The sequence below is a fragment of the Natator depressus genome, chromosome 2 (genome assembly GCF_965152275.1).
Source record: "Natator depressus isolate rNatDep1 chromosome 2, rNatDep2.hap1, whole genome shotgun sequence".
NCBI lineage: Eukaryota > Metazoa > Chordata > Testudines > Cheloniidae > Natator > Natator depressus.
In genome coordinates this window covers 132,460,661-132,704,453 of record NC_134235.1, presented here as the reverse complement: position 1 = coordinate 132,704,453, position 243,793 = coordinate 132,460,661, and the positions used below count along the sequence as shown (strand labels likewise).

Sequence of the window (243,793 nt, the reverse complement as noted above, 5' to 3'; positions counted from 1 at the left end):
ATTGACCATTATCTTTGAAAACTCTCGGCGATCGGGGGAAGTCCCGGACAACTGGAAAAAGGCTAATGTAGTGCCCATCTTTAAAAAAGGGAAGAAAGAGGATCCTGGGAACTACAGGCCAGTCAGCCTCACCTCAGTCCCTGGAAAAATCATGGAGCAGGTCCTCAAGGAATCAATTCTGAAGCACTTAGAGGAGAGGAAAGTGATCAGGAACAGTCAGCATGGATTCATCAAGGGCAAGACATGCCTGACTAATCTAATTGCCTTCTATGATGAGATAACTGGCTCTGTGGATGAGGGGAAAGCAGTGGACATGTTGTTCCTTGACTTTAGCAAAGCTTTTGACACGGTCTCCCACAGTATTCTTGCCAGCAAGTTAAAGAAGTATGGGCTGGATGAATGTATGATAAGGTGGATAGAAAGTTGGCTAGATTGTCGGGCTTAATGGGTAGTGATCAATGGCTCCATGTCTAGTTGGCAGCCGGTATCAAGTGGTGTGCCCCAAGGGTTGGTCCTCAGGCCGGATTTGTTCAATATCTTCATAAATGATCTGGAGGATGGGGTAGACTGCACCCTCAGCAAGTTTGCAGATGACACTAAACTGGGAGGAGAGATAGATACGCTGGAGGGTAGGGATAGGATACAGAGGGCCCTAGGCAAATTAGAGGATTGGGCCAAAAGAAATCTGATGAGGTTTAACAAGGACAAGTGCAGAGTCCTGCACTTAGGATGGAAGAATCCCATGCACCGCTACAGACTAAGGACTGAATGGCTAGGCAGCAGTTCTGCAGACAAGGACGAGAAGCTGGATATGAGTCAACAGTGTGCCCTTGTTGCCAAGAAGGCCAATGGCATTTTGGGATGTATAAGTAGGGGCATTGCCAGCAGATCGAGGGATGTGATCGTTCCCCTCTATTCGACGTTAGGGAGGCCTCACCTGGAGTACTGTGTCCAGTTTTGGGTCCCACACTACAAGAAGGATGTGGAAAATTGGAAAACGTCCAGCAGAGGGCAACAAAAATGATTAGGGGACTAAAACACATGACTTATGAGGAGAGGCTGAGGGAACTGGGATTGTTTAGTCTGCGGAAGAGAAGAATGAGGGGGGATTTGATAACTGCTTTCAACTACCTGAAAGGGGGTTCCAAAGAGGATGGATCTAGACTGTTCTCAGTGGTAGCAGATGACAGAACGAGGAGTAATGGTCTCAAGTTGCAGTGAGGGAGTTTTAGGTTGGATATTAGGAAAAACTTTTTCACTAGGAGGGTGGTGAAACACAGGAATGCATTACCTAGGGAGGTGGTGGAATCTCCTTCCTTAGAAGTTTTTAAGGTCAGGCTTGACAAAGCCCTGGCTGGGATGATTTAGTTGGGGATTGGTCCTGCTTTGAGCAGGGGGTTGGACTAGATGACCTCCTGAGGTCCCTTCCAACCCTGATATTCTATAATTCTGTGATTCTATGGTCACATGCTTTTGAATGTGGTTGTGTTGTTTTCCCAAATTAATGCTGGGTTCCCTTTCCCTTTTTTTATAAAAGTTATCTTTTGTTATACATAGACTCAATGCTTAAGAGTAGGGAATTGTTGCCTTTACCAAGGGGTTCTGTTTAGATTTCCCAGATTACTGGGTGGGGGCTTGAACTGGTTCTCTTTTGTATTGTTAAGAGGTGCCCCTAGATATTGAACTTGGCCCTTGTTGCTTCCAACTTCACCTGGCGGAAGGGTTAAACATGATTTTAGACTCTTGTTCTGTACATCCAAACGTGTCCGGTGACCATATTTAAATTGCCCACCAGCCTCCTGTTCGTATGTGGTGTTCCTGGAAACCATAATTGGGGTTCTGATTGCTAATATAAGCTATGTGTTTGAGCACTGTGATAATACATTTCCCAGTGTTTCCAATACATTAAAGTGGTTAATCTCATGGTTACACATACCAAAAATCCCCTAGAATTTTGTTAGGATTTTGTTATTTTGTACTTTTGCAGTGCTCTTGTTTATCACAATACACATATTACTAATTCTTCTAACTCCAGGTCAAATATTCATGCTATCCTTACGCTAACTGTTAGGCTCCATTAACTTTATTAGGCCTCACACCCGTGGTAAAGCCTATTTTCGTTACTATACCTGTGTTTCTTCCTGCTTTCATTACAGCTTTAATATTAGCATATGTACATAAGAATGGCCATATTGGGTCAGATCAATGGTCCATGTAGCTCAGCATCCTGTCTTCTGACAGTGGCCAGTACCAGATGCTTCAGAGGGAATGAATAGAACAGGGCAATTTCAAGTGATTTATCCCCTGTCATCCAGTTGCATCTTCTGGCAGTTGGAGGTTCAGGGAAACTCGGAGAATGGGGTGCGTCCCTGACTATCTTGGCCATTGATAGACTTATCCTCCATGAACTTATCTAACTCTTTTTTTAACCCAATTGTACATTTGATCTTCACAATATTCCCTGGCAATGAGTTTCCCAGGTTGAAGGAGTTATGTGAAGAAGTATTTTCTTTTGTTTGTTTTAAATTTGCTGCCTATTAATTCCATTGGATGAGCCCTGGCTCTTGTATTATATCAAGGGGTAAACAATACTTCCCTATTCACTTTTTGCATACCATTCCTGATTTTATAGATCTCTTTCATATACCCCCAAATTATCTCTTTTCTAAGCAGAACTGTCACAGTCTTTTTAATCTCCTCATGTGGAAGCTGTTCCATACCCCTAATCATTTTTGTTGCCCTTTTCTGTATCTTTTCCAATTATAATATATCTTTTTTGACATGGAGTGATCAGAACTGCACAGAATATTCAAGGTGTGGGCGTACTATGGATTAATATGATGGTATTATGATATTTCATATTTCACCTCAGTCCCTGGAAAAATCATGGAGCAGGTCCTCAAGGAATCAATTCTGAAGCACTTAGAGGAGAGGAAAGTGATCAGGATCAGTCAGCATGGATTCACCAAGGGCAAGACATGCCTGACTAATCTAATTGCCTTCTATGATGAGATAACTGGCTCTGTGGATGAGGGGAAAGCAGTGGACATGTTGTTCCTTGACTTTAGCAAAGCTTTTGACACGGTCTCCCACAGTATTCTTGCCAGCAAGTTAAAGAAGTATGGGCTGGATGAATGGACTATAAGGTGGATAGAAAGCTGGCTAGATTGTCGGGCTCAATGGGTAGTGATCAATGGCTCCATGTCTAGTTGGCAGCTGGTATCAAGTGGTGTGCCCCAAGGGTTGGTCCTCAGGCCGGATTTGTTCAATATCTTCATTAATGATCTGGAGGATGGGGTGGACTGCACCCTCAGCAAGTTTGCAGATGACACTAAACTGGGAGGAGTGGTAGATACGCTGGAGGGTAGAGATAGGATACAGAGGGCCCTAGACAAATTAGAGGCTTGGGCCAAAAGAAATCTGATGAGGTTCAACAAGGACAAGTGCAGAGTCCTGCACTTAGGATGGAAGAATCCCATGCACCGCTACAGACTAAGGACCGAATGGCTAGGCAGCAGTTCTGCAGACAAGGACGAGAAGCTGGATATGAGTCAACAGTGTGCCCTTGTTGCCAAGAAGGCTAACGGCATTTTAGGCTGTATAAGTAGGGGCATTGCCAGAAGATCGAGGGATGTGATCATTCCCCTCTATTCGACATTGGTCGAATTGGTGAGGCCTCATCTGGAGTACTGTGTCCAGTTTTGGGCCCCACACTACAAGAAGGATGTGGAAAAATTGGAAAGTGTCCAGCAGAGGGCAAGAAAAATGATTCGGGGATTGGATCACATGATTTATGAGGAGAGGCTGAGGGAACTGGGATTGTTTCCTATCTTTAACCATCATTAAGCATGTAAGCATACAGCATAATCCTCCCAAGATCAGGTTAAGGGTCAAAAGTCAACAGACTAAAGAGTGAACCATGGACATTAAATCAATGACTCATCCCAGGAAGTGGCCCACAATTTTACTTGTTGATGCACAACTGTTTGGGTTTTTTTTTTGTTTACTTCATTCACAATTTGTTTGTATTTGACAAACCCTCAATGACGGAATGCTAACAAAGAAATTTCACTACTCCCCAGCTCATTTTCCCTTCTTAATACAGTTAAATCTTAAAGCAACATTTCTTATTACTCATTTTGAAGTTAAGAGTTTGTAGTATTACAAACCTTCCAGGGCTGGGTTAAAGCATATGGGTCATGAACCATCGCACTGAACCACTTCTGTGGCTAAATAAAGGCCTTTGGAGTCTAAGTCTATCCATTTTACATCTCTTCAAAATCACTTTCTTTGGTTTTGACTTTTTGAGTTTTTTTTAAAAAGAAGGTGGTTGATCTGAGGTAAGATTCTCCCTTACTAAAAGGGGTAACGTTATACCAGAGCAAACATGAAAGAAGAGAACACTTACACTAAAAGCTATTTACTCGGGCAGCTGTTTTTCTATTTAAGTGTCTAATGAATCAGAAAGAAAACATCATTCTAATTTTATTGTAAATGTAAAGTGAATCCAGATGTTTCAATATAGTAACCTCACCGGAACCAGGACTTATAAGGAAGATGACTGATGATGCTCAGAAGAAACAGGATAGAAGGTCACATCTCATGCTGAGCGAGACTAGTACTTCCGTTCAAGAAGTGCTGGTAAAACCTTTGGGCTTGGAATCTCCGGTGTGGAAAGGAAAATATTAAGTCTGGAAAATTAAATAAACCGGGCTTTATGTATTTTGGGAGTTTGCAATTATTTCTTTATACTGTGAATTTAATTAAATGTCTTGCATTTGTAGCTATACATAAGTTATACAAATATTGTTTAAAACAATATTTTTTTAAGAAAATTGGCTACTAAAGCTTATTCTTCAGCTTTTTCATGAAAGCAATTTTTCTACAGTCCTATCTCCATTATTTTATTACAGCTAACAGAATAACATGCCCTGACTACTTCACTGGTTTCATTAATTTCACCCCTTGTTTCTACTTGCAGACTATCCACAAGCAGATGGCAGTTTTCTTAAATGTATTTATTGATTATTCAATTAATTATTCTGTGCTTCACCCTCCTTCTATTGCACTCTTTCTTTCTGCCATTCTTCTCTGTAACAGGGTATGCTGGCCTTTTAAGGGAGTTACATGCATTTGTGCTAGGTTTAGCACACCTCCGTGGGTGCAGGGAATGACACCAAGGATTGTATGATGGTAGTCTGTGACTAGAAACCCGGCCTGCTGGAAGATAAAAGGATAACCCATGGCTATTCAAGAGAGAGAGACTTAGGGAGACCATACTTGGGGGGGCGGGGGGAGATGTGCCACCAAAGGGCAGGAAATGGCTGGGGAGGAGGCCAGACTGAGCACATTGGAGACCCTGGCTAGCTAAGACAGGGCTTTTTAGCTTATGGGGCATACTGCCCAATTATTTAGGTCCTGGGGCTGGAAACCTATAGTGGAAGGTGGACATGGGTTCCTTCTAGGGTGTTACCTTGTGGTACAGCCACCCTTGTCAACAAGGGGGAAAAGGGACTGGCTGGAGCCTGCGAGGGTTAGATCCTGAGCCCAGAAGTAGGTGCTACAGATTGTGGAAATCAACAGACCTTGAGAGGAAGGGCTGTGCCTGGCAAGAGTCTGGGGTAGAAGACTTTTTTGTGTTTCTGTTTAGACTTTGAATACCCCTTGAAGGGGTGAACTCTTGTGACTTAACCAGATGACTAAATCATCTCAGCAACCTAACAGCACTGGGAGCTACAGAACCCATCTGAGGGGGGAAACTGAGGTGTGACATGGAAGGAATCTGCGGCAGCTAATGGGCCTGAAGCCATATTGGGTAAGTCCCTGCAACATTCTTTCTGGGCCCAGTTGTTAGTTGCTCTAGACACCCAACATGAATAACACCAGTGTGGTGTATGTCGACAGTCACAGAGGTGACTCTGCACCACTGCTTTTCAGCAGCCCCTGCCATGTGGTGGGGTTTGTGATGGATCAGATATGGCAGGCAGCAGATTAGGAGGAAGCATAGCTGTGGGATGGGAGGAGGTGTGTGTGTGTGTGTGTGTGTGTGTGTGTTCTGGACACTAGTGATTTCCCAACTATAAGTACGAGGGGGTGGGGGAGGAGTTAGGGCAGCCCTTGTGACTATCTTAATCTGCATTGGGGGTTGAGCATGCTCTGTACAGATGGAATGTTCAGAGAATTTAGCAGCAAAAATTCTAATGGTCTCTACTGAGGTTTTATGGACTGAGATTTTTGCCAAGATTGGGCTGTCTTTTCACAGGGATGGCAAAAATTACATCACTGACACATGGACTGACACCCCCTCTCCAAACTTCAAGTCTGTACTACAAAGCATGGAGGTGCTAGAGCATCTCAATAAAAAAGTTGTCAGATTTCTTTATTAACATGGGCAAAACAACATATTTTCAACATAATCTGGTTCTTGGAAATGGCTGAACCGTTATTTTGCTGAAACTTTTCAAAATATTGAACCCAAGAGAGATCCCCAGAATGGGAAACTCTAGCCTGAATGGTTCAAGTTTGGCAAAGTCATAAGTGACTGAAAATAGGGTCTTAAAATGGGAAGTCTTGGGCAACTTTAGAGAGAGCTACCAGTTCTGCTTATAATGCAGGAGAAAACTCTTGACAGGAATTAAAGTTTCTGACTGGGTGTGAAATCTAGAAGACAATGGCAGCATATATATATATATATATATAATATACACATACATACACACACCAAGTTACCTAGACTATAGGAGTAATCCAAGGGAGCAGAAGAAGGAGCTGAGATAATGTGGCGATGAGGCATAAAACCTACATGAGAGAGAGAGAGAGAGAGAGAGAGAGAGAGAAAAGGACTATGACTATGGATAGGCCTACAGCATATAATGTGAATACATTTCTAATTTACAGATACTCCGTCTGTACACATGGCCCATCTGGTTCATCTATTGCTTAGTAGGACTGAGAATACAAGTGGGGAAGCAGGGAAGGCAGTTGTTTTGTCTGATCAGTTTTGTAGCATAAAGGCCAAAATAAGAATATTCTGATGTCTTAAAACTTGTGCTCCTTTGCTCCTGAAGTTTTGACTATGAAAAGTCTTCGGGTAAAAAGAAGAGAAGCTTTATGTCCACCTATTTATTTAACCCAGATCAGGAGTGACAGAAAGTCAGTCCATTGCTTTCCTTGCTGCTGTCTCTTGCCAGGATGAAACATGATTTCAGACATCATATAGGACATAAAACACCGCTAAGAAGATAAAAAGGCTTCTGCTTTGCCACCACATTGCAGAGAACCCTATGCCCTATCTTTTTTCCTCACTTTTGTGTTTTCAGTATTTAATAATTAAAAAGTACTTTCTCCTCAATATGAGTGCATTGTGCTCTCAGACATTATCTGTACCCATTGCGTGAACTAGTCTCTTCCTCCTCCTTTTGGAGAAAGGAAAATACCATATAATCATAATTTATTACTAAAGTTTAAGCTGGCATGGGAAAAATACTGCTCCAGCTGGTGCAGTTGCCTGATTGAACCATAATAACCTCCATGGCTCAACTGTCAAAGGAAACTTTCCACTGACATAAAACAACCTACAGAATGAATTAACTGCTTAAAAAAATAAGTACTTTTAGACAAACATTGGTTCCGCATATGGCCTGTATATACAGCTATGTTACCCTTTGACAAGATATCTAATAGCATGCAACTTAGCCCTAATTGGAGGGTGGACATGTCTATGTTTGCAGACTTGATCTGGGAAAGACCTGCTTCTATTTAAAAAGTTTTGTTTACAAGCTGCAGTGAATAATTATTTACCTATGTGTGCAGTACTTTTCTGATTCAAAGATCTCAAAGCACTGTAGAAACATTAAATAATTAAGCCTAACACATTCCCTGTGAGATGGGTAAACCGAGGCACAGAGATTGAATGACTTGTCCATGGTCACACAACAAATCATTCAAATTCAGCAATACAACCCATAAGTCCTTACTCCCAGTCCTATGCTCTAATCACTAGAAGAAGTCCGTGCAAAGATGGCCTCTATGTGTGGTAAGTCATCATAATCTGAGTGCAGAAACTGTGCGACTGCACTGAGAACTGAGCTGGTTTGTGTTAAATGAAGAACTGGAATTTTTTTCCACTTTTTGCTTGTGGGTGTGTAAAAGAAACTGGGAAAGCACAGTGGTGTTTAAACATACGGGAATTTCTTGCACATAGGGCTCAGAGGTTTAGTCCTGGATATTTTTGTGAGTCTCAGAAAGGAAAATTCCTAATGACTAGAACATCTGACTGAGAATCAAGTGTTCAAATTTCTAGTCCCATTGGCATCGCTGATTTACTGGAAAACCTTGGCCAAATGTCACAAGCTCCCCAAGCGTTAGCTTTCGTGCCTGTAAAATACAGCTAATACATACCTCAAAAGTGTTAACTTATTTAATCAACCGATATCTTCAAATGGTTCTGAGATTCTGAGAGGAAAATATGCATTTGTGTTGTTAGCTCTCTAGTGAAGGGGAAGGGTCAGAGAGAAAATTCTTAACGCCACCCTCCCCTCAGAAAAGACCAAAATCTAGGCCCTAGAGCATTGACATAGCAGATACTATTATAGGTACTGGGGGGATGGACTCTGTTCCCAGCTCAGGCACTGATTTGGTGTAAAGTGTCCGGCAAGTTACTTAACTTAGCTTGTGGGCAGTGGTTTTGTGTGCCCCAATTTTGGGGCATCCAACCTGAAACACCTGGACCTTGATTCTTCAGAGGTCATGGGCTTATGCAGTACCCACTGGCTTCGTTTGACATTTTAGGTGCTTGTTGCTTCTAAAAATTAAGTCCTAACATTGGATACCCACACACATGAGGCATCCAAAGTCTGTGGCCACTTGATAAGATGCTGAGCTTGACTCCATGTGCCCCACAGGTCTAGGAAGTGAAATATATTTTCATTTTTAGCAGTGGAAGTTGGTGGGGATGCTGCAGGCAAAACCAAAATGTCAAAGATTTGTGGCTGAAGAAGAGAGTTCTTCAGTAGCTTTTCTCAGATTATGCTGGATACATACATACTGATTACCCTGAAGCACTTACACAAACTAAGTTTATGCTCTAGTGAGCTCCAAAATGCGGAAAAACAATTTTCTGAGTGCAGAAAAGAAGGGCTTTCTGGCATTGCTCTATCTTTGTCCTTGATGCCCCTTTCTTCATAATGGAGGTATCAATGCATGAATATATCACAAAGAGCAGTGACATGAATAAGATGTGCTTTTTGGTTTTAATAGATTGCATTTATTACAAGGAATCCAGAGGCTAAGCAAATACTATATTTTGGAGACTTTTCTGATACATCTGCATTACAATGACTCTCTTAGTTTTGCTGCCATATTATTCCTTATAAATCATAAGCGGGGAAAACATAAATAAACAAGGTATTCCTTCCAACATTTGTACGGAATGGGCTTTTACAAAAAACTGCAGATTGTAAGGTATTTTTGGCAGACGTGTCTTTTTGTTTAAATTTATAGGGTTAGGCAGCAGATTCTCAGTTAGTGTACATTCTCACAGCTCTACTAACTTCAGCTGGAACTACACTGTTTTATACCAGATGAGGATATGGTCCACATGACTCAACTGGGCCATTGGCACAAAGTCCTGTGTTAGGGGAGGTGTAGAGCTGCACTGCCCCTGAGGCATCACCAGGAGAGACTCAATCTCAATAAGCCCTACAGTGACTCTGTGGAATCAGATTGCTTCCCCTGGTGTGTTGTGCCACAGATCAGGGTTAACGTGGTGGCATGGGTGGGGCCATGTCCCTGGTACCTCAGTTCCCACACCTGGGTGATTGTGTTTCCTTTGGAAAAACCCACTAAACAGTTCCTGCTAACAATCTTCTATTGTACTGTGCCCTTGCCTGGGCCACCTAAGAGGGTGGGATCCCCTGGTGGCCCCCAGTTCCAGGCAGATCACCATGCAAAGTACTCCATTTAGGAAGGAACAATCAGTTGCACAAATACAAAGTGGGAAACGACTGCCTAGGAAGGAGTCCTGCAGAAAGGGATCTGGGGGTCATCGTGGACCACAAGCTAAATATAAGTCAACAGTGTAATGCTGTTGCAAAAAAGCGAACATCATTCTTGGATGTATTAGCAGGAGTATTATAAGCAAGATGAGAAATAATTCTTCCACTCTACTCTGTGCTGATTAGGCCTCAACTGGAGTATTGTGTCCAGTTCTGGGTGCCACATTTCAGGAAAGATGTGGACAAATTGGAGAAAGTCTGGAGAAGAGCAACAAAAGTGATTAAAGGTCTAGAAAACATGATCTATGAGGGAAGACTGAAAAAATTCGGTTTGTTTAGTCTGGAAAAGAAGAGACTGAGAGGGGATATAATAACAGTTTTCAAGTACGTAAAAGGTTGTTACAAGGAGGAGGGAGAAAAATTGTTCTTAACTTCTGAGGATAGGACAAGAAGCAATGGGCTCAATTGCAGCAAGGGAGGTTTCGGTTGAACATTAGAAAAAACTGGTGAAGGGTGGTTAAGCAAATAATAAATAACCTAGGGTGGTTGTGGAATCTCTCTCATTGGAGATTTTTAAGAGCAGGTTAGACAAACACCTGTCAGAGATGGTCTAGAAAATACTTAGTCCTTCCATGAATGCAGGGGACTGGACTAGATGACCTTTCCAGTCCTATGATTCTAGGTAGCCCAAACAGTAACTTTAAAAATATTAATTTTAGTTTGTTAACTTGAGTAGCAGCGAATAGAAATCTGCCAAATCTGTTGAGTTCTGTAGAACATTTTCACACACAAATTGGTAATGTTTACACACACTGAGCAACTGTTTTGGAAAACATGGTGCCTGATGTAAGAACTATGGGACTAAAAACTGGGAATTCTAGGTCACCGATGCTACCACATCACCACTGGAAGTTCAGGCTGGATTTCTGCTTGAGGATCCTATGAAGTTAGGCATTGCAGAAAGTACAGTCCAGCAGGGTCAGGCCAGTATATAAACAAGGAAGCCAAAATGGGGAACTGTCTGAGCGATGATGCAGACTACCTGCCTGCTTTCGCTCCAAATCTTGCCTTGCTGTGAACCCTAGACTCCCGCTTCTGATCCCAGTTCATCCTCGACTCCACTGTTTGCCTCCTGTCTGTACCTGACCCTGACTTTCTGGTATCCTGACCCAGCTCAACCCCAACCCCACTACTCATCTTTTGACCAGAACTTGGTAACTGACCAAGGCACACAGACTGCCCAGGGCCTGGCCTGACAGCTTTGGCCCCCACTGCCCCTCCATCGAACCCCTCTATAGATGATGGATCAGGTAGGCCACCCTGCAACCCAGGACTAAGTCACCCACCTGCAGGCAGAGAACCTCATGCTACAGGCCCAAGTGACGCAGCTAGCCACTGCAGCACAGGCCCTATGTGAGCAACTTGCAGTCTCACAGAGAGAAGCAGCTATGTACGTGCCTGAAGAGATCACCCATCTCCTAAACTGGCTCCCACGGTGCCACTGCCTGAATGGTTTGATGGAGACTGTTGGAAATTCTGGGGGTTCCTGAACCAGTGCAGGCTGATCACCGTGTTCCGTCCCTGAATGGACCCCAGAGACCAGACAAAAGTGGGGCTAGCAGTCAGCCTTCTTATTAGTGAAACACTCGATTGGGTCGTCCGCCCCCCACCCCACCCCCCATTGGAGCAGAACAGCCAGTTCTCTCCAGGTTGGACAGCCTTCTTGACCATCTTTCACAACCCACATGGCATCCACTCCTCAGAGGCTGCCCTGCAGAATCTTCACCATACTGGAATTGTTGGACCTTCTGAGGACTGTCAGGATGTTCACTAAACTAGACCTTTGGGAAGCTCATTGAGTCTCTGACTTTAAGGTCAGAAAGAACCATCATGGTCATTTAGTCTGACCTCCTGTACATTGCAGGTCACAGCACTTCACCCACCCACTCCTATAATAGATCCATAATCTCTGGTTGAGTTACAGATGTCCTCAAATCATGATTTAAAGACTTCAAGTTACAGAGAATCCATCATTTACACTAGTTTAAACCTGCAAGTGACCTGTGCCCAATGTTGCATAGGAAGGCCACCCTCCAGGATCTCTGACAATCTGATCAGGGGGAAAATTCCTTCCCAACCCCAAATATGGTGAACAGTTAGACCCTAATACGTGGGCAAGACCTACCAGCCAGACACATGGGAAAGAATTCTTTGTAGTAAATTCAGAGCCCTCTGCATATAGTGTCCCATCACCAGCCGTTGGAGATATTTGCTGCTAGGAGTCACGGATCGGCCATATGCCATGTAGGCAGTCTCATCAGCGCATCCCCTCCATAAACTTGCCAAGCTCAGTCTTGAAGCCAGTTAGGTTTTTTTGTCTCCCACCCTCCATCTCCCCTTGGCAGGCTGTTCCAAAAGTTCACTCCTGTGATGGTTAGAAACCTTCATCTAATTTCAAGCCTAAACTTGTTGTTGGCTGGTTTATATCCATTTGGTCTTGTGTCAACATTGGGACTTAATTTAAATAACTTATCCCTCTGTTCTATTTATAGAGAGCAATCATATCTCCCCTCAGCCTTCTTTTGGTTAGGCTAAACAAGCCAAACTCTTTGAGTCTCCTCTCATAAGGTAGGCTTTCCATTCCTCAGATCATCCTAGTAGCCCTTGTCTGCACCTGTTCCAGTTTGAATTCATCTTTCTTAAACATGGGAGACCAAAATTACACAGGATGAGGTCTCACTAGAGCCTTGCATAATGGTACTAACACTTCTCTGTCTCTACTGGAAATACCTTGTCTGATGCATCGTAGGATTGCATTAGCCTTTTTTACGGCTGCATGACATTGGCGGTTCATAGTCATCCTGTGATCAACCAATAAACCCAAGTTTTTCTCTTTCACTGTCACATCCAACTGATATATCCCCAGCGTATAGCAAAAATTCTTGCTGTTAGACCCTTTATTGCGTTGGCTGTCGTCCCTCCCCCTCCTGCTCAAAGGGAGGCCACTCCACCTGGGTCACTGTGGGATCAGCCCAGTCATGGTGGGGAGTTAGCGAATTGACTGCAGTCACAGAGGCCCTGATCCTCAAGCAGGGCTGGGCGGCAGATGGTCTATGGAGCTCAGGCCCCAGGCAGGATAGAGCAACAGTTTAGAGCAGGGGTGGGCAAACTTTTTGGAACGAGAGCTACACCTGGGAATATAAATTGTATGGCAGGCAATGAATACTCACAAAATTGGGGTGGGGGTGTTGGAGGGGGTGAGGGCTCTGGTTTGGGGTGCGGGCTCCAGGGTGTGTCCAGAAATGAGGAGTTCAGGGTGTGGAAGGGGGTTCTGGGCTGAGGCAGGGTGGTGGTGTGCTGGGGGGGAGGAAGAGGGCTCTGGCTGGGGGTGCGGACTCTGGGGTGGGGATGAGGAGTTTGGGGTGCAGGAGGGTGCTCCTGGCTGGGACCGAGGGGTTTGGAGGGTGGGAGGGGGATCAAGGCTGGGGCAGGGGGTTGGGGCGCAGGGAGAGACTCAGGGGTGCAGGCTCTGGGCAGCGCTTACCTCAAGCGGCTCCCGGAAGCAACGGCATGTCCCTCCTCTGGCTCCTACGCAGAGATGCAGCCAGGCGGCTCAACACTGCCCCGTCTGCAGGTACTGCCCCTGCAGCTCCCATTGGCCACGGTTCCTGGCCAATGGGAGCTGCAGGGGCAACATTTGGGTCGGGGGCAGCGTGCAGAGCGGAGCCCCCTGGCTGCTGCTACGCATAGGAGTGGGAGGGGGTCCATGCCGCTGCTTCTGGAAGCTGTTTGGAGCGGCTCCTGACCCTGCTCCCCGCCTGGAGCGCCAGAGCAGGGCAAGCCCCAGATCCCGCTCCCCAGCGAGAGCTCAAGGGGCAGATTAAAACAGTTGGTGGGCCGGATTCGGCCCGCAGGCCGTAGTGGAACAACAGGTCAGGTGGAACTACAACCAGTCTAGGGAGCTCAGGCCCTCAGGCAGGGACAAGCAATAGGCAGTCTACAGGTCTCTGGCCTCTGGGCAGGGCAGAGCTATAAACAGTCTGTAGGGCATTGACCCCTCTGGCAGGGCAGAGCTATAAGCAGTCTTTCATCTGTTGTCCTGACGCAGGCAGATGGCAGACAAACACAGGCCTCTTGGCCGAAGGTGGGTAGGCGGCCATCCCAGGGGTGGGGTGGCCTCAGGGGGTAGGGAGAGCTGGGCCCACACTACTCCATCAGGTCCCTGCCCAAGGCCGTGACAGTGGCGGAGCCCTCCGCCACTGGGTCAGGAGGGATCCTGCCGAAAAACTGCCACCGACAGGGCTTTTATATGTAATGTCCCATTAAGATGATTGGGGAAATTTTGATTTTTGTTGATACTGCCATAGTCTGTCTCCTGGCAGATTGGGCAATGTGACAGATTTACATTACAAAGACCCTATTCAAAATGAGAAGCTCTAGAAGAAATTTAAGTATTTAAAAAAAAACCAAAAAAACCCAAAAAAACACAGTTCTCATATTTCTGTAGAAATCTGTGATGAAGTCAGGATTCTATGGGTTTTGTGCATTTTCTGTGTGTGAAATTCAATTGCTATATAAAAATGATCTGATGCTTTCATAACTTCTGCTATCTTGCTTGTTTGTTCCTATGTGCTTGTTAAGAACGAATGTATAGCAAGGATAAAATTATGCTATTTGTGAATCATTTTATGCCACTAAAATTACACCCTTCATCCAACATGGTGTGGATCCAGCAAGAGGCTGCAAAAAAGGCATAGTGTGCTCAGTGGAAATTTGGAAGTAAAGAGTTGTGAAAGGATGGAAGAAATACGGCACAAAAAGGTGATATTTAAAGAAAACTGGTCAGAACTAGGAGGGAAAAAGATAGTGATTGCAAGAGGAGATATGCCAGGCTGAGCAGAGCCAGGGGAAAAGAGCCAGCTCTTGATAAAGGCCCTGATTCAGCAAGGTACTTACATGCTTAGAGCCATCTTGCTGAATCAGGGCTAAAATGAGCTATCACTACGGGACTTCAAAGGTGGTGATGAACTTTATTTTTTAAAAGTCATCTGCAAAGTTTTTTGGTGATTTATCTTATTTTTTTAAAGAGTTGAGCCTTCAGCTAGACGAATATCACAGATGTCAAAGAGCTGAGAAGCACTAGCAATTTTTTTCTTCCTTTTTTCACCGGTCAGCTCCTTTTCTGCTCTGCTGTGAATTTTTCAAAAGCATAAATCCGTGACAGGTACCAAGGAATTATTTGGAATACAAATTACAGATCATTAAAATATCTTTAAAAGTCATGATCTATGCCAGCCAATTATCTCCCCAATAGAAATCTGGCTGGCTCCATCGTCAAACAGGGTTTCCAAGGCAACTGTGACATTATGGAATGACTTATTCTGGGGGTAGCACATTAGGGCCTACTGCCATAATTTTGGGCACAAAAAAATAGCCAAAGTATATCTCAGCTGTGGTGTTCTATACATAACTAAAAGGCTAACTTGTTTAAAAATAACTCCCTGCTTATTATCCTGCATCATCAGCAGTGAGTAAGTCTCTCTCTGCAATTTCCTCCCTGGAAAATGTGTCATATCTATTATTGACCCTACAAGACAAATAGTGTCAGGAAATTATTCCTTGTGAGTTCCATCTCATGACTGTACTATAACAGTTTCCAGAACCCTTCTGGTTAATATAAAAAGAATGAAAAAACTCACTGTAAAGCATTTTGCACAGAAAGTTGACTTCCTGCTTCTGTGAAATCCCATACAGCTCTTGAAATTTGTTAGAGTGCCATCAGCTCCTACTGAATGCAATGGAAGATGGAGACACTTAAGGTATTTCTACACTGCAAAGAAAAACCCACGGTGCAATCTCAGAGCCCAAGTCAATTGACTTGGGCTTATGGGGCTTGACCAGGGCTAAAACTAAAAGTGTAAATGTTTGGGCTTGAGCTGGAATCCAAACTCTGAAGCTCAGAAATGGGGAAAGTCTTACAGCTGGGGTCCACCCCAAGCACAAACATCTATACTGTTATTTTTAGCCCCACAGCCCGAGCCCCGCAAACCTGAGTCAATAGACCAGGGCTCTGAGACTTGGTGTTGGTTTTTCTTTGCATTGTAGACAAACTCTCAACATCTTACAGGATTGAGTCCTATGTTTGTTTTGATTTTAACTATAATGTATAATTTCATAAGAGAATGGATTGCTTATTACACAATTATTGAGTGAATCCGCTCCACAAAAAACGCTTTAAAAATTAAGGGAAGTAGTTAAGGAAATGGACTGGACCAAAGAACTCAAGGATCTGAATGTGGAGGATGCTTGGAATTACTTTAAGTCAAAGTTGCAGAAAGTATCTGAAGCCTGCATCCCAAGCAAGGGGAAAAATTCATAGGGAAAGGTTGCAGATCTAGCTGGATGAGCAAGAATCTAAAACAGGTGATTAAGAGAAAGGAGAAAGCCTAAAAGGAATGGAAGATGGGATGGAAGATGGATCAGCAAGGACAGCTACTTCTTGGAGGTTAGAAAGTGTAGGGAAAATGTGAGAACCACCAAAAGCCAAGCAGAGTTGGACCTTGAAAAGAAGATTAAAACCAATAGTAAAAGTTTCAATAGCCATATAAATAAGAAGAAAACAAGGAAAGAAGAAGTGGGACCGCTAAGCACTGAGGATGAGGTGGAGATTAAAGATAATGTAGTAATGGACCAATACCTAAACGAATACTTTTGCCTCAGTTTTTAATCAGGGTAATGACGAGCTTATGGATAGTGGTAGGGTGGCTAATAGAAATGAAGTTATGGTAGTAGAAATTACCACATCTGAGGTGGAATTCAAACTCACACACCTGGAATGGGACTAAATTGGGGGGCACAGATAGTCTCCATTCAAGAATATTAAAGGAACTAGCACACGAAATTGCAAGTCCAATAGCAAGGACTTTCAATGAATCTGTAAGCTAGAAAGTCCTACCCTCTGACTGGAGAATTGCTAATATAGTTCCTATTTTTAAGAGAGGGGAAGAAAAGTGATCCAGGAAACTAGAGGCCTGTTAGTTTGACCTCAATTGTATGCAAGGTCTTGGAACAAATTTTGAAAGAGAAAGTAATTAAGGACATAGAGGTTAATGGTAATTGGAATAAAATACAACACGGTTTTACAAAAGGTAGATAGTGCCAGACAAACCTGATCTACTTCTTTGAGAAGGAGGTTGATTTTTAAGACAAAATAAATGCAGTAGATCTAGTCTACCTGGATTTTGGTAAGACATTTGATGCAGTTCCAGATGGGAAATTATTAGTTAAATTGGAGAAGATGGGAATTAATATGAGAATTGAAAGGTGGACAAGGAACTGATTAAAATGGAGACTACAACAGAACATACTGAATTGAAAACTGTCAAGCTGGAGGGAGGTTACCAGTGGAGTTCCTCCAGGACTGGTCTTGGGTCCAGTCTTATTTACATTTATTGTAACTGACCTTGGCACAAAACGTAGGAGAGTGCTAATAAAATTTGCAGATGACACAAAGTTGGGAGGTATTGCCAATATGAAGGACGACCAGAATATCATACAAAAAGATCTGGATGACCTTGTAAACTGGAGTAATAGAAATGGGATTAAATGTAATAGTGCAAACTGCAAGGTCAAGCACTTAGGGACTGGAGTGAGGCGGAGTGGCCTCCCTCAGAACCAGAGCGGGAGAGACCATTCTCTGCACCCAGGTGAGCAGATCTGGGCCAGTCCTGCCCCTCAAACTGGAAGGTTAGAGGCAGGACCGGAAATATAAGAGGCGTGGCCTCCTCCAACTCAGTTGAGGGGAAGCCAGGGAAGGAGACAGACACCTCTTGCCTGCTGCAGTCCTCCAGCCCTGCAACCAAAGTGGGTAAAGCCTTGCCCCAGAGGAGTTTCTGAGTCTGGAGAGGAGCCGGTGAGCTTGTCAGCAGCCAAATACCTGGAAGAGAGAGAGTACCTCTGGATGTTGGAAGCCCTCCCTGGATTTGGTAGGAAGTAGCCCAGGGAAACCAGACTTTAATCTGGTTTTGCTGTCGGTGCTCGGGTCAGTGTTTTTCAGCAGGATCCCCGCTGACCCAGTGGCGGAGCCCTCCACCACTGTCAGAGCCCTGGGCAGGGACCTGATGGAGTAGCGTGGCCACAACTCTCCCTACCCCCTGAGGCCACCCCATCCCTGGGGTGGCCACCTACCCACCTTAGGCCAAGAGGCCTGCGTTTGTCTGCCCTCTGCCTGCATCAGGACATCAGCTGAAAGACTGTTTATAGCTCTGCCCTGCCAGAGGGGTCAATGCCCTATAGACTGTTTATAGCTCTGCCCTGCCCAGAGGCCAGAGCCCTGTAGACTGCCTATTGCTTGTCCCTGCCTGAGGGTCTTGTCCCTAGGCCGGTGGTTGTTCCGCCTGGTCTGAGCTTCCTCTAAACTGTTGCTCTTCCCTGCCTGGGACCTGAGCTCCATAGACTGTTGTTCCAACCTGCCTGTGAGCCTCAGCTCCCTAGACCATTTGCCGCCCAGCCCTGCTTGTGGGCTAGGGCCTCCTTGACTGCAGTCGATTTGCTAACTCCCCCCTTGTGACTGGGCTGATCCCACAGTGACCCAGTGAGGTGGAGTGGCCTCCTTCCGAGCTAGAGGGGGTGGGATGACAGCCAACACACTAAAGGGACTAACTCCAAGAATTTTTGCTAGAAGTTGGGGATTTATCAGTTGGAAGTTACAGAGGAGTAGAAAGGGCTGGGTGTATTGGTTGATCACAAGATGACTATGAACCACCCAACATCATGTGGCCATGAAAAAGGCTAATGCAATCCGAGGAGGTATCAGGCAAGGTATTTCCAGTAGACACAGGGAAGTGTTACTACCATTATACAAGGCACTGCTGAGATCTCATCTGGAATACAGTGTGCAATTCTGGTCTCCCATGTTTAAAAAAGATGAATTCAAACTGGAACAGGTGAAGACAAGGGCTACTAGGATGATCCAAGGAAAGGAAAGCCTACCTTACAAGAGGAGACTCAAAGAGCTTGGCTTGTTTAGCCTAACCAAAAGAAGACTGAGGGGAGACATGATTGCTCTCTATAAATACATCAGAGGGATAAATACCAGGAAAGGAAAGGAGTTATTTAAGTTAAGTGCCAATGTTGACACAAGACCAAATAGATATAAAATGGCCATCAACAAGTTTAGGCTTGAAATTAAATGAAGGTTTCTAACTATTACAGGAATGAAGTTCTGGAATGGCCTTTAAGGAGAGTGTGGACAAAAAACCTAATTGGCTTCAAGACTGAGGTTGTTATGGAGGGGATGGTATGATGAGACTGCCTACAATGCCAGATAGCTGATCTGTGACTGCTATCTCCAAGGGCCTGTGATGGGACACTAGTTGGTGAGGGCTCTGAATTACTGTTCCTGGTGTCTGGCTGCTGGGTCTTATTCAAATGCTGAGAATCTAACTGATCACCATATTTGGGGTCAAGAAGGAATTTTCCCTGGGGTCAGATTGGCAGAGACCCTAGGAGGTTATTGCCTTCCTCCACAGTATGGGGCACAGGTCACTTGCAAGTCTAAACTAGGGCTGTCAATTTAATCACAGTTAACTCATGCAATTAACTCAGAAAAATTAATCAAGATTAAAAAAATTAATTGCAATTGTTGGCAGTTTTAATCACACTGTTAAACAATAGAATATGAATTGAAATTTATTAAATATTTTGGATGTTTTTCTACATTTTCATATATATTGTATTCTGTGTTGTAACTGAAATCAGTGTATATTTTTTATTATAAATATTTGCACTGTAAAAATGATAAACAAAAGAAATAGTATTTTTCCATTCACCTTATACAAGTACTGTAGTGCAATCTCTTTGTCGTGAAAGTGCAACTTACAAATATAGATTTTTTTTTGTTACATAATTGCACTCAAAAACAAAACAATGTAAAACTTCAGAGCCTACAAGTTCGCTCAGTCCTACTTCTTGTTCAGCCAATCGCTAAGACAAACAAGTTTGTTTACATTTACAGGAGATAATGCTGCCCTCTTCTTATTTACAATGTCACTAAAAAGTGAGAACAGGCATTTGCATGGCACTTTTGTAGCCAGCATTGCAAGGTATTTACGTGCCAGATATGCCAAACATTTGTATGCCCCTTCATGCTTTGGCCACCATTCCAGATGACATGCTTCCATGCTGATGACGCTTGTTAAAAAAATAATGCCTTAATTAAATTTTGACTGAACTCCTTCAGGGAGAAGTGTATGTCCCCTGCTCTGTTTTACCCACATTCTGCCATATATTTCATGTTACAGCAGTCTCAGATAATGACCCAGCACGTTATTCATTTTAAGAACACTTTCCCTGCAGCTTTGACAAAACGCGAAGAAGGTACCAATGTGAGATTTCTAAAGATAGCTATAACACTCGACCCACAGTTTAAGAATCTGACGTGCCTTCCAAAATCTGAGAGGGACGAGGTGTGGAGCATGCTTTCAGAAGTCTAAAAAGAGCAACTTGCCGATGAGGAAACTACAGAACCCTAACCACCAAAAAAGAAAATCAGCCTTCTGCTGGTGGCATCTGACTCAGATAATGAAAATGAACATGTGTCAGTCCTCATTGCTTTGGATTCTTATCAAGCAGAACCCGTCATCAGCATAGACGCATGTCCCCTGGAATGGTGGTTGAAGCATGAAGGGACATATGAATCTTTAGCTCATCTGGCATATAAATATCTTGCGACGCCGGCTACAACAGTGCCATGAGAATGCCTATCCTCACTTTCAGGTGACATTGTAAACAAGAAGCGGGCAGCATTATCTCCTGCAAATGTAAGCAAACTTGTTTGTCTGAGTGATTGGCTTAACAAGAAGTAGGACTGAACGGACTTGCAGGCTCTAAAATTTTACATGGATTTATTTTTGAATGCAGTTTTTTTGTATATAATTCTACATTTGTAAGTTCTTCTTTTATGATAAAGAGATTGCACTGTAGTACTTGTATTAGGTGAATTGAAAAATACTATTTCTTTTGTTTTTTTACAGTGCAAGTACTTGTAATAAAAATAAATATAAAGTGAGCACTGTACACTTTGTATTCTGTGTTGTAACTGAAATCAATATATTTGAAAATGTAGAAAACATCCAAAAATATTTAAATACATGGTATTCTATTATTGTATAACAGTGTGATTAGGCACATTAGCCATTGCCATTCACTACTCTATTAGATTCCCGATGAGAAATCTCTGGGAAATGACCATCCTGCTGTCTTCCTCTCTGCTAACTGGAGTACATTGGATTAGAAATCCACAAGGTGGGCTACTTTGTTTGTCTGTATTTAACACTTGGAAATCTTGTAGATAAGCCTAAAAATGAGGAGGAGGAAGGGCCTTCCACTTAATCCCATCTGTTAATTTGATCTTCTACTTACTGGGATCAAAATAAAATCATTTCTATAAAAAAATAAAATTGATCAGAATTGTTTTTAACCACAGAGGCAGGTATTATTAGCTAACTTGATTACTAGCTACAGCCATTCTGAAAGAGAACAAAACCAATTATAAGATGACCTGAGCAGAAATATATTATTCATACATGGTTAACAATATGAAGCCCAACTCTGCAACCCTTTCTGAGTAGCACTGAGTAGTCCCATTGTAATCAGCGTGACTATTTGAGTGAGAGCGCCACTCAACCTGAGTAAAAGATGCTGAATCAGGCCAATTTTAAGGTGCACCATATATTGGCAAAGCTGTGATCTGTAACTTGGTGAGCAGATCAGCTGCTAATCAGTCAAAATGGTAACTTGCTTGACTAAAATAAGAGGCACCGCAATACAACTGTCTTTGGCACTCTGTTGCTTCAATAATCAATTCATACTGATTTTTTAAATTTCCATTTGTGTAAAAATGAAAATAAACTCACTTTTGTTCTGTGACAGGCCATTTATTTAATCTGATTTACTTTTCTAGAATCAGGTTCCCATCTGTAAAATGGGGATAATGATACAGATCACCTTTGTAAAGTGCTTTGAAATCTCAAGATGAAAAACACTGTATACTCTAGTTATTTATTAACATGTATAATTTTGGAGGAAATCGGAACTTGTCCAAACACTCCCTGTTTGATTCTGCAAAATAAACCCAAACTTCTGTGCATTAGGTATGCATCATCTTGTGGTTGCTACATTTGTTTGAAATGTTAGTTTATTGAGGAAAAGTGGGGGGCCTCTGGGAGCACAGGCTCTTCTAATTTAAGTGTGAATGAAATACTTTGGTTTATTTATTTGATTCAATTGGTAGCACTCTGATTTGGGGCTAAATTCCACCTTCAAACGCACACCTGCAACTATCTTTGATTGGGAAGTGCACAAATGTATTAGAAGGCCACATTTGATCACTGTTTTTGATCAGTAGTACCTGTGGGTTCAGCTCTCTCCTGCCAGTATGGAAGAATATTGGAAGTGGATGTTAATACTCTCTTTGGAAAGAAATGTCTCAAATTCCTTACAGGAAAGGGCAGCATTTTAGTGTCATGGTTTATCTATGAGATTCAAGAATTCTTTAACTCAGAAAAATTCCTGAATTCATTTTTTCCCACATAAAACTTAGAGATGGGCCTGAATGAAACCCTCCAGACCTTGAACTTCAGGACATTCACCATCTGAATCTGAATTCAAATCTAAATTTGCAAATGGCTCCTATGTGTAAAATGTACCAAACCAAGACCTCAGATCTGAATTTACAAGGCTTTTAGAAATCAAGGTCCAGTAGTCTGAGTGCACATCTTTTAAAATATATACGTGGCCAATTAATTCTGAGGTCGAGATTCTCAGCCTCGTATGACAGAACCTACCTACTGCAGACAGCTTCTTAGTCTATGATTGTGAGACAATGGGGAATGCTCTTTGGTGTAGCTGAGATAAAACTTATGCAAGTTAAGGACAGAGCCTTCTCACTGAAGGATCCCTGCCTATGAAATGAACAATTGGAGGAAATTAGAATGAGTCCAAATCTGTCCATTTTCAGATCAAGAGGAAAGACCTGCCTTCTCTCCGAAGCATACCTGCAATACCCAAACACTGAACAACAGTGATCAATACAATTTGCCAGGGTTGGATTACAATGAGAGGGAGGATATAGGAGGAATAAGGAGCTAAAAGCATTTCTAACTAACAAAGTTCTGTAGGAGATTGCTGTCATTTTGAACAGTAGATAGAAACCAACCCACTCTTTTTGGGTTTCTAATTGGAGGGGCCATTTATACAATCACTGAATAGTTTTTAAACTTGGATTCTCAAGATTTTTTTCACTGTTTGCAATGGTAGAATAACTTTCATTCAGCCATCAGAATGGGGCTGGGGGCTGCCTTGATTGTGTCCTCTCACCTAACAAATAGATGTGGCGGGGGGGGGGTTTACACATACTGCCTTAGAACAGCAATTTCAGCATATCTAGCTTTTAAAACCCATTGACGCATGCTGGCAAGGATCTACATTTGGAATGATTGCCAGCTACTCCAACCTGTGTTTAGAAGTAACTATGAAAGTAATATTTCCTGTGCTAAGCAAGAGAGGAAAAGGCAGTAAGCCCTGGAGCACGGCTCTCACTGAAGGGACAAGGGAAAAAGCACATAGTTGCACTCTATTTTCTCCCTCTTCCCTCTCACCCCATACTCCCTCCCACAACAACTTAATTATACAGAACGTTAATGTTTTAAAATTTGGTCCAAGTCACACTAATTGTGTTTACTGGCCACAATGGAGGATATAAATATCTGAGGGGGTCATAAAAACAGAGGCTTCTTCCTGGTTGTGGTTTGCTGTCGCACGGTATTCTGTCTGTTACTTTGCACAATCTACAGCTGGTTTGTCCAGGACTCAGTTTGTCACCAAAGCTTGATCCCAAATGGCCTTCTGCTGTGATACATTTATTTTCACATATACTTTCCACATTTTGTTTCTGAGCAAATTTTCACTTTGTATTAACTAAAATAATAGAAGGGCTGTTGCTAAGCTAGGTAACTGAAATGAAACCCCAAGAATGAAATCAAAGGGGAAAGGGAGAGAACTTTTGTTTCGCTCCAGAAATTGCTGTTCAGACTGGGAATTGAAGCCACAACATTGAAAGGTGGTGGGCCAAATACATCCTGAGCACAGCTCAGCTGAAGTCATTTGATGGGAGTGTAATTAATTTGAAACGTTCTCTCCTAAGCATCAAATGTGAAATGCCCTTTGGCCACTTTTAGGGTGCACAGGCACAAACAGGAGCCCCTTGCTTGTGATATGATTTCACAAGTAGATTTTCTTCATACAGCACAATTCTTCCTTGAAGCAAGAACTATTTGGGGGATCTTTATAACACATCCAGTAGCACTTAGAGCAGAGGTTTAGTGATTTAAGCATCGTGTCTGAAACACCTAGGCACTCCATGCTGGTAAGGTTGACTCAACTTTTTCCTTTTCCAGTCAGCTATACGGCATATTGTATGACTGTTTCACATGATCCCTTAAAATCTGATGGCATGAATCTTGGAGATATTGAGCACCCGCAGCTCCCACTGATGTCAGTGGGAGCTAAGAGTTCTCAGTAGCTCTGAAAATCAGTCCAGGAGTCTCTGCCTGCTCTGTGTGGTAGGTAAAATCTGCATGTGGAAATGGGAATAGATTCACTGAAATCATAGCCCGTAAGTGGCAATTTATGTAAGAATAGGGGGTCTGCCCTGGTATTTGCAGTCAAAATGTCCCTGTCTTTCAGTGTACACTGGCTGCTGCCAGAAACTCCAGTGGCAGCTATATTTCAACGATGTTGTACGTGCACAGTTGTGTAAAGTACTTTGGGATGAAACATGCTATATAAATATGAGTTATCATAACAACACTGCTGTAGTGAAGCTTTCATTATGTCGTCAGTATTTCAGTCAAAGAATTATGTGTATACTTAAAGAACAACACAAGATGCATCAAAGATGTCAGGGCACAGCATACTTCAGGTGATGACAGCTGTCAAATTTGACGTGAATGTGCTGTGCTGTAACAAGATAAATGCGATGAAGATCAATGTTTACATTTGGCCAGTGGCATTCTGGATTACCCTTGTTCATGTAAGTGAATTTTTGTACAGTGTTAACATTCATCTGGTTTTGGTTATGTTGAATATTAATGCTGAATATTGCTGGGTTTTTTGTCAAGTTTAGGTCACTGTTAACTCAAAATTAAAGAAGAGTGTCTGACAGAACTACAGCCTGTTCCAATTGCACCATGGCTGGAAAAAGCGGAATGATTGTGATTTCAAGAATGTGAGTTCCATAAAAATCTGTGTGCTGGCCTGATCAATTCTGAGTAATAGACTGATGCCGATTTTGCCTAAACTGGCTTCTAGATTTGGTTCCTGGCCAATGTTTTATTACAGGATTAAATAGTTCTGGATGAACCTTGAGCCTGCTGAAAACATTAGGATTCCTATGATGTTCATTTTACAGAAATGTTGTTCTATTCTGTATAGGTTCTTATATCGCACTGATCACAATAGGATCTGAGCACCTTCCAGGAGCTCATTAAGCAGTGTGACATCTGTCATGTGGTTGTTCACTCATTTTCTCATCTCATCTCTATTGCATATACTCATCTCAGAGGGAGAAGTGTATGCAATGGAGTGTCTAGTTTTGGAATGTATTTATAATATACAGATGAACATTGCTATATGTTTGTGAGAGAAGGCAAGGTCAAAGGAATGTGCCTTCTGCTTGGAGCAGAAGGTGGTGAGGTTTATGATGGACCTTAGTTTCTGGTAGAGTTCATTCCACAGTCTTGGACCAGTCCCCAAGAAAGCCCTGTCTCCTACACAGATGGGCATTTCCCTTATTGTAGAAAGTTCTGTTGTGCCAGAGGAGTGAAGTAGTCAGCTATGGTTGTCCAGCCAGAGTTTTAGGTGATATTTTAGATATCCTGGCTCCAGGCCTTGGAGTGCCTTGAGGATAAGGACCAAGACTTTGAACTTGATTTGATATTCTGTGAGAAACCACTGTAGGGAGCAGAGAAAGGTTTGATGTATTTGGGGTAGTTAGTGTTTGCTGAGGAGACACACTGCAGAGTTCTGTACTAGTTGAAGTTTACTAATCATTGAAGACTCCATGCCCAGGCATGCCTCATTGCTGTAGTTCAGCTGAGAAGTGATGAAGGCATGAATAACTGAGGCTAGGACACTTTCTCAGGATGGGATGGAGTCTCATACTCAGTTACAGATGGTAGCATTATTTCCAAGTGCTGCTATGTGAGAACAGAGTGTCAGTGAGGAATCCAAGAGTACTCCTAACCTAAGCTATGGATGGAATTGACCAATGTGGGTGTGTGCCTTCAACCAAAAGAGACTGCACCGTGGCTGTGAACTCATCAAAGTGCTTTCCTCTGCCCACCAGCATCAGCTTGGATTTTCTTGGATTCAGCTTCAGTCAGCTCTTCTCCAACCATGAGCTGATCTCATCCAAGCACAGGACCATCTTGATGGTAATGGTGTGATTGTATGTGGTGAAGGACAAATAGAGCTGTGTGTCATCTGCATATTGCTGGAACTTGATTCCCTGTTGTCTGTCCATTTCACCTAGTGGCTACAGATATATGCTAAGAAGGTCTGGAGAGAGAACTGATCCTTGTGGGACGTCTCAAGTGTAGTGGTCGAAGTGCAGTTTCCCCTCACTGCTCATTGTGCGCTTCCCCCAGGAAGCAGGATTCCATTGTAACCCATTACTCTGGACCCCTGCCACCTCTGTCAGGTGGGAGAGCTGTATCTCATGGTCAACAGTGTTGCATGCTGCAGAAAGGTCCAGGAGGATGAGAATGAATGTCTGTCATCTCCACAGATGGAGATGACAGCAGGAGATCATCCAACCATGCCATTAAAGCAGTTTGTTTTTGTCCTGGCCTGAATCCAGACTGTGCCAGGTCTAGAATGTTAGATTTAATTAGATGAGCTTGTAGTTGGCATTGGATTAGATTATCTCTATGAGTTGGCTCAGGCATGGAACTTTTGACACCGGGTGATAGTTGGTTAGAACTGATGTATCCAATGTGGGTTTCTTCAGTGTTGGTTGGACTACTCAATATCTGAAGGAGGAAAGAGAGATTCCCTCTCTGAATGAGGCATTGGCTATTTTAGTCAGCAGTGGCACTAATTGTCCATGACTCTGATTCACAAGGCAGGAAGGGCATAGATCAGATTCACGAGTCTTGGACTAAGATGCCTTTAGGGTGTCTTGGTGAGTGAATGCACTGAACTCTGGGAATGTAGGAGACTGTTGGTTGGTGGGTGCAAGTGGGGCAGACCCAGGCCATTTGAGATGTCTTCCCTCATGTGCATGACCTTTACAGTGAAGTAGTATAATAGGTGTAAGCAGGGTCTGAATGAACTATCCCCTGACAGCTAGTTTGGGAGGGGGAGAGACTTCAGGAGCAAACTGTATTTACATGAACACACCTACTCTGAGTAGGTATCTAGTAGACCAGAGTTGTGTAGCTCCAACTGATCAGCTTTGGCTGGTGTTGGGTGTTGAGAGAATGTGGAATTGGTGAGTGCTACGCTTGGCTGATGTGGCAACTCAGGGTGTTGGACGCCATCAGGTGGTCAAGGGACATCTACATAGGACACATCACTGGACATCAGCAATACCAGGAGGGATGAGTGGAGTGCCGATGAGAAGTGCAGTCAGAAAAGTAACTGAAATACTTTCCTTATGAATTGTATTTTCTCAATCAACAAACCTACCCTAAACGCTCAATTTCGGAGGGACAATCTACAGTCATTCCTATATTTGCTTTCTACAACCAATTCACTGTACAACTTTTCATGAGTGATGTACCCAAATACTTGGATGCTAATATCTAAACTGCATTGTTAAATTTATTCACCTACATTTGAGTTATTGCTGATTATGCACTATATGTATCTTATGACTTTTAAAACAAACTTTGAATTTGTGGATAATCTAAGCACTATACCCAGATGTACAGACATTCTTTTCTTAACCCGTGTATTTTTTAACATTAGCTTTAATAAAATTTTGAAATTGAATGCAGGGGTAGTGAAATGTTGTTACCTTCATTGTATGACTAATGGAGAGCAGAACTGTGCTGAGCTTGTCCTGATTGAAGGGTCACCCTCAGACGAAAGGATCTCACTAAGCCAGGGGCACAAATGCTAGACACCTGAGAAAATAACAGGGTGGGGACAGGTGTCCCAGCCAGGACGTGTGGACTGTCCCCAAGGGTCCCCGCCCGGTCTGGTTTATCCTGTTCCTCCCCATTGTTCAAAGCAGAGCTAAATAGGCTTCATTAGGAGCCTTTTGTTATGTTAAAGTGCTCAAATGAGAGCTGAAATCACTTGTGGTGGGACTGTTTCTGCCCAGCCTGCAAAGAGCTGAAAATCACTAAGAGACTGATGTGCAGAGGTCACAGCAGAGAGGCAGGTGGCAGCAGAAGGTGACAGACAGTTGGCCGGCGAATGAGCGGCCGGCGATGTGGCCGGCAGAGAGGAACCGCGGCTGGCGGAGAGGAAGTGCTCAGATTGCAGATCAAGCAAGGTGCCTTCTCCCCCAGATGGGAGGTGAACTCACACAGATGCACTTCTGAACCCTGGGTCCTCATGGACCAAGGACAACCACTGTGAGTGGGGTATGGTGAGGGAGCAGAGAGGGGCACAGAAAAGGAACTGTTGGTTGTAGAACTCAAGAATATGAGGCAGAAGGCACTGCCCCACACACTCTGGGGTGGGTGTCCTGCTCATAGTTTTATGAGTATGAATCCTGCTTGTGGCATTTTCCCTAATTAACGTTGGGTGACTTCCCTCCTTTCATTAAAAGTTTCTTTTCTACACTCAGACTCTGTGCTTGTGATTAGGGGGGTATTACCTCTCAGAGGCACCCGGGGTGGTGTGTAATTTTTCCAGGTAACTGGGTGGGGGCTCGAGCTGGGTCTGTGTTGTATGGTTGAAAAGGAACCCCTAGATATTGAACCCGGACCTGGTTGCTGCCAGCTCCATCTGGCAGAAGGGTTACATAGGTAAAAGGCTGCAGGGGCTCTTCTACTTGAAAGACTTTGTATATAGAAGAATTTTGGATACTAGATCATTCGACACTTTTTTTTTTAAGAACTTGGTTTTTTTCCCACTGTCTGTGGTATAGAAAATACCTTGGCTTTTAAGAAATTCCTCCACCTATGGCCTCCTTTATCCCACCATTATTGATGTGTGCAGGGCATTGTGGCTCACTTCTGCAGCTAGTGACAAAGAGGATTCCACATTCACTTTCAATCCGTATGTTCCTTACACAGTTTCTAGAAATATTTTCTCTTACTTTAGTCATTTAACTGCACTGGTTCTATAACCAAGGGACCCTCTGCAGCTGTGGAATCAGAGGCAGGATTTTCCCTTTACGTACACATTTTATCACACTAAATACCACTGCTTCCATTCAGAGGACCTCAAATAATTATGCTATGAGTTAAAATGAAATTGCCCAAAAAACAATTTCCCACTTGGGTTGTAGGATTCTTTTTATTGTTTTAATTGTTGTGTTGTCTTCTACTACAGTAAAACAATTGGAAATTCATGCCAGAAAAGATACTTGAAATGATTTTAAGGTTCTGACTTACAAGAACAAAAATCAGTGACCATTTTTGACCTTATGAGGGGAAAAATACAATAGTTCAATGTAAATCTTGAAGCATAAGCACTAATCTGCATTAATCATAATTATGAAGTTACTGAATAGAATCATAGAATATTAGGGTTGGAAAGGACCTCAGGAGGTCATCTAGTCCAACCCCCTGCTCAAAGCACGATCAACACCAACAAAATCATCCCATCATGCATAGCACAGTTCAGCTTGTTTGGGTACCTTAATTGTACTTTCCCACTCTTCAGCCTGTATGGATGTCTTTGCAGTTCTACCTTAATTCTGCATTTCCTACATTTATAACACTTGTTTTGGAGATAGGGACAAAGTCCCCATTTTTAACCCTAAATTACCAATATGTTCCATCAATCACAACTCTATTTTAACATTGTATTTGTCTAGGAATTACTGTGGATTTTAATTTCTGAGGTTTTTAGTAAATTTAAAATCTGTACATAGGATGGGGGAGCAGCAGGAGAAAAGAGCAGAAGGACATTGGCCAAAACTTACTGATGATCAAATACCAAATGAAACGTATTTAAAGATGACAAAATGTCTCTTCATGCCTTACCCTGTACTGGGTTGTGGGCTCAACACCTCTTGCAGTGCATAATGTTGCTAGGTTATTAGTAGTAATTGTTCAGTGTGCTGAAAGCTGCTTTTTAAGTAATTTAAAACATGACTTAATATTCACCCACTGTATATGTTGAGTTTAGAGACTGGAGGTCATGGGCTAACCTGTTAATTTCTGACTGTGAGGCTGACGGAGATTTGGTTTACTTCATTTTTGACCACTTGCATGTGTGAAATTTACATATTGCAGTATGTAAATACAAATTTGACTTCTGACTCTGTAACTTGTACTAATGGGTAATTTTTAGTCATGTAAGTAGTCTAGTCGACTTCAGTGGAACAACTGTTCATGAGGATCAGGCTTGCATGACTAGACCATGATGGAAACCCACTGACGTAATTGGCTGCATCTGCCCAAACCAGTTTTACTGGGCTTTGGATGGCTCTGTTGGTATTGTCTGAACTTGCTGACTTCTCTACATAGTCACTCATGTCTGTGGTCATTCAATATCAGGTAACAGTTTCAAACAGATAAAATGGGGAAATTAAAACAGAAGGGGATCATTCTGCCCACCTATGACTGTAGTGGTAATTCACATGAGTAACTGAAGGTAGAATTTGGCCCAAACAGTGGGCTGCAATGACTTAGCAGAGACTTTTAGTTAGTTAACTCTGGAACAGTGACAAGGGTAAAGAATAAGTCTGACTCAAATTGTGACTTTTTTATAGACTGGCCTCTGAAATGAAAGAGTGAAATGCACATTAATAAGTGGTGTGCATTTGTTCCAGTGCCCAGAGGGGAGTATGAATTTTCATCCAGGTTCCTTTTTGCAAGTCTGATCTTGGAAGTGACTTTTTTGCTAGTAGGAATTGCTGCTAGGAAATCAGGTTTTCAATCTGCTTGTCAAAGCTAGGCATATATTATTCTGGAATCTTGAGCTTTTGGGACTGGTTTATGCTGTGGCAATCAGCAGTGACTAGAACGGTTGTTCCTGGTGCAGGATCTGCAGTTGCTTCTCTGGGTTGGACAAGATGACAGTCCTCTTTGATGAGGGAAGGCACAACTACAGTTCTGACACATAATGTATTCCTATTGACTTTGCCACGAACTTGAATTAATGTCCTTTTAGTGCAGCCTCCAAGGCTTTGCTGTTCTTATTCCATTAGTAGATTACTGTAAGTTCCCAAAACCTGAAATATCAAAATCGCAGTCCATTATCTAGGAAGTGTGTAAGCAGCATGGTTGTCTCCCTAAAGTTAATTTTGTAGCCCACAAGAGCTGTGGCCTAGAACAATCTGAGACGTCATGTAATGATCAGTGTAGACAGCAACTCCACCAGTAGCTGGTGCTATACCTTTATCTTAGTGCTAAATTGTTGTTTTGCATGTTGTATTAAGTGAATGGGTAGAAGGGAGTTAGTAGGAAGTTTTAGTCCAGTCTCTGTGTATTACAGGAAGTGGATTTTTGAATCAGGCAACACGGTTCTGGCTGAACAAGATCTGAACCAATGCTGGACATTGGTACTTCGAGAAGGTTGATGAATAAAAGAATAGGACTTGAGACTGATGGGGAACAATAAGGTAGCAATAATAAGACCTAATAAAATGCATTAAAATGAGGTATTCAGAAAAATATTAATCTGATCCCTGAACTTTCCAAGGCAAGAAGCATCACCGCTTCTGAAAACAGAGAACCAACAGAATCTTTAAATATTTACTTCACATACCTTTTAATCTGAGCCGTTTTTGGTAAGTAATAAGGTATGCTACCGCTTAGTTGTATGGTCCAGTATCTTCACAGCTAGTGTGCATGAAGATACTCTGTTGGCCCTGTGCTTTACTATGTCTTTAGAAAAGGTGTTGTTAGATAGCATTGCTATGTCTTATCATGTTTTGGTACTTAAATACGGCAAAATTAGTAGAATGTGGATCATTTTCTTCCTTGAAGTGAACAGGCAAATCAAAAAATGTTAATGCAAGTCAGTCATGTATCCAGGGAAGATGGGTCCACCAAATTAGTAAATGTGTTTTACTATTTCTCCGCTGGATTGTATGCCTATTAATGAATGCATCATCAAATCTGAAACATGTAATGCAACCTGAAAACTACTGTGAATGGGTCACAATGGGTTAGCACCATCTAGAGACTTAAATGAAGCTGTCAAACCAAGAGACGTGAAGTATGTTTACTTCTTGCCCTGTTTTCAGTCATTACACTAATAGGATAGCCTACATGTTCACTATGATCAGAGTTTCGCCATATCTAAGGTCAAGCATATTGCAAAGTAGAAAGTTCTGAACAATTCAAATGTACTGCTCTGAGTAAACTGCAGGATTATGTTTATGGAATCTCTGCTTGCAGTAGAGAAGTTCCTCTACAACAGGGTTCTGCAGTATTTGACAGTTTAATGCATGTATGTGCAAGAAGGGGGGCTGTAGCATTCAGTAGGAGCTAAATTTTTACATCCCCTGTATACCGATGAAAAAATAAACATACATGTTCTCTTAAAATCTTGGTGTTTCAAGACAGGATTACTTGGAAAGAGTTCTCAGGAAGAAGACCCTGAGGGGTTTGATCACTGCACAATCTGTAGATTCCAATCAGCAAGTCTGGAAGACTTCAAAATTGGAGAAGATAGTGTGTTCTAATTAAATGTTTTCCCATACCATATCAATAACATGCCTTGCTATGAGATTTGAGCTCTTGTTTTGGCTGGAGAATGGAAGCATTTGAAGAATTGCTGGCCTTCTTGCTGAAAAAGAAATGGGAAGAAAACAATAACAGCCTAGTAATAAGAGAGGCCCCAAATTTGCCCCCCTTGCTCTTGAGCAGCACCATATTCCAAAAACAGTCCAGTTGAAGATTTGACATTGTCGTCTTTTTTTAAAGATGTAATTTCTGAGGTGTGGCTCAAGTTCAATTGTAAGAAACTGATGACAAATAATAGAAATAATATAGTGATATCGACAATTGCAGTTTAAAATATAGATGACAGTAAGATGACGATAGTTGTCCGACTGCCCCTCCTACCGGTGACGTTTATACTGGTACACTGAATTTCCAGTGTCAGTCAGAGGTGGGCACAGCACTTTCTCCCTTCATCGCTTAATTTAGTACAACAGAAATGGCTAAGTGAAAATAATATTTACAATATGTTTTTCATAGTGTGTTTCCAAATGTGAGCACACTCCACAGTATGCAATTTGACACCCATGACCTTGGTCTTTATATAGGATTTGAGAGAGGTGTCCTTGTAGGAAACCCCAGACTAAATCTTTGTATGTTTGTTTTGCGTATAAAAATGTATGTGACAAGAAGAGACTGCATGATGGTAACAGTACACACCTTCTATAACCGCTTGAAATAGATTTTGGACCACATTAAACCAAAGTTAGTAGCCTTTAATATTGCCTCTCTGCCAAGGGTTAGCTGACATCCATGGCCTTGCAAGTCAGCACTTCATGATCAAGGAAAAATGAGTGATGTGGAGTGTAGGTATATTCTCAGTGTAACTTGTTTTCTTAACATATATACTCCAGTCCTGGAAGAGAGGTGGTCCTGGACACCATGCAGGCAATCCTCTGTACCAGGAATCTCAGGCCAACACCAATTCCCAGGGAGAGGGAGAGGGTGGCGGGACAAGTCCTCCCATAGAATTGGGCTATAATCAGAGAGCAAACTTTCTTGTTGCTTATACAGCTCCCTTTACTCACAATTTGTCTTTATCAGAACCCTGCATAACCGGAATGAACATGATCACACAGTATATCTTCCCAAGACTGAACTTTTGCTTCTCTGGTAAGAAACATAACTTTGCTTAATTTGGAGCAGGGATCTGAACCTGGGTGAGTGCACTAATCACCAAGCTATTGCCTATTCTGGGATGGAAGGTGGTGTGTGTGTCTCATGTCTTTTTATGAAAAATTTTCAAAAAGGTCTTTCATTCTGCACTGGAACAAAAACAAATGTTAAGACCTCAACATTTGTCACAAAATGGAATTGTTTTCCTCCAATCCTATCCATTATTTATCCCCAGCCATGTTTTTGTATGAGTATAGGTACTGATCCTGGTCCCAGGCCAAATTTCAGCATGGGAGAAATTGGGGCATGAGCCATCTCCTTCCCTAAAAATTCCCCTTATGTTTCAATTGCACTCTTTCAAAATAGCTATAGAACATTATTGTGCACTGTCCACTCGTTGTATAGAGGTGTCTGACTTTCAGTGATGAATGAAATAGTCTGTGTATGGTTTATATGCTTGATGGTGAATTGTTGATAAAATCAGTAACAGGGCTATGGGCAAAGTGGAAGAGAGAAGCTGTTTCCTGTGAGCCTTAATTAAAAGACACCATGCAGGAGAGACATGGGCCAGAAAATGGGTAACCAACCACACCACCTAGCATAGTGTCACAGCAATTAGATAAGAGAGCTGTGCAAATCTTTTGTTATAAATATTGAATTAGATGAAATGTGCCCCATTTCGTGCTTCATTACAAACCCAGAATTACCTGAACTCCAACAAAACTCTTGACAAATCTTGGGGAGCTTCATGTTAAGCCTGAAATCAAATGAGAAAGCATTGCCCTATCCAAAGACTCCCAATAGAACCTGAGCTTTGTCATTACCTCTTACCATCTTCTATGGAGTGGCCTTTAATGCTCTCGACTCTCCAATGATGGCCACCTGGCCTTTCCTCCCATATAGGATGTATATGGAGCAATGATTGGCCATCTCACTCAGTTGGTACTGGGTGTGTCAATGCAGGCCTGTTTCTTCTTATTTTTATGGCATCTTTTCCCTTTACTATTTTTTTTCTTGGAAAAAATTGCTATCCCAGCATGCCTTTCTGAAGCTGGCTCTTGAAATTTGGCAGCACTAAGCAGCTGCAGTCCTGAAATGGCCATTTCATAACAGGCATTGCTGGCTGCTGCTGGTGCTTTTTCTGCTGGTAAGTATCAGTTACGCTTTTCCTTCCTTAGTGTTGATATGGCACAATGCTCATAAACCATTTCTACCCACGTCTGGCACACTTCCCAGGCACCAAACTTCTTCCAGGTTTCCATCAGCTTGAAAGAGGCCTGACTTCGGGGTGAAAACCACAGGCCGATCATTTTGTACTTGGTGTGGCTAAGGAAACCTTGGGCTAAGTAGGTAACTGATAGCCAAAAAAAGGAAAATGCTTATTCAACTCGGCGGTTCCCTTCAGTGCAAATTACTAAGGAAACTTAAACTGTTGAACTTGTGAAAACTTCCATCTCCTCCTTTATCAAATCTAAGGCTTTGAAACTTGGCATGAAGCCATTAATTCCTAATAAGAATAGAATAGGCAGGTTGCTAATGAGTGCAAGTAAACGAGGCACTGGTGTCATCTTTAATTTGGCTTAATTTATCCAGTAACATGGTATTAAATAAAGGAAATGTGTCCATTTCCTATAAAAAGTGTTACAGAAGCTTAAAACATTATTGGTTGTCTCTTTCCTTAGAATAAGGGCACACAAGAGAAAATAAGAGGCGCGGCAATTAATTTTTGTTGCTAGGCTGAGAACAAGCTATAATGATGGATTCAATCTAGCAGGTACAGTATGTGCCTTGGAGCCATGGAAAGGGCCCTAACCTGCAGCCCTTACTCATGAATTCTTATTTCATGGATAAGAGAACAATTATAAGAGTGTTTAAGTTTGGGACTTTAGGATTCTAACACATGTATTTTTTGATAGCCAGCCAGAATCCAGCTCTGTTTGTGCAGAGGAAAGTCTTTTGTCCATGGTACTGTGCTCACACTTTAAAAAAAGCAGAAAAGTAAATAAAATATTTAACCTGCCTGCTGCAAATAATTATATAATTTTCAATGATAATTTTTTAAAAACTTAGCACTGTAAAGATACATAACACTTTGCAAAGTGCTTGGAAAGACCAAGCCCTTGCTCTGAGCCATTTATAACTTGGTTCAGCTAAATATGGTTCTTGGGACAAGAGCTCAGACTCACACTAGGAGTATTATTTCAATTATGGTAGTGCCTAAAAGCCCAAACTGTGATCAAGGATTAGCTGTGCTAGGTGCACTGTATCTACCTAGTCTCTGCCCTGAAGACCTTACTGTCTAATTATCAAGACAGAGTAGGAGGGGAAACAGAGGCACAGAAAGTGAAATGACTTGTGTGAGCACATTGTGGCTGAGCTGGGAACCCAGGCTTCCTGAGTCGCAGTCCAATGGGAGTACTCGGGAGTACTTCTGAGTCTGCCAGATTCTCTCTTCCATAGAATCATAGAAATGAAAGGCTGGAAGTGATGTAGAGAAGTCAGCAAGTTCAGGCCTATGCACTGAGGCAGGACCAAGTAAACCTAGTGTTTGTTCAACCCGTTTTTAAAAATCTCCCGTGATGGGGATTCCATAACCTCCCTTATGGAAATCAATTTCAGATCTTAACTATCCTTATAGTTAGAAAGTTTTTCCTAATATCTAACGTAAATTTCCCTTGCTGCAGATAAAGTCTATTACTTCTTGCCCAACATCCATGGACATGGAGAACAGTTGATCCACATACTCTTTATACCAGTCCTTAACATATCTGAAGACTGGTATCAGGTCCTCCCTCAGTTTTCTCAAAACTCTGTACAAGTAATGTCACTTGGGAATACTTCTATTTGTCTACTCTGAATAACTACAGTAGAATCTCAGAGTTACAAACTTGAAGGAATGGAGGTTGTTCGTAACTCTGAAATGTTCATACAGTAGAACCTCAGAGTTAAGAACAGCAGAGTTACGAACTGACCAGTCAACCACATACCTCATTTGGATCCGGAAGTATGCACTCAGGCAGCAGCATAGACCAAAAAAAATAAAAAGAAAGAAAGAAAATACAGTAAAGTACTCTGTTAAATGTAAACTACTAAAAAAATTAAGGCAAAGTTTAAATTTTTTTTAAAAGGTAAGGAAACTGACTCTGTGCTTGTTTCATTTAAATTAAGATGGTTAAAAGCAGCATTTTTCTTCTGCATAGTAAAATTTCAAAGTTGTATTAAGTCAATGTTCAGTTGTAAACTTTTGAAAGAACAACCATAATGTTTTGTTCAGAGTTATGAACATTTGAAAGTTATGAACTGACCGAGGTGTTTGTATCTCTTAGATTCTATTGTAACCCTGAAGAAAAATTATAGTTGTTCTTCCAAAAATTAACAACTGAACATTGACTTAATACAACTTCGAAACTTTAATATGCAGAAGAAAAATGCTGCTTTCCCTTTAGTTTTTTTAGTAGTTTATACACAGTACTGTACTGTATTTGCATTTTTTATCTTTGCTGCTGCCTGAGTGCATACTTCCAGTTCCAAATGAGGTGTGTGGTTGACTGGTCAGTTCGTAACTCTGGAGTTCATAACTCTGAGGTTCTACTGTATATGGTTGAACTCTCTCTCTCCTAGTTGGGGTAACTACTGCGGAAAGTTTTTAAAGAAAAGGAAAACAAACTGCTTAGCTATGCTATGTAGCATTCAGCATAAGAAGAAGGGCAGGATACTTCCTGTCTGCTTCCTGAAGATACTGCCAGGTCACTGGTTGGAGTCAGTTAGGGACACAGCCTGCTACCCATGGAGACCTCGGGTCATGCATATTTTAATATGTGAGTTATTCTGATATTGCTACTTATTTAGGCTTGAACCTGTGTCTAAATGTCACTGAGAGAGTTTCAGATTTTGTAACAGCCAGACATATTACTAGGCAATCCTATAATTTAGTCCTCAATTAAAATTGGAGTCTGAATGAACGAATGCAACGCACCACAGATAATAGCCTCTGTCTGGTGGGTGCAGACACGCAGTCTACAGTTATGCTTGTGTAATCTGGGCCTCACCCTCCATTGCACACAGCATGGTTTTCCAAAAATGTTTTATGTAACCTTCCCCTAATAGTCTAGGTTAATTTAGGTACCAGAAAAGAAAAGGTATTATTTTCCTTTGTAATGATCCACACTTGAAAAACACACTTTTAAAAAGAAAGCATGCATACTCTAAGGTTTTTTTCTACTGTGAAAGCTATTGTACTTGAGTCACCAATCCCTAATCGTGGCCTTGGTACAACAACCATGCTGACAATCAACTTTCTTCCATCTACTATCTATGGCCCGTCCTATGTCATCATTCTTCATTTAAAATTCCTTTCTCTCACAGCCTCTGGAACTGTTTTGAGTTAAAATTTCTTTTAGGCTAACTCATTAAGCAACTAACTCATTAAACAAATTTCCATTAGGCTAATGCACTCTCTTTTCCCCCCCATTGGTTGCTGCTTCTCTGCCACAAAGTTATTTATTGGAATTTTGGAGGAGAGAGTTCCCCTTTATCAGATGTTCCCAAGAGCATAAATGATGCCATATATGCCTCTTCGTGTTTTGGCTTCTTACACCCACCTCTATAGGAATATTACCATGTATTCTACAATACCAACAGTACAGTAATACAATGACATGATATAGGACCACATTCTTTCCCAAGCACCCATTGCACTATGCATGGTGCTGTACTGGCATAACTGAGGGTACGGGTTGATCCTATATATTTCTTATTATTTTGACTGAATATTTTTTAAATGGAGTGGCCACAAAACTTAATTATTCAATGAGCTGTTGGCCTTGTCTTCTCTCTAATATTTTCCTACCATTTTCTGACAGGTTTAATTCCAGAAAAGACTAACTTCCACTTTGCTGTTTCCATTGCCAGGGGTTTTGCTTTTTATACAAGAACTAATCAAGTTTCACAAAGTATTTCAGCTCACAAATAACCTGTGTGACAAATCCCACTCATTAGTTATTGTCTTTTTCCAGAATTTTGCTTGGCATGAAGGTTTGGGTATCTGGGGGTGGAGAGAAACCGAAATTAAAAAGTTTGTATATCCAGGGTCAAATTAGCAAACCTTGGCACAGTGGGTGTGCCCACAAAAATGTATGCACATATGTTGCACTTGCAAATTGAGTAATTGCATATTTAGCTTACTGTTTGTTTACACAGTTACATGTGTGGGAGCAAATACAGGGTTTGGTTGACAGAAAGGATATGAACACGTTATTACTGACGTTACTACTGGGAAGATATTGTCCTGATTTGTGAATCAGCTGTTTTGGAAGAACTTAAACTGGTGTATGTCTCTGTGAAACTAGGGTCTTGTCTTTGCTGGGGATTTCAGCCCTCAGTTGCCAAGCAGCAGTGTGGTTGCACCAGTGCAAACTCATAGTGTAGATAGGCTAAGCCATGATTTTCACCAGTACAGTTTATCCATGTTTGAAATGGGAGAAACGGCACTGTGCAAATTATGATTTATAGCAGCTTTGCTGCTTGACACTAGGTGCCCACGTGAATACAACTTCAGTGGTGGCTGGCAACCAGTGCCTAAGACTTGGGCAAATTGCCAGCGATGCCTTTGTTTTTAGCCTACTACATTTACATTTGTAAGAACTCTGCCTATCTGCAGAGACAGCAGCCACTTTGTTCTCAGAGTTTACAGCCTGTTGCATAGGGGAGAGACACACACAGGGCTCTTTCACAGACACTTGACTTTTCCTTTAAGTTAAAATAAAAGCCATTTAGCTTATAAATATATGGTTGCTTTTCTTCCCTGGAAAAAATGACACCATGCCCCAAAATCCAACCCAGGTTTTACACCTGCCCATTGAATGCTGCCTGAAGACTTTGAGTTAGTACGTTGTAGACAGCCAAGCAGTCTATATATGTTCAATAAAGCTCATACTTATTTTGAAACTTAATGGCATAATAGAAGAAGTATACAGTAACCTGGGACATCTTTCTGTGACTGGGTTTGGAAATTTGGCTGTGTTTTCAGACCTCCTAAGTTACCATTTTCGGACCTCAGGAATGGTTACTTAGCAATAGCATTGCCTCAGTGTACATCATAGCTATCACTACTGCTGCTTCCACATTAGGCACCATCACTGCTGCCGATCTCCTCCCTGTTTGAAGCCTGAGACTACAACCATACAGATGTTGTTACTTCCATGATACACCTGGCAATCAGCCTGATGGAGCTGGGGCAAGATGTGCAGGGGGATCCTAAAGTTCCCATGCAAATACTAGCAGGGAGTGAGGTAGGAAAATGCAGGAAGTTGAACTTTCTTTGAAAACAGTTAGTAGCTGTTAAATTAAGCAGAGTAAACTCCACCTGGCTCTCCAGGTTTTATTCATCAGCTCCTGCTTCCCACTGGATAAGGCTCATCTCTCATTTTTGGAGACTTCCTGGTTACAAGTATGAAAAATAGGCTGTCTATTTCAGATATACCAATAAATAAATTTGCTCATTTTACTTCAGAAACAACTTCCTGTAGTTACCATTGTGGTAATTATGCATAATCCAATTATACGGTTAGTGTAAGTGTTTCTACCATATATAACTAGTGAAAAAAAGATTAAAAGCAGGATAAAATGTACCTGTGATGGGTTACCCGCCCCCATGGGGTGCCACCTGATGTACTGGGGTGACACTGAGCCTGCCTGTTCCACCCGCCTGGGCTCCCTTACACTGTCCTGCTGAGCCAGGCCCTCAAGCCTCCTCCAGCCCACACACAAGTAGGGACACACACAGCTGCAGAAAGACACAGACACTGAAATCAGCTCTGCATGGGTAGGCTTCAGCTAGGAAATTGCCCAGCACTCCAGTGCACACTCCCTCTGGAGTGTAAGCCCAAAATTGTGTTGTCTTGTGCTGCACAGAGAAATATGCAGCATAAGCTCATGAAATTCACCCCCTCCCTCAATGTGGAGGAAGATATGCACAGCTTTTTGCCCCCCCCCCCCAGTTATGAATTCCACAAACTGGTTTTAGAGAAAACAAAAACAAGTTTATTAACTACAGAAGATAGATTTTAAGTGATTATAAGGGTTAGCAAACAGATCAAAGCAGATTACCTATCAAATGATTACCATGCAAACTAAGCTTAAGATACTAAAGAAACTGGTTACAAGTAGTAATTTCTCACCCTAAATGTTGTTTTTGGCAGATTGCAGGGGTTTGTGAAGGCAAGCTGCTCTTGCTTGCAGTTTAAAACTCCAGGTATTTCTTTCACAGGCCAGACACCTTTCCAGCCTGGGCTCAGTTCTTCTCTCTCCCCCCGCTCCCCCTTGTCTTTGTTTTTCAGACGTTTCCAGCAGTCATCCTGGGTAGGGATTCAGTGAAGAATGAACGCTAATTATGTCACTCCTCTGCCTTAAAAATGTTTTACATATGGCAGGAACCCTTTGTTTTCCAGTGTGCTTCCCCTAGGTGGAAAAGTACTGGTATGCTATCATGGAGTCCAGTACCAGGTGACAAGATCACATGACCCTGCAGTGTCAAAGCAGTCATGAGTCAAAGGCCATTTGTAGCATCCCAGGAAGTTGGGAGATCAGTATCTTCAAAGACCTATTGTTCTCCTTGTTCTCTCCATTGACTTGTTCCCAGCTAGCCAGCCAGACTGATTGCATCCTGTCTGGTGGGGTTCCCGAGGTGCAAACACTTTTGTAGTACAAATGTATAGTCAATATTCCTAACTTTAGATACAAAAATGATGCATGCATACAAATAGGATAATAATATTCAGTAACCTTTCCAGTGATACCTCACATAACCTATCTTGCATGAAATACATTATGACACAATCATATTATGATCTTACTCTGAAAAATACAGGAAGCAGTGTCACAGTACCTTCCAAATATATTCTTTGTATTATTAAATTTTTGGCCTGTGATATGTGAGCGATACCTAAATCTCTTCGAGGTTGAATTTCTGAGCGTACATCTGTCATTAAGATAAATGACATTCTTACCAACTGGCAAGCATGTTTTTTTACACTCGTGTTTTTCTTCTGCCTTGAGGGGCTTTGAGCATACTTTCAGACCTCGGAAAGTGTGTGTATGTAGGGGAATAGAGTTAAGAGTCTATCTGGAGAAAGAACTTCAATACCTTTGGGCCTTAATGAAGGATCTTGCCAGAAATATAATCATGCTTAATTTATATTTTAATTCTTATTACTTTCAACAGGGGCTTGGAACAGGGAGTCCCAACTGCAGAACCTACTGGTTTGATCCTTTAGTCCTCTCCTGTGTATCTAATCTAATACATTAAACTGAATTGTTGGATGAATACTTTATTTGCCAAAAAAAAATGCAGTTTCAGTCAACCTGAAACTACTCATGAATTTGACATGAATTTACCTAATAGTTTTTACCAGATTTTTTTTCAGGCTAGATTTGAATAGGAGGAGGTGGTGCTGCTGCCTACCTTACAACTTTTATCACAGTGGTTAGGGCACGCACTTGGGACATGGAGACCTGGGTTCAAATCTCTGTTCCAGAGTGGGAATTCGAGCCTGTGTCCCCCACCACCCAAATAAATGCCCTAACCACTGGGGTAAAAGTAATAATGTGGGCACCATCACCACTACCTCCTTTTCTTTTGCGGATTTAACCTTATAAAAATGCCCATAAATAAATGTTTTGAGTCAAACAACATCTTTTATTCAACCCCAAATGGATTTTTTTGATTTGCCAAAATGTTCTGGATTTGTTTCGACCCAAACAAATCTTTTTGTTCAGTTTTTTTGGGCTTGACAGCTAATCAAAAAAACAGTTAATCACCCAACTCTATCAATCCTTTTCTATTGAAGGTAGCACTCATACTTAAATGCTAGTGGTCAGTGCTGAAGATCCCCGAGACTTAAACCTTGGTGCTATGATTAGTCTCGAATGTTCTCTTACCAACCTTAAGAGGTGCATACTTGTTACTTTCAGATTGGAATAAGAACTTTAACACAGTCCAGTTTATAGCAATAGCTCAGGAAGGCACTTCAGTTGTGAATTTGCCAGTAGTCAAGGGCCTTTGGGGAGGATAAAACTCTGGACTTACTTGTTGTCTGAATGTGTAATTAGTTTTGTTTGAGGGAGTGAGAGAGCTTTTTCTACCAAGTAGAGAACTTCCTATTAGTACTTTTATGTTTGTTTTTGAATAACTTTTTCTTTTGGACATCTGGATAGCATCATACCGAATTTGTATTCTGAGCTACTAAGGGAACATCATATCTCGGAATGTAATTTATCAGAGGATGGTAGATGCTGAGAAGCTTGAATCAGAGTTGAGGGAGGCAATCAGATCCCATTATTCATTGTCATCTCTTTTTTCCGTGATTGCTGTCATCACCTCAGTTTGAGACATGTCACTCATTGCTGCTGCATCTTCACTTTTTATGGTTCATTTTCATTCAGCTTCTTTTTTCCAGGCTGAAACAGTCTCACCTAAGCATGTGACCCCTGTACCTAGACCTGTTTGTACATTATGCAGATTTTTAGTCTCAAATTCCTTCACCTACGGGAAGAAATGTGGTTGTATGATTAAGTTCCAGGACTGGGAATCAAGATTCCTGGGATCTATTCCTGGCTCTGCAAGAAATGGATAAGTATTTTAACTTTTGTCTCCAGTTCCACACAGATATGATAGTACCTAACTGATAGAGCTGTTATGAGGCTTAATTAACGTATGTGAAGTGCTTTTCAGATCCTTGGGCACTATAGTAGTGAAATGTGAAAGATCATAAATCAGAAGTACCAGAAATGTAATTAATGGTTGCCACTTGTTGCTATTTCCAGGCCCTGTGAAGGAAGTAAACTGGGTACAAGAGCTCTCTGCATGTTATAGGACTGAGTCCATAGTGTTTTATCCATGAAATAGGGCATTTTAAAAAACAGAATATTTATTTGCCTTTCTAATACTTGAACTGTCCTCAACTAGAGAATTACTAACATGTCCCCTAAATAGTTAATATTTGTCTTTCTTACTATTATGACCATTTTTAGGAATTTTGAGCCAAAAGGCTTCAGCAGGATTTGGACCCATTGTGCTAGGCCTTGTACAAATGTTCAGTAAGACACTCCCCACCCTCGTGAGGTCAGTCTGTTTTCCTTCCTTACTCTACTAGTTACTTGTCTAGTTTAGAAGCAAGAGAACTTTCTGTTTTTTACCTGATCACTTGATGGGGTCTGCAGTTCATTCGCAGTCATCCCTCCCACTGTGGCTTGGAGGAAGGCCAGTCCACCTCACTGCGTTGCTATGCGGTCAGCCCAGTCGCAGGGGGAATTAGCAAATTGGGGGCTATGGTCTGTGGCGCCCTGGCCCTCAGGCAGAGCAGAGCTGTAAACAGTCTAAGGAACTTTGGCCTTTAGGCAAGGCAGAGCGGTAAGCAGACTTTTATCTGGCCTCCTGTCTCAGGCAGATGGCGGACAAATGCAGGTCTCTTGACCTAAAGTGGGTAGGCGGCCACCCCAGAGGTGAGGTGGCTGCAGGGGGTAGAGGACCTGGGCCCACCTTACTGCACCAGGTCCCAGACCAGGGCCCTGACAGTGGCAGAGGGCTCCACCACTGGGTCAGCAGGGATCCCACCAAAACACGCTGACCCGAGCACTGATGACAAAGCCAGACTAAAGTCTAGTTTCCCTGGGCTACTTCCTACCACAATCTGGGGAAGGGCTCCAGCATCAAGGGGTCCTCTGTCTCCTTGGGTTATTGAGCCTCCAGCAAGCTGAGCAGCTCCCCTCTGAACTCAGTCTCCTCTGGGGGCAGGGCGCTACCTGATTCAGTCGCAGGGTGGGAGGCCTGCAGCAGGCAAGAGGCATCTGTCTCCTTCCCTAACTTCCCTCCAACTGAACTGGAGGCCCTTCCACTTATACTTCCTATCTTGCCTCTCAATTTCCGGCTGGAGGGCCAGCCTTGCCTGGCTCTGCCCATCCAGGCACACAGCATGGTCTCTCCCCCTCTGGCTCAGAGGGAAGCCAATCTGCCTCACTACAGGGTTAAATAAAAATTATGAGGTAGCAAAGCTTGAGGTCCTTAATAAGATTTTACTTTGCCTTCAGACTGCCAGATTTCCACTTGCTTAAATTCCATTGTTTGGTTCAGAGCCTACCTAGATAAGGAATGAATAAAAACTGAGGGCTAGATTGTCTTTACTCTGTGCTGGAATACAAGGCAGCGAGGGTCCCCTTCTTGAGGCTCTCCCCCAGCTTGTGCCTTATGCAGGGGCTGGGCACAGCTGCAGTCTTTGTGCTTCCCTGAATACAGTGGCTATTCATGGGTAGCCCAATAGTTCTGCTGGTCACTTCACAAAAAACAGGGTGGACACAGGGCTTATAGGCCTTCCCCTCGATAAGCTTGTCCACACCAGCCATCCCAGCAGGCTGCGCTCAAGGATGCACATGCTGAACCCTTTAAAAGTGTGACACAGGTGATAAGCAAACTGTGTAAAATAAGATGCTGTGCCTCAGTCAGGCTAGATTGCTTTTGTTATATTCACTGCTACTGTAGTCCAGTGGGCTAGCTTGCCTTTATTATATTTACTGCTTTGCATTATATTCAGCAGTAATGCAAGAAACCTACAGGCCTGTATCCTGTAAGACATTAGCTTCAGGAAGTTAGCATAAGGCTTATGGCGTAGGGGCTTTCCTAAGTTCATACCCTTTTAAACTTAACAGGTACACCACAACTTGGAATTTGGAAAGAACCAAAATAGCCAGTTAGGACAGAAATAACAAATGTGATACCCAACCACAAAAGGGCCATGGTAACAAATGAATGCATATGATAATAAGTTGAGATCACTATCGAATCACTAACCTATAGGAAAAAGACACTCCAACATTATTAAGGTGAGGAAATACAAACAAGAAAAAGGGGAAAAATCCCCTACTGAATATGGATTGAACATAACGGCGTCACCGTTACATATTATAAAAGTGGCATCCCAGCCTAGGGGCGGTAGGAGAGAGAGATGTAGCCCTTGGGAGGTGCCAGAATGATGGCCACTCGTGATGATGGGGAAGGTGATAGGGATGAGGAAAATGATGGATAATGTTTCAGGTTGTTCTACAAGGGATGGTGTGAGTATATGGATGTGCAGACATTCTGTAGTAACTCTATCTATCTTACTAAGTTGGGGTGTTTGTGACAGTTCTAAATGTATTAATAAACTATATTTGTAAATTCAAAAGAGTTCCTATAATGTGAGTCTTGCAACTGAGCACATCAGGGCTCCGAACCATATAATAATTTGAATAATACTGGGCCTGATCTTGGGGCAAGAACCTGTCAACCCTCAAAGTGATAACTGGGGATTCTTAAGTAATCTAAAGATCAGACAACAGACAGTGCTCTCTGCAACTTCTGTTGAGAACACAGCGGCTCCACTCCCAACCCACCTGTAATGCAGGGCTGTGCCTAAGGCACCACTGAGCTATGGATGAAAGCTTTGGACCATGTATCTTACTTCTGTTTCTGTAGGTAAACTTACAAATGTCCACATACCAAATGGATTTAGCTGCATCCTTTAATTTCAGGTATGGGCCCCAATCATCCAACAAACTTTGCATGGGTGAAGCCTATTGACTTCAGTGGAACTCTGCCCAGGTACAGATGTCTGGCCAAAAAGAATTTACTGAATGATGGAGGACTTCTTAGGCAATTGACTAGGCCATGGATAAGTCTTTTTAAAAGGAGAAGGGAGATGGGTGGTTATTTTTACAGAACATATGGCTATGTTGTAATGTTATGTGCACAATTCTTGCTGCTCTTGATTGAGGATGAGGAAGAGAGCAAATGAATGTGTGTAGGGAACAATGACTCATGTGGTTCCACTTCAAGGCTTCCCTTTGTCAGTCAGCCCAACCGAGAGAAAAACACAGGAAATTGCCCAGGGATTTATAATTCCCGGAGAGTATGGGAGCATTTGAGAGAGGGGGAAGAAATGGAGTTATTCAAAGGCATGGCAGACTTACTCACAATATCTCATGTTCCAGATTTGTATCCTGAACTTTCAAAAAAGCTGAAGGAAAAACTGATTCTGGCTTTTTATAACATTTTATTTAATGTTGATCAAAATATAATTAGTCCATGTACACAACAGAAAGTTATAACCTAAAAGGACCACCTGTGAGAGGGATTTAGTCAAGGATGGAGTGACAGTAATATCCATTCCAGCCCCTGCACAGCTTCTTTGAAGCAACTATTACAGCTCATGGCCATGATCCTGCAACTTGCTGTGCATGGGCAGACACCTGTGCAGAGCCTGCTTAACTTCAATGGGGACCCATGCAAGTGTAAGGGGCTGCCCATATGTAAGTCAACTGCAGGATTAGGGCCACTACTTAAAGCTCTTGTGCCCCACACAATGATTTTGACAGCTGGACTCATCTGGCCTTTCTGGTGCACCCCAACTCTTCCCCTGGGCTTGGCCTACAGAGTAGAGCCATAGTGCTTCCAAGGCTGTGCAAATTCTTCCTGCATTCTGTCTCCACGGAATCCCTCTACACAGCAGAGCTGTGCCAGTTCCACTGTTTTGGGTTTGTTGTCCACGAGGATCAATGTTTTATCCTGAAAGCAAGGCCTTCAATTATTTGTGTAAGTGAGACACTCTTACACAATTATTGTAATTGTTCCCACTCCTCACAGGAAAGACCTCCCTAAGCAATGTTTATAGAGTGCAGAAAAATCAACTGACTAAAAACAAATGAGAAATGGTTATGAAAATCCCATCAGTTAGCTTTCAAAGAAATACATACAAAACCATCAAAAGTGGGAGGCAGAGTTCAGTTATTAAATCTCTGAAGGAGAATGGTTAGGCACACAAGAAAGCTGAATTAAGGTTGCATGGGAAAGCTTAATTCTGGCATTTCCTAACTTTTAAGTCCTTGAATTTGCAACCTTAATGTTCTTGTGCTGAAGTTTTTGTGTGTAATTTCCTAGCTTAAAAAAAAGACCAAAACAAACAAAAAAACAGAAATTCCATCATGCGGCAACACTGACACCACATGGTTTCATCAGCAGATCTGGAGCCTTTAGATCCACTGCACAGACCTCTGCCACTAATGGGATAACTGATAGAGGTTGACAACCTACTACTGCTATGTGGGGGTTGACGACCACACATTTTGCCGGTGAGTTTCACCAATATTTGTTGACAGCAGAGGAGTGATGAGACTCAGAAATCTTGAGTTCCATTCTGGGCTCTCGAGGGGAATGTTCTGTAATGGGCAGACTCTTCTGCTCCATCCCTCCCAACCTGTCTCTGTCTTTCCCCCTACTCCAATCCTATTCTCCTTGGTTAACTGATCTTCTTTCAGCCAATTCCCCTTCCCCTCCCAGCTCCTCTTCTGATCTGTCTATCCCCGCACCCTGGATCCCAATCTCTCTCTCTGGGCTTCTCATCCCAATCTCAGTCTTCCCTCCCCATCCCCTGGCTCCCTGTCCCAGTGTCTTTGCCTAGCCGGTCCCAGTTCTTACCCCTCCCCAACTCCCAATTTCTCTCCCCCTTTCCAATTCCAGTTTTGACAAACCCCTTGTTCTAATCTACTCCTTTCCCTCTCCCATAGCTTTTGTGCCCTCTGAATTTGAATCAGTTCACTTCCTCCTCCATGCTGCCTGGGCACCAACAGGGGGCCACTGAGAGCACAAGAGAGACAGGTTCCCTACTCTCAGCTCCAGTGCCTAGCCTGGAGGAGGCATTACAGGGAGTTTAGGGAAAGTCCTTCTTAGCTCCCATAGCCCTGAGATTGGAGCAAATTCAGTCACCCTGTGAGATGGTGCGTATGTAGTCTGGTCAGCACTAGGAGTTGTAAGAAGATGGAGCATGCTCAATGAGGGCAGAATTTTCAGAGCTTTTTAGCGGCTAAATAGCTAAATCTCTACTGAGAATGTGTAAACTGTATTTTTTTTCAAAGGCTCTTATAACTTGGCCAAATTGGAGTGGATGATCATGGGGATGCCAAAAGGCTCATCCCTGACACAGTGTCCACCCCCATGTCAAATTTAAAGTTCTGATCCAAAGCATCGGCTCATTAGAGCTGTTCAAAGAAAAGATAAGATCTCCATTTTTTAACATGGACAAAACATACTTTGCTCCCTAGTTTTGTTCTCGGAAATGGCTAAACCATTTTAGCTGAAATTTTCCAAAACATTTAGCCTGAGGCAGGCACACAGCCTGGGAAACTTCAGCCCAAACATTTGTCTGACAAAGTTTTATAAGCAACTGAAAACAGGGCCTTATAGTGTGAAGTATCAGGCAACCTTAAAAGGTGGTGCTAACGGTCCTATTCATTTCTAATTCTAATAACAGCTGCATCTAAGTAAATTTGACCCTTCCTTCTGTTCTGATTGTAAAACCCAAGTAGTCAGTAAATAAGAGTATGTAAAAATTGAATAGAGATATGAGAAATGAAAAGGATTACAGTAAACTTATGAGTATCACAGGATTTATCTGAGGAATGATGGAGTAGCTTATATAGAGAGTTTTCACAACATGATTTAAGAGAAATATTACATTAGCACCATATGTAAAGATGGCAGTCACGTTATAGATTACAGAGACCTGGTGCTGAGCGTCTGACCTCTAATCCATCTCCCCCATTCCTAAACCCTTTAACAGCTTCAAACAGCTGACATTTTTAAAAAATAACCTGCCAGCCAGATAAATGTTTCCTTCCATTCCCTGCAAAATTACACCTGAGTTATAGGACTATTAAGATTCAGGCCTGAATAGTAATTGGGTTTCTATATCTATTTTTCTAATGTTTGGGGGTGTGTAGTCCTTGGCAAAAAGCAGATCACAGGGTGGATAAATGGGGGCCAGAATTTCACTGTGTGTAATTCTTGATGTACACATTCATACTCTTGTGTATAGTGACCATTTCTTAAATTTCAATGGTACAAAAAAATGAAGTTGATAGTGTATCGTATTGTTGAATACTCACTGACTGTGGTCGACTAGAATTTACAGTTTGAGATGGAGCAGTTAGCTCCAAGTTATGTCATTTAACAATATGCATCTTCACATATGTAGTTCAAGCTGTGTGCCACGCATGATCCAATTAAAATATCCCATCAAGATTTGGTTTCAAGGAGTCTAAATGTAATGTTAATGGGGTGGGGGGGAGTAACGAGACTAAAATAAAACCAAAGAATGTGGTGGTGACTTCCAGCAATGTATCCCAAAAGCAGAAAATTTCATTCCAACACTACAGAACAAATTTACCAAATACTAGAATGGAAGAGATTCACACGCAACTTTATTAGTACTAAACAGTCATTCTGAGTTAATTATAGCCACGGTTTGCCATTTACATGTGTAATTTAAATATGCATGCCAAACTCAGTCCATACTCTTTGCATACAGTAACTGAATCTACAGAATATAGAGCATAATGGAAAAGATTGAAAATGAATATGAAAGCGTTGTTGTGAGTAGGGGAAATGTGTACAGCTGGCCTTCAAAGGACATACAGATTTTATATATCTCGTGAGTCTAATCTTTAGAGGTGATCCTTTTCCTAGTAAGATTTGGATATGTGAAATTTATTTCGGGTAATAAGTTTGCATTATCTTAAACGTAAAAAAGGACAGAAAGCTAACTGCTAAATGTTAAACCAAAATATCCTGGCTCTGTTATACATATTTAAGGGAATCTGTTGCCCTCTAGTGTTCACAGCATGAAGTAGCGGTGAAGATATGAGAAACAATAAGTTCTAATGTGAGATTATAGAACGAAATGTTGCCAGGCAACTGACTTGTTTGTAGCAAGAATATGCAGTCTTACAGTTCTAGTTCAAACTATGAAAATAATGCCTTCGTTCCTTTGTATATTGCTATTTATGTGGCTGGCATTGTGTCAACAGAGGTTAAGGATAAACCTGAAGCAATAGGTAGCGTGCAGGTTTGCTGCAGTGTGTGATACCTTCCTTCCGGAAGTGTATATGGACTTGTGTGTTTGGTCATATCTGAATGAATTTGGTCATCTACAACTCAAAATTAAATACAGTTGCATGTAGCCTCTCTAAGTTTTTCTAACTACCATAGTTGAGGGTGCTATCATAACAGAGGTCTATTAGCAAAGCTACAATGGAATGTTTACCAAATATCTGTTTTGAAACAAAACAGCTGAGTGTGTTCACAGTATTGTTTCTTGATGACCCTTCTGCCTAAAAGTCAACTTCAATTAACCTCTTATTTAAAGTGAACGTTGGACTAATCCAGAGTGAATATTCAGAGGCCATGAGGTTTCTTGTGGTACCAGGAGAAATGTTAATGCAATATCAGTGGTTTAATGTATGTACCCAGAACCATATGTGTGTGCTTGTGACAGGGCCCACCCCTCTATTCCTGTCGTCTTGTACAAATGGCTCTAACACCTCCAGTTTATAAATACTGAGGTGTATTTTATTTATCATCTCACCCACCACCCCTTTACAGTCCCGTGCAGCAACTCTATCTACAGTGACATACAAATATCATCCCCTTCTGCCAGAGGGGAGAGATGTCTCCATACAGAGGTCTCCCTTCACCTTGGCACTGCCAGCCTCTCTCTCTCTCTCTCTCTCTCTCTCTCTAATTCCCCCTTTGCACTTCCTTCCTGTGTGCCTTTCGACTCTGTCAGTTAATGGGTTAACTAGCCCATTAGCTCCCCCAGCTCAGACTGATCTAGTAATTAGCCCATTTCCCTAACTGGACTTACTGTGACCAGAGTGCTGGTTCAGCTGCTAATTTTCAGCACACTGTCACAGTGCTGTTTTTCTCAGTATGTCAGGAATGGCCATAAGGAATCAGAGTGGTACAGCAGTGAAAATGAATATTTCCAACAGGCCCTCAGTAAAGACTTTTCCTGCTCCAAACCACGTATGTTGTACTTCAGTTGAGTGTAAGGGTATTTGGTACATACTGATCACTCTAAAAGTCATCTCATCCTGAAAGAGCAAGACAGGTCAGACAAGGTTGTATTATAACTGTTTGGCCTACATTTTCACAAGTGGCAATTGATTTAAATTCAAATGCCTGGCCAAGATGCATTGCTCATCAAAATTTAAGGTTTCACAGGAAAAACAAAATTATTGGCGAGACATGACTGGGGAGTTGACTGTGGTTTGTTACACTTACAATATAATAATATCCCCGGCACACCACACAGCTTCTTGGGCATGCAGCAGAAACCCAGATTGCTCTGCCAGTTGGCATTTTTTTGCTCTGTTGTAAAACTCAAGTCCACATTAAGGGACAGCCAGTGACACTTTATGAAGTCATTCTTGTCTGACACCTTCCTCAGGCACTTACGACTGCACTCAGCTTTCCAATCAACCCTCTCCTTTTCATGCTGTGAGGAAGGCAGCACTGTCTGGGGGACTGAGTGCAGAGTTGGGCAGTGACTTGCCACTCACTTGATCAAGTCACTTCATCATACGTGACTCAGTTTCTTTGTCTATAAAATGTGGAAAAGGGTTGCAGAGATGAGTTAATGTTTAAGTAGTACCATATAACTATGACTATTGGGAAATGTACATGACCCTGGGGATATTCATCAAGGAGGGGCATGCAGGGTGGAAGGTGCTAGCAAGGGAAGAGTAAGGCTCATGGTATAGACAAGTATTGGCCAACCCTCAAAGGGACGCTACTAGCATCTTGTTTCTATCAAACAAAACTTGCTAGTTAGCACTGTGTCACTACCGACAATCAGGCCTGTTACAAACTCCTCAGTATCTACTTCTTGTGTTTATTTTACAGTGTCTAAAACGACGCTGGGTGCTTCCTAGTAGCCATAAAGACACAGTCCCTGCTTGGAAGAGTTTACTGCTCGAGGCCCTACTTCTGCAGTCAGAACTGCAGGGGTGGATCCTTGCACCTGAGTGGAGCCCCATTGTCTTGAGTGGGGCTTTGAATGAGCGCAGGGCTCTGCCCTTCTAGATCAAATTGCAGGATTTGGGGCTGACGCTTTAGACAAAGCACACCATTCTTGTTCACTAAATATTCGGGAAGAGGAGGAGGATTATCAAATTAGTGTTTACTTAGACAGATTCCCTTCCATTTCAGTGAGAGCTTCAGATCCTTGGCACAAGGTTTCTCAAACTGGACATCCAAAAACCAAGGCACTCAAAATTAATAAACACTTAAGATAACCTCACTCAGCCAGTTGTGTTGTGCAATCCTGTTTATGTACACAGTCAGTCAGAGAGCACTTTGAAGCATGAGGACTTTACCAAAAAATTTGTCTCACTACATCTGTTCACTATGAATTCTGCAGGAATTACTTCCCAAAGGAGTTATTCCATTTTATGGATTCTAAACTGGATGCTTTTTAACTTGATCAGATTAATTATTCCATCATTTCACAGCACAGTTTGCCATGTTCACAAAGATCTTACTTAGCAAGACACACCAATTCCTGTATTTCTGTCTCACAGTAGTTAGTGATACTAATAGATTCATGAGTTAACACTGCCAACTAGCCTTGGAGCCTAAGGAATGTCATAATTAAAAGCACAGAAACAAAAATAAAAGGGTATTGTGGCTTGATGGCACATTAAGCTTGAGAGTCAGGGTGACCATTAAGTTAGACCAGGGACTGGAAACCAGAACTCCTGGGCTATATTCCCAGCTCTCAATCTACCTTTCTGTGACACTGAGCAAGTCTTCAGCTAATCCCTGTGCCTCCGGTTACCCCATCTACCTTTCTGTGATACTAAGCAAGTCTTCAGTTAACCCCTGTGCCTCTGTTTACCCCATTTATTGAATGACCATGATAATTATTTGCAACACAGGGCGTGGTGAGGCTTTGAACAGTATTTTGAGTGCCATAGATGGAATGTTTCAGAGTAGCAGCCGTGTTAGTCTGTATTCGCAAAAAGAAAAGGAGTACTTGTGGCACCTTAGAGACTAACCAATTTATCTGAGCATAAGCTTTCGTGAGCTACAGCTCACTTCATCGGATGCATAAAGTGGAAAATACAGTGAGATTTATAAACACACAGACCATGAAAAAAGGGGTGTTTATCATACACATTGTAAGGAGAGTGATCACTTAAGATGAGCTATTAAGATGGAATGGGCTATAGCAAAGCAAGTATTGATGGAAAAGAAGACCTCAGCCAGACAGGCTGGCAACGACCATTTTAGTAATTAACCCAGCCTTCTCACATCTGGACTAGCTAATCCACTAGTCTGCTCTGGCACTTATATATAGCTCTATTGAAACAGAGTTCCCAACAAAGAGGGAGAAATCCTTAGCATAGATTTAGGTTACGGGTTCTCCTTCCCAGTTCCAAATTTATTTACTTTAAAGTATCTGTTTCCAGTGGCTATAGGTATTTTTACAGTGTTTGTACAAAGAATCCAAACAGAGACACAACATAGTGCTTGCATGAGTGCAACATTGATTAAACTACTTGCCCAAAATCATTCCTTTCCCTGCCTCCTGACCTGGCCACTCTACAACCCTTAGTCTCTCCCCTCTGCAAAAGCACAGGAAAGAAGAAATCATGCAGCATGTCCTAAAGGTTAGCCAATCCAGGCAATGACAGATCAATGGGCAGGTAGGATAAAAACCACCCTGCCACCACTTCTCTTCCCTTATAAACCACAGACCTGTTGGCTTAACTGCCACTGTTGATCCCATCTGTGGCGATACCATACATTGAGATGCCTTTCACATAGTCAGGCCCATATGGGGCTTTTGAGGTCAAATTCAACAATTTAAACTACCTGGAAGCCAATGAGCAATGTGGTTCATGAGTATAATAAGCCATAAGAAACATTTAAATTGGCATCTGCCCCCATTCTACACCAAATTAAGCTTCCCAATGGTCTTAAGATGTAGCTCTATGAAGAACATAGTGCAGTTATCTAATCCAAAGAGACAAAGGCATAGATAACTGGGGCAAGGTTCATGTCTGAAAGAAAGGGTAACTCTCTACTTGCCCAGGCATAGATGGAGAAAAGCTTGACTGGATACAGCTGCTCCTTGAATATCTAGGTGCAGAAAAGGATCCAGAAAGACCCTCCATATTCTAAACATACGTGACAAATGGCAGGTGTACTTCCTTAGTCGGGTATGTGAATAATAGCTCTACTATTTCTGCTGCTTTCTAGTCCCTTACCTGCCAACATTAGCTCAGTGCTGGGGTTGAGATTAAACCAGCTGGCCCTTATTCCCTTCAAAGTCATTCCACGCCTCCATGATCAGACCCAATAGACAGAAAGCAGAATGCCATCAGCCTACTGAATGGACAGTAGCCCATGTCTACCCAGTAACCCTTCTAATGGACTCATCTGTATGCTGAACAGGAAGGGTGACAACATCTAATCTTGTAAAAAAAAAATACAACCCTTACAAGAGCCATTGATAAAATAAAAATAACCCTAAACTATCCTCTGGGCTCTCTTGTGCAGAAAGAATCACTCAGGATCAACTCCCTGTACCCTGGCTGGGACCACAGACCATACCCAACAGTAGCCACATAGAATCACAACCTTGTAGTAGACAGTAGTGCAGAGCCAACTCATTCCATGGAGCTCACAGTGTCTCCCGGAGATTTCAGGAGTATAACTGCTGTACTGCTTTTCAAAGAGGGTGCAAACTGAGCTGCTTTCCATGCGCTGCGAGTTTTTCTGGCTAGTGTGGAGTGGGGTCGGGGCTATGGCTCTTCCTGTAAATTGCCCTTTTGCAGAAGCTAGCATCACTAACTGCACTAGCTCTGCAGATTTCTTGTGCTGCTTGAGGAAGGATTGTCTTCTGAATAAGACATCATACAATTCCTGAGTAGATGTGTATGAATTTCAGGTTTTTTGCCCCACAAAATTTCTCTTAAAGTCTCTTGCTATTTCAGTGTGCATGATTTCACTTGCCATACATTTTCATTCTAAAATTTCAGCTATTTTTACATGCAAATCATGTAGAAATGAGGGCATTTTACATGGTTTCTATATTAAAATGTTCTTCTCTCAAAAACTGGCACACAGCTTGCAGGAAAAAGGAGGAGTAGCGGTGGTGTCGCTAAACCGTGGAGATCCCTGGCTAACAAAATGGTGTAATTGCATCTTGGCTGGACCAGAGGATTCAACTCCCTGAGACAGCAAACAAAGTATCTTTAAGATAAGTGTGAACCTTCCACATTGATCTCAATGTGTGTGGGGAGGGTGGTGGTACCAGTAGGATTTAACTGTCAAGGTTAATTGTTTCAGTAGTTCTACGAGCAAAAACATCCAGCTGTTCTGGGATTGTGGATGGTTTTTTGTGATGAGAGGACGCATGATTTCCATATACAGTGGGTAAACATTTTGATTTACTTTGGATACATTTCCATTTATACCCAAACATAAAAACTGAAAACAGTCTGTCTTGAAGTGCAATTAAAGTTAACTTACCTGAAACACTGCATGCAACTTAAATCTAAAAGTTGAAGGCAAAATATATTTTTCTTTTCCTTCCTATTTTTACGGGTGAAGGATTAAGAGTGAAATTCACCCCTGTGCCAAGAGAGAGTGCAAGACCAATCAATGCATCGCTTAGACACTCCAAAAGGGGGTGGATTTTACCCTTGGTGAAATAAAAGGGAAGACCAAAAAGGTGAGGAGAAAATTGAGCCAGACTTTTTCCAAGACATGAAACAATTGGAGTTTCTCCCTGCCTCAGAATCTGCAGTGCAGATTTGTGGCTGGGCTTGATTGCTCCTTAACATTTAATGATCATAAAATCTGGAAAATAAGAATCCAAATGTAAAGAGTGTTTATAGGTTATATAACAGATTCCGGGCCCAATCGTGCAACTCATATTCACATTAGTTGTCCTGTTGAACTCAATGGGACCAATTGCATGGGTAAGAACTATTTGTGTGAGCAAAAATTATGAGATTAGGCCCATAGTCTGTGACATTCTAGGTGAAAGGCAGTTAATAAAGGGTAGTCTCTGGTCCAAGTGAAACCACCATACACTTCAGTTTCCTCTTGGTATTGAGCTCCAGAGGGGAAAGGGGGAGAGCTCAGATCTCACTCATTTTGAACACTGTCTGTTTTTTATTGTACCAAAAATAAAAAGTAGTGCATTGTAGGCCAAATCCTGGCCTTACAGCCAAAATTTTGCGTAGGGCAGGCAGTGACATGTAGCCATCTATATTAGGAAGCGTGTCTGGTACAGAGCAGGGGTGGGCAAACTAGGGCTCGTGGGCTGGATCCGGCCTGCCAGCTGTTTTAATCCAGCCTTTGAGCTCCTGCTGGGGAGTGGGGTCTGGGGCTTGCCGCGCTCCAGACGGGAAGCAGGGTCAGGGGCCGCTCCACACGGCTCCTGGAAGCCGTGGCGTGGCCCCGCTTTGGTTCCTACGTGCTCCAGTGGTGCCCTCCAGCGCTCCAATGGGAGTTGCAGGGGCAGTGCCTGCGGATGGGGCATTGTGCAGAGCTGCCTGGCCACACCTCTGTGTAGGAGCCAGAGAAGGGACATGCTGCTGCTTCTGAGAGCTGCTTGAGGTAAGCGCAGCCCGGGGCCTGCACCCCTGAGCCTCTCCCCATGCCCCAACACCCTGCGCCAGCCCTGATCCCCTTCCTGCTCTCCGAACCCCTCAATCCCAGACTGAAGCACCCTCCTGAACCCCAAACTCTTCATTCCCAGCTCCACCCCAGAGTCCACACCCCTAGCCAGAGCCTGCGCCCCTTCCCGCACCCCTACCCCCTGCCCTGATCCTCCTCCCACCCTCTGAACCCCTCGGTCCCAGCCCAGAGCACCCTTCTACACCCCAAACTCCTCATTCCCAGCCCCACCTCAGAGCCCGCACCCCCCAGCTGGAGCCCTCACACCCCATCCCCAGCCCTCTCCTGGACCCTGAACTCCTCATTTCTGGCCCCATCCTGGAGCCCACACCCCCAACCAGAGCCCTCACCCCTTCCTGCACCTCCATCCCAATTTTGTGAGCATTCATGGTCTGCCACGCAATTTCTATTCCCAGATGTGGCCCTCGGGCCAAAAAGTTTGCCCAGCCCTGTACTAGAGATGTCTCCAGGCACGTTGCCACGTTTTTCGGTCAGGGGCTCTCTACATGGTATGAGGCGCTGTTTGCTGTTCCTTCTTGCAGGAGCAACATGATTGTGCTTTGGATGCCGGTATATTTGGTCAGTGGATTTTTGGCTCCACTTCTCCTGGAAAGCAGCTCTTGGGGGTGCTCTTCAGGTCTGGTCATGTTGACTAGGCATATCTGCTATAGTGCAATCTTCTGCATCATGGTACATATATGTACCACTGCTTTCATAGCCTCTTCTGCCTTGCATGCTTGCTCATGCGTTGGCAGGGTATAGCCCTGTGCATTTAGTATCAGCTGTGTAAACTTGTGTGGATGGCACTGGATGAAGGATTTGATACTTTTTTCCTCAACAAAAAGAGGAAAGTGGGTCCCGTTTAACATAGCCTTGCAAAGTTGTCCTGGCTGGCTTGGAGCCATTCTGGGGACTTAACAGTTTACTGGGGAGCTATAACTAGGCATGCAATCAGTGCATCATTCCTTAGGTGTGTTCTAGCCGGAGGGGTGCGGGGGAGACATTATGCACGCTCAGTGTGTTTTACTATGTGAACACTCATAACTTTTTTCTAATGAAAAACTTTCTGTAAAACAAGAATGTGTACAGCTCTTTAGTGAGGAACATTTCCACGCAAAATTCAGCTGTCAAACCTCAGGCATGACTTCCTGAGGTCCCTTCCAAGCCTGATATTCTATGATTCTATGATTTCAGCTATAGTCCTGGTTTTAAAAAAGTCAAAAGGATTTTTCCCATATGAGGAAATGTGGTTTTTTGTTTTTGTTTTGCCTTTCCACCCTCAAAAATGGCTGGGTCACTGAGCATTTCAGGGGTGCGGGAGGGAAAGGTAGGAGTTTGAAAAGGCAAATATCTTGCAAAGTTGTAACCATTTGAATAATGGACTTAAAATAGAAATTTTGCAATCTAAGTGGTGGTGGTGGTGGTGGTTGCTCCTGCTATAGTTTGCATATATTTTACATGATTCTGTACTGTATGCATGTCAGTTTCTGGTTAAAGACCTTGTAGGCACTAAGAAATCAAATGAGACCACTGCAAAAGCAGACTCATTGGAAAGAATTGCTTTATTTTATTATTTACAGTTTCCTGTCATGGCACTGAAGCAGTTTCCAAAATCTATAGCGTTTCATACAGTGGCTTGATATCTGGAACTTGAACATTGTTTAATGTAGTAAATCTCTAGTGTGAAATAGTTTTTGGTAATGATCAGTATAAAATAGTAGTTCTTTCTAGGATAACTACATACATTTTGAGTTTTTATAGTGAAGCTGGAGTGAAAGCACTTTGCACTGTGTATACTTATGATATGGAATTTCAGGGTCTATTCTCTAGTGCATGCATGTGCTACACCTCATTTAGGCAGTTTCCTTCTAGTAAACTCCAGGAATAATGGGTTGTTTTCTCATAACTCCTAAGGTTCTGCTATTCACTAAGGGTTAGACTGGCACCTTGCAATCTGCCCCGAGTAAATGCCAGTGCATAGCTGATGTGCCCTAGAAGCAGAGCAGGGAACTGACTTGTGACTCAGATGCAGTTTGGTCCCTGCTTCCCCTTTACTGCATGCACAGCTTACTTCCTGCAATATGCTGTCTTTGCTGTGCTGGCCTGCACATTTGGGGGCAGGGTGGGGTGGGGTGAGGAGGTGCTCCTCCATCCCCTGCCCACCAATTCAGGTGGGAGAATAATGTCCCAGCAGTGCCTGCTCTGCCCCCACATTGTGAGCTCTGATATGAGTAGGCTGCTCAGGGGACGAAGGGGTCACTTTAGGCCCCCTTGCTCCTATGCATGGGCACACAGGCCAAGTCATAGTATGAGCCCTAAAGATCTGACCCAGTGCCCATTGAGGTCAATAGAAAGATTCTATTGACTTTACTGGGCTTTTACTTAGGTCTTCTCTAGAGTGCTAGTGGTGGGCTTTCTGTGTTATGCAAATAGGCGGGCAAGAGACGGCAGGGTTTCATACTTGAAGACATTTGTTAATGCGCATGATAGGGGTTTTTTAACTGAGATGTTTTATATTAAGAGCTCAATTCTGATCTTGGGCATATGGTTGCAACTTCAGTGAGGTCAGTACAAATTGCATCCATGTAGCTGAGGTTATAACTGAGCCTAGCGCCAAATTCTGGTCCCACTGAAGTTAATGGACAGAACTTCAGTTGATATCACTGGGCCCAAGACTTAGCTCTAAAAGCACAATACCACCCAGCCAGGAGCTGAGCATTTGTATAATAAAGCTGTAAACACCTGGATACAGCTAGTGACAGGCCAAGGAGTGCAGAGAAACCCACTCTTGTATTAAATTGAGTGCTGTTGCATGGTTGCCAATTTACTCCTGTCCAGCTAAGATGGGAGTGCCTAGCTGAGTACTCCAAAGGCACGATAAACCTCTGACTCTTAAATGCTGCTCCTGTCATATGCCCTGCCACTTTTTTTCACTGTACACTTGTGAGTAGGGTGGGGGTGTACAAGGCTTGATGCTTAATACAACTCCGTAGAGATTACTGTGCCTTGCGTTTATCTTGGACCAACTCTTAGTTTTCACTTACATTTGAACTGTTGTAGCACTGTGTCCCCTGCTGCATGCTGGACAAACGTATGCTCCTCTTGCAGACTTGCTCATTTAGGTCTTGACCCTTACAATTCTAATTTTGTATCCTGGTGATTTAGGGCCTGATTTTTCAAGGCTCCCCACCACCCATTTGCCCCAACCCCTGCACTCCCCTCCTGTGCTCCTAAGCCCTGCACTGTGCCCCTTTCACCACTAACCCCTGCACACCCTCGTACACCCACACGGGGAAACTGACCCGGATGCACAGAGCAGCTGGCATTGCTGCTCACTCTCCCACCCAATGCTGCTTTTTTGCACACCCCTTGGAGGTTGGGTGTGGGGAGGAGCAAAGTCAGGACTTCCTGCATCCAGGTCACTTTCTCCGCCTGGGCTGCATGAGGAGAGGGCAGGAGAGCAGCAGCTCCTGATGCCTCACAGCAGAGCCCAAGTGGGAAACGTGACCTGGATCCTGGGAGCCCTGGAGTTGCTCCTCTCTTCCCTCCACCAAATAGGCCCCTCGGGGGTCATGGAGGAACATTGCAGGGAAGCAGTATCTGTGTTTCACTGTCCGTCCCCCCCCCCCAAGCATTCCTCTGCTGGAAGGAAGCACTGAGAAATCTGGGTGCTGCCCCCACGCGTCGCCTCCAGGAGTTTGTGGTGCTCCCCTGCCAGCCAGGAGCAGTTTCTGACACTACACCGGCAGTGCGCACCTCTGCACTGCTGCGCAGCGCTCTCCTGACCACGGTGCCCTCAGTGGTCGCCTGAGTGGCCCACCCCTAAGGCCACTGATGGTACATGTAGGAAAGGTGAGTTGCTTGGACCTGCCAAAAGCCAATCTTGCTGTGACTAGGCTACAAACACAGTAAAATCTGTACTGCAGATGGTCCCTTAGATTGTAAGTTCTTTGGTGCAAAGACATGATGGTTTTACATGTCTCGAAAGCACTATGTGAACTGAAGGTGCTATATGAATACTAATAAAATATTTCTTCTTCACCCATCCCTTATATTCCCTGTCTCTGCAGCGTTCCCAGCTCCGGGGAATAACGTATTGTCTCTTTACTGCTCAGGAGATTTCTTGAAAGAGGATACAGGAGTCCTCCAGGGGCAGGGAGCATTTATTTGCTTAGCTCTGATGGGGGGAGGCTGTGTTTGACAGATGATGCATACAGATGGCCTTCTGATGTTAAGGTATAACTTCCATTGTTTTGTTCATATAAAGGACTGATTGTGGCAGAGCAAAATAAAGCAAGTTTGCAGTGCAACTGATTTTGGGCTGCTGCATTTGTGCAGCATCCACACAGCTCAATAATTTGACCTTTTTTGCCAGATCTGAAACGCTTTGGGGAGGAAGATAAAAACAACGTCATCAGCTGAGACCTTGGCCTTTGTTTGCTCACTTCTTGATGGAGAATGGAACTTTACTTTTACTTGGTGATAAGAACTGATAGTGTGATTAGAGCTATATGTAACACATGCCTGCTTGGTGTAGCACTGTCTCCCTCTAGTGGCAGTGAGACCAGCTACAGGTTGATGAGCCTCCTATAGCCTTGCCTAAGAGAGACATGCCTTTTAGCTCATGCATTAAACTAAAGATGTCCCAGGTTTGATCCAGCCGCCACCAAATGGGGTCTGATGACATTACATATACAAAATACGGAGGGGCACAAAATTAAATTAATAGAGTTTATACCATTGATTCTCAGGACAGGAGTTGCAGATGCTTAGCACCCTCAGAAAGCCAGGTCTTGTATTGGGTTGTGTGGACTCTGACTCCTCTTGTATATGCCACAGTCCAACTTTGTGAGTTGCATTCTGAGGACCAAATTATGGCTTTAAGATGTAGAGTGGAGCTGAAAGGGGAGGAGTCATTGATGCCTGAGGGATTATGCCACCCTCAAGCACAGTACTAATTCTTTCACTGAGGAAGAGGTCATGATGCCCCACTCAGATATGCCACCTGTGCCAGCACGTGCTGCCAGTAGCATTGGCAGAACCCACTTTTGTGTCCCAGAGCGCTGGAGCCAGGTGGCGCCTTCTGTGAGCAGGCGAAAGAGCTCATCGGGTAGAGCGATTCAAAAAAGAGGGAAAAATGTTTATGAAACTGTGTGTATTATGGGGCAGAAGAAGCAATAAATCATGGGAAAAAGCAGAGCCCACACCTAAAACCCATTAAACTCTTGTCAGCCAAACAAAACTGCCACAAAACTGCATCACAAAGGGAACTAAACTGTCATGTTTTGTAGGAGGAGATTTTTTTTTTTTTTAGTGAACAGCTGTGTCATTGGCACAGCCTGACTTCACAGAAAAAATCAGATTATGCCCACGCTAAGCACAGTTGCACTTCCATTGGTGGTTATGGGCTGGCATAGCAAGAGGATAAATCACTCAAAGGCAGCCTGACGGATGAAATTCAAGGAGGCTACCCCATCTTTGGCCATTTGCTTTGGATGCTGTAGTCATGCGTCTCAGGCCATAAAAAGAGGGAATGGATTGGCTTGTTCTTCACAACTGAATTTGTCTTTTTTAATAACAACCTCTTCAATTCTAGCTGATGACAAAATTATAGCAGCCAACTTTTGAGAAGGACTTGTATGCCATTTAATCTTTTGTTCATATTTTAAATGGATGACTACACATTTTTAACTGCATTGAGCAGCATTTTTGTTGCCATATCAGCATGGCCTCAGAACACTTTTTTTGAGTCAATTAGCACTTATTTGCTACTGAATTACCCACAGCTGCAATTCTGCTATATTCACACTTCCCTTTTCTTTTTTTGTTATTGTTGTGTCTTAAATCATGGTAAATGTATCTGGAAACAATAGAACAACGGAGTGCATTCTGAAAAAACTGCTAGACAGTGAGATGGGAGTGTGTTGCCCAGATTAACACAAGGCAGGCAGTGGAAGCCTGTGACAGTCATTAGGATTAGTGTTATAGGAAGAGAATGGGCAACTTTTGCAATCATTTCAAATTACTTTAGGATGAGTATGCCTTGAGGGAAACTGTCTGTCCTCCATGGGTGGGATTGATTTCCTATGGCCCAGAGAAGCTGTTTGCTGCCTCTCATATGGTATGCAAGTGAGAAGCCCAGTTATTCATTTTGTTTCAGTGGGGGTTATAAAAATGGAGACATGGGACAACACTTAGAAAATACATATGAGAGATTTGAGGACTTCAGTAACTCTGCCGGAGGTTAGGGGTCCATTACAGGAGTGGGTATGTGAGGTTCTGTGGCCTGCAATGCGCAGGAGATCAGACTAGATTACCATGACCCTCTGACCTTAAAATCTATGAGAGAACACATGGCCAAGCATGCTCACTCACCAAGAAAAAGCTCTCTGCTAAAGATTCAGCATAGAATCTTAAATACCCCCCTGCAGTGCATTCATCAGAATATCTTGACTGAGAAACTGTTAGAGCTCTCAAGACTATACCAGATTCTCATGGGTAAATATACCTGGCCCAACTATTGTTGCTCTTAAAGGTTCAGTGGTCACTTGCTGATCTTCCCGTATCCCCGCTCTCCACTGCTACCCCTCACCATCCTGCTACCAGTCAGCTCTGTGTTCTTGGGGAACAAGGGCACAGTATCCAGCCTGACTCATGAAGGACACCCCCCCAACCTCTGCTTGAACCAAAGCCGATCAGAAAAAAGACTTGCAGAGAGCAGTGAAGGGAGGTGGGAGACACACCTAGACCCCTCCTGACAAGGGTGATAGGATTAAGGCAACTCCCCTAGCCTCATCTGCATCAAAGATGGGACAGGGAGGCATCTCCATTAGCATACAGAATGGAGAACAGAGATTCCAAGGCAAGAACCACATGGAACTCTGGGACCAGAAAAGCAGGGAAGCACTGCATCCTGGGGGATCTCTGCTCCAGATGTTAATGAACCTATGCCAGCACACACCCAGCTCAGCAGTTATCAGACCAATTCTAATAATGAATCCTTGATTGATATCCAAAATACTGAAGCTGCCTAACTGCATTGGGAGTTCCCTGGAAGGAATACCACCCCTACCCAAGAGTGATCAGCGCTTATTGTCTAGTCTAAAGAAAACCCTTGAGTCATCAGTTTACCCATAAGCAAATCTAGTGTTCCCTCTTTAACCATTGCTGTTTCCCTACAAAAAAACCTACCCATACTCAAGTAAGTGTTCTGATGCATAGATCCAAACTCTGCATCAGTTCCACTGGGATTTCATCTTCTCCTGACTGATCATGCTGGGGGCTCTGCCTGTCTCCAGCACTCAGGACCCTGAGCTACCACCATCACCTGGGAACCCCAACCAGTTCTAGCTTCATGTAGTGGTAATATCCCAGCTCTCTCTCTCTCTCTCTCTCTGTTTTCTTTTCTACCTCAGGTTTAACTTTCTAACCCTGACTTGTTTGATCAGGTATAGTTGTCTATATATAAACTTTTGTGATCTTTAATAATGTAACTATTATGTTGGTTTAGGCTCTCCTTGTGTGGTTATCACTATTATTCGATAAATAACTTTAGGGTTAAGCTGGTTGCTTCCCTCCCTCTCTCTCTGAACTTTACTCTTTTGTGTTTCTGGTTTCCCCATTTACTCTGCAGCAACGCTTCTCTTACCTAAGCTAAAGATCCCTGTAGCACCCAAAAATACTGTGGGGTTTGCTCATCAAGTGGGTTACTACCAGAACTATTGTGATGTGAAAGTGGGGGTAGGGACATGCTAAACCTGTGACATACGAGGGTGGCAGCTTGGAAATGCTGCTTGACCCAGTCGACTGAGTCCAGGGTCATATAAGGGTGGCAACCTGGAAGTGCTGTTCGACCCAGCCTGCTCAGGCTTACTCTATTCTGGTGCGATACCTGTGACATACGAGGGTGGCAGCTTGGAAGTGCTACTTGGCCCAGCCTATTGAGCCCAGGGGCATATAAGGGTGGCAGCTTGAGAGTGCTGATTGACCCAGTCCACTCAGACTTGCTGTGTGTATGTGTGTGTGTGTGTGTTTGTTTCCATCTGATTCTGGGGCTGGAAGAACCCAGCCCTGGGGAACCTAGGTCCTGCAGGATAGTTCCACTGGGAGGTGATTTGCAGAAGAGAGAAGCAGAGCTTCATATGAACACATAAGTGACACAAGCAGTACACTGATAGAATTACAGAACTCCCCCTCCCCCAGAAGAGTAACCCTAATAAATGAGCATACCCCAAAGGAACGGGCAAATCTGGTAACACTCCCCACTTATTTTTCTCCAACCGTGACCTCTCCATGCCCCAAATTAGATTACACTGGCAGTTAAAATTATTTTTGTGGTGTCATTATAGGGCAGAGTCAAGGTTGTTAGGGATGTTAACTGTGCATTTCCATCCCTTGACATGTTGGAATTTCTTTTCAGACTGACCTTTAACTCTGAGTTTCCTGGGTTTGTAGTGCTTGTTTTGTTGATAACTATAGTACGTTAGTGAAGTTTCTGATGTGTAAATTACTGTCATCACCTCAACTTATGTAGAGTACTTTACACTAGAGCTGGAAGGTGTAATTTCCAGTTTGAGACTACATATCCGCACTAGCTCTGATGGAGGTGGAGTTATTAAGTTGGTGTAGTGGGCAAGTTACATCGGTGGGACCTACATTTTAGTGGAGGCGCTTACGGAGTTAGTCGACATAAGCTGCCTTCTGTCAATCTAACTCTGTTGCATCGACCAGCTCTTAGACAAAGGTTGTGTGCAGTGTAGTTGTAGCTGTGTCAATCCCAGGATATTAGATAGGCAAGGTGGGTGAGGTAATATCTTTTTATTGGACCCTCTTCTATTGGTGAGAGAGACACGATTTCAAGCTTACATAGGGCTCTTCTTCAGTCTGAGAAAGGAACCCCCAGCGTCACAGCAAAATGTACAACTGACTTCCTCCACAAACTCAACAAGATTTATAACCTTCCTCAGAAAAGCATCCTCACCCCCATGGATGTCACTTTTCTAAACACCGCAATGGCTCACAATGACAGCATCGCTGCCTGCCTCAAATATTTACAAGACAATGGACAACTCTCAGATATCCACGCCAAATACATCTCCAAACTCATCCATTTCATCCCTCATCCATAACAATTTTACATTCAACAGAAAACACTTTGTCCAGCCCCAGCTACTAGGATGGCTCCCCAGTATACCCACATCTTCATAGGCCACCTTGGAAAAGGATTTCTGGACAAATGCACCACAAAACCAATGATATACCTGAGATACATCAATGATATTTTCATCTTCTGGACAGACAACTTAAACTCCCTCATTGATTTCCACCACAGCTTCAGCAACCACTACCTGTCCATTAAACTCTCTCTGGAACACTCCCATACTAGCTTCAACTTCCTGGAGATCACAAACAGCTTCAGCAATGGAAACCTACAGACAACTATGTACAAGACACCCATGGATCATCAGACCTACCTTCATGGATCCAGTAACCACCTCAAACACACCATGAAATCTGTTATCTAACGGCAGTGGTCCCCAAACTGTGAAAGGAACATTCAGGGGGGTGGGGGCAGGGACAGGGACGGAGCACCACCCAGCCCTGCTCCACCCCTAGCTCTGCTCCAGCCTTGCCCCCAGCCATAGCCCCGCCCCCAGCCTTGGACCCCGACTGGCGCTCTGCCAGCTCTGCACCCGGCTGTGGCCGTGGCTGCTGGTCCCCACTGTGGCCCGGCCATGGCTCCACTACCCGTCTCAGCCCCGCCTCCAGCATCAGCCCTCAGCTGTGTCTCCACTCCCAGCCCGGCTCCAGCCCTGCCCCTGGCCATGGCTCCGTTCCAGACCCACCCCCAGCTATGGCTCCAGCTTTGGCCTCCTTACCCCTGTCCATGCCCTCTCCCTCCCCCCCGAGAGCTGCTGCGTCAGTCCTGGCCCCACCTCTGGGTGGAGAAGGGAGTGCAGACAGGGACAAGGGGGGAGGAGTGCAACCGTGAAAAGTTTGGGGACCACTGATCTACAGCAAAGCACTCAGATACCACAGAATATGTCCAAAGGAGAAAGTCCAGAGTTATTAAGTTGGTGTAGTGAGCGAATCACTTCGGTGAGAGCTACATTTTTAGCGTAGATGCATACAGAGTTAGGCTGACGTATGCTGTTTTATGTCAACCTAACTCTGTAGTGTAGACCAGGCTTCAGGTTGACTGAATTTGTAGTCTAAGATTTTCCCTAAGCAGATTTCTCACCTATAGTCTGTTTCCAGCTACTTTTGCCTCCTGAGCCAAGAGGATCCACTTTTCATGAGCTCGAAGGGTGCTGCTTCCCCTTTGTCTCCTAGGTGACGGATAACAAAATGGCTTTTTGCCTCTGCTTATATCTTCCCAAAGTTCATTGACCCTGTTTCAAGAGTCAGGAAGGCTTCCTGGGGGTGCAGTCTCCATCCTCCCTTGAGATTGTTAAGTGGTCATCTTCCCCCGCTTGCCTGCGTGATGACTTTTTTTTAACTTTACATGTAAATGTGCTTTTCATTCTCTTTGATCTCACCTTGCTTATTTTACACTGATGCACAATCAAGTTGGCAAAACAACATTCCTTTGACTAGAACCGCTGGACTTATGCACTGCCTGCCAAACACATTTTCGAAATGTTTTTCCAGCAAGCACCTATAATTTTTATTCATCACCTGTACATACATCATGCAATAATATTAATGACTAGCATGTTATCAGTTTGCATGTGCCGCCTTACATAACGCCTTCTAGGTACAGCTTATGACAACAGTAAGTTGGGGTAATGAGGGTGTCAGGCCTGATGGGAGTTATGTTACGGTGTGCCCTTTACCAGTTGGCACTGAGGGGGTCTCTAATTCATAGCACCCAAACTCTGGACTTGTACGACAGCATGTCTTAGTGGCTGGCAGAGGTAGGGATCAGCTGGATAGCAGTCCAGTGCAGGGAGTGCATTAAAATCCTGGAGGGCGCCTTTTGCCAGGTAAAGATAGCAACAGCAAGTCTCCATCTCCCTGCCCTTAATATTTGGAGTTTGACCAGGTCCTCACCCCGCCCCCAAATCCAGAGCTCACCGTCATGCATGACAGGCTGCTGAGCAAGGGTGATATGATTTTTAGCCTGGAGGCAGAGGGGACAGGGACAGCACCAGAGAAGACTTCAGCAGAGGAGCAGGAACAGACCTGGCTGCTGGAGCAGGCCACATGGCTAGAGGAGCAAGGGCCATATTCAGAGACTCTGTTCAGGGATGGGCCTGGCGAGCACCTGGAGAGGAAGGGGCATTGGAGCAGGAGCTGCAGCCTACAGGTGGCAGCACAAGCCCAAGGGTCAGATATTCCATATGTGGTTTAAGAGGAAGAGTCACTTGGTCACAATTGGGATAGGTAGTGTGAAGAGGGGAGCTCTCAAAGAAAGGACCCAAGGGTGCAGGCCCAAATGATGAAAAGGGGAAAATGGGTCGAAGGGGTAACAGGATTGGAGATGGCTTAGGAGTAAACCCGTGGAGCTCACTTTCAGCCACGGTTAAGCTACCAACATCATCTAGGAGGACATGTCAGAAAATCTCCAATGCTGGAATGGACAAAGGGAGAGAGCGTTCTGCCTAGTCACTCTCCATCTCTCATCTCGCTCCCTAATGCAGGGAAAAAAATCAACCCCCTTCTTTACTTTGACTGTACAGGAATTTTAATGGCAAAAAAAATTCAGTCTTCATGGATTTCTTTTTTGGTTTTTGGTAACTGAAAACTAGTGGTTTGGTTTGGTTTTTAACTAAAATATCTTTTCTTTTGGGTTGAAAATTGACATATTTTGGGGCTTTCAGTATTTTAGAAAATACCTGAAACTTTATTGTAATTGAAAATGTTTTTTAAAGATTTTAATTTTTGTTTGCAGGAGTTTGTGGGGCAGGGTGACAGGGTGGGGGGATAATTTGTTCATCAGCTCTACTCCCTAAACTCCTTGGTTGCCATGCTCCCTTCTTTCTTTTTTCCTTACCTTGTTACAACTGCCCATGTAACTTTCTCATTAGGAGCAGAAGCTTTAAATGATGAGGCACCCTAAGTGACTTCTAGAATTTCTTTCTGCGGCCTGTGCCATATCCTTTGAATCACAGTTTCACCATTATCCCTAAAATTCTGCCTTTGTTCCCTTCTTCAACCTACAGTAATCTATCTACAGATCCTACATGAAATAAATTATGTACCTTGAATGCAATTAACAATGAAGCATTTTGTAGCTGTACTTGTGATGCAACTTAGTTTTGGGTAGTAAGTGAATTGTACAATGCCAACTTTGTCTCAAGGAAAAAGTTTATTTTTTAAGCTCTTTAACACATAATTAAGCAGTCTCCGCTGCCCATGCACTGTCTCCTGATGCAATTATGTGAAATCTGTTTAGCTAGAAGGCCAGTGGTTGTCTAGACATACTAGTGAGGTCTCCTGAGCTGGAATTTAATTAAAGGGAATTTCTAAGGTCCTAGAAAGAGAAATGTTTGGCTCTGATTTCTTGTTTTTAAAGATGTGGTTTGGAGAGGAACATTTTGCTTTCTAACACAAGGGAGAGAATATCTGTTTTTGAAATTAGATATTGGGTAAAAGAGAGGGATGAGGAATGTGTCTGGAGAGTTTAACTCTTGTATTACCACTTTCAGGGGTTATCATATTACTGAACCAGGGAGCTGAGACCATATTAAGTTTCTTATGTTTGGTAATAAATGACACATTTAGAAGTATGTATTTTTCCTTCCACCTCTCTGTTAATATTGTTATAATTCCTACATTGTTTTCCCCTTAATGGCATGCCAACTTAGGTTTCATTTTTAACCCTTTCCCTCTTTTACAGGAGTTATTCACATACCAACTGGTGTTAAAAATTCTAACACCTGGGGTCTTACCCTGCAAGGACACCAGATTCTATTCCCATATAAGCCATTGACTCACTAGGTAACCTTGAGCAAGTCACTTCACCGCCTTTCTCTACCTTGTGTCCCCTCCTCCCCGCTTTGTCTTATATATTTATCCTTTTGGACAGGAACTGTCCTTAATGCTGTTTGTACAGTGCCATGCATAATGAGCCCCCCTCCCATCTCAGTTAGGCCCCCAGACTTTACCCGTGAAGAATAATTGCTGAGTGTTCTTGGTTCCTATTAGCTCTAATGGAAGCTGGGGGCACTCAATACCATGCAGAATCAGGCCTTAGATAAGGAACTTCTTGTTGGCATTTTGCCAAAACAGTGAGACTCTAATAGAATGAAATAGAATATTCAGCATGAGGAAACCCTGGGAGAGGATACCCCGACTCGTGTGTGCAAACTGAGTACCAGTGGGATCTGTGGGTGTCAACTGTAATGTTTTGGGTATATAAGCCGTAGTCACAGCAACATTGCAGGTTTAGCTTATTTGGCCCTGAATATATTTCTGAAATCTCAGAAATCTATTTTACCACACAGTAGAGACTTACTAATGAGTCTCTCAGTCACCCTTTTCAAAAAGGTAATTGAAATCACTTGCACCCTGTATCATTATGACTTGATGAAACCGTCATGAATCCAACCCTTGATCTATAGAATAACTCCTTGCCATTAAGACTTCAGCACATGGGAAGTCTTATTGACATCAGTGGGAGCGTGTCTCAATTTTACATTTAGTAGATGAAATAATGTGATAGCTATCCCATTTCCTAAGGTTTCTGGATTTCTGGGTAGAATAACCTACCATTTCCCTTGAGGAAAACAAATCTCTGTTCCTGATGAGGCCTGTGAATCTTCAGGTCAATGAAGCACAGTGCTGGTGCTGGATATGTTTTCACCTCCCAGCATAGACTAAAACACAACACTGATTTCACTGCCAGAAAGTAATGAGCAGTTTATGGTCTTCCAGTGCTGCTGCTCCATCAGGCGCTAACATCAGGTTTGTACGTGTAATGAAAAAGCCTCTCAGAACAAGCACTCAATTGCATTTGTTTCACATGGTGTCTGGGGAAAGAGGGTAACATGGAAGAAGAACAGAGTTAGGCAAACTCAGCCTGATGTTGGCTGAAAAGCTGATAATACTCAAACGACCTATTTTTCTCTCCACATCTACTGCCAATAAACCACAGTCCCTGGAGTACGTTATGGTGCGGATATGTAATGACTAGCTTGATAGCACCTACTCTTAGTTTTTCATTGTGCAGAGTCTTGATAATCACACGAGCTTTGCTAACAGATTTATTAAGCATTTTTCTATGAACAAGGGGAAAGATTTGTGACATCAACTTGAAAGGGCAAGTGTTACGTTTTAAAAGTACATAAGTATAATTTAACCTAAATTTCCTTATCACCTTACATTATTTAAATGAAAAGACATGTTCAGGGTTTAATAGTTTTCTGTGCTATGGAGCTGTCAGAGAGTGACAGGGTCAGATCTGTGCCCAAGCCTGTAACCAGGCTCCTGGGAATGACCTTTTTTCTGTTCTGGACTCCAAGGACAAACACAGTTCCACAGGGGCAGGCCCATGGCCTCCAAGACTGGGCCTTTGGCACCAGCTAACCCTATACAGGATTCCCTGGCCATGTTCCCTGATGTGAATCCAACAAAGCCAGAGCCCTGTGGGAGGCTGGTGCTGTGCCCCTTCAGGGCGCAATACTCTCCGTGAGTAGTCACAATGACACTGGCAGCCTTTTCAAATTGAGCTAACCATTTATTGATTACCTGGTACACACAGTCTGAAAGTCCTTAGGTTAGTGTAGAGAAATCGAAGTTAAAGCAGAGTCCCTTCTGGTTACCCAGAGCCCCAGCCAAACTATAGTGAACCACATGTTCAGGCTCTGACCTTCTCAGTTAGCTCCCAGCTGAGAGAGTTCCCAGCTTCTTCCAGCAACCAATAGTTTATCCATCACCTTCCAATCCTTTGTTCTCTAGCTGGGGTCTTTTCTCAGCTTGCCTGCTGAATGGTGGAGGTAATCCACCTCCCTCTGGGTCATTGGCTACTAGATGTCAAAGTCCTGGTGATTGGGTTTCCCATTGATATGAGGTCAGCCTCTGACAGTCCTTTTTGATGACCCATTCAGGCTCAGATAGGTAGGTGACACACACACACCTATGTCTCTTAACGTGCCCTGAGAGCATATTTAGATCTTTTCTTCCCAGTTGGGTAGCCATGTAAAATATAGGGGAAAGTAAGGCACACATAAGCTTCATAAAAATATTACACAAAATTTCCCACTTTGTCACAGGAGGCAGATATTGTGATTATAGTAGTCTTAATGATCTTAAAGTAATATGTGCCGCATGCAATGCTATCCCAATGGAAAGGATGCACTCATCCTTGAACTTGTCTGGTAGTACTTGTTGGTATGATGGAGGCAGGGACCAATCCCCTCTTCTCATCCCCCAGCTCTCTTGGGCTGCTGGATTTGCCAACAGCACTAGTCCTTTTCTCTGGAGCTTACCAGCAAAGCCTGCCAAATGGCTGCGGTCTCATGGGTGCGTGTATAGGATGGAGAAGCAGCTATTTTTATTTTCTGCTCCCCTGGCACATTTGCCTCAGGAAACCAGAAAAGGCTGAGAGAGAAAGAGAGAGTGTAGGAGAATGATAGCTAGGGAGAGAAGAGGAAAAGAGTAGACTGAATGATGGGGTGGCAGGAGGAATGAGCAGAGAAGAAAGTGAAGCCAGCATGGCAAATATAAGCACAGAAAACCAAGAAGGAGGAGGAGAGAGTGCAGAAATAAAAGAGGAAAAATACAGAACAGTGGGAACTTAAGGGTATAGAGGCTGCAGGTATGTGGCAGAGAATACAGGCGGGCTTAGGGTTTGGGAGGATACAATTAAGGGAATGAGGCACAGAGGTGAAAGCCTTTCCTTTTCTTGTTTTTATTATAAAGGAGATTGTGGTGGGAAGGGGGTGGAGGAGTAAAAGAAGAAGTGGCACTTGGTTATTTTTTCCCCTCTCATGCCAGTTCCTAAAACCCTGTTATCCCATCCCCATTTAAACCATCCCCCTTTCTACTCTGACTAAAGTCCTGGCATTAAATGTTGAACATTTGGTGACCTTAGGTGTGACAGTGGCACTTGCTGGGATCTTGAAACCAGCCGATGGTCAGTGGTCATTAATAAAAGCAAGCGAGGGCATAAACCTGCTCCTGTTGTAGTCAATGGGACCTATGTCCTCATTTTTAATAGGAGTAGGATTGGATCCAGTGTGAGCTCAGGATGCTGTTGCATGGCCAGTAAGGTAAGGCCAGAGGTTACATATAACTGATGTGCCTTGCCTGTTTTGGTGATAGTGGTAAAAACTTTGTTTCAATATAACCATCCCTATGTGTATATAGGTCAAATTAATTATCCTATACTGGCTTACTGAGTGGCAAGTCAAGTTACCTAGGTAATGATGATGGGGTATGTGTGATGCTCTCCCAGGGATACCCAGGATTATTAGTCACCTTGCTATTACTTGTCCTTAGAGTGATGTGGTCTTGTCTGCCCCTGCTGTGGTTCAGCTTCCTGAAACCAACAGCCTCTGGCCCCACAAACACTTACTTCTAGATCTCCAGACCTTGCCCTCTCTGTGCAGGCTAGTGCCAGGTGCACACCAACACCCAAGTCTTCAGAGCACTCCCCGTAGTGTCCAGCCCACCACTGGACATTCAGAAATTACCAGGCTTGGTGTCCACCAAAGAGAACAGTATACGCATCAGCTTGTTTTATTCAACTGAGGAGTCACACTTTGCTTGGTACCACATCAGTGAGATGTAATTATAATAAAAATGAGAATAAGTTCAACAAAGAACAGAGATTCAAATGAGTAGTGAGGGAGAATATTGGAAACTGGCTAAACAAAAGTATAACACACTTATTAGACCCTTAAACAGGCTAAAATCCCTGTTGAAAGCAATTTCTTATATAAAGCAATCTTTCCCAGCATCACCAGCCCACGTGACAGGGATCCACCATTTTCGGATGCAAAAAGTTCTGTTCCTTTTGCTCCCTCAGTAATGGATACCAAAATGGCTTTTTGCTTCTTTTTATATTTCCCAAAGTGCATTGTTTTTTTCACACAGCCAAGTTCGTCCTCATGGCTTGTTCTTTTCTTCCTATTGACATCCAATCCCCCTGTTGACTGATATGTAAATGGAGCGTCTATTGTTTTGGCTTACAAGCCTACATCTACAGATGAGCCTCGGCAGACATGTGAACGTACATCCCTTTGTCTGGCAAACCAGTCTTTCACCTTTGCTGGAGAGTAACACCTGGATACAAACTATAAGGACACATTTTCAGTATATAAACATAACTTTTTAAAGATAATCCATACGTACATTTCACAATGATATTAATGGCCAGCATGATCCTGGCTTTGATTTGATAATTTACAAGGCGCTATTTATGAATAAATAGTATGAAAGCAATATGTTAGTTGTAGTGAATTTGTCAGGCCTGCTCAGAGTTGCTGTTACAGAACAGTGAATCCTCGGCTGGTTGGTATTGAAGTTCTTAAGGTCACAATATGACTTTTATTTTGTTTGATTTTTCTTTTTAAACCAAGAGGCCAAAGAAATTTGGTAGGTCTCTCATGACCCTTCCACACACTCAGAAATATGAAACTGCTACCTCAAACCACATCACCTCGGGTACTGGCCTTGCAGAAGGGAAATTTTACCTGTTTTTCCCAATTGCTAATAACTAGAAGTTTTAACTGCCAGGTTTAATAATGGCAACAGGCAATAGTTTCCTAGCAAGGCAGTAACATTGTTACATTGTGAAAACACAACTCTTGATATCTGTCAATTGCCACATTCTGATCTTTAGTTGTATTGTGCTTTTTCATCTACACCTCTTCATGTCTCTGTTTACAACTGGTATCAAGGACCATAAGGAATAAAGTCCAGTGAACTAGATTAGAACTTGGTTGCCGTGAAAGCAGAACCTAATGTGGGCTTTCGACAAATTAAATGCTTTTTCAGTTATCTTTTCATTTGCAAAAAAAGAACAATACACCAACATAGTCCTTTTGCCAAGAATTCCCATCAATTCCCTCCACGTACACCAAGGAGCCATATGGCTCCTAGCATCCACACCTACTTTCCTATCACAGCTCCACACCGAGGTATTTAAGTTGTTGTACGGACTTAGTGCTTCCTTAAGCTAATAGCCCTAAATTAGATTTTAGGCAGAGAGTGAGACTGCTGTATTAATAGGACAAAACATAATTTTCATGTCAGTTTCTGAAACAAGCATCATAATTCTGAAATAAATGCACATCAGTCAATCTGTCCAGGGCCCTACAAATGTCTTCAGCCTACCATTATAGTTATTGTATATGAAAATGCTCTTGTGTGTTTCCTTTGGTGGGGAAGGGAGCAAGAAATATTGGATTACGGCAGTAGATTGCAAAGGGTCCTCAAGGAAACAAATACTTTAAAATGCAACTTCTGTGTCAAGCCTTTATAATTTAGAAGACCCTTCAGGCAGAGAGAGCTCTTCTTGAACCAGTTCATCTATTTCTTCACTCAGAAGCGAGGCTGGATCAGAAATGAAGTTTGTTGTGAAAGCAATAGACAGAAGCAATGTGTTCACCATGTTACTTGGTTAAACAATTTGCTAAGATGTTCTGGTTGTCACTTTGCATATGAAGATCTTGCTCTCACAGCTGTGGGTGCATCTGGTATTCAAAGAACATGGCCCACTGTTAACATAACAAAAAAAAAAGCCAAAATATCAGCTGGCCTCAACGTGGCCTCTAAAACTGCAGCCACAAGTTTTGAAAATGCATTTGTTTGTGAATGCCCACAAAGTAGTTCTCCTCTCAGTTTGTTCCTCTTAACATGCCTGTGCAATAGTGTGCTATGTCCAGTTGCCAAAATATAGCCTGAACAACTAAAGTCTAGATCATTTAAACTGTAAGAAGGGACTCAAGGAGCTTGGCTCGTTTAGTGTAACCAATAGAAGGCTGAGGGGAGATATGATTACTCTGTCTAAATACATAAGAGGGATAAATACCAGGGAGGGAGAGGAGTTTTTTAAGTTAGGCATCAATGTGGGCCCCAGAACAAATACATCATAAACTGGCCATCAACAAGTTTAGTCTTGAAATTAGGCAAAAGTTTCTAATCGTCAGAGGAGTGAAGTTCTGGAACAGCTTTCAAGGGGAGCAGTGTGGGCAAAAAAACTGAAGTGGCTTCAAGACTGAACTTGATAAGTGTAAAGGGGCTAGGCTGGGGCTCGACCCTCTCCGGGGCGGCGGGGAGCCACACTGGCTCACTACACACAGTTGACTTTGGGGAATTTGTCCAGCCGCTGGAGTCTCCCTCGGCAGCCCTTGTGGTAACTGGAATGAGCACCATAGGCCCAGGCCCTGAGTCAGGGCGGGGCACCAAATAGTCAGTAGCTCAGGCCCTCAGGCAGGGACTGAGCAAATAGCCCAACGTTAGCAGGCCAGGTCCTGGGTCAGGGCAGGGCAACAGTCAATAGCTCAAACCCTCAGGCAGGGGCTGAGCAACACAGCATGTGTGAATTAGCCCAGGCTTCCAAGGACCTGGAAGAGGGGGAGACTGCCACCCAGGAGTTGGGTGGCAGTGGGGATACAGGCCCTCCCACTCCACTGCGTCCCAGCCCGGGGCCCTAGCAGCAGCAAATGACCCACTGCTGGGTCAGTGGGGATCCTGACCACAACACACTGAAATGGGCTCTGGCAGAGTTACAGCCAGACTAGGGTCATCTGCCCCCGGCTTACTTCCTAACTCCCCTCCTTCTGGTACTTGGGTCACGGCGGTGTTCTCCGGGGGGTCCAGCACCATGGGCTCCTCGGGGTAGTGGGCAAGCGGCAGGCCCAGTAACTCCTCTGTGTAGTGGGCGCAGGGCAGGTCCAGCAACTCCCATGGATAGCAGGTGCAGGGCAGGTCAGGCCAGTCTCGGCATGGACCTGGGGCCGCAGGGTTTTCCGAGTCGCAGGCTAGGCTGTCTGCGTCTGGCCTCCCCGGTGGCTGGTCCTCTAGTGAGCTCTGAGGGCCCGCCTTTATACTTCCGGGTCGCTGCCTGTCCCTCTGAGGGGCGGGCTCAGAGCTTCCTGGCTCCGCCCACTCTGGTGTCTGGAGGGGCTCAACCCTCTCTGGGGCGGCGGGGAGCCACACTGCCTCACTACAATAAGTTTATGGAGGAGATGATATGACACGACTGTCTACAATGGCGTGTGGCCCATCGGCGACTCCCTGTAGCAAAAATCCCCAATGGCTGGAGACGGGACACTAGATGTGTGTAGGGGGTGAAGTTCTGAGTTACTACAAGAATTCTTTTCCAGGTATCTGCCTGGCGAGTCTTCCCACATGCTCAGGTCTAACTGGTCATCATATTTGGGTCAGGAAGGAATTTTCCCACAGGTCAGATTGGCAGAGACCATGGGGTTTTTTCCCCTTCTTCTACAGCATTCGGTATGGGGTCATTTGCAGAGTTAAACTAGTGTAAATGGTGAATTGTCTGTAATTTGAAGTCTTTAAGCCAGGATTTGAGGATTTCAGTAACTCAGCCAGAGGTTAAGGGTCTATTCCAGGAGTGAGTGGGTGAGATTCTGTGGCCTGCAGTGTGAAGGAGGTCATTCTAGATTATCACAAAGGTCCCTTCTGCCTTTAGTAAGAGTATCTGAGTAAGAATGTACATTACAATTTTAAACATAACCAGTGTCCCATAAGTGACTTGCCACAAAATGTCAGAACATGTTAGTATTAGAGCTGAGTGGGTCTAATATTTCTTTAATTTTCTTTTTTGATATAGGAATTAGATACAATGCTCCTGTCAGATATTTCTAAGTTAGTATCTGCAAAAACACTAGAATTTTCAGTTGCCTAAGTAGCTCCTGGAATCACGGTTACAATTGCACCGCCTCCCCCGGCCAAGTTTCGCCCCTGTGGATTTTGCCCCTCCCCCCTATGCGCCGCCCTGTTGGCCTGACTGGATCCACCCCCTCCCCGCAAATATAGAAGTCAAACTATGCCTATGCATCTAACATTGCCTGTAATTTTGAGGAACAGGCTGGGACTTAATGAAGTATTTTAGGTTTTCCAGGATGGAGTGGGAAAGAGCTTTTACTACAGCTAATATCCTGTGTACCTAGTCATTACTCGCAATGGATAGGTGAATCATTGCAGTATTTTCATCATGTTGTCTGAGATTATCAGCTCTTTATGAGAAGAGCTGAATAATGGCTCCAAAATACTCTTCCTAAGTATGCATGCTAACTTAAAAATAAATTTCCTTCATCTGCACTCTTATTATAGCAGCTTTACATGAATTTAAAGAATAGTTTTGCTCACATGAATACTCAGGGAAAGTGATCTTTAAGTTTTGGTACTCAGACACTGGTTTATTGTATGCTTGTTTTGTTATGGGAAGGCTCTCTTATTGGGTGATACATAGTTGTAAAGCATCAATGTTGCAAAACTAAGTGTAAAAGAATTTGTGAGCTTTTGGATGTTCTCCATGGGGGCTCCACGAATTGGAACTAGCTCTTCATCCCAATACAGCCCACCTTGCTCCAATGGGCCCTGTAATAGACTTTCTGCTCCCCATCTTTCTACCTGGTGTAGCCTCCTTGTGGGTGAGGACTCGTGGTCTGTTTCTAGTTGAAGTTCTGGTTCCTAGTCTAAAAACTGCTGTGAACTTATAACCAAGGGAGCAAACCCAGTTGTGGGGTTTGAAAGACTGACACATACCAGAGCTCTATGTTGGAACTGGAGGTGACTTCTGGGAAGCTTTTTGCATGCGTGTAGGTTTTTATTATTTTTATGTTTTCATTGGAATTCTTTTTACTTTAAGAATAAATGCGGTTTGCTTTGTGATGGCTGACTGATAACCCTGTGTTATAGTCCCTGGAGAGAAGCTAACCTCAGGTGCTGGACCCTGCTGGAGAAAGTACAGTGAGGTGGAGAGGGACTATAAGCCTAAACTTCTGGTCTGGAGGGGAAGAGTAAGATGGATCTCTGCCTGAGAAAGGTGGCTGCTGGGAGACGGAAACCTTCCTGGGCACTTCTGGAGTGGGCCATGGGATCGGGGGGAGGAAATACAGGTGCAATTACCCTGAAATTGTGAAAAACACCAGAAGGCTTTGGATGAGAGGAAAAATCTCTCTAGGAGCAGGACGTTTAGGGAGCAGTATATCAACTAATTAGGCTTAACTTCAATAGATGATTATCACAGTTAAGGCTCTTTGACGCACCCTGAATGTTGTAGCTGCATTTCTTGGAGGAGACATACTTGAGGGGTACGGAATGAGGCCCAAAGCAGCTTTTCCTTAGACTGGGGGGAAAGGGAAATGTGAGCAAATGCTAAGCAGGGTGTGGGGAAAATTCTCCAAGCAAATAAGAACACATGTGGAATTTGGAGTAGTGCTCTTGAAAGTACATTACTAAATCTTAAGGGTTCAGACGACAGGGCACAGCAGAGAGCTAAAATGAAAGATGGCTTTGTTTAGTCAGATCTACTCCTTTTCTTCCTAAGGTCCTTCTCCGTCAATTAGATGGTACCATAGAGGGACATGATTCCCCCTCTACCCCTCAAAAATTATGTGAAAATATCCTTATGTGTTTACTCCAGTAAGGATTGTCATCCCCTTTTCTCCTGAATGAAAAACAATTAGAAAAGACCCAAATTCCTTATAAAGGAAAAGGTTTCCAACACCAGCCTAGGTTAGCATGATGAGATAAGGACCAATGTTTCAAACCTGGACGCCTAGAGTGAAGCTTCTGACGTGACATTTAGACATCAGGATAGGAGTGGCGTGATTTTCAAAGGTGCTGGGAAATCTCATATTTTTGCACTTAACCAGTAACATCATATACCCATGCTTCATTTTAGTGACCTAGTTTTGCACTTGGGTTTAAGAGTAACTAGTGATTAACCAGGTGCCATGTGTGGGGAGACAGGATGGTTTTAGCAAACTGTGCCACTAATCAGTTAGTGGAATGATAATATCTGGCTGTGTGGTCAAAGTCTAAGACATCCCATATCAGGAAATCTTTGAAAACTTGACCTTTTCTCCCTCCCCCCCAACTTGCATGCTGCATCTCAAAGTAGTCTCAAACTGACCAGTAGTTCTGTTGAACACAGACTCACTTGTTATGCAAACCTCTGCAAATGATTGTGAGTACAGCATTACACACATAAAGAATTGTGCGCAAAGGCCACAGTACAAACATTTGCCCTGTATGACTATTTTCATACATCATTCACTCAGTTTTATATAGATAATGTTAATGCATGAATCATTTCATTCCCACACAGGAACTGTATTACACCTAGCCCATAATTCTTGTGTACCTTTTATTTCATTCAAATGGATGTTGTGCTATAATCCTTCATTATTGCTGGGCTTATCTGAAAAGTTGAATATAAGGAAAGAGAGACTCTTCTGACCGAAAGGTCTGCTCAACACATTTCCAGGAAAGAAGCATGACTAAATTTTGGCTTTCTTTGTCTAGCCTACTTTACCATCCACACACACTGCCATCTGTAAAATATAAGGTGAGCGTTAAGAGCAGCTACTCTCTGTATTCTCTTCTCAATGCACATATGCAATCCCCATTGGCATAGAAGGCAATTAAATGCATTCACTGAGAAGAGAATATTCCCCATGGAGTCCCCTGTGGATAAACTCCAGACTTCTCTCCTAACTGACTTTTTTAAACTAAGGCAAATGGGCTGTTTGAGTGGGTGGGAAATTGCTACATACTTTCTATTACAACTTGCACATTTTAGTCAAAAACATATAAATACTAATATGCCCCATTTTTGGAGATGGACTGCACAATTAATGTGTTCTTTAAAAAGCTTAAGTCCTTACCCAACCATTATTTGAGAGATACGTAATTTTCCCTCCATGCTAATCCCTTTATACAAGTACAGATGGTGGACTATTCTAATTGTATTTTGAGTCCTTGTCTAATGCTATCCATTCCTTTCTACCTTTCTTTTGTAACTACTGTAGTAGTGGAGAGAGTGCTGATACAATTCTTAGAGGAAGATTTCTCAACGGTAGCAGTATATATCATCTCTGTACTTAAACCATCTCTGTCATTGTAGTATCTGACTGCTGTCCAGACAACACATTTAACCTCAGTTTGTGTATGATGGAGAGAAATATCCATGTTTCCCTCCCCCACAGATGAGGAACTAAGGTGCTAAGATTACATGACTTTCCCAAGGTCACACAGGAAACCTGTGGCAGAGCTAGGCATATGAATGGAGGTCTCTTGTATTGCAGTCCAGTGCCTTATTCACAAGACCATCCTTTTCCTTCATCACTTCCTCTATAAAATAGTTAGCACAGTTGTAAATATGCCCATGTAACCCTCCCCTCCCAAAAAAATTGGTAATGGGATGACCTAATGTGGCTTCTCATGGTACAGCAATTACAGAAAAATTCAGTACCATCATATGCAGTAGTTTCAACCCATGTATACTAAATGTATATGAAAGGTGCACATTTTGCATTATTAGCATAGCCCTGCGCTACTGACATTGAAACGCAATAAGAATATAATTGACGTTACGATGAGGATGCAGCCTTCTTTCAGAAACACAGTTTTCAGGAATGAATATGAATGCAAAAAGTAATTAAATGATTGGGGGTTTTTATTTTCATCTGAATTGTTTCCCTAAGGGGGAAAAACATTGTTAAATAAAATCCATCTAATTATAATAGAGCTATACAATATACATATTGTACAGTGGGAATTTTGTCTTGGGGATGAAAGAAAATATGTACTACCTGATGAATGCTGCCAGGGACTGCAAGGTTACTCTCTTTCTGTTGATAACTGCACTCTCTGATGACATACCAGAATTTAATTTCTAATAATGTCGTAACATGGGAAGTTGCCAATAGGTGTGCTGCCTCCAAACTACCACAAGATGGCAATGTCTCAGAACATTGCTTTTATGCCTAAACATGCAGAAGCCGGTCTAGTTTACTGAGCCCGATATTAAGGCAAAGGGTAGTAAGGATGACCTATCCCTGGACACTGGGATAGGAAAGCCAGGCATCATGCATCATGTTCAGCTCCAGACTTATGACTTGGCAGCTAGGTTATGCCATCGATTTTTGCTTGCTGTGACCAAATGTGTGTGGTACTAGGTTCTGTCATGTTGAATTTAGGGTTCAGCTGGTTACATTGCGTCATGCTTTTACACATGGGATCTGGCATAAAACTACATACTTCATGCTATTGGGTCATAAAGAACTATGTGCCCACATAAATGGAGAAACAATTTTGTTTGCCACGCAGTTCAATGGGTACTCCATGAACATGACCAGAATTCAATTTGGATCACAATAATCCCACTTTCCCCACACCTTCAACCAAGATATTTCTACTGGTAGCTGAGTTGGCACCCACTACGGTATTTCAGAACATTCCTCATACAAACTTTGACCATATTGTAGGGCATTCACAATTTGTAAGCTCCATTTTAATCTCTTTTAGACCCAAGCTCTGGGTTCTTGATTGCATTCAGGCAAATTTCATGCTGATGTCACCATACCAATATCTAATGCAAGCTCACTACATTCCAACAGGGAATAAAGGAAATAAAACTTACTGACTATGCAGTTGTTTCTGGACAAGCTCCAAACTGAAGATGTTTTTCAGTGTAAACTACTAGAGGTCTTGGAGTGGGACTGTTTACTCTGGACCCATCATGTGAATCCAATCAGTGCCAAACCCAAAGATTTTAAGGAGGGAAAGTTACTACCAAACGCCCTATAATGCCCCACCAAGTGTGGTCTCATTCCTACGTAAATCCTCAATTAGATCAGTTCTACTGTATGGCTTCTTTGTCTGGGAATCTTTTTAAAGCTACAGTGGCAAAAAAAAAACTTGAAGTCAAGAGAAACATCTGTGTGGAAGGTTGCTTTGGCCAAATGGATTTTGGACTCTCTTTCTATGACAATTTCTTGATCTATTCTTCTCTGAATGGATGAACACTTGTGTAATTTAACTTAATAGGGTTTTTCTTGAGTGGTGTGTAACCTTTGGATGTCCCAAAGCCAAATGAAGTGTGTATGTTAGTATTTGACTTGGAGAACACACAGATTGAATTCAGCCACAGCTCATTCTTCATGTCTAAGGTCACACACAGAACATGCTGTCAGGATTCAGTGACATCTCTGGAAAGAGAAGTGTGAGGAGTAAAACCCATAAGTTCAAATAGTCTCTGGTTTCTCTGATGTTTTTCACTCTTAGTATCTTACATATGTGATCCAAGGCATCTTGGTGCCAACTGGCAGAGGCCACAGAGGTGCAAGGGTTTTACAGGGATCCCTTGGATCAGATATATACAAAGGGTGGCAGGTGACCCCACTAGTCATCATAATCACTGCACAATGTATGTATGGATAATATTGAAGGAGTTAGATATCTATACTGAAAATTGTCTTTAAGGTCTTGGAGTTAAAGCAGGTCACCAGAAGGTAACATGCCTCAGATATATTCCTTTCAGGCAGGAGGTACAAATGGTTATCTCCCTGTCTGGAAATGTATGTATTGCACAGTGTATGCCTCACAATGTAGGCCTTTTTTGCATAGTGAGCCAGAGGCAAAAATAAAAGATTGTTTCATTCTGTGAATTTCTTGTAAATTTTGTAAACAGCAGGGGGTATCTGTTTATGACTAAAGACAAAGGTTTGTAGGTACATCTGGGGGTATAAGGAAACAGACAGGGTCCTTCACCTAGGTCACAAGCTGGCAGCATGTCTGGCTCATGAAAAAGAGGATCACAGCCAAGTCTGACTGAAAAGTACTGCAAGGACTTTGGGTAAGCCAAATTCTACAAGACATGAGTATCTAGTTAATTAAGTTTAGGTTCTAGAATGTGTGTAATGTTTTGTTTTATATGTAACCATTTGTTTCCAATACTTGCTGCTGCTACTTGAAACTCGGTTTTGTTACATAAACTTGGACTTGATTTCAATATAAACATATCTGTGTACTATGTGTTAAGCAGAGAAGTGATCTGAGGTGGAACTGGTAAGCAGAGGTGTATTGTTGCTTTGGAAAAAGTGGAGCTGTAAATACTGCAAGTGTCCAGTGGAACAGGGGCTGGACACTGCAGGAGATGCTTGGGGATTGGAGTGTGCCTATTGCTAACCTGGAGAGAGACAGTGGGGCCTGAATAGGCCTAAAGGGGAGTGCTTGTGTTGCCCATGGTCAGTGGAGTTAAAGAACTGACCTCTGGCAAACACAGCTAAAGCTTCCTCATGCTAATATCAGGTGGTAGCAAGGTGCCTCTCAACCCTCAAATGCTCAGATAAATTGGTTAGTCTCTAAGGTGCCACAAGTACTCCTTTTCTTTTTTCTCAACCCTAGGTATCCTTGAGAAGTGTCACAAAAGATGCTTGCAAAAGAAGCACCTGTGTGCCTGACCCTCAGTACAAACCACTTTTTGTGGCTCTGAAATATCTATGGCCAAGGGTTGAACTAGTCCCCTCCCACTGGTTCCACTCCTCCTATGCTGAACAGTGAACACTCACTCTTTTTCTCCACCTTTTTATGTTAGTCATATAGTCAACTCGAAAAGTGGCTGTCAACCATTCCAGACTACTGTACCCCTTTCAAGAGTCTGATTTGTCTTGTGTACCCCAAGTTTCACCTCACTTAAAAACTACTTGCTTACAAAATCAGACATAAAAATACAGAAGTGTCACAGTATACAATTACTGAATAATGCTTAATCATTTTTACCATATAATACAAAATAAATCAATTTGAATATAAATATTGTACTTACATTTCAGTATATAGAGCAGTATAAACTAGTCATTGTATGAAATTTAGCTTGTATTGATTTCACTAGTGCTTTTTATGTAGCCTGTTGTAAAAGTAGGCAAATATCTAGATGAGTTGATATACCCCCTGAAAGACCTCTGCATACCCCCAGGGTACACACACCCCTGGTTGGTCCCCATCCCAAAGAGATTACATTCCAAAAACTGACAAACCAAAACAGATACATTTAGAGAAGCAAAGAAGTTGTGTTACAACCTGGTCCAGTCCTTCTCTCTGAACTGACAACTGTCTGTGGTAGGACCCAACTGCTGAACCTCATGTACTTCTAAGCCTCTGGGTAGTTGACTGGTCACTGTTCCTGGCTCTGCGTTGTTCGGTGCACACCCCATACCTAACACCCTTCTTGGGCAGTGGGACCAGCAGTCCGCTATCTAGACCCTAAAAAAAAAAGGAGTACTAGTGGCACCTTAGAGACTAACCAATTTATTTGAGCATAAGCTTTCGTGATGCATCCGATGAAGAGAGCTGTAGCTCACGAAAGCTTATGCTCAAATAAATTGGTTAGTCTCTGAGGTGCCACTAGTACTCCTTTCCTTTTTGCGAATATAGACTAACACAGCTGCTACTCTGAAACCTATCTAGACCCTAGAACCCATGCCTCAGCCCTCCTGAACCCCCAGTTCCTTAGACAAGCCCCCACCACCAGAGTTCATTAGGCTCTGAGAGGTCTGGTTTTCTAATTATGCTCTTCAAGTCTTCAGGGACAAGATGAATGTAAGCCAAGCAAAACCAGGTGTAGCACAATAACTTCTTACACACACACACACACACACACACACAATTTGTTGCTTTTAGATTTGTAACTCTGTTTTTAAAGAGTACATTTCTGAATGCATACCCCTTAGTCTAATCTCTTTCCTCTTTGTGAGTCCCTGGGTTTGGTCAACATCCTGAAAGAAGGCAAATCCCCTCCTGCTGGGTCTTCTCTCTCCAGCTGGGTCTTCCCTTTTAGTGATGAAATGGCTTCCTTGCTGACAGATGCACACTTTGACAGACTCTGTCCCTCTTCGGTCAGGTGGAAAACTGCAGGTCTCCCAGCCATGTGACTGGGGGGAAGAAGACTGGAATCCTCCCCCCGTAGGGTGATCAGATGTCCCGATTTTATAGGGACAGTCCCAATATTTGGGGCTTTTTTTATATGGGCTCCTATTACCCCCTGTCCTGATTTTTCACACTTGCTGTCTGGTCACCCTGTCCCCCCGAGAGGTTTCTGTGCAGATGGTCCAACCAAACGCAAAGGCTCTACTGGCAGAAACTCCATTGTTCAAGCAGGAGAGTTGTTCAGTGTTGATGGCTCTTCATTGCTTTTTTGCAGCTTCTCAGACAGCCTGTCCACTAGGGGTCAGGTCTCTGCTACAAAATGGAGGCTCTAAACCATAAAAAAGGTTATCATGAGTGGCATTCACAAAATAAAAATGAAATTCAACAACTGACACAGATACGTCTGCCAAACTGCCACAACTTGTAAATTTGCCCACAGCAAAGCAATCAGCCTCAGTCTGCAGGCAGGGAGGAAAGAAAAAAATTATTTTTTTAAAACCCCAAGAGTCCAAATATCTAAATGGTTGTTCCTTGCTGCATCTCCCATGGGGAGGAGTAGGTGTATGTTCAGTCCTCCGAGGGGGGGCAATCCTCAAGGAGCCTGCATGGTCAGTGCAAAGAATTTTTTTTTTAAATGGAACCACTCGAAGCACAATCTTTCTACTTATGCATCGTACCTATTGCAAAAGCATATTTTTACTAATATGTCAGACTCTCAGCCATGCTATCGGTGCATCTAGGGCTAAATCTTGGTTCCCCTGAAATAATGACTTTCACTTTTATGGGACCAGAATCTGGCCTGACGTACATTCTAAGCTATACTGGGGGCTGTAGAGGTTTTGACTAATTACAGTAAATTCTTGTTTTTAATCCTGCTTTTTACTCTGTATAAGAAATGGAAGAGGAAACAAAGATCCCATGGATGCCAGTGACACCCGTTGGCTACAGATCTCTGTACCATCACAGATCAGGCGATATGTGAGCCTTGCTGTTTATAGGAAACCATCTAAAACCCATCTCTTTGAGCAATACTTCCCTCAGTTTCAATGGCAGAAGGATGACTTCTCAGCTGGGGAGAGAATTTAAACAGAAAAATTTGAGTTACAATTGGGAAGCGTTTAAGAGTATTTTATTAGATGCCCACTAAGCCACAGTTCCACAATTGAGAGAGAAGGTTAGACTGGTTAAAAAACCAACCTAGTTTAGCGGTAAAGTGAATGAGCTATTTAAAAAATTGGAAAAGAGGGGAAGTTGATAACAAGGAATATACATTAGAAGCTAGGAATTGTAGTAAAAGATATGGGAAGCAAAAGCACACAATGAAAAATCTAAGGCAAGTGGAATTAAGGACATGGTAAAGATTAGTTTTTAAAGTATATTAGAAATGAAAGGAATCCTAACAATGGTATAGGTCCATTGCTAGATGGAAATATAAAATTGTCAATAATAATGCATATCAAGCAAAAGTGTCCAATAAAAATGTGTTCTGTGTTTGGGAAAAAGCCAGATGTAGTCATATCATATGATATACTTTCCAGTCCAACAGTAACTCAGGAGGATGTTAAACAGCAGCTACTAAAGTTACACATTTTAAAATCAGCAGGTCCAGATAACTTGCATCCAAGAGTTTTAAAACCGCTGGCAGAGGAGCTCTCTGAACCGTAAATGCGGATTTTCAATAAGTCTTGGTACACTGGAGAAGTTCCAGAGGACTGCAAGAAAGCTAATATTGAGACAACAGTTTAAAAGGGTAAATGGGATGACCCAGATAATTATAGGCCTGTTGCTCTGAAGTCAATCTCGGGGAAAAGTAATGGAGCAGCTGAAACAGGACTTGATTGCTAAAGGAGGGTAATGTAACTAGTACCAATCAGCATGGGTTTATGGAAAACAGATTTTTGTCAAACTAACATGCTATTTTTTGCTGAGGTAACAAGTCTGGTTGATAAAGGTAATTGTGTAGATCTAATAGACTACTGTAAGACATTTGACTTGGTATTGCATGACAGTTTGATTAGGACATGAGACTGATTCATATTCAATATGGCACACATGAAATGGATTATAAACTGCCTTATTGTGTAATTGTAAATTTTTATCAAGTGGGTATATTTTTAGTGGGGTCCTGCAAGGGTCAGTTCTTGGCCCTACCTAATTAACATTGTTATCAGTGACCTGAAAGAAGACATAAAATCATTACTGATAAAGTGTGCAGATGACATAAAGATAAGAGGAATGGTAAATAAGGAAGACGACAGGTCACTGATACAGAGCAATGTGGATTGGTTGGTAAGCTGGGGGCAAGCAAACAATATGCATTTCAATATGGTCAAGTGTAAAGTTATATATCTAGGAACAAAGCACGCAGCCCATACTTACAGGATGGGGAGCTCAATCCTGGGAAGCAGTGATTTTAAAAAGGATCATGGTGGATAATCAATTAAACATGAGCTCCCAATGCAAGGTTGTGACCAGGGGAAGTATAAGCAGCAAGAAGAGTGGTTATATTACTTTGGTATTTGGCCCTGGTTTGACTCCTAGTGGAATACTGTGTCCAGTTCTGATGACCACAGTTGAAGAAAGATATTGAAAATCTGGAAAAGGGTTCAGAAAAGTGCCATGAAAATGATAAAAGAATGGGAAAATATGCTGTCTAGATGATGATTGTCACCCATGAAATTTCTCTTTGATCAGCCAAAAGTATAACAAGACCCAGAGTTTGGAAGTTGAAGCCAGACAAATTCAGACTTAATATAAGGTGCAAATTTTTAATGGTGAGAGTAATTAACAATTAAACAACTTACTAAGGGTTGTGGTGAATTCTCCATTACTGGAAATTTTTAAATCAATATTGGATGTTTTTCTAAAAGATTTAACTAAAGCATTGCAGGAATTAATTCTGGTAAGACCTAAGGCCCGTGTTAAGCAGGAGGTCAGACAAAATTATCAAAACGGATCCTTCTGACCTTATATATCTTGACTTTAGTAAGCCTTTTGATACTTTTTTGTATGACCTTCTCATAAACAAACGAGGGAAATACAACCTAGATAGAGCTACTATAAGGTGGGTGCATAACTGGTTGGAAAACTGTTTGCAGAGAGTACTTATCAGTGGTTCACAGTCAAGCTGGAAGGGCATAACAAGTGGGGTCCCCCCCGGGATCAGCTCTGGGTCCGGTTCTGTTCAATATCTTCATCAATGATTTAGATAATGGCATAAAGAGTACACTTATAAAATTTGCAAACGATACGAAGCTGGAAGGGGTTGCAAGTGCTTTGGAGGATAGGATTAAAATTCAAAATGATCTGGACAAACTGGAGAAATGGTCTAAAGTAAATAAGATGAAATTCAATATGGACAAATGCAAAGTACTCCACTTAGGAAGGAACAATCAGTTGCATGCATACAAAATGGGTAATGACTGCCTAGGAAGGAGTACCTCAAGAAAGGGATCTGAGGGTCATAGTGGACCACAAGCTAAATATGAGTCAACAGTGCAACACTGTTGCAAAAAAAGCAAACACCATTCTGGGATGTATTAGCAGGGGTGTTGTAAGCAAGACATGAGAAGTAATTCTTCCTCTCTACTCCACTCTGATTAGGCCTCAACATGGCTATAATAGGCCATGGGGGGGCTCTGCCTTCCCGACGCAGATGCTGCCGCAGTACCCTGGTTGTGGGTTTGGCGGGGGAAATTTTTGCTTTTTATTATGCCCCATGCAAGTTCCAGGGTGGCTGAGGAGGCAGTATGTGCTATTCAGTTTCCTGGGTTCATTAGTAATCTCCCAGGACTCCACGGAAATTACGGATGAACCTGGGAAGCTGAGTAGCACATACCATCTCCTCAGCCGCCCTGGAACCTGCATGGGGCATAGTAAAAGCTCACATTCTTCTTCTGAGAGAAGATGAGAAGAGCTTTTGAATTTTCACGGGGCGGCTTGGGGGCTGCAGAGGGGAGGTGTGGCTGTGGAGGCTCTGGTCAGCTTGGGGCCCCTCTGAGCATGTTGGGATGGGGGGTTCAGGGCTTCAACTGGCCCGGAACTCCTCTGGCTGTCGGGGGAAGGAGGGGCCGGAAGCCCTTGGGACTTGAGGTGCAGAGGAGGGTCAGGGGGGCTTGGGCCGTTGAGAGGGATGGGAGCTTAGGGTGCAGGGGGACTCGGGGCTCAGGCTGTGGGGGTTGGGGGCCGTGGTGGGCTCAGGGCTCTGGTCGGGGGGGGGGGGGGCGGGTGAAAAGGGTGGAATCAGGGCCTAGCCTCCCCGAAGTGGGGCTCCACCCACCACCCATGGGCCTCAGCTGGAGTATTTTGTCCTGTTCTGGGCACCACATTTCAGGAAAGATGTGGACAAATTGGAGAAAGTCCAGAGAAGAGCAACAAAAATGATTAAAGGTCTAGAAAACATGACCTAAGTGGGAAGATTAAAAAAAATGGGTTTGTTTAGTCTGGAGAAGAAAAGACTGAGGGGGGGACATAACAGTTTTCAAGCCCATGAAAGGTTATTACAAGGAGAAAAATTGTTCTCCTTAACCTCTGAGGATAGGACAAGAAGCAATGGGCTTAACTTGCAGCAAGGGCAGTTTAGGTTGGACATTAGGAAAAAATTCCTAACTGTCAGGGTGATTAAGCACAGGAATAAATTGCCTGGGGAGGTTGTGGAATCCCCATCATTGGAGGTTTTTAAGAGCAGGTTAGACAAACACATGTCAGGGATGGTCTAAATAATACTTAGTCCTGCCATGAGTACAGGGGACTAGACTAGATGACCTCTCAAGGTCCCTTCCAGTCCTACAATTCTGTGATTCTGTAATCGTAGAAATGTAGGGCTGGAAGGAACCTCAAAAAGTGAAGTCGAGTCCAGTCCACTATTCTGAGCAGGACCAAGTGAACCTAGAGCATCCCTGACAAGTGTGTGTCCAACCTCTTCTTAACAGTCTCCAACGATGGAGATTCTACAATTTTCCTTGGAAGCATATTCCAGAGCTTAAGTACCCTTATAGTTAAAATCTTTTCCCTAATATCTAACCGAAATCTCCCTTGCTGCAGATTAAGCCCACTACTTTTTATCCTACCTTCAGTAGACATGGAGAACAATTGATCGCCATCCTGTTCATAACAGCCCTTAACATACTTGAAGACTGTTCCCAGGTTCCCCCCTCAGTCTTCTTTTTTCAAGACTAAACATGCCTAGTAAGTTTGGATTGTTTGTTTGCTTGTTTGTTTTACACCGGGTCAGTCAATTCTAACCTTAGCATTTTTGTTGCTCTTCTCTGGACTCTTACCAATTTGTCTCTATCTTTCCTGAAATGTGGCATCCAGAAATGGACACAGTCCTCTGGCTGAGCTCTCACTAGTTCTGAGTGAAGTAGGGCAATTACCTCGTGTGTTTTACATAAAACACTCCTGTTGATACATCCAGAATATTAGCCTTTTTTGCAAATGCATCACATTGTTGAGTCTCATTCAATTTGTGAGCAACTATAACCCTAGATTCTTTACAGCAGTACTATCATCTAGCCAGTTATTCCCTGTTTTGTGGTCATGCATTTGTTTTCACCTTCCTAAGTGAAGTACGTTGCTCTTGTCTGTATTGAATTTCATCTTGTTGAATTCAGACCAATTCTCCAGTTTATCAATCCAGACAATTTTGAATTCTAACCCAGTCCTCCAGAGTGCTTACAACCCCTCCCAGCTTGATGTCATTTGCATATTTTATAAGTATACTCTTCACTCCATTTTCCACGTCATTAATTAAAATATTGAATAATATTGGACCCAGAACTTCCCCCCACCCACTAATAGGCCCTCCCAGTTTGACAATGAGCCACTGATAACTAGTGAGTATGGTCTTTCAACCAGTTGTGCACCCACCTTACCCCGTAATTTAATCTAGACTGCATTTACCTACTTATCTTAAGAGACTGTAATGGGACTATGTCAAAAGCCTTACTAAAATCAAGACACATTACTTCTACTGCTTCTCCCCTATCCATTGGGCCAGTAACCTTGTCAAAGAAGGAAATTAGGTTGGTTTGGCATGACTTGTTCTTGGCTATTCCTTATAATGCTGTTTTCCTCTAGGTGTTTACAAACTGATTGTTTAATAATTTGTTCCATTATCTTCCCAGGTATCCAAGTTAGGGTGACTGATCTAGAATTCACTGGGTCCTCTTTGTTCCTCTTTTTAAAGATATATTGTGTGTTTTCCCTCTTTTAGTTCTCTGGGATCTCACTAGTCCCTCCATGAGTTCTTGAAGATAATTGCTACAGGTTCAAGGTTACTTTAGCTAGTTCCTTAAGTACCTAATGTCTAATCTATGAATATGAAAAGCTTCTCAAGAAAACAGATAACAAATTTCCATGTGATCAGTTTTAAAAAAGAGTACAAGGTGTGTTCATATTGATTCTATTCTTAATATTACATATAGATCCTAAACACAGTGATGATGGAGAGAGCCTTATTTTAAAAAAATTTAAATTTGCAACCTCAGCAAAACTCTAAAATTCAAAATTTTGATTTAAAAGAGTCAGGAATATTTTTTGCAAAAATTGATGCCATGTTTTCTGCTAGCTATATTGCTGGCGAAGAAATATTACAAAAGTTAAAATTTTGACAATTAGTTAGGGAAAAGGACAAAATCTTGATGATAATAATGTCATTTTTGAAACAAGCTTTAATGATGGCCAAGATTAAGAAATTGCCTAAAAAGAAAAATGGGGGAGAAAAGAGAGAGATGCAGAAACTATACCACATAAAGCCAAATTGTTTCATGAGATGGTAGCAGAGAGCTATTAGGATGGTTGTCAATATGGGTTTTTTGTTCCTATGGTTTTCTTTTTACTTCCTAAAACTCTCAGCCAACCAAAATCCCATTTTTCTTTCTCCTTGTGGTGACTTCACATAGATCCAGTAGCCCATTTTGCACAGTAGTACATGTCCACTTGTAGAAGAAGACAACTTCAGATTGTGACAATGCTGTGTATCCTCAGAGGACAGAGAATTGTATTATTTCTCTCTCTTGTAACTTGATAGGAATAGTTCATTAACATAGGAGGTTTGATCCATTAGAGAAAATATTTAGGATATGCACTGTATGCAGATGGCAGCCATTGCTTTCTGAAAAAAAAATTTCTCGGGGGAGGAGTATGCAATATGAGGGAGTTGAAATGGTGAGTTTGGTGCTCAAGTGTGTTTGGTAACTTTTTTTCCCTAAAATGTAGAAGTGATTTAACCTTGCAACGAACTATAACATGAAAGGAGAACTGATTTAAACCAATATTAACCTTTCTGCATGGTTTTTTTTAGACATAGATAGACTAACACTGTAGAACTAGTTCATTTTTTCAGTGAGCAATCTTCTCCTGAAATTAATCATGCTCACATCATCTAAGATGAAGGGGTTTTTCTTTTTCTTCCGAAGCACAATTTTAGACTCGGCTGAATTGAAGTTGGCTTCATTCCTCACAGTCCCCCTAATATCAAAGCGCACCATATATTTTTACTTTTAGTAACTTCCTCCAATAAAAACAAAAGTTATAATTAATAGTCTCAGCAGTTTTGCTGCCAAGGAGTGCTGGCCACAATTCCTAGTTTCTTATGTTTTATACTGTAGATGCATACCTCCAAATCTTGTTAACAAAACATGGTAGGGTTTTTTGGGGGGCAACCAATTCAAGACTACTGCTGCTGTGCAAAGGATAAGCTTTATATTTAAAGACTACACGGGAAAGCAGCATATTGAAGAGTTACCTTGCTTTTAAGTAAATACTTCTGAGAGGCCGATATTTCTCAAAGGAACACATCAGGATTTTAGACACCATGGCCAGATTGTACTTTTCATTGTGCGCTTGTGTCTCTCTTTCACCTTGGTTTTTCCATAGTGATTTTAGGTTACATTTGTGAAAGGCAAAACAGGGAGCCAGGAGATCTCCCTATTTAGTGCACCTACATAGCGAGAGCCAGCATCCTGCTGTTTGCACTCTGAGCATGTGGGGACATAGTTATTTATATAGTCCACAATTGTCAGGCATGTTTCAGAGTAGCAGCCGTGTTAGTCTGTATCCACAAAAAGAACAGGAGTACTTGTGGCACCTTAGAGACAAACAAATTTATTACAGCATAAGCTTTCGTGGGCTACAGCCCACTTCATCGGATGCATAGAATGGAATATATAGTAAGATATATATATATACACACACATGCAGATAAGTTGGAAGTTACCATACAGACTGTGAGAGGCTAATTAGTTAAGATGAGCTATTATCAGCAGGAGGAAAAAAACTTCTGTAGTGATAATTAAGATGGCCCATTTAGACAGTTGACAAGAAGGTGTGAGGATACTTAACTTAAGGAAATAGATTCAATATGTGTAATGACCCAGCCACTCCCAGTCTCTATTCAAACCCAAGTTAATGGTATCTAGTTTGCATAATAATTCAAGCTCAGCAGTTTCTCGTTGGAGTCTGTTTTTGAAGCTTTTCTGTTGCAAAATTGTCACCCTTAAATCTTTTACTGAGTGGCCAGAGAGGTTGATGTGTTCTCCTACCGTTTTTTGAATGTTATGATTCCTGATGTCAGATTTGTGTCCATTTATTCTTTTGCATAGAGACTGTCCGGTTTGGCCAATGTACATGGCAGGGGGCATTGCAGGCACATGATGGCATATATCACATTGGTAGATGTGCAGGTAAATGAGCCCCTGATGGTGTGGCTAATGTGATTAGGTCCTATAATGGTGTCACTTGAATAAATATGTGGACAGAGTTGGCATCGGGCTTTGTTGCAAGGACACGCACCCTGCAAGGAGCTTGGGGCAGAGGATGGGGGGGCTGATGCTGCATTGCAAGTCCCACTCCTATAAAAACACTAACCCAGGAACCTATCCTTGCAACAGAGCCCAATGCCAACTCTGTCCACATATTTATTCAAGTGACACCATCATAGGACCTAATCACATTAGCCACACCATCAGGGACTCGTTCACCTGCACATCTACCAATGTGATATATGTTATCATGTGCCAGCGATGCCCCTCTGCCATGTACATTGGCCATACTGGACAGTCTCTATGCAAAAGAATAAATGGACACAAATCTGACATCAGGAATCATAACATTCAAAAACTAGTAGGAGAACACATCAACCTCTCTGGCCACTCAGTAAAAGATTTAAGGGTGGCAATTTTGCAACAGAAAAGTTTCAAACACAAACTCCAATGAGAAACTGCAAAGCTTGAATTACTATGCAAACAAGATACCATTAACTTGGGTTTGAATAGAGACTGGGAGTGGCTGGATCATTACACATATTGAATCTATTTCCCTATGTTAAGTATCCTCACACCTTCTTGTCAGCTGTCTAAATGGGCCATCTTGATTATCACTACAAACGTTTTTTTCTCCTGCTGATAACAGCTCATCTTAATTAATTAGCCTCTTACAGTTTGTATGGCAACTTCCACCTTCTCTGTATATTATATCTATCTATCTATCTTCTTACTATATATTCCATTCTATGCATCCGATGAAGTGGGCTGTAGCCCACGAAAGCTTATGCTCTAATAAATTTGTTCGTCTCTAAGGTGCCACAAGTACTCCTGTTCTAATTGTCAGGCATGGAGTTGTGAAGTTGGGCATCCAGATCCACATTTAGTTACTTAAGTACCTTACCTTTTCAAGGTTCTGAGTGTTTCTTACACATTCTTTCTGTGAGAAGGTGCAGTGGGGATCTTGTAGAAGAACCCCCTGCCCAACAAGTGGACTCTCCAAGGTCCCTGTGGAGGTTTCTCTGACCTGCTGGACACCAGAAAGTAGAAAAGTTGGTGCTGATTGGGGCAACATTCACTTATCCATTAAAGAATCACCAGGCTAGAGGGGACTATACTGAGTTTTATGTGACCTGTGCCACCCCTTTCTAAGCAAGTAGATCCTACGCCCTGAAGAGTCTCCATGGAGGAGCTTTCATGGGAGACATGCCACAGAGCTCAGCCAGCCGCTCTGCTTTTGTGCTCCTGGTGCCAGGATGTACTGGATTCCCACCCTCTGCTCATGCAATAGGAGGGCACAATCTGGCCTTATATTATTTGTTCCCATTAAATAAAATTAGTTTATGAATTTGCAGTGGGAATCTCTGTAATGTGTTGTTTTTAGTTCCTACAGAACTTTATTTTACTATTTTTGTTAAAGCTGCTGAGATTGTTTTCAGTGTCTTTCCCCTTCATGCTTTACAACCTACATCTAAAACTTCAGCGCTCTATGGTGACAAGATCATATAACAACTTGTTTGAAGGTTTTTGGTTCACGCCCCAGCAAGAGCTTTCATTCCTGTCATGATGTCTTTTGTGGAGTATTAGTAACTTACGATACTGCCCTGTGGAAGGCTCTGAAAGTAGTTCAGATGCTATTCTTATAAATTCCCTGCATGTACTCTTAGCTTGCCAGTAAGAGTACTAATTAATGCCACTTGTGTCCATACCACAAAACCTCCGCTTGTCTTCTAGGAAGTGGACTGAGGTCATTAATTCGTAATATCCCATCTTGTAGACTTGTAGGTAATGATGACCTGTAGTCACTAGTGACCTGGCTAAGATTTGAAATGGGAACATAGAAATGAAAGGATCCATAATGCATTACTAGTTTGGTGTGACTGTTACTAGAACTTTTCTAGGAACAGGCTTCATAGAGGTACAGTTTATGGTCAGCCATTAAGGTGTCTTCCTTTTAAGTTTTATCTAGTTTGTGTATTGTTCATGGGGTATCTTCTCAGCACTAGAAGTTAGCCAATAGGTAGTGTATAAAATGGTCTATGGAGTAACATAGGCACTGGTTTCATACTGTATGGACTTTTTTTTGGCGGGGGACGGGACCTTATTCACTTATGTGTATTCAATGTCTTCCTCAGTAGCATGCTGCTTTCCCCATCTTTTCTTAATGCTCTTCATATGACTTTTATTTGTTTTTTTCTTCTGTGACCTTTGTCAACACTTCTAGTTCTCCATTTGTTTGGTTCATATGATTCAGAGGTTTGATTTGGTCTTTCCCATACATTTTTCCATATTTCCAGCTATTACTGAGTAATTTTTTTCCATTTATTGAAAAAAAAAGTTGTGTTAAGTCTGAGCTGTTAGTTATTGCCATAAAAGGGTGGGGGTGTGCATGCGCATGTGTTTAAATAACAGTTGAAAGAGAAAAATACTCCTACAAATACACTCTCCAAATTAGAATCTGTTAGATGGGACTAAATCAAACCATGCATTTCTCTTCTCTCAGAAAGCCAGCTTGCACATCACTTACATACATTAAAAACAAACAGATATTATGATTGTTTCTGTCTTTGTTCATTGTTTGGCAGGACAGTTTAAATAGCCATCAACTTATACTCTCATAATCATTGCCGTGCAGTTCACAAATTCAAAAAAAATTATAGCATCTGTCTGCACTTGGCAATCACATGCTACATGAGTTATTTAGAATTTGCTGTATTAGAACAGTTTTTAAGATCTACCCTGTCCAATGTAATGTCTCAAGCAATGGACAATAGCTGATGCTTTAGAAGAAAGTGGAAATGAGCCATAATACATCTGGCTAGCTGCAATACCAAAACACAGAGGAGATTCTTGACCCCAGCAGGTGATCAGAATTGAGAGCATTTGTAACTTTTTTTCCTATCCACTATTTCTGCAGAATTTGTTTATATATATATAATATCAATCATAGTGAATTCCAGAGCAAGTCTGCATCTGTGGAGACTATGTGGTGAATGGAGCCTTGTATGGGCCCTTTTGCTACTGGGGAGTTCATCTTGATAGGGTGGCTGTTTTTTAAATATGATGTGTTAGTATCAGTATTGTTAGTGCTGCAGCTGGTTGCTTGGCATCATAATTAGTGAGTTTTAATGGGGTTTGTAGGAAGAGTGCAGGCAAAATCTAAAAATGTAGGAGAATTACACTACTTCCTGGAAAAACTGACTAAAAATGTATCAGATAACTTTATTAAATCATGGCAAAAATGGAATTTTAATTTGTGTGTATTCCCAGAACTTTGTGGAAGAACTATTTTTCATTCTTTTCAGTTTTGCAACCAAGTGCAGTGGTTTCACCCACAAATTATGCATATGCACATGTTGCAGCTGTAAGCAAATTGAAGAACTGTGCATGCAAGTAGACTCAAATTATCCAATTTGTGTAAACAAGTCCCCTTGTGCATGTGTAAATGGAGGCTTTTTAAGGTACATAAGAATGTGCATATTACTTAAATCAGTTAAAAATGTGCAAACAAGCCATGCAACACTTAAAACACTAATCAAATTTTAACTGCAAACCTAATCTATTAGGAGGCTTCCATTAACATTCTATTTGGACCACACTTTTCTCCCAGCAGAGTCACTACAGCTGATTGAATGTGGGCTAATTGTTCTATTCAAAGCAACTGACATTTTTCTTGTTTTATCAGTGTTATATGGAATGGAATTTGATCAATCAATGAACTACTGGGAATAAATGAATGACTCATTATACAGTCGCTCGGACTGTATAATGGATTTCCTAGGCAACATGCTGAATTGTTGTTGATTTTTATGCTTAATTTAGAGTATGCACCTCCAGTATTCTGAAGTGGAAATTCACCTAGCCCTAACTAGTAGAGAAAATAGAAAATCGGGCTATAGCGCCTAAGAAATTATTTATATCATCATTACAGGAAAAATTTCAGGGCATTTATTGGTGGGATCTTTTCTGGATAGTAATTTAACCTGTGGAATTCATTTGTTCAAAATATAATTGAGGCCAATAGCTTTATAGGATTTTTAAAGCATTAGAAACTTATATGATTAATGAGAGGGGATTAAAAAGTTCCCTTAATAGGAGTATAAACCGTCAGGCTTCAGGGCATACGTGAACTATGAACTAGTGGAGATAGGAATTGCTGTACTGGCTTAAACCATGGTCCATCTAGTCCTGTATACTAATTCCTGTATTCCTAATACTAAGTAGTAACTATGGATTATATAAGGAATATTGTAGCTGGTAAAAGGTAAAAAACTGATTTGTTTAAATCCGAAGCCCTCTTTATGGTGAAGGTCTTGGCTAGTTAAGTCTTTGGGATCAGATGTAAAAATCAGGGTAGGAATCTTGACCTCATCAAAGATTTTTATGGAATGACTTGCAAGAAAAGTGGTGGTTGCCTGTGTCTGGCATAGTACAGCATGGGTATTTGAATTCTGCCTGCCTAAATTTTTCTGACTATTTAGATTTTAATAAGGTAGTCTTCATTTCCTTACGTGAATGCTGGTGCAAAGTAGCTTTCATATTCTAATCCAGAGGTGAAGATGGTGAAATCACTAAATACTGTAGAGTCTTTAAAGTGCTTGGAAATGTTTTGGGAAGAAATGACCTCTATATGTGCAAATTATTAACAGTCAAAACCAAATATATGATATACTTGTAACGGCCTGTTTACCTTTATTTCAGTCTTTCCTCTTTCTTTTTTCACCCTTTAATTGTTCATTGATCCCTTTATGTAGTCATAGGTGCTGGAACTAGGAGTGCGGGGGGTGCTGCAGCACCCCCTGGCTTGAAGTGGATTCCATCATATACAGGGTTTACAGTTTGGTTCAATGGCTCTCAGCCCCCCCACTGTACACATTGTTCCAGTGCTGCTGTAGGGTGACCAGACAGCAAGTGTGAAAAATCGGGACGGGGGTGGGAGGTAATAGAAGCCTATATAAGAAAAAAACCCAAAAATCGGGACTGTCCCTATAAAATCGGGACATCTGGTCACCTTACGCTGCTGTATGTAGTGTAGTTGTAGCCATGCCAGTTCCAGGATGTTAGAGGGACAAGGTGGGGGAGGTAATATCTTTTTTGGACCAACTTCTGTTGGTGAGAGAGACAAGCTTTGAGCCACTCAGAGCTCTTCTCCAGGTCTGGGAAAGGAACTCCCAGCATCACAGCAATAACTGACAACTGGCCACTCTACCTTGAATGGTCCCTTACAATATGTGCTAACTTATTATGCTAAACCATCTGCTCCACCTTGCAACTCTTGCTGCAAGGGAGTCAAGACCCAGTTCATTCGTATAATACTGTCACTGGCTGGTTCATCTGTGGGGACTGACTGCAGAACCTCTAGGCCTAAACATATTAGATTTTGTTGTCTGAGCTAAAGAGCTGGGTGTGTGCACTGTTCCCTTGGGTACCGCAGATCTGATATTACTGTGAATGTTCAGTGGAGAAGGGGCTGGACCCTACTGGGGAATACTTTAAAAATGGGTTTGGGGATTGGGGTGCACCTATTGTTATCCTGCAAAGCAAAATAAGGGCTGGCGTAGCCCAGAGGAGATTGTTTGGGTGGCCAATGGTCTGGTGGAGTCAGGGAACTGACACCCAGTTAAGCACAAGCAAGTCTCTCTCACTGGAGGTAGGGGGTTAACAAGGTGACTCTCAGTCCTAGGTTCTCTGAGATCAGTCAGACACATACTATAACAAGAATCTAATGGACCACAAAACTTATACCATTTAACAGTATGTCAAACACACAGAGAAATCATATCCAGTGCCTGGGAAAGCACTGCTAACTTCAAAATAGCACAGCAAACTGTAGGCCATGCAACAAAGCGCACAGTCAGTGAGAGAGAGAACACCCCAACACTCTGCAAACAGAGTCAGACCCTGCCATCATTTCTGGGTGTTTATCCATCCTCGCACCTCCCTAAAAGAGCTTCCATTACAGTGAAAAAATTTATTTCAAATCTGACTACAGTGGGAGTTTGCCTGGGTAAAGAGTGAGAATTCAGTAAGGAAGTCAGGCTTTTGTCTATAGTGCTAAAGAATGACAATATCATCATCTCTAGGGGGGAAGGTTTTCCTCCTATTTGTAGTCTAGGCCTAATAATTCAATATTCTCTAATAGTCATCTCATTGAGCTAAACTCTGTTCAGTGTGCTATTGTCGAGGACATCAATAGAGAGGTCAGACCACCTACTTTGGTCACTTTGGGGAGATCAGCTTACTGTGCCTCGCAAGAAAGATGTGATAGGGGCTTCCACTAGCGTCTTGACCAGATAGTTACGAGATCAGCTGTACAAAGGTAACACATTCATGCTTGAAATACATGGGTCAAGTGTGCACCCTATTTTAACTTTCACCTTGTTTTTAGACAGTAGAGTTATTGTTCTTTAATACAGGAGAGTTCTTACACAACTCTACTTGAAAACCAAATATCATCTCACACATCTGAACAAAGCTGTATAACTTACAAAGAACCACAGCATTAAATGTTTCACTTTAAACAAATGATCTCATCTTATGGCTGGGAGTGTAATTAACATTTTCTCTTCTAACAGTTTGAAAAACTTTCCCAGTGCCGGTCCCCCATCTGTGCTGGCTCAAATTTAATTAGTGGGATTTTTATCAGTCCAGCTAAAATCCTTCCTAGGTCCACGTTTGTTTAAAGATTTCAACCACACCCTATTAGCCACATGACTAACTGTGGAGACCAGCTTTACACAACTTGAGAGGGACCCTTCTCTTTTGGTATAAAGGCATAGGTTGTAAATGTACGTATTTCAGAACTCACAAGATGATCTTACAACCACGAGGGAAGAAATGGATCTATCTTTCCAGCAAAAGATCTACAACTTTTTCCATCCATTTACTTTAGAAAGATTGTGTATGCTTTGCATCACAGACTTGGTAAGCAACTCATTGAATATTATGCACACAAAATAACTTGAATGAAAGCTCTGCAAGTATATTGCAGGCATACAACTCTGTTGATGCAGTACTTCCTGCACTCTCTATGCTGTACAAACTGACCAGAAAGCTCTACTTGTATTAGTGCATCCAACCAATGCATGAATACGAAGGAGGTACATAATTTTCCACTTCATAACCCTGATGTGGTAACTGTTATTGTCAAGAAATATGTAGTTATTTGTGCCACTGGTCCTCAATACAACTCAAACCTAAGCACTAAATATTAGTTTTTCAAATTCCTTACCTGCATAATCTGTTGTATCCTTTGTGACAGGGTCAGTCCAGATGGCTACAGGAGAGTGTTTTTTTTTTTTGAAGCAGAAAAGAATTTTATTTGTGTAACACTTACAAGGAATCACTAAAAAAGGATAAAGCAAAACTATGCAACAAAACAAAAGCAAACACAAGGTATAACACAGCAGCCTTCAGGAGGGAGAAGTGTTCAGGCTAGCCTGGGCCCAGAGCCGGGGGGCTTCCTCGACACTCGTGGTCTTCCACCCTCCTGAGTTACCTGGTGGCCTAGAGCGGGGGGGCTTCCTCGACACACATGGTCTTCCACCCCCTCGAGCTACCTAGTGCCATGCCCAGTGTCACCGATTATCCCTCTCCTGAGAGTGCCCAACAAGATGGGCACGGCTGCGGGGTGGGCAGTTTGGGGGTGGGGGGGACGTACACCACGTGTGATAGGACCCCTCCTAGGTGACAGTGATGATGGTATCCACAGCGGCAACGGCTGGGGCTGGGGTCTCTCGCTCTTCCCCTCAATCAAAGGGTCAGACAGAGGAAACCGGATGGGGTCACCGAGCAGAGAACCCCGGACAGCGCCCACCGCTCCTCGAAGGTGTCAAGGGAGTCGGTGGATGCCGCCCAGAGGAACTCCGCCCGGATACGTGAATGTACTGAGGATCGGAAAACGTACAGGAGAGTGTTAGAAGGCAGATATATTAGTCCCAGATTAAGCAGGTCCATTTTCCCTGGGTAAGATAACAGGGAAATTCCAGAATAAAAAGGAACTTGCTGGAACAAATTCAGGCAGGCAGGCTAATTAGGACACCTGGAGCCAATTAAGAAGCTGCTAGAATCAATTAGGGCAGGCTGGCTAATCAGGGCACCTAAGTTTAAAAAGGACCTCACTTCAGTTTGTGGCATGCATGCGAGGAGCTGGGAGAAAGAGGCACTAGTTGCTGAGAGTGAGAAGGCATACTGCTGGAGGACTGAGTACAAGCATTATCAGACACCAGGAGGAAGATCCTGTGGTGAGGATAAAGAAGGTGTTGGGAGGAGGCCATTGGGAAGTAGTCCAGGGAGTTGTAGCTGTCGTACAGCTGTTCCAGGAGGCACTCTAGACAGCTGCAGTCCTCAGGGCCCTGGGCTGGAACCCAAACCTCCCAACTCCTGATCAGAGACAGGAAGAGTTGACCTGGACTGTGGGTTCCACCAGAGGGGAAGGTCTCTGGGCTGTTCCCCGACCCACATGATGGATCAGCAGAGACTGCGGGGATTGTTGTTCTTCCTTTTTCCCATGCTGACCAGTGATGAGGTTAGCTGAGTGAACGGCAGGTTTGAGCCACTAGCAAAAGTGGGCAAACTGAGGGCTGCCGTGAATCTCTGAGGCAGGCAAATCCGCCAATAAGCACAGGACCCACCAAAGCAGAGGAGGAACTTGGTCACAGCTTGTTTTGTGTTTCTGTGTGGACTGTGCAATTTACTGCTGTCTTATGTGCTACCTGTGAAAGTACTACACCAAATCTTTACTATTAATAATTACCCCTTTACTTTTATTAAATAGTAAAGATACCTGGCTCTTCTAGGGCTTTTCATTCATAGACATGAAACTGCTTTATAAAGGAGTTAAGTGTCATTATCACCACTTTACAGATGGGAAAACTGGGGCACAGACGTGAAATGACTTGCTGGAGGTCACCCAGCAGACCAGTGGCAGAGCCAGTAGCAGACATTAGATCTCATAACTCCCAGTCCAGTGCTCAATCACATAGGCCACTTTGAGTAGTGACAGTTTCTCAAGCCAGAGGGGTCAAAACAGAAGCTCTACACTTTCACTGAGTGAGGTCAGTTTTCACGTAGGAGTGAATGAATGTTGGAACCACAAGCTGGAGGGAAGATAGGAGCACAGCTGGTTAAAGAGAAGGAAAGAAAAGTGAGATAGGTGGCCAGGGCCGATATGAGGAGTATTGGGGGTTACACAGTAATCCCATCTCCCTGATGCTAGTTGGAAAAAATATTAATGGAGGAACTACTGGAGCATGCCTTGCCATCTACTTTTCCTAAACAAAGAAATTCATTTGGCTTAGTGGCAAGGTACTTGTGCTTCGGACCCCATCTTGACCAGCAGCGGGGAGGGAACACCCTGCCCCAGATTGTCTTTAAAATATAAACTATTGACAGAGAAAAGAGATCTGAGGAAACCAAGAGAAACCAGCAGCCCATGATCATGAAACACAGAGAGCATGTTCTCACCATAAAGTTAACTCAAGTCATAACTCTAGTGTAGCCCCTAACTCAAGTCCCATCCACATACAGAAGCCCTTAACTTGAGTGGTGTAAGGGTGGTGCTTTTTTTGTTAAGATTTCTTATTAATGTTTTGTATTGAGAAGTAAAAATTATGATACAAAAAGAAAAGAAAAAACCCAAAGTTATACACTTAAAATCATCTTCTGTAACACACAGCACAGAGGTAACATGCACTTTCAAAAACCATTGTTGACATCCTTAACATTAAGCTCTTTATCCCAGTTTTAATAATATCTTCAAGACTCCAAGAGTGCTTTTTCATCAACAAGGCATGTATGGATGACAGGAGTCTAGGGCACATCTCTACTACACCCAGTATTTCGGGGGTGTCAGGCAGTGCCAGAGTGCTTGGGTCAAGGGGATGGGTCAATACATGATTCAGAGGTCTATGTTGTCATAGTGGTATGGCCTGAGGGTTAAGCTGACATAGCACCTGGAATGGAGCTATCCCCCTCATTCCCCCCATTTTCAGTCAGTCGAGAGAGGCATTATATGCCTATAATAATATATATATCCATTCTCTCCATATGACTGATGGGTTGCCAATCTGCAAGTCAAAATTATGCCACATAGTGATGTGATGGTGCTTTTAACTTGAGTTGGCTGGCCAGAGGGGAGGGAGAGGTGGAAACTCAAATGAGCACAACTCACTCAACTGCTTACACAACCACTCTGCCGCATGGACACAGGCTAGCTTGAGTGCTGCTAGTCTTCCAATGCCTTCTCATAGTTATGCCCTGCAAATGCCCCAAAAGTTCTACCACAGTTTTCTGGGAAAGAGTTCACAGAGCAGCTCAGCTTACCTCAGTGCTAAGAATCAGGGGATATGCCCCTAGGAGTCTTAGCCCCACACATAAGTGAGCTCAGTGCCAGTGGACATAGCAACTCAAATATTATTCCTCAATGTGGTTGCTCTCACTTGAGAAGAGTAACTCAAGTGTAGGCAACTTGAATTAAATCTGAAGTGAAGATTATCCGGGGAGACTGAATGGTTAGAGATGGGCCCAGACAGTCACCAGATCCAAAGAACTCCAAACTTGGTTGATGATGAAATTTGAACCCAGATACAGATCTGAATTTCTCAACTGAATTTTATCTTTATAATTGGCTGAACAAGCACCTTCTGTTTTTGTCTGGCAGGCTTTTTAAAAATCACATGGCCCATTTCTGAAGTTATTTCTCTTGAGGAATAAACTAAAGCCTAATGAGTGGGATTTGCTAAACTTAACTGTTAAAGAAATCTTTAAGGTGGTGAAGGCTATTTTAAAAGCAGGCTCTCTCTTTTACAGATTGGACCATAATGGAAGCACAGGAAGTGCAGAGTAAAAGGAATATTTCTAGAAGAACAAACTTTAGAAAGGGGTCTCTAGAGAGACAAGGTGGGTGAGGTAATACCTTTTATTATACCAGCTTCTGTAAGCTTTTACCTACTTCTTTCTTCATGCTCTGATCTACAGACCACAGGTTAGACAGATGATGTAACAGCTGAGCTTCCTTTAGCACTGTAGGGAATCTTGGGAACTTTCACTACTACTTCCCTTTCCTCCCCTGCCCCAAAGTTGAACCTGTGCTGGGCACCACCCCACAGTAAAAGGAGCATGTTTCAGAGCTGAGCTTGCCAGGCCTAAGAGGCCAGTCAAATAAAGGCGTAAATCTTACCAAAGGGTTGGACATGCTATGGCTTAGGAGTGGAGGCAGAGGATTCTCAGAAGTAATATGTTACCTGGGAATATCTGTTGTCTGTATCCAGAACTGAGACCTAAAAAATGATGGTCCTGTTTTAGCTTTCTTAAACAACACTGTGACTGTTTGCTTACTGAGTACTTAAAAGTGTTGGAATTTGTTCATAATGCTGTAGTCTCTCCTCCAAGTATGTTTTTTTAAAATGTGTTTTTTCTTTGGGTTCAGAAGAGGAGAGGTGGCAACTAGCCAGTACTCTGGCTGCTTGGGCAAAGAGCTAATCTTTGAGCATGGTCCATGCTGCAACCAAGACCACATCATGTGTCCAGTCTGTCATAATATTTATTCACAACATCTTTGTGTGTGATGTTAGGATATAGATATTCAGGCCTGTCTGCAAAGGCCTGTACTTTAAGAATTTAGGTGTATTCATATCACTTGGCTAGTTTTAGAGGTATAAAAGAAAGAATCAAAATCACTGTCTGCTGGTGTAAGGGCCTTCTCTTACTGTGACAGTTTGAGGCCCTGTGCTTAGGCTAAGGCCTTTGGCTAAGCAGCAGAGGCAGCCATAACCCAGGAAGCGACCGGTCACATCCTCACATTCCAAACTAGTCCCATTGAAAGAAGGTGCTATTGGGCTGTTAGGAATACAATCCTGTCCTGAATACAATCCTGTCCTGATAATTCCTATCACCTCCAGAGAAAGGGAAGTGCCTAGAAAATGTAAAAGGAAACTTAGTTTGATAGCATCCTGTCTGGCAAGAACTCACTTATCAATAGCGGGGATGTGAAATCCTCACTTCTGTATTGTTTTGTCATTATAGTTCCCACTTTGCTATTGTTTGTCTGTATAATCTCTGTCTGGTTCTGTGATTGTTTCTGTCTGCTGTATAATTAATTTTGCTGGGTGTAATCTAATGAAGGTGGTGGGATATAATTGGTTAGCTAATCATGTTACAATATGTTAGGATTGGTTAGTTAAATTTCAGTAGAATGATTGGTTAAGGTATAGCTAAGAATATTACTATATAAATTAGGGGCAAACAGGAAGTAAGTTGGGATTCGAAAATAAGGAAAAAGGAACTTGTATTTAAGCTTGCTGGAAGTTCACCCCAATAAACATCGAATTGTTTGCACCTTCGGACTTCGGGTATTGTTGCTCTCTGTTCATGCGAGAAGGACCAGGGAAGTGGGAGAGTGAAGGAATAAGCTCTCTAACATGTGACAGAGAGAGAGATTGAATCTTCATTCAGATGAGATCCAGATCTCCATTTATTTGAATGGGACGTATACAACATGGCTCCAAAAGGCCTCCAGGAAAGAGCTTTGGGGAGAGATGCTCTCACTTTTCCACTAATACACTCAGAATTCTAATGGCTGAAAGAATTAATAAGTAATTAGGTTAACTTCTCAAAATCTATGGGTTAGAAGTTATTTTTCACCCACACATCTTGCATACGGTATTAAATAGATCTCTTGCCCTTTATTGACATATTATTCGAATGTACATGAATTTGACAGACACCCCATGTTGTCTCTGAATTGTGGTCTTCTTTTCTTCCTCTCTTCCTGTAACTATAAGAATCTTTCTTCTCTGTACTGATTAGTACACAAGATAAGTGTCTGGTGAAGTCTGTCTCAAGGCACGCTACCTGCCTTTTACTGCTAGGCCTTGAGAATATAATTTCCAATATTTATACATATCTCCTTACATGCTATCCACAGATACACTTCACTAAGGTTATGATGACTGGTGTGATGCAGGCTTTCAGTGGAAACCTTACATGAGACTTCTTTGGTGAACTAGAAGGTGAATTCTACACCGGGGAATCCCTTTAACACTTATGAACCCCTGTACTGCCTGCCAGTTGGAGTCAAGAAGTCCTTGGGTCACAATCTCCTATTCTCACCACTATACAGACTCTCCCATTACTGAAACCCCTCATGGCTTTTTAAGAAGCAAAGTGGTCATAGCTCCAGATTGTTTCCACAAATTGCCCATTGGCTGAAAATGATAAAAATGGGTGGGATTAAGCAGCAAAGCTGCTTCAAACAGTAGCAACTTGGGCTTTACATCTGCACCCCCTGTTTGCAGGTGGGGTTGCACAGGTGCAGGTCCTCTAACCTAGTTAGAGCAATCTCATAGGTTTCCATAAAGGCTCTGTTGATAATGTTTGCTGCATATGCCTTGAACAGAAGTCCTTATTAATTCCTTATTGAAAAATTATCCATGATAGGGCAGAACAAAATAGAAATAAAGCCAATAAGGGAGTCTCTAGAAATTACTTTAGAAACCTATAGAAGTCAGTGGAGACAGTTAACCATTTAAAAGCCTTTTTCAAGCATATTACAGCATTCTGGAATAGGGATATAATTTTCCATTAAATGCCATAAAATGGTTCAGAAGACTAGTCCCATTATACATTTCATGCAGGTATTTGGACCATTCCTGGACTTTGAAGATGATTCTGTTTGTTGACAAATCTTTGTGAATTCTTTATAAACTGCTTGAATTTATAACTATTTACAGAATAATTTATGTTCATCTATACATTGTTTGCAAGCAGTTTACTGGGCATTTCATATTTAAAGATTTGATCTGTGTTTTGTTAATTTTGATTGCACACATGATCATATGGCTTAATGGTGAAATCCTAGCGGATCTCAAACATAAAAAAGAAGCTTACAAGAAGTGGAAGGTTGGACATATGACCAGGGAAGAGTATAAAAATATTGCTCGGGCATGTAGGAATGAAATTAGGAGGGCCAAATCGCACCTGGAGCTGCAGCTAGCAAGAGATGTCAAGAGTAACAAGAAGGGTTTCTTCAGGTATGTTGGCAACAAGAAGAAAGCCAAGGAAAGTGTGGGCCCCTTACTGAATGAGGGAGGCAACCTAGTGACAGAGGATGTGGAAAAAGCTAATGTGCCCAATGCTTTTTTTGCCTCTGTCTTCACTAACAAGGACAGCTCCCAGACTGCTGCGCTGGGCATCGCAACATGGGGAGTAGATGGCCAGCCCTCTGTGGAGAAAGAGGTGGTTAGGGACTATTTAGAAAAGCTGGACGTGCACAAGTCCATGGGGCCGGACGAGTTGCATCCGAGAGTGCTAAAGGAATTGGCGGATGTGATTGCAGAGCCATTGGCCATTATCTTTGAAAACTCGTGGCGAACGGGGGAAGTCCCGGATGACTGGAAAAAGGCTAATGTAGTGCCAATCTTTAAAAAAGGGAAGAAGGAGGATCCTGGGAACTACAGGCCGGTCAGCCTCACCTCAGTCCCCGGAAAAATCATGGAGCAGGTCCTCAAGGAATCAATCCTGAAGCACTTAGACGAGAGTAAAGTGATCAGGAACAGTCAGCATGGATTCACCAAGGGAAGGTCATGCCTGACTAATCTAATCGCCTTCTATGATGAGATTACTGATTCTGTGGATGAAGGGAAAGCAGTGGATGTATTGTTTCTTGACTTTAGCAAAGCTTTTGACACTGTCTCCCACAGTATTCTTGTCAGCAAGTTAAAGAAGTATGGGCTGGATGAATGTACTATAAGGTGGGTAGAAAGTTGGCTAGATTGTCGGGCTCAATGGGTAGTGATCAATGGCTCCATGTCTAGTTGGCAGCCGGTGTCAAGTGGAGTGCCCCAGGGGTCGGTCCTGGGGCCGGTTTTGTTCAATATCTTCATAAATGATCTGGAGGATGGTGTGGATTGCACTCTTAGCAAATTTGCGGATGATACTAAACTGGGAGGAGTGGTAGATACGTTGGAGGGCAGAGATAGGATACAGAGGGACCTGGACAAATTGGAGGATTGGGCCAAAAGAAACCTGATGAGGTTCAATAAGGATAAATGCAGGGTCCTGCACTTAGGACGGAAGAACCCAATGCACAGCTACAGACTAGGGACCGAATGGCTAGGCAGCAGTTCTGCGGAAAAGGACCTAGGGGTTACAGTGGATGAGAAGCTGGATATGAGTCAGCAGTGTGCCCTTCTTGCCAAGAAGGCCAATGGCATTTTGGGATGCATAAGTAGGGGCATAGCGAGCAGATCGAGGGACGTGATCGTTCCCCTCTATTCGACATTGGTGAGGCCTCATCTGGAGTACTGTGTCCAGTTTTGGGCCCCACACTACAAGAAGGATGTGGATAAATTGGAGAGAGTCCAGCGAAGGGCAACAAAAATGATTAGGGGTCTGGAACACCTGACTTATGAGGAGAGGCTGAGGGAACTGGGATTGTTTAGTCTGCAGAAGAGAAGAATGAGGGGGGATTTGATAGCTGCTTTCAACTACCTGAGAGGTGGTTCCAAAGAGGATGGTTCTAGACTATTCTCAGTGGTAGAAGATGACAGGACAAGGAGTAATGGTCTCAAGTTGCAGTGGGGGAGGTTTAGGTTGGATATTAGGAAAAACTTTTTCACTAGGAGGGTGGTGAAACACTGGAATGCGTTACCTAGGGAGGTGGTAGAATCTCCTTCCTTAGAAGTTTTTAAGGTCAGGCTTGACAAAGCCCTGGCTGGGATGATTTAATTGGGGATTGGTCCTGCTTTGAGCAGGGGGTTGGACTAGATGACCTCCTGAGGTCCCTTCCAACCCTGATATTCTATGATTCTATGATATGGTCCGTGTTCCTTTATTGGAATATCATAACTGTTAGAATCGGGTTTCCAACACAAATACTTGTGTTCAGGCATTACAAATTCACTTCCTGTAGTTTTGCCCTCTAAAATCAGCTCTTTATGTGAACATTGATTGTAATCTTAGTTGCTAGATTTGTGGAAAGTAAACACACAAGGAGAAAACAAGCAAAGTCAACTGAGCTTATTATTTAAAATCAACAAAATACTTCCAGAGATTGTCCAGGAACATTCATTCAATGTGAGAGGGGATCATTATGATAAGTCTGACCTCCTGCACAGGAGTGGACATGGCATCTCACAATAATTCCTGCAACTCACACTGTAATTCCTGGATCAATCCCAGTGACCTTTGCTTTAGCTGAAAGCACAAACTTTTAGAAAGTCCATCCAATCTTGATTTAAAAATTTTAAGCAATGGATAATCTATCACATGCTTTAGTAATCTTCTCTACCAGTTAATTACACTCACTATTAAAATATGTATGCCTTATTTCCAGTTTTAACTTGTCTAGCTTCAATTCCAACCAGCTGTAATCAAGAATAACTTTTCGATCATAATTCCTATGGACTAAAGTGCCTAGAAACATCAAACAACACTGTCTATGTTTGTGACCAACATTGTTGTGTTCTGTAATCGTATTGTCAAAATGAATTGTTGAGTGAATAAATATAGACTGAAGTTTTCACAGCCCTCTAATGCTTTTGGACACCTTTATTGCCAGGAATTTAGTCTTTCAAATACTTGTGGCAGCTTTGAAAAGCTCAGCCTGAGTGTTGCCACAACAAAAAGAAAAACAAAACAAAAAACAAACAAGCACATCCTGACAACTTGCAGATTTTCTTTGTCATTTCCAGTATTCTATTTTCTCAAAGTTTTTGATTTTAAAAGGATCTAATCCACATACTATGTAATCACTCATGGGTTTACTCAGGATAGTACAGATAATAGGATATTTAATATGATTTAGGGGTGAAATCCTGGTTCCATTTAAGTAAACGAGGAAACTTCCATTGACTTTGTTAGGGCCAGGATTTTACTCTAGGGCTCCATTGTACATATGGTTCAAGAACTATTAACCTAGAAGTCCTTAATTTTCTAGCAGACATAAACAAGGCACAAAAAAGAATGTTTACTAATTCTCCCTCAATTCTTTGAGCATTATAGATTGCTGCCCAGAGAACATAACACTCCATCTAAATCAGAGAATTTAAAAGTTCCAGGAAATGTGGTCAGGATTCCCAGAACTACAACTGATTATAGGTGGGGCTGGAAGTGACACCTGTTATTAAGGTTGCCCAACACTTCCATTATAAGACCCTTTTTTCATTTGCTTATAATTTTGACAAACTTTAATCATTTGGGCTAAAATTTTCTGTGCCAGGTATCTGCCTCATTCTGAAAATTTTGGAAAATTTCTGCCAAAAGGGGCCATCCATTTCTGAAGATTAGGGGAAAAATAAGGTGTTTTGCCCAGGCTTAAAAAATGTGGGTTACCTTTTCTTTGAAAAGCTCTAGTGCTCCCATGCTTTGCAGCAAGGAATTGAAATTGGGCAAGGCTGTGGCCTTTGTGTCGGGGATGTGCTCAGATCTGGGTGAGTTATAAGCCTTTGAAAAATGCAGATTGTACATGCTCAGATTCCTTCAATTTTTAGCAGTGAAATGACCCAAAGTTTCTGTGCCCACTGCACTTGCCTCAGCCTGGGACAGAGCAGAACTTTCCCTGCAGTTGTGGGTAGGGTTGCCACCCCCCCAGAATTGTCCTGGCATCTCCAGGAAATAAAGATTAAGCTTTAATTAAAGATTGTCATGTGATGAAGCCTCCAGGAATACGTCCAACCAAAATTGACAGCTCAAGTTGTGGCTCTGGGCTGCTGAGGGGCATGCCAGTTCCAAGCACTGGAATTGAGAGCAAGGAAGTAATTTCAACGATCCCCTACTGGGCCCTGGCAACATGGGGGAAGAAGCTGCCTGATTCGAAGGCAGAAGGGACAAAAGACCTGTGGGTTGGGGGTGGGTGGGGTGATGGTGGGGGAGTAGATTTGGGACAACAATCCTGGGGGAGATGGGGGAAACTAGGAGGCTGGCAGTGGGTGGGAAGAGGAAAACGGACTGAGGGTGGGGGTTGTGGTGGAGGTGAGACAGACTAGTAATGGGGTGGGGGGTGGGTAGAGACAAAGAACCAATGGGATTCGGGGGGGAGAAGAGGGACAACTGATCTGATGAGGAGCTCCTGACAGGAGGAGTTTGTGGGTGAGCCAGAGTGCTAGGGGAGAACTGGGACTGACTGGGCAAAGAGACTGGGAGAAAGAACCGGGGCAGGGAGGAAGTGAGGTTGGACGTGGAGAACGCGCCGTCTACACAGAGGATTGGCTTCTTTTGCATCCATTCTTACCTGCCTGTTTCTGATTCCAAAGCATTGCAACTCTGTAGGATCCGCTCTTCCAGGGCTCATCAACTTGTTCCAGCTTTCAGGATGGGGGTCCCCTGGGGAAGCGACGTCACTACTAACACAAATACTGCCGTGTGAGTATTACTGTCCATGAGGAATTTAATCCAACACAAGTTAATGGACTCAGTACAGGAGTAATTGGATGTAATTCTCTGGCCTGTGTTACAGAGGATGTCAGTCTGGATGATCTAATAATCCCTTCTGATTTTAAAAATCTATGAATCCCCTTGGCATCAGTCAGGTAACAGTTCACGGAAAGGGCTTATTCCCTAGCCATGCCCTCAGCTGCAGATCTGGAGGATCTCTGTGGGGCTTTTTGAAGAGCCCACAGGAGACATAGGGAAGGATGCTGCAGAGGTAGCACTTCCTCCATCAAGGTGTCTACTCAAGGATCCACCTGTTTCATTCCCTGAGCCTTTATGGATGGAGGGAATAATTTGAACTCATGTGGTTAGGTAAGAGTAGAGAATGGATACATATTCTCAGTTAAGGTTTTTGATCATGTACTGCATGCATAGCAGTAAGATATCAACATATTACATTTATCTGGTAAATAATAACAAAAGAAAATAAATTGTGGGGAAAGTCCCATATTAAACATATGAGCAGCTGCTGGATTTAATTAGGCTTGGGTTGCTTTGAAGTGTGGTTGTAGGTTGCTCTGGATTTTCAGCTGGCCTTTAGCTCTTGGAAACTGGAAGGAAGACTCCATCAATGCTTTGGCAAGGGAAAACTGGGGCACAGAAAACAAACTTTGTGTCAGGAAGGCTGTGGGGGTTTTTTAATTGTTATGTCTGGCACCAGTGCAGAAAGGGTTAAAAAATGGCTTGACTTGCCACACGTCTCCGGCTTTCAGCAATTCACAGCTTCCTCAGTGAAGAGCTTGGAGGACACTCTGCTTGTGTTCAACAGCAGTGCAGATGGAAAAAATTGTACAGACCCCAGTCAGCTGCAGCAACAAGGTGAAATGTGGGGGGGAGGGGTTGAAGGGGTTGGGGGCATTGTAAGTTTTCTTTCTGTATCCTGTCGGGGGTGCCATATGTCTAACATTTTAACTTTTATAACCTCATGACATTCCTTTCTTTTAAAGAAAGGGAATTAAAAAACCAAAACTTCACCACAACCTCTTGAGAGCACATGGATTGCATTTCGCCACAGTAATCACTTACTGCAACAGGAGGCTGTGGTACCAGTGGGATATTAAACCCTCTCATGTGGCTGGAGCAGACTTGTGGGAGAGGGCTCAGGAAAAAATTACGAAAACATTTTCTCTTCTGCCCATTCCCCCTCCTTTCTTTTTTGAACCAGAATTTGAAAATTCATTGAAGCTTTGACATTTGAAAAACTTCACCCAGCTCTAGTCTGGGTTATATTAACTCTTGTATCCCTGACCCATGTCAGCGGATTGGGAGCCAGGAAATGAAAGCAATCCCTTATCAGCATTCCTGTGTGTCCACCTATCTGTACAGCTAAACAAAACGAACAAGGACACTGGTAGTCTGTTTCTTTAGGACATCCAGTGTACTACTGAAAATGTTCCTGTGATGAAAGGTAATGAACTCCACCCTGGTCACAGAGAGTGAAAAAACACCCTGAGCAGCTGTCAAGGTTCCTTCCCCACTCTGAACTCTAGGGTACAGATGTGGGGACCTGCATGAAAGACCCCCTATGCTTATTCTTACCAGCTTAGGTTAAAAACTTCCCCAAGGTACAAACTTTGCCTTATCCTTGAACAGTATGCTGCCACCACCAAGCGGTTTAAAAAAAGAACAGGGAAAGAGACCACTTGGAGATGTCTTCCTCCCAAAATATCCCCCCAAGCCCTACACACCCGCTTTCCTGGGGAAGGCTTGATAATAATCCTCACCAATTGGTACAGGTGAACACAGACGCAAACCCTTGGATCTTAAGAACAACGAAAAATCAATCAGATTCTTAAAAGAAGAATTTTAATTTAAAAAAAAGGTAAAAGAATCACCTCTGTAAAATCAGGATGGTAAATACCTTACAGGGTAATCAGATTCAAAACACAGAGAATCCCTCTAGGCAAAACCTTAAATTACAAAAGACAAAAAACAGGAATATAAATTCCATCCAGCACAGTTTATTTTACCAGCCATTAAACAAAAGAAAATCTAACGCATTTTCTAGCTAGATTACTTATAGATTACTTACTAACTTTACAGGAGTTGTAAGGCTGCATTCCTGATCTGTTCCCGGCAAAAGCATCACACAGACAGACCAAACTCTTTGTTCCCCTGCCTCCAGATTTGAAAGAATCTTGTCCCTTCATTGGCCATTTTGGGTCAGGTGCCAGCAGGCTTACCTTAGCTTCTTAACCCTTTACAGGTGAAAGGGTTTTGCCTCTGGCCAGGAGGGATTTTATAGCACTGTATACAGAAAGGTGGTTACTCTTCCCTTTATATTTATGACACGCCCCCCCAAATCACAGATAGGGTGAAACACTGGCTGTGATTTCTTCCTGGAGCTTTAGGAGAAAACAGAGTTAATAAGACACATGCACCTCTAAATATACTACTAACTGTATAAAGACTAACAATATTTTCCACATCTCAAGGATGATTTTAACCAGTTGATTCTTGGAAACTTTCATGGGAGAGTGCATCAGCGACTTTGTTAGAAGCTCCTGAGATGTGTTGTATGTCGAAATCAAAATCTTGGAGAGCTAAACTCCACCGAATAAGTTTTTTGTTATTTCCCGTGATGGTATGGAGCCACTGTAGCGCAGCATGGTTGGTTTGCAGGTGGAAACGCCGTCCCCAAACATATGGGCGTAGCTTTTCCAGAGCATAGACAATGGCATAAGATTCCTTTTCACTGGTTGACCAGTGGCTTTCCCTCTCAGACAGCTTCTTGCTGAGAAACACAACAGGATGGAATTCTTGATTCGGTCCTTCCTGCATTAAGACTGCTCCCACACCATGCTCGGATGCATCTGTGGTTACTAGGAACGGTTTGTCAAAGTCTGGGGCCCTTAGCACAGGGTCAGACATGAGTATCACTTTAAGCTGGTTAAAGGCCTTCTGACACTCTTCAGTCCCCTGAACTGCATTTGGCTGTTTCTTTTTGGTTAGGTCTGTCAGTGGGGTGGCGATTTGGCTGTATTGCGGTACAAATCGCCTGTAATATCCAGCCAAGCCTAAGAAGGATTGGACTTGTTTCTTTGACTTTGGGACAGGCCACTTTTGGATAGCATCCACTTTGGGCTGTAGGGGGTTGATAGTTCCTTGACCCACCTGGTGTCCAAGGTAAGTCACTCTGTTTAGGCCTATTTGACACTTCTTAGCCTTAACAGTTAGTCCTGCCTCCCTTATACTCTTGAAGACTTTTTGTAGCTGTTCCAGGTGTTCTGCCCAGGAATCCGAAAATATGGCCACATCATCAAGGTAGGCAACGGCATATTCTCCCAATCCCGCTAGGAGACCATCTACAAGTTTTTGGAAGGTGACGGGTGCATTCCGCAGCCCAAAAATGGAGCACATTAAATTCATACAGCCCGACATGTGTGATGAAGGCTGACCTTTCCTTGGCGGATTCATCTAGCTGTACCTGCCAGTACCCCTTGGTTAAGTCCAAGGTAGAGATGAACTGGGCCCGTCCCAGTTTCTCCAATAGTTCATCTGTGCATGGCATTGGATAGTTGTCTGAGTGAGTTACAGCATTGAGCTTATGGTAGTCCACACAAAAACGTATCTCCCCATCTGGTTTGGGAACTAGAAGCACTGGAGATGCCCATGCACTGCCAGAGGGGTGGATTACACCCATCTGTAACATATCCTGAATCTCCCGTTCTATAGCAGTTTTAGCTTGAGGAGACACCAGGTAAGGTTGGGCTCCAATTGGGTGAGTATTACCTGTGTCAATGGAGTGGTATGCCCATTCAGTCAGTCCTGGGGTGGCTGAGAATGTCGGCGCGTAGCTAGTGCACAGCTCCTTGATCTGCTGTCGCTGCATACGCCCAAGGGTCATGGAGAGGTTCACCTCTTCCACGCCACCATCATTTTTCCCTTCGCAGTAGACACCTTCAGGCCACTCAGCGTCATCTCCTCCCTGGGCTGTAAACTGAGAAACCTTTAATTCTCTAGAATAAAAGGGCTTTAGAGAATTAATATGGTACACCTTAGGCTTTTGGTTGGAGGTGCGGAATGCTATGAGATAATTAACAGCTCCCAGGCACTCTTGGACCGTGAATGGCCCTTCCCATGACGCTTCCCTATCATGGGCCTGGAGCACCTTTAAGACCATGACCTGGTCCCCTACTTTGAAGGAACTCTCTCTGGCATGTTTATCATACCAGGCTTTTTGCTCTTTTTGAGCATGCTTTTGGTTTTCGTTAGCAAGGGCTAAAGAGGTTCGGAGGGTGTTTTGTAGGTTGGTTACAAAGTCCAGAATGTTAGTTCCTGGAGAAGGTGTAAACCCCTCCCATTGTTGCTTCACTAACTGTAATGTCCCCTTAACCTCATGGCCATATATAAGTTCAAATGGTGAAAACCCTAAACTGTGATGGGGTACAGCTCTATAGGCAAACAGCAACTGCTGTAATACTAAGTCCCAATCATTGGAGTGCTCATTTACGAATTTACGTATCATGGCCCCCAAAGTTCCATTAAACTTCTCCACCAGGCCATTTGTTTGATGATGGTAAGGGTGGCAACCAAGTGATTCACCCCATGAGCTTCCCAAAGGCTTTCCATAGTTCCTGCCAGGAAATTAGTTCCTGCATCTGTAAGGATGTCGGCGGGCCAACCTACCCTGGCAAAAATGTCTGTTAGTGCCTGGCACACACTTTTAGCCCTGATGTTGCTTAGAGCTACTGCTTCCGGCCATCGAGTGGCAAAATCCATGAAAGTCAGTATGTACTGCTTTCCTCTGGGTGTCTTTTTCGGAAAAGGACCCAGAATATCCACAGCTACTCTCTGAAATGGAACCTCAATGATGGGGAGTGTCTGGAGAGGGGCTTTGACCTGGTCTTGGGTTTTTCCACTCTTTGGCACACCTCACAAGACCAGACATAGGTAGAAACATCCTTGCCCATTCCCTCCCAGAGGAACAACTTTCCCAAATGGTCTTTGGTTCTGTTCACTCCAGCATGGCCACTAGGATGATCGTGGGCTAAGCTAAATAGCTTTACCCAGTACTTAGTTGGAACTACCAACTGTCTCTGAGGATACCAGTCTTCCTGGTGTCCACCAGAAAGAGTGTCCTTGCATAAAAATCCTCTTTCTACAACAAACCTGGATCGATTAAAAGAGCTGAGAGGTGGTGGTTTGCTCTGTGCCGCCGTCCAAGCTCTCTGAAGGCTTTCATCTGCTTCCTGTTCAGTCTGGAACTGTTCCCTTGATGCTGAAGACATCAGTTCCTCATTGGATTGTGGACCTGGGCTTGGTGCCTCTGGAAGTGATGCAGGTGATGGGGCTGTTTCCATGGACTGTGAACCGCTATCCGCTGGTGCACTATGTTGGGGTTCAGGCTCCGCCTGAGCCTCTTGTATAGGGTTATCTGCTGCTGCCGGTGCAGGTTCAGTGGGGCCCTTTGGTGTTGGGGTTGGAAGTACTGGATTCAGTGCTGGCAATGGTTCTGGTGCTGGTTGTTCCGCCAGTTCCGGTTCTGAGACTGGCTCTGTCTGGGTCTCTGTGACTGGATCCACTACAGCTATTGCAGACATTGGCATGGGGTCCGGTTCCATCACCTCTGACCAGATCCTGGTAGAAGTTTCTGGAACAGAGCTAGGTGTGACAGCTTGCTTAGCCTGGCTGCAGGTGACCATTCCCACCCTCTTGACTAGCTTCACATGATTGGCCAAGTCTTCCCCCAACAGCATGGGGATGGGATAATCATCATAGACTGCAAAAGTCCACATTCCTTGGGCAACTTGGCTGTAGGCAAGTCAAAAGAGTTTGACTTGAAGGGCTGAATTGTCACTTGGACCTCTGGGTCGATTAAATTGGGGTCCACTAAGGAAGAATGGATAGCCGACACTTGTGCTCCAGTGTCCCTCCACGCTGTGACCTTCTTCCCGCCCACACTCACAGTTTCCCTCCGCTCTGAGGGTATCTGGGAGGTATCTGGGCCTGAGGACCTCTGGCGTGATACCAGTGCAATGAACTGTAATCTGTTGGGGTTCGTGGGGCAGTTGGCCTTTACATGCCCCGACTCGTTACATTTAAAACATTGTCCAGCTGACGGGTCACTGGGGTGAGGTGGGTTGCTGGAGAACGGTGTGGCGGGACGATAAGGTGTCCGGAGTGTTCCTTGGGGTGTAGTTGGGGCCTTGGGCTGCCCCCGGTAGAAGGGTGTGGTCTGAGGGTGTCCCTTCTCGTATGCGCTCCAACTGCGACCAGGGTTGTTTCTCTCTCCTCCCTCCACCCGGTTTGTTCTGGTTTGCCCCACCTCTCTGGCAGTCTGGGACTGCTCGTATGGATCAGCATCAGAAGCAAGACTTTTTGCTGAGTCCATTTTCTTATCCCATAAACACTGTTTTATATCCTCCTTGGACATAGTCAGGAATTGCTCCTGAGTCATCAAATCACACATTCCTTCAAAGCTAGTTACACCCCTTCCTTTGACCCGTTTGATCCTTAATCTGGTTTATGTAAGCCACATTACTTAGTCCAGGTCCTCTCTTAAGGGCTCTAAATTTTACTCTGTAAGTTTCAGGTGTAACTTGGAATTTTTTTAAAACCAAATCCTTCAATTTATTATAGTCAGAAACCTCCTCAACAGGCATCTTATTGAATATGTCCAGTGCTCTTCCAGTCAATTTTGCGACCAATGTGGTCATCTTGTGAGCTTCAGGAATTTGATGGAGTGTGCACAGTCTCTCAAAGGTGAGAAAATATTCAGTAATATCACTGGATTCATCATACTGTGGACATAGTCGCTCCCATTTGTGGATTGGTGGGGAAGGATTGTTAGGGTTATTCGGTATATTCTTCTGAGCCTTGGCCTTCTCCATCTCCAGTGCATGCTTCCTCTCTTTTTCCTTCTCCTCCATTTCTTTAGCCTTTGCCTCCTCAGCATGCTTCCTCTCTTTTTCCTTCTCCTCCATTTCTTTAGCCTTTGCCTCTATTTCTCTCCTGTGGGCAGCTTCCCTTCCTTTTTCTTTGGCTGCTTGTGCATCCATATCCATCTGTCTGAGTTCTACTGGTCTTTCATGTTCCTTTTGTCTTTCCTCAGCCTCAAATCTGGCTAATTCCAGCTTCTGTTGAACATTGCATTCTGTCATCCTAACCTCTCTGTTTTTAACTAACTTTACTCCCGAAAGTTAGAAAGAAAACAAAAAAAACCTGGCTTGTAAAATTTTGCTGTGCTGTAACCTGATACCTTTTGTCTTTGATAGCTGTTCTCAGCCTACAGAAAAATCTTTTTGTTATGCCTGCTGCTCTGTCCCCCAGACAGAGAGACAGAATCAACAGCTGCAATCACCTTTTACAGAACCCTTTAAAATTCTGCTGTCCTTCTGGTTCAAAATGATCCCACCGCTCTGCCATCATGTCAGGGTTCCTTCCACTCTGAACTCTAGGGTACAGATGTGGGGGCCTGCATGAAAGACCCCCTATGCTTATTCTTACCATCTTAGGTTAAAAACTTCCCCAAGGTACAAACTTTGCCTTGTCCTTGAACAGTATGCTTCTACCACCAAGCGATTTAAACAAAGAACAGGGAAAGAGACCACTTGGAGATGTCTTCCTCCCAAAATATCCCCCCCAGCCCTACACACCCCCTTTCCTAGGGAAGGCTTGATAATAATCCTCACCAATTGGTACAGGTGAACACAGACCCAAACCCTTGGATCTTAAGGGCAATGAAAAATCAATCAGGTTCTTAAAAGAAGAATTTTAATTAAAGAAAAGGTAAAAGAATTACCTCTGTAAAATCAGGATGGTAAATACCTTACCAGGTAGTCAGATTCAAAACATAGAGAATCCCTCTAGGCAAAACCTTAAGTTACAAAAGAACAAAACCAGGAATATAAATTCCATCCAGCACAGCTTATTTTACCAGCCATTAAACAAAAGAAAATCTAACGCATTTTCTAGCTAGATTACTTATAGATTACTTACTAACTTTACAGGAGTTGTAAGGCTGCATTCCTGATCTGTTCCCGGCAAAAGCATCACACAGACAGACCAAACTCTTTGTTCCCCTGCCTCCAGATTTGAAAGAATCTTGTCCCTTCATTGGCCATTTTGGGTCAGGTGCCAGCGAGGCTACCTTAGCTTCTTAACCCTTTACAGGTGAAAGGGTTTTGCCTCTGGCCAGGGGGGATTTTGTAGCACTATATACAGAAAGGTGGTTACCCTTCCCTTTATATTTATGACAGCAGCAAGTACAGGCTCCCGGCAACCTCAGTGGCCGAAACGGGACTGCTTTAAGAGTGAGTGGCTATATGTACAGAAAGCCATTGAACTTCAGAGATGTTACAGCTGTCTAATAAAAGGCAGGCTGATACGCTTGTGTATTGGGGTTTAAGAGTGTCTTCCCCCTAGACCTTGACATGTGCATATTCTATTAACTGGCCATATTAGTTTTTGTGTATGTGTTCAGTTGACACGTTTTATGGGATCTACTGATGAAAACTCTGTATGAGAACAGGTGGCTGTTGTTATTTGCATTTAAATTACTAATTTACTAAATTAAATTTCTTTTAAAAAGATTTAATAGTAGCCACTGGAGTCAGTAGGTATCAACCACTTGTCTTGTGGAATAGTAAAACCTTCTGTAATCCTGACCCATGTCATCTGACCAGAGCCAGGAAATGAAGACCATTCTCATAACAGCACAGATTTATTGCATTTATTCACCCTTCCTTGCTACTGCCTTTCTCGGTAGCAGACATGCCAACCCATGGGAAAAAATGCAGAAATTGGACTTATTTTTGGCATAATTGGCTTGTGAGTTGCTTGTTGGCTCGTCTTTGGCTAGTAGCTTGTTTGGCTTGTAGCTTGTTGCTTGTAGCTTGTTGCTTTTTTTTTTTTTTTTAATTAGCTCCTGGCAAGCAGGGACAAGTGGGGCAAGCAGGGCCAATCGGGGGAGAGAGTCAGGGGTGCACAGCACGCCCACCCCAGTCCCAGACTGCACGCCAGGGGTATCTAGTCGCATAGAGTGTTGGGGTTCTGAGGGATTGGCTTGTTCTGGCCTTGTTTTGAAACGGGATTAGCTTGATTTTTGGCTTATTGTGAAAGCCGGGGTCCTTATTTACCACGCGAAAGTTGGCAACTGTGCTCGGTAGTCCCTTATTTGCTTTGTACGATCCTTTGCTCCCCAGAACAGCTACTGATCACACATGCGCTTTACTGAGACTGTTGGACACGACACTTGCAAAATGCAGTGAATCGGTAGCATGACTGATTTGAAAAAATGGTGTCTGTTGTTCAGCCTGACATTCTGTGGTCAAGGGGGCTGGAAGGAGGGGTGGAAGAAATGAATGGAAAGAACAGCAACGCTCCTTGTCTTGTAAAATGCAGATTTCTTTGATTTTTTTTCCAATTCCTTGATGTCTATGTTTTAAAGTCATCATACAATCCTGTGCACTTTCATAGAACAGTTATTCAGTAAATGGTTTCCTGAAGTAAAATACAAATTCACAAGAAGTGCTGATGGTGCGAACACCTGGTTTTCTAATAACTTTTAAAGCAAAATATTATTTGGTGGTCTCTAAGGTCTGTAATGTTGATTTTTTTTAAAAAGAGATTACTTCCCTGTGTAAAGTGAGACTGTAAATTATCATACTGAAAATGGTTGCTAAATGTGGAATGATCTCTCCTGAGTAAAATGAAACTTTAATTAATACAGCTAGAAGCCAAGGGGAGGGAGGTGGTGTGTGGAGGGCTGGTAACAGGGCAGTGTGCAGGGTAAGTCAGTATAAAATGGAAAGAAGTAGGACAAAAGTACATGGAATTAAGAAGTCTGCTAAACCCATGACAGGGCTGTAGCAAATGCACTCTGGGAAGCGAAGCCTTATAATTCTAATGGATACTACAGAGAGCCACAGCTATCAGAAGTTTTTCCGTCTCACATTGTACTTCAGGGGGAACCGGACATTTTCTGGTCCCTCTGAAAATCCCTTGAAGTAAGTCAAATCCATCAACTTAAATGTCACTTGAAAAATAAAAGGCAGAGCACTAGTGTAAAGTGTGTGTCGTGAGATGTACTGGGTTTGAGGGTTTTTTTTAGTAGGTCACTGTGTTTTGCACCATCTCAAATTCTTCGCAAAAAGAAAAGGAGTACTTGTGGCACCTTAGAGACTAACCAATTTATTTGAGCATAAGCTTTCGTGAGCTACAGCTCACTTCATTGGATGCATTCAGTGGAAAATACAGTGGGGAGATTTGCTCAAATAAATTTGTTAGTCTCTAAGGTGCCACTAGTACTCTCTTTCTTTTTGCGAATACAGACTAACACGGCTGCTACTCTGAAACCTGTCAGATTCTTCAATGGTTTTCAGTAGAGTGCATTGCAGTAGTCTAATCTCAAGGCGTCAAGAATATGGATCACACTAGCATGGTCCGTAGCTGAAAGAGAAGGTTGCAGCCTCCAAGCCAGACATAAATGAAAAGAGGGGACAACTCACTTTTGTTGAGTATTTCAGGCTCATCGGATGAGAGGTATATTAACAGCAGGATGTGTGCGCTGAAGCTGGGCAGATTTTTTTGGACAAATAATTTATTTGGTGAAAAAAGGAGTTTGGGGTTGATCAAAACAATTTATGAATTCAGGTCAATTTTGATGAATAGTTTTGTCTGAATTTTTTTTTAGAAAGATCAAAATGTTTTCTTTCGATATTTTTCAAAGGAAATGTTTTGACTTTGTTTGACTTTACATTTTGTTTTCAAATTTAGCTACATCTAGTTTAAAAAAACAAAGGGGTAAAAAATGTATCCAAATATAAAATGCGGGGGGGGAATCATTTTGGGTTAAACAAAATGAAAATTGAACTAAAAACCCCCAATTATTTGCTCAGCTTTATTCTGTATTAGCTGTCTATTAGAAAGCCTTCTTATTTTTTCTGATTGAGAGGTTAGTATAGCAGTAAAGGTTAACTGATTACAGTAACTCCTCACTTAATGTCATGCCGGTTAACATTGTTTCATTGTTATTTGCTTGGAACCAGGGTGGACCAGCAGCCCCCCATCAGCTCCCCTAAGTTCCCTGTGCGGCAGCAGCCCAGCAAGCTATCAATTGCCCGGCAGTTCAGGTGTCCCTCCCCCCACTGCCATGTGCTGCTCCTGCTCTCTGCCTTGGAGCTGCTCTCCAGAGCCTCCTGCTTGCTGGGTGGGAGGTGGGGGGAGGAGGACAAATGTCAGGGTGTCCCCCTCCCCTCGCTCCTGCCCCCCACTCCTGTACCCTATTTCCACAGATCAGAGGGGGGACATGACAGGGCTCAGGGTGGAGGGAGCTTGCTGGCAGCAGCTGCTGTCTCAACTTGCTGATCTACGTAAAAAGGAGTGTACTTAGAGAGGGGTCAGCGTACTTAAAGCGGCAATGCGCATCTCTCTCTCACACACATGGTGTGTGTCTCTGTCTCTCTCTGCCATGCTGTCTCCCCTCCCTCCATTCGTGCTGCCTTGTAGAGTGTGAGGCTACATTAACAACAGTGTGTTAACCCTTGAGGGCTCAGCCAAGAAGCTAGTTCATCATTTAGCATTAAGGCATCCCCTGGGAAATATCCCACCCTCTGACTCCACCACCTCAACCAAGCTTCACAATCATCATTGCTGTGTACAGTATTAAACTGTTTGTTTAAAACTTATACTATGTATATGTGTGGGTGTGGGTGTATGTGTATATATATATATTCCCTGGAACCTAACAGCCACTATTTACATTAATTTCTTATGTGGAAATTGGATTCGCTTAACATCGTTTCGCTTAAAGTAGCATTTTTCAGGAACATAACTGCAATGTTAAGCGAGGAGTTACTGTACCTGAAAATCTCAGTGAGTCAATGAAGTTCTTAATGTTAGAGCAGGAGTTGGGGCGGGAGAAGGAAGCTCTGGAGGATGCTATCTTTTTCACAGAAACCATCAACTTTGTACACCATAGATTACTGGAGTCAGTTCACTAAAAAATTCTGAATGTACTGCAGTCTCTGTGTCCACACCATTGGTTTTAACAAGTGTACATGCTGCCAGTGGTATGACCTGCGTTTGAACAGCTGTTATCCAGCTAGCGTATAACTCAATGGACTCCAAAATTATGCAATGGTGTTCAAGAGTATAATTGTCGACTTCTGATTGTCACAAGGTCTTGTTGGCTTTAAGTACCTGCTAGAAATATACGTGGATTTTGTAAATTATATACTTTATTCCACATGTAGACCTCTAGACGGTACCTTATTACAATGATGATCCTTCGGGCAAGCACAATAAGCAATATGAATGAACTTTCTATCACACTAGCCTAGTATTTAGGGTGGAAACACCCTGGTGTGGATGCCTGGTGCAAGGCCTTCCTCACCATTTAAAAAGGGCTGAGTAAGAAAGGTTATAGGGAAAGCTACCATGAAGTGTGCCCCCCACCCCACACACCATGGTGGATGATTAGACTTAGGGGATAAGTGGGGGAAGATCCAGCAGATGCATAGCTATGTGGATTTGATTGCCCAAAACACAACATATGAAGCTCAGAGAGGTAGCAACTGGTATTCCAATCAGTGTTCATTCCACTGCAAGAATGTGAGCAGTCTTACAGCTTTATATTTTGTTAATGTATAATGAACAAATTAGAAGTATGTTAATTGTTGGTACACGATATGTACTGGATTCTTAAGAAATAAATATATTAGGAAGCCCTGGAAGAGAGAGAAGATAAAATACAGAAAATTCTGACTTAACCATACATCACTGAACTTTGTAAAATTACAAAAATATGGGGGAAATGTACAGCAATTAGAGAATGAATTATGGGAATAGCATGAAAACTCCCCAATAGATTCTTGGGTATCACTGCTTTATACAAACAAATTTGTGTGTAATTTCTTTTCATGTGCAATTTTATGCTTTGTAAGGCAATGAAAATGACAAAAGATCCCTAAGATTCGTGAAGGGACTTACCTGAGCAAACTACATTACTGACAGAGTTCATTAGCAGCATCTGAATCTTACTAAGACTTTTCAAAAGAAACTGGAGACCTTGGATAGATACAATGGAATAAAATCGACTAATTTTATTAACATCTGAATACAGTGGAAGGATTAAAGCCCGGCCAGATGTAGCTTGAAACTTTGATTCTCCATGTTCACTCATTTTGAAAAAGGATGCTTCTATTTTCGGCACAATGTCATCTTTTTTTCAAGCTGCCAACCTGGTGTCATGTGCTTAATTTCAGCAATGTATTTGGACTTCTCAGGCCTTGGCTGAAGAGTTGTCATAGGTATAGTCCAATGCTGCATTTGATTTTTATTGTGACTATTATATTATTATTCTGCACAATATTCTCAAATTATATTATTCTAATGAATAGCTCAGCTTAATACCATTTTGAACTTGGGCCACTGCCTGCATGAGACAAATTTTATTTTGACTCAGTTCAATTAGTCTTCTGATGCAGTCATAGCCTCTTCTATCAGAGCACCAATAAAACACTGGAAATGGATATCCTCTTTGACGTAGTGGGATTGCTTTTCTTTTCCTCTTTTGGCCCAGATCTATTTTTGAAAAGTAACGTGAGAAGCTCAAAAATTGATGTGTATGACTGGGAGAGAGAAGTAAAGGAAGGAAGAGAGCAGCGTGAAACTGGGAACAGAAAAATGGGTTCTGGAGAGAATTGTTATCCAAAAAGTACATAAAGCATCTCCGAGGGATTCAACTTTAGTACTGCAATGGTACCATGCGAATGTGATGCAGTAACAGGTATCGCAGCAAAAAGGACATCTGGATTATATTAGCTGAGAAAGAAATGTAGGCCACCGTCTTAGTTGGTGTAAATCCACATTGCTTGTTTGACTTCTCTTGAGCATGCTGATTTACACCAGCTCAGGTTGTGTCCAATAGACTTGCTTCCCAGATAAGCCTGCTGGTATAATATACTGTAGTTGTAAAATAATTTAGTTACCTACTTTAATAGGTCCTCGATATACTAAACATTCTTGGCACATCTATGGCATTTACAGTTTGAGGTTCTCCTGGCACTTTACAACCATGAATTTAATCAAATCTCTCAGGTAGGTATTAGCCCATTTGGCAGTTGAAAGGCCAGAATACTGATGGTGCAGTACAAAGCAACTGTACAGCACTAGAGAATCTAGACGTTAATATATACTGCCTTAGAGATCCTGTGTTTGTGTTTAATCACTCTGGCTGTCATGATCTCAGCACTCCAGAGGCCCACCAATGTGCTAGCACATGTACCATCCATAAATGTCATAAATCTTTCATTGGCACTCTGTTGGGTGTAAATCGGGAAAGAATTTGACTTGTTAGCTAGCAAATAACTGTTGTATTTAAGTCCATAACACCCATGTTGGCTACTTCTTGTGTGAATATTAGGTCAAAAATTGGCTTCGCTCTGTTATGTATACAAGTCACTTTTGGGATGGTGGGGGAAAGAAGGATCTTCAAAGTACTCTTTTGGTTTTCCTTCTCATGGTCACAAAGAATATTTTCCCCCTAATAAAATAATCTGGATTTCCCAGGCCAGTCTATTGTTCTGTTACTTCATCCTTGATTGCCAGCCTTCAAATAGCAATGCCTGAATTTCCAAATCACTTACTTTATTATGAAGAACTTATAGTACCTGAATCTCTTCCAGGAACTCTGGGACGGATGTGGCATGAAATGTGAGAGGGGCAGAAACAAAAAAATGGATGTTGTGTAGTCCCTTCCAATTTACTTTCTTTGAGACCCAGCTGAAATTGGAAAAGCCAAATTGAGCTGCAGTGTACCAGATGAGTAACTATAAACATCCTGCCAAGGTCTACCACAGTTTTTTGCATTCCAAATATAATTTGTTACTATAGAAGTCTTATTTTAAGATTTGTACAATAAAGTCTATTGCAAGTAATTACTACTTGATCTAATATTTCAAAAATTAAAATTAAAGGGACTACATTCTCTGAAATCAGTGAAGTTACATTAGCAGAGAATTTACATCGAGGACTGTGAAACTTTACTGCCTAATACTAATATCAGGGCTTAAATTCAGCCAGAGTTGTCTGGAGCCGAGGTCCGGTAAATATTTTCAACCCCCTGCAGTTTTCATAGCATGTTGGAGGGAGGGAGAAGGGCGTGGGGGGCTCAGGGAAATACTTTTGAGAATTTAAGCCCTAGTATTAACATTAAAAAGTATTTAAAAGCCCTCTGAAACACTGCTTCTGTTCCAATGTTGAGCAGTGTCATGGCTTCTAAATAAAGAGAGTCCTTTAGTTTCTAAAAGTTTTCATTTCTGGCTAGATAGGTGGTGTCTGTGATGTTACACTCCATATGCTTTATGGACATATGCTTATAACTTGGATATGACATAACCGAGATATTCTTTATGCAAGATGGGTCTTGTAAGGAATCATTGGAAAGGTTATGATTTACTGAATGTGATTATCCAATTTGTATGCAAGTATCATACCTAAAGTTAGGAATATGGACTACATAACAATTACAACTGGGTGTGTATTGGGAAGACACCCACCAGACGTCTGGGTAAGAGGTTGTGCATAACTTCCTCCACATTGAGGGTGGAGGTGGATTTCATAATATATCTTTAGGTCTGCACTCCAAGGGAGGTGGATACCTGAGTGCTGGGGCAAGTACCTTAAGCTGAGCCTTCCCAGAACTGATCTCAGTGTCTGTGTCATTCTGCATTGGGTGTGACCCTGCCTGTGTGTGCTGGAGGAGGCTTAAGACAGGTAAAAAGGGTGCCCAGGCTGGCATAACAGGCAGGCTTAGCAGTATCTCAGCACATCAGGTGACGTCCTAAGAGGGGCAATCTGTCACAGTGTCCCTCTTTAACTATTCACTAACAAGCACATTTTGTGGCAACAATTCTTTCTTAAAGCTTGATCCAAAACCCACTGAAGTCTAGGGGAGTCATTCCATTCATTCTAACAAGCTTTGGATCAGCCCTTTAAAGATGATCTTCTTCTCCTCAGGGTTAGGATCAGCCCTATAGACTCCTATCAAGCCTCATGCATCTTCTCTACATGATTCTAACTGGAAATACACTAAACCTCAGGGAATGATACACATAGCTGAAAAAAGGCCAAAGGACTAGGAGGATATTGTGTTACTGATCAGACAGGCTGTGCAGCAGGAGTCCTAGCATGCTCATTGTTTGGACAGAAAAAGATTTTAAGCCATTGTTTGATTAAATCTGTTTTTTTAAGTGCTGGCCTGAGAAACCAGCTGATGCTCACAAAAAGAAATGAGAACCCTTCTGAAATGTCCATATTACTACCACAGGACTAAATAAACTCAGTTCTCCATTCTTGGTCTTTTCAATAAATGCACATAGACTCACATGGTTTAAATAACATTCCCTTCTTGGGATTTGGTTTGCTAACAAAACATAACAGATAATGTCAACTGAAATAAAAATCTTCCAGACTTTGTCTGGAGGCTCTTCAGTTCCTTCTAAAAATCACCTCTTTCCTACAGGCTTTACAAGCTGGGGCTGCTTCTCTTTCCCCCTGCAGGAATCCTACACCAAACTTTCACTTGGAGGATTCACTTCCAGCTTCTTCCCCTGACTCTAGGTCTCCTCTCTGTCTGAACAAGCTCCATATAATAGAAAGCACTGCCAAAGGGCTTCTGTCACATAATCTTTGGCCACCCAACTCTGCTGCAGGTCAGAGCTTTGAAAGAAGGCCCAGGACACTCAAATGTGCCAAAGGATCAATACCCAGCTACAGAATATTATTGTTACAGGAGCAAATGCTTAGGGCCCTGCAAATCTGCAGATATCCACTTCATATCCTCAGATATCCATGGACCATGTTTGTAGATCATGGATTGGATGTGGATACAAATTTTGTATCCGTGCATGGCTCTACAAATGCTGTCCCCAGTCCATGGACATGAAAATCCCCTGTTGCAGTGGAACTGGTATTGCTGTGCTGTGTAAGATACGGAGGTAGGATGCAGGAAGCTTGAACATGAGTTCTGAGCAACATGAAACTGGGCTTATAAATTAACTATCAAAGTATAACAAAGAAACAATCAAGAATTAAATATTGTGTAAGTAAGTTTATTAATACTAAACAATAGTGATTAGCTTGAGTAAGTGTCAATGCTGTGAAAGATTGTTACCAAGGCCTCTTTCTTCAGGTGCTACTGCTTACCAGAAACAAGAAACACAGCCATAGATTCTTTACCTCACACACAGAGTGAAGGGTTCATGTTTAGTCCATCCACCTGGAAACAGTCAGGGCACACCCTGACCGTTGTGTAGGAGCAACACATTGCTCCATCCAAGGACGAGGACCAGATATGAACCCTGGGAAGTTAATTAAAGGACAGTAATCGTGGGAAGCTTCCTTCGCCTGGCCTCAAGGCCTGAGAATTAGGATTGTAGTAGATAGAGGCTGGAAAATAAGAATATTAATCAAAGTCATGTATTCCTTTGTTGTGTCTTTTTGCGGTGGAAGTAGGTAATGCGCAGGGGGGAGAAATATAATAAGAGGGAAGGTGGAAAGCTGACAGGCAGCAGCCCTTTTCAGCTAACCAGCTTGCTTGCTTGGATAAACCTGTGTTCTGTCTCATCATTGAACCGCCACAACTGGCGCCCAAACGTGGGGCCCTCAGCACTCACCTCGCCCGGCAAGGGTTTCAGACGCGTCACTCATCCGCTTCGCGGATCCCGGTGAGTATTTTTCATTGTGGTAAGTATGGGAAGCTCCCTCTCTGCTTTGCAAGTGCAACACCGCAATGAGCTACAGTATCTGCTGCGTAAGGCTCAGCATGACTGCCCCGCTCGAGAACTCACTCTCCTGCTACAGGAGGTGAGTGCCCAGTGCCCGTGGTACCCTGAAGCCGGAACCCTTAAGCTAGCGAACTGGGAGCGGTTGGGCCAGACATTGCACAAAGAGCCTCGGGCGCCCGTGCAGGCTTTACATGCCTGGCACCTCTGCCGCGATGCGATACAGCGTGTTGCCTCGGACAGGCCCTCCCTCGCGAGGCTGGTGATCTCGCCACGCCCGTCGGCTCCTGCAGCCACCCCCCCTCCTACCGATGCAACACAGTGTGTCGCTTCGGAAGAACCCTCTCCCGCACCAACAGAGGGGCTGCCGATTTCGCCACCGCCGTCGGCTCCTGCAGCCATCCCTCTCCCTGCTTCGCCCCCAGTGCCTTTATTACCACCGCCTCCCTTACCTTCCCTGCCAGAGCCGGTCTGTGATTACCATCCCTCCCTGAAACCCCATGCTTCGGGGCCCCCCAGGGGGTCGTCTGCATCTGCTCAGAGGCTTTCGCTGGTGCAACAAATGGTTCACGCAGCGAAGGCTCGCTCAGATCTTACAGCAGAGGAGCTGGCTGAGCTGGTCTCGGTTTGTCCGGTGACCTGGCAGAATGATGGCCAGGGCAACCCGGTTGGAACCTGGGTCAGTTTGCCTTACTCGGTGATTAGAGAGGTAAAGAAAGCAATTCGCGAGTTCGGTCTGACTAGCACGTTTGTGCGTGGTCTCATTGAAGGGCTAGGTAGTGGATACTCCCTGATCCCTGAAGATTGGAAGGCGCTGTTGCGCATGATGCTGTCACCCAGTCAATATGTTATTTGGATTAGTAAGTATCGGCAGGAGGCGGAACGCCAGGCCCAGATTCATAGAGCGGAAGGTATTATTTTTGAGCACTTGGCAGGGGAGGGACCGTTTGCTAGCGTTGAGATGCAAACTCAACTCCCTCAGGCCCTCTTCCCCCTTATTTCCACCTGCGCCCAGCATGCTTTCCGGAAGGTCCCGGATTCAGGCAAGCCTACTAAAAGCTTTGTTAGTATCCGTCAGGGTGCATCAGAGTCCTTTCTGGATTTTACCAACAGATTGCAGGAGGCTATCCTCCGACAGGTGGATAATGCTGCGGCAGCTCAGGAGATCCTGTTAAAAATGGCAGTTGAAAATGCAAATGAGGATTGCCGCCGCGCTCTCCAGACGGCGCAAGCCTCTGGCATTTTAGAGCTCTCAGACATGCTACGGGCGTGCCAAAACATCGGAACCCAAGCACATAAAGCTGGAGTTCTGGCTGCCGCCCTAAAAAGAACCGGGAAAGAGGGGAAGCATTGTTACCGCTGTGGCAAGGAGGGTCACTTCCAGCGGGAGTGCCGCTCATCAAAGGCACCCGCCCGACCCTCAAAAAAGTGCCCCAAGTGTCGGAAGGGCTATCACTGGGCTAATCAGTGTCGTAGCAGGCCGGGAAACCGCGCGGCGGGTCCCCCCCGAACCCAGGGCCAAACGGGGGTGTTTCCCACTCAGACAACCGTTCCTCTGCCTTAAAATCCATAGACTCTATGAGGGCGGCGACTGCTGGAAGTGCAGGGCTTGATTTGATCATGCAGGAGGACACTGATTTTCGGCTGCCAGGGGAGGTCTGCGCCATACCTACCCAGGTGACGGGACCTCTCCCTGCCGGCTTTGTGGGTCTCGTTCTCCCTCGCTCTCATGCTGGGAAACAGGGCTTTTTTGTCATCCCCGGGGTCATTGATGCCGATTACACCGGCATTATTAAGGTTCAGGTGTGGACTCATCTTCCACAGTCACTCCCGTGTGGACGATCAATTGCACAATTGATTTTAGTCCCCTATCAGGTGCCAGCTGCCGAGGATCGAACTCGGGGCGGAGGCGGCTTTGGATCAACGTTGTCTCACTCGCCGTCTCACAGCACGTCCTCTCCACTTGTTGCTCTGACAATGTCAGTCCGCCCCTCGAAACCTCAGTTAACACTTCTCTTAAATGATGTTCCTTTCACAGGGCTGGTGGACACTGGAGCTGACGTTACGGTGATTCGTGATCCAGAGTGGCCGGTTAGTTGGCCTACGGTTCCTTCTAAAGAGTTGTGGGGGATCGGGGGTAGTAAACCCGGGCGACAGAGTTTGTCTTGGGTCACAGTCTCTAAACCGGGAGGCCGTACCCTTGCTACTATCCGCCCTTTTGTGCTCCCTGTCCACCTCAATATTTGGGGCCGTGATTTACTCGCAAAGCTGGACACCACCCTCGATATTAATATCTAATGGCTCAAAATCCTCCCTCACCCACATTGCCCTCCGCATTGCCCTTGGTATGGCAATCCTTAGAGCCCGTCTGGATTGACCAGTGGCCCCTCCCTCTAGAAAAGCTAAAAGCGCTTCAATCGCTTGTGCAGCAGCATTTGCTGGCACAGTGCTTGGAAAGCTCTACTAGTCCCTGGAACACCCCGGTGTTCGTTATTAAGAAAAAATCCGGTGCATGGCGGCTGTTGCATGACTTAAGGGAAATAAATAAATGCATCCAACCTATGGGCCCCTTGCAATATGGATTACCAAATCCAAATTTAATTCCTCAAACCGATCAGCTCTGTGTATTAGATTTAAAAGATTGTTTTTTCACCATCCCCCTTTGCCCACAAGATCGCGAAAAATTCGCGTTCACGGTGCCACAATATAATAATCAGCAACCCTCTCAAAGGTATCAGTGGAAGGTCTTACCCCAGGGAATGCAAAATAGTCCAACCTTGTGTCAGCTTTTTGTGGATCGGGCCCTCACCCCTTTTCGTGCCCGGTACCCTACGCTAAAGGTCTACCATTATATGGATGACATTTTGCTTAGTGGTCCCCAGGTCATGGAACAACAGATTGAATCTTTGTCTCAAATCCTCGGCCAAAATGGCCTGTTGGTGGCACCAGAAAAAATCCAACGCTCTTATCCCTACCACTACCTCGGCCATAAGGTTTTACAAACCTATGCTGCTCCGGTTCGTCCGGCACTAACTTTACCTCAACCCCTAACCCTTGTTAAATTACAACAAATTTTGGGTCATTTAAATTGGATTCGGCCCTATTTTCGTCTCCCCACCTCAATGCTGCAGCCGTTGTTCGAGCTCCTACGTGGAGCCCGAGCACCGGGTGCAGTTATTGCCATCACTAAAGAGCACATTGCCTGCATTCGACAAATTAATGCAGCATTAAGTCAGCAGTTTGTGGACAGACCCCCTGAGGTCCGTCCCCTACGGCTGATTCTTCTTGCCACCCCTCATACGCCCACTGCGGCTCTGTTTGTACCCCGTACGAATACAGCCGTCTCTATCATAGAGTGGCTGTACCTCTCCTCCACTCCTCCTCGGAATATTTACCCATATCTAGATGCCCTGTCTGATCTTGTTCGTAAAGCCCGCCACCGTGCAGTGCAACTTACTGGCACTGATTTAGTTGATATTGTGTTCCCCTTGTCCCGTAGTGAATTTGATTCCTTGTGCCACACCTCTTTGGCTTGGCAGGTTGCTCTTTGTGATTATGTGGGAGAAATTTCTTATAATCCCCCAAAAGATCCTCGGTTGGTAATTACACAAAAGGTGCCTCTAATTGTTCATCGTCTTAGCCGCTCTCAACCCATTGTTTCTGCTGTTACTCTTTTTACTGATGGCTCTCCACATCGAGGTGTCGTCACCTATCAATCAGGTGACCCCCCTCGTTGGCGTTCTCGTTTTACACTGCCTCAGCGTTCCGCGCAGCGTTCAGAACTGGCTGCTGTTATTTTAGCCTTTCAACTTTTCGCTGATTGTCCCTTTAATTTAATTGTGGACACCCATTATGTTTATCAAGTGATTGATCATTTACCCCTTGCCCTCATTACCCCTCAGGTCGATGCGGACCTCCTTCGCCTATTTTTGTCTTTGCAATATCTTATTTCCACTCGTAATTTCCCTTATTTTGTTGCTCAGATTCGCAGTCATACCCCTCTGCCTGGGTCACTCACTGAGGGCAATGCACGCGCTGATCGCGCGTTACGTGGTCAGGTAAATTCCCTCTTTTCTGACCCCATTGAAAGCCATGCCTTTTTCCATCAGTCTGCCTCTGTTTTGGCCCGGCAGTTTCACATTCCTGCTGATCATGCACGTTCCATTGTTCGTTCCTGCCCCCACTGTGCCGCTGCTGCTCCTACTTTTTCTTATGCCGTTAACCCCAGAGGTACTGCAGCAAATCAGCTATGGCAAATGGATGTCACTCATGTGCCACAGTTCCGCCCCTATTCCTTTTTACATGTTTCTGTTGATACTTATTCGGGATTTCTGTGGGCAACCCCACAGCGTGGGGAAGCCACTGCTAAAGTTATTCACCATTTGCTAGCCTGTTTTTCTGTTATGGGTCGCCCAAGCCAAATTAAAATGGATAATGCCCCAGCTTACTGCTCCACAGCCCTCTCCACTTTTTGCGCCCAATGGAACGTCCGTCTTAAACACGGGATCCCTTATAATTCCATGGGCCAAGCCATTGTTGAACGTGCCAATCGCACGCTCAAAACCTTGCTTGATAAACAATTAAAACAAGGGGAGCTGCGTCTCCGAACCTTAGGAGACATTCAACAACAAATGCATATCCTTTTGTTTACTTTAAATAATTTAACGCTGAACGCAGATCAGCAGACCCCCGCGGATCGCCATTTTCACAAATCTGAGGTACTGGAAAGACCGCGTGTCTTTTACCGTCAGCTGCCCGATCCGCAGTGGCTGGGCCCAGTACCTCTAATCACTTGGGGTCGGGGATATGCTGCTGTGTCTCTCCCTGCAGGACCGTTGTGGGTTCCAGCCCGGTGTGTGCGACCGGCACTGAAACAGCATGGCATGGCGCCAGGGGCTGTCGAACCCCATACCGGAGTTTCAGCTGACCTTGGAGGAGAACGTGGTGCCTCCCGGGTCGACAACGGCGGGACGGAAACGGAAGAGGCGTAGCGTCCCAAGCCAGCCCGTGACATGGGGAGCAGTAAAAGCATTGGTCGCGGCGGCTCAACGAAGACTGGCAGCAAATCAACAGCCAGAGACTCCTGAGACTTTGTTTGTGGCGATTCTCGCCCAAATCACTGCTAATTCTGTGCTGATTGTATGCCTTTTGTGCCTGCTATTTCCTGTAGGGGTTGGCTCGGGAGCGCTTCCCCCGTTACGGGCCCGAATGACATATAACATATGGGATAGATTGGCTTCAATAGCAAATGTTACCCACTTTTGTTTGTCTGATTCTGTAGCAGCCGGAGAATTGTTAGGTACATGCCTTATACCAGTATGTCATCACCCTGAGGAAATAGGGAATAAGACAATGCTCGCTGCTTACGCGAATCTCTCTTCCCAGTACTCTGGCATGGCTAATTGGGGCCCGGCCAACTATACCTTGCCTCACACGGCTATATCCCTCCACACACCGTACCCGGCCGGGGCCAACAATGTCACCTGTGCGCGTGTGGTTAACTGCACTAGTACAAAGGTGCCCTTGGGCTGTCGGCAAATTCCTCAACCCCTCTTAAATTGTTCCCACGCTGTAAATGTTTCATACAATTATGGCCATATCATCCTACCATCAGGGTGGTTTTTTACCTGTGGCTCACGCACCTTTAGTTATATTCCTGCAAATTTAAGTGATGGCACCCTTTGCTGTCTTAGTAGAATGACGCTTATATTGCCTTTTGCCAGCCAAAGGCACAGTAAAAGAAGTGTACCCCTTTCAGATAATTGTGTTGCAGATGTTGAGCTTTTTAGTCGCGCTGAGTATACTGCTTTAGCGGCTTCCATTGTTGGGGTCCCCGGGCTTGCCACTTATACAGCCAGAACCTTAAATACCCTGGCGTGCTTTGCAGCGAAGGCAATTAATACAACATCCAAGGCAATTGCCCTACTTAATGCAGAGCAACATGAATTAAGGGATGCAATCTTGGATAACAGAGCAGCCATTGATTTTCTGCTCTTAAAACATCACCTAGGCTGTTCCACGTTTCGGCATATGTGTTGTTTTAATTTAACTGATAATAGTCGTTCCATAGAATCTAGACTGGCCGAGTTGGCCAATCTTACGGCACACATACGTCTAGATGTGGGGTTTGAGGGCTTTTGGAATTGGCTTACAGGTTGGCTGCCATCTCTAGGATGGCTGCGACAACTTTTCGGTTATGCTGTGTTTGTGATCATTGGGCTTATTTTTTGCTGCTGCTGTGTACAATGTATTCCCTCTTTGCTAAGGCTTTGTAGAGATTCGCCCTGGCAAGCTCCCCGAGTTATGTCCTTGTCTGTCTGGGAGTTAAATTGCTTGCAAAAGCAAATTGACGGCTACCATGAGATGGCCGAGTATAATTAAACAAAAATCGGGGGAATGAAGGGTTCATGTTTAGTCCATCCACCTGGAAACAGTCAGGGCACACCCTGACCGTTGTGTAGGAGCAACACATTGCTCCATCCAAGGACGAGGACCAGATATGAACCCTGGGAAGTTAATTAAAGGACAGTAATCGTGGGAAGCTTCCTTGGCCTGGCCTCAAGGCCTGAGAATTAGGATTGTAGTAGATAGAGGCTGGAAAATAAGAATATTAATCAAAGTCATGTATTCCTTTGTTGTGTCTTTTTGCGGTGGAAGTAGGTAATGCGCAGGGGGGAGAAATATAATAAGAGGGAAGGTGGAAAGCTGACAGGCAGCAGCCCTTTTCAGCTAACCAGCTTGCTTGCTTGGATAAACCTGTGTTCTGTCTCATCATTGAACCGCCACAACAGAGGACTGGATTCTCCACCCTTAAATCCACCCTTAAAACCTTTACTTCAAGAGCCTGGAAATCTCCCTTCCACCCAAGATAGAGTACAGTCCCAGACTGGCTTGCTTGCTTCTTTTTTTAATCCTCTCACACCATGAGGTGCATAGGATGCCCATCAATTTCTGCCATGTATTTTGGTTTTTGTGCTGGTATGTTCAGGCTTTTTCACATGAAGTGGATCTCTTGCTTGAGCCTACTGCATGCCAATGTGGCTCTTGGTTTCTCTAAAGTTTTTTTGTACCAGTTGACAATCCTAACGTAAATATTCATTCTTTGTCAGCATCCCTAGATGGCAGGTCAAGACCCTGCAGCCAGTCAAAATTCCATTGCACTTAAATGAGGTACAATCTCATTCCCTATTTCTGGGCACCTTCAACATGCATTTTATTTGAACCTGATGATTGTTTAACTGGTTTAGCAACTTTGGAGTTTGGGATAAGGCATACGTAAGCCCATTAATTGCTATGCAAAATTAATTGCTGTGAATACTCCATGTTTCAGTCCAATTATGCTACCCTCCTCTCTGTGCATGAAATAGTACAGTCCAGGCCTCAGTGACCCATTGAAGAGGTTACTACTAAACTCTCCCCTGAAGATTTCTGTAAAGCAGGCAGAAATATTAATAACTGATGACATCTGCAAACAAAATTTATATTTAAAGTACAGCAAATGCTATGCTGATCAATAATGGACATTGCATATAGCCACGTAATATTATCAGTTCATCAGTACGTTGTGTGCTGTGTTCTAGTGGCTATATAACTCTTTTTGTTTTGTTTTTAAGCAGACTTTTCACTCTTTCTCAACGTTACCTTTCTTCTTTATGCTCTGGAATGATCTCGTGTAAAGCATTCCTGCAGTGGATTTTGCTTAACCACATGGGCTGATGAAATGGGGCAGGGACAAGAAGTAATTATACAAAGGGTGCTGTTATTCCATGCTGCTTGTAAGCATGCACCATGTAGTTAAGTCTCGCAGAGGTGTCTAGTTTTACTCTACTCAGGGAAATTACCTTGGGTTTGTTTTTCATTGTGTAAGCCAAGCTGCTAGCGTCACCCTTTTCATGCTCACGTTTTTTCTACAGGTTGTTTCTTTAAACTCCAAGTCTGTGATGAAATTCATGGGTGAATAACTGGTCTATTTCCTGCTGCTTTCAGACTGATTATAAACACATCTTCAAAAATGAAAGAGATGAACAGACAGAGTTGGAATATGCCCTCACCAAGGTCAAGGTGGCTACTGAGTTCCACTGTGAGTTGGTATGGGCTAATCTAACAGTAGCTGCCTCTGCACTACTATTTAATAAACATTCTTATGGTTTAGGAATATTCAACCATCTGTGTAATATATCAGGCAGAAAAAGACTTTGCAAACTTAAATGACAAAATGAAAGCTGGATGGGTTTTGCCTTGAAATGTAAAAATTCATAATCTGAACCACAGAATGAAATCAAGGAAAGAGGGCAATAAAGGTGGTATTTTAGCTCTCTGGCAGCTTGTGAAATTAACCCTGTATGATCCTTGTTCCTATCTACATCTGATCTATGCAGGATTAATACACTAAAACAAATGCATCAAAAGGCCCAACCCTATGGTTAATGCTTTATAGTCCCACAGAAACATCTCAGATGCAATTTTCAAGGCTCAGTCAGATTCCTCCTGGGCCACTGTTCCTTTTCAATTTTATTAACATTTTGATAATGACATATCTATTCAGGATGCTATCTCTTATCCAGAGAGATCCCTGAGCATTTTCCAAATGGATTGTAAGGAACATTTTTTTTACTAGGGTACACTTAACCCACAACTGTGGGGTGGAACACAACGGATGTTGAATAACACACAGCAACACCACTCAAGGTCTTATAACAGAAAGAAATCTCTTACCCATCTGTATTTACAGTGGGTAACTTAGATAGAAGGGGTGCAATTGGCCAAATAACACTTTGGCCTGGATACTTAGCATCTCTCCTTTTGTGAAAAGTATCACTGAAAATTTAATGACAGTGTTTTGCATACCATCTCTAAGAAGGCACCTCACCACCTCCACTTCTGCATACCCAGTTATGGCATTCGTTCAGTAGTGATGCCAAGGGAAGCATTCTCGTGGATCACTAATGCTACTTCTGCATGCAGTACGTGGGTTTCTGTCATAGGGTGTATATACCCAAGCTTGGCCTGGCACCCAAGGGATTAAGGCAAGAACTGCCAGCCAACACTGATTGCCAGTCTCACAGCAGCTGGGAAAATATAAGAGCTGGGAAGCAGGATAGTGGGGTGGCTGCCAGAGGAGTGAGCAGGCTGGAGATAGAAATTCCTGCCAGCAAGCTGCTCAGAAGCTGCTCAGGGGAGGGCTGACTGGACCTACAGGCTGGAGAAGCCTGCAGAAACCAAGGGAGGTAGGAAGGAGCTTAGGGCCCTGCCAGAGGAATGGCTGAGGCTTCATTCTGCCTGCCTAATTTAAGGACCCTGAGCTGGAACCCAGTGGAGGAGGGGCTGGGCTGGGCTTCCCTACTGACTGCTGGGAGCCTTAAAGACTCATAGTGTTTGCAACCCCTTGAGCACTGGGAGGAGCTGACCCCAACAACTATAAGGGGGGAAACCTGCACACGCCAGCAGGACTAAGGCTAACACCCTCCATATGTCAGAATAGGCTACCTTAGAGACTAGTGCAAGAGGAGCTGGCTGCCTGCCTGCCTGCCCCACCAGATGGAGTGAGCTATTGTACAGCAATCCATCAGGCCAAATGGGGCACTGTTGTATTGACACAGCCGCCCACAGTCTCCAATCTAAATACAGCTCAATGCTGTTTGGCCTATGGGATCCCAGATCAAGGTGCTATGACAGCAGAAAGACTTCATGTATTTGTCTCACCTGGTGGCTTAATAGGTGTCTTGTCTTGTGGGGAAATTTTAATTTGTTTCTGATCCTTTTGTCTTATTGCTCTGGGCTTTGGTAAAGTCAGCGTATTAAAAAAACCATCATTAACCAGCCATACCACCATGTGCTAAAGCTTGTGATCACAAAGTAATAAAGGGTGAACTTTATCAGAACGCCTATAGGAGAATGCCACAGAAAAGAAAAGGAGTGTCTCTCTCTTTGTTTTGCTTTTAATGTGCATCCTACGGCAGCCCTTCCCTCATTTCCTACTGAGCATCTTCCTTCATTTCTAGTTGCACAGCTTTGCCCACCTTGTTATTTATCTGGGTTTTGAATGTTTCTCTTGATTTTCTTTTTAAAAGATAAACATAAAGGAAGTTTATTACTGTTAGGGGTGGCTCAGCCTTGATTACCAAATGAGGCACACCTGGGTGGAATCAGGTAATTCACTATAAAGGGCAGCAGGTAGCAGAACTGAAGGGGGAAGTGCAGTAGAGTCTGCAGAGAATGAGGACAGGCTCCTGCAGGGAAGACCCTGAGACCAGGGGAGGTGCCCTAGGAAGGGAGGCCTGGGAGAGACCTTTACCAAGTAGGGGGAAGGGACTGCAAAGGCTCCAATCAGGAAGACGTGGGAGGAGGATAAGAAAACTTGTGTTGTGTGGATTTATGTATGGATTTTAAACCCAGTCCCCAAGGCGGGGTATCTTTGACCAAGAAATAGCCTGGGTGAAGTTTTCTTTGAACTCTTCAAGAGGGAAACTGAGGCAGGCTGCCTGTAATGTGACCCAAGGCCACGAAGTGACACACTGAAGGTTGCTGGCCCACTATACTGCAACACAAAGGATGAGGCTATAAGCACAGAAAACAGGCTATTTAAAGTTCAGTTGGGGCATAAGCAACATTTGCTATGACTCCTGACATATAGATATTGCAATAAAAGGTCTTTTACTGTGTTCTCACACCAAAGTGGGCAAAATGACAAACTGTTTGCATCCTTTTCTTCAATTTTAACTGTGCACAGTTTGTAATGCATGACATTTTTGAAGAGGATAAGGCTGCTGTGGAAATCTTGTCTCGGGATTTCCTACTGTTCCTCTCATCAGCCATAATGTTGTGTTAACATACTTTGGTTATAATAGTAATAGCTTCTGTGGACTGCTAACATAGATCCCCAGATGGTATGAACTGGGAGTATTGCAGAAGCAGCATACTTAATCTCTGGGAGAAAGACCCTTTTGCATTTCTCTCAAATGGCCTGTTTTGACTGACTCTTGCAAATTGCTGGGCCTGGAACACTGCTTGTGCTTGGAGAAATAAAAGTGAGTGTTGTCTTCCTTTTAGAATAAGGGAACGGGAGTGAGGAATTCAGGCTTCTACTCTGGACTTAACTAATGATTAGTGTTACCTTGGGCAAATCACTGAAGAATAAAATGCTCAGATGTAGATGACTAAAATTAGGCCTCTAAATCCATATCTACATAACTAAATAAAAGTGGCCTGATTTTCAGAGGTACTGATAACCCACAGTTCCTACTGTAGTCAGTTTAAAAATGCAGGTTTGAAAGCATCGGCTTTAACCTCTGTGTGCCTCAGCTTGTGTTAGGGTGTGTTCGAACAGTAATTCCCACAATACCTTGTGAGTGTTTAATGATCATAACACTCTTGTACTTAAGTTATCATTTTTGTTATATCCTTTGGAATCTGAGCAGGATTGTTAGGTAAAGAGATTCACTAAGTAACCCACCGCTAGGCTGCCAAACTTTATAACTGACAATCAGACAATATTCCCTTGAAGTTGTACAAGGCTAAAGCTTAGGCTAACTACTTTTGACAAAAAAACAACAAACACCAAACAGGAAACCTCATAAATAAATAAAAAGGGCCTAAAGGTGTCTTCAGAAGCCCTCTTTGCATGGTCAATATTACCTTGCTTGTGTATCTTCCACTGTAATTTGTAAAAGACCCACCACTATCCCTTGCCCCCACTGCCATTTGTAACTAATGGAGCTGGAAAACTCAAATCCTTGAATGTTTTTATCTACCATGTCCTACTAATTTCTTCAGCAATGCGTGATATTAACAGGGGTAAGAACAGCAACTTCCCAGGAACTGAAATACACTGAGAAATTGCCATGGTTGAAACAAACAATATTGAAAAGGAAATAAAGATGCTTAGGGAGAATGTGAAATCCCATTAAACACAATGTAATCGCTATTGAAAGTAGCGTTACTTGCTCCTCTTTTCCCTGACCAGCTATGAATCATTTGATTTCACTGGAAGCCAGAAGAAAAGGTTTTTATTGAGCATTTTTGCTCTTTGGATAACCCGTGTTTCTGAGAGGGACGAACGGAAATTTGTTTTGGGGTTTTTTACATGCATAGCTGGAAAGATTTTTAGAAAAAGATAGGCAAATAGAAATGAAAAGCTTTAATACTGTAAAGAAAATTACTTAGCGGCAGGTTTTGGTTTTAAGCCATGTGATACATTAGGGAAAGGGAAAGAGAAAGGCTATGTTGCAGTGGGGGCTTGCAGATTCTGCTTAATTTAGCAATTATCCCTCCAGGTGTTCTTTCTATCTATTTGTGTACTCTTATGGCCTGCATCACTACAGCGTCCAAGCATCTCATAATTATTGATGGATTTTGCCTTGCAATTCACGTGTCAAGTGACACGTACCCAGGGTACAATCTGGACTGATGAACAGCTGTGTCCCCTTAGCTCTCTAACCTAGGGTGCCTTTTACACTGCTTTGCTGTGAGAAATACCACTTCTCGTCTGCTCTCACACAGCCTCCAGCATGTAAGTTACTTCCAGTTATGTTGTATGAGTGCTGTAGCCAGCCACTCTTGAATTACACTACAGAGCAACACCACCAAACTCCCAGTCCCAGACTTCCCCAGAAATGTATGTCTTGTGCTGCCCAGCTCTCTCCTGGACAATATAAGCTCATATAAAGTCTGTCATTTTATTAATAGAAAATGATACGCACAAATCCTGTTATCCCAAATGAAGTTTCCCCAAACACTTCAATCCAAATGCAGTGGTTTAGATAAAACAAGTTTATTAACTACAAAAGGATAGATTTTAAGTGAATATAAATAATGAGGCATAAAAGTCAGAATTGGTTACAAGAAAAATAAAAATAAAACTCAACTAATGCGTAACTTAAACTAGAGTGAATTCAAAGCAAAGCCTTTCTCGCCACATGTTTCAGCAGTCCTATTGACTGAACATCTTTCAGTCAGGATCCCTCCCCACAGTCTAGTGCTGCTTCCTTTGTTTTTCAGATGTTGTGGATGCAGTGGGCAGAGAGAACGGGAGGGATCATTTGGGGGCATCTGCCCTCCCTTCTTATAGTTCTTTCCCTTCTTTGAGAAGCATCTCCAGCTGAGCTTCAGTAGACAAAGTCTGCGTGGACAGGAACCCCAAGATGTTTGTTCTTAAGATGTAGATTTTTTTTCTCCCAAATGTCCCCTTTCCTGCCAATGAATCAGCATTTCTCAGTTGATGGCTCGTTTGACCTTGTCTATGGCTGAGGCATCAGCGTGCCCTTCGTCTCTGAAGAACTGGTTTGGCCACTCCCCAGGCTTTGAATATGTCTCCATAACACCATACGGTGGAATCTTAACTTTACATGCAATGTTGCAGCACGTTTTATCAGGACAGTATTGACCAGCGATTTATGAGTTTTCAAATGATACCTCACAAGACATACTTGTACAAAGGTTATTATAATAGTGTGCAAGGGGTGACTACAGGGGTACAGACAGTCACATGAAGTAGGAAATTGCTATCCTCATTTTACACATGGAGAATTGAGTGGGGAGAGTAAAGGTATGTGTACACAAGGATAAAAAACCCTATGGCTGGCCTGGGTCAGGTGACTCTGGCTCGGGATCCAGGGCTGAAAAATCACAGTGTAGACATTTGGGCTCAAGCTGGAACCCAAGCTCTGGGACCTTGCAATGGGGGGGAATCCTCAGAGCTTAGGCTTCAGCCTGAACAGCTACCCAGTGATTTTTAGCCACAGTTGTGCCATGGGTCTTTTAATCCTGTGTAGATGTACTCTGAGTGACTTGTCTGGTCAAACAGGAGGTCTGTGGCTGAGCCAGGAATTGACTCCAACTCTACTGAGTTTAAGTCCAGTGCCCTACCTCCCAGACTATCCATCCTTCTTCTGAAAAAATATTAAATTCATTCATTTAAATTTTGTAAATACTATCAAAATTGTCCTCATTTTACTTCCTGTAATCTCTTTAAAATCTCTTTTTTAATCAGTAGAAGGTATGTTTATAAGAACTCTTGAGTCTCCATTACAGCTAAGCAACCTGCAATTCAATAACTTCGTGAGAAATGTGTAACTGATTATTTAAGCAATGTGTCTCATTGTGTATTAACTTAATGTTCTCCTAGCCCATACTAGCACTGGCCACCCACTCATCTCTTAGAAGTCTGGTCTGCTACACCAGTTGCCCCCACCTTTGCTACATTAGAGTATTTCTTCAGTCTTTCTCCACAGTTTGCTTGCAAATGGTTTCCAGTTCCTTAACAGCTGCTCCAGTCATTCCAGAATGCCCTGATCTGGTGTTTTCTAGTCTAGGAACTACTATGGAAATGGATGATCCTATTTACCCAGACTGTGATCACAAACCCTTATTATAGCTGATTAAATAAGCAGGCATAGAGGGGGGCAATACTTTGATAAAACCTTTTATACTTTCTGCATCCCCTGTCAATGTTAACTTACCTGCTGCAGGACGTGGTAGTGAAGTTGTAGTGAAGATCTTCCCTCTGAGTCAGCATTAAATGTAATACCCAACATGTTGATAGGCATACTGCTGGGGATACTAACTTCTGGGTGAGACATAAAACTAAAGTCCTTTTGATCACACAGAATGACCCAACAGGTGACTGAAATAGAGGCTAGATAGTGAGAACCCTGCAAAATGATGTCTTCAGAAAAGCAGCCATAATGTAAATAACTTAATTTTATGGCTTGCCCCAACTTTATGCCACCCTGAAGAAAATATCTGTCATTCTAAAATCACTAGACTTCTGCTTTAGCAGTATACTTGTTCTTCACCCATCCAATCACATTTCAATGGGCTGCCCACGTAGTGGTTCAGAAAGAAGAGAAGGAAGTAGTAGAGCAGGCAAGCATTTTTTGTTTTGACAGAACACTGCATAAGGAGCAACAAAATGATGAACACCAAAAGTGTCAGAATTAGAAGTTTTTTGACATAAGTCAAAACTGTAGGAATAGGAAACTCTGTTCTAGAAACCAAAAATTGTAGGGCAGGCCTGAATTTTCCAGATGGCCTAAGAAAAAATTGTGATGCTGGCAGACCAGGAGCCAACTCATACCAAGGGCCCCAAATCTCAATTGAACACTGTCAAATACATAGCTGAAATCAGTCTGGCACACCTGCATGTTTTCTTAAAATAGGTATTAGAATGATAAGAACGTGTTTAGTGTTTAGACTTTATTGAATGCTTGTGAATTGTCACATGCATTAATCTCATTTATAATGTCTGTATCCCATATTGTAGGGTAATATTTGAGCATGGCCTTGTAAGACTTTGTAACTGTAAGTCAGCAGACAGGAGAGAGACAATGAGTTTGAAATAACATCTTCCATTGGAGACTAATATGTCCTGCCTGACAAGGAAGGCCCATTGATTCAAGACTAGAGTGGAACATCAAAGAGGACAAAATACTTTGTTGTTTGTTCTCCTCTCCCCACTTCCCTGGCAGCTCATAAAGATGAGTCTTGAAAGTGAATGCCTCCCATTGGCCAAAATTGCAGCTCAAAGCAGAAATGGGGAAGGGTATAAAATCCCATGGCAAGAAGGAACTGTATCTTTATTTTACTTGGATGCTTGGGGCAAGGATTACTAGGCATAAGCAAAAGATCCCCAGTGCTTAGCCTGGTTAGCCCAAAAGGATGTATAGAAGCTTCTATAATAGCAAACTCTATTACTTTTTGAAACATAAGATTGGAACCCATTTGTGTGTAATATGCTTTAACCTTGCAAATAACTCGTTTCCTTTTCCTATATAATCTTTAGATAGTTTATTATAGGCTTAGCTACAAGCGTTGTCTTTTGTGTGAGATCTAAAGTGTAATTGAGCATCCCTCTGGGACTAGGAGGAACCTGAATATTACTGAGATACTTGGTGTAAGAGACCATCTAACTAACAGGTAACCTTGCTTGGTTGGCAAGTCCAATCAGACTATCCAAGAGGACTGTTTGCCACTCCATGTTAAGACAGTTTTAGTGCCTAAGGAGTTTATACTTGCTTGGTGAAACCTAAATATAGAACTTGTAACCAATCTGTGGTTTGTGCCCTGCTTCTTAATAATCTGACCTGAGGTTGGTACTCATGCCCTGGAGCCACTGCTTGACAGCTCAGCACTGGTGTGGTCGTGTCAGAATTCACATACAACAGATCAATTAAGCCTATAGATCATAACCCCAACCCTGTTAAAAGTTTAAGCTTGATATTGAGCATTTTAAAGGCTAAAGAATATTCATAATGATTGAACCACAGTCAAATGATGGCCTTGTGAGAAAAGAACTTGAATAGTTATGTTAGGTGAGTCCCCTCTCCATTAAAAAGTCTCAGTTCAGGAACTGAGAATGTTGGTCATAAGTGTGTTGTTTTTTTTTTAAACCACGTTCCAGAGCAAGAAGAGGTGGTGGATTTTAAGGCCTCTCCTGCCCCAGGCACTGCAGAGGAGGACACCGTAGTGGATCTGCCCTGATTGCAGCACCTGAGAGTCCAGAAAGAAGACTGGTGGTGGAATTGTGGATGAGGGAGACTGAAGCAGCTGAGGCAGCTAAGAAGAGAGCCCACCAAAGATCCATGGCAAATAGCAGCAGTCAAAGATAATGAAGAAGCTGAGGAGAGGGCACACAGGAGGCAGATGGAAGCTCATAACCTGAGCTGTAATGTTCTAGAGCAGCAAAAGGGGCTTCCCCAGCCGGGGAGTACACCCACACACAACACAAGGGATTGGGAGAAGGTCTGCCCTGTTTATAAAGAAACTGACTGTATAGAGGATTTCAAGGGTGGACGAGAGAGACTATGTGGGATGCATGATATCTCAGCAGATAAACAGATGCCTATCCTCTTAACCAGATTAACTAGGAAAGCCAGGCAAGTTTTTAATGACGTGAAGGAGGAGGATACCAAGATCCCTGAGACCTATCCACTGAAGTGTAGAAACTTCAGAATCTAGCAATGTCAGCCATGTTAAATATGAGCATAAAATGTGTAATTTTATGAGAGAATGGGAGTGGGGGCTGAAGGTGATTATGGAAGACCAGGAGCAATTGCTATGGATAATTACAGATGAGGTAAAGGCAGTCAACTGTGACAAAAAACCTTCCCATTTTAGAGGCTGCAGAAATTGCTGGTGAGTATGTTGAATCAAGGTCCCATATGGGGCACAAATCCCAGGGAAAGAGAAATCCCCATGGGGGATTGAAAATAAACCTAACCCCAACTTTAGCTTTCCTTGGGGTTTTTAAATCAGTGTTTAAAGCCCCCTACCCTAAAGGAAGGCAGTCTGGTTTTATATGTCCTGGAGACCTGCAGTGATGGCAAATTGTCCAAAATATAAGGTGACCCCAGGAGCCACACCCCTCCTGCCGCAGTGAATGCCATTACCATTACTCCAGAGGCAGCGATAGCGCAAGAGAAAATCATAGAAGAAAATGTTAGGACTGAACCTTGGGAGGGTAGTGAGGAATTTATTAAAAATGCTAAGGTAAATAGTATTGATTGTCTCCCTCCAGTCCTCACAATGTTCCAAATCATTTGGTCAAGGAGAATTTGGTAAGATAGGATGACACTCTTCCTGGTTTAAATATATTAGCTTTGGCCAACTTCCCTGTAACTGTACCATTCGCTGAGGTCTACCTCAAATTTGAGGATTTTAAAAGAGATATTGTGGGCGTAGGAATCTACTGCCTGCTGATGTTTTAATAGGTAATGATATTTTGACCATGTCTAAGCAGGTTAATATCATACTTTTTCTGGCTGCAAGTTATAGCTTTACCTCTCCTGCCTTGTCTGTGGACAGCAGGGGGCCGTGAGGGGGTTGTGCCTTGCTTCTTAACAGTCTGCCTTGAGTTTAGTACTCACGCTCTTGAGCCACTGCAGGACAGTTTGATACACATAAAGAGGCATCTGGAGGAGAGAAAGAAGGTTGGGAGCATGTGGTAGGAGCAGATGGACAAAGGGCAGAAAGAGATGTATGTCAGCCATGAGTGCAATGGAAGTGGAGATAAGGACTGGAACACTAAGGAAGATAGCCTAGTAACAAGAATAGAAAGCTGAATGGCAGCCAAAAGAGACTGAAAGCTAAGCTGCAGTAGCCATTGGTAGTATCCAGGAAGGAAAAGTCTAGGAGATGAGAAGATGACCACTTGGTAACAAGTGGAAGTTCTAGGTGAAAATGTTAAATTGAGCATATTATCCAAACACCACTAACAAGCTCAGAGTATATTCTTCCTATTACACGTTGAAAGTCTAATATGGAAAATGCTTTGTTCTGGTGAATTTTGAGCACAATGCAGTAACTCCTAACAAAGAACCAGTTAAAATAGCTGACATTTAATTAAGTATTCTAAAATAGCTCCATATGATCTGACTCTTTATTCCAGTGGGGGAAACAAGTTTGTCTCCTGGCCCATATACTAATTTTTTGAAGTTTTCCTCTAGCATTGCTGTCACTAAAGGCTTGCCACAGAAAGTGCAGACCCCTTCCCACATTACTCTTGATGCCTAGGACTCTACTAATGAAACACGTACTCCCCACAGACTGAGTCAGCAGTCCCACATGGATCCTTCTTCTGGAAGAGCCAAGAAAACAGATGTGAATAGGAATAAGAAACAGTGAAGACCTTTTTCTCTTTCTATCTACCACAAGAAAATAAGTTACTTGTTTTGTAATTTGTTAGGAAAATCTGATTTTATTGCCTGATTTCTCCCCCTCCCCCCATATCGTAGAGAGACAATAGTCTCTCTTCTGAATGTTAGCTGAGCTACAGTTGTAACCCATTGGTCAAGGTGTGCAGTGTCCCCTTTTCTACCTGATGAGTCTGTTTACAGCTTTGAGTTGACGAGCTTCTCTAGTTGAAGTTGTAGATAACTCTTGTTTTTAATCTCTGGAGGTCCCTAGTTCAATCCCCGGTGACAGCCAAGACGGCAGCCCTTACACTACGACCATCCACCACTCCATTACCCAGGTAACCCTTAAAATAGGGGAAATAATTAAAACTGCTTACTTCTTGCTCAGGAAGGCTGAAATTGTGGAGTCCTACACCAACTGAAAAGCAAGAGGAACAGTTCTTTGAATTAAGTAGGAACTAAAGATTAAGGGGAGAACAAACACTCCTCGATGGGGAAGTAGTGGTGTTCTCATCCTTCCTTCATTTCCACCCCGTTCCAATAACTGTGGTTTCATGGGTCCCTAAACAAACCAAGATGGCCAAGGGATGGCCAGAACCCCTCTGTGCTATGCATTTCTTTGAAGGCCTCTTCTCAGACAAGAAAATGAACACTTTAACGGACCACCCTCTCATGATCTGAAGGTGAGTAGGCACAGTTGACATGCAGAGGGCACCGTGTGCTCAAAACCATTCTGCAGCTGCAGATAAAGCTCTCATTGGGTGCTGACTCAAGAAGGTAAGCAACACCTGCCCTGATAGTCCCCTGCTGCCCACAGCCATCAGCATGCAGGTGGTCCTAAAACTCTTCTTGCTTCTTGGCATAACACAGGAGATTTTAGCCAAATCTAAGTGTTTTATTTAGGTTGAATGTGTCCTTTGGTAATAGTTCTGTGTTGTCCAGGCACCAAAATTTGTGCATTAGTAACTGGTGTGTGTGTTTGTACATATATGTACATAAGAAACATTCATATGGCTGCCTAGTAAAGGAAGTGTGATTGTTTTCACAATACCCAGAGCATATTTTAGCAATAATTAGTGGTGATTGTACAAGGTTATAAACACTTTCCAAATGCCAATAAACACCCAGGCTGGAAACAAATATTTAATTAATGCCATAGCACAATCTTATTTGTAGCCAAGTTACTCAACACCACTCAAATGACTTCAAACAGCAGAGCTACTGCTCTATTCACTATGCAAATATTTTGTTTGCAGTAATAAAGAAAGGGTCCCACATGTTACAAAATGTTAAACTGACACATGCTTTAAAAGAGAGGCCCCATGGCAACCGCTCTAGATGGAAACCAAAAAAACGACGGCAACATAATGAAGCATTTGTGAAGAATTTCCCTGGGAGAAAATTTGCATTTTTTCCCCCCTAAAGAGCAGATCTGCCAGGTGAGACTATATAGAGCTCAGGGGATTGAGTCTCTGATCAACCTTCTCTTTGGAACTGGTTAAGAGCTGAGAAGTCAGTCCAGGCCCTAGCTCTCATGTCACAGGTATCTGGATAAAGGATCTGAATTTGCTTTTCACTCTTTAGTCAAAGTTTAGTTAAATCATCTTCTCTAATGGTATTAGTGTAGATCATTTTGACGGGCAATCTGAAAGTCATTTTTGTTTTTGAAAGACATCCCTGTAACATTACCCATTTTGTAGTCCTGTCATGCTTGCAAACTAAGCAGGTTTGGGCAGGGGCGGCCGTAGAGTAGCTGCCAGCAACTGGTGCCCTAGGCAAACCATGCAATCGGTGCCCCCAAATGCCAAGGGCAGATCTAGGCTGAGGTTTTTGGTAAACTGGGAAACATTTTACCCCTTTTTTCCTTTTAATGTTTTTAAGCATTTTTTTTAAACAGAGACTTAATTATTCAGTTTGTGCATCCATCCATCTATCCAACCAATGTTTCTGAGATGAGATAAAAATAGAGACACAAAATTTTCAGAATAGATTTGTACATGACAGCTAGATGATATTTCAGTCCAATTTCAAATAAAAATGCATTAAAAATGTTAATTATAATTTTTATTATTACAAATCCAAAGAATCCATTACGCTATCCTGCTTTAACTGCCATTACCACCACATCCAAAATTGAAAGAAATAAGAAAACTCTTCAATGAACTTTAACTTGTATTTACAAAACACTCCAAATAAAAAACACTCTGTGCTCTTAAACATGACTTTTCTTGCTTTAAGTTTTGAAAATTCAGTGACTCGTTCTTTTAGATCGAGTTTTCCAGCTAGTTCATGCTCTATTGACATTGTGGCAAGTCCAACAAGTCTCTCTTGCATCATTGTTGAACACAGATATGTTTTTATCCATTTTAACTTTGAGAAGCTACGTTCCCCACTAGCCACGGAAACTGGCAAAGTTAAAAGAACTCGTAGAGCTATAAAAATGTTTGGAAAACTGTCTGTGAGTTTATTTTCACAAACAAACTTTAGTACTTCTTCAGGAGTGGAATGTTTCTTAAGTTGTCTTGAAAAAGCCTGAAGCTCACTACACAAATCTGTACCATCAATGTCTTTTGAATTTTCATAAGTCAATGCCAACTCTCCGCTTTACATGAATTTCTGGCTATGCGACCTTGATGTATATTCGAGTTAGAGTGTCATTAGCATTGCAGCTCTTGCTGCTGGCGGATGTATTTCATTGTGGCTGAGTTATTGCTTATCAATATTGCGGAGTGGACCATCTTGATCCTATGTTGCAAACTGGAAATTGTTTTTGCTAAAATATTGTTTATTTTGCAGTAAATAAAAGATTTGACATATTAATAAATTCTCAGAAATGTAAAGAAATGAATTATAATTCATAATCCCTCCATACGTGCACGGGAATTGAAATAATGACATCTTTGTTATTTTATTTGTATTTTTTTCTTCATCTTTTTCATTTTTTTTTTTCATTTTGATTTTTTTCCTTGAATTTGGCGCCCCATTTCACTTGGCACCCTAGGCGACCGCCTAGTTCGCCTATATGGATGGGCCGCCCCTGTGTTTGAGTGTATTCACTACATGGATGGGAGATTTCCAAAAAAAGCGTGTACCCATTGTGAGATGGTGTTAGTCATTCACTAGGGGGAACTTCCCCCTGAACTAGAATACTAGCATGGTGTTAAAGGGTATTTGAATGCTGACAGTTGCTGTGTACTGGGCAAAATGTATAACTGAGTTCCTGACCATGTGTGATTTTTCTAGATCTTATGGTACATTTTGTAAGAATTAGTGTTAACTCTGGTGTCTTGACCAAATAACTATTTTGAGTAATTATATTTTACCTAAGCACTCCTAAGAATAGTTAAATTATGTATCTGCAAGATGAGGATAAATCAATGTCTCTCATCATCTGGAATGCTGTTGTATCTATTTAATGTAGGGGTTAAGTGTGCTAAAAATCATCTAGTTCATTCAGTGGTGAAGCTTATTAAAGCAATGAGTATGCATAGTAAAACTCAGGAAAGAGATTGGCCCAAGCTGTAAACTTTTACAAAAGCTCATAGCAGGAATTTGAGATCTGGGATGCGGGTTTGGGGCCCATTTCTGGTCCAGAATAATTGTTCAGTCCATCACAGACTGCCTAAATGGAGTCTGCTATGGCCTGTCTTTACAATACAATGGCCTACCAATATACAATACCCACCCTCTGGAAAACAATGGACATTGAAATATACATTTTCAATAGAGGAATCTATGTTGCACCCACACGTAAATCTGGAATGGCAAAGTTGGGCTAAATAATGTTCATAAATGGGTACTTAATGCTAACATTCAGAACTACAGCAATCCCAGTGGTGTTTTAACTATAGGCAGAGCTCACAAAAGAATAGACACTTGCATAAGCAAACTAAAAACCAACTACAGAAGAACAAACCAAAACTGGTATGTCAAATATATCTTCAAGCTTAGGGAAAAAGCAGAAGACCTACTCGTGTCAAGTGTGACCAACTGGCCATGTGCAGCAGCCCTCCAGCATTCACAATATGGCCTGGCATGGAACTCAGCACTGTCATAGGAATGTTTCCATGTGCACCTCTGTATAACCATTGTAAGTGAAGTAGCCAAGCATACAATGATCTGCTTCTGTTTGGTTTTGGTATTCTGTTGGAAAGCTTTATTAAGGATAGCGGTTATAGATGGGCCAAGAGCGGAATGGAAATAACATTCCATTCTGTAACAACACTGAGTCCCATATAGCAGTGTGTGTTTGTTTGTTCACCAGAAGTAATAAAGCTTCATAGTGGCCTCATTCACAATATCCACAGCTCTTACTTCCTTTCACACAGCTAACCTCTACAGTCTTGTTGTTCCTTCCTTTTAGGCAGCATAAGAAGATCCCTTCAGAGCCTTTACAGTATCATCATTATTGGCTAGAGCACCAGGTGTTCACTATCGTAAACTGCCCAGCCTTGGTGCGTCTCCTGAGATGTCTTAAGGGGCTGATTAATGTTTACAGCAGTGTCCTCACTCTAAAGAAGCCTGAGTGTCAAGGAGAATCAGGTCCTGAGAGGCCAAATTGCTAATTCAGGAGTGAGATTTAATTGTCACTTAACTGCTTCACCCCAACCAACAACCACCAGCGTTACCATTTTATGTAGATGTTTCATTGATTTCAACGGAAAGTAGAACTGTGACTGGTATGTTTGACAGCAGTGAAGAAGAACGCAATGTGATTCACTGATGCAGTATGTCAAGGGATTGCAGGTGGAACTCATAGTGTTACCTATTAAGGTTTCTCATTGTGAGACTTTATTTTAATTTGCTTTTAACTTTGTTTTGGACTGAAACTTTCCATGCTAGGTATCTGCCGCAGGCTGAATGGTTTGATTGGTGGGTTGGGTTGAGAATTTCAGCCAAAACTGGTCAGTCATTTTCAGAGAATGAAGCTAGAGGAAAATGTTACTTTGTCCATGTTAAAGGATTTTGGTGATGTCACCTTTGAAAAGTTCTAGTGCCCCCATGCTTTAGAGCAAAAAGTTTAAACATTTTTCTTTACTATAGTTTCAACCAATTTGCCTGATACTGAAATTAGGCTTACAGCCTATAATAGTCAGGAACACTTCTGGAGCCATTTTGAAACATAGGCATTACATTATTTATCGTCCAGTCATCTGGTACAGAGGTTGATTTAAGCAATGGGTTATATACCACAGTTAATAGTGCTGCAATTTCATATTTGAGTTCCTTCAGAACTCCTGGGTAAATAACATCTGGTCCCAGTGACTTATTATTTTTATTTATGGGGGGGAGGGTTTGGGGGGGGTGTGGGATTATTGGTCCAAAATCTCCTCCATTGACCCCTCAATCTGGGACAGTTCCTCAGATTTGTCACCTAAAAAGAATAGCTCAGGTGTGGGGCTCTTCCCCATATCATCTACAGTGAAGACTGATGCAAAGAATTAATTTAGCTTCTCCACAACAGCCTTGTCTTCCTTGAGTGCTCCTTTAGCACCTCAATCATCCAGTGGCCCCACTGATTGTTTGGCTGTCTTCCTGTTTCTGATGCACTTAAATTTTTTTTTACCATTAGTTTTTGTGTCCTTAGCTACTTGCTCTTCAAATTCTTCCTTGACCTGCCTTATACTTTTACATTTGACATGCCAGAGTTTATGCTCCCTTTTTCAATTTTTCCTCAGTTGGATTTGACTTCCAATTTCTAAATGATTCCTTTTTGCCCCAACGCCTCTTTTTTAATATATATATTATATAATATATATAAATATAATTTTATGTATTACTGAGTGGTTCAACTATATTCACCTCCTGAACAAGATCATGTGCTCCCCTTGTGGGTTCCAGGACATGTTGCTCCAACAAGAGGCCATTTATGGTGTTTAGAAATTTCATCTCTGCAGCCCTTCCTGAGTTGAGGTATATCCAGTCAACATGAGGATAGTTGAAATCCCCTGTTACTATGGGGGTTTCTGCCTTTGTAACCTCTCTAATCTCCCTGAGACTTTTACAATACCATCACTATCCTGGTTAGGTGGTCAGTAGTATATTTCTACCGCTATGTTTTTATTGTTCAAGCATGGAATTTCTATCCATACACTGCGGTTCAGTGTGATTCATTGAAGACTTTTACTTCATTTTAATTTCTGCTTTCTTTCACATTTGAATCTCTGCTTTCTTTTAGCCACAGAGTTCCTGTGATGCTGGGCAAATCGCTTAAAGCAGTCTTTGTAGAGGTGGTCACTAATTGGGTAGTCCTCATTTTCAGGGTCCCGGACTTCAGATTCTTGGGCCTGATTTTTCAGAACTGCTGAGCACTTGCAGCTGCAGCTGAACTCAGTGGGCACTGGGCTTTGAACATACCAAGTGGTATATAATGCGAAATACTCTGAAAAATTAGGTCCTAGGCATCTCTGCTTTGGCGCCCAAATTAATAGATACTTTTGACCTTAATCTTGGTGCTTCTGTTCCCCATATGTAAAATGGAAGTAATACTCCCTGGTATCATAGCAGTGAGACTAAATTATTATTTGTGAAGCACTCAGATACTGTAGTGATGAGTGCCTTAGGAAAACCCCTGAGGAAATCAATAATGCTGTCTTCAGAGCACAGTTTTGATAGTATGCAGTACATAAAACCTGAGGTTACATATTGAACAATGAGGAAAATACAAAATATTGAATATCTGGTCATAAGGTGAGTATGGTCCACTCGGTGCACTATATGAGGCAGGAGTCCTGTAGAAAACATAGTTTGTGATTCTGTCATTAAAGAATGCATCCGATGAAGTGAGCTGTAGCTCACGAAAGCTCATGCTCAAATAAATTTGTTAGTCTCTAAGGTGCCACAAGTACTCCTTTTCTTTTTGTCATTAAAGACTGTAGCATAATGGATACCCACAAGAGTCCCAATTAAGATTTCACAGGCAACCTTAATTCTGGCATTTAATTGGGTTTTTATGTGAGTGCTTGACTTTGCAATCTTAATATTCTTTTAACTTAGTTGTTTGTGTGTTATAGCTATAGCCATAACACACCCACCTACCATCTTCCTGCTGGTTGAACTTGGGAAGTACAAGAAGTTAAAAATACTCACTTTGTTTCCATCTTTACTTTAGATGGAAGACACATACTGTGGAGGTCTGTCTGGTTTGTGTGTGACAATGTGTCTAGAGCAAAAAAAAAAAAAAAAAGAGCACTACTATAGATGAAGGGTTAGAAAAAAATAGCCCCCATAAAAACGTTTAAAACTCTCTAAAACATTGCTAAAATAGCTTCTCTGCAGCACTTTTGGCACATATAAAATATATGGTGGTGTGGTTTACTGGTTTTCTGTGCACTTACTTGGAATCATTTGTGTAACTCACTCTACCCCGGGTCTAATGTAGCTTTCTCAAACTTGATACAATAAAACCTTTATAGAAAAGTACACTAAGTGTTTCTCCTATCTATATATAATTATCCTGATGGAATATAGTCACTGAGGATTAATTTAAGGGGCAACTGGGTGCCACTATTGCTCTGCATAAAATGATAGCGGGAAGTTTCTTTTTCTGACTGTTTATAACAATGGTTGGTTGTTCTAATCAGGTTGGAAACAATGGGTTTTTGGCTTTGGTTATTTGGCTCACCTTTTCTAAACCAGAAAAACTGATGGACACAGCATTACTAATCTAAAATATCTATCAGCATGCTATTTTTGAGGGGCTGAAAGGAAAATGAGGAAACTGAATTTGTACTTTACTCAAATTAATCTACAGTATATTTCAGATTCACACAAAGCAGCAGAGTTTGTATCTCCATCTCCCCTTAAAAAAAAACAAAAAACAAAAAAAAACCAAAACCAAAAAAACAACCCCAAACATAAATATCACTCTGTTCTGTATCTGTCACACATGTGGCCTGAATTTCAGAAGTGAAGAGCAGCTCTAAATATCAGGCCAGTGACTCCTCTTCATGTGTCTAGGAGCTATGCGTATACACATCTGGTGAAGACAATAGGCTATGCAGTGTCCTAACCTCTGCTTCTTAAATACTCTAGCTCATTATCTTGTGCCAGCTGTGAGGGGTTGAGATGAGAGGGAAGTGTTTCTAAAGGAAATGTTTCCCCTGGGCCAAAAATATTTGCATTGATGCAGGCTCTGAAATAAATGTTTCGTAGTCTATTCACAACCATCACTGAATTAATGTGCAGTATGTGTAAGTGAGCATACCAAGGCTTGCGTCATTCCATAAATGTGTTCAACTAGCCATGTGCTGGAGGAAGGGAAGCAACTCTCTAATTGCCATGCTGAACCACTTGAGTGGGAACGAGTCCCTTCTTTGTTTCAAGTCAATCCAAAGTGAAACCTCATGTCCTGGAAATAGGAAGAAACACCCTCACTTCTCTGAGAAGCAACATCTGGTCAAGTAAGCAATGGATGAGATGGAAATGATGACTACTCTGCAGCCGGAGCTTTGCCACGTTTTTTTCTTACAGAAAAATCAACAGCCCTTTCCTTCCCTGCTTCCTACCTAATGCCTCAGAGAGCATTAGGTAGGAAACTGCTGGTTTAGATGCTATGAGGGAGGGAGGGAGGTCTCTTCTAAGAAGAAGTTTTAGCAGATGATTTGGGGTAGCAAGCGCAAATCCAGGGAAGACTCATCTCATCCTGGGGGAAATGGGAGCTTTTGTAAGAGTATGCAGTGAAGGATTAGGGAGAAACGCTGCGAAAGATAGTGAGGCAGTAACTGCACTGCAATTAAGGCTGAAATGAGCTTATTCAGTTTAGCAGCTGATATTTTTCTAAGTATACTAATATCCACATGCTTGCTTGGATTGTGTTGAAAATTTCTGTGCCTCCGGAAGAGCCAGCAGTAAGAACTGGAATCTGGGAGTTTCTGTACTGCTGACCTCGCCACCTCTACTGGAGGCTTCGACTGGGCTCCCATGGAAGGACCCTGTCAGCCTGGACTTGGCAGGAAGTACCCCCAGTAGGACCTGAGTGGCAGCTCCTTACAGCCCACTGATTGGCTGGTACTAGTACTTAAACCAGGAAGCCATGATGGGAAGCTGCCTGCCTGCCTCTGCTCCAGCCTCTGCATGCACTAGATCCTAGACACTGGTTTGTTCTTGGATTTCCTCTTAAATTGCTGTCTGTAACCTGGCTCCTGACCCTGATATGAGCTTAGCTATCAGCATTTTATTGAATCAAACAAACAGTTCGCACAATCCCCTGACACAATGCTTCCAAGAAGCCCAAACTTCTTCTGCAGCCACACCCTGCTCAGCACCGCTGTGGACTGCTGACCTGTTAACAGAGCTCACGCCTTAAAGCGACAGAGCAATGGAAGTGCATTCCAACCAGTTCTGTCTAACCCACACTCTTTGCCCCACAAAAAGTACTATATTGACACCAAAGTGCATTTTATTTCTTTTTTAACACTACAACAGTCCATCTCCCAGGTTCCTTTCCCAGCTTCATCCCTGACCCACCACAAAGACTCTTTTCATAGCTTGACCCCATTCCCTCAGCAGGTATTGCTTCCAGCCTGCGGTCATGTGACCATGTAAAGATTATAGGCCCCAAAACACCTGTGTTCAGAGGGACAGAACTTCAAGCAAAGACAGGCTGACCTAAGGCCTGCCCAAGAAGGGACAGAAGGACCGTCCTGTGGCTATGTCTACAGTGCAGGTCACTGGTGGCAGCTTGTCATGTACTGGTAACTACATGCCACAGGGAAAAGCAGGTTATGTCCACAGTGCAGTGTGTAGCTACATGTCAGTGAAAGGTTCTGGCAAGTGGAAGGCTGCAAGGAAAGGCTCAGCCTCTCCCTCCCTCCCCCACTATCTCCCTCTGTCCGAGGCTTTCCCCACTGCCAAAGTCTTTTCCTGCAGCAGGGAAAGGCTCCAGCCGGGGGAGGGGGGAGATAGATAAACATAGCAGTGTAGGTGGGAACGCATGGCTTGGTCAAGTAGAGAGCTGTGCAGGCAAGGGTTAATTTGGGCCAGGGCTGAGCCCCAGAACCTCTAGGCTTGGTAGTTCATAGTCCCAGCAGCTCTGGGCTTGCTGTGAAAGTAAAGAAGCTGCCTGAGCCCAAGTACATCGTTCATTACAAATTAAACACTGGGTAGGGCATATACTTGGGTACACAGCTGAAAGGGGTGGGCATGTCTTCATGCTACTTGCCTAAGCCTCACAGTTTACACTGCTATTTACACCTGTGCTGGGGGTATGTGTACACTACACACCACCAAAAGAAGTGGGCAGTGTGGATATACCCTGTGACACACTCCCTCTGCCCTTTCTACCGTGTCACTGTTGATTGAAGCTTCCAGTCTACAATGGAATTCTGGATTATACTAATAAGAATAGCATTTCTCTTACACAGATTCAAAGTAATGCAAATAAAGACAGCGGGATCCTTTTTAAGTACCTCTTAAAAAATGTGACCTGGACAAATAGTGTACTATTATGAGCTGGATAAAACTTTGCTATGGGTTGAGTTAAAATTGATGCAAGAAAGCGCTGTTCATTTAAGATAGCTGTAAGACGCGGTTAAGGGGCCACACCTAAAAACAAGGCCTTAGAGTCTGCCCAGAAACTAGCACCATGTGGGCAGCGGGTTCTACTGACTATTTGTTCTGGCCAGGTAGAGCGGTGGTGTGAAAGACAAGCTGGTGTGCAAACACAGAAACAGAGTGTGGCTGAAAGCAAGAAAGCCAAGCAGCAGCATGCAAGCAAGGTGTATGACTATGGAAAAAGATAGAGAGAACTTTTTGGGTCTGGTACTGGCTAAAGAGGCTTGGGATTGTAAACTAAGAAACTATTCTTTTGGTTTTGGTTCCTCCTGCATTTGGAGAAGCAAGCTGGTACACAGGCTTATAAACAAGACTGTATCAAATAGACCCCAGACTCCATCATTAATTTCTACCTCTCACAAATGGAACATCCCCAAGGCAATGAACTTTCACTAACCACTCAGGTCAAAAAGGGGCAACAGGATTAGAGTATTTAAATCATAGAAGCTTAGGGTTGGAAGCGACCTCAGGAGGTCACCTAGTCCAACCCCCTGCTCACAGCAGGACCAACCCCAACTAAATCATCCCAGCCAGGGCTTTGTCAAGCAGGCCCTTAAAAACCTCTACAGATGGAGATTCCACCACCTCCCTAAGTAACCCATTCCAGTGCTTCACCACCCTCCTAGTAAAATAGTTTTTCCTAATATCAACCTAGACCTCTCGCACTGCGACTTGAGACCATTGCGTCTTGTTCTGTCGTCTGCCACCACTAAGAACAGCCTAGCTCCATCCTCTTGGAACCCTCCTTCAGGTAGTTGAAGGCCGCAATCAAATCCCCCCTCACTCTTCTCTTTTGCAGACTAAATAAGCCCAGTTCCCTCAGCCTCTCCTCATAAGTCATGTGCCCCAGCCCCCTAATCATTTTTGTTGCCCTCCGCTGGACTCTTCAATTTGTCCACATCCTTTCTGTAGTGGGGGGCTCAAAACTGGACGCAATACTCCAAATTTAAAGTAAAGGAGTACTTGTGGCACCTTAGAGACTAACAAATTGATCTGAGCATAAGCTTTCGTGAGCTACAGCTCACTTCATCGGATGCATGCAGTGGAAAACATGGCTGCTACTCTGAAACCAAATTTAAAGTGTGATTCTGTTTGAAAGGGGACTGTTCAGAAACTGTATCACAGGAAATAAAAGTTAAGTGGGGTCCTTTTCCTACATATCACCAGTAATAAACCTGCTGTGCACCAAATTCTGCCCTCACTGATTCCTTTTCAATCACATTGCCTTCACTAGGATGCATAACTGTAAATGTCTGGTCAGACCACTGGGGTTTAAAAAAAAACAATCTCACTGATGATGTGCATAAAAGAAAATAATTCCATTCCCTCTCTCAAAGTGCCTGTTTAAACTAGGAAATATTTGAAAATTTTCACTTGACGGATCACATCAATGTAGTGATGCCAGTGCAAATCCCTAACTGAGACAGTGCTGCTGGTGTAAGGTAGGGTTTACCCCTGGAAAATTACTAGAGTAAGATACAACATAAGCTCCACTTTAAACTTCAGTGCAGCCCATTGCCATTAGGTGTGTGCACTGGTGAACACAGAGTGCTATAATTTCATCAGTGCAAATTTCTCTAATGTAGACAGGATGTTAGATGGGTTGGCTCTGCAAAGGTAACAAGACTAACAGCCACATTAGTTACTGAATATGAAAATAACATTTTGTGGGTATGTTTAAAGGATCCCTTTCAAAGGGGGAATTAATTTAGTTTACCTCCACCACTGTGGGTATACTGTAAGTATGTTTCAGCCAAACTTGCCCTATAGCAGGCATATGGAATGATTAAATACATGTGCCATGTCAGGTGATGCAATGTGCCCCACAGAACTATATGCTCATGTGTATCTACATGCACTCCAGCTGCCCTTCACTGTCCTAGGGACTGCTGTATCTACTGGTGTAGGGATAACTTGCAGCAGGTTACTACAACATTCAAGACGATACGTAAAGAGGTGTATCTGCACCCAGAGGGATCCCGAAAGCCTGGTTTCTGTGGTGTTAGGTGAGTTGTGCAAGTAGAGGAGTACAGTTGGTGCAGTGGGGATTTGTAGCAGACGTGACACTGCACTACAGAGCAGGGTAAATATAGGTGATGTACCAGAGAGAGTTCTTAGGACAAGGGTCAAGGGGTGGTAACATCCAGCAGCTCTGGGGTGCTTTGGGCATAGTAGATGATGTGATCAAACATAAGACAGACATAGTCAGCTGGCATTCACTAAGCCCAACCTAAACACAAATTTTGCCTTAGTGGGGACAATTTGTCTTAGTAAGTCACAGTCATTAAAAAAGAGTAGCTTAGGTACAGTTCAGATCTTTAAAATGAATTTGCATTTCCCAAGTATGAATTTGAAGAATGATTATTGTTAATTGTAGCCATTACCTTACCTTCTGGTCCTTAAACTAGCAACCTGTGTGGAAACAACTTTCTCTTTATAAAGCTTTTAGATAACTGTAGCATAACCATCTTGAAGGTCAGTTAGGAATATCAAAGAGGCAATCCTTGGAGCATGACCTCCCCCCCCCCCGTCTTGCCCCAAAGATATTTCAGTAGCTCCTGCAGGATTAGGTGGACTCATGCACCTCCAAACACTGTTTGGGGCAGACTTAGGTCCATGAGGGAATCTTCATAGGCTACAGATGTCATGTATCTTCCACAATATCTTTCCCCTCTCCCCACCCTGGCCCATTCCTATGACATTACTTCCAATCATCTCTTACCCAGTGGCCCCCTACAGGAACTGTAGTTGAGTAAAGGCAGCTAAACCAACTGTGATTGACAGATTGTTTGTTCTTGCCATCTTGAAGAAAAGCCTGACAAAAGTGAGGTGAGAGGGAAGACAAAGAAACAAGATGAGTCTGGGGTGAAATAGAGTTCCTTAGAAAGCTGTAAGGAGCCAACCAGCTGTCTCACATCAGTTTAAATCCAGAGTAACTAACATCTTCACTGGAATCTAGATTTACACTGCTGTAACTGAAAGCAGTACTTGGACCTTAGTGGGAGACATTAGAACTGAGGATGGAGGGAGCAAAGATAAAAGACATAAAATGCTTAAGGTTAAAAAAAGGTAGAAAAGAGATTTCAGAGGCAAAGATGGAAAACCATGGAAACGAAAGGGAAAAACATTGAGAAACTAGTCATTGTAACAAAAGAGAGGAAAAAGCTGAGACAGACAAAGAAAAGGCCACACTTGAAATTCTCCTGCATCACTATAAGGTCTTTTTTTTTTTTGTTGGCATTTGAAGGGATATGAAAGTGGAAGACCTCTGGAGGGAAGTGTAATGATTTAATCCAGAACTGTTAATATTTTTAAAACTAGAATATTAAAAGAGCATTACTTTAATATGAATCATCTGCAAGTAATAGCTTTTAATTTTATTTGGTTGTTAAAATTCTGGATGACCTCTCATAATATAGTTTAATGGCTTCCTCATCGTGAGTGAGGTTGCTAATAGAGGCAGTTCCTAGCTATGCAGTATTCCCATTTATATTCACAAAAAGATCAGCAAATGGAAGAAGGTATGACAATCAGCCTTTTTTGGGACATGAGTAGAAAGGAAGAGTGGAGTCTATGGGCTGAATTCTCCAGTCCCCTGCTTCTTGCATAGCCATTTGCACCTATGCAAAGTGGGTATAAAGTATATCCAGATCAGACTGGTAGTGTTTTATACTCACTTTGCATTGTGGTAAATGATTTACACAAGATGCAGGGCAGTGCTGAACTGGGGTCTATTAGTGCAATACTGCTCCCATTGCCTGTGATTTCAAGCGGAATAGAATTGGGTTCTACCTATTTCAGGGACACTCAGTGTGCATAAGAATCTGGCCCTTTGAAGCCAATCACAGCTTTGTTATATTCTACCTCTGCAGAATCACTTGAAGCATGATGTGTATAGAACTATTTGAAAATTACTCTGATAAAAACACTTTTTAATTCATGAATTATGTATAAGCTGATTGGTTTGATATTCATAATTGTTCAAAGAATAGTTTGTGCAAACAAATTTTATCTTAAGATTATTCATGGAATCATTGCTATGACTATTTGCTTGGGTTTTTTTAGCTGTTCTTGCTCTGTGATTGGTTGCCTAAGTCACATGCTATCACTTCTGTTGCCTGATTGGGTGACCTAAGATTTATAAACCAGAAATCTCTGTTAACCATTTAATCATAAAAATAGATAACTATTCAACATGTGTATATTGCTATGGCAAGTGTCACCAGGTGGCACTGTTACAAATAGTTTCCCAAGTTCTTTTCCTTAGTGTGAGAAAGTTTTGACTGTTGGGACAACATGCTGTGTTGTTGCAAGGTTTTGTGTAGAGCTCATTTAGCCATGAAAGTAGCTAGAGTTTGCTTTCTGCCTTTGGCTTTGATTACAGAAAATTCTCAAGGAAGTGTTTGCTTTCTGGGAACTGGACACTGATGTCGGACTATAGAAAGGTGCCCTACAGGATGTTAGGCCATCTCATCTCAGGGCTGATGTCTGTGTGTAAATAAAGCAAGTTATACTTAGAATGGAAGTATCTGACTTTGCATCGCTGACTTATTTCATTGTGAAGTCAACCTGCAAGGCCCTGGACATAGCTATTGTTTGGGAGAGTGCAGATGCTGGTGTCAGAAGAAGGGACAACAATATAATGAAAACTTTGAAAACTGACAGGAGCAATTCCTGTGCCAATTTTTATTCAAATCTGTATTTGTGCTAATATTCATGATGCTATTTCTAGTAATCTTGTGAATGCAAACACACTCAAATGTTCATGAAATTTTATAAAAGGAATTGTCAACATGAGCTGATCAAATAGGCAGGCCTCGTTTGCAAGATATTGCAAATTCCACTCTGTCCATAGGCCAGGATTGCTGCAATAGTTTAGCTCTATTTCACAGATGATATATATATAAATTAATTTCTGCACAGGTGGATGAAGGTGATAGCTGACTTAAACAAATGTATCTAACCACTGGGTGGATTCTGGTATTTGAACACCTAAATAGCACGAAAAAAGATACAAGGTAACATTTTCAAAAGTATCAAAATCCCACTGGAAGTCAGTGGGAGTTAGATGCTTTTCAAAACATTACCTGCAGTTTTATTTACTGTGATACCAGAGTTAACTTACAGTATGTATTTGGTTAAAAGTTTTTACATGATTAGGAACTTCTCAGATGATCACATATTGCACACTTCCAAAGATTGTATGTAAAATTGATAACAGAGATTTAGCTAACCTCAATTTTTTTAGTTCTTGGCAATTTTAGTAATAGGTTAGATATAGGCCCTGATCATGCAACTAGCTTGATGCTGGTGAACCCCTGACTTCAGCAGGGCTAGGTATGCAAAAGGTTGTTACAAGGAGGAGGGAGAAAAATTGTTTTTCTTAACCTCTGAGGATAGGACAAGAAACAATGGGCTTAAATTGCAGCAAGGGAGGTTTAGGTTGGACATTAGGAAAAACTTCCTAACTGTCAGGGTGGTTAAGCACTGGAATACATTGCCTAGAGAGGTTGTGGAATCTACATCATTGGGGATTTTTAAGAGCAGGTTGGACAAACACCTGTCAGGAATGGTCTAGATAATAGTCCTGCTTTGAGTGCAGGGGACTGGACTCGATGACCTTTCGAGGTCCCTTCCAGTCCTATGATTCTATTCATAGGCCTTTTTGTTTAGACTAATTCAGTCTGTCTCCCTTTCATAACTTTTTTCCATCATGTTGTTTATGGGTTATTGTGACATTTTATGAACTTTCACATACTTTTTACTGTTGAGCTCACACTTTGAGTAAATTTGTAGGCCCAATTATCACAACAGCTTTGTGTGGGTTTAGGGGGTCCACTCACACAGGCAGGGCTGGATTAATTCTCCTGTAGGCTCGGGGCTATGAGATTTTGTGGGGCCCCTGTGTACAAGTATTTTTCCTAATTTGAAACAAAATGATCACAATTATGGCATTGAGGCTATTAATGCTATACTAAACTTGCCTTTTAATTAACATAAAGCTGTTCTGTGGTTACATTTCAGTCTTAAAACATTTAGAATATAGTTAAGTTCATTCAAAATAGCCTACTTCTTACCTTAGAAGAGCTGTTATATTAGTTTCTTTCTGGGAGGCAGTTTGGGTGCAGGAGGGGGCTCCAGGCTGGGGCAGAGTGTTGGGGTGCAAGAGAGGGCAAGGGGTGTGGGCTCTGGGAATGAGTTTGGTGCAGGAGGGGATTCTGACCTGGGGCAGGGGGTTGGGGTGCAGGAGGGGGTGCGAGGTGTAGGCTCTGGCTGGGAGTCGCTTACAGGTGGCTCCCGGCCTGCAGTGCAGCAGGGCTCAGGCAGGCTGCCTGCATGCTATGGCCCCATGCAGCTCCCCGCCAGGGGCCGCAGAGACCTGCCAGCAGCCATCTGCTTCTGGGAGTGGTGTGGGGCCACAGCACGCAGGCAGCCTGCCTGAGCCCTGATGTGCTGGGGTCCCCCTTATCCCGGGGCCCTAGACTGCAGCCACTAAAGTCCCTGCATTAATCCAGCCCTGCACACAGGGCCAGTTGCAGAATTAGGGCCTTTGAGTCCAGTCATCATATGGATGTAGAAAGCAAAAGTGTGGCGTTAGCCAGAGTATAGAATATTTAAAAATTGAAGAGATGCTACTTTTGCACTTCAAAGGCCCTTTGACTCAGAACTTGTATAGGAGCAGAAGAAGCTGTCAGAATGTAGAGAGGCTCAGCTGGGGCTCATCTCTCTCTGGGGTGGCAGGGAACCACACCGCCTCACTCCCTTTGGGAATAGCTCTTGTGGGGAATTAGTCCGGCCGTGGGAGTCTTACTCTATGGCCTTAGTGAAGGTACAAATGAACCCAGTGAGCCCAGGCCCTGGGTCAGGGCAGGAGAATGGTGAGTCAGGCACTCAGGCCTTCAGGCAGGGGCTGAGCAACAACAGTATATAATAATCATAGGCCCAGGCCCTAGGTTCCAAAGGGCCTGGGAGAGGGGGAGACTCCCACCCGTGAGTTGGGTGGCAGGGGGAACACAGGCCCTCCCACTCCACTGTATCCCAGCCCGGTGCCCTAACAGTGGCAGAAGACCTGCTGCTGAGTCATTGGGGATCCTGGCCGCAACATACTGACATGGGTTCTGGCAGAGCTGCAGCCAGTCTAGGGTCGGCTGACCCCAGGCTACTTCCAGACTCCCCCTCCTGAGGTACCTGGGTTAGGGTGGTGTCTTCAGGGGCATCCAGCACCATGGGTTCCTTGGGATAGCTGGCCAGGTGTAGACTCGGCAACTCCTCTGGGTAGCTGGCCAGGGGTAGGCTCGACAACTCCTCCGGGTAGCTGGCGCGGGGCAGGCTCGGCAACTACTCCGGGTAGCCGGTGCGGGGCAGGTCGGGCCAGTCCTCAGGTCTTCCGCAGGCCACTGGGCTTTCCCACTCACGAGCTGGGCCAGAGACATCTGGCCTCCCTGGTGGCTGCTTTCCCAGTGAGCCCTGAGGTTGGGCCTGAGTGCCTGACCCTCTGGGGGGCGGGCTCAGAGCTCCCTGGCTCTGCCCACTCTGGTGTCCGGAGGGGCTTGTCTCTCTCCGGGGCAGCAGGAAACCACACCGCCTCACTACAAAGAGCCTCATGCTTTCCCAAGGCCAAAAATTTCCCTGGTTGTTGCCTAACTAAAGTATTGACACAGCTTGACTGACAAATCATATTTGCCTTTCAGAGAATAAGTTGATGGTCTTTACACCTCAACACAAGATGCTACCTCACCTTCTGTGTGTGAAACCTGTGGACATAAAAAAAAACAACCCTACACAATAAACACCAGAATACGTTTGCATTAGAGGAAATTGCCCATTAAAGGCCAATTTCCAGGGGCAAGGGTGTTCTATTCAGCCAGTCCAGACTTCTACCTCATTTCAATTAGAAGTTAATTTCTTTACATCATTAATAGCAGGCAATAATCCTATCCACTTTTAGTTTGAGGTAAATCTGAACTGATGGTTCTGCTTCCTGTGTTCAGAGAGAGGTCACACAGACCATTACCATGGAAGTCAACTTTGACTAATCTTTCAGGCTTTGGCAGGCAGCTTGCTGTAAAAAAATTCACTGAAAAACAAAAGATCCTGAAACAGTGAGGTCTTCCTGAATTCTGTTGCTGCTTCCCTTTCTCCCCTCTAAACTCTGCTTTGCCAAGGCAGAGTAGACCCTCTGAATGACTGGAAATCATGGAGCAGCAACATCTTACAATTCTAGTCAGCAAGTCAGAATAGACTTATGATCCTTTTTAATGCCAATATTGACAGGAACAACTTTTCCTACATCTATGGCTGGTGAGGCTCTGCGCACTTGAAAAAGGCTGTAACATTAGGATTTTAGCCACTGGTGTATCTATGCTGATGCAAAAGCCTTGTGCAGATGCTCTGTACTGGTATAAACTGTGACATGCACTGCTGCAGCGAAACCCTGTTTTGAAGTACTGTTGGAAGTCACTGTTGGAAGCTGTACTGTTGGAAGTCACAATTTACACTGGTGCCACCCATCTGCATAGGGTCTTCCACATATATGGCTACCCCGTGAGTAAGTAGGATTTAGGAGCATACATTCCATTGACTCTCTGGGACTCATGATGCTAAATCACTTGAGCACTTTAATGGATAGTGCAGATTGCTCTCCACCTCTGAAAATCAGGCCATTAGCTTCTTAAGGGTCTCACTTTTTAGAGCTCCTGCAACTAGGAAATGCAGATGAAAGTTTCTCTTCAGACACTGTATAATATCTAAGAATGGCAGCATGAATGTTAAGTAACATCTCATTTTGCTTCAAGAAAATAAGAAATGGTGGTGGAGTATAGGCTGGGATTCCATCTTTGATTACATTTGTTGTGACCATTTGTATTATGTATGGTTTTTCTAAAGGCCATATCAGGCTCCCGTTGTCTGTATGATGCCTCCCTCTCTAGTGCTTTTAGCCATTGGACCATCCTTTCTCTGATTCAGGGGAGAAAGGAACTGCTGTGTCTCAAGCTGAATTGCTTTCATTAAAAAAGCAAAGTGGGTCTTGAAAAGCTTCCATGGAAGCCCCTGAAGTCTTGTCTTCAAATTAAGTGCAAGTTGGTGGCCCAAGCCAGTGTGGTAGGATTTCAGGCCATGAGCAGTATCCTTTAAATAAGCTGCCAGGGGTTGTGTATGCTGACTGCCTCAGTTCCATCGCTGTAAAAAGAGAATAATAGCACTTCCCTACCTCACAGGGCTGTTGTGAGGATAAACACATTTCAAGATTGTTAGGTGCTCAGGCTACAGAAATGGGGGCCAGAGATGTACCTTAGATAAAATTCCCATTAAAGGTGATGCTAGAAAAAGCAAGAAATAGGCCCAATAACACCTAAAACAGACATCAGAGGAAGGACAATGACAGGCTGAAAATGGCTTAAATAATTTTGCATAACAAAGCCACTATTTTTCATCCTCACAGAACCTGCATGGTGCTGGATCTAGAGTGATTTTTAGAGCCTTCTATTGACTTCAACGGTGCTTGGATTGGGCCATGACTTTCCTTTGTTTAGCCATTTTCAGTGACAGGAATCCCCTAGCACTTTACCTATTAATTTGTAAACTCTCACTTCACCTACTATTGAATGTGAAGCCATTTCTGGGTTGAATGTAGCAGCTGTTTGACAGCCCACAGCAAAAAGTGTAAACCACCTTTTAGAACAGGAAGTGCAAAATAACTGCTCCTACTGAAACTACAGAGTAAATTTAGGTAGGCATAATGTAAATACCAAACCAGAATTTATCCAGGACATCAGGTTTAACACCTTAGCCATTAAGAGCCATTAACATCTTATGGGACCTCTTAATAGCTACAAGAGGTACAGGCCTCTACAATGAGGTTTTATATCTCATTGGAAAGGTGGAATCTCCATGGCTGGCCACTGGACAATGCTTGACTCTTGGTTGTGGCTTCTATTCTGGATATAACATTGTCAGATCTTGTAGTTGCAACCATACAAAACTGTATATTTTGTCAATCAGTCTGAAAGGAAGACCTATATCATTAGTGTATGTTGAGAAGTAGCAGTTGCAGTCACTCGATCCAAATGACAGAAGCAAGAAAATCTAAGGATTGTGGAGAAAAACCATCATTGTGGGGAAGGCAATCACTGAAATGACATCATCATATGAAAAAACTCTATCTTACCGCTCAGAAGATGCATTTGAACATGTAGAGGAAAGGGAAGGCATGATAAGGAGCATGTCAGGGATAAACTGGAAATTGAAAAAGGGCAAATATAGTGCCCATCTTTAAAGAGAAGAAGGAGAATCTGGAGAACTACAGACCAGTCAGCCTCACCTCATGGAGCAGGTCCTCAAGGAAACCATTTTGAAGCACTTGGAGGAGAGGAAGTTGATCAGGAACAGTCAACATGGATTCACCAAGGGCAAGTCATGCCTGACCAACCTGATTGCCTTCTATGATGAGATAACTGGCTCCGTGGATATGGGGAAAGCTGTGGACATGATATATCTTGACTTTAGCAAAGCTTTTCTTACCGTCTCCCACAGTATTCTTGCCAGCAAATTAAAAAAGTATGGATTGGATGAATGGACTATAAGGTGGATAGAAAGTTGGCTAGATCATCAGGCTCAATGGGTAGTGATCAATGGCTTGATGTCTAGTTGGCAGCTGGTATCAAGCAGAGTGCCCCAGGGGTCTGTCATGGGGCCAGTTTTGTTCAATATCTTCATTAATGATCTGAATGATGGGATGGATTGCAAGTTTGCGGATAACACTAAGCTGGGGGGAGAGGTAGATATGCTGGAGGTTAGGGATAGGGTCCAGAGTGACCTAGACAAGTTGGAGGATTGGGCTGAAAGAAATCTGATGTGGTTCAACAAGGACAAGTTCAGAGTCCTGCACTTATGATGGAAAAATCCCATGCACTGCTACAGGCTGGGGACCGACTGGCTAAGCGGCAGTTCTGCAGAAAAGGACCTGGGGATTACAGTGGGCGAGAAGCTGGATATGAGTCAGCAATGTGCCCTTGTTGCCAAGAAGACTAATGGCATATTGGGCTGCATTAGTAGGAGCATTGCCAGCAGATCGAGGGAAGTGATGATTCCCCTCTGTTCAGCACTGGTGAGGCCACATCTGGAGTATTGCGTCCAGTTTTGGGCCCCACAGTACAGAAGGGATGTGGACATATTGGACAGTCCAGCGGAAGGCAACAACAGTGATTGGGGGCCTGGGGCACATGACTTTCGAGGAGAGGCTGAGGGAACTGGGCTTATTCAGTCTGCAGAAGAGAAGAGTGAGGGGGGATTTGATAGCAGCCTTCAACTACCTGAAGGGAGGTTCGAAAGAGGATGGAGCTAGGCTGATCTCAGTGGTGGCAGATGACAGAACAAGAAGCAATGGTCTTAAATTGCAGTGGGGGAAGTCTAGGTTGGATATTAGGAAAAACTATTTCACTAGGAGGGCGGTGAAGCACTGGAATGGGTTACCTAGGGAGGTGGTGGAATCTCCATCCATAGAGGTTTTTAAGGCTTGGCTTGACAAAGCCCTGGCTGGGATGACTTAGTTGGGGTTGGTCCTGTTTTGAGTAGGGGGTTGGACTAGATGACCTCCTAAGGTCCCTTCCAACCCTGATCTTCTATGGTTCTATGATTGTTGTAAACTCCTAAGCTGGGCCACAGTTCTGCAAGTCACTGTACATCATAGAAGTCAATGTGGTTCATGCAGGCATGCAGTTACACTGGAAGGTGAGATTGCCCCTTAAACTGTAACCTCATTGTAGTAAGGATTGTGAGCCTAAACACAAATAATAACTAATAAGGAATAATTTAACGGACAACCCCACTGAAACATAACTTTTCAAGTCCCTTATCTAATAACCTAGATTCATGGATTCTAAGGCCAGAAGGGACCTCTGCAATCATTTAGTGTGACCTCCTGCATAACGCAAGCCTAGAATTTCCCTGAATTAATTCTTGTTTAAACTACAGAATATCTTATAAAAAACATCCAGACAGGCATTGACTTCTACTAGCAGGAAAAACTGCGTGAGAGGCATCAGACTTACAGGAGATCTGTTTCTCATCAGATGGTACAAAACACATGTGTTGGAGGAAACCTTTGAAAGGGCAGCACAATATGCTTAGAAAAGAGCAGTTTTACCCTGGCTACTCTCCATCCCAGCCATATACACACCCATAAATTGTAACGCCCACAAGATGCAATGCTCATGTGGAGGGATTTCCAAAAAATTGAAGGCATGAACTGCAGACAACTTCCTGTTGGCTTCATTGACAGATTTCTGGAGTCAATAATGAACCTACCAAAATAATGTATTTATCCCCTCCAAGACTGAAAGCAGAGGGGATGATGTGAGTGTGAATCTGAATGACCAAAATTGCTCACAGTGAATCATCTGAGCTCTGGTGATCCCTCTTCAGAAAATGAACAAATCTGGGGGGTTTCGTCATATGTGAATTTCTCTGACAAAAAAATGGCATGAAATAAAAATAACTTACTAATGCAGAATATTTAAAATACAAAAACCCATCACCCCATTGCAGTTAGATGACCCTGCACGCTAATATTTCCATGTGGAATAGTGAGAGATAAAATGGGTCTCTTACCACATAAGAATGGCCATACTGGGTCAGACCAAAGGTCCATCTAGCCCAGTATCCTGTCTTCCAGCAGTGGCCAATGCCAGGTGCCCCAGAGGGACTGAACAGAACAGGTAATCATCAAGTGATCCATCTCCTGTCGCTCATTCCCAGCTCCTGGCAAACAGAGGCTAGGGACACCATCCCTGCCCATCCTGGCTAATAGACATTGATGGACCTATCCTCCATGAACTTATCTAGTTCTTTTTGGAACCCTGTTATAATCTTGGTCTTCACCTCAGTTTTCTCACATTTTCATCATTCCTCAATATGCAAAACTATACTTTGCTTCCCATTTCTGACTCTTGCTCCAACATGAAAGCTGTATCTGTTGGCTCAGATTTCTTGGAGGTGCAAGTTGTTTTGTTCAGAATAAGAGGCAATGGGATGGCTCTCTTCATATATCAAAAAGAAGATATTTTAATTACAGATATTTGCCAGACAATACCATCACAAATTTAACAAACACCCATATGTAACAAAAGAGCTTGTAAAAGAGGAATGTTTCAGAGTTCATGCAAGTTTCTGTAGAAGGCAAACATTAAAAATCCCAGAATTGGCCCATGTCTGCTCTGCTGCACTAAAACTATGTAAATATTTTATTGAATCCTTGGGATTTAGATACCCATTCATCCTTTAAGAGAAAGAATAGATCTTAATCCACTGAGAACCCTGCTTACCAGAGGAGTGAATTCTCTTCCCTTTCAGGCCCTGCTGCATATCGCTTTCTGGAACATGAAATGATTTGCACATCTGATCTCCATTGAGTCCCATGGCAGATGAGTAACTGAGAGGTGATTGCTTTGTCACTAAGTAGACTGCTTAAGAAAATCAAGCACTTAGAACCACAGTTGCTGCAGTATGTTTCTGATTAGAAAAAGTCCATTTTCTATCCCAAAAACGCAAACTAAGCAATGCCAAGAGGAGCGCTGAAGTGGTCTTCCCTGCATAGCAAAAATGTTAACTAGTGTAAGAGATTAATGTCCAAGTTTGATTCACAAACACCAGTTCTTAACCACCTCATGTTTTGAGAGGTAGACCTGGTTTTGCATGGTAAAGGAGCAAAGGTATTACTGAATTCTAGACCACAACAGAAATATTAGAATGTGCCAGGCTTTTGGAAAAAAAAACAGTATTTTCTGGTGAAGTGCTAACCAAACGCTTGCTTAATAAAACAGATAGCAGCAGATGGTTTTCTTCTCCTATCAAAGTCTGAGAAAATGCACCCATCTCTATTGCCTCCAACAACTCACAAGGGAAACAAAACTATGTTAAACATTTGAGAAATTATGAAGTGAGGCAAATTGATGCACTGTAATTTTCTAGGGTAACAGATACCAGCAGTATAATGCATCCCTCATTGTCATTACTGCTTGCAGCTGGGGCTGCCACAATGTCAAGACACACATTGTAGCAGAGACAGAAAATGTCCTAGGGTAGGTGTGCGTGTGTATGTGGTGTACCTGGCGTAATAGAGGGGGAAATTTTAACTACTTCATGATGCGTCAGTAAATAGTTTTCTAACTCAGTGTGAATGTTTGTATACAGTCATCTTAACAAAAGATATGAGTGAATTCAGAGTTCGTGGAAGGTGCTGGATTGACAGCTCTCTGGTCTGAACTTTGGTTTATTATTAACAGAGCAGGAACAGTATGTGTAGTGCAAGGTTCTCAGCTCTGTCCTCTGAATAACCCTCATTTGGAGAAAGCACCTCTAGGCAGTGAAAAGAGAGTGACTTGGTATACCCCCTTCCACCTGCTAGGTTAATTTCATGATCAAAGATTCTAGATTCACACGCATTGGCCTCCCCACACCCTGGCCTTCACTTTTTTTTAAACTTTTGTCTGCTTTTTCAACAATCTAGCTTCACCTTAATTAAATTTTTTAATCCGCTACCCAGCTTTTCAAAATTCCCTCTTCCCTTATATATTTTTTTCTTTCTTTTCTGAATGTTTAAACTTTTTACTCCACTTTCAAATCTTCTTTCCCCAGTAGCTTTTGATAATACTTGGTCCAGGTAGAATGGTGGGCTCTACAGGCTATTATAGCTTGCTGGATTTTAGTAAGAGTTGTCCTGACTCTGTTCACCTAAAAGTTTTATTTTACCTTATTTCTAGTATGAAAGATATTACTAGTTTGAGTGGTTTTCCCCCAATATAAATGTAGGGAACAACTGCTCAAAATGGTACCACCTTACCAACTAGTGAAAGGAGAGAAAATGTTGGCTGACCCCAATATATACACACTCTGTATTGTAGTACATATGTGTTGTAGGCATATGTGTTCTAAGTGATTTATTATCTTTGAACTGAAGTTGCTATTCACTCTAGTACTTACATTATCAAAAGGCATTTACTTTCCCTTTCCAAGCCCCATAGCTAACCACAGAACAGACTACTTTCCCACGGTGTGAGCACTTGACTTTGTGGTCGCTAACCGTGATAATTTATTTTCCACAGACAGAAAAGGAAGGGAGGTCAAGATAATTATTGTGCAAGATAGTTAGTGTCCTTGCATCACACTTGACCTAAAGAGGAATCTGCAGGTTTGGAAACTAAGAAAGGTTACATGACACAAATTTGACCACGAATCACATGTTTTCTTTATATAACAGTTTCTCTTGATCAACAAAACCTCCTTTCATTTCAGATTGTACTAAATTTTTTATGTATTTGGTTAATATGAGACTAGGGCTCCTCTTTTCAAAAGCTTTTTGTTCTATTTTTGTTGGCTTAGATTTAGGGTTAGGTTTAGAGTAACAATAAGCTTAATTTTTATGATGGGCATAAATGCAGAATTTACTATCATAAATCTAAATAAGACGGTAAAATGTAAATGGACTCTAAAATAAAGAATAGGAGCAGGAGGGAATACTAAACTTTGACACACGGTCTCTTCCCTAGTGTACATTCACACTGGGAGTTATGCACACATCCAGAGAAGAATACACCACTACTACACAATGGTAATGTATTTTAAGCAGCCCAATTCAGCAGTTACAACCCCTTGGTCCAGAATAGACTGGACCTTGTGGGCATGCTGCAAAAGTTGTTTATTTAGCATGTTTTGGGGGGAAGGTTGAGAGTATGTTCCTGAGGAGGAAGTTAGAGAGGCTGCTTTGATTTATTGGCTGCAGGCTGAATGAATTTATTTGCATATAATTTATTGCTGTTGGGTGGTTAGCATTTACCTGCAAGTAATCTAATTAATAGGGTGCCTATAGCTTTTTGTATGAGTGTTTTTAATTGCTGTTACAATCTAAATTATCATCCCAATTCTTTTCAGCAAAATTAGATGTAAAGGGTAATTTGTCCTTGAAAGCTGAACGGATTCTTTTTGGTACTCTTCCTGATTTTTTCTTTCCTTCCCCATATGAATACATGACTACTTTGTTTCCTTATGCCTGGTCCTGCAACCCACAGGTGATTGAGATCAGCAGAGATTTAATTCATTTTAATTAATTACAATAAAATGACATTGAAAACCTCCAATTTAACATTTAAAACAACTAGAAACTTGTTTGAGGGACTATTTTTACCCGAAGCGAAAGTGTGTCTATAATAGAATTGTTTGTTATGATAATAATTGTACCCAGGATAACACACCCCAGGGCTTGTGCATTGTGTTGCATCATGTTATCCCTTACATGCTTTTTCTGTTTTCATAGGTATACTATGACCCCGATCTCAGTTGGGGGTATGCGGCAGACTACATTATTTGGAAAGGAGAATGCAACCTAAAAAGTTTGAAAACCACTGTGCTGTTGTTCAAGCTAGTTAGATCAAAACTAGCTTGGGAACGTCTCTGCATGCTGCTGTCACACCTCTAATTGCTGTGTACACATACCCACAATGGATGTGGGAGAATCCCTAGTTTAGAGATCCCTAGTAACATTTTTTTCAACATTTGACTCATATTGCTACTGTGGTGAACTGTACATGGATGATAGCTTTCAGAGTAGCAGCCGTGTTAGTCTGTATCTGCAAAAAGAACAGGAGTACTTGTGGCACCTTAGAGACTAACAAATTTATTTGAGCATAAGCTTTCGTGGGCTACAGCCCACTTCATCGGATGCATGCAGTGGAAAATACAGTAGGGAGATTTATATACACAGAGAACATGAAACAATGGGTGTTACCATACACACTGTAACGAGAGTGATCAGGTAAGATGAACTATTACCAGCAGGAGAGGGGGAAAAAAAAAAACCCTTTGGTAGTGATAATCAAGGTGGGCCATTTCCAGCAGTTGACAAGAATGTGTGAGGAACCGTGGGGGAGGGGAGAGGGAAATAAACATGGGGAAATAGTTTTACTTTGTGTAATGACACATCCACTCCCAGTCTTTATTCAAGCCTAATTTAATAGTGTCCAGTTTGCAAATTAATTCCAATTCAGCAGTCTCTCATTGGAGTCTGGTTTTGAAGTTTTTTTGTTGTAATATTGCAACTTTTAGGTCTGTAATTGAGTGACCAGAGAGATTGAAGTGTTCTCCAACTGGTTTTTGAATGTTATAATTCTTTACTTCTGATTTGTGTCCATTCATTCTTTTGCATAGATGCTGTCCGGTTTGGCCAATGGACATGGCAGAGGGGCATTGCTGGCACATGATGGCATATGTCACATTGGTAGATGTGCAGGTGAACGAGCCTCTGATCGTGTGGCTGATGTGATTAGGCCCTATGATGGTGTCCCCTGAATAGATATGTGGACACAGTTGGCAACGGGCTTTGTTGCAAGGATAGGTTCCTGGGTTAGTGTTTTTGTTGTGTGGTGTGTGGTTGCTGGTGAGTATTTGCTTCAGGTTGGGGGGCTGTCTGTAAGCAAGGACTGGCCTGTCTCCCAAGATCTGTGAGAGTGATGGGTCGTCCTTCAGGATAGGTTGTAGATCCTTGATGATGTGCTGGAGAGTTTTTAGTTCGGGGCTTATTTCTGTCTGGGGACTAAGTGGACTGGAGCTGTCTTGAAACTGTGGCCAGTGGATGTGCTGGGGAGAGAGTCCCTAAGCTCTGCTGGAGACAGCTCCTCACCAAATCTGGCCAAGTAGCATAGAAAAATCTAACAGCAACACACTGGAGTGAGAGTCAAATATATTTCCATCTGCTTGTTCTTTTGGCTCAGGTTCTGTTAAAGTCCCATCCTGACTGTCTGATGAGTAGTTCCTGGCAAAGAGCCCATTTGGCAAGCCTGCATTTCTTGGCTAACAGCTGTGAATGCCACACAGACTAGAGAGATGCAGGCTACAAAATTACCATCTCTGAAAGGATCTTGCTATAGGAGTAGTCACTGCTTTTGGAGAGATTCAGTACAGAATGGTTATGGTCTCAAACAGTAAAAGGCTGGGGGGACACAATCTATGGAGACATAACTGATCATGGATAATGCAGATAAATAAACTTCAGTGAGGCATTTTAATCTTAAATAGTGTGATTATATGTGATTAATAGCATAATTAATGGGGTGTGTGCGTATGTGTTCCTAGTAAAGTAACCTTATTTCCCATTCCTCTCAAGAGTCTTCTCTTTCAGAATCCAGTAATCTTCAAGCTATTGGCAGACAATATGTCTGTGGGACGATATGGTCTAGCAGGAAGAGGATGGGTCTACCAGTCAGGAGACCTGGGTCTTAATCCTGGTTCTGAAACTCACCTGCTACATGAACCTTGTGCAAGACCTTAGCTTCTCTCTTTGGCTCAGCTACCCCATCTGTAGCCCAAGACAAGTAATGCGCATCTACCTTTGTAATGTACTTTGCATTAGTATAGTACCTTTTCCATCTGCAGCTATCAAAATACTTATTACTAGCTGTAAGAAATGAAGCGGGGAAGCTCCCTTTTATGAACACCCAGTTAGCCAGTTAGCTATAAAGTCCTTCTTGGTGGCTGTTCTCTGCTCCCTTTACCTGTAAAGGGTTAACAAAGTTCCCCAAGTAAAGGAAAAGGAGTGGGCACCTGACCAAAAGAGCCAATGGGAAGGCTAGAACTTTTTAAAATGGGGAAAAAAAACTTCCCTTTTGTTTGTTGTTCTCTGGTAAAGAAGAGCTGGAGCAGCAATGCTATAAGCACAAATGCTGTGTAAGGCTTAAACCAGGTATGAAAATTCATCTTCCATACCTAGAAGAAATTATTGGACAGGGAATGTTTAAATAGACGCGATCAGGTTTATTTCTTTATTTTGGCTTGTAGATCTCCTCTGTGCTACCCCCAGATCATTTTGTTTTGCTTGTAACCTTTAAGCTGAACCCCCAAGAAAGCTATTTTGGGTGCTTAATTTTTGGAATTGCTCCTTTAAAATCTAGCGAAAGCCTAAGTTCCAGATGTATTTTTTTCCCTTTTTGTTTTTAATAAAATGTACCTTTTCTAAGAACAGGATTGGATTTTTGGTGTCCTAAGAGGTTTGTGCATGTTGTTTGATTAGCTGGTTGCACAGCTAATTTCCTTTGTTTTCTTTCTCAGCTTTTCCGTGGAGCGGGGTGAAAGGGCTTGAGGGTACCCCACAGGGAGGAATTCCCAAGCGCTACTTCCTGGGTTCAAGGTTTTTTTTTTACATCTGGTAGTGGCAGCGTTTACCAAGCCAAGGTCAGAGAAAAGCTGTAACCTTGGGAGCGTAATACAAGCCTGGAGTGGCCAATATTAATTTTGAAAATCCTTGCGGGCCTCCATCTTCTGCACTTGAAGTGCCAGAGTGGTGATTCAGTCTTGACATGGTGGCAGAGCAGTGAGATAGTTTTGAACCAGAAGCATAGACCTCAGGATTTTAAAAGGATGTATTTTTCCTTTTGGCTGCTTGAAAGCCAGGGAGGTTTTTTTTCCTATTTCTTTTCTTTTCTGCCTGAGGGGGAACAGGCATGCAAAGGGATCGGCCTGCAAAGCCAGGGAGTCCAACGAGCTGTTTATTTTTTTTTCTTTTCTATCTTCGTGGCAACAAAATAGTTAGGCTAGAGTAGGGCAGCCCTGTGCATGAGGTTGAGGTCAGGCACCGAAACCTTAGAAAAACCAGTCTTCCCAAAGTGGCATGCCACGGAGAAGACAGACCCAGATATCCAGCTCCATGACAGAAATGAAGGGAAGGGATGGGGGAACGGGGACTTCCCAGGAGGGAAAGATCAGTCCTCCCACAACCAAGATCCCGATGCCAGGATGGAGGGATGCCTTTAACTCAGGCTGAGTTCTAACTGAGGCAGAAATGAATTTCTACCTGGAGATCAAGCACTTGGAAGCGGAGGACAAGTGCTTGGAGGCGGAAATGCAGGTGACGCGCTTGGAGGCGGAAGCGGAGGAGAGAAGAGAGGCAAAGCTCTTGGAGGCAGAATTAGAGCTGAAGCACTTAGAGCTGGAAAGGGCTAAGCTGGGTCCACCAGGTAACCCTAACAATCCTTCTCCAGGTAGTGCTCCCCGTTCCAAGAAATTCCTCACGTACAAGGTAGGCAATGATACAGAGGCCTTCTTAGAATATTTTGAAAGGGCCTGCCTTGGGTACAATACCCATACGGACCAGTATATGGTGGAGCTCAGGCCACAACTCAGTGGACTCTTAGCAGAGGTGGCAGCTGAAATGCCTAAAGAACACATAAACGAGTACGGCCTCTTTAAACACGAGGCCAGAATTCGAATGGGGCTAACGCTCGAGCATGCCCATCGGTGTTTCAGAGCCCTAAGGTGGAAACCAGATGTGGCATTTTCCCGGCACACCTACCACATTGTAAAAAATTGGGGTGCCTGGATCTCAGGAGCAAGTGTTAAATCTCTGGAAGATCTGTCTCTCTTCATGCAAATGGAGCAGTTCTTAGAGGGTGTTTCTGAGGAAATAGGAAGGTACAAGCCCAAAACTGTAATCGAGGTGGGGGAAATCGAAACCAAATGGGTGGAGGTGGCAGAGAAGAAGAAAGGTAGTAGCAGTTGGTGGGGATACCAGAAGGGGCAACCTGAGATGACACTCCACCATCGGCGCCAGCCCAAAGCCCCGCCTCTCAAGGAGGAGCCCTCCACACAGCTAGGGAGACCCCAGATGCCCTCTCATCCCACCACACCACTCTCTAACCACCCCCTTCACCCCAGCCCACAGTCAGCTGGGCGATGTTTTAAATGTAATGAGCTGGGGAATGTAAAGGCCAACTGCCCCAAGAGCACCAGCCAACTGCAACTCATCACCCCAGAGTCCCACCAAGAGCCTTCAGGCCCAGATGCCTCGCAAATACCCCCAGAGCGAAGGGAAACTGTGAGTGTGGGTGGGAAGAAGATGACTGTGTGGAGAGACACTGAAGCACAGGTGTCAGCTATCCACCAATCCCTGGTGGACCCCAAATTCATCCACCCAGAGACCCAAGTGATGGTGCAACTGTTTAAGGTCAACTATTTTAACTTGCCTACAGCCAGGTTGCCTGTCCAGTACAAGGGCTGGTCAGGAATATGGACTTTTGCAGTCTATGACGATTATCCCATTCCCATGCTGCTGGGAGAAGACTTAGCCAATCATGTGAGGCTAACAAAAAGGGTGGGAATGGTCACCCACAGCCAGGCTAAACAGGTCTCCACAGCTAACTCTATTCCTGAGCCTCCTACAGCCAGAGGTGGTGGAACGCAACCCAAACCAAAGTCTATGACAGCAGTTGTAGATCCAGTTCCGGGGACTCAGCAAGAACCAGCCCAGGAATCGAAACTGGTGGAGCAGTCACCACTAGAGCCCGTGCTTGCAACTCCTCAAGAGTCAGGGGAGCCAGCACCAAAGGGTGCCACAGAGCCTGCACCTGCAGCAGCAGATAATCCAGCGCAAGGGGCTCAACCAGAGCCTGAAATACCACCTAGTGCACCCGCGGAGAGCAGTTCACAGTCAACGAAACAACCCCATCACCTGCATCACTTCCAGTGGGACCAAGCCCAAGTCCACAACCCAGCAAGGAACTAATGTCTCCAGCATCAAGGGAGCAGTTCCAGGCAGAGCAGGAAGCGGATGAGAGACTCAAGGGAGCTTGGACGGCAGCATGGAGTGACCCACCGCCTCTCATCTCCTCTAATAGGTCTAGGTTTGTTATAGAAGGAGAACAGACATCTGCCTTCCTGCCCCACCCCTTCAGAAACTTCTCTCCCTTTGCCTCAAAGATATTAGGAGCAGGCAGTGATAACAATGGGGATATTGCTTTCACTGAGGTCTAACCTAGAAAGCAAATTGCACCAGCAACCCTTTAAATGTCCAAAGGCACATTCCACCACCATTCTGCACTTACTGAGCCTATTATTTAACCTCTCCTTACTGCTGTCCAGATGGCTGGTGTACAGCTTCATGAACCATGGGAGCAAGGGGTAGGCTGGGTCTCTCAGGATTTCAGCATTATTAATGGTTATTTTGTGATCTAGAAAGAAAGTCCCTGATTGCAGGTTTCTGAACAGACCTGTGTTCCTAAAGATGCAGTTGTCACGCAGCTCTCCTGACTATCCCCAGGCTGATGTCTGTTAAATGCCCCCTGTGATCCACCAGTGCTTGCAACGCCACTGAAAAGTATCCCTTTTGGTTTATGTACTCTTTGGCAAGCTGGTCTGGTCCCGAGATTGGGATATGCGTGCCATCTATCACCCCACTGCAACAAAACCATCCACTATGTCCTGCATGTTGCCCAGAATCCATACCCTTCTTAGCAGAAGTCAATTAATGGCCCTGCACACTTGGATCACAGCAGCTCCCACGGTGGATTTACTAACTCCAAATGGATTCCCCGCTGTCTGGTAGCAATCTGGCTTTGCAAGCTTCCACAGAGCATTCGCCACTCGCTTCTCCACTGTTAGAGCAGGTCTCATTTTAGTGTTGCTGCACAGCAGGGCTGGGTAAAAGCTCTGCGCACAAAGTTCCTGGAAAGTGCCTTCTTCATATGAAAGTTCTGCAGCCGCTACTCACCATCCCATAGATGCATAACGATATGATCCCACCAGTCAGTGCTTGTTTCCTGGGACTGGAAACGCTGCTCCACTGTGTTCAGCTGCTGTGCGACTGCCAGCAGCAACCAGGAATTGTTTCGTTCTATGGCGTGCAGCAGGACTGCTTGAATGACATTGCAATGTTACACGTGGCAGCTCCTGTCTCGGCTCTGGAAATACTTCAGGAAAAGGTGCAAGGTGTTTGTAATGCTCACAACAAAAGTGCGCAGCTGAGTGGGGTCCAGGCTTCTCGGATTATGGCGTATGAGTGGGTATGCCAGGCTTTTGAAAAAAGGCATGAAAAGGCATGAGTTGTTTGCCATTGATAGCTGGGTAGGGGGAGAGGGAGGAAACTGCATCAAGGGAGGTCAAAGCCATGTTCCCATTCCACTCTGAACAATGTTTTGTCCCATGAAGCATTGCAAGCCCTTCCCAAAAATCCCTGCGGCTAGTTGCACTGTTTGATAGCTACCCACAGTGCACTGCTCTCTGTATCAATGCAAGTGCTGCTAGTGAGGATGCACTCCACCGACACAATGAGCGCGGTGTGGACATGCCCAATCAACTTAATTATCGCGGCGGCTGAATGTTGACTTCAATTAAGTCAACTGAAGTTTGTAGGAAGTAAAAGTGCATCATTTGCACTTAACACTTTATCACTGAAGTAAGCTGTACTCTGTAATATTTTATTGCAGAACTTACGTGACTGCTCTTCTGAACTTCTTCACCATGGTTACACAAACAGTAGCACTGCATGTGCAGACAGAGTAATACCGTTATAGCCAGTCAGAAGGTGGCTGACTCTGCTCTTAATGACAGCAGTGCTCTGCTAAAGTTGTGCAGGCCAGAGGGGAGCAAAGGAGCACAAAAAGGGACAAACACATGGAAAATGGTAGAAAGGGAGTGGCAGTTAACTCACATGCTGTCCCCTCCTTGCACGTTGCTCAACAATACCCAGGCTTCTCCATGTTTTGGTTGGGGTCACATACAACCTGAGGGTGCAGGAGTCAGATACACCTCCTTCAAAACCAGTGAATTTCCATGCTGAATCTGTTTAAATTTTAATGTTATTTCTTCAGTAACTTCTCCCCCCTTCCAGTTGGCAAAGTCAGCATGCAGCCCTCCTTTCAGACTGCTCTAACGTTTTCAGTCCCCTCACTAGATTCCCAGCCTGAGGGATATGTCAGGATTTGACAGCAAAAGGACAAGGTTCACACTGGGAGTGCTGAGCAGGGTGGTTCTCAGGAGGTAAAAGGTGGGGCAGTTTGTGATTTGCTGCTCCCAGGATTCAGAAGCCTCTCTAGCACAGTTCTACAAAGTAGAGCTGAGCGAATAATTGATGCTTTTGTTTGGTGGCCTAACTGAAAAATCAGGAAAAGAAAATTTTGTGTCACCCCATAACAGAATTCTTTCCATTTTTCTTGCCAATATGAAAAGTTTTTGTTTCGAGCAAAACACTTTGGTTCTGGGAGTATTTACCTTCTTTTGTTTGTTTCTTTTAAAATAAATCTAGCTAAACTTTGAAACCAAAACATCATTTGAAATCAAAATGAAACATTTCAATTTTTTTAAACATTTGTTTTTGTCCGAAACTACTTGCCAAGTTCATGAATAATTTGTCCCAAACTGCGTTTTTCAGAAAATAAACTATTTGTCCGAAAAAAATGTACCTTGCTCTACTCCCAAATAGCTCCAGAAAAACAGGGAATAAGTAAATTCTACCGAAATACACAGAAAATTAGCTAATATCCTAAGAATTAATCTGTATTCTCATAATAAGAGGCACAAAACATCAGGAGAAGCATGGGACAGGGAAATGTTGCTCACTTCCACATCTTCTGCCAAGCTCAGCTAAGACAGTGCCTTCTGGGAAAATCTGTGTGTGATCCAGTCGTGTGGCAAAATCACAAACACATTGGTGCTGCTAGAAAATATTCCAGGTACCTCTTCCACACCAGAATGCTTGACTAAAGAATGTTATATCTGGCTTGAAGCTAACAAAAGTTAGGCACTGCCTCTGTGGGTGTAAAGCACCTACCACTTTGTCTGTATTATAAATTTTAATAACCAATTACCTGCTGCTGCAGCACCCTTATTCTAGTCCCTTTCTACGTGGGCCTTGTAGCATCTTAATCATATGGTCTCAAAACACCTGGTAATACACAGAATAATTACAGATGGTCCCCAACCACAAAACTGTGTGTGCTGACTTCAAACTGCTCCCCTCTAAAGCTCAGGAGTGTTGAGATTCACTTTCAGAGGTAGGTACCAGCAAACAAAATCTGGATCAGAGTTCAGATTCTGAAGTCTGCTCCTTCAACCACCCCCCTCCCACTCTGCGTGCATGCACACACACAGTTCAGGGGCGTTCAGAGTCATTGTTTTTTATTTGGGCTAATGTCTGTTTTTATTTCCAGCCCCTCTTCCCCCGCTCCCCCAATCCAAAATACCCAGGAATGAATAACTCAAGGGAACAGTATTGAATTAAATAAGATCATTGCTGAAGTAAGGTTTGGGAGCTTTAAAATTTCATCTGGCCTCCAGGAAGGGAGCATCTTTTTAACAGGAACACTGTTTTATTCAACTGTTTTTATTCAATTGTCCTTGCAGGATTGGAAATTCCCTTTAGGTCCGGTGGAATTTTAAGGCTCCCTGATTGTAGGCTTATCTTTTAAAACACCAGTGTTTAGATGTCCGAGTTTAGGCTGGCAATCCAATTGATTGCTTCAGGTGAAGTGGAGCGAATGGCAGATAGCACCAGAATGTGATCATTTGGTACATTGGTTAAAGAGGTGTTTGAAATCTGTTTTGCACAGTTACATATAGGGTTGTGGCTCAGTCCCCATTTAGGTAAGAGATAGGTGCATCTGCCATGTGATGTGCAGATGCAGTTCATTATTATTATTTTTTTGTGGGAGTGAAAAGCCACTGGCTTCTGTGGTTGAGTCCCTGATGAGGAGTTTATTCAGGACTCTGACACCCTTCCATATTGCTCACCCTTGATGTTTGGAGGGAAAACCCTGAGTCTGAGCTCTTGCACTGCAAATGAAACGGGCTTTCTGGATTTGAGTTAGAATCTCGGTATGATGTTTAGATCTTCATGTATTGGAAGATCCTTATTCCCTTGAATATGATACGACTCCCAAAGGATTCTCATGTTGTAATAAATGTTTGATGTTGATGGATGTTTTCCAGTATTGGAAGCCCCGGCTGTGGCATTGATTTTAATGTGCCGGTAACAATCTGCATGGTGGTGGTAAAAGTTGATAAGTGATGTGTGGGAGTTATGTGCCCAGACCAGTGAGCACTGGTTTGTGGTGGAGTAGACAAGGGCCAGTGAAAAGGTTCATAGAGTTTTTTGCATCAGCCCCCAAGGTCATTCCTGCCAGTTGCTGAATGAGATTTCCACATCTTGATATGTTGTGAATATTTTTCAGGTGCTTGGTGGTATGTGAGGCTTCAGTCTGATGTCAAACCAAGATATTTCAGGAAGGGATTGTAGCCATCTGCTGGCCACAGATTATTTATTATTTATTTTAGGTAAAGTTTTAGGCGTATAATACAACAGCAATTCTGGTTTATATAGTATAACAGAAGTGCTGATACAGCTTTAACAGTGGTCCTGCAATTTACACTACTATGCAGGGGGAGTAGCAGAGTTAGATGGAGGTCATATGATGCAGAGCATAAAAATCCCCCAAACTGGATTTAATTAGAAAACTTCTGAAACAATTTGGCAGCGGGCAGCTGCTGTCAGATCTGTACAGCATCGCCCAGCCTTAGAAACAGCTGGACACTTTTTTCATCCATTAGACTCAACAGAATTCAGCTGCAAATTGTTTCTTGTCAAAATAAAATATGGACAGGTTTGATAATTGCGGCTGTATGTCTCTGGGGTCTGAATCTCAAACACTTGTCAAAGCTGGTCCCACGACAGACACCTGTGACAACTGGCAAACTGAGCACTTTATTAATTAAAAATATATACATTGCTCCTGTGCAGAGTGCACCTGCCTACGTTCATTGCTTTATTTTACTACCTTGTGTGTCGGCTGACCATTATATTTTACTAGCTGCCTTTGCATTAGGAGCAGATTTTATTTAGACATCAGAGATTTTGAGTCAATGGTCGGCTTGAAAGTGCTCCACTCAGATGCTAAATCTAAGTTTTAAATAGATCTTTAACAAATCTTTTTTATAATTGAATTAAAACATTCCTCTTTGAGTAATTACCTGCCTGTTTTTGGAGCTAAAGCCCTTAGTTTTAACAGATGCACTCTAGTCTTGGTATTTTAGACACTTACAGAAGAATCCACCACAGTGTGATATGACCCTATCCCACTTTGTTGAACCATTTGTTCTGTGGGTATAAGGCTACAGAAGACAGGCTTACAGTGTGGCTCTCTGTCCTCCACAGTGGGATTACATAGAGGTTTACAAGTCTGAACTGGTCACTGATAGCTGGGTCTTCTAATTCAGGCAGTAGAGACGTATGTTTTTAGACCTAGCGGTCTTGGGTTTAGTCCTGCTAATTATCACAGACCCAGGGATATCACATGACACCTATATTATAGGCGCCAGTCTGCAAATCCTCCATGCACAGAAATCCTATTGACGTCAATGGGAGTTCTGCACAGGGGAGACTCACAGGATTGGGTCCTACTATGGAGAAGGGGAGCAGCAGTACTAAGTGGCTTAATTCAGTTCTCAGACTGTACTGAAGTTGACACAAAAGCAAACAGTTTCATCACGTCCTCACAAAAAAGTGGCAGCTAATTTCTGCCTACTATTCCATGCCTTGAACTGGTCCTGCCACCCACTCTGGGAAAATTCATTCATGTATGTAATTGTTTGCAGTATATGTGTTAAAGGGAGGTCTGCACAGCAGCTGAGAGCGAGCTTCCCAGCGTGGGCAGACAGACTTGCATTAGTGGGGCTTGAGCTAGCGCGCTGAAAGTAGCAGTGTGGATGTTGCAGCTCAGGCTCTCAAGCCCACCCAGTCGCCTGGGTTTGAGCTCTGGTGACTAGCCTGAGTCTCCGCCAGAGCCACAACATCCACACCGCTCTTTTAGCCTTGCTAGCACAGTCTGTCCACCCAGGCTAGGAGGCTTGCTCCCAGCTGAAGTATAGGTCTACCTAGAGACTCTGCTCAGTAAGTTGATAGTTTTGCAACTGTATCATTATAGGCTTTAAATTGGCAGGGTCAGTCTAAAATTTAACAATGTCATAATCTTTACTTTATTCTTAAACATTGTGCTATATTAGACAGTGTCATCAAAACTTCTGACAAGACACGTTGCTTCTTGGCAGGAAACCACACAGCTTGAATCTCAATGAAAATGAAGCCGGCCTCAAACTGCAAAATTACATTCCAAGCGCCTCAAGTCCAGAGAGGTTCAGATTTGGGAATTCGGGGAAGTTCATTAAAAAACAAAACGGGGGCTCTTTGTAAAATCCTCATCTGGTGTCGGAGTTTGAGCACCCCCAACATTTAGAGGTTATTGGCCAGATTAAGTGTTTTCTGCACAGAAACACTTTTCTTGTGCCCTTTTCAAATAGCCTGTGTGTGTCTGTGTCTGTGTGTGTGTGAGAGAGAGCGAGAGAAAGAGAGAGAGCGTGCTCCTGTTAACCTATTTTCAAATGTTGTTGCTAACATTTATAAAGAACTTGTTCTTGCCAACATAATACCAATGACTGGCACAGAAAATGACAAGAGCAGGACTAATTTTCAGACTATGGCATCAAGTCTAACTTTAAAGGGGTTTGACGATATAGAAGAACTTAGGAGAGTGAATGTGTATAGTAGGGCAGTGGTTGGGAAACAGTGAAAACTTTCCTATACTATTGTACTCATGTGCATGTGCAAATCAAGCTGTTGTACATGCTAATGGCAGTTTGAGCAGTCAATCGAGCAGTTAATTTATCTGTTGGTACAAATATGGAGTTTAAATCCATAAATGAGTGTTAGTGCAAAATATTTGAGGGCAAAATATCTGAGGTCACTTTTGACATTTGGCCCAAAGTATCAGCTTTTACACAAAACTAATTCTTGCCCCTCCCCTATTGTCATCTTTCTCATTTCCTTTTGCTGGTTCATTGTTCATTTCTGTCTTCCTCTAATGCATCGTGAGCATATATCAACTCCTCAGCAGTAAGAAAAGGAAAAATGAGGGCAAACATAACATCTAGTATAACCCAAGGGAGCTATTCTAGCTCTGTCTTGACTTAGAGATGTGTATGCATATTGTTTAGCATCAATGGGAATTACCCACATCAATCACCCTCTATCAAATATATAACCTTCCACATTTTATGCAGATTATCAGTTAGTTTTGTACCAGTTAACTCCTTGCATTTGCAACTTTTATTAAACACCCTTTACCCTACACTTGATGTCCATTTTGTGCTACCCTTGATCTAAATGAGATACATTGGTAGACTGTAACACATGGAAGAAGTCCCTTTCCAGGAACAGGATGGGTGTGAGGAAGGTCAACCCAGTGCTGTCTTACGGCTTGGAAGGCCCAGGTTCAATTTGTTGCCCCAGAACCCACTTTCTATGTGACCTTAGACAAGTTACTGAGCCTCTCTATTCCTCAGTGCCCCATCTGCAAAGTGGGCACAATAGTACTTCCCTGTATCACGTGAGTGTTGTAAGGATGAATACATTAAAAAGATTGTTAGGGTGCTGAGCCATATAAGTAACTAAGATATATAGATAGGAAACCTTCCGTCTCTACTGCCTTTTCCCAGGAGAGGGTTATGCTGCTACTGAAACTTATATCTCAACATGCCTCTTTTGGGGCTGGCCTTCTAAGTCTGGAAAGTCAACCAACTGCAGCCTTCAAGTGGCCTTTTGTCACTGTCTCAGTCCCTGGGTAAGCTGCCCCTTCTGAGGCTGTTCCAGTCACCCATGTGCACCCCCTTCAAGTGACGGGCCCATGCCTTCATTTCTCCTTGAGGTGGGACAGTAATCCAACCACTCTGACTGGAACTCTGGGTTACAACCATGATATGTAGCCGGTTCAACAGTTTTGGCACCTGCAACAGTTTCCCTTCAGGCGCCTATGGACAGTAATAGTATACAGTGACAGAGAAGCAGCTTCTTCAGAACAAGGTAGGATTTCTTTGCCAAAAGTAAAGCTAAACCTTTCAGACTAAACCTTTTTTTCCCCCCCTGCCAAAAATGTGGACTTGGGTTGAACAAAACATAGTTTTTCAAATTCGTGTCTGATTCCCTGGATTGTTTAAGGGAACCCTCTCCCGACTCCGCAAAAAATCAGAAAATCAAAATGTTTTGTTTACACACTTTCAGAATGAAACACTTTGATTTCTGGATTTCAAATGGCTGTTTCCAATTTTACTTCAATGTTCTTTTTTGTAAAAAATGAAAAACTCACAAACTAAACACTTTTTTTGTTTCAGGTCAAATAAAACATTTCATTTGACTCAGAATGCAGCTTTTCAGTTTTTTTCCAAAAAATTTTCTTTCAGGTAAGTCCAAAATGAATTCTTTGAAGAACTAGGGCTCAAGAAGCCAATCCCTACCTAAGCCCTTGCTAAGTGCAGTATCCAGCACTGACCTTACCTACCATATACCCTGCAGCACATAGGCCCAATGTGGGATTTCAATCTTACCTCTTAATTTTGTTGGTATATTAGATCTGAGTACAATTTATGTTTATATCAATTTTCTGTGATATTCTACCCTTACTTACTTCATGGGCAACCCAGATCATCATCATTATCATCATCATCTTCTTCTTAATCATTTGCAGCACCATAGCACCCACGATCCCCAGTCCTGGACCAGGGCATCATGGTGCTAGGCACTGTACAAACACAGAGCCAAAAGACATACCAGTGAGGTCATGCAAGTTGTGAGTGAGATCAAAATTTTGGTCTTCTAAGTGTGTTTCTCTTGCATTACCCTACATGTGTATTGCACTGAATAAATATTCTGGTCTTTATACTTCAGTTAGCAAATGACTCCCAAACCAACCATCTCTTTTATAGCCATTTAAATACTTCTAATAATCAGCTCTTTTACAGAGATAAACAAAAACAGCAGAATCCTGCAAACACCCGAGTAGCTTCATTCACCTCATTTCACTGAAGTCAGTACTACCCCTTGTGGAGGTAAAGTTATCCAAGTGCTTAAGTATCTTGTGTGGGCACTAGCAGAATTCTTGGAGACCAGTCCTGTTCTGCCCCTCCTCCAAGGAGTCCCTGAAGGGCTGGGCAGGTGGGATAAATGACTTTATAGAGTTCCCTTCTAGCAGAGGCTTATTGTTGGCTGAAACACTGCACATGTGGTTTAACACTGTGTAAGACACTGTGACACACTCCAAAAAGGTCCCAGCACACTTCCAGCCTGAAGAGTTTTTTGTTACATTATGTGAAGTTAAAACGTCTGTTTTCTTCTTTACTATTGGTAATAATAGGCAAGACCAAGGAGCCCAAAGGAGACTGCCCATTTAGCAGTGCAGGGGCCTAGGAAAAATGGTCACTTAACACTAATACCAAATAATAAGGCTGTTACATAAATCCCACCGGCCCAGTGGGGGACTTTTCATGTACAGCTGCCTCAAACCACTAATTAGCAAAAAAAGCATAGCTAATGTGCATGCCCCCTGTGATCTTTTTACTGGAGGGAAGTGGCAGCTCTTCTTTTTAAATATACTAAAGTCAACTTAATTTAAGACAAAACTCACCCAAAATCTTAATTCTTGGCAAGTGCCTGAAACCTTGTGCTGATCCATCTGTATGTTCTCTGTGTGTGTGTGTGCATGTCGAGGGGCAGGGAGTGAATGCATCTTACCAACGTTTGAAAGCTGCTGACTGGGCATGTCCTTTTTAGTGGTGCCTTTGAGGAAAATGAAGTGAGGAATACCAATTTCAGGTCCCATCCTATAGGCTACTCCGTGCAAGCTGACCCTGTTGTCCATGTGGAACCCCACAGAAGTCAATGAACCTGCCTGTGTGGGGCAGCTTGCACAAACAGGACCTTGTTTTAATATTTTTCAGCGGGATTGTTTAAAGCAAACTGCCATTCACTGTTGCTATATAAACCCAATAAAACCCTGTTTGGGGATTGTCACTCTTTGCCTCCTCAGAACTCCATAATACTGAATAGCAGCAAAGTTAGCCAATCAGGACACATGTGTAAATCAAACATGCCAAACCCATGAAAAAAATGCAGAAATTGGGCTTGGTTTTGGCTTAATTGGCTTGTGAGTTGCTTGTAGCTTGTTGCTTGGTTGGCTTATAGCTTGTTGCTTGTTGTAGCTTGTTGCTTCTTTTTTTTTTTGATCGGTTCCCGATAAGCAGGGGCGGGGTGGGGCAAGCAGGGGCGAGGGAGGGAGAAAATCAGGGGTGCACAGCGGGCCCACTACAGTCCCAGACTGCCGCCATGGGGAATCTAGTCACATAGAGTGTTGGGGTTCTTAGGGATTGGCTTGTTCTGGCCTTGTTTTGAAATGGGATTAGCCTGATTTTTGGCTTATTGTGGAAGTCAGGGTGCTTATTTACCGTGTGAAAGTTGGCAACTGTGGTGTAAATATCTGTATCTTGATTGGCTGAAGCTGGGGAGGGGGAAGCTCTTATTCACTTCTCATGAGCCAGTCAATTAGATAAAATGCAAATATCTGTTTCTAACTGCCTCTTTAGAAGTGATTGATAAGTTGATATTTTTTTCCTGGACCTCTGACTACAGTTCTCTTTTCAAGTGTTAGTATCCCTTAATCTATCTCATCACATTAGAATCTTAGGGTTTCACAAAATTATAAATTGTACACTAATATTCTCTCACTCTCATTTGCACGCACTCTCAGATAGCAGAGACTGGACTTATGATTTATTTATTATGATTTTATTTTGTCTGTAAAAAATGTGAAGTTATAATGGGAAAGCAAGTTCAAGGGTAAGAGTTGAAAAGCATTTTGCTCTGAAGATGGTGGCAGTCATGTTGATTTTGCCCCCAAAATAGGTTATCCGAACCTCAGTTGAGTAGAAATGTTTCAATGACCGTTTATATTTCAATGAATATTACTTTTTGTTTGAATAAAATCTGTTCTCTCTAGCGTCTGCCATCACACTGCTGGTGAACTAGATATAAAACGAGAGTGAATCAAAGTGGAACTGACTCGCTTACTTTCACTGGCTAAGCTGAGAGAAATGCAAAAAGCAAATACATAGCATTCACATTAATTGGCAAATAAGGTAATTAGATTTTTGAAATTTCTCATAAGCCAGAAGTCTTGTTAAAGTTATAGGCAAGGACATTTATTTTCTAAAAAACATCCAGTAAGATTTTACCCGGTCCAGCTTGTTTATGGCCATGAGTTTCTTAAATAAGAGAATGTATAGATTATTTCTAAAGAAAACATTCAGAATGTATGTAAAAATACAGAGTGTATACTGACTTCATGTTTTCATAAATAATGGAATTATTGTTCCCTTAGATAAATACCATCCTTGACTTTAGTTTAATCAATATTTATCTCTCAGGACAGAAATTTCTCATGTTCACCAAAACATGATATCAGGATCTGCTTGACTGTAAGATTACTCTAGATATCCATAGGTACATAAAGACAATTTTAAAATGCAAGCCTGTTTTTTGGATAAAATACATGAAAAAGACTTGGGTTTTTCCCCCCTATAAAGTGACATTATGGAGCACTGGTTGGTAGCTTCCCATTCAAAGACAGATTTTCAATACCACCCTGACACACACACTTCCCCAAAAGAATCCAAACCCTGTGACATCTTGTCACATCCTAGACTATTTCTGGAAAGTTTGAAAAAAAATCTGAAAAGACATATTAAAATTATGGTGTTTCCAAAAAATATAATAAAAAATCCCCATATCTTAAAAAACAGAAACCATAAGGCGATCATAATTTCAGAGCTACATTCACCACAGTTTGAAATTTACTCTCTTAAAATGAGATTCTTCTATAGAACCTGGGGCCCTCAAAATCAGAAGACAGATGTAAAGGTAGTGGGAAGTTCTGCACACCCCTACCAGGCTTTTAAATGTACAGGGTGGAGTTTTATAACTTGTTCTAAACTATTCCTGATCTTTTTAAAGTGTACTAAATGTCTACCATCGTGTTGAAGCCAAAGTCATTCCTTTCTATAACTCTGCTTATAGGGTTATAACATAGCCTGAGGCTATCCAGTCCCCTCAGCAATAAGAAAGGGAGAGTCAGCTTGAAGACAGAAAGATGCAACAAGGCACAGTAGTTATGTGGAGAACTGAGAAATACCTGTTGGTTTTTTATTTGCAGTGTCGTTGTAGTTATGTTGGGCCCAGGGTAGGAAAGAGACAAGGTGGGTGAGGTAATATCTTTTTATTGAGCCAATTTCTTTTGGTGAAAGGGACACATTTTCAAGCATCACAGAACTTTTTTTTTCCACGTCTGGAGAAGGAAACCAGAGTGGTCAAGCTAAATACAAGTGGGGACCAATTGTTAAGGAAAAGGGGTTCACACATGTAGTAGGAGACCACTTAAAATGAAGCATGCAATTAACACATCTATAGTGGTAGGACAATGGAGATTACAAGGCAGCAAGGTGTGATACAAGTTGTTGTAATGGATCATAAAGCAGAGATGCTAGTTAACTTTGCTGGACTAAAAACCTAGATTTATGAATTTAAGTTCTCAGCCTTGTCTTTTGAAGGTGATGTGAGGGTTTCCTTTGAGGATGAAGAATGAGCGGTCAGATATGGAGTGATCATTTAGTGCAAAGTGTTTGTTCATGGATGATAGGGTGTTTTTGCCTTTTATCATTTTGCTGTGTGAGCTCATTTTGAGAGCATAGTTATTGTATGATTTCACCCACATAGTTGTTGTTGGGGCATTTTCTGCACTAGATGAGGCACACCACATGTTGTGATAGGCATGTGTAGGACCCATGGATCTTGAACGGTGTGATGTGGAGGATGTTGATCATAGTAGCAGCAGAGATCCATCTACAAGTTGTGTATCTGTTGTTTTGGCAGAGTCTGGTGCTGCTTTGAGCTGGTGTGTACTAGTTTGTGCGGAGCTTGGTGCTGCTGCTGAGTTTGGCGAGGTTGGTGGATGCTTTGAAGGCTAAAAGGTGGGGGTGGGAAATCTTCTTTGAGGGTGTAGTCCCCATTGAGTATAGGTTGTAATTGTTTGATACCCATATTGGCACTAGTGTGGGGTGGTAGGTGACAAGTATGGGCATGCAGTCTGTGCTTCTTTTTATTGAGGCAGGTTCTCTTGGGGTGTTTGGGTGGCCCATTCCATGATGAAATCTGCTTCTGTGATGGAGTGTCCTTGTTTGGTGAAGACAGTTATAATTGTGTGCATATTCTGTGGTATTTGAATGCCTGGCTGTAGATAACAGCATTCTTGGTGTGTCTGAAGTGGCTACTGGATCTATGAAGGTAGGTGTGGGGTTTCTTGTATATAGTTGTCTGTAAGGTTCCATTGTTGAAGCTGATCTTGGTGTCCAAGAAGTTGATGCTGGTGTGGGAGTGTTCCAGAGAGAGTTTGATGGACAGGTGGTGGTGGTGGTGGTTGAAGTTGTGGTGGAAATCTATGAGGGAGTTCAGGTCATCTGACCAGAGGATGAAAATGTCATTGATTTATCTCAGGTATGTCACTGGTGTCATGGTACATTTTCCCAGAAATTCTTCCTTGAGGTGGCCTACGAAGAGGCTGGCATATCGGGGAGCTATCCTAATACCCATGGCTGTTCTCACTATTTGGACAAAATGTTTGTTGTTAAATATAAAGTTATGGGTGAGGATGAAATGGATGACTTTGGTGTGGATTTCTGGGCTTTGGTCATTTTCTTGTAGGTATTGGAGGCAGGCAGTAATACCATCATGGTGAGGGATGTTGATATATAGAAATCCAGAATCCAGGGTAGCAAGGATGGTGTTTTGAGCGAGGTTTTTAATATTGCAGAGTTTCTGGATTAAAAAAATTAAAAAGTATTTTATACCTCTCTGTGTTGTTTATGATGGGTTACTTGCTATGGAGTTAGATCAAATGGAGTCATTAAAGGAGCCAACCAGCAGAGGCACACCATGGACTAGATAAGGAGCGTTCCAGCAAATACTCAAACAGAATAGCCAGGTTAATAGCTGTGAAGAGGAGACCCCTGCGTCCCAACCATGGTTTTGCCAAGGCTGAAAACATGGAGAGCAAAAGTCCTTGATCAATGAAAAGATCTGCCCTGCAGAAAGGGAGGAGGAAGTTGTCACCAGCAATTTGCTGACACAGACTGACTGAGAGTCTGGGTCTGCAGCAAGCAGCGTATACCTTACCTACCACATATGCTATCCAGTGTGAGTATGGTTCGTTAATAGGATCCATATGGTGTCAAATAATTCACCGTTGTCTTGTAATGTGTAAGTAACTTATCATGTGATGGGTTTCAGAGTAGCAGCCGTGTTAGTCTGTATTTGCAAAAAGAAAAGGAGTACTAATTGGTTAGTCTCTAAGGTGCCACTAGTACTCCTTTTCTTTTATCATGTGATTACCATTTTAAAATCATGTATAATGTACATGATCATAGCTACAGTACTTGCACAATGTTTAAAATGCACATTTTTTAAAAAAGCAGACTTGTATAGAGCCTTTACGATCCACCGTGTGCAGTCATACTTAAACATCATAAAAAAATTGAATTTTAATCTGATAGACCTACAGCTTCTTGACACAGTAAAATAGTCAGAGCTACCAAGTTATCATTTGAAATTCTTATGACATTAATCCAGATATGCAGGCTGAAAATGTTAGGGAGAAAATAGCCACATATACGCAGTGGCTGCTTTTCAATTGTGGATATTTACATTATTTCCTTTTAGACTGTGGGCTTAAATCCCACCCCATTGACCCAAGTGCAGACTTGTCAAGTGATCCCCCATGGAACGCAGGGTTTGGGACTTTTGGTAGAGTTGTCCTGTAGAATCTACTTTTTTGTTTTCTGATGAGAGGGGGTTTCATACGAAATCATGCCGTGGCATTATGAATCAACAAAACGGTGCTAATATATTTTGAAGACCTCTCCTGCTTTCATGTCATCTGCTGTAATTTAAATTATCCAAATCCAGACTCCCACAAGGCGGAATTCTAAGCAAGTTTTCTCTCTTGAGAAATCTGTTTATCTTTCTCCTTTCATCCTGTTCATGTTTGGTATCTGCCAGAGAACATTGTGAGGCTGCCTTAGAATTTTTTCAGGTTCTTTTCTTAGGTCAGAAACATTCCCTATTTGCAGAAGCGTTTTCTATTTTTTGGAGCTGTGATTCATTCGCTATTAACTTTTGTACCCTTCTCCTCAGGCACGCAAACCTTTCCCCATTCCAGGAGCATTGGTTGGCAAGGAAGCTATAATAGGAAGACCTGCACCCACAGCTAGTGCAGAAGCATAGGCCTCCCCAGAATGTCTTGGCCTCTGTTAGCTCTTAGAGCATCAGTGTGCCTTGTGAGCTTGAATCTCCAGCTTCTTTCATGGGGAGCAAACCTCCTACTTCAAAAGGAAGAATGTATCAGAAACCGATACACTAAGGAGACACTTGGGCAGTTTCCAGTTCGATAGGTGGGATATTCCCACAGAGGGGATGACTGGGGCTATTGCACTTACAGCAGATAAGGAATGGTATAGTTTATGAAGGTGATGATATACCTAGTTCATGAGTTTAACAATGTACACGCAAGCAAGTGTGTTCACCCATTGATTTTGGAGCAGTTATTACAACCAACCTGTATCTATTTACTAAAAATAAATGAAAGAGAAAAAGGAATAAACTAAAATAAGTTTATTTTTTCCATGTGTGAGGGCTGAATTGCTTCACCTGTACATCCCTTTAATTTTCTGTTGCATAACTTCATTGAGAAGATGAAAATAATAGTGAAAATCATTAGAGACAAGGACAGAAGAAACCACAGAATCCCAGGGCTAAACAATGGAAAACATTAAACTGTACAGGTTCCCTCAAACTCCTGATTGTGGACTGGGCTGCTGTAAAGCCACTTGCATCTCTCTCTGTAGAGATAACATTAAACCCTTACATCTTTTTGAGGGTAGACTGCCAATAAAGCTAACGAAACATGAGTTGCTAGCCGTATATGACTGCCTGTTTTGCACCTGTGAGTTAAGTTACATTAAAATCTCTTATAAAGACAAGTGCTTTAATCCTTTCTGCTGCCTTATTTCTCAAATTAGGGCACTTCTTGCTTAATGACATTTGACCTGTATGTGTGAATACTTTGCAAGGCTAGTACACTATGGTTTGGAGGAGGGGTATTAGGATGTTGCCCTGTTTAAAACCTGTCAATCACTTCACACACACAAAAAAGTCAGACTGTTGCTTGGAGTAGTCTTGGGGTCAATATATGTGCTGGCTTAAGAGTTAAGCAGGTCACTTCCTAAAGGAAAGGCCTTATTAAGGGAAAAATTCTCTTTGCATTTGCCAGCCTGAGGGACTCCAGAGCCGTTAGTTCAACACTAGCACAGCCTAGTCCCAATTCAAAGGACCTAGCTGTGCTTGCAGTTGCACTGATATAAACCAGAGGTAACCCCACTGGCATTAATGGAATTACCCCAGTGTAGACAGGAGGAAAATCATGCCTAGAGAACATGGCTTTCTCAATTACGCATCCTTATCGTTGGTTCACTTTGCGGTATGTCCTGCCAACTGCAGCATACAAAACCACTTTGTCTCCCTGTGGAATATGCCTCATGTAGATCAATGATGCACAGTCCTCTTGACCAAGTCCATACCAGCTTACTAGATAAAGACCTTGTCTGTAACAGGTATTGCCCACTGTCTTCCACTCTGCACATTCTAATGGGTAGTGGAGCATCGTCCATACCAAGCCTCATTCTTGTGAGGTTAACCCTGTAGCAATATGTAGCATGATGAAACAATGCTCTAGGAAGCGAGATGTGCAATGATGGTGATGCCACGCAATGGATATCGAAAGCAGCAATCAACTTTTTTACAAGTTTGAAAAGATTTGGAAAAGTAGCATGATTGGCACAGACACAGTTTATTTTAACCCTGGCATCGTGTCTGTCCTCCTTTAGGTAGCAGTCTCATGGAAGTGTACAACAGAAATTGAGAGGAGGATCAACTCATTTCAAAGTAAATGCCCGCAGTAGATCTTCAGAGTCCCTACGTAAGGAAGGCTATAGCCAGCTGTTCTCAACACTGACAACCCCTGTCGTTGTCAATGTCTGCTGTTCCTTCCTTCAGTAAGCTACATGCTGTGATATCATCCTCTCATAGGCCCTTTGAGTGGGAAGAGACCAGTACACCTGTGAAATGTCAGCTGACCATCCCCACCCTGGACTTAAAAGAGGGCACCTGGGCCTTAGAAAGAGGAGATACCTAGTGAGTCAGAACTGCCTGCATCAGTCAGGAAAGGGTAGGTGACGGCTACCTGATACTGAAGAAAAGGGCAGGTGAGAGCTGCCACAGACCAGGTTCCTGAAGAAAGGTCCCCAAAGGCAGCTGTTAGGTGGTTCTGGAGGAAGGCTGAAGGCAGGAAAGCAGCTAGAGGGGTTTGCTGGATGACTTCCTTAAGTTAGAGAGCCAGGGCTGGGGAGAGCTGAAGACAGGAGAAGCAGTAGAGGGACTTAGCTGCTGATGTATCAGTACTGGAAAACTGGACCCAGAGGAAGAGTGAGAGGACCAGAGGGAGTGAGGGATGCTCCCTGGGTGAGAATCATCTCCCAGCAGAGAGATTGGGGAAGTTCCTGCTGGGAAGATCAGGGTTCCACTCCAGCTGGAAGGGCTGGAGTGGCTGTCCTGGCAAAGGGACAGAAGAGGACCAATAAGGAGTGTAGTTGAGGCGGGAGACACTGAAGTATGATATGGAAGTACTTACAGCAGAGAGGGTGCGGAGGGGAGAGGGAAAGGAGGATGGTTCGTGCTTGGAAGAGCAGAGTTTTATGTCCTATACACTGGATGTGGGAAATGGACTGTGTTTGGGAATTATTTGAACTATATTTTGATAATATACCATGTCCAAGGAGAAGTGTTGTTTAAGCAAGAGAGCCTGACATGGCGTTACTGGGGTTTCTGAAAGGGGAAACTGAGGCAGCCATGCCTGTTCTGCTGCAGTCTACAGCAGGAGGACATTCCAGGCAAGGTCACCCTCTAACACACACTCCTCTTCTTGCTCTCTCTCTAGAGCCAGGAGCTGCAGATTCAAGTTATGGGGCTGTTCTTAGCCCTTGAGAAGCACTCATCACATCTGGTAATAGGAAGAAAGACAGCTGTTTGTACTTCCTCTGACACTAAAACTCAGCTCTGGTGTGTAGTGAGGCATTTTATTACTGTGCATACAGCAGGCAGAGAGTCCCCAGGACTGACTGCTACACACCATCAATAATTGTGATGGTCAAAGAAACTTGTAACTTCTTGACTATGTTAGCAAGGTTTTTTTGTTTGTTTGTTGGGTTTTTTTGCAAGCATTCAGCACAGCGAGTATTCTGAATGTTTTGATAGGTGTCTAGAGTCCCTGCCATTTTTGTTCTGACATAATGTAAAAAAGGGACTTCCATGTGAGGAAAGCTTAGTACAGCTCCTATGGGCATGGTCAGTGCGCTAATTTGTTTAGTGTCATTTTTCTCAAGTGCCTAATATGACTTAGGAGCACAAGTCCCATTAAAATTCAACAGGACTTCTGCTCCTAAGTCACTTCAGCATTATTGAAATATATCCCCGCCTTCTTAGTCCTCTCTGGTATATGGCCACCAGTTGGCACACACTACATATTTTCAGAAACCTAAATCCATAATAGCAGGTTAGATGACAAGTTGTACTCTAGACCTCTTCTGAGCTGGGTTAACAGGATACAGGAAAGTCCTGTGTGCAGGGAATGCCTTTCCATTTGCAAAGTCTCAAGCAGCCAGATGGCCCAACCTCCAGGCAGAGGTTGTGGTGTTTGACAGCAGAGAGATTTCTCCCTGTCCAGTATTGGAACCTTGAGGGAATACAAGGTGTCAGTGTGTCCTACCTCTAGGGCACCCCCTTGTGCCCAGAAGCAGAATTGCAGGTGACTTTGCCTCTCATACTCCTTCTGGTGGCCACTACATTGGCTGCAATGACCATTCCCAGCCAGTCTCTTCTCTAGACTGCTTTACTGGGTCTTCTGTGGCTCACCTCTGGCCAAGTCACATAACAGTTCAGTCCCCTTCTGGAGTTCAGATGTAAACAATAAGTCCTTCACCCCTGCTGGGCTTTTCTGGTCCTCACAGACCTTAGCTTGGGGCTATTCTCCACTTTAGGGCCCCACCACAGAAGTTAACCGTACTCCTGTAGCTCTGTTTCCTGGGCACAGACAGTCTCAGACTACCATGCCTTCCTCTAGGCCTTCCCAGGGAGAGGGAACTCTCCCTAGCTTCTCTCTCCTGGGTCTCCCCCTCCCCTTAACCAAGCTCTCCTTACTGCTTATACAGCCTAACTCCTTCTCCTCTGGCCAGGAGGTGCTGAGTCAATCACCTCCCTGGTGCAGAGAATAACTAATTAGGTTCTCGCCCTTGCTTTACAGGTGATGAGGATTAAGCCCCATCATCACAGGGCCAGTCCCTGAGCGAGGCTCTCATGCTGGGCTCTCTGGCACCAAACATGAGGAGTTCCCAGCAGGCACTTGTTTTACGTGTACCCATGTTCAGCCCTGCTGCTACAGTCAAAAAGACCCTGTCTAAACAGTGACCATTTAAGGTAAATGTCCACAAGCGTTTCCTAGTTAAAGACAAAGGATGAAAATGATGGATGATGCTACTCAGACAAACGCCAATAAAGACTCTCTCTCCTAGGGAAAGATAAGTCCTCTCATTAGCCATTGTTTATCCTCTGAAGATTCTCCATGCAGGTGTGATTTTATTGTTAGTTTTCCATTCTGCGAGCCCAATCCTATGCGTGTTTGTGTGAGCAGTCCCATGAAATTAATGGGATTGATGGGAGCAAGACGACAACCTTCATGTGGTGCTTCGATTAAGCGCTGGTGTTTTTTGTGCTCTGTGCTTTGTGCAAATCCACCAATATCATCAATTGGCCACTGGACATCATTTTACCAACTTCCCAGTGAACGTAGCAATGATTATACTTCCTCAAATTGCCCTTTCCAGGACTAAAAAAGAACAGTTGGGCCAGTTCTCTGAATATACCAACTTAATGTAGAAGGGATGTTCAGGGAAAAAGTGGATTATTCTTGAGAACCCTCAAAAACCATCACCTTGACATTGTGGCCCTCCAAGAAACACACATGAAAGAAGAAGATAAAGCTGCCAGACATAAAATCTATGGCTATACTAAAATTGCTGCTGTCAACCATCCAAAACATGGGCTAGCAGTGTACATGCAAAATGGATTAGAAGATGTGGAAGTTTTGGAAGAATCATCGACCAGTGGAAGAGAGATCAACATGGTTCAAATTAGAGACATCAATACAGTAACCATATACAAGCCACCTAACATCGTGTGGCCTAATCCCATCTTACCTTACCTTCCTCATCCAGCCATCTACATAGGTGAGTTTAACAGCCATCATGAAGACTGGGGATACTGCTCAAATGACACAGCCGGGGCGCAGATCACAGAATGGGACTCCCTTGAAGACCTCCATCTGCTTGATGATCCAAAGCAATCTGGATCTTTTCGGTCTGTGAGGTGGACAACGGATTATAACCCTGACCTGTGTTTTGTGACCCATAATAGTGCAGGTGTCCCACTGGCCACGACAAGAACCATGCTGAGCCACTTCCCGCATAGCCAGCATCGCCCAGTCATCCTCCAGATTGGCCTGGAAGTGCCTCTTCTGCAGTCAGTGCCAAAGCCGCATTGGAATTTCTGCAGGGTTGACTGGCCCACCTACACTTCAGAAACCAAACATTGGCTCCCAGGGCTCGAACCAATACCTAGAAACTTTGGTCGTTTTACAAACATCTTAAAATCAACCGCTAAGAAGTACATCCCACGTGGTCACCTCAAGGCTTTCACTCCCTGCTGGAGAAAAGAATCTGAGTGTCTCCTGAGGGAATATCAAAAGAGCAGCAACCCAGATAAAGCCACTGTGCTGCTTGAGTACTTGTATTTGGCATGCCTGGAAAGGTGGAAAGAGACCACTGAAAGCCTTGATTTCACCCATTCGAGCTGTAAGGCATGGGCTCTTTTGCGGCAACTTGGAGGATCCCAGCCAGTAATGCAACGATCAGCAAAGGTGACAACAAATGCTGTTGCCTCTCATTTTCTTTCAACAGACAAGATTACACACCAGGTAGTCTAGTGGGAACTCCGCAGAAACCTTCAACAATGCCTGGAGGAATCTCCATTCTCTTCCCCACATTCCGTCAAGGAGATCAGTGTTGCGCTGTTGGAAACCAAAAGCTGGAAAGCTGCAGGGGTTGATGGCATTCCTCCAGAGTTTCTCAAGAATCTGGGGAGATGGGGATGGGAATGGCTGGTGTCACTTTTTACTGCCGTGCATAGAACCGGAGAAGTGCCAACAAGCTGGCAACAGGTAACAGAGGTTTCCCTACTGAAGCCTGGGAAACTTCCAGAGGATGCAGCCAGCTACCACCCCATCTCTCTCCTCTCAACCACCAGCAAGCTCATGGAATGGGCGCTGCTCCACCATCTATCTGATATTATTGAAGTCATCCTCCCAGTGGAGCAGGCAGGATTTTGCCTGAAGAGGAACTGCTGTGACCAAGTAGATTCACTTACCAGCCACACTGAGGCAGGATTCCAGTGTAAGCTGAAGACAGGAATCGCCCTTGTTGATCTGTCCTCAGCGTAGGACACTGTCTGGAGACAGGGCTGCTCCTCAAGGTCTCCCGTGTCATTCACTGCTGGCGAACAATCTGCCTCTTGGCGGCAATGACTGGGGACCACTGCTTTAAGGTACACCTTAATGGCCAGATCAGTAGACTAGGAACTCTTAACTCAGGCATCCCTCAAGTCTCTGTCCTGGCCCTAATACTTTTTAATCTATACACCACTGATACACCAGCAATGGAGTCAAGGAAATTCATGTATGCGGATGATATTGCCCTAGCTGTTCAGCATAACAAGCCTCCATACTATCAGCTGCACCCTAACCCGAGATCTTAGCACAATGGCTGATTATTTCCAATGCTGGAAACTTAGGCCTAATCCAAAAAAAACTATGGTAACTGCTTTCCACCTGAACAATAAAATGGCTAATACCAAACTTGATGTGCAGTTCTGCAGTGAGAGCATCAGCCACAAAGCTAATCCAAAGTATCTTGGCATTACACTGGACTGAAGTTTGACCTTTCGACAACACCTCAAGAACACCCACGATAAGGTCAGGTCTCATGTCGGGCTTATCAGAAAAGGCCAGAACATCGTAGGGCTCCAGCCCACAGACCTTACAAGCTGCAAAAATTGCCTTGGTATATTCTGCAGCTGAATATTGTGCACCGGTATGCACTAGCAGTCACACTAAACTCCTTGACACTCAACTCAATAATGCTATGCACATAGTGTCGGGGATGCTCAAATCTACTCCAGTTGACTGGCTCCCAGTCCTATCATACATCCAGCCTCCACAGATTAGAAGACCTGCTCAAACATCAATGCAAATATGAGGATCCCACTGCACCATGACCTGCAGAACTCGCCAAAGATGAGATTAAAATCCTGCAATCCTCTATGGAACCGTAGCAAGATCCTTACACCCAACTTTGATGCTGAGGCTCAATGGAGAGTCACATGGCCACTCAAAACAAACAGCTCATTGTGTATCCAGTTGAGGAACCACCAGGTTTTGATTTATGTCGGAAAGACTAGTGCACATTGAATCGCATCAGGACATCTCATGGGAGATGTGGACAAACCCTCTTTAAATGGAAAATGAGGGAAACACCTCTATGTGACTGTGGTCACCAGGCACAAACGATAGAGCACATCATATCTGAGTGTCCCCTTCGTTCTTTTGCTGGGAGCCTGCGGGACATTCACCAGCTGACTGCTGTGGCAGTGTGCTGGCTGTCAAACTTAGATATAAATTTGTAGTAGTTGCTACCTACCCAAGCCATATGAAAGAAGAAGACGAATGGGATTGATCATAAGAACTACAGTAGTAGGCCTGTCCTTTTGAACCTAACCTAACTTTTGCTGGCACCGATGGTTGTTCAAAACTGTCCCTACTCATAGTGGCACTATGTTATTCCAACAGATGCCTCTTAATATATGAAAGTTGACATCTAACACGCACATGTGACTGTTCCAGGTTTCTGTTAAGGACTGTCAGAACCTCACTTCAGGTGTCCATGCCAATGATAGGCAAGCTTTACAGGTGGATTCACTTCGAAAATTCACATATACTTTCCACAGCCACGTATGTTGACATTTTGGCTCTGCTGAATGAATGAATTGTTGTTTTCATGGGGGTTAGGCCTCCCCAGTTCATTTCTTCCATCCCTCCGTTCCACTCATACTTCTCATATATCTTATTTATACCTCTCCCCTCACCTCCTTTATCTTGCTAATGAATCTTGCCTCTACTCTCACCTTGTCTCCCTTGCTCACACTTTGTTTTGTATTCTTTCATGCTGTTCCTCATGCCTGGACTCCCTCCCTCCCCTTCTCTTTCAGTTCATTAGGCATCTATGCGCTTTCTCCTCCTTCAGACCCCCCATGAAAATCCACTTCATTTATGTGATGCCCACAAAGACTCATCCACCTCAGAAACAATGTAGTCATCCATCCTTTACAGTAAAATGAGGGGAAAAGTAAAAACATAATGCCCTTACATAAGACTTTATCTGTGACTTCCGTTACTTTTTTACGTTGTCCACCCATGAGGCAGGGAATGCATCCTGTATGTTTTTACTGTACTGAGTGATGCACTGGAAGAAAGGAGAGCAAGAGGGAAAAAGAAATAACTGTAGTTATTGGGGTTCATCCCGAAACAGATTTTATGCAAGGGATGCCAACAAATCTCTTCAAAATGATTCCATGATTTGGGCAAACTTCCTGCAGAACTGACTGTTTAAAAATTTAAAAAGAGAAATGCACACACAGGTCTCAGTTTAGCAAAATACCTCAGCACCTGCCTAATATTAAACATGAGAGTCATAACTCAATAGGACTTCTCAGATGCTTAGTTAGGTTAAAGTACCTTTCTGAATCAGGGCCACAGACCTGTCTTCTGATCGACAGTATTTTACAAAGAACAACAATATTTTTGTTTTTAATTTGTAGAGTGAAAGAGCCCCAGAAAGGAAACTTAACAGGAACAATGAGTCCTTTTATCTCTCTCTTTTTCTTCTTTTTCATTTTAATTGCAGAGGTAGGACTTGGCAGAATTCTGCAGGAATGGAAAACTGACTTCAAAATTAACCAGCATACATGAGGTGATTTCTCAAGATATCTGCTATTCACAGTTTTAGAGCCAAACTTCTAATGGGCATCACATTTTTGCATGCATAAAATGTCTGTGTTCACCTACTTGATATTTATCTATCTTAGGGCTTGTCTACACTACCGGGGTAAGTCGACCTAAGTTACGCTACTCCAGCTACAGGAATAATGTAGCTGGAGTCAACGTAGCTTCGGTTGACTTACTGAGGTGTCTACACTGTGCTGCGTTGATGGAAGATGCTCTTCCGTTGACTTACCTTACTTTTCTCATTCTGGTGGAGTACTGGAGTCAACCAGAAAGCACTCTGCAGTCAATTTAGCAGGTCTTCACTAGACCTGCTAAATCAACCCCCGCTGCATCGATTGCAGCAGAGTCAACTCCCAGTAAGTGTAGACATGGCCTTAAGTGTTTCTAATGACCCTGTCTGTCATTGTGGGCATGGTGTTTTTATGGAAAACTTAGTTGCATGTGTAAATTGCATATTTAATCTCATAGTTACCCAGTTTGTGCTAGCTAATGTATGCTTTGCTGATAAAAAGCAGCTGTACACAAACAAAATCTGAAACTTTTTGACCCTGTAGCTCTTAAGGCTATTTTTAAATTAGGTCTTCAACATGTGTTCCATTTGTATGTGCAAAATTTTATATCTACATGGCCTGATTTTGATCTTACACCAGTTTTACGTCCAAGTACTCATGATATACGCTAGTGTAAGCCTGCAATCATTTTGCGCAATATCCTGCACTGGGCCAAAGGTAAGAGATACACAGGCAAAACATATTTTCTCAATTTGCATCTGCAAGTGGGGTTTTCATGTAAATGTGCTTTAAGAGCTATTATTGTGTGCTCAAGTAATAGTGCACCCCGGCCCCAGAATATTACACCTGTAAAAGTAGAGCCCATGTTGTAGAATTTGGACTAAAAAGGCAACATTAATTGTCTTTTCTACAGATGCTAAAAAATAAAGTCAAACCATGCATGGTATTAAATGTGTGTTGTCTTGACATGGGAGGAAGTAATTATTGGCAAACCTTTCCAATTCATTGTATTTTAAAAAAAATCAATTTTGGGAAAATGAATAGGGCTTTTTCTCTGCTTAGGCAGCCAAAGAAAAAAAATCGTTCTGGAAATATTGTCTTCTGTAGCGCTCAAATATTTTCATTTCATTTGGGACCACTTTGTCTTGATGCTTATAATTCAAAACATTTCATCTGTGGAACAAAATGTCTTTGTTTTCTGTCTATGGAAACATGACAGAACAGGCACTGAATGTATTTCCCCAGGTCTTGGGGGGATAGTGTGAATCCCATCTGCATTAGAGAGCAGAGAAAAGAATACCAACCCCCAGGAAATAATGCTGCATGCCCATATCTTCTCAAATCATGTATGGTTTAATTAGAACTGTGGGAATATAAAATAAATTTGAATTGACCTCTGAACTAGGGTATTTTGCCATAAAAGCAGCCACTCAGAGCATGTAGTTTGACCTCCTCACTGAACACTTCTGACTATTTTCTACACTCTTCTCATTCCCCTCATGATATGGCATAGTATGAGATCATTGTGCAGAAATAGAGTTTTGACATTTACACTGAAAATCTATTCTGAGTAGAAGGAATCTGTCCTTAACTTCCTTAAAGATATGTGGCAGACTCATTTTGACTTCGGAATCTGTTTTTCAGGATAACATCGTGAGCTGTGAGATTTCTCTTTTGCTTTAGATATTTTTGGACCAAGAGAGTAGTCAATGGGATGGTTGTGTTCCTAATTCCACTAAAGGAGGAGGCAATCAAAAAGGTTAATGCTGCTGTAAGAGTAGTGTAGCTCTCCTGAATCTATACACGCTAAATAAAGCACCTCATTAAGGGCTTGATCTTGCTCTACTGAAGTCAGTGGAAGTTTCGCCATTGATTTCAGTGGGAGCAGGATCAAATCCAAGGGCCAAATCATGCTCCCATTGCATCTGTCAAAAATTTCAAAAATTTCACTGGCTTTAAAGACCACAGCACTAAGCTTAGATGCAGAGCATAGTTACAGGTCTACTTGCAGAATTATAGTTCTAGAAAGCTTGCAATACTATAATTAGGAAAAAACATAGACCAGTGTGACGGGCTGTGCATACCCTGCAGTAGGCAATAAAGGGTTAACCCCACACTATGGGTGGCGGATGTCCCCACCCCTGAGACAGTGCTGGGCATGCTCCAACTGCTGCATCAGTATAAAAGGGAGCAGCCAGCTCATTCTAGGCTGACCACTGAGGAGGGAAGATGCTTGGTGGAAGCTTCTGCCCAGGAGCCACTTCAGCACTTGACTGCAGGAACCAGAGATCCCAAGGACCAGACCAAAGAATTGTTGCTTACAGCCAGCCAACTGGAGGTGGAATCCCAAGGAGCTACCTACACTGAGGGGCTCAGAGGTCCCAACAATGTATGGACCCTGGCTTCAGGAGGCACGGTAGGAAGTGGCCCAGGGAGGCAGTGTGAATAGTATCTCCCACCTGAGTTGTGGTAGGATCCCTGCTGACTGTGTGGTGACCGCACTTGCTGCTGACAGGGTCTGGCCAGGACCCAGTGGACCAGGGAGGGCTTAGGTCCCCCTACCCTGGCCATCACTTCCCCTCTTCCCCGCCAGGGTGGCAGCCCTTTACTCTTGCCAGTAGGCCACACAGCCCTGATCCCTGGGGCAGCCATATTGCCTCTGGCCAGTAGTCCCACACAGCCTTGATACCCAAGGCAGCCATACTGACTCTGGCCATTGGGCCGCACCGCCCTGGCCCCAATGGCAGTTGTATTGACTGTAGCTATTAAGCTGCACAGCCCTGATTCCCAAGGCAGCCGTACAGACTTTGGCCACTGGGTTGTGCTGCTTTCAGCCTAAGGATAGTTGGATAGACCATAATCACAGTGATATCACAACCCTAACCTGCCCCAAAGGGGGACGGGGTGTGCATATCCCACAACAACAAGGAAAATGGGGAAATGTCAGTCATGTAGGTCCATTCGCTGATTGCTGGACAAACGGCAAGAATTATGATTAAGGAAGGTTAATATGGAGGCACCAGTTGTGATTTCATAGTTAAGGTTGAATTCCATTGTGCATGTTCAGCAGGAATCCAATCTCTGATGTACAGGGAAAATACAGTGCAACTTCTCCGTGCTCTTACTCTTTGTGCATCGGGTGAATTCTATGACAGCTTCATTTTAATTGACATCGTGTGCTTAGGTTATATTTGAAGAAATTAGGTTGTAATTAACTTAATTATTAATGATTGTCTCATTATTATGATTATTCCCAATAAGCCTACATTCAACTGGAGTTGTAGTTGAGAATGCAGATCAGCAATTTAATGGCAAAAACGTTTCAGGAATGATATGATCGCTTTTAAGTTTATCCTTAACTGAATTTCCACATTTTGGAATAATTATCTCAAAAACAATCATACATATTTAAAGTATAGAAATACACAGTTAAGTTACCCAGAATAACCTTTACTCTTCCCTATAGCAACAACATACAATTATGATTAATGAATAACACTGTTGCCAACTCTCATGATTTCATCGTGTGTCTCACAATTTTGGTGTATTTTTCAAGCTCCAGCTGCTGGAATTGGGAGAATGCAGGAGAATTTCAGTTTTCATTTAATAAATATAAGTTTCTATATAACAGTCACCACACAAATGCTAAATATTTGTAAACAGCTGTTAGATACTTGGTCAGATGTTTTTACAGAGCTCCAAGAATTCTTAATGTAAACAAAAAACCATGAAACAGTGTGGGATCGTTTTCTCTAGATGAATACATGACCACCATAAGCATTAAAAGCATATACATGTGCCTGCAGAGGAGAAGAGTGAACAGACTTCAGTGTTTCCAGGTGTTTTATACCTCCCTCTGAACAGGATACAAGAAAAGATGAACCATTGAGTCTGTTCTTGTACAGCAGTCCTTGTGTTCCTTCCTATTGTATGTTTCCGCATAGAAATTTGTGCTCTGTCCACTTCTGACCTTTTAATGGCACAATTTAATCTCTGACAACTTGTCATATTTGATTCTTTACTTTTAAGGTGTTTTGCCTGCCATAGACTTGATTTGTTGGTTTACACAAGTGTAGATATTAAGAAATGAAGTTTGAGACAGTTATGAAATTTTTTTAACTGGATTCAGAGAAACTTAGCCTTCTTTAATTTCTTGTTTTAAAACATTCATAAATTCTCGCTTCATTTATCAGATGGTGTAATTGTTTCAGACTATACAGTAACACATAATGGATGACGCATATTAAATCTGAAATCTCTCAAACTGTATGGTATAACTGCGTGTATCAAGTATCAGAGGGGTAGCCGTGTTAGTCTGGATCTGTAAAAGCAGCAAAGGGTCCTGTGGCACCTTATAGACTAACAGATGTACTGGAGCATAAACTTTCGTGGGTGAATACCCACTTCGACATCCATGCATCCAGTGAAGTGGGTGTTCACCCACGAAAGCTTGTGCTCCAATACATCTGTTAGTTTAGAAGGTGACACAGGACTCTTTGCTGCATGTATCACTGCAGCATACTGCTTGATTATTAGTCACTGCAGCATAACTCTACTGCATTATTAGTTGTGACTGCTATGGACTACCAGATCCCACTAGGAAACAGAATGACTGCCTCCTTACGAGCTGAACTGTAATGCATGCGGGGGGGAGGGAAAGCTGTGTGATCACAAGGTCTTCAACTTGAGTTACACGCTGGAGGTCTCATGCCGCCCGTACTAAAACATCCTTGGAATTTCTAAACATTGTAGATGATGATTTGCTACCTCAAAAAGTGTTGAGGCCAGCACAGGGGAATTCCTTATTTGTCCTGCTCCTAACAGCTAAAGAGGAACTGCTCACCAAACTAAAAAGTAATGGTAGCTTAGGTACAAGTGATTATGACTTCATCACTTTTATGATGTACAAGCAATCTAAAATCCAGACTATTTGTGTGTGTGTATGTATGTGTGTGTGTGTGTGTACACAATTGATGATTTAATAGGGCCAATTTTGCAAAACTGAAAATTATGAGCCAAATCAGCTGGGATGAAGAATTCATTCAGAAAAAAAGTGAATGATAGTCAGGAATCATTTAAGAACACCTTATTAAATGCCCAAAAAGACAGAATCCCACAATGGAGGAAGAAGGCTGTACTGGTTAAAAAACCTACTTGGTTTAGAAGGGCAGTGAAGGCAGCTGTAAATCTATATGGAAGAAAGGCAAAGCCGATAGTAATGAATATGAATCAGAAGTTAGGAATTGTAGAAAATGGATGAGGGAAGCCAATGGACACAAGGAGAAATCTATGGCCAGCAAAGTTAAAAACAATAAGGAGTTTTTAAAGTATATTAGCATTGTCAGGAATCTTTTTGTTCCTATTGGTCCATTACTAGATGGAAACGGTATAATTATCATAATTCAGAAAAGGCAGAAGTGTTCAATAAATATTTCTGTCCTGGGGAAAAAGCAAATTATAGTCTCATCATATGGTGATAACACTCTTTCCATTCCACTAGTATCTCTGGAGAATGTTAAATAGAAGCTACTGAAGTCAGACATTTTTAAATCAGCAAGTCCAAATAACTTGCATCCCAGAATGTTAACAAAGCTGGTAGAGGAGCTCACCATACCATTCATGTTGATTTTTCTGTAAGTCTTGGAGCAAGTTTCAGAAGATTGGAAAAAAACAGATGTTGAGTCAATTATTTGAAAGGGAAAATAAGATTAACCTCACAGTTAGAGGCTTGTCAGTCTGACATCAAACCCAGATAAGACAATGGCACGGTTGATACAGCACTCAATTAATAAAGAATTAATGGAGGATATTGTAATTAATGTAAATCAACATGGGTTTTTGGAAAATAAATCAGGCCAAGCTAACTTGATATCTTTTTGTTTGAGATTACAAGTTTGGTTGTTAAAGATAATAGTTTTGATATAATATATACTTCTGTAAGGTGTTTGACTTGGTAATGCATGATATTTTGATTAAAAAACTAGAATGAAAAAAGTTAACACAGTGCACATTAAGGGTATGTCTACACTACAATATAAACATGTGCTTGAGCCTGGGCTCAAGCCTAACCCCCTCGTGTCTACACTGCAATTGCACTAACCCAGGGCTTGGACCCAAGGAACCAGGACCTTGCAGGGCTGGAGGGTCCAAACTCAAGTGAAACCAGGACCCAGGGTTTGAGCCCTATTGCTCTGAGGTGTAGACGCAGCTCCTCTTGACGCTGGTTCTGGGAGTTAGCCAGATGTATTCCACAGTTCCATGGGACAGCTTCCTTACCTGTCTCTATCCCAGCAATCTGCAATCCACTCTAGTGAAAATGGAAGGCACCCACCTTTGCAAACAGCAGCAGCTCAAGTCAATGTTAACCCATTCTCCTCCAATTACCGATCCACAAGCACACTCCTGGGTTTGCAATGGAGAGTGAACTGCTCAAGACTTTTGCAAATCGAGCTGCTTCCTAGCAATGTGCAGGGTGGGCAGCAAAGTTTTCCCACCGTGCACCATGGTCCTAGGCCTAGAGTGGCCATATTGTGGGAGGAGGCACTAGGAACTCTGGGATATGGTTACATTGACTTAGGTCTGTGCATTGCAGTGTGGATGCCAGAGCCCTAGGTTTGAGCATAGGTTAGAAAAGCCCCTAAGATAGGGTTAACAATGTAGGTATTCATGCCCAGGGTTCCCTAACAAGGGTCAGCTAACTTGGATCTAACCCTGGGCTTACATTGCAATGTAAGACATACCCTAAATAGATTACAAACTGTTAGGTCTCAAAATGTAACTGTAAATGAGGAATCATCAAATATGTGTGTGTGTTTATAGTGGGGTCCCACATTTTTGGCCCTATGTTAGTTAATATTTTTATCAATGACCTGGAAGAAAACACAAAATCATCACTGAAGTTTGCAGATGACATAAAAATTGGGGGAGTGATAAATAATGAAGAGGGCAGGTCATTGATTCAGAGCTATCTGATCGCTTGGCAAACTGGATGCAAGCAAACAATATGCAATTTTAATGCGGCTAAATATAATTGTATACATCTAGGAAGAAAGACTGTAGGCCATAATCACAGGATAGGGGACTCCTATCCTGGGAAGCAGTGACACTGAAAAAGATTGGGGGTCGTGGTGGAAAATCAGTTGAACATGAGCTCACTGTATGAGCTGTAGCTCATGAAAGCTTATGCTCAAATAAATTTGTTAGTCTCTAAGGTGCCACAGGTACTCCTTTTCTTTTTGCGGATACAGACTAACACGACTGCTACTCTGAAACCTAAAAGAGTTAATGAAATCCTGGGATGCATAAAAAGGGGAATTTAGAGGAGGAGTAGAGAGGTTATTTTATCTCTATATTTGATACTGGTGCGAATGCTGCTGGAGTACGGTGTCCAGTTCTGATGTCCACAATTCAAGGCAGATGTTGATAAATTGGAGAGGGTTCAGAGAAGAGCCTCAAAAATGATGAAAGGATTAGAAAACATGCATTACAGTGACAGATTCAAGGAGCTCAATATAGTTATCTTAACAGAGAAGGTTAAGGTGATTACAGCCTATAAGTATCTACATGGGGAACAAATATTTAATAATGGGCTCTTCAGTCTAACAGAGAAAGGAGTAACAATCGCCTGGCCGGAAGTTGAATTTGTACTGGAAATAAGAAGTAAATTTTGAACGTGATAGTAATTAACCACTGGAACAATTTAACAAGGGTTGTGATGGATTTTCCATCACTGACAATGTTTAAATAAAGATTGGATTTTGTTTTGCTCACAGGGAATGCTCTAGGAATTATTTTAGGGCAGTTCTGCAGCCTGTTATGCAGGAGGTCAGACTAGATGATCACAATGGTCCCTTTTGGCCTTGGAATCTATGAATCATCACATTGTCCTGCATGGCACTGCAGTGCACCTTTTGCGTTCACATTCACTTGTCATGCCAGCTACACCAACTTAACAACACTACCTCCCTGAAGGGTGCTGAGTCATGGTCAATGTAGTTAGGTTGACACAGTGAGAGTGAGGACACTGCGTTACTCACGTTGACCGTTACTGACCTCCAGGAGCTAACCCACAGTCCCCATGCTGACTGCTCTGGTCACCATTGTGAACTCTGCTGCCCAGGGGTCAGGTAGACGTAGGAGTCAGAAGTCGCCCCTCCCCTTTAAAGCCCCCAGATTTTTGAAATTCCAAATCCTTTTCCGGGTTGTCTGGCTTGGCGAGCATACCTAGCAGCTCTCCACTGTTGAGTGTTACTGCACAGCTCACCATGCTGGCTAGACGCTGCAGGCGAAGTCCTGCCTGGAGAAGACAGAAGGTTTTGGATCTCCTGGGCCTGTGGGGAGAAGAGGCTGTGCAGGCACAGCTCCCATCCAGCTGTAGAAATGTGGACATCTATCAGCAAATTGCTCAGGGGATGCAGGAGAAGGGCTACAAGAGGGACATGCAGCAGTGCCGCATGAAAGCCAAGGAGGCCAACAATGGAGTGGATGCCGAGCTGCAGACCTGCCACTTTTACAAAGAGATGCATGCCATCCCTGGTAGAGGGTTCCCCACCCCACCCCACAAAAAAAACCCCAGCACTGTGGATACTTCTGAAGAGGCAGAGTCACAGGTCCCTGCCGTGAACAGCAAGGAGGAGGGGGAGGATGGGGGACAGGTGAGTGGAGCATCCAGCTGCACAGTGAGTCAGGACCTGTGTTTGGCTCCACTGCAGTCCAGCCAGTCCTGATAGTCAAGCACAGGTGAGCTTGATGCCAGGGAGGGAAGCTTTGGTAAGGCTGCAGTTTGCTCTGAAATTTCAAGGATGGCACTCCCAAAGTAGCAGGACATGTCTGTTGATTTTACTCTTTTTTACTTGTGCTAAAAGTAATAAGTGGACTGCCAAGAGAGGTAGAGTTTCTATCTGCTTTTCATTCCCCTCTAGAGTTAGGCAGTGGGTGCACACAGAGCAGATTATGTGCACCAAGGATGTCCTCGGACTCCTCCTTAGAGATCTCACTGAAACTTTCCTGAGGGTCATCTACAATCCTCTGCCAAAAGTTTCTGGGTGGGGCTGCCTTATTTCTTCCACTGTGGTAGAATGCTTTCCCACGCCACTCACCAATTACTTCAGCAAGCATCATTGCAGTACACAGGCTAGCAGCATATGGCTCTGGGTGGCAACAGGATACCAGCAGCCACTGTGTTCTCTGCCTGTTGCCCTCAGGAGAGAGATCAGCTAAAATCACCATGGTGTGCAGGAATAAAAATTTGACAGCTTTTGGAGGCACATGTTCTATGCTCCTGCTGTGGCCCCAGGGCCAGAGGAGCTCAGTGCCCTCCACTAATTATTGGGTGTAGCATCAGAGGTTGGTGCACTCTACCTGAGGGACGTTAAAGACAATCACAGCTTCACATACACTGACCTGAGAAAGCCGTGGTTGGTATCTGAAATGGAAACAACTGTTCTTTTTCCTTTCATAAGTTCTGTTCCCTTAATTTATTAACTTTTATTGTTTTAATTTTTTTTTAATTGCCTGGTTAATGTTTCAGAATAAAATACAATTTTTGGACAAAAGTTCATCTTCATTAGTTTACAACATATGTTGGCTGAGGCGGAGCAGGTCTCCCAGTGACCAATTAACTGTTACTGCACTGTGTCACACAACCCATAACATCATTCGCAAACAATATTAATAGGTGCATGGACAAGATTTTGTATTCCAATGTATACTGCAAGATTCATACTGGGCTACAAAAGAGCAAGGCCAGTTAGCGCACACTACAGCAACACACACTACTCTGGCTCACTATTAAAACAGTCTTTCAAAGCCTCCCTGAGCCATATAGCTCCACGTTGAGTTCTTCTAATAACTCTTGTATCTGGCTGTTCAAATTCAGCAGACAGCCACTTCACCTCTTGCCCTCCACCCCAGCAGGCACTTTCCCTTTTTTTTCACAGATATTATTCAGGACACAGCAGGCAGCTATAACCATTGGGATATTTTTCTCACTGAGGTCCAATCTCATAAGTAAACAACACCCATGACCCTTCAAACAACCAAAGGCACATTCATCTATCGTTGTGCACCTGCTGAGCCTGTAGTTGAAGTGCTCCTCAGTGCTACTGAAGTGGATGGTGGATGGCTTCATGAGCCATGGGAGCAAGGGCTAGGTGGGGTCTCCCACGATCACTATTGGCATTTCAACATTCCCAGTGGTAATCTGCCAGTCAGGAATGAAAGTCCCTGCTTGCAGCTTTCTGAACAGTCCTGTGTTCTTAAAGATGCATGTGTCATGCACCTTCCCTGACCAGCCCACATTGATGTCAGTAAAGCATGCCTGATGATCCACCAACACTTGTATAACCACAGAAAAGTAGCCCTTTTTGTTGATATACTCTGTGGCAAGGAGGTCTGGAGCCACAGTAGGGATGTGGGTGCCATCTATTACCCCACTGCAGTTCAGGAACCCCGTTGCTGCAAAACCATCCACTATGTCCTGCACATTGCCTGGAGTCACAGTCCTGCATAGCAGGAGATGATGAATGGCCCTGCACACTTGCAGTACAACAGCCCCCATGGTGGATTTCCCAACTACAAATTGATTCCCAATTGATCAGTAGCAATCGGGTGTTGCAAGTTTCCACAGGGTGATAGCCACTCACTTCTCCACTGCCAGTGCAGCTCTCATTCTGGTGCCCCTGTCCTGGAGGCTTGTGGGGAGTTCAGCACACAAATCCAGAAATGTGGCCTTGCGCAACTGAAAGTTCTGCAGCCACAGCTTATCATCCCAAACCTGCATGATGATGCAATCCCACCAGCCAGTGCTAGTCTCTCAGGCCTGGAACCGACACTGCACCATCTCCAGCTGCTCCATAAATGTCATTAACAACCTTGAAATGTTTCTTTGTATGTCCCACAGCAGTGTAACCTCCAACAAATCCTCATGTTCTCTGCAGTTCTTCTTGTGGCTCTATAAATCCTGCAAGATCACACACCCAGTGCTTGCAACTCTTGTGACAATAGTGCAGAGCTGTGCAGGATAGCAAGGAGGGATGTGTGGGTTCGTGGGGCTTTTGAAAAGCAGGTGTGAAAATTGTGAGTTACAGATAAAATTATGGGATGGAAAACACTGATTTATGGGAAGTTGAACCCATACTCCCAGTTATCCTTATGTGACTTGTTTTGGCCACATGCAACATTGCAAAAGCTTCCCAAAAGACCTTGTACTGGATGGTGACGAGTTGCACAGTGCATTGCACTCTTCATAAATACAAGCGCTCCTGGTGAGGATGTGCACCACTGACACAAGGAGTCAAGTGTGCACATGCGCAAGTGATGTAATAACTGCAGCAGCTGTATGCTGACGTAAGACAGGCTGACATAAATGTGTAATGCGTACAGACCTATATCAGTACAACTATGTTGCTCAGGACTGTGAAAACTCCATGCCTCTGAGTGATGTAGTTATACGGACCTAACCCCCAGAGTAGATAGCATTATGTCAATGGGAGGGCATCTTCCATCTCCATAGCTACTGCCTCTCGGGGAGGTGGATTTAACTATGACAATGGGAGAAGCGTCTAGCAAAGTTATGAATTAAAGCTCCCAGGCTCATCTTTTGAAAATCTTATGCAGGTTTTCTTTGAGGATGAGGACTGATAGGTCAGCTATAGAGTGATCGCTTTGTGAAAAATGTTCACCCCCAGGTAATAGGGTGTTTTTGTTTTTTATCATTTTCCTGTGTGAGTTCATTTGAGAGCGTAGTGATTGTCTGGATTCACCCACATAGATACTATTGGGGCATAAAGCATGCAACTTAACTTTGCAGGGCTCCCTGTGGTGTGGGGCCTCCAGCAACTGCCCTGCTTGCCAACCCCTAACACTGGCCCTACACTCGCAACCCTCCCCCGCATCTGTCCTGTGACCCCCTCTGGGATTTGTAATCCACAGCTGAGAAACACTGATGTGGCCCCTGGAAGATCTCTGCATACCCTCAGGGATATGCGTACCCCTGGCTGAGAACCACTGCTATAAAAGAGATTACCGCACCCACCTTGTCTCTCTAATATCCTCAGACCAACACAGCTACAACAGCACTGTATATCACTGTAACACTGTAGAATCCCGTATGGCATCGTGGCGATATTTATCTATTTTATCACTACTGCTGGACTGATCCAAACACTCTAGAACTTTTGGGTGGAAGAGGTTAGGGTGGTGGGCAGGATTGAAATCTGGATCTAAATGTATGTATTATTGCGAGCCCCCATATCTAGTGAGGTCCAGCAAAATCCTCAAATCAAACATCCAAGAACATTATGAGAAATGTTTACAGTCTAGGTCTGGATCTAAATTTTACAACTTAAGTCTGTTCCTAACTATTACAGTCACTGAATAATGTAATGGTTTTGGCTTGTTCTCCCATCAACATAGCATAGCATCAGCTCTCTCACAAATGTAGAAAGAGCAGAACGGATCTTGTTCAGTGAAACGCAACAAAGATACGATTCTAGTTTTATCTCATTTCAGAACTTTTCTGAGACTTGTTTTTTTCTGTAATCCATCTCCATATCCCATTGCACAAAATGAAATTTAAAAGGGAGAGAAAGAGGCAGGATGTAATAACTGCTTTCTACACAGCAGACTGTGTAGTTAGTTAGTTAGGATCTCAGTCCGCGTTCAGACACAACTTAAAGCAAACCAGCCAGACTGCTGGCCAGCCAGAGAGACCTGTACATTTCTCAGCACTGATTCAAAGAAGGTGTCAATGTAGGTTAAGCTGGGTGACTGAAAATAATATATCTGAAATAAAATAAAAGTGCTGTTAAGGTAATGCTGCTCACCATTGTTACTGATTATACTCCGGTCACAGGAAAATTGCATTGTAAAGGGCAACTGAGTAATAACATTGCACAATATTTATCAGCTTCATATGTATAGAACTGAATACTTTATTGGTAGTCTGTTCTCTTATGTTTCAGTACCATGCGTTACCAGAATAGAGATTCCAAACATGCTGGTTCAAAAAAATCCAGGGTTATTCTAATTTTCCTTCATGTCTAGTATGGAATTGTAGTTTCCTATACACTAAGTATCATTCTAAGACATTAGTTTTAACTGATTATATATCTCAACAAGCTACTGTTTTATATCACTGCATATTAAATTATTTGTACACTAGCACAACATTCTCAACCCATGTAAAATATCTCATTTATAGGGTTAATGAATTGTTTCATCATTAACCCTTAAAACCTGTATATGTACTCTGCTTTCCTAGACAGCTCTGTTTCTAAAAAATCAGACATTAGGAACTTTACTTAATAATCCTATTCAGTGAAAATTGTTTACCTCCCTCGTCTGATAATATACTGTCCACAGCACGGCAGTAAAATTTTGTACTTGCAATCCACTTTATATATACCAACTATTGGAACAATTTACCAAGGGTTGTGGTGGATGCTTCATCCCTGGCAATTTTAAAATCAACATTAAATGTTTGAAATGTTCTAGTTCAAATAGGAATTAATTCGGGGAAGTCCTATGGCCTGTGTTATTCAGGAGGTCAGACTAGATGATCACAATGGTCCCTTCTGGCCTTAGAATCTATTAATTAAATATCCTCCTTAGTTATGGTTCTCTTAGTGCCCTTTGAATGTATGTTACATTGTGTAATGGTGGAGTGTCGATAGATGGTGCTGTTGAGTTTTAAACTATTGTCTAGGCCATTATTCAAATCTTGAACTAGGCAGAAAGGGTGCTGGGATTTATAGACAGCCTTAAAGAGGTTTTTGTTTACAAGGGTTAATTAAGAATGGACTTTGAATGGTTATATGGGACTTTAAATGGCCGTCTGCTTCCAAGAGGAAAATGCTGAAAAGTAGGTCAGCTACCACATGGCTAAACAGCTAGGCCTCTCCAGGGAAGCACCCACTGTTCCAGTGACTCAGGCCATCAAAATTTCAGCATCTACTGAGTAATTAGTGTTTATAGTTTGTAATTAAGGCTATAATAGGATATGCCTTATGTGGTATTGCGCTTGGCTTGACCTATTTGAATGACAACTCTCTGAGCATATCTGAATAGTTTAAATCAAAAAGGTAGTGTTTTAAAAGGGCGTTGTTAATGAGTAAATTGAAAATATTGTTCTTTTCCTTTTTTCCTTTATTTCAGAATAGTAAGAGAGAAGCAGCAGTTTAACTCTATTAGTGAACTAAACACATTTATCTACTATGTAGCAGTTTATGCTTTATTTTTAAAAACTGATCCAGAGCACTGATGGAAGTGTAGCAGTGTGCAGCTCCAGAACATGCCCCCTTATGGCCTGGCATGGCACTACCGTCACCTTGCCTTTGTTTTTCTTTGGGTTCGTCAGTGATTCTCTCAGCCTTCAGCATTGTTCAGTTGCAGAGGTGACTGATCCCTCTGGCTAATATATTTTATTTCAGATATATTATTAAAAGTCCACCCTGTCTGGGGTATCAAAGTTCAAAACATACACAAGAGCCTTCTGTCCCAGTCTCACTGGGCTCAGCCATTCCCTCCTGAGAGCTCATCTTCTCTTCCCTCATCTTCATCTCACTTCCAGCCCTTCTCCTGGGCTTACCTGCCAGTCGTCCCTTTGTACGTGGGGAGGATCTACATCTCCTTGCCGAGTAGCAGCGTAAGGGGAACCCGCACGACTCTCTGTGTTTCTGGCCCTGGGAACCCCAAATAATTGGGCTGCCTGCTTCCATAGCTACAAACTTCTCTGCTTCTCCTTTCCAGGGCCTCTTCCCATGCTACCTGACTTCATGGCTGACTTCCTGCTCTTTTATAGGTCATGCCTCCCTGGACTTCTCTCTCTGGACTCCTCCCACTCTGGAGTCTCTGCCAGCTCTCTTCTTTGCTCTCAACCCTGGGTTCAAACTTCTTCCTTCCAAGAAACAGCCCTGAGGGTGTGCTTCCCTTCTAGCAGGCTTCCCCAGCCTGCTAGAGTTCTGTTCTACCTACCCCACCTCCACCCCCACCCCCGTCCCGAGATATGCATTGAAAAAGGTACCTCTAGCCCACAAATATTCTATAGATACCTCTGTACATCTGCTGATGCTCTTCAATGTGCATTAGAGGTATCTGTACAATATTTTTAAGGCAGAAAGAGGTGAGATATGGGTACATCTCTTTTGTTATTACACACTCATATATATATTGCTTTATTTAATACTTTGGACTCAGCTTGGGTACCAAGTTTTAAGCAGAACTCCCCATTGAGATGAATAAGGTGTTCTGCTGAAAAACTGATGGTATGAGATGGTTTTTACTACTTATTTACTGTTTTACAAACTAGAAGTATTTACAACACATATTTTGATAGACATAGCGTATGAGAGACTACAGGTCTTATATAAACTTAATTTTGTATCTTTAATTGGTTTCATTTTGATAGGCTTTAAAGTAACTTTGATTACCAAAGTAAAGATTCGAGAAGATAAGCTTTTTGACTTAAGCTATGTCTACACAGCCTTGCAGTTCAGACTACAGGGGTGTGAATTGTAGTGTATACCAGTGTACTGCACTGTAACTCCCCCATGTGGACACTGTGGGCATGAACTAAAAGGTCCCTAGTTTGCATTAATATAGACCTCTTGAAACGGGACCACGTTAACATGAACTAGGGACCTTTCAGTTCATGTATGAAGCATCCAGATAGGGTAGTTAGAGTGCAGCCATTAGTGCTCACTGCAGTTCACACCTCTATAGTTCCAAACTGTACGGCTGTGTAGACAAGCTCTTAAAGCTCATTTCCAAATTAGCAAGATGAATGTAAATTGTCTTGTTTGCACAAAGAATGATGATGCTAATCATAAGTTGTTTAAACTTATTTTTAATTTTGTTGATGATGAATGTTGAGTGACCGCTAGGGCGCTTTCCACTACCAATAATCTATTTTTATAGCATATTTTTGTGTCAAATTTTCTGTGAATTGGTGACACAGTGTCATCTCAACATCTTTCATCCAAATAAGACCATGACAGCTTTCTCAAAAGATTTTTGATATCTGAGGGGGGGGTCACAGACTTCATCTCTGTGGTATATAAGATACTGAATATTTTTTTTAATTGCCAGCTTATGCAGGATTTTTCTCAGAACTGACACTAGAAGATGACCTAATTTGAACTTGATTGGACTGAATCATATGGCTCCAAGGTAGGCCTTGTACCTGATTTTTTCCAAAGGCTTTGGAGGGACGCACTGCAACATGGAGTAAGTGAAGTTTATAAACCATAAGAATCCAGGGTAAGGCCAAGAAGCCTGGCCCTTCAGGTCAATAAACTACCTGAGGGACTGTCCAGAGCTTCCAAGATTGACCACCTTGGGGCGGGCGGGAGGGGGGGAAAAGACGAGACAGTATGTCACAACATCAACAAATAGTCCACTCCAGCTTTTGACCAGTCTCTCCCTGCACCCAAAGCAGGCCCGCTAACGAGAAGCACTGTGCCAGCCAAATATCACCATCTGGTTCCTTGACAGCAGGTGCTGCTCCTTCCTACTCCAGGAGAATTCAGAAGACTGTAAGAACTGAAGAGTCATCTGTTATCTTGAATTTTGTATTTTTCTTCTCTGTTTTGTTTGTATTAGCTAGAAGACTTCTAAGCCTATTTAAGCTTTCATTTGTAAGGTATGGAAGTGAAAATGTGACTGTGTACACCCATGTGTATGTGAGAGAGATCACCCATACAGTCCAGACAAAGAAGGCACCTCAAAGAAAATTTCCCAGGTAAATAGCCCTAAATATTGTCTTATAAAGTTACTCGTTAGCATATGTTCTGTGCTTGATGGTTAAAAGTCCCAAGAAGCTTGAAATTGTCACCTATAATTTTGGTACACAAGAATTGTCAAACTTCTGCTTATCTATGGTGTTCTGTTAGTTTGAATTATAAGATTTCTGTTGAGGGTATAGGAAGAAAGGGTTAATCACTCCCACAGTAATTGAAATCTAAGGATGAGGCTTTATAATTGGCTCTGAAGCTATGGTTCAGACATTTACACAATTTGGTTTCAGTGTTAAGATATTTACCAGTTCCAAGTTATAGATTTAATTGACTTTTCGTACAATTTTTGAATTTGAATCTACAGTAGAACCTCCGAGTTACACGCATATCGGGAATGGAGGTTGTTTGTAACTCTGAAATGTTCCGTAACTCTGAAGAAGATGTTGTGTACTTCAGCAGTGCGGGGGGATTGGGGCTGCAGCCGCTGGGTCAGGGGTGGGGAACAGAGCTCCGGGTCGGGGGAGGGTAGGGGCTTCTGGCCTGTTGGAGCACCAGGGCTCAATGTTTTAGACCTGGGGCTCGAGGCTTCAGCCCTATGGTTCTGTTCCTAGTTTCAGCAGGGGGTGCCAGGGCTTGGGGGTTCAGCCTCCTAGCTCTGTTGCCAGCTTCTGCCCCACGGAGGGGGTGCAAGGGCTCGGGGCTCCCTGCAGCTCCACTCCCAGTTTCAGCTGGGGTAGGGGGGTTGGTGCTGGGGCTCGGGGCTTTAGCTATGGGAGGAGTGCTGGGCCTGAAACTAGTGCTCCCCACTTAGCTAAAGCCCCACGCCCCAGCACCCCCTGCCAGGTTGAAGCCGGGAAACAGAGTTGTGGGGCTGAAGCCCTGAGTCCCAGTGCTCCCCCAGGTCAAAAGCTCTGAACCCCCCGCCCGGAGCACTGACTTCCCCCCCTGCAGTTGCTGCCCCAACCCCAGGGCTAAAGCCCTGAGGTAATACAGTATTTGCTGGGGTTTGTTGGGGGTTTTTTTTGGTCTCTGCTTACTTTCAGTTCCACATGATGTCCAGTTGACCAGTAAGTCCATAACTCTGGTGTTCGTATCCTTGAGGTTCTAGTGTATATCCAGATAGACAGCCACCTCATTAGGATCCTCTTTAGAATTTATAAAGATTGGTTATTTTTATTATTAATTTGATGTTTCAGTTCACTCGATGATTTAACTCCAGTCCAACATTGAGTCTAACCTGGTGATTTGATGTAGATTTGACAGTTGTATTGCTTTATTCTTATTTTGGTTTAATATTAGCTTAACTTTGGTGATATGTTTCCTTGATTTTATTTTATTTTATTTTGTTTGGTTAAATATTTTAATAAAGTTTGAAAGATGATACTGAGTCAAATTTCTTTCAATAAGCAATGTGGGTCCAGAGTCTCTCAGGTGGATACCAGAGGGCCAACCTGAAAGTCTGACTAGCTCCCCCTAATTAAAGAATATCAAATTACTGTGACATGTACTGACTACTATGTAAATGATATTGCAAAAGGGCCTGCTTAATATGACACAGGAGTACAAACCTGTGGTGTGTAATCCTGGCACAGTGCTAGATCATGACATCACTTTTGAAACAGAACTTCCCATTGTGCTATGACCTCTCTTTGGCATATACTGTACTTTCTTTTTTGTATCTAAATTGTTCTGGTCCATTAATTTAGTATAATCTTGCCTTATGTACCATACATTATTTATGTTCATCAGGTACTACATTTTGTAAGGGTATAAATTAGACGTTGAGAAACCTAATAAACAGATCACTGTTACTTTGCTACCAATTGTTTATAAGCACAAAGAATAAATTGCCTTTGCTCCATTAAACAGTATTTTATACTCCATGGCACAAGTTACTCTAGCTCAGTTTGACTGAAGCATGCAGCTATTGCTTAGAACTAAAATGATCTTGTTAATAAGAATGCTAGAATAATATTTTCTTCCTACCTAGAGGGGCATGGGTGGGGAGAATGGTCAGGGGAAGAGTAGAAACAGAACAGTGACGTGCATAGAAACAAAAATGTTAGGGTTATGAGGAAAGATTAAAATTTACTTTATGTATAACTTGGCTATGTAGCAACTAAGAGAGGATATAAATGTCTACAAGTATATAAAGGCTGTGTGAACATTAACGATGGACAGGATTTATTTAGAATGGTACAAGATGGATTAAATTAGGAAGATAAATATTTAGGCTGAAAATCATAAAAGACTTCTGACTTTTAGACCATTTGATGGTTCAGGAGACGTGGTGAAAACCTAGTTGTCTGGGATGTTAAAAAGTAGTCTGGACAAAAAAACTGGAAAATCCACTGGAGGGAACAACTTTGCACTTCGAGGCTGATAGGCATCTAATAAGTCTTTTTCATTAGTCTTCTATGATTTGGGATTCCCCATCTGTCCTCTACAGACCAGCTTACCTCCTATGAAAGAGATCCAGGTTAGAGCTGCTCACCCACTGCCTGCTCCCTGCAGACTTCCTGAGGTTCATTGATGGTCCTTTGTGGTTTGCAAGAGCAGGACTTCATTCTGACTTAAATGAGTGGAGCAAAAATATACAGAGGACAGTTTGTCTGCGTCCTCCAACAGTGGAAGAATGCTATAGTTGCAACAGTCTGTGCAAAGTTCCATGACTGGTGAAAGCCAGTTTGGTGGGCTAGCTGGGAGCATTATACTGCCATAAAGGAGATCTAAGCTTGGGCCCTAAATTCCATTCTTTTTTCCCTCTGCCCACATGGCGTAGGATTGTTGTGAAGGCAGCACACTCAGACTCTGGTAGATAAGAAAGTGCCTCACACTACTCTACAGGGAACCCCTACCTGGCTATCAGATCAGTGCTGATGGGCTTTGTGCAGTCCAGCCTCCTTTGGCTGGAGCCGGGGAATCAAACATACAGCCCACAGGCTGGATCTAGCCCATAGTACCTAACTGAAAGGCTGTTAAAGAGAGTGCAGAGCCCTCTGCACTGACCCTGCGGCCTGGCCAGCACGCAAGGGGAGTTCATGCTGTTGCCTTTAAAAGGGTGGCAGGGACCTCCTGCTGCAGAAGGTTCCTAGGAATCTCTAAGATGAATTATAGGTGAGTCAGCCAGAATTCCCTTTGGAGACTCCAGCTACAGTGCAATGCACTCCATTCAGTGCAGCCCTTGGGTCAAAAGCCACCAGACCTTGATCTGCTGCCACTCCTCTTGTGCATTTCTGTTTCAGGCATGTGACAGTTCTGGTCTCACCTTTCCTGCTAAGGGTTTGGGCACAACTGGACAGGTTAAAGATGGATCTTGAACTTGAGAAATATCTTTCCTTTTGTTGGAGATATGCAGGGATGAAATCCATCCAGGGATGAAATCCATCCCTCATGTAAAGCAACTGAAGTTAATAAAGTTCCATAAAGTTTCTGTATATTTTGTTTTGTTCTTTATAACTGAGAACACCAAAAAGAGCACATGCTGTAATATTTTATGTGGATTTCTATTTAATGGCTTTTTTGGTTATTTATAAAATATACTGGTCAGGGATGTTACTTTCTGTGCCCTCATTTATTCCCGGTTAGTCCTATTTAGCACATACTGTACCATATCTGCTATTAAAGGAAGGTCATGGTCACAAATCCTTAACAGCACTGCTGACAAATGCCTAGGCTGCAGTCGTGGCCTCCTTGGGCAGTTCACAGAATGTTAGAATGAACAACTCTATGTGCTTCAGGCTGTTTGGGTTTTTTGCCCTATCTATTGTATTAAGGGCCCCAGTCCTGCTAACCTTACTCTTGTAAGAAGCCTATTGAAGGCCAGGGGATTACTTTGCATGGGTAAGGATTAGTTGGGTGCATAATGGTAGCAGCGTAGAGACCATAATTTTACCCGTAATGTGTTCTTTTCTTTCACAACAAGCCCACTGAGTCTAACCGTCCTCCCCTTTATTTTGCTGTTGGTTAATGTTACAAAGTGTGACCCCTTTGTCCCAGTGCTTCTCAATAATAAAGGGGGGAAATCCTATAAAATATTTAAACAAGAAATATTATTTTCATTTCTAAGATATTTTGTTTGTTTTTGCACACACACACGCATGCCACACACACAAATGTCAGCCTTGCTATGCACACTCATTTGATTAGAAGACACATCATCTTATTTCTGGGTCCACATAACCTTGTCTTCTTTCCCTCACCCCACAGTTTTGATGTCCCTCTGTCGTTCCCCAGTTCTGCAGCCTCATCCATGCAGGAGGACCCTTATGTCCACCCAGAGTCCCAGGGAAGTCAATAGGGCTCCATATGGGTACAGGCATCTGCCAGCATACATCCTATTGCAGGATGGGAGACTTAGGGGCAGATTTTCAAAAAGCATCCAAGGGATTTAGGAGCACAAGTCTCAGTGAAAAATCAAAGGCACTGTGCTCCTAAATACCTTAGATTGTAAGTTTTCAGGACGGAGACCCTGTGCTATTTATTTGTAATATGAGGCACCTTGCATTTATTGGGATACAGTAAGGAGTGTACATATAAATAGTAGTTAACACTCAGAGAGGAGTCTTTCATTATAAAACAATTAACTGGATGTTTCAAGGGACCCTTAAAAAGCAGTTTTCCTCCACGTTTTACCTCCTGTCTTTGTCTCACTGAGGTACCTGCTAACTCTGTTGATCAACAGTCCTGTGATCAACAGTGCATGGCCCTACGAGCAGCAGTCATCATTGTTCTGGTGTACCCGGGCATTTTTCGTCTGTAATCTCCTTAGACCCCAGCAGGTGGTTCTCTTTGGTAGCTGAGCTGTGTCAAGCTGCTGGGCAGAAGAGGTGATTTAAATCGTGTATTCAAAGGAAGGTATAATTCAGCCCATATGTCAGGGCTGTACGTGCAGACGGGGGAAAAAACAGCGTAAATGGAGAAAGAAGCACTGAGTCAGCAGCAGGGATGGTTAAAATTTATCCAAAACATATTGGCTGAGATTTGTGTAGCACCTCCAGGATTACTAACGAAAAAAGGCTGCAGGGTTTGGAATTCCATTGATTGGCAGCTGTACCCTGAGAGAGGGACACAAGGAAGCCTTCTAGTCTGTAAGGATCTCATTACTTGCAATGAGTTCTGACAGTTCTTAGATTACATATGTATAAACCAGTAAGGCAGAAAAGGAAATAGACAGTAATTTTATTTTGAAGTGGCAGTGGGGAAGGATTGTTGTCTTACTTTCTGAACAGTGCAACCACTGCTGTTTCCATATACTGAGTAAACACATAGCATTCTCTCCTCCTTCCCCCTCCCCCTTCCCTGCTCTGCTCCTCTTGGGCTATAGCAATAGTGGAGCCTTCTCCATCAAAGTCACATTGGTCCTTTCTCAAGTTCCCGATTTACTCTGAGTGTAAATGTTACATTTTACAGCTATGTATACTTAAGATTGCAACTGATTTAGTTTCCTTTATAAGCCTAATTTAGACATAACTCTTTCCACCTTCCCCCCAAAAAGCCCTGTGGGTCTCAAAATTTGGTAGGTTCGATCTGATAGTGACAGAATTTTCTATGACATTTGGTCTGGGTCCCATACAAAGTAGTCCAGGGAGGGTTGGGGGTTGGACTGGAGGCTGCCAGGATCTCATAACATGCTTTTTTGCGACTGCCAGCTGCTTAGGCTGTATCAGAATTGGATCTAGGAAACAGGCTATATTTGTTTTGGTTTTTTGCTGTGATCAGGAACCAACACTAAAGATATTGATCCAAAACTAGAGATCCAAATCCAGACTGCTTTCTCTGGTTGCCGAATTAATGAGTAATTTGGATTTGGAGTTTCAGTTTGGACCCAGAAACAGCAATGAAGGGCTATTTAGAAAGGCCATTGAATGAAAACTTAGAATGATGGATAAGTAAAACCTCTACAATTATTAATTCTAAGACATTTCTACAGTACCTGTCACCTTGGTCTCCATCAATAGAATATCCTACTCTAAGAACTTGGAAAATGTAAACATCAATGAAAAAGAGGTATTATTTAGTGTGAATCCGGGATAGCTAAAAATAATATAAAGAACTTGAGAGGAAAAAAGGAGGCACAAGAGAAATTATTTAATGATAAGATCTACTGTATCTGGTTGGGGAGTAGTTTTCCCAAGAGAAATAATAAAAATCTCATTTGTTTGGGGCATTTTAAACTTGTCTGGACAAAGCACTGAAAAATACACTGTAGGCAATAATCTTAATTAATGAGCCTCCATATAAAAGAAATTTGCTAGTTCTTTCAGAGGTAAAGTCACTCAGGTTTAGCCAGAGCTTGCTGTCAGTATGGATGCAGGGCATTGTCTTCAGGTGACAAATGTGAAGTCTTCTGAGTTTGGCCATCGCCATCTCAGAAAAGTTCTAGAAGTGTTGGTAGCATGTCAGATTGCTACCTGTGTTTTGGACCTATGAACTTCCTAGCTGGTAAAGGCCAGTAGAGAGACAGTGGGACTATTATTGCTAAAGATGGTCAGTGCCTCCTTGTCTCAGAGATATCTAAGTGATGTCAACGAGGCTGTGGGGTAGCCTCTTCTCAAGAAATGAACTCTTGCTGCTGATGAGCTCAGCAACTACAGACTGCTATTGAATACCACCGTTTTGGATAAGACTATCAAGTAGGAAGTGCAAAGCAACCATGGAATTATTTGTTGTCTTCAGATTTCCTTGATCCTTGTTGGTTGAAGTATGATAAACCAGCTGCACTAAAGATGTGGATTGATGTCACCCCAAGCTATGAACAAAGAGCATCTGACAGTTGCCTTTGATAGGTGGTGTTGACAAAGCCACCATCCTTAGTTGGAGTAGATGGCACTGCTGTGAAGTGGTTTCATTTTTTTTAAATACAGGTCAACCTAGAAAGCAATTCTAATTATTCATCCACCCCAAGGGATACTACAGGGACCTACAGATCATATGCGGGTTGTTAAAGAGGGATATGGGTATGGGATGTCAAGCATGTGTTTGCCAGCTGTAGGGCTGATCTTGCAAGTACAGTCCACTATATAACCCAACAGTGGGGCTCGGATGAAGGGAGCTGAGGCAGCAGCTCTGGAGGACCTAAGTATCTCTGTGCTTAAGCGTCAGTGCCTGCAACGCTTCTCCGACCCAAATAGGAAGCTCTAATATTTCCATTCAGTGTCACCTATTTTACTGGTAGGGTTGTCTCACTGATCTGTACAGAGGACTAGTAGCCTCCAGTCCCCATTTCCAGTAAAATCTCCAATAATATTAACAGCATGATCAGGGGGAAAAGGCATGGCTGGACTATCACCATGTTTCCATTCTTAGTTGCTGCAGTGGCTCCTCCCCCTTTGCCTTGCCACGGCTGCTCTACCATCATGCTTCCACCCACATGACTGTCCACTTCCTGGGAGCAAGGGGTGAAAGGGAATGTGTGGGGACAGATAGTCAGAACTACTAGAGAACAATTAAAATACATTTATTTGTGTTCAACATTCAAATATCAAAACTCTCTTTTCCCTGAGCTGTTCTGAACATGTCAGTATGTGGAAAGTTACTTTGGAGTTTCCAGAGACTGTTAGCTCTTTAGCAAGAGAAGTGTGAAACGTACAGAGGAAATCTTAGAAAGGGTTCCATTTTAAATGTTTCCTTTAAGAATGTTTATGAAACTTTTCAGCCAGAAAAGATGGGAAAATGTAGCTGAATGCTTATGAAGAGTGACTGTATTAAATTTGCAAATAAATTTGATTGTGAATGTGTGAAAGCAGGACTAAACTCCTTCTATGTAAATACCAATTGAGATATAACCTCACCTATGGAGCCTCTGAAGTGTCCCCTTAATAGTGGGGGGGAAATCAGTCAGAGCCTAGCACATCTCATTGCACAAGGACAGCCAGTCAATTTTATGATGTTGTATAATAACTGGAGGTTTTCTGAAACTGGATACTGTCAATGTAAATAATCAGAGGGCCTGTTTTTCAGAGATGCTGCGTATCCACTAATCCCATTGAACTCAGTTTGAGTTGTGAATGGTCAGCTCTGCTGAAAGTCAGGTGCAGAAAGTATGTTCAAAACATTTAGATTTCTTTGCCCAAATTACCTAAATTATTAAGACTGCAAGAACTGTAGAAGTCCTATTTCCTTCCCACTATGCTGTTGGTTTAGTTTTTGAATTTCAGCATAGAGAGTGAAAATCAATGAGGGCAGTTTCTCTTGTTTATAGTGAGTTTGACTTTCAGGTTGACAGTACTGCACTATTGGGTTTGCAAACTATCCAGGTGATTGCTTGTTTGTTTAAAAAACTGTAATCACTGGAATTATTAGAAATTATGGAAATATTTGTATTAGCTTTGTTTTATTAAAGCTTGTTTTTTGCAAAATTAGAGTATACACTGTCCAGTAAATTATTTTTATTGTTAAAAAAGTTTAATGAAAATTACTATGTTGTAGTCTGATTCTTTCCATTTGTGTTTAAAAATATAATGAAAGAATAATTTTAACATCAGTGGTACAGTGACTCCCTTTGTACATAAGGGGCTCTTGAGTTTGAAGTCTTTGATGTACCTAACCCTCTCTCTGGCCTGGTCTACACTACAAAGTTAGGTTGAAGGAAGCCACCTTAAGTCGATCTGTTAATGTATGTGTCTACACTATCAGGTCCTTTACGCCAACCTAAGTTGCCTCTAAAGTCGATTTTTATGAGTCGACTGCGAGATAGTGCAGACGCAGCATCATGAAATTCAACTTAATTGGCCTCCAGGTGGTGTCCCACAATGTTCATCTGTGACCACTCTGGAGATCATTCTCAACTCTGCTGCACTGCAGCCAGGTACACAGGAAACAGCCCCTCCCCTGCTAAAGCCCCAGGAATTTTTGATTTCCCATTTCCTGTTTGATCAGCATTGGGAGCGTGCCACCTTGAGCACAGCTGATCATGGAGACTACACGCCCCAAATGCACTCCAGCCTGGTCTGCACAGGAGGTGTTGGATCTCATCACTGTGTGGGGAGAAGAGTTTGTGCAGGCAGAGCTCCATTCCAGCAGAAGAAATGCTGACATCTATGCAAAGATCACTCATGGAATGAGGGAGAAGGGCTACACAAGAGACACACAGCAATGCCGTGTGAAAATAAAAGAACTTCGCCTAGCGTACCAGAAGGCAAGGGAGGTGAACAGTCGTTCTGTTGCTGAACCCCACACATGCTGGTTCTACAACGAGTTGCATGCGATTCTCGGGGGTGACCCTACCAGCACCCCACAAGCAACATGGACACTTTACAGGTGTGTGAGTCTAGGGACAACTGGGAGGATGATATGGTGAATGAGGAGGAGAATGGGATACAGGCAAGTGGTGGATCCATTCTCCCCAAGAGCCAGGAAATATTTTTTAACCCTGGAGCCCTGTGGGTTGCAGAACATCACAGTGGCCGACCGTGATGCCAGGGAAGGCACCTCTGTATAAAGTTACAATCCAAAGCACCTCTATATAAAGTTACAATCAAAGTCCAGTTAAACTTTAGCAGGCACACACATTCGGTGGTATTGCATGTTTACTGTGAAGAAAAAGCGATGTGCTGTGGCTCTCTGCTTACAAGAGGCCACTCCAGCTACGCAGAGGGTGCCCCTGAAAAAGGCTGTTTATGTGGACTGGGATAGCCCGGGAATCCTCCATGGATATCGCTAGGAAACTGTCATGGAGGTACTGTGCAATCCTTTGCAGAAGGTTTGTGGGCAGGGCTGTCTTATTTCTTCCACCATGGTAGGACACTTTCCTACATAACTCCTGAATTAATTCTGCTGGCATCATTGTGGTATACAGCATAGCAGCATAAGGACCTGTGATCCACCAGCACTTGCAACACCATTGAAAAGTATCCCTTTAGGTTAATGTACTCTTTGGCAAGGTGGTCTGGTGCCAAGATGAGGATATAAGTGCCATCTATCGCCCCACTGCAATTAGGGAACCCCATCGCGGCAAAACCATCCACTGTGTCCTGCATATTTCCCAGACTCACTATCCTTCAAAGCAGAAGTCGATTAACGGCCCTGCACAGCAGCTCCCACAGTGATTTGCCAACTCCAAATTAATTCCCCGCTGACCGGTAACTGTCTGATGTTGCAAGCTTCCAAATAGCGATCGCCACTCGCTTCTCCACTGTCAGAGCAGCTCTCATTTTTATTTCAGAGTGGTAGCTGTGTTTGTGTTGCTGAACTGCAGGGCAGGGGAAAGTTCCTGCCCAAAGTTCCTGGAAGGTGGAGTTCTGCATTTGAAAGTTCTGCAGCCATTGCTTGTCCTCCCATACCTGCAAAACGATGCAGTCCCACCAGTCAGTGGTTGTTGCATGGGACCATAAATGGCTCTCAAGAGAGTGCAGCTGCTCTGTGACTGCCAGCAGCAACCGTGAATTGTTTATTTCAGTGGCTTGCAGGAGGGCTGCTTGCAGGATATCACTATGTTCCGCGTGGCGACCCTACTTCAGCTCTGGAAATACTGCAGGAGAAGGCGCAAGGTGTTTGAGATGCTCACAGCAAGAGTGCACAACTGAGCAGGCTCCATGCTTCTGGGATTATGGCGTACACGCAGCAGTTTTAAGGCGCAAAAACCATTGAGTTGTTTGCCATTGATATGAGGGAGAGAAGAGAGTGCATCATGGGATGCTGATGTAGTGTTCCCATTCTCCCCTGTGACAATGTTTTGGCCCCATGAGGCACTGCACAAACTTCCCAAAACACACTGCGGCAAGCTGCACTTTGAGGTGGTTACCCACGATGCACTGCTTTGTGCATTGATGCAGGCACTGCTAGTAAGGACACACTCCATCGAGACAATGAGCATGGTGTGGCCACACACAATCGACTTAATTAGTTCTGAGGCTCAAGGTCGAATTTGATAACGTCAACTTAATTTTGTAGTGTAGACAAGCCCTCTGTCTCTCACTTTCATACACCTGCGCGCGCGCGCACACACACACACACACACGTCCCCTCTCCCTAATTTGTTGTCTCCTTTGTCTTCCTCCCAAAAGAGGCAACTCAGCCAGCCACCTAACAGCAAATAAGTGCACACTGCAAAACTATCTGCACTCTGCCTCTGACTTGCTGCTATATGTAGGTCTTCTCTGAATGTGGGGTTTGGATCTTGGGGGTATCCTGCCTTATTCCACCTCTCCAAATCCTGGATTAGGCGTACCTTTTGCAGTTTAAGGGCCTGACCCTGCAAGCATTCCACATATGGGACTACCACCGAATTCAGTGTGGTAAGCCTGCAAATTCAGGCCATTAGGTACCGATCCTGCAGCTGGATCTGGGCAGACCCCTGTGCCAATGTGGACCCTGCATAGGTACAAGGATTCTTTTCATGATTACAGTTGCGGGTTCAGAGGTGACATTTTTATCTCAACCTCATCAGCTACAGATCTGTTTCTGCTTCCATGGAAGACAATGGCTAAAAGCCTGATGATTTCAGCGGGTAGAGTAAGGAGAAATGCCTACTTTCAACAAAGATACAAGTGCCAAGTGTTAAGAGAAAAAAATATTACAAACCACATGCTTATATTCACTTGTCTATTGCCTCTGGCTGTGCTGAGAAAGTTAGCCCACAAAAATGTATTAAAGCAGAAACTATGTACCATAAATAATCCAGATATTAAAACATTCTACCTACATGGTTCTTGTTCTAAAAAGAAATGATTGCATAAGTTATTACTTTACACTCATCATGCACAGTCCAAAAATGTTACCAAAAAGCCAACATAATGGGCGATGCATGACCCTTAGTTGATAAACATTGAATTTTAGTTTGCTGCACGCACTAACAAAAATTCACTTTGAGAAATGCTGTTCTACATAGCATTAATAGTAAATCCTGATTCTGCAGTTATTGTGCCACATTAGAGAGCTAGTTTTGTTCAGAAAAGTTTCAGATAACCAGGGGTTCTGCACTTTTTGGAACAGAGTACACATTTCTGGTTGTGATCATTGTGGGCTCTATTCTCCAAGCTGTTACGTGCTTTCAACTCCCACTGAATCCAAATTGGGGCTGGGGGTGGTAGGCACCTGACTGGAATGAGCCCCTTGTGACTTGTCTACTGTCAAAGAATAACTGAATTCTGCCCTGAGACAGACAGAGGAGTTGAATGCATGAATGTGGGATTCGGATTTGGCGCAGAGTGCATGGAGTTAAAAAAAAAAGAACTTGGACATTTATGTGTCTCTCACTTTAACTCTTTGGGGTGTTCTAATAAATAGACAGATTCCTTAATCCATGGGTTCTCAACCAGGTGGTGTGGGTGAGCCAACAGATCTCATGGTGTAGTGACCACCCTTCCCTTTTTTAATGCTTAGGTGACAAAGGGATCCTGGAACTATTTTCTATTGTAATAGGGGGTCATGATATCGAAAAGGCTGTTTACCACTGCCTTAATTAGATGTTAAGATCAATCAGTTTTATTACAGTTTAAATATCAAGGTAATTGTTTTAATGTCCTGCTTTTTAAAGCAGTAAGGATTTTTTGGTGTATGATGGAATGGTAAGCCCCTGTACAGTGTCTAGCTGGCATGTCTTCACTGTATTGATTTCAATTAAAAAGTCATTCGCCATTCTTTGTAAGCCAGCTATATAAATAAAATATTGACAGGAATATTTTGCCTATCATGTCATTCAACTGCCTGAACTATCCAAAAGTCCATTCCTGCCAATGCAAGTTGTTCTAAAGAAGGGCTGCTCACTGATAAGGCCAGTGCTATGCCAGGTGGTGTGTGCAGGATGGTTCCCTGAGACACTGGCTCTAAAACTTGATGCAGTTCTTCAGCTGGTGGTTATGGGAAGAGTCATGCAGCTTACTTGAATACAAGGTGGGTAACAAGTTGAAGCTGAACTAGCTCTCCTCTCTCACATGCAGACAAACTAACTAGAGCTGGGCGAATAACTGACTTTTTGGATCACTTGGCAATTTTGAAAAGTTGAAAAAAAAAAATTTCAGGTCAGACCAAAAATGAAAATGTTCAATGCTTTTGGTGAATCAAAAGGACAAAAAAATTATTTTGGGCCAAAGAAAATGTTCCATTCAATCTGAAATAAAATATTTCCTTTAGACTTTGAGTATATTTTACATTTTTAAGTTTTTTAAAATAAAAATAAAGAAAATTTCTAATCAAAAATCATTTCTAACTGAAAGGCCAATTTTTAAAAATTTGACTTGTTCTTATTTCATAATAAACATTTCAGCAAAACCAGTTTTTCCATGTTGCCAAATTCTGCATTTATTGCTGAAGAAGTTTAAAGTAAAAAAATTTCACCCAGCTAAACCTGATTGACTCCTCTGTCAAATCCTTTGTGCTCCACAGGTACAAGCTCCTTTACTTGGCTGTCTTCCTCCAGGCTGCGGACACTTTCTCCACTCCTTCACAGAGAGAAGGGCCGAACCCCTCCTGCCTGAGGAAACCTTCCAATTTTTCTTGTAATGAGGAGTCCCATAGGTTGATATTTCAGGGGATCCACAAAATTTGCAGTCTTTCTCTAATCATACACAGAACTGCGCTGTACAAGCATCTGTTCATTCCCTCTGAAGCACCTGGCATTGGCCATTGTTGGAAGACAGGATACTGGGCTAGATGGACTATTGGTCTGACCCAGTATGGTCATTGTTAAGCACTGTACTACTTGTCCCTTGTGGATGAAAGGTAGGAGGGAGGTATGGTTTTTATCACCAGACTCTGGAAAACCTGACTGCCATGGCATTTTAATTCTCTTTTATCCCACATCTACCAGTCAGATTTTTTTTTTAATGTGCTTGATGACTGTAATATATATCACTTTTTATAGAATAAAGTGACTTAAAGGAAAATTAGTCAGTCTTTAATTTATGTTTGACCTTTTATACCATCATTAGTTACTATCTTATTTTAGGTTTCCAAATTAGAAATATTTGGCCTAAATAAATAATTTAGATTTATACATCACCTTTAATGCTGAGAGAATCTGCAGCATTTCAGCAATTTAGAATCTGTGAAGTTTAATGCACAGGGATCTGGACTTGGGTGGCAGGAGACCAGGATTCTGCGTCTGGCTCTGCCATTTGTCAGCCATGTTGTCTCAGGCAAGTCATTTCCTCATTCTGTGCCTTTGTTTCCCTTCTCTCTCTTTGTCTGTCTTGTTTACATAAACTGTAAGTACCTCAGGGCAGGGACTGTTTCTTACTAATATGTGTGTACGTTGCCTAGCACAATGGGTCTCTGATCTCTGATGGGCCCTTTAACTACCACAGTAATACAGATGAATAATAAGAAATTATAGGTCTGAGTCTGCAAGATTGTTAGCCCTTTCTAGGAGGTGGTGGGCACTCTGAAGGCACTCACCATGCCACTGAATGGCGTTCCGCTGGGGTACAGTTGACTGGTGCACAGGTTTCTGTATAATAACAGTGGAAGGCAATCTTGGGGAGTTGGACGTCCCCTGGAAATGAGAACACTTATCCAGGTGCCTAAATATGGACTGGGGACTTTAAGCACCTGTTTTTGAAAATCTTGGTCACACTGTGCCTATGTGAAATCTTCAGTATCTTAACGGAAATGTTTACATGGTATCGGTAACCTAATTTGACACACATTCTATGGCTACAAATAGACTTTACAGACTTGACATATCTTGTGTCATGACAAGAAGACAGCAATGTGAATAGTTTTATTCAAAAACCAATATGGAGCCATAGGGGGAAATTCATTTGGCTACATAAGAATCTAACAAAACACTAAATGTTTCTGAGTTTTTTACAGCAGTAGTCCATGCCTGATGTCATTATAAACAAACTGTTTGCATATGTTATGGTAAATTTGCAGTATTTGCATTTATGCACTTTTTGTCTCTGTGCCAGTGGGAATATGTGTCTTTTCAAAAGCTTACTTGGAAATACTATATGTTTTTCAAGGTGAAACTTGCTTAAATAAATGTATTATATTTGATTTAATAGTTATAGAAAATAAGCAGAAACCTCTTTGGCTGATTTATAACTTAAATATTTTCTATTTTCTGTTGTTTTACTCCTGTAGACCTGCACTTACATTAAGGTCCCACTCCTGCATGTGGACAGTCCCATTGAGCTCAGTGGAGTATTCACATACCTGAAATTTCCCCCAGTGGAAATTGGGGGTTCCAGCATCATCTGATTTAGAAGCCCTACTTGTTGCTTTGTAGTGCCTGTAGAAATGTATAACTGCTTAAAATGCCAAATGTGTACTACTCGTGAGTGTCAGTGATATGCATGAGTTCTGCAGGTCATGTCAAAGATGTGTTGATGCATCTTTTACACCACACCAAAACAGCACGAATTTGTATTATAGATGGGGTTGGTAGTGTTGCCTTTTACTAACGTTGCCCACCACTTCACATTATAAAACCTGGCTTTCAGTTATTTATAACTCTGCCAATTTAGCTGTTTGGCCAGAAATTTTCCATGCCAGATGTCTGCCTCAGGCTGATATGTTTTGGAAAATTTCAGTCAAAACAGTTCAGTTGTTTCCAAGAATGAGGCTGGGGAAAATAGATTTTGCAATTTTTTTTTTAAAGTCTGGTGACCTTTTCTTTGAAAAGCCTAGTGCCCCCAGGCTTTAGAGCACGGGCTTGAAATTTGGCAGGGACGGTATCTGTCAGGGACATGCCTTTTCCTGTCCCTGTGAAAATCTGTCCAAAGTTGGCCAAGTTATAAGCCTTTGAAAAAATTGCAGTTGGCATGTGCTCAGAGATTTCTTAGATTTTAGAAATCTCCAAGAGTCTCACTGAGCATGCTCAAGCTTATTTCCTCTGGAAAAGTGGGATGTGATCATGTAATTAAAGACTGTAGCATTATGCATATGCACAAGGTGGCCAAATTCAGGTTGAACAGGCAATCTTAACTGTGGCACTTCCAAACTTCTGTGTGCTTGACTTTGCAATCTTAAGGTTGTTGTAATATCCTTTGTGCCTAATATGCTGCATATATTACAGGAGCAACTGTCTTATAAATGTTTTAGGAATTTTTAAAACATGTTATTGGGGACTCTTTTTGTATACCCCATCCTGTAAAACCAGGTGTCCCATACCATGAGTCTAACTTCTCAGGCCTTGGAGATGCCCCCCAAAATGACTTTTCTATACATAAAAATGTCGTTTTTGAAGCTGCAGTGTCTTGGGACCTATGGAGGCTACAAACAACTGCTATGTCTTTCATTGGGAAGCTGGGAATCTTGGCTGAAAAAAATATGTGCATGATATCAAAGATATAAGTAGCTTTAGGCCAGTGGTAAGAAGATAACTTCTCGAAATTGTGAGACAGACCTTAATCTCTGAATGGTCCAGCTTTGAGTCTGGCCCATACTGGGCCTCAGGCCAATGTAACTTTAATAGGATGTTACACGCTTTGGAGAAGTGTGGAAACACTTTTGGCGCAGGTTGACGTAAAAATTGGCAGCTGTTTGCTGGAAGACATGGAATGTTAGAATAGTTACCATTGGAGATGGATTAGTGGGCAGAGTACAAGTGAGGTGGTCAGATGTGCACAAGAAATACAATTTATCCCACAGTTCTGGACTTTATCCCATGGATAATTCCTCTCACTCTATATCTTTATCTAAAGCACTATAGATATCCATATCTCTACACAGTTAGCCACGTTTTACAAAAAATATGTAACTTACTTTACTGCCATGATGTAAGGTATGTGCAGGTATTCCCTACTATAGACTGTGAAGATATTCATGATATTACCATTTAACTCATGGTAATGGGAAAACTAACTAAGGGTGCCCTATATACACACTAATAATTGTCAGAGCAGTAAACTGATCCAAGTCTTACAACATTTAATAGCTAGGCCACCAAATGCAAGAGAGAGTGAGCCCCTTCCAGTGCAGCACTCACAGGGACAAACTCTCTTCTCCACCTCCCCAGTACAATTTTATGGAAGTTAGTGAGGTTGCACCAATGAAACTGAGGAGGAGGATTTGGCTCACAGCCTGTTTTTAATCTGCACGTATGGTATCAATTTTGGAAGGATTTTGTCCTCGCAGCTATAAGGGTTTGTAAAAAACATATACTGTACTTTTCTTCAGTTAAATTCAGACTTCGGATCACTCATCTGAGATTTCGAATAGTAGAACCTTCTATCTACAAAGCCAGGTGCCTTTTATCTCTTTCGCCATACCCTTCCATGGATCCAACATCTATATTCAGATGAATGCTTCAGCTGCATGTCCCAAGGGAGAAGTTCACAAGTGCCAGGAGCGGGGTTCCTTGTGGCAAATACTTCTCTGGAACCCAGTTCCCCTTGGGTATGCAGCGGAGCCTGAGCCTTATTAGAATCCAATGTAAAATCTTTGTCCAGTCTTTCCTCTAACTACAGGCACTGGAATCTTTTCCTGTCTTTAGCCTGCTTGGCCTTGCTTCCTATTGTATGTTCTTAAAGCTGCTATTAATTTGGAGGTGTGGGGCATGACAGACTACGCGCTCTGTATTTTGGGGAACTTTTGCTTATACTTCAACCAGATGCTGCAAAGGTAACACCTCTTAAATGCTTGTTGGAGTCTTCAAGCCTCTCAGAGAGGACAGGTTTCAGAGTAGCAGCCGTGTTAGTCTGTATCTGCAAAAAGAACAGGAGGACTTGTGGCACCTTAGAGACTAACAAATTTATTTGAGCATAAGCTTTCGTGAGCTACAGCTCACTTCATCGGATGCATTCAGTGGAAAATACAGTGGGGAGATTTATATACACAGAGAACATGAAACAATGGGTGTTACCATACACACTGTAACCAGAGTGATCAGGTAAGGTGAGCTATTACCAGCAAGAGAGCGGGGGGGGGGGAAGGAGGGAGGGAGGGAACCTTTTGTAGTGATAATCAAGGTGGGCCATTTCCAGCAGTTGACAAGAACGTCTGAGGAACAGTGGGGAGAAATAGTTTTTCTTTGTGTAATGACCCATCCATTCCCAGTCTTTATTCAAGCCTAAGTTAATTGTATCCAGTTTGCAAATTAATTCCAATTCAGCAGTCTCTTGTTGGAGTCTGGTTTTGAAGTTTTTTTGTTGAAGAATTGCCAGGACTGCCACCATTCAGCACAGTCACTGCCAGCCACCAACCATTTAACAGTCACATGAGCATGCTTGGACCCAGTTGGACAGAATGCAGTCACCAGTATTTGTGCATCATCCTCAATCAATTGCCTCAGTGCAAATCTTCTGCACAGGAGTGTTTGGAGAAACACTGTTCAGTGTCTCAGCCCACATACAGTATTCCACTATTGCCACTTCTCCTGGGGTGGGCACTGATTCCCCTTCTGGCTAGACACTATACTTGCTGCTGAGGAGAAGCAACAGCTTCTCTTTCATCAAGGCCTGGAGCTAGACCCTTTGGTGAGGCCACAGTGCTGAGATGTCCTGGCTATAATGAGTTCACTCCTCTCTCTCAGAAGCTGGAAGCTGCAAAAGTACTATTCCCTGCGATCTCTGAAGCGAACCCACACTCATGAGGAGTTGGCCCTCCCAGCACTTTTTGACTTCCTCTGTCCTCTTTAATTCAGATATGCATCCCCAATCTTCCCTCCCAAATGCCCTCTTTCTCCACCTCCCTTGCCATTCATCTTTCTTCCATTCTCCTCTCAGTTCTCCTCCTTTTGCCTAGCTTGTCTCCTATGTTCACAGAGCCCAAATATTAATTTCCCAGATGGCTGCAATGCTGCTTCCATTTCCAGCTGAAACCAGTTTGTTTTTTCTAAACAAGTTTTAGCTGCAATCCTGAAATCACTTTCAACCAACATTCACACAAACCAAACTTTGCTTTTTCTCAAACATTTGCGAGTAAATAAAAAGCGAGACAAAAATGGCTGAATCTAAATATGCTAGAGACGTTACCAGAGAGTTGTGCAAATATTTTTTTCCTCTCAATTCTTTGCCCAGATCTAGCTCATACAGAATTTTGTGACACTCAGAATTTTGTGACACAGAGAATTTTGTTCTCTACCTCTCTGAATGTATGAAGAAAGGAATTTTTATAGTATTGCTTTTCTTCATTATTTTTATTAAATCTATGAGAGTTCTGCCAGGCCACTCTAAAGTGGTTACTGTTCATAAGGAAATCATTTCTGCTATATAAGTGCTGAGGACTGAACTCATTCTGACGTCCAGTGGGGTGGCATTATGCAGTCAAGGCCTGCTGTAGAATAATCCCTGCCTTCAGTTCCTGCCCTCTACTCTGCTAGCCTATGTACTTCTTACCCTCTACTGCTTGACTATCACAGTTGTCGAGGTGGAAAGAGAGACCCTCCAAGTCAGGAATTACTCTGTTCAGTGTTTTCTACACTAGAGTCCTGATCTCTACATTGAGACAGTGCTTCACAGGAAGCAAGTGTTAGAAATGATGTGCTCTTCTGGGTCTGTCCTATTAAAGGCAGACCTCATCTTGCTGAACTAATTGGAGTTTCCTTGTGGTCATTATTTCATATTTATAGCACATTCCTGTAATAGAGCCTGGAGGACTCACACTCACAGTGTGACTAGGTCCATGTCAGATAGAAGGGAGTGCAGCCAGCTGAAGATGGCTTCTCGTTACTTTGTTTCCTAGGAGCAGTCAAGGAGACCAATAAGGCTCAAGGCTGTGCATCAGCTTTGCAATCATAAGGCACATATCCTCCAAGGACAATAAGCTTATAGCCTCAGGCAGCTATTTGAAAACAGCCAACACTTGCTGGCTCTCACACAACTAAGTCAACTGATAAAATTATCATTCACATTACCACAAACTTGGCTCTTTTCCCTTGAAGAAATGCAGAACGACCCAAAAAGAAAAACTCTCAAAAACAGGCCGCATGAAACAAATTCCAAGAAGAATGCTGGCTATGACATTTCTGTATCCAGAAGCAGAACAAGGTGAACTAGTACAGACAGGGACATGAAACCATTCAATGCTCTTTTCTTTCCTGTGACTATCAGCGTCCTTTTTGGCTCTTAACAGAAAAGTGCAAGTCCCAGATACAAGCAGAGTTCTATTGATATGAAATAATAAACCCAATTACAAGAGAGAGAGAGATAGAAAGCAGACCAAGAACACAACAGTATTAATATCCCACTGCCTGGGAAAATTAAGAGAAATAAAATTAAAATGCTAGGTCGAATTCAAGTTAAACTTGTGTGTCCAAACCAGACAAAATCCAGGAAATTCACATTTGTTCCTGGGGCACGTACTTATGTTAGCCCAGATAGACTGGTTCCATCCCAGTTATAAACCACAGACAATGGGGTTCATATTAAAAATGCTAACAGACTCCTGAACTACGACCAAACAGAGTTGCACCGTTCCGAGCTGTTTGGTGATCTCCTGGCCTCTGCCAGTGGTGACAGGCATAGACTGCAGAGCCATGGGGGCCATCCAGCCCAGGACCCAACCTCTTTTTAAATAAGCACATGGAAAACTACACATGTAGGGGGCCCCAGCACCTTGCTCACCCAGCGCTTTGCGCAGCAGTGGACATGCCACTCATCCCAGCTGTCAGAAGCTGCAGCTCCGTGCTCTTCCCTGCTGCCTCCATTACAATTGGCTGGGCC

The 243,793-nt window shown here is 42.9% G+C and overlaps 2 long non-coding RNA genes across 2 annotated transcripts; both read left to right on the top strand.

The window, feature by feature from the left end:
* The first annotated feature begins 5,761 nt into the window (after positions 1-5,761).
* LOC141981549 (uncharacterized) lies at positions 5,762-147,985 on the top strand. Its single transcript, XR_012637825.1, has 3 exons — positions 5,762-5,815; positions 33,953-34,021; positions 147,752-147,985. It is a non-coding gene; the product is annotated as an uncharacterized LOC141981549 (long non-coding RNA).
* On the top strand, positions 131,187-135,829 carry LOC141981548 (uncharacterized). The gene is made up of 3 exons (XR_012637824.1): positions 131,187-131,298; positions 133,394-133,446; positions 135,347-135,829. It is a non-coding gene; the product is annotated as an uncharacterized LOC141981548 (long non-coding RNA).
* Positions 147,986-243,793: the final 95,808 nt, after the last annotated feature.